Raw genomic sequence first — 288,358 nt, 5'->3', positions numbered from 1 at the left:
CAAATGAAAAACACTGCAAAATGTTCAGCTCAGGTCTTTTCCCTAGGGCTGGCAACTTCTAGGGTTCCTCACTCATGACTGCTCAGCCCAATCATTAGATCTTCTCTCCCCCTAGGGTCACTCCCACCTCCCTTATATCTGGGTGGGGTCATGAGTCATCTGACTCCCTGAGGCAGCAGAACCCAGTTAACCTTTCCCAGCAGGATCAAAACCTGCTAACTGGACAAGTGCTTTAGGGAAACAATGCCAGTCTGATAAAATGGTGCAATAGGTCTTTTGCATCACTATTTACTGTACTTTGATTCTACAGTACAAAAACGCTGTTGACTGTAGGCTTCTTGTAGCCCTGCATCACAGAAATGATAAATATATAGAGGTCTGATACTTGTGATGAATGAATGACCAGACAGATAAAGGGCACTAAGGGTATGAACTGAAGTGTTTCACACACAGATAATGTCTCTATTAGAAACAAAATGACGCTATTTGCAGCATTGTCATTAATTTAGGACAACAGCGAGTGATTGAACTGTGCAATATGGTAAGTTAATGACTTGTAAGTGAAAGGAAATTGCTTAGAGTACTATCAGTTGACCCAAAGCTTGAATTGGCTCATTATGACACATTATAATGTAAAATAGGGAAGATGACCTGTCAAGACAGAAATGACTCAAGCTACATTTACTCTTCTAACAAACACTAGCGACTGGAGAGTGCATCACAAGGAATAAGACAGACATGGAAAATACTGGGGAAAAAATAAAATACTACAATGAAATGGCTAATATGTATGGGTACCATTGCCATCTACTGGCTAGAAGCAGAACTATTAGACTGTGTGTCATAGGCTCTGTTAATAGCTAAAGGGGATTTTCCTTTAACTCACCATGTAAGTGCCTATGGTTTTGGAGCCAGAGGACCAGAGTTCTAGCCCTGAGCAGCCACGGGGACAACCAGGAAGACCAAGATGAAGTGAGCTGTAGCTCACGAAAGCTCATGCTCAAATAAATTGGTTAGTCTCTAAGGTGCCACAAGTCCTCCTTTTCTTTTTTCAAGATGTAAAGGGCTTTTATTTTAGGTTATCCAATAGCACAGAGTGAACTTCCTAATTAAACCATTAAAACCAGAGCTGAGTGAAATTTGGAATTTTTCCATCCCATGGGAAATTCTGACATTTCAACATATGCTTTTGTCCCAAATCAGGGCAAAAAGTTGAAATTGTCTGTGGAACTGAAAGTCTGAAAGAGATGGATTCAGAAATGCCAGTAAGATGGACCTTTGCCACGTTCAGTCGACATCCCCAACACTGAAATGGTTCAGTTTGGTTTGGTGAAAATGATCCAAAATGCTTTTCTCATCGAAAATGTTGATTTTGCAGAAAATGTATTTTCCATCAGAAAATCATTCCCAGCCAGCTCTAGTTAAAACCAACGAGCACTTCCTAGGAATTGCTGATAGGGTGACCAGACAGCAAGTGTGAAAAATCTTGGGACGGGGGCGAGGGGTAATAGGACCCTATACAAGAAAAAGCCCCAAATATTGGGACTGCCCTTATAAAATTGGGACATCTGGTCACCCTAATTTCTGAGCACCCTAAACACACATCGACTTGCAGACCAGTACCCTACATGTAGTGAGAAAACTGTACAGTGGGGAGAAAACTCCCACCCAACAACATGAGACAGCTGAATGCAGCCTGTGCAATAACAATAACTTACATTTACGGGTGTCTTTCACCCTGAATAATGACAGGTTTCAGAGTAACAGCCGTGTTAGTCTGTATTCGCAAAAAGAAAAGGAGTACTTGTGGCACCTTAGAGACTAACCAATATACTATCACGAGCAGGAGAGTGAATTTGTGTGGTGGGGTGGAGGGTGAGAAAACCTGGATTTGTGCTGGAAATAGCCCACCTGATGATCACTTTAGATAAGCTATTACCAGCAGGACAGTGGGGTGGGAGGAGGTATTTTTTCATATTCTCTGTGTATAAATAAAGTCTGCTGCAGTTTCCACGGCATGCATCCGATGAAGTGAGCTGTAGCTCACGAAAGCTCATGCTCAAATAAATTGGTTAGTCTCTAAGGTGCCACAAGTACTCCTTTTCTTTTCACCCTGAAGAATTCCTAGGCACTTCATAGGCCGTACATGCAGAGATCACTCCACAGTTAGTGGGGTGGAATGCAACAGACAATCTGCATCAGTGACAAAAAGAAAAGGAGGACTTGTGGCACCTTAGAGACTAACCAATTTATTTGAGCATGAGCTTTCGTGAGCTACAGCTCACTTCATTGGATGCATACCGTGGAAACTGCAGCAGACTTTATATACACACAGAGAACATGAAACAATACCTCCTCCCACCCCACTGTCCTGCTGGTAATAGCTTATCTAAAGTGATCATCAAGTTGGGCCATTTCCAGCACAAATCCAGGTTTTCTCACCCTCCACCCCCCACCACACACACACAAACTCACTCCCCTGCTGGTAAATCCCATCCAAAGTGACAACTCTCTACACAATGTGCATGATAATCAAGTTGGGCCATTTCCTGCACAAATCCAGGTTCTCTCACCCCCTCACCCTCCTCCAAAAAACACACACACAAACTCACTCTCCTGCTGGTAACAGCTCATCCAAAGTGACCACTCTCCCTACAATGTGCATGGTAATCAAGGTGGGCCATGTCCAGCACAAATCCAGGCTCTCTCACACACACACACACCCTTTTTTTTCCAGGACACACACACACACACACACAAACTCACTCTCCTGCTGGCAATAGCTCATCCAAACTGACCACTCTCCAAGTTTAAATCCAAGTTTAACCAGAACGTCGGGGGGGGGGGGAAGGGGGTAGGAAAAAACAAGGGGAAATAGGCTACCTTGCATAATGACTTAGCCACTCCCAGTCTCTATTGAAGCCTAAATTAATAGTATCCAATTTGCAAATGAATTCCAATTCAGCAGTTTCTCGCTGGAGTCTGGATTTGAAGTTTTTTTGTTTTAAGATAGCGACCTTCATGTCTGTGATTGCATGACCAGAGAGATTGAAGTGTTCTCCGACTGGTTTATGAATGTTATAATTCTTGACATCTGATTTGTGTCCATTTATTCTTTTACGTAGAGACTGTCCAGTTTGACCAATGTACATGGCAGAGGGGCATTGCTGGCACATGATGGCATATATCACATTGGTGGATGTGCAGGTGAACGAGCCTCTGATAGTGTGGCTGATGTTATTAGGCCCTGTGATGGTGTCCCCTGAATAGATATGTGGGCACAGTTGGCAACGGGCTTTGTTGCAAGGATAAGTTCCTGGGTTAGTGGTTCTGTTGTGTGGTATGTGGTTGTTGGTGAGTATTTGCTTCAGGTTGCGGGGCTGTCTGTAGGCAAGGACTGGCCTGTCTCCCAAGATTTGTGAGAGTGTTGGGTCATCCTTTAGGATAGGTTGTAGATCCTTAATAATGCGTTGGAGGGGTTTTAGCTGGGGGCTGAAGGTGACGGCTAGTGGCGTTCTGTTATTTTGTTTGTTAGGCCTGTCCTGTAGTAGGTAACTTCTGGGAACTCTTCTGGCTCTATCAATATGTTTCTTCACTTCCGCAGGTGGGTATTGTAGTTGTAAGAAAGCTTGACAGAGATCTTGTAGGTGTTTGTCTCTGTCTGAGGGGTTGGAGCAAATGCGGTTGTATCGCAGAGCTTAGAATCATAGAATATCAGGGTTGGAAGGGACCCCAGAAGGTCATCTAGTCCAACCCCCTGCTCGAAGCAGGACCAATTCCCAGTTAAATCATCCCAGCCAGGGCTTTGTCAAGCCTGACCTTAAAAACCTCTAAGGAAGGAGATTTTACAGCTTGGCTGTAGACGATGGATCGTGTGGTCAGGGTGAAAGCTGGAGGCATGTAGGTAGGAATAGCGGTCAGTAGGTTTCCGGTATAGGGTGGTGTTTATGTGACCATTGTTTATTAGCACTGTAGTGTCCAGGAAGTGGATCTCTTGTGTGGACTGGACCAGGCTGAGGTTGATGGTGGGATGGAAATTGTTGAAATCATGGTGGAATTCCTCAAGGGCTTCCTTTCCATGGGTCCAGATGATGAAGATGTCATCAATATAGCGCAAGTAGAGTAGGGGCTTTAGGGGACGAGAGCTGAGGAAGCGTTGTTCTGAAAATGGCCCAACTTGATGATCACTTTAGATAAGCTATTACCAGCGGGACAGTGGGGTGGGAGGAGGTATTGTTTCATGTTCTCTGTGTGTATATAAAGTCTGCTGCAGTTTCCACGGTATGCATCCGATGAAGTGAGCTGTAGCTCACGAAAACTCATGCTCAAATAAATTGGTTAGTCTCTAAGGTGCCACAAGTACTCCTTTTCTTTTTGCGAATATAGACTAACATGACTGTTACTCTGAAATCAGTGACAAAGCTCACCAGGTTTGTTTGGGGATAGATTCTCTTTAAAAGGAAAAAAAGAACCCAGAGGATTTTTATTTGCAAATCCAGCTACAGTAGAGGTACAAATCAGAAGCAGTATGGTACTGTGGAGAAAGCACTGGAGTAAGCATCAGGAGACCCCATTCAACTCCCAGATATGTTGTGTGGCTTCATGCAAAGTCACTTAACTTTTATCTTTTTGTCTGTTTAGATAATAAAAAAATTCAAGGCAGGGACTGTCTCTTACTATGTGTTTGTACTGTGCCTAGTACAATGGACCAGCAACTCAATAGGTGCTGTGTGATATCATTAAAGTAGGGCTAAAAATAAGTCAAGTATAGTGAGGAAACAATGTGGGGGGAGGGGGAAGAGAGAGAGAGATTTGGGGAGTGACATTTATTACAGAGAGGCCCAGGGCTAGGTAGACAGGATAAACTTAGAGATGGAAGACAAGGTGATTAGTGAATAGGATTTAAATGATCTGGGTTCTAATTCCACCACTGCCCCCTAGATAGCTATAGGCAAATCAAATAGCCTCTTTGCGCCTCAGTTTCCCTCTATAAATATGGAGATAAAATCCATGGCCCCATATGTTCATTAATCTGCCATAGCAGGAACAGACCTAGAGTGTCTTCAGCATGTGCCCCTACCACTTCAGCTGCAGGAGAATCACTATGAGCAACATGGGGCACATGACCTACAGATGAGCAGTTCTGGTTCTGTCCAGCAGGTGGCAGTGGACCATATACCCACCCACCCAGCTCATGATAACATTTGCCTACCTCAGAGGTCAGCAACCTTCGGCACTCAGCCCATCAGGGTAATCCGCTGGCGGGCCATGAGACATTTTGTTTACATTGACCATCAGCAGGCAAGGACCCCCGCAGCTTCCAATGGTGGAAGTACCCCATTCCCAGCCAATGGGAGCTGCGGGAAATGGTGCGGGCCTGGAGTCTATCACTATAGGACATGTTTTCCAGTTTTTAAATCATTCTCATGGTTCTCTGAACTCTCTGCAATTTATCAGTTATATATTTTTAAAAAGTTAAAGAGTCAAGTAGTCAGTTAAGCAGACAGGCAGGGCTTCTACTCCAGAAGGGGAAGGCAATATGGGAGAAAGTTTATATCAAGCAGAGGGATTGTCATAGGGTAAAGCTAGCCCTTTGGGGAGTTCAAATCCCAGCGCCGACCTGTGTCTGGGTTATGCACCTGATCATGGGACTAAGAAAGCAGCTGACTGAAAACTAGGCATGCTGGGAAATATAAGAGGCAGGCTTTTCTCGGGAGAGAAGAGAGCCAGGAGCAGGAATACTGTGTGTGGGCCCTGGGAGTAGCAGTTCCTAGCTGAGGAAAGAGCCTGGGGAGGGCTGCATGGAAGTACTCAGGAAAGGGCCATCAGGGCAGCCTAGACATATGCTAGAAGGACCCTGGGGAAGGGTTTGGGTGTTGGAGAGCCAGAGGAGCAAGCCTGGCTAACAACAAGCACTGGAGGAACAGTGGGGCAGAGCAGTTGAACTGCGAAAGACTCGGTTTTTAGTTCACTGGCAGTTCTGAGAAATAAACAAAATCATTTTGGGTACACCCGAAATCAATTTTTTCCTATCTTTTTGCTGAACCAAAAATTAAAAAAAAAAAGTATTCATTTTGAGGGGAAATGAAAAATTTTGATTTTGAGTGGGATTTTTTTTAATAAAACTGCAAGAAATGTCAAAAGGAAGAGTCATTTGGAATCAAAGTTGTCACAACAAAATGCTTTCACCTTTTTGAAAAGTGGTTTTGCTTTTTTTCCTGCTGTGACTCATTCAGCCCAAGCGACACCAATTCACAAAACATTTTGGCATCACTTGATCTGCATTTTTCACGCCCCCCCAAAAAAAAGTTTTGGCTGAAAATATTCTTCCAGCTTTACATGGCCATGTAGGGCTGAATGCTTCCCACAGGCTAGGGTCCCAGGGCAGGTCACTGTAGTAGAAGGCAGACACGGGGACCTCTACACTGCCATCTGGAGCAGTGGCTTGGAAACTCCTGCACTATGGAGGAAAGCCTCTGGGGGGCTGCTGAAAGACTACATCGATTTGTGCAGACGCTTCTGCTTTGCTCTGAAAGGCGAGGACTCTTGTTTGGCCAGAGGGCCGAATAGTCCCCAGACTCCAGATTACCCTACCTGCCTGGGAAAGACTCTCTCCAGTGGGGAAACCGAGGCACAGGGGCGCAGCCAACCATCGAACAGGTAAGGCAAACCCTCACAGAGAATATAGACAAGGACTCAACATGCGTAATTATTCAGAACAACTAAGGACTGCATCGTCTCCAGGAGTGCCTGCATGGATGATTCAGTGTGGAGAGCAAAACATGAGGGAAATATAGCAGGCCTTATCTTTCACTGCTTGGTCATTTATGCTTCTGTGGAGTGGGCTGTAATTTTAAGACCCCTTTCCACAAGTATGAATGACTATATGACAAGCCAAGCAGTGGGAAATCAGCTCAAAGAGTTCCGTAGGAACAGCATGACTACAGCAACTGAAATTAAGAATGGTACTGGACTGGCAGGGATTTTCTTTAAGGGGATTGAGTCATTTATGTAGCACAGGGGAATAAACCACCATGAACAAAACAGTAACGTGTGGAATCAGTAAAAAGGGACAGAGTATTGTGTGTCTGGGTGTGTGTACCTACAGACGCGCACATACGCTGAGGTTCAACTATTAAGTCATAAAGAGAACTTCCTGGCTGCCTTGTATCCTGTGATTGGCGGCGATCCAATCAATTACCCTTCTTAGCAAGAAAGAGGTTTGGCGAGAAACAGACAGAGATGACAATGTCTGAAATGATAAATACAAATATGTGCCCTTTACTGCCCATGGAAGTGGCTTTTAGTTCACGCTGATGGGGCCTTTGATCATCTGCTGTTAAATGGGGGGCGGGGAGGGGAGAATGAGATGCTAGAAAATTGTGCTCCAATTACGAGGCTATTACAATGCTATCGCCAATGACTGAACAATGTGGCCAGTTTTATCGCTGGTTCCATGTACTTGTTTTGCAGAAGTAACCAGAAGACTGCTGAGACACCCAAGTCAGCTAGTGCTGAGAATCACTACTAAATAAGAGCCTGATTTGGGGAGATGCAGAGCCCATGTCAAAGTACGGCGTGTCCTCAAATACTATGGATATCAAAAACCGTTGAGAGGGTTTAACGCAGTGCAGTATTGGGTCCCCCACTCCCTCTCTCTAGTCAGTGGAGCTCATCCAGCATGGAGAATAGTATACCTTAGTCTCTGCCATAACTTTTTTGCAGGTTACAATCAGGCCTGGGCATCCCTAAAACTCCCAGAGACTTGCACACTGGACCTGATTCTCTCCTGCCTTGCACCCTGTACCTATACTTGTGCACAGTAAAGGAATGTCTACACTGCATTTTAACTTGGGTCTTTGGGCCCTGGGCTTTATGGATTCAGTGTTTTCAAGCCCACACTTGCATGTCCACACTGCAATGGAAAGCTGGGTTAACAGCAGCTGGATCCGGGTCTCCCAGCCATGCTAACATGAACCATATTGCACTGCACACACCACCTGACTTGGGTCTGCGGCTTGACTTGCATCCACACTGCAAAATGACAGGGCTGGGACTGGAGTTCCAGCGGGACTTGGGCTCTCACCCACCCCACCTAGAAGGGTCCTAGAACCCAGGTCCTAAAGTCTTGCTGACCCAAGTCAGACTGATTCATGTGTAAGCAGTGTCAGGATGAGCTCCACCCCGACATCTGGTGGTGAGGTGTGGCAAGTTGTGGAAAAGAACTTCAGGGGCCGATCTCATTTGCATAGGCACACCCACCACGCCTAGAATGAGACCATAGCTGCCCAAATGGTCACTTTGGCTGCTGTGGGATCCCCAGTGTCTCTGTTATTGGGGCAGGAAGAATAAATTGTTATTACCCTGATTATGGGAACTGTGCTTGGAACTGTACGTGGCCTTTTGTTATGATGGAGGGATTCACCATCAACTAAGTAGCACTCGCTAGGCAAGGGTCATGGGTTCCAAAACTGTGTGAAGGGAGAGAGGCTGGGGACAAGTATTAATACTTGGTGGCATGGGCCCCTGGGTGAGGGCCTTACATGCTAATTGCACTTCCTCCTCTCTCCACTGTGGAATATCAGAGCTAATTTTGATTTCATTAGAAGTCTAGTTATAGGCTGCTGAGCTCACTTTGGGCTGACAGTGCACCAGCACTGGGGCTCCCCTACTACAAGCTGAATTCACCTAAGAGCTGAAATCACTGAGTGTTGTGTTTAGTGGGGGAGCCTGAAGATATATTGTGGAGCAGTTTGCGGGACGGCTGGTGAAGCAGTTCAACGCGGAGCAGTGTGTGGATGGCAGGAGCTGCTTGTGGGCCGTGGAGCTGAGCGAAGGAGTTTGTGGGGCGGCTGGCGGAGCGGAGCGCCGCTATGGGGCGGTCAGCTTCAGATCACGTAAGGTGCCTCTTACCCCCGCCCCATTTCCACCCAGGTTGGGAGGTAAAGCTCTGCAGATAAACTTTCGAACTCTGGGGCTGCCCTGACCAGGGACAGAGACGTTCGGGGCATTGGACTTTTGGGACTTTGGGTGATTTGGGGTTGCTGGACTCAAGAACCAAAGGGAAAAGGGCATGCCCCAATTTGCTTGGGGTGGGTTTTTTTTTTTTGCTCATGGGTTGTGTTATGAATCCTGTTGGTGGTGTTTCCCCAACATAATGCCACATTGTTTCTCTCTGTTATTAAAAGGCTTTTGCTACACTCAGACTATGTGCTTGCGAGAGGGGAAGTATTGCCTCTTGGAGGCGCCCAGCGGGGGTGGTATATATTTGTCCCAGGTCACTGGGTGGGGGCTCGAGCTGGTTTGCATTGTGTTATTGGAATGGAACCCCTAGATATTGAACCCGGCCCTTGTTGCTGCCAACTCTGACGGGCAGAAGGGTTACACATTTGTGGATAGAAGTGAGGCTTGGGCTTAAACCTGAGTCAAAGCTCAGGCTTAGTGTGCAGAGTAGACATACCCAAAGTGTAAAATGCTACGCATTCAGAACTGGTAGAATTCTTACACCCACAGGTATATTGCTATATGAAGTACAAAGCAGTGAAGAATTAGTCCCAATGATTATTAACAAATTAAAAAATGAAATAATAATAAATAGCCTCTCCTCACCCCCTGTTGCCCCTACAATGCTAACCATGGCTTAAAGCCACACTTTTGCCTGCCATGGCTAGTTTGAATATCCAAAGACAGGTTTTTATAAACCTATGATAACGGTGTCTCTGCAGTTGTGCTAAATTAAGCTTAGAACATTATAGACAAGTATTCTCAATATAAAAACTATCAACCCTTGCTAAAGACACACACTACTTTCACGTCCCTGCACTTCTGAGAGTCAGTATTGATATGAATATGAGCTGGAAAAAAATTCTCCAAATTTTAATCTGTTGACAACAGTTTCTCTTAATGTCAAATTTTGACACCCCCCCCCCGCATAAAACACGACATGTTTGCAGAATTTTGTCACCATTTTTATTAGCTCTATTAACAAAGAATTAATTAAACACTTAGAAATTCTAGCAATGCACTTCTTTGAGCTTCTTAGTGCATCATGTCTGTTGCATTCACTTCACTAGGCTTTGAATCAAGGCCGTGTCTCTTGGTTACGTTGCAAACTCTGTCTTGCACAGAACTGGGTACATTGTCTGCACTGACTAGAGAACAAATGATGGCTGCATACCAGAGGGATGGATCAATTAGAAACGATAGAGACACAGAGAACAACATGTTCACTGCTAACATGGTGGATCCTCACTGAGGGAGGGTGGGAATTCCATTGGAATGAACGGATCGGAACAAAATCCTCTGAAGGTATTCCAAAAATGGAATTGTCGAAATGTCCATTTTCAGAGTGACACCAGAGTGTATGTGCATGTGCATGTAGGCTGATGGGTAGAGCACTGTCCTGGTATGTGAGAGACTCAGCTCCGAGTCCCTGCTCTGCCTGATTTGGAGCAGAGTTTCCCATCCCAAATCACTCTGGGTTTGCTTAAATTACGGCAGCACTGCGACAGCTGTGCCATTGTAGTGTAGCCACATCCTACATCAGCGGAAGGGTTTTTTCCATTCGTGTAGGTAATTCACCTCTCCAAGGAGCAGTAGCTAGGTCTATGAAAGAATATTTCCATTGCTATTGCTAGACCAGAGATCAGTAACCTTTGGCACGTGGCACGTCAGGAAAATCCGCTGGCGGGCCAGGACAGTTTGTTTACCGGCCACGTCCGCAGGTTCGGGCGATCACAATTCCCACTGGCCACAGTTCACCGTCCCAGGCCAATGGGGGCTGCGGGAAGGGCGGCCAGCACAGCCCGCAGCTCCCATTGGCCTGGGACGGCGAACTGTGGCCAGTGGGAGCTGCAATCGACCAAACTGGTGGACGCAGCAGGTTAACAAACCGTCCCAGCCCACCAGTGGATTTTCCTGACGGGCCACGTGCCAAAGGTTGCTGATCCCTGTGCTCGACCTACAGCAGGGGTTAGGCTGATCTAGTTACGTTGCACAGGGCATGAAATTTTTCACAGCCCTGAGCAATGTAGTGAGGTTGACCTAGTTTTCAGGTGTAGACCGGGCCTCTGAATCAGGTGGAGCAGGGAAGCTGTGAGTCTGTCTGAAAAAAACTTGATTGAAACCGAATGTCTCCATGAAACATTTCAGTTTAGATGAAACAGCGTACTAGAATGACATTTTATTTAGCTGAAAAATGCTTCGCCCAGCTCTACTCATTTATTTAGCGCTAAACCATCTCCTAAGTGCCAGTTATATTATCTTGCATCAAAAAGACAAGGAGTGAAAAAAAAATAATTGCATGGAGCTGTGACGCACAACAACTGACAGCCTCTCCCTGCTACAGAGCAACACAAATGTGTCAGCAGGCTGGAGGCAGTATCAGATGGACAGATGCTTGTGGTTAGCAGCCCTGATTGTAGGAACTGTGCCATTCCCAAGTGTCTTTGTGAACTAGGTGAACTTCATCCAGATCAAAACCAACCAATAATTACAGTATCTGAAGGTGTTTTCTAAGTGTGCGCTCAAGCAATAGCTCAGAAAAGGCTCAGAGTTCAGTGGAGCTATGTTGATTTACACCAGCTGATGATCTGGCCTGGAAAGTTTGAATGCATTAGTTATCCCTTGTGCAGTTTACATTGGATGGATCGATCAAAAAGCACTTTTCTGAGCTCTTTGTACTAGGTGCATTTTAGCATGGCTTCAGACACCTCTCTTCACCCAGCTGTGATAAATGCCAGCACTTATTTTGTTTTAACTTGGAACAAAAGAAGTTGAATACCAACATTTAATATAGCCAAATAACCCTTTTTCTCCCTGTCGCGGGGCGACGACTCACCGGTGCGGCGCCTCCTGTCGGTCGTCCTGGGAATTAGCTCTTCTGGCCAGGAGCACCCTCTGCAGGCCGCTGTCTTGCCTGCCGCTGGCCCCCATGTCCCTCCCAGACCCCAGTGCCCTCCTCATCAGGGTTCCACCGCAGTGGTAACCCACAATCCGAGTCTCCCCACCCAGGAGATCACCCAGCCTGCCTCAGTGGCCACTGCCACTCACCACCTAGGGGCAGACTGCAGTCTATGAACTGCTCATCATTGGCAAGGGCGGGGGGGTTGGACCTGCTGCCTCTGCCTATCTCTGGGCTGCCCCTCTGCAGCCTCACTACCCTTCATAGGCCTTTCACTAGGCCTGCAGCCTGGGGCTTTGCTAGGCTGGAGCTCCCCAGCTCCCTCTGCCCTTCCCCAGCACTGCTGCACCCTAGGTACCCTTCTTAACTTCCCAGGCAACCAGGTCCTTCTCTCTCTCTAAGAAGCTGGAGAAAGTGTCTGTCTTCACTTCTGGACCACAGCCCTCTTATAAGGGCCAGCTGGACCCTGATTAAGCTGGCTACAGCTGTGGCTACTTTCCTAATCAGCCTGCTTTTCCCATTCACAGCCCTCTCCCCTCCACAGCTTTAACCCGTTCAGGGCAGGAGCGGGGTAGTCACCCCGCTAAACTCCCTTTAATTCTCTCTGTGCAGTGCCTTTTACGGAAGCACCTCAAAAAGTAACAAATTAACAACAGCAACAACAAGAATTAAGCTAGTACGAAACCCAACTAGTGGTGGGAACTATATGAATCAACGTTGCCAGTCCTACTTGTACCAAGTTAGTAGTGACTTAAAGTTACCATTTAGGCCCAGTTTGGCCTTCGAATCACTAAAATTACAGGTGGAAAAGACCTATTCGTTCATCCAGTTTTTCCTCTCTCCCAAGGCAGGATTGGTTCCCTGTAGTATATTTTCTAATATCTTGTTTAATTTTTAATATTCCAGTAGTAGACTACCGTCCAACTGATCTACCTATTATACTAGTAGCTACTAATAGCTCTCTAGATGCTGTCTATCTATATTGCCCCATCATCATAGTGCCTAGCTGATCTTGCTGTCAGGAAGTTTTCCCTGATATTTGCCCCCATTCTTAGTGTTTACATCTTTCAGATATTTGTAGACTGTTCTAATTACGGCTGCTATCCTCAGTTTTTAGGTGTCTGATGTAAGTGTCTCAAGATAGGCATCAGAAAATTGAGGCATCCGAAATCATTGGCCATTTTTCAAAGCTTGGGCCTTAACCTGTTAAGCTTCATTTGTGACATTAAGACTATTTATCTAAGGCTTTAATAAAGAAAGGTGCCTATCCATTTGGGGTGTGTGGTGAAGCGAGACTCGCTGGTGCGGTCATCTTGGGAATTAGCTCTTGTCCAGCCCGGCACACCCTTTCACCTGCCTTAGGGCCCCCCGTGTCCCTCTCGGGCCCCCGTGCCCCTTTACCTTGGGGTTCTGCCCCCAGCAGAACCCCCTTACTCTGGGTTTCCCCTCCCAGGGGAACCCTCAACCCTCTAAACCCACCTTGCCTCAGTGGCTACTGCCAGTCATCATCCAGCCCCCGTTCTCTGGGGAGACTGCAGTCTGTAATGGCCACTCATTACTGGCAAGGAGGTTGGACCAGCTGCCTCTGCCTGTCCTCAGGCTGCACCTCAGCAGCCCCAGTACCTGTTTAGGCCTTGACCAAGGCCTCAGCCTGGGGAGTTGCCAGGCTGGAGCTTCCCAGCACTGCCTGCTTCAGGTACCATACCTTTCCCAGCAGTTAGGCCCACTCCCTCCAGAGCTAAAAAGAGAGACTGCCCTGCTTTCTGGCCCTACAGCTCTTTTATAGGGCCCAGCCTGGCCCTGATTGGCTGCCTCCCAGCCTTTTCCTATTGGCTCCCTGGGGCAGCCCTTTCCCAGGGCTGTTTATAACTCCTTCAGGGCCAGAGCTGGGTGACCACCTTGCTACAGGGTGAAATTCTGGTTCCATTGAAGTCAATGACAAAACTCCCAGTCATGTCAATGGTACCCAGATTTTACCCTTTGTATCTAAGAACTGAGGGATTGATTCCAGTGAAACCAATAGGAACGTTTCCATTTAGTTCAGTGGGCTTTGGATCAAGCTCTGATACTGGATGCATTGATATTAGAAGTTCTTTGGCACAGGGTCTTTGCGTCCATACGGAGTCTGGCATGCTGTTGTCGCTCTACAAATAATAGAGAATAATTAGAGCAGGTCAAAAAATTAAACTATTGTGAAAAATGTCAAAGTTGTCCTTGTCACATGTTCCTTCCAGTTAGTGCTTTGGCAAGATCAGTGCCATCAATGTGGTGACCAAACGCCAATTGATGGCCCGACATGCCAAAAAGCAACTCAGGCGATGACCTCAAGTGAAGACATAGAGTGGGTGACAAACTTGGACGTCAACCTTTAATGTTGCTTTTCAAGTTGCATTATGAACGAAGTTTCAAAAGTTTGAAATTGAGCCATGAATGTCTTTTATTTTTGTATTTTCATAATGAAAAGATTATCTAGGATTATTGAAAAAAATCTGTGGTTTTAATTGGAAAAGAGGGGGATTTTTTTCCACAAAAAATGAAAACATTCAGCAATTCTTGGATGGAAAATGTTTGTTTTGCGGCAGGAGTGCAATTTTTTTTTTTATTGAGATGGACTTGACCTGCTCTAAGGAATAATTATTTGAAGCGCTCACACAAATACACCTTTGGCCAGAGAATGTCCAGCATGTACTCTAGATCTTCAATGGAGAAGATGCTCTTTAGACAATGAAGATCTTGCTGAACCCAAATACAGAACCCTAAAAAGGGTTCCCTTAACATGAGATGTCTCTGCAGGCAAATAACCGTGTGTTTTAAAGGGTAATTGTGACCCAAAGACACTTTGGTGACAACTGACAGCAGGCACAGGGGTTTCACCAGATTTTACATGGATCCCCTGGGTCCAAAATATACATATACATTCGCTAAAGGGTAGCAAGTAAGGTCTCTACCAAGAGCCAGTAGCCCACTGGTCATTATAATTATTGCAAAATGTCTGAGCAGATAATAGTTAAGAAGTTATGTATCTATACCGAAAAATTATGGTTTTAAGGATTAGGGATTAAGGCAGGCCACCAGGGGGTGACATACCTCAAAAACGTTCCTTTCAGGCAGGTGGTAACAGACATTTATCACCTGGTCTGGTCATATGTGTATTGTCTGCCTCACAATGCATTTCTATTTGCACATCGGGCCTGTTGTTAATTAAGAGATTGCAAAATCGAGAAGAAAGGTTAGCCAAAGGAAGAAACAATCAGCAGGGGGTGTCCTGCTTATGAATCAAAATGAGAAATTATTCTGGATCCTTCACTGAGGAAGCAAGCTGACGGTGTGGTTTGTCTTATGAAAAGAGGGTCAGAGCCAGCCTAGCTGTAAAGTACTGGTGAGCAGAACCTTATTAGACTTGAGAGTATCTTGTAACTTAAGTCCAGCCTCTAGAATGTATGTTATTATTTTATTTTCTAGGTAACCCTTTGTTTCCAGTACTTCTACTTGCTATTACTTGAATTTCTGTGCTCGTTAAATAAACCTATTCTGGATTTCACTGTAAACATATCTCAGTCCTGTGTGTTAAGCGGTGCAGTGATCTGAGGTGGAAATGGTAAGCTGGATGTATTGTGTCTTTGAAAGCTGTGGATCTGTGAATACTGCGAGTATCCAGTGGAACAGAGGCTGGACACTGCTGGGGGATGCTCAGAGGGCTCAAGGGTGGAGTGCGCCTTTCACTAGCCTGTAGAGAGACAGCAGGCCCAGTGTAAGCCTAGAGAGGAGGGCTTGTGTTGCCTATGGCTGGTGGAGTTGGGGACCTGACCCCTGGCAGGCACAGACATGACTTCCACATGCTACGGGCAGGTGCTAGCAAGGTGCCTCACAGCCCTGGTTAGCCGGGGAAGCATCACAGTAGGCTATTTATAACCATGAGCAGACTGGAGGTAAAATACCTTTACCCCAAAGCCTTTATTTTATCCCAAGACATTTCAAGTGGCTCATTTCCGCTCTGAAACAGGAAGTCAGTTGCCTTGGGCTGTCATTTAGGATGTTGTGGTCCCATGGTCAACACCTTTCTTCTGTTAATTATTAAAGGCCTTTAACATACAGGTACTGTGCCATTGTTTTTAATTTGCTGCAAAGAAATTCATCGCCCTGCTCCATTTGTTGTTTGCTTTGTTTCCCACGGGCGTTCGGAAGGAACCACTCGGAGGAAAAATAATCTCTTGATGAATCTTTTTTTCTCTCCATCGTTCTGAAAAGGCCGACCCAAATGAACCATTTCGACACACCTGTGATTAGTCCAGGGGGCAGAGGAGAGAGGGGCAAGCAGAACAGTCACTGGGTCATTCGAATACCAGTGATACCTACTGCTCTCCGGGAGGTGGTGGTGCTGTTGGTTAGTACAAGAGTCAGGATTCAAGGATATGTTCCTGGCTCCTGTTGCTCAAATGAGAGTCGCATTAATGCCAACAGCTGGAACAGGTTCCCGCCCTGCATTGGATCCAGGCCTCACCACTGGTTGGAACAGAGGCTGCAGACAGATGTTGAGAGCGTGGCAAGCTGGAAGTGGTTTACTAGAGAGCCGGCTAAGAGCACTTCTGCACAGGGGCCGGGGAAGGACACACATGTTCTCCCATAACAACACTACAAGAGTAGCACAACTCATGATAGCACTAAGAACTACAGGATGTGCCCCCAGATGTCGTATTGCCTCACCTGCGTGAGTGGACATGGCAATTCTGGCATGACATGGGTGGCTTTGCAGTGCGGACACTCACATCAGAGCTAGGCTAGCCCAGGTATCCAGACGCAGATGAATTCCGCAGTGAAGACCTACCCTTTGTGTGGACCCAGGAGGGTAATAAAACTGAACTCTCTAAGAGCAGGGGTTGTGTGAGTCTTAATCAACGTTGTGAAGTGCTGGGAGATATGCAGATGAAAGGGGCGGGAGAAATGTGAACCATTAGCCGAAGCAGGGACACACCTTCAGCAGCAAACATTCTGGTGCCATTATTATCTTCTATAATGAAATGTTGTAACTAAAGCTGATGATAATAAGGTGCACATAACCCTAAGCAAGAATTATGTGACTAAATTATCCTGGTTACCGAAAATCCTGTTCTCCAGAGAAATTATTTTTAGAAATATGCACAACGTTTTAAAAAAATCAAGCTTATGAAATTATATGTTTAAAAGATCATTTATCCTGCAGAAAATACTCCATTAAGGTGAAATGTCAGGAAAAGCTCTTAACACATACCTAGTGCTTTTCATCTTCCCTGTGCTCTGAATTGTTCAGTGATCATTCCGTGCTTAAGTAGCTTGCAAGAGCTCTGATTTATTCTGTGTCCAGTTCCAGCTGGGTGTACTTCACAGTGCCCAGTCCAGACTCTCTGTCTGGGACGCTCAGCCCTTAAAGGCACAGGCCTCAGTACCACATGTTCTGTGAATCTAACATTTTGTCTTCACTGTCAAATAAAGGTGTTTTTACTGCAGGGTAATTAATGTGTGTTCGTTATCCTGCTGTAAAATCCTAGTAAAGACAAACTAGGTAAAACCAGGTGAGGTCAATCACAGGTGGGAATATAGTGTTGACATCACCTAGCTCCTCCACTAGGATTTGATAGATGGATAGCTCACACACTTTAGTTATCCTGCTGTAAAAACAGCCAAGTAGATGTAGCTTAATTCCTACAGACCCCCTGTGATGAAGTTAAGAGCTATGTCTATTTTACAGCTGGGGAAAATTGAGGGAGAGGATTAATTCACCAAGCTGAGCTTCCCTTCTGGAAAACCAAGCCAACCACATTTCCTTCTTCCATTCCACAACTCTGCCATATGTTAAGATCTACCCAGTTGCTTTTATACATCTTCCTTCTATCCCTAGCTAGTCCTTCTAGGGCTGGGGTATAGCTCCACAATATGCTACTTCTCGCTTTTCTTAGAGGTTTGAACCGCGAATGTTGCCACTTAAAGCCTACTCACTGGTATCTGAGTTTGCACCTGTAGCAATGAATGAGGCAGTTCCTTAGAGATCTTGTTTCAGGCTCTCTGCAAACTCAGGCAGATATTGCTGTATCATTTATACTCGGGTTATATTTTGGAGGTTTTCTTTGCAACCATAACATCTAGAAACTAACTTTTTTTAAATGAAAGCTGAGACTCTAGAAAACAACTGAAGTTTATGTCTGCACCTCATCTCCAGGCTCCTTCCTCATGCCATGCCAATGGAGGTGCCCCCAATGCTTTGGGAAATATTGGGTTAAATGACTCACCCAAGGCCAGAGGGAGTCGGTGTCAAAGAGTCTGGATTAGGAATGCCAGTGTATCCTGCCCTTAGTCCTATATTCAGATGATTACAGCACACCTCTTATTTCAACCAGCTCTCCTCCTTCTCACACAGCCACCTTTGTGATTATAGACAAAGAATTGTTTGGGGGTTTTAATAAAAATGTGCTTTAATGGAAAGCAGTGAAATGACTACAGGGGAAAAGACATCATCACAGGCCAGAGGAAGGCTGGTCCAGTGGCCAGGGAAACAGCCTAAGATTTGGGAACCTTAGGATCAAGTCCCTTCCTTGTGTGACCTTGGGCAAGTTACTTAGTCTTTCTGAACCTCTGTTTCCCCATCTGTAAAATGGGGATAATAGCTGTTCCTTACCTCATAGGGGTGTTGTGAGGATCAATATGTTATAGACTGTGAGGTGTTTAGCTACTACAGTGATGGGAACCCTATAAGTATCTAAGATGGATTGATGGTAGCCAGGGCTAGTGTTTATAATCAGAAAATAAAATCACAAAGATCCTTATACAAAGCCCCTTGGAGTCAATGGGCAAAACACTCAGTCTTCAATGGGCTTTGGATCCAGTACAAAGTACACAGAAAATCTGCCCTAGCTCGGGGTTCAACTCAGTTTTAGGCCCAAGGGAGGAACCTGACCTGCCCAAAGCCCCTCTCTCTCCTCCCACCCCCTCCCCATGTCACCTACCCTTGTTATCCCTTCCCCTGAGCACATGCACAAGGAAAGGGGCAAGCTGGCATTAACCCTTTGTTCATCAGGGATGAGGTAGTGCCCCCCAACTTATCAGAACAAAATATCCAGCAGAACAAACTTGTATTGTGTCCTGTTTGTATCCTTCAAGGCCCTTCACCCACTCTTCTGCTCTCAGCAGTGCACTTAATAGGAATGCCTGGACCATGGCTGGCGCTGATAATGGCAGCCGTATCTTTTTGTCAGAAGAGGAGTCACTTGTGGAAGCAATACCGGGAGCCCCAGGATATTAGAGAGCAGACGCTGAAGGAATTATTTGGAAAGTGTTCACATTACCGGCGGTTTATTATGCTCATGACAACTCTGCTTCCCATGGGATACTGAGACCTCTGTACAGCACTCGCGACAGGAAGGGGCACTACAATGTGACACAGGGCTCACAAGATTAGGGCTAACTCCAGAGGTGGGTTGCTTTTCCCGTGCTGCTACCGCCCTTTGTGGGCACTGTGCTCCGAACAGCCATTCGGGGAGAAATATTTATTGTAAGACAATGTAACCATGTCATCTTCTAATGGCCAGAACACGAGGCGTGCTCGGGAGGGAGGTGGACGTGTTAAAACACTAAATGCTACAGAAATCAATCACCACTAATTGCTTCATATTTCTTCTCCAGGGCGACGTTCCATTTCCTAAGCAGCAAGGAATCCACAGTGCAGCTGATTTTTGCTTCTGCTATTCCAGATGAGTTAACGACCACATCTCCGGCAGGAGCTATGCTAAAAGTCCCTAGTGTCGCCACACACCCCTCCCACTGTTTTGTTCACAGGGATCTTTTCCATCAATTTACAGTCTGACAGAGGAGGTTGGGAGGGGGCATCCCGCAGCACAAAGGAGAACAGGACAATGTCACGGTTTTTATAGCCAATGGTGTATTTCAGCAGTTGGTGCTAGCTCTTCTGACATGTCACATCACAGGAGTGGACCCCATTTTTCTTCATTGGTTTGGTGCATGTTACCCTCCCCCACAGAGAATGTTACTTCTTCTGGTGTCACTGTTTCTGATTAACATGAATGGGGATGCAATGGGAGAATATTGCTACAAGTTCCTGAAGTTGTTCCAAGTTAGAAACACTTTGTGCTAATATGCGTGTCTTGAGATCCTTCAAGCACTGTGTAACCGTTATTTTAGACTGCCACCACCTCTGCCAGGAAATAAGGGTTACTATAACTGTAGAGGGAGACTTTCAAAACCACCTTCAGGATGTAGGCCTGGTCTCCATGAGAAAGTTGCCATGGTGTGAATTTAGTTAATTTGGTGTCAAAGGCTGTGTGGCGCCATATATCAGTTCAAACCAGGCTTATTTCAGTTTATCTTAAATCGATTCATAGAATCATAGAATATCAGGGTTGGAAGGGACCTCAGGAGGTCATCTAGTCCAACCCGCTGCTCAAAGCAGGACCAACACCAACTAAATTATCCCAGCCAGGGCTTTGTCAAGCCTGACCTTAAAAACTTCTAGGGAAGGAGATTCCACCACCTCCCTAGGTAACGCATTCCAGTGTTTCACCACCCTCCTAGTGAAAAAGTTTTTCCTAATATCCAACCTAAACCTCCCCCACTGCAACTTGAGACCATTACTCCTTGTTCTGTCATCTGCTATCTTTGAGAACAGTCTAGATCCATCCTCTTTAGAACCCCCTTTCAGGTAGTTGAAAGCAGCTATCAAATCCCCCCTCATTCTTCTCTTCTGAAGACTAAACAATCCCAGTTCCCTCAGCCTCTCCTCGTAAGTCATGTGTTCCAGTCCCCTAATCATTTTTGTTGCCCTCCGCTGGACTCTTTCCAATTTTTCCACATCCTTCTTGTAGTGTGTAGGAATTGGTTTATAACAATCTGGAATAAATCACTCTTAAACTGAAATCAGAGTGTGCACACAGGAGTTCGCACCAGTTTAAAACCAGATTTAAGTCAAATCCGTGCAACTTTCTCATGTATCCCAAAGTTCATTTTCCATACTCAGTATCCCCTCACTCTTCGTCTTCTGTAGATGATTTTATCAGTTCCTCTAACTCTTCGTTAGTCAATGTTTCTCATTCTTCAATTTCTTCCTCAAGGATGTCGATGAAGTCAGCACCACCCACTTGCCTGGCCACCTGAACAATGCATTTCACTTCTTTGTCAACGTTCGGGAAACCCTTAAGATCATTCACACATGCTTTCTATAGGTTTCGCCAACATGGATTGACTGTTTCAGGCTTGATTGCATCCATTGCCTGTTTAATATAAGTGATGCAATCAGCAATGTTGAAGGACTTCCAACACTCCATCACATTAAGATTGGGATCAGCATCCATAGCGCTACGTATCCATGAGAACGTAAGCCTCGTGTATGTGGCCTTGAAACAGCGGATCACACCTTGTTCGAGAGGTTGAAGGATGGAGGTGGTATTGGGGGGGAGAAAGGCACCTTCAACTTCATTATGCACAAACTGGAGTGCCACAGGGTGGCCAGGAGCAGTGTCTACGTTGAGCAACACTTTAAAGTCAAGTCCTTTCTCTTCGAGGTACCGCTTGACCTCCGGAATGAAACACTTGTGGAACCAATCCAGAAATAATGCTGTCATCACCCAAGCCTTTTTATCTGGTTGCCAGAACACAGGCAGGAGATTTTTATTCTTGCCTTTTAGGGCATGGGGATTTGCAGCCCTGTAGAGCAAGCCCGGCTTTATTAAATGCCCAGCCGCATTGCCACCAAACAACACAGTCACATGGTCTTTAGCTGCTTTGAAGCCAGGGGCTTGTCTTTCTGATTTCAAAGTGTAAGTGAGGTTGGGCATTTTTTTCCAGAAGAGCCCAGCTTGTCAGCATTAAAAACTTGTTCCAGAAGATAGCCCTTTTCTTCTATGATTTTCTTTAATTGTTCGGGGTAGACTTTTCCTGCCTCTTCATTGGCAGATGCAGCTTCACCAGTAGTCTGCACGTTTTTGAGGTTGAAGCGGTTCCTAAAACTGTTAAGCCAACCATGGCTGGCTTTGAATTCCTTCTCAGCAGGAGGCTGTCCCTCTTCGGCAGGAGGTTTGAACAGTGCATAGAGGCTAAGAGCCTTTTCTCGCAATGTGTTGCCATCAATAGGCACACGTTTACGGTTCATGTCTTCTAGCCATAAGTTTAATGCCTTTTCAGTCTTCACTAAAGTCTTATCACGCACCTGGCTCATCACCTTAGCAGTTATTGGAGCACTTGATGCCATGGCTTGACGAATTTCTCTCTCTCAAATCTTGATGGCACGGATGCTAGATTCGTTGCGGCCATATTTACGTGCCACGTTGGAGACCAACATACATCTCTTGATAAGTCCAACACAGCCAGTTTTTCCTCCAGAGTTGGAACAGAACGCTGTTCCTTTGGTTGAGCACCAGACGAAGTAGTTGGCTTGTGTTTAGGGGCCATGTTGTACGAAAAATACGTACAATATCTTTAAACACTAAACTCACACTCAGCGCAGCGAGGTGCTCTCACTATGAGAGGCACGCGGGAACTGAGTCCGACTGAGGGAACAGCAGATTCACATCTCCCATCTCACGCTCACGCCAGGTCATATGCTCATTGAGTGGAATGGTGGGCGGAATCGCCTGCACTATTTACAGGTAGCCCTGTACCTTGTTATTTTTCTTTTTTTTTTTTTGCCAAGCGCGTATAGTTGAATTCACGTAAGTTAAATGCGCGTATGATGTGACTCATCGGTCACAGTCTTGCCAACCCCAAGTGCTTAAAAGTCATATGTCAAACCATGAAAAAAATCAGGAAAGAGGCTTAGAAATCACAAGGTTTTAAAAAACAAGAAACCTTGGATTCTTCTTATTTGTTTGCTGGCGCCTTTAGAGTTCATTTTTTCAAGCTTTTCTCCATAGCCACAATGATTAGAAACTTTTCTTTTAAAAAAAATGAAAGTTAAGAGTCTCAGAAGAGAACATGATTCCAGCAGCTGGGGATTTAAGAAAAAACACCAAATAGCACAACACTCGTGATAAAAATCATGAACGCTGGCACCACTCCCTCAGCACCTCACAGGATTGGTTCCTGGAAATGCTACAGTGTCCTCGGGTGACGAATGAGCTTTCGCCCCAGGGTGAAATTCACCCGTCTGCAGAGGGCCAACACAGAGCTGTATGCAACACTTAAGGGCAATAAATGAGCCTCCTGTGGGACACAGCCTTTGAGCTGGTTATGCACAGGGTGAATTTCAACCCCTCGAGTGTTACCCAACAGGGGGTGAAAGGGTGTGGAAGCAGACTGCCAAGCACTCTGCTCCCATTTACTGTACGCGCTGTTTCATCATTGTTTTGCCACCGAACGAAGAGACAACCCCTTTCCCCAAAGAGCTTACCATCTAAGTATGCATGCTTGCCTGAAGAAAACCACGCTGCCTTTGAGAAATTCCTTATATGGAACTCTCCTAATTTGGCAACCTTTCCACCCACAAGTCCAATAATTTATAAATTGTTTATCCCACAAGATGGGGAAGGTGTGGGGGCAGGGGGAGACATCCATGATTGTTTATTTGTTTGTTTTAAAGTTCTACAGCATTTATAATGCAATTTTCCTCGGGAAAAAAGATACTCTTTTTTTAAAAAAAGTGTTTATAACCTTTGAGGTTTATACAGCCGAGGTAGGTGCTTCAGAAAGGATGCTGGATAGGATAAATAGATGGACAGATGATTTTAGTCCTTGGCTTTTGACCATTTGACTAATCTCTGTCCTGCCATGGCTTTCTCTCCCCTTCAGACAATTCCTTCCTGTTTTGGTCCCCACTTCGGCAAAGCTCTTAAACACAGACTTTAAAAAGTCAAATGGGACTTAAGTGAGTGCCTTAATTTAAGTGCTTTGTGGAGCAGAGATGGCCTGCTGAATCAGGGCTCAAATGGGTGAATGCATGAAGCTTATTATTTGCAGTAATTATTTTTTTCTAGTCTACCCCAGTGGTTTTATCAAAAAAGCTAGATGCTTATACAGATGAGGTACTGCTAATGATCCATGTGTGCAAGGATTTATTTTCTTGATGCTCCCCATCACAAGGTGAGTTGGCCCTTTAAGGGAGGCAGGGCTCAACTTTGCTGGTGCCAGGTTTAGCCCATCTCCCCAGGTAAAGGGAATGAGTCCATGGGTCATGTGAAATGAGCGTGAGACTAGAAAGCAGCCCTGCTGGGGAATACAAGGGCAGCCGGAGCTCAGCCTGAGAGAGTAATCACAGATTATGGGTGTCAAGCCTTTGTCCGGAGTCTGGATGGGAGTTTAAAAAGTTCAACTCAAGCTCACGAATCGCAAGTGGGGCATTTCTTACGACATCGCTGGGGGTAACACCGAGAGCGACAGCAGAACTCCCTGTCAATTTAAGAATGAAAATGTCAGAGCTGACAATTTTAGGTCAGTCAAGGGAGACAGCGCAGATAAGAATACTGGGCAAATCTATAAGGAATGCTGGGAATTAAGTAGACGAATTGTAGCCTGACGCAATAAACCCTTGCATACTCTTAAGGCTAAAATGTAGGGGAAAGGGCAGGATTAAAAGACATTAAAATCTATAATTATGGGGCAATAAATTATATCTGGAAAATTGTCTCCCTGGATATGGATTTAGAGTTAGAAAATGAAATAAAGGGAAAGAAAGAAAGAGTCATCCCATATGACAGATAAAGCTTATGAGTTTCTACATGGCAAATGGAGTCACCATTGCCAGATATACATTCATAGATCTAAAGATAAAGAAAACAGGTAGAGTGGGAAAAGCCCTGCACTTGGAGTTAAAAAATCTGAAAGAATATCTAATTTTGTAGCCATTATGACAGCTGAAATTGGTGGGAATCATGTTAGCATTAAACTGGATAAGGGACGTACGGCCTACCACAGCTGTTATCTTTTTGGTATACTGGCAATTAAAAGGGGTACCTCAGACAGCAGGGGTGAGCTAATAAGTGAAATATTGGTTTTGGCAACAGAGTTAGAATGCTTGGGTATGAATGTAAGTACTAGCCTGGATTCCAGCACATGGCAATGAAATGGTGGCTAACGAAGTGAAAAATGCTTTACAAAATGGAGACAATGACAAAGATTCCTTTGAGTAAGCAGGAATTTAAAAAATTACTTAAAAAAGAAATGGCAAGAACTGTGGACAAGGAGAAAGAGGAAGAAGGGACTACAAAGTGTGCCCCAAAATAAAGAATAATGCTCAGGTTCAAAGTTTGGAAAGGATCAGTGAAGTACTCCTATTTACACTGTGAACTGGTCACTGTGGTCTGAATAATAATTTAGATTGAATGGATAGATACGAAGATGGTTTATGTAACACCTGGAAGGTTAAAGACCCAGTGGATCACCTGATATGGGCATACAGGGAGTGTACCTTCCAGTCCTATGATTCTAGGATTCGAAGAAGAAGAAGTCTGAGTGTCTGGGGAGGGAGCATGCTGGGAAGTGGGCAGGTACTAGTAACTGTGGGCTCCCAAGCTGAAAGCCTGGGAGAGAGACCTGAGGAGGGATACGCCTTCTTAGAGGGACCTGTATGGAGCAGACGCCTGCTGAGTGAGAAGCCCAAGACGGGAGGGCTGGCTATAAGGAAGGAGGAGCCCTGATCAAGTACTGGAAAAGGCTTCCATGCCCAGAAGGAAGACTATGTGGAAGCTGAATCCTATGATGAACTGAACGGGCTAACTGCCTGGGAAGGGGGGGCTGGAAGACTGAATGTTGTCTTGTCGTAAACAATGTGCAGAAGGAGAGCAGCACTGTGACAGTAGCCCAGGTGGTGGTTTTGTCTGATCCAAGATGGAAAATCAAGTGAGGGAGCAGATGGGTCCAAGAGCCAGGCTGGCTAAGGCCCTGCTATGCTCTCGGAGCATGTGTTTGTATTGGAATGTTCTCATTGCTTAGGAAAATCAGGGACTGAAACCAACCGAGGTCTGGAGACCCAAGCCACATTTTCCACTGCTGTACTTCAGCATAGCTACAGTGGAGACATACTGATTGACACCAGCTAAGGATGTGGCTGCAGGAGTTCCAGGGATGGGTCCCTCACAAAACAGTGCCAAGAAAGCACTGCTAGACCAGTGACCAGAAACACAGCTCACCAGAGCTAGAAAACAGACTTACGTAGCAGGTGAAAAAGTGGGCTTATCAATGCAAATCTTTAATAGGCAATCCTTGTAAAAATGTACCCATGTCTGATGGCTTATTTGCAACAAGTAAAGTGAACCAAGGGCACAAGCCAATATTCATTGACGTCACTAGAAAGATTCTCATTGATTCCAAGTGTCCTTTTCATTGTGTTTGAAATAAAAACAATTGCAATGAGTCCGTAACTTGGTTTAGGGTCTCTCTGTTACAGCAGAGCAGATAAAGGATTCATGCTGCTTTTTCATACTTTAAAACATATTAAATATGCCCATTCTATAGTCCTTTTTGCTCTTCAGTTTGAAACAAAAGCAGAAAAGAAAGATTCCTGGCACAGAGGAACTAGCCAGCAGCAGACTGAAAGGAGCTGGATTCTTGAAATTCAGTACTGAAATATTTTGGTCATCCTGGATTGTTAAGAGTCACTTAGTCTGCGAAATGTCAGCTGCTCAAAGATGGCAATATCCACACTCAGAGGTGATTTAAAAAGAAACTACCAAGATCGAGGGAAGTAGAATTACTCCATTTTGATAACAGAAGAAAACTTTTAGAAGTTATGTTTATATTTGGGCAAAATTCAGATATCTCTTTAAAATCATTTCCACCATATCAGCTACCAAGCTAATTTAATGTGGATGTATTGTATCTTGACTTTAGCAAAGCTTTTGACACGGTCTCCCACAGTATTCTTGTCAGCAAGTTAAAGAAGTACGGGCTGGATGAACGCACTATAAGGTGGGTAGAAAGTTGGCTAGATTGTCGGGCTCAACGGGTAGTGATCAATGGCTCCATGTCTAGTTGGCAGCCGGTGTCAAGTGGAGTGTCCCAGGGGTCGGTACTGGGGCTGGTTTTGTTCAATATCTTCATAAATGATCTGGAGGATGGTGTGGATTGCACTCTCAGCAAATTTGCGGATGATACTAAATTGGGAGGAGTGGTAGATACGCTGGAGGGTCGGGATAGGATACAGAGGGACCTAGACAAATTGGAGGATTGGGCCAAAAGAAATCTGATGAGGTTCAATAAGGATAAGTGCAGGGTCCTGCACTTAGGACGGAAGAACCCAATGCACAGCTACAGACTAGGGACCGAATGGCTAGGCAGCAGTTCTGCGGAAAAGGACCTAGGGGTGACAGTGGACGAGAAGCTGGATATGAGCCAGCAGTGTGCCCTTGTTGCCAAGAAGGCCAATGGCATTTTGGGATGTATAGGTAGGGGCATAGCGAGCAGATCGAGGGACGTGATCGTCCCCCTCTATTCGACATTGGTGAGGCCTCATCTGGAGTACTGTGTCCAGTTTTGGGCCCCACACTACAAGAAGGATGTGGATAAATTGGAGAGAGTCCAGCGAAGGGCAACAAAAATGATTAGGGGTCTGGAACACATGAGTTATGAGGAGAGGCTGAGGGAACTGGGATTGTTTAGTCTGCAGAAGAGAAGAATGAGGGGGGATTTGATAGCTGCTTTCAACTACCTGAGAGGTGGTTCCAGAGAGGACGGTTCTAGACTATTCTCAGTGGTGGAAGAGGACAGGACAAGGAGTAATGGTCTCAAGTTGCAGTGGGGGAGGTTTAGGTTGGATATTAGGAAAAACTTTTTCACTAGGAGGGTGGTGAAGCACTGGAATGCGTTACCTAGATGGAATCGCCTTCCTTTGAGGTTTTTAAGGTCAGGCTTGACAAAGCCCTGGCTGGGATGATTTAGTTGGGGATTTGTCCTGCTTTGAGCAGGGGATTGGACTAGATGACCTCTTGAGGTCCCTTCCAACCCTGATATTCTATGATTCTATGATTCACATGATGCACTGTGGTGGCTCAATAAGAGAGAAGACTGTGGTGCATCATGGGAGATGTGGTCTGGCCAGGATGCCTGGCTCCTAGTGGAGAATGGGAGCATGAGGCACCCAAGCTATACACCTCGTGAGATATGCTGCTGCAGCATTTCTGAATTGACACATTTGATTTTCAGCCACCCAAAATGTTCAACTTAGAGGGGGACATTGAGGAGGGGTAAGAAGAAAAAAGCTGCTCATTTGAAATTTTCTGTGGGAGAGGGAATCCCCATTTCCTGACCAGCTCTAATACAGAGGCATTTCCTGGAAAATCCTGGATATGGTTTGTGCTCTATGCTGAAGACCCAAAGAAGGCTGAATTGAGCATTTCTTTTCTTTTTTGCGTCTTCCAGTCAATATATATTTTCAGTTGCTTCTGAGATGCCTCAGTCTAGTCAGCCATTGTGGCCCTTTCACAGAAATAAATACACTTTGCAGTGGCAGAAAGGCTTTCCTCTCAGACATGAATTGGCCACATTGTGCAGGATTTTCAATAAGCAATAAACGCTTGAGTTGTAAGTTTATATCCCAGCCAACTTTAGCCTTTCCCCCCTACACGGAGATGTAGATTAAGCGATGACTCCTGCCCAAAGCTTGTTGCATCACATCTGGCTTTGTAACATTAGTTATAATATCACCACGGCTTCGAAACCAAAGGCCCAGGTCATTATAACAATCATGCTTCACTAAATTTCACAGGGTTTGCTCTTTAGCTGCACGCTACACAATTTGCACCTAGCCCACTACAGATGTGCCTCCACACCTGGGTTAAACGTCCTGCAGCAAGATCATAAAGCACGTGTGATAACGTCTTGCTACCACAACCCTTTTTATGAAACAGCCCACATTTGCGTAGCTCCTTTCACCCTACAGGATCCCAAAGCACTTCACCAAAGTGTGTTGTAAATCAGATTTGTTTGCTGCAAGTGCTGGGAAGTAACTAAGAAACTTTACGAAGTCTGCAGCCACTACTTTCTACAAGTCCTTACTCACAAAGAGGTGTGCATCGCAGATGTACAGCAGCAACATTAGCTCCTGCCTTCTAGTTCATATGACACCGAGCGGTGGTGGCAATGGTGGATCAGGCATGTGGGATGGGAGGAGGGGTTAGAGATTTTGATTTACAAACTCTCACCATATTGCTTTTGATTTAATAGTTTAATAATTAATCAGAGAGGGAACAGAGACCGAGTTTATAAGAAGCCGATAGAAAATCAATGGCTGAGAGTACATTGCTGCTTGGGGGAAAATAAAGGCTGCAGCAGTCTGAGCTAAGAAAACTAATCTCACGGACGCTTTGCGAGGATGAATGGATTCAGGTTCATTTATAAAAGAACATCATCCTTTCACCTTTACCTAGCATGGAGCAGCCGAAAACATGGCAGGCATCACAGGGTGACAATACATTGATTAGCCGGGGGCTGATTCTTCATTGCCCCTTGACCCCTTTGCATGCACTATGCTCGCCTGAAGAAGTTGCAAAGCAGCTGGTATACCACCCCAGCCAGCCCCCATCCGGTGCTGTGCACTATAGGTGTAGAATCAGTTCTCCTGGCTCTAAGCCCTGGCCTTACACGAGCCTCGGGTGCAGAGGGTCTCTTGGAGGAGTGAGCTGGGGGAGGAAGGAGATGTGGCCAAGGCTACTCCCCAGCCACCTCACTGCCCAGAGGCGCTGGGGTACAAGCAATTGCAGTCCTCAACCAATGGGAATCTTCCCACTGCCTGCAATGGCTTTTGCTCAGGCCCTAAAGCTATTGTAGGTAAAAGCAGGGTGAGAGGGGAATCGGGCCCAACATTTGCGTCGGGAACAAGTCTAAAGCCCCAATCCACTAAGGTACTAAGGAGCCTAACCTTAGCCTAAGTCTTCGGTTTAGATGTGTAAGTCCCAGTTTAGGCTCCACTGCGAGCCGCGAAACTCCCACCAAATCCTGGAGGCTCCAAAACTCACTCAGTGCCATGGGCGGTGCGGCGCATAGGCTGGGGAAGGCTGCGCCTCCCCAAACAGCCCCGCACACACTCCTCCCTGAAGCCACCTCCTGCTTGCCCTTCCCCCTTGGCCCCAGCCCAGGCAGGCTGCTCCTCTTCAGGATGGCTGAGGCTAGGGCCGCTGGGACTTGGGGTGATTGGGGCCACCCAGCGCTAAGGGGGTGGGGGCCTGGAGGTGCTGGGGCGGGCTGCCTGCCCTGCACTCGGGAGCTGGGGGGGGGGCACACATTGCCTGCCCACTCAGCATTCCAGGGCTAGGGCGGGGAGGCTGGTGGCCGCTGGGGGGAGGCTCCAGGCGCTGGCAGGGGAAGGGGGGAGAGCCGGCCAGGGGCTAGCCTCCCGCAGCAGGCGGTTCACCCACTGCCCATGGTCAGTGCCTAAGTTTTCAGGGCAAAAGCTCCCTCCATGCCTATGTTTCTGCCTCCGGGCATGCGTACTGCTATCTCCCTTTAGGGGTCAGGCACCCACCTCCCACCTAAGCCCTGGAGGTGGGGCAATGCCTAACTCGCTGGTGGGGCCCTATCTGCTCGGACCCAATCTGCTCGGCGTGCCTACCAGATTGGGTCCCCTTCAAAATCTGGCGGGAGGATGAGCTACTGCCCAGCTTATAACTTTCAGCCCAGTGGTTAGAGCTAGGATGGGGGAGACCCAGCTTCAACTTCCCCCTTTGCTTAGCGGGAGAGTGCTCTAACCACTGAGCTCTTGGATAGTGTGATGGCAGATGGCTCCTGCAAGCTCCCCTGCAGAAGCTGTCCCGCTGTGGATAAGTAACAAAAGACGAACTAGAGGAAGGAGACTGGACCCTGGGTCTCCCATAGCCCAGCTGGGTGCCCTGACCACTAGGCTACAGAGTCTTTCTCTCTCTTTTCTCTGGCCCAGTGACTGTCCTACTGTGGATAAATACTTAAATAGTCATTGGGCCAGAGAGTGAGTGAGAAGGACTCTAGTCTGGTGGTTTGAGCACCCTGCGCAAATCCTCTCTCTCCTCGAGCAGAGAGAGGGGAATTGAACCTGAGTCTCCCACTTCCCAGGCGCGCATGCTAACCACTGTGCTAAAAGTTGGGTAGGAGACAGCAGCTGCAGCAGCAGCATCACTATCCCTTCTGTCTGTCGTATGTGGAGGCCTAACTCATTCCCACAAGAAACTACTTAGGTGCCGGAGCCACCTGACTCCTGGCAGCGAAGGCGTCCATTCAGGCAGCGCTAAACAGAGACAGGCACCTCTCTGCAGCCTGCACTTAGCGCCTAGGGCTTAGCAAACCTCCCTAGCATCGGTGCATCCCACTGGCTAGCTTAGGTGGCTCCCCACCTACCATGCTGGCTTTTGTGGATCACATTCGGTGGCACCTCTCTCTCCCCAGTCTTTGATCCTGGGCACCTAATTCAGGCGTGTGGGTCACAGTGGGGTTCTTTTCTAGGCTCCTAAAAGTGTATCAACGCCTAAGTCCCTTTATGGATCCAGGCCTAATGCCTTTTGTTTGTGCATAAGGCTTCATAACCCGACATACTGAGTGTCTCCCATGACCCACCCCAATTCAGGGGGCAAGGCTATTGTTAACCACAATGAAAAGACCATCGAAAGTACCAAGAAATACAAAGGAAATTGTCTGCGATGTGCTCTGGCTTCCTCTCCAGTCTAAAAAAAAATCTCTGACTCGTCTCCACCTCTTCACCAGCCTCTCGGGGTGATAAACAACTGAGCAGAAGCAGCAGCTTGACTTTTTTAAAGTTATTTTGGATTGTTTGCTTTGGGTAAAACAGTGGCTAACTCACGAGAAGCGACTTCTAGAATCTGTTCTCATCTGAACAAGGCACTGTGGACCAAAATGCACCAAACTGTTAATTGATTTTTAAAGGAGAATTATGATGCTTTTAACAAGCCACTTAGGGTAGTAGCATGCATTCCACTGAAATGTGCTGTTTCCCGATGAGAGTCCCTAATTGCTTACAAACCACACTGTTTATTGAGCATTAGCGGTGGCAAAGTTGTTTATTATGGGAGCATATTGCTTAATGCTTGTAAAAAGCCATATAACTTAAATACTCTCTGCCTTGTCTCTCCCCTCTGACGCTGTTCGCTCCATCACTAAGTTTATCGGTTGGGAGAAAGCAGTATTTGCAATGTTATGCAGAGATCCAGCTAAGGTTGCCTGGTAACCTCAAAGAAGGGGCTCTGTTGACTCAATTCCATATTTTCGTCTATTCATTTGCTATAATTACTAGGTCAGTGACCCAATGAAGCATTAGATTAAGTCAAACTATAAAAACATTCGTCCAGTTAAAAGTACTCTTGTACACGGGTTCCATATGATTACTACACATTATGTTCTGGCAAGGCAAGCATGAATCATTAATACACTCAGCTGAGCCTGCTGCTCTCTGCAATGAAACACCATAAGTCAGGCCTGAGTAATGCACTCTCTTATGTTTATAAGACATGAAGCCCTCAGTTGGCGTGATCTACAGGGCTGTTAGTTCGGAGCAGGGATGCATTCCCTTTTCTTTCTCGTGACGTTCATCATTCCTGTTCGGGCAATAGATAATATTTTTACTGTTGTGCACCGAGCTACGTGGACAGATATGCTGATACCTGTTTATACCATGGACTCTGGACTCGCATCTTCTCAAGATGACGGGTGTTATCTCTCTGCTGTTGCACCCATGGGGGTGTTCCAATAGCCCCCCTGCTCCAACCACTCTTTCGTTATGTAGCCACAATGGAATCATAGAATATCATGGTCGGAAGGGACCTCAGGAGGTCATCTAGTCCAACCCCCTGCTCAAAGCAGGACCAATCCCCAACTAAATCAGCCTCAGGAGGAGACAGCCTCAACAGGAGAGGTAGCCCCACCTCAGAATATCCCAAAGCTCAGTGGTTAGAGCTGAGATAAAATAACGTGAGTTGGGAACACAGCACATCAACGTGACCATGCTTACCACTTTCAGTTGTAACATAAGAACATCTATGAGTCTATAACCAGGGCCGTCCTTACCCATACACAAAGTACGCATCTGCGTAGGGCACCAGGAAATTTGGGGCACCAAATTTCCTGGTGCTCCAGCCCTTGCTCCTGCTCTTCCCCAGGGCCCCCGCCCCTGCTCCACCCCTGCCCAGCCTCTTCCTGCCCCGCCCCAACCCCACCTGCACTCCCCTGAGCTCCGCGAAAGGGCTGGCCCTGCACTCACCAGGGGCGGGAAGTGCAGCGCCCCGGCCCCAGCCACGCCACCGATGAGTGCTGGGGGGTGGTTCCTCCCGACCCCCAAGCCAGCCTCCCCCCTCCCAGGAAGGCCTGCCACCCCCCCGCAGAGGCCTGGCCCGGGGGCTGTGTAGGTCCCCAGAATAGCTAGGGATGGCCCTGTCTATAACATACACAGCATTCTTCTGTTCAGATCCTTTCTTCCTCTCTGCCCGAGAGGGCAGGGAATTGAACCTGGGTTTCCCACATCCCAGGCAAGTGCTCTAAGCACTGGGCTAGAAGTTAAGGGCAGTGGTATCTTCTATTCCAGCCATTTTGTGTGGAGCGAGGCAGGTGCCTAACTTATTCCTCCAAGAAGCACATTAGGCACCGACTCCTGTTCTTGAATCATAGGTGCCTCCCTGTAGCCCAGACTTAGGCACCTATCAATGAGAGGGGTGGGGCTTAGCACACACCTCTGTTATTGGCCTCTCCCATTGGCTAGCTTAGGCAGCGCCCCACCTGGCAGGCTGGCTTTTATGGATCTCCCTTTTAGGTGCCCCTCTCTCCCCATTATTGTAGCGGGAGCCTGGGCACCAAACTCAGCTTTGCGGACCACAGTGCCACTTGCGTGGGGGGGTTTAGGCACCGTGATGCTCAACATCGGAACACCTAGGTCCCTTCATGGAGCCCACCCTCCTGCCTTGCCCAAACTTTCATGGGAGATCTGGAGCTGAGTCAGGAGTTGAACCCAGCTCTGCAGAGGATCAGCCTAGTTCCTTAACTTCAAGGACATTCTTCTGCTCTTAAAACTCGGCAGTTCATTGAGATGGAAACTCCACAGCTCATACCAGAAGAGACTTGTGCCCCTTTACAATGGCATCGGGCAGAGACCACCACCCGGTTCTTCAGAGGAAGGTGCAATCCATCTGCAATTATCTCACGTTTACATAACACCCATCATCTCAGAGCACTCTGTAACTGGAAATACATTCAATTAAACAGGGATCCAACCTTACTTTGCCCTCAGCAGAAATACAGCTACCTCTGGGTGAAATGTGCCAACCATTTATCAGCGTATAGCCACTTTTACAACAGGAAATGGAAGAATAAGAGATTCATGTCCCCAATCATCATAGTATATGATCAGCGCACACACACCCTGCAATATAGGAAAGTATTATCCTTAGTTTTAGGCACATAACTGAGACACAGATCACATCATTTGTCCAAGATCACATAGGAAGCCCCTGGACTAGCTGGGGCTTGAACTCATGTCTTCTCCCTATGCAGCCAGTGCCTTAATCACAAAACCGTATTTTCCACAGTGGTTGCAAGAGAAGCTGCCACTGGGAACAAAAATCCAATAGTTCTGCCATCCAGTGACATCCCTATCTTTAATTGAATAAGGGGAGTATAATATGAGAGCTCTTTGGTGTATATGGACCTACTTCTGAAATATGGGAAGCAGGGTGCTGCAGCTATTTCATATACACTCATAATAGCTGTCATAAATATAAAGGGAAGGGTAAACCCCTTTGAAATCCCTCCTGGCCAGGGGAAAGCTCCTCTCACCTGTAAAGGGTTAAGAAGCTAAAGGTAACCTCGCTGGCACCTGACCAAAATGACCAATGAGGAGACAAGATACTTTCAAAAGCTGGGAGGAGGGAGAGAAACAAAGGGTCTGGGTCTGTCTGTATGCTGCTTTTGCCAGGGACAGAACAGGAATGGAGTCTTAGAACTTTTAGTAAGTAATCTAGCTAGGTACGTGTTAGATTATGATTTCTTTAAATGGCTGAGAAAAGAATTGTGCTGAATAGAATAACTATTTCTGTCTGTGTATCTTTTTTGTAACTTAAGGTTTTGCCTAGAGGGGTTCTCTATGTTTTTTAATCTAATTACCCTGTAAGATATCTACCATCCTGATTTTACAGGGGGGATTTCTTTATTTCTATTTACTTCTATTTTTTATTAAAAGTCTTCTTGTAAAAAACTGAATGCTTTTTCATTGTTCTCAGATCCAAGGGTTTGGGTCTGTGGTCACCTATGCAAATTGGTGAGGCTTTTTATCCAACATTTCCCAGGAAAGGGGGGGTGCAAGTGTTGGGAGGATTGTTCATTGTTCTTAAGATCCAAGGGTCTGGGTCTGTAGTCACCTAGGCAAATTGGTGAGGCTTTTTACCAAACCTTGTCCAGGAAGTGGGGTGCAAGGTTTTGGGAAGTATTTTGGGGGGAAGGACGCGTCCAAACAGCTCTTCCCCAGTAACCAGTATTAGTTTGGTGGTGGTAGCGGCCAGTCCAAGGACAACGGGTGTAATATTTTGTACCTTGGGGAAGTTTTGACCTAAGCTGGTAAAGATAAGCTTAGGAGGTTTTTCATGCAGGTCCCCACATCTGTACCCTAGAGTTCAGAGTGGGGGAGGAACCTTGACAATAGCTGATAAGGTTGGGAAGTTCCTACTGGATGATCTAGTGCATCTGCCTTAGTGCGGGATTCTCCGCTACACTAAACCCCTTTTGTGTTTTATCTAGACGGAGAGAGAAATTAATGAATATCTGGGCCTTTCCCAGTAGCCTCTAGGGCTCTGTAAATCCTCTAAAAAACCTTGTAAAAATAGAAACTGCCAACAAATTTTGTACTGTCAAAGATCTATGTAGCAAATTTCCCAACAGCCTGAAATTAAACTCCACTGGCCCATTTAAAACTGTGAGCCGGACAAGATGGTTTCTAAGGGAGGTGCAAAGCTGCAGCAACTAATGTCCTAAGGGAAATTCGATCTAAGCTACGGAATTTGAGTTACTTGAATAGTGTAACGCAAATCGATGTCGCTTAGATCCACTTACCGCGGGGTCCACATTACACAATGTCACCGCAGGGTCCACACTACACAATGTCGATGGGAGACGCTCTCCCATCGACTTCCCCTACTCTTTTTGATCCGGTGGAGTACAGGAGTCAACGGGAGAGTGATCTGCAGTCAATTTAGTGCGTCTTCACTAAACCCACTAAATCGACCTCCGATGCATCGATCGCCGCTCGTCAATCCCCCGATAAGTATAGACAAGCCCTTAGCTGATGTAGCCTTGATGGATACTGCTTCTGATTTCAAATTGCCTTACATAGAAACATCCAAATCCTCAGGAAAATTGAACATGAACATCTCTGGAGCTAGTACGTTTCAATTAGTTTTATTAAATAAGTTTATTAGAAAAGCACCAACAAATAGAGCACTGAAAATCCACAGCGTATTTCTGACTGTCAAAATTCTAGACTCCAATGCACAGTATGAACACAAGAATGGCCATACTAGGTCAAGACCAGTGGTCCATCTAGTCTAGTATCCTGTCTTGTGACAGTGGACAGTGCCAGATGTTTCAGAGGGAATGAACAGAACAGCACAATTATTGAGTGATCCATTCCTGTCGTCCAGTTCTAGCATCTGGCGGTCAGAGGCTTAGAGACAATCAGAGCATGGGGCTGTGTCCCTGATCATCTTGGCTAATAGCCATTGATGGACCTATCATCCATGAACTTATCTAGTTCTTCTTTGAATTCAGTTCTACTTTTGGCCTGCATAACATCCCCTGACAATGAGTTCCACAGGTTGATTGTGCATTATATAATTAAGTACTTCCTTTTGTTTGTTTTAAATCAGCTGCCTCATAATTTTATTGGCTGACTCCAGTTCCTGTATTATGTGAAGGGGTAAATCACACTTACCTGTTCACTTTCTCCATCCCAGTCATGATTTTGTAGACCTCTATCATATCCCCCCGATAGTCATCTCTTTTCCAAACTGAACAGTCCCAGTCTTTTTAGTCTCTCTTCATATGGAAACTGGTCCATATCCCTAAACATTTTTGTTGTCCTTCACTGTACTGTTTTCAGTTCTAATATATTTTTTTTTATATGGGACAATCAGAACTATATGCAGTATTCAAGATGTAGGTGTACCATGGATTTATATAGTGGCATTAGGAGATTTACGGTCTTATTATCTATCCCTTTCCTCATGGTTCCTAACATTCTGATAGCTTTTTTAACTGCCACTGCACAGTGAGTGGATGTTTTCAGAGAACTATCCACAATGGCTCCAAGATCTCTTTCTTGAGTGGTAACGGCTAATTTGGACCCCATCATTTTTATGTATAATTGGGATAATGTTTTCCAATGTGCTTTACTTTGCATTTATCAACATTGAATTTAATCTGCCATTTTGTCACCCAGTCTTGACAGATCCCTTTGTAACTCTTCACAGCCTTCTTTGGCAGTCACACTCCTGCATATTTAACAACTCCAGGTTAAGTACCAAGTTCCACACCATTCACTTGCCTGCTGTGAGAGAGTAACAAACTCCACTGTAGGAATCACTGGTTGAAAGTCTAGGGCATGTGTAGCCAAACCTTCTAAGATCACAAGGGACCATTTGATCATCTCTTCTGACCTCCCATATAACACAGGCCATACAGTTTCACCCAGTGACTTCTGTATTCATCCATATAACTTGTGTTTGACTAAAGCATATCTTCCAGAAAGGCAGCCGATCTGAAGACTTCAAGAGTTATGTTTGTATATACACTGTAGAGCTTTTCAGGCTAATAAAATGATCAGTCATTGACCTGAGGAGGTTTACAATCTAAGGCCCTGATTCTGTAGTGAAATCTAAGGAAGTAGACTAAACTTCACTGAAATCCATGGAGCTCTGCATGGACAAAGGGGTCTCTGTGCAGATGCAATTGCAGAATCATGGCTCTGGGACTCAGTTTGGCAAGCTGCAGAGCACACTCAACTATTAGGAGTTGTGTGGTGTTTAGATGTTGCTTGTAATTATTAGAATTGGGAGCACTGGCTGTTGGGAGTCTGAAAGGACAGGAAACAGGAAGGAGGGGGAGGAGTTGAAAAAGCTGAGGGAGAGCTACTGAGGGTGCGGCAGCAGCTTGGAAAAGAAGTTTCCACTTTAAAAAATAAAGTCCTGTTGAAGTTTGTTAGTACCTTGCCTGGCTACTACAACAAGTTGGAACTGGACCCGTTGGCACAATCTGCTTCCTACTGGACTAATGCCTAGGCCACAATGGCCACCTCTTTGTTGGCAACATCACCAGAGAGGCCAAGGGCTGAATGGCCTTCAGAGACTGAACTACCGTATTATGGTTCAGAAATCCCACTGAGTCAAGGCTCAGGTTCAACTGTACGGAGAATCCTTGCAAAATCTGCATCTCTCCTGTGGATGGAGGACCACAGAGCAGTCCCTCTAGCCCCTAATGTATAATAAAGGGGGAAAATATGGTTTGTGAAAGAGTAAGATGTAAAGAGTAAGAATATGGTTTGTAAGAGTAAGATGCTTATTGTGATGCTACCACAGAAAACAAACAACTTCCATCTTGGCTGGCCCCAGGGCCTTCTAGAGTTAAATGCATGAGTCTCCCCAGCTTGAGTTAAATAGCCAGGCTGTAGAGCTGGGGCCTATAACAGACTCACAGCCTCTATAGTGGTGGTGGTGGGACATGTGACATATGTGCCCAGTATGTTACTGAAACACCCATGATGTATTAAGCATTTTTCAGGTACACAAGAAGGGGTCGTTGTGGGCTTAGGGACCTCACAAGCTAAGGAGGGACAGACAGAGGTCAGGGAAGAGGACAAAAAAAAAATGGATTTTCTAAACCAGTCAATAGGACTCTAGGGGCAGAAGTGGGTTTTTTAGAGGGAAATGCAGGGAGCACAGGCCTTGCGGATGAGCTTAGTGGTCACACCACGCACAGGAAGCTCTGTTGAAGCAACTGCAATGGTGATGGAGGGAGGTTTAGATTGGATATTAGGAAAAACTTTTTCACTAAGAGGGTGGTGAAACACTGGAATGAGTTACCTAGGGAGGTGGTAGAATCTCCTTCCTTAGAGGTTTTTAAGGTCAGGCTTGACAAAGCCCTGGCTGGGATGATTTAACTGGGAATTGGTCCTGCTTTGAGCAGGGGGTTGGACTAGATGACCTTCTGGGGTCCCTTCCAACCCTGATATTCTATGATTCTATGATGGTTTGAAAGACTGACAAAAGGGGCAGCCAAGTAAGGGGGTGGAGGAATCGTGAAGCTCAGCAAGGGAAGATGTGTGTACATGGGGATGGGGGCAGATTTCTAAACAGCCAGAGTCTGCTCTCCTGCTATGGTAATCACTATGGTGACTCCGCTGGCTTTGCTGGAGAAGTTTCCTGATTCTCACCAGCATAAGGTGAGAGCTGAGTCGGGTCGTTTCTCCATCGGATACTCCTGGGTAACAGAGGTCACCCTCCAACATCTGCCAGCAGGACCACTGCAAAAGGCTGTGGTATCACCTGGGAAAAGCTCCCTTTTGGGATGAAATCAGCACTTCCGTGCTTCAGTTGCAAATAGTTTCAAGGTGGGGACAGATGGTGACAGCATAGAGCTGTTGCTCTGTTCATTTGTTATTAGTAAGGATTTTCTGTAGTGGGATCCATTCCCTGGCCGGACAGATAGAAATAGTTAAAAAATACATGACTTTGCAAACGATTAGTTACATTTCCTGACAATATCGCAGCCCCTCATCTGCAGCCAGGCGTCTATTACCCAGGCAGTGCACACAGCTAAAAACCCAATACTACCAGTAAGAGTTACATGTGTGCATCAAGAGGCGTGTTCAGTGTGGTGTCTTTTCCCGCATGCTCTGAGCTGTAATGCTTAGCACACTAGCCAGTTCCCTGGCTTGTAACAGGTGCATTGGTTAGTTCCCAGGATTGGTGCAAGGCCAGCAGGGGGAGGAACGCTGAAGAGGAGAGGACATTTCAGGATTGCTGCAGAGAGTCCTGCTTTACTCCCCTTCCCTTGCATGAGAACCATCTGCTTGAACCTGTGGCCATGGAAGTCAGTGGCAAAGGGAATGTCTACATTGCACTCAGAGGTGTGACTGCAACATGACACCAAGCTGGGAGGGTTTGCTGGACAGGATTAGAATTCAAAAGGACCTTGACAAATTAGAGAATGAGTCTGAAATGGACAACATGAAATTCAGTAAAGACAAGTGCAAAGTACAGCACTTAGGGGAAAAAAAATCAAGTCCACACTACACAATGGGGAAAAGTTGAGCACGGCTACAGTTAAACGAGAGAGATTACAGCGGGGGAGCTGCAGCGATGCAGTTGTGTCACTGTACGTTCTCTGATGTAAGCGCTCTAAGCCAGTGGGAGAGTTCTCCCGTTGGCTTAACTACTCCAGCACTGCGAGCTGCGGTAGCTACGTCAGCAGGACAAGCTCTCCCACCGACCTAGCGCTATCCACACCGGCACTTAGGTCAGCGTCATTTATGGTGCTCAGTGGGGTGGCTTTTTCACAACCCTGATCAACGTAAGTTATCCTGCTGTAAGTGCTAGCATAGACAAAGCCTAGGTGATAGTGGTTCACAACTTGAATCTGAGTCACCAATGTGAAGCAATTGCAGAAAAGGCTAATGTCATTCTGGGGTGTATTATCAGGAGCGTTGTATGTGAGACACGAGAGGTGATTGTCCCACTCTACTCAGCACTGGTGTAGGCTCAGCTGGGGAATGATGTCCAATTCTGGGCATCATACTTTAGAAAAGATGTGAACAAATTGGAGACAGTCCAGAGGAGAGCAACACAAGTGATTAAAGGTTTAGAAAACCTGAGCTATGAGCAAAGATTAAAAAAACGGGGCATGATTAGTCTTGAGAAAAGACCACCAAGGGTAGGGGTGGGGGGAATTTGATAACAGTCATCAAGTCTGTTAAGGGTGGTTATAAAGAGGACCGTGAGCAAGTGTTCTCCCTGTGCACTGAAGGCAGGACAAGAAGTTCTGGGCTTTATCTGCAGCAAGGAAGACTTAGGTTCCATATTAGGAAAAATTTGCTAACTCTAAGGCTAGTTAAACTCTGGAATAGGCTTCCAAGGGAGGTTGTGGAATCCCCATCATTAGAGGCTTTTAACAACAACAGGTTAGACAAATGCTTGCCAAGGATGGTCTAGGTTTATTTGTTCCTGCCTCAGCACAAGGCACTGAACTTGATGATCTCTCAGGGTCCCTTCTAGCACTACATTTGTATGATTCCATTAACCTATCTCAGGCTAAAGGAGGTTAGGAGGAAACTTTTCTCCATAACTACTTAACCCAGGGTTTGACACCTTCCTCCGAAACAGCCAGCAATTATCAGAGACAGGGAACTGGACTAGACAGACCGTGGTCTGCTCCAGTATGGCAATTCCCAGGTTCTTGGGCTAGAAACATAAAGAGAATAGTCTTTTCATGCCATCTCAGCACCTTCACTGCTTTGCCAGAAAATTCAAGGGCCCATAAAAGCTAAAATAAGTGTTCAATCATTCCACAAATGCCTTTCAACCTTACAAAGTTTAGTTTGGTTTCAGTGTGGGGCCTGGGTGAAAGTTCACTCCAATTTGAGCCGTCTCCAAACAAATATAACCCGTTCTGCTTCATCTTCTTGAGAGGTAATAGCAGTGCTGTTTTTATGCATGCTACATAGTTATATTCAATGTGTTACACATTGTAAGGAGAGTGATCACTTTAGATAAGCTATTACCAGCAGGAGAGTGGGGTGGGGGGAGAGAAAACCTTTTGTAGTGGTAAACACCCATTTTTTCATGGTTTGTGTGTACAAAAAGATCCTCTGTAATTTCCACAGTATACATCCGATGAAGTGAGCTGTAGCTCATGAAAGCTTATGCTCAAATAAATTGGTTAGTCTCTAAGGTGCCACAAGTACTCCTGTTCTTTTTGCGAATACAGACTAACATGGCTGTTACTCTGAAATCTTGCACTGGTGTAACTCCACTGAAGACGTATCTCAACCACTGGGTCTTGGTTTGCCCTTCTATAAAACGGGGATGATGGGCCTAATCTTGCTGCCACTGAAGTTCAATGGGAGCAGGACTGGGCTCTGTAATCCTTACCCCACTCCCAGACGTGTTAGGAAGATTGATCAGTAAATGCTTTGAATTGCTGATGAGTGCTAAGCACGCTTATCTACATAGGCCACTTGTTCAGAATGAGAAGCAGGCGACAAGAGGAGAGGAGAGGCCAAAGGTGGTTTTGGAGCTATACTGTAATCACTGATGCAGCCATGGCACCTGGAAGCAGATCTCGCCTACAGGTATGCACATTTCTCTTTTAACTCTTAGCATTCTATTTGACATAGGTTCTTATCCTGGGGCTCTTAGATGCTAGCACAATACAATGATAATTCCTTTAGAAAAGGCATTTGTGCACATTCCAACACAGTGCTGTCTCCCTCTTCAAATGAGCCCCACCCCCAAACACCTTACTAGGGCCAGGTCTACACACAACTGTTGCCAGTATAGGGATTATTTATTAGGTTGTATTATTGTAGTGCCTACACACCCCAGTCACTGACTGTAATACTTACTATTGAGTTAGGCACCGTCCAACTGCTCCAAGGAGCCTACAATCTAAGTAACGTTGGTTAGGGGTGATTTTTTTATTATGTTTTCCTACTGACTAAAGCCCTAATGTAGACGCAGTTATAACTGGGGGACGGGGGAGCTTTTGCTGGTATAGTTTATTTCTGTTGGGGAACATGTATAAGCTATACCTTCAAAAGCACTCTTGTTGATGTGAGCTGCATCTGCACTAGGAGGGTCTGCCAGGATAGCTCTGCTAGCAAACGTTTTCTAGTGTAGACAAGGCCTTAGATGCCCCTCTTACCATCTGAAAAGCAGCTGTGGCCCTATAGCGGCCACCAGTCTCTCTCTCCTATCCCAGGGCTTCTCAGCAGCTGGCCTGCCCCTCAGAAGGATTCAAATGTCAACACCTAAGTGATTTCAAAATGTGAAATTTTTCCAAGAAAAAAAAAAAGTCCCCAAATTTCCCCCCACAATAATTACTTTACCCCACTGCCCCCCCACCCCCATCTTCCCCCTCCAATGTTTTCAACCAGTTACAGAGCAGGACAGAAATTTTAAAACATTTTGATAACAGTTTGAATATGGGCCAGGAAAAAATGAAAACAATGTGAATCCCACGCCCCACTTGTTAATCAGCTCTAAGTACAAACCTCTCTCTGCCAGGAAGCCCCAGCAACACATCTCCAGGTTAATAGACGCACAGGAGTCAAGCTGGCTGGAGAGAAGGCACATTCCTTTAGAAAATCCATGAGCACACTGCTCAGTCTGAGTCTGCTCAGGCTCCTGGGAACACCTAGTTCACTCTGGGCATGCTCAGAAGCTCAGCATGGCCATCGGCAAAGTCACTCCCATACCAGCATGACTTCCTAGCATTGCAGGGATCATCCAGCTACTTGGAATAGCCTCAAGTGCATGTATGTGCTTCTCCCTGAGCTGAGAGGGGCCTTGACAAGGAGCAGGAAGTGGCAACTCTCCCTGCTGCGTAAGACTTAGGCCCAGCCTACGGAGACATATCCAAGCTTGCTTTGGTCTGACTAGCTCAAACAACAGTACCACAGCAGACTGGGCTGTCTTCTCGGATACATATCCATGGTCCAGGCACACTTGTACAGCTGTTTCTGCTTCACTGCTGTTGTTACTTGGGTGAGCTAAATCAAAGCTAGCTCAGGTACATCTATCCCTAGAACCGTACAAATGTAGGGCTGGAAGGGATCTCGAGAAGTCATCAAGTCCAGCCCCCCGCACTGAGGCAGGACCCAGTAAACTTAGACCATCCCTGACTGGTGTTTGTCCAGCCTGTTCTTAGCCTCTTATGACGGGGATTCCACAACTTCCCTTGGAAGCCTAGTCCACAGCTTAACTATCCTTATAGTTGGGAAGTTTTTCCTATTGTCTAAACTAAATCTCCCTTGGTGCATATTAAGCCCATTATTTCTTGTCCTACCTTCAGTGGACATGGAGGACAATTGATCATAGTCCCTGTTATAGCAGCCCTGAACATATCTGAAGACTGATATCAGGTCCACCCTTGGCCTTCTTTTCTCAAAACTAAACATACCCAGTTTTTTAAACCTGTCCTCGTAAGTCAGGTTTTTTAAACCTGTTATCATTTGTGTTGCTCTCCTCTGGACTCTCTCCAACCTGTCCACATCTTTCCAAAAGTGTGGCACCAAAAACTGGTCACAGTGCTCCAGCTGAGGCCTCACCAGTGCTGAGTAGAGAGGAACACTCACTTCCCACGTCTTACATAGGGCGCACCTGTTAATACACCTCAGAATGATATTCGTTTTTTTCTCCACAGAGTCACATTGGTGTCTCCTATTTAGGGCCCTACCAAATTCACGGCCATGAAAAATGTGTCACGGACCAAGAAATCTGGTCTCCCCCACCCTTGAAATGTGGTCTTATGTGTGCTTTTACCCTATACCATACAGATTTCACAGGGGAGGCCAATGTTTCTCAAATTGGGGGCTCTGACCCAAAAGGGAATTGGGGGGGTTTGCAAGGTTATTTTGTGTGGGGGGGGTCACAGTATTGCCACCCTTACTTCTGCACTGCCTTCAGATCTGGGCAGCTGGAGAGCGGCAGCTGTTGGCCGGGTGCCCGGCTCTGAAGGCAGCGCCCTGCCAGCAGCAGCGCAGAAGTAAGGGTGCAATGCTGTACCCTGCCACCCTTACCTCTGCGCTGCTGCCTGCAGAGCTGGGCCCTCAGCCAGCTGTCGCCACTCTCCGGCCAACCAGCTCTGCAGCCAGTAGCTCAGAAGTAAGGGTGGCAATACCATCCCCGGCCATCCTTCCTTCTGCGCTGCTTCTGGCAGGGCTCTGCCTTCAGGGCTGGGCGCCCGGCCAGCAGCTGCTGCTCTCCAGCTGCCCAGCTCTGAAGGCAGCGCTGTTGCCAGCAGCAGTGCAGAAGCAAGGGTAGCATACTGCAACTCCCTCCTACAAGAACTTTGCAACCCCCCCCCCCGCAACTCCTTTTTGGGTCAGGACCCCTACAATTACAACCCTGTAAAATTTCAGATTTTAATAGCTCAAATCATGAGATTGATGATTTTTTACAATCTTATGACTGTGAAATTGACCAAAATGGATTGCGAATTTGGTAGGGCCCTACTCATATTCCATCTGTGATCCACTATAACCCCCAGATCCTTTTCACCCGTGCTACTGCCTGGCCATTTATTCTCCATTTTGTAGCTGTACCTTTGATTTTTCCTTCCTCTGTGAAGTACCTCACGTTTGTCCTTATTGAATTTCATCTGGTTCATTTCAGACCAATTCTCCATTTTGTCAGGGTTCTTTTGAATTCTAACCCGGTCCTCCAAAGTGCTTGCAACCCCTCCCAGCTTGGTATCATGCTGCAGTCACACCTCTGATTGCAATGTAGACATACCCTTTGCCACTGACTTCCAGGGCTACAGGATCAAGCAACTGGTTCTCTGTCATGAAGTATGAAATCATTCCTGTTAATCTTGCAATTATATTGCTTTAACTCATTCTTTGCCCAAAAGGGGTAGCAGACCACATGTATTTGCACTTCTTACTAGACGTCAGAACACTTCGCAAACATTTATTAAACCTCACAACAGGCCTGTGAGGTGGGTATTATCATCCCCATTTTACAGAGGGGGACACTGAGGCAAAGAGCTCTAAAAGGTGCTTTCAAACTTGCGTGCCTAAAAGGTAGGAAATATTAATTCATCTAATTAAGAGGCCTGATTTTCAGGGGCACTGAGTACCTGCAGCTCCTGGTGCTGCCAATGGGACAGGAGGGAACTGAACACCACCCAAAAGTCACTGCAGATTGGGCCTAGTGTTAGATACATTTGGAAACAAAATGGTGTTTAAGTGGAGTTCAGGAGTATGAATGCAGGCACTGGAATAGGAGCAGACAGCTAGTGGTTGGAAGGTACAAGCGAGAGAGTGAGGCTGCTTGGTGCTTTGGCAGAAGCATGGAATGAGGGGGAGGAGAGAAATGTTTGCGAAGGCCGAGGGGATGTGAAGGGGAGTAGTACAGTGAACAGCGTGAAGAGAACACCCCCTCCCCAAACCACACCACCTGCACCTGAGAGTCCCAGAGCCCAGCTCTACAGACTCGGACTCATGCTACAGCACTCAAAATAGCTGTGTAGACATTCTCGCTCAGACTCCAAGACCCACCCTTCTTGCTGGGTTTTGGAGTCTGAGCATGAATGCCTACATGGCTCTGTTTAGCACCGCCGCCCGAGCCCGGGCTCGGAGACTTGCTGAGGTGGCTTTGTTTTGGCGCTGTGTAAACGCACCCGCAGTCTCTCTGGGGTACACAGGCAGAGAGCCACCACAGTGACGCTCATTTTTAGTGCGCTGGCTCGCTCAGTGAAAGCCCGTGTACACCTATTCAAGCTGGCAAGGGGCACCTCCCATTGCCGCGTGGATGTGCCTCAAACAGCAGACTGAGGGCACAGGGCTCACATGCGAGAGAGGGGGTGGGGATAGAGAGAGGTACTGCACTGCTCTAGGGCCAGGATTTCAGCCCACGAGATAGGAGAGAAGGTTAATAGGGGCCTCTGAGCCAGATCTTCAGCTGGTAGAAATCGGTGCACTGAAGCAGATTTACACCCGCTGACGCTCTGGCCCTGTTTGTTCATTAGATGTAAAGCCCGGAGAAAAGTTCCCATGTAGGAGTAATAGTTTTTGTAAGCACACTTTCCTAGTGGCGGCTAGTTCATTGTCTGACTGCAGGGAACACAATTGTAAGTTTCCTGGAGGCTACAGTTTTATTTCACAGCCCAGATGTCACAGTAAAATTGTATAAGCAGAAAGGATACAAATAAGAGAAATAATCAACTCAGAGAAGGAAGGCAGGGAAGGGGGGGGGGGAGAAATCCACATTCCACTCTAAGAAACAATAGTAAAGACTCATTCGTTTCCATTACAAAAATAGACACCATTCTTAACTGAACGCCCCCTCTGATGTACACCACAGTATTCTATTTTCCTGTAAAGTCATTCTGTAAGGGAACTCCGTTATAAACATGAGCTTGCTAATACCATCTTCACTATACACCAATAAATGCCTGGATCCTATTTGCAATGCGGTACATCTTTAATCATACTTTGTGCTATAAAGCAGAGCGCTTTCACTAGTTCATTCTCCACCACATCCTGCTGGGGCAGGTAGTTAACGCTCATTGTGCCCATTTTACAGGAAGAAGGGGAACTGAGGCAGAAATAATTAATGTGTAACCCTTCTGCCCGTCAGAGTTGGCAGCAACAAGGGCCGGGTTCAATATCTAGGGGTTCCATTCCAATAACACAATGCAAACCGGCTCGAGCCCCCACCCAGTGACCTGGGACCAATATATACCACCCCCGCTGGGCGCCTCCAAGAGGCAATACTTCCCCTCTCGCAAGCACCTAGTCTGAGTGTAGCAAAAGTCTTTTAATAACAGAGAGAAACAATGTGGCATTATGTTGGGGAAACACCACCAACAGGATTCATAACACAACCCATGAGCAAAAACAACCCCACCCCAGGCAAATTGGGGCATGCCCTTTTCCCTTTGGTTCTTGAGTCCAGCAACCCCAAATCACCCAAAGTCCCAAAAGTCCAATGCCCCAAAAGTCTCTGTCCCTGGTCAGGGCAGCCCCAGAGTTCGAAAGTTTATCGGCGGAGCTTTACCTCCCAATCTGGGTGGAAATGGGACAGGGGTAAGAGGCACCTTACGTGATCTGAAGCTGACCGCCCCATAGCTCCATAGCGGCGCTCCGCTCCGCCAGCCGCCCCACGAACTCCTTCGCTCAGCTGCGCTCCGCTCCGCCAGCCGCCCCACGAACTCCTTCACTCAGCTGCGCTCCGCTCCGCCAGCCGCCCCATGAACTCCTTCACTCAGCTCCACGGCCCACAAGCAGCTCCTGCCATCCACACACTGCTCCGCGTCGAACTGCTTCACCAGCGGTCCCGCAAATTGCTCCACAATATATCTTCAGGCTCCCCCACTACTTAACACAACACTCAGTGATTTCAGCTCTTAGGTGAATTCAGCTTATAGTAGGGGAGCCCCAGTGCTGGTGCACTGTCAGCCCAAAGTGAGCTCAGCAGCCTATAACTAGACTTCTAATGAAATCAAAATTAGCTCTGATATTCCACAGTGGAGAGAGGAGGAAGTGCAATCAGCATGTAAGGCCCTCACCAAGGGGCCCATACCACCAAGTATTAATACTTGTCCCCAGCCTCTCTCCATTCACACAGTTTTGGAACCCATGACCCTTGCCTAGCGAGTGCTACTTAGTTGATGGTGAATCCCTCCATCATAACAAAAGGCCACGTACAGTTCCAAGCACAGTTCCCATAATCAGGGTAATAGCAATTTATTCTTCCTGCCCCAATAACAGAGACACTGGGGATCCCACAGCAGCCAAAGTGACCATTTGGGCAGCTATGGTCTCATTCTAGGCGTGGTGGGTGTGCCTATGCAAATGAGATCGGCCCCTGAAGTTCTTTTCCACAACTTGCCACACCTCACCACCAGATGTCAGGGTGGAGCTCATCCTGACACTGCTTACAAATGTTTTACCAAAGACCCCAGAGGTCGTCAGTTCCAGAACCCAAGTCAGGCAAGGCCATGTTCCTGGTTCTCTGCCCAGTGCACAGACCACTGCTTCCTTATTGTGGGAACATTGTACCCTAGCATTAATACCTAGCTCTTCCACTAAGTAGATCCCAAAGTGTTTTGCAAAGGAGGTCAGTATCATTATGCCCATATTACAGATGGGGAAACGGAGACACAAAGCAGTGAAGTGACTTGTCCCTGATCACGCAGTAGGCGAGCCAGAAATGGAACTGAGATCTCCTGCAGCCCAGTCCAGTGCTCACTGCGCTAGGCCACAATAGCATCTGCTGCCCAGTTCGAGAGGCAATGGTCCCCATTGTGTGGGGCCTGGGTTCTACTTCTGGTCACGTTTTTCGGGGCTTTGGCTTTTTAGATGGTTTACAGCTCAGGTGTAAACTTTTGCTCAGGTTTAAACCTTCTAGGCCTGTTTTTCTGATTGAAATAGTGCCTCTGTTGTGGTTCTTCCTCGTTTCAGGCTTTGTGGCCCAGGTCGTATGACTTCCTTTCTGCCGGTTCAGTTCCTCAGTTAGTGAGCATTTACAAACTGGACAGTAAAGGATGGGGGCATTGCCAAAACGGAGTCAAAACTAGCTGCGACTCACTGTAGGCAGAAACTCTCCTTGCCCCTACTACAGTGCCTCCCTTCCACTAACATCCTTCCCCTATTTCTCCCCTGCCCCCCAAAATTGGAGTGGGTTTGGCCCAAGGTTTAGGCAGAGTGCAAAGCCTTAATTTGCTATGCTCCGTGGGTGAAGAGCTGAGCATGTAGGGTGCTGAGCGTTAAGAGTTCCAGATGAAGCGTGGGGATCAAATCCTAATCTGATATGGTAAGAGCGGCTAATCATAACTTTATTGAACCTTTTCATTTAGGGACAAATGTACATACTCCTATGTGCCAGTAGATGGTGTGCTTTGTATTAAGTAACTATCCATCTATACCCCTTGACAGCTCTTGCATTTTCTAGCTAAATTACTCCAGGGCTCTGTGTTAGGTTTCCTTTGTTTTGGCTTGTGAAATTTGCTGTGCGGGAGGAAATGTGTATTCCTGTTTTTGTGTCTTCTTGTAACTTAAGGTTTTGCCTAGAGGGATTCTCCATGTTTTGAATCTGATTGCCTGTAAGATTATCTTCCATTCTGATCTTACAGAGTTGTTCTCTTATCTTTTTTGTTCTAATACAGTTCTGTTTAAGAATCTGATTGGGTTTTTTGGGTCTTAAAAATCCGAGGCTGGCCGGTGCTCATCTTGTTTATTCTGAAGCCTCCCCAAGAAAGGGGGTGTAAGGGCTTGGGGGGATATTTTGGGGAAAAAGAACTCCAAGTGGTCCTTTCCCTGATTGTTTGTTAAATCACTTGGTGGTGGTTTTACCTAATCCAAGGGCAAAGGCTTTGTGCCTTGGGGAAGTTTTAACCTAAGCTGGTAGAAATAAGCTTAGGAGGTCTTTTATGTGGATTCCCCCATCTGTACCCTAAAGTTCAGAGTGGGGAAGGAACCCTGACACCCCTAGACACCTCTTACAGAGCCCTGGCATAACACTGAGCTCTTTTGAAAATTTTGCCTAAGTGTCACAGTGGGAGTTTCTGGGTGCTTAAAAATCTGGCCCCTAAGGAACAACCATCATCTTGGTCATCGCTGGCACCTGAATTGGGGAACTTCACAACCACAATCAAGAGCGTGAGGGTCTACAGCTAAAAGGCTAAGACCCCAGAACCTCCAATGTATTTAGGTGCCTAACTCATATTGACCAATGGGAGTTAGGCACCTAATACCTTTGAGGATCTGGGCATAACTGCCCTAGCTGACACTTGTACCAGGCTCCTATCCCCTATAGCAGCGGTTTGAAAACTGTACATCAGGACCCCAAAGTGGGTTGTGACACAATTTTAATGGGGGTGCCAGGGCTGGCATTAGACTTGCAGGGCCAAAGCCCCATCGCCTGGGGCCAAATCCCAAGCCCCACTGCCCAGGGCTGAAGCTGAAGCCTAAGGGCTTCAGCCCTGTGTGGTAGGGCTCAGGTTACAGCCCCTGTCCCTACATACACCTGGGACTGAAGCCCTGGGGCTTTGGTATCCCCCCCCGCCGTCCCCCAGGGTGATGGGGCTTGGGTTTTGGCAGGGATCAGGGAGTTATGCATACAAACCTATAGCAAAGGAGAGTGAGCGCATTCCACTCAGTAAAACCATGACGTTTCAGGTAGGGAATAAATATTGAAATTAATTTTCCGCCCAGAAAATCTTTTTGAAGTATTTAATCTAGAGGGAAAAGAGGAGACAAAGAGGCCCCGTTTCTCAGCCCCCGCACAAACCTGCCACCGATCTGAGCTCCTCTCGTCGGTCTGATGGCAGCATGATGAGAAGAGATTTTGACAGCAAGAGCGCTGCCCTGATGGCTCACATTCTAAATCAAGTCAAATCAAAACGTGGATCAGAAGAGTGTCGTGCAAACAAGGCATTATGCCCCCTTGGAGGTGTTTTAGCAAAAGAAACAAGCAGCCAACATGAGGTTTCCCCCTCATCGCTACAGGTAATTGCATCAGATATTACAGAACAAGGGGTTGCTCTGGCATTCAGTCAATGAATTAAAAATCCCTAATGGCACAGGCAAAGCTGGTAGATTGCTGGTGGTTTTGTAACTTTTGAGGTTAGACTGAGGGCTGTACCATACAAAGGAGAAGAGGCAGCAAAATAGCAGCAACCGCAACATACATAGAGGCTGCGGCACTGTAGTCTGGCAGTTAGAGTGAGAGAATAAGAGGCTTGCTGTCCAGGGAGGCAATGTTGCCTAGTGGTTAGAACACAGCACTAGGACTTAGGAGACCTGGCTTCTGTTCCTGGCTAAGAGCTTGGAGGTCTACTGATAAAATGTTATCTAAGAGCTAGTTATGATGATTTCTACCTTTGGCCTCGGTGTCACTGTACCTGAGGTGCAGGGTTGATCCCTAACTCTGCAAGCAAGCAAAAGGCTGAATCTAGTTACATGGAGCAGGAAGTTAGGCCCTCCTCCCAGCCATCCCCGGAAAGGTACATGACGCTGTACTGCATGCAGCAGGCCACATAACTGGTTCTTCAGGTTCAAATAGCATTTGCTAGTCAATATCAAGATCAGGCCATGCGTGCCTATATCTCCTATCTGCCCCTCAGTCTTCTCCTCTCACTCCTGACTTCTCACCTTTTTTTCATGCCACTATTCTACAAGTAGGCCAGTCTCCCTTCCTCGGGGACATCACACCCTTCCTTAAAACCTGCTTGTTCCAGCTGCCCCAAATGGCATGCATTGAGTTTCCATAGACAGAGCAGAGCATGGTCCTTCCAGTCTAAAATGACTTTATTTAAGCAGAGTCAGGATGAGCTCTACCCTGACATCTAGTGGCGAGTCATGGTGGGTTGTGGAAAAGAACTTCAGGGGCTGATCTCCTTTGCATAGGCACACCCACCCCGCCTCGATGGTCACTTTGGCTGCTGCAGGAGCCCCAGTTTCTCTGTTATTGGGGCAGGAATAAACTGTTATTATCCTGATTATGTGAATCAAGGACAGTGGAACTGTACTCGGCCTTTTGTTATGATGGAGGGACTCACCATCAACTAAGGAACACTCGCTAGGCAAGGATCATGGGTTCCAAAACCCAGTGAATGGAGAGAGGCTGGGGACAGGTATTAATACTTGGTGGCTTGGGCCCCCTGGTGAGGCCATTACGTGTTAATTGCACTTCCTCCTCCTCTCTCCACTGTAGCATATCAGAGCTAATTTTGATTCTCTTTGGAGTCTAGTTACAGGCTGCTGAGCTGACTTCACTTTGGGCCAATGGTGCACCAGCCCTGAGGCTGCCCTATTACAAGCTGAAATCACAAAAGAGCTAAACTTACTAAGAGCTGAAATCACTGAGTGTTGTGTTGTGTTAAGTAGTGGGGGAGCGTGAAGATATATGGGGGAGCAGGTTGCAGGATGGCGAGCAGAGCGGCTTGTCGGATGCCTGGAGCAGCTCATGGGAGTGGCTGGCAGAGCGGAGCCCCATGGAGACGTGGGGAAATCAGCTTTGGATCAATTAAGGTGCCCCTTAAGCCCTCCCCCCAATCTCCACCCAGGTTGGGAGTAAAACTCTGCAGATAAACTTTTGAACTCTGGGGACAGAGACTTTTGGGTCATGGGACTTTGGGTGATTTTGGGTTGCTGGACTCAAGAACCAAAGGGAAAGGACATGCCCCAATTTGCTTGGGGTGGGTTTTTTGCTCATGGGTTGTGTTATGAATCCTGTTGGTGGTGTTTCCCCAACATAATGCCGCATTGTTTCTCTCTGTTATCAAAAGGCTTTTTGCTACACTCAGACTATGTGCTTGCAAGAGGGGAAGTATTGCCTCTTGGAGGCACCCTGGGGGGGTGGTGGTATATATTTGTCCCAGGTCACTGGGTGGGGGCTCAAGCCAGTTTTGCATTGTGTATTGGAACGGAACCCCTAGATACTGAACCCGGCCCTTGTTGCTGCCAACTCTGACGGGCAGAAGGGTTACATTTATAGAATCAGGAAGACAGCAACAAGAAGGTACAAGGTAAAGTCTCCAGGAGAGAAAGAGCACGCGAGCGTGTGTGAGATCCTGCACTAACATGCTGCAGCAGCTTGGAGGACAAGATGGCAGCTGTCTCTACAGACTTCTTAGAACCTTACCAAGTGCAATACACAAAAAAGTCATCACTGTTTCAAATGATAGCCGGTGTGTTTGTCCTCTCCACTTCTAGTGCCTGATCTGTTTAGTGTATCAATGTCTTGGTCTTTAAGGTCCTCAGGGTAAGGAACCTTGAGGCAGATTTTTTTAAAGGTATTTAGGCACACAATTCCCATAGAAATTAGGTGCCTAAATCTCTTAGACTCTGGTCCCTTGTCTCTTTAGCATGCCTGAAAAGAACCTTGCATGCTTATGGCAGTATATTAATGATATATTTTAATAAATAACCATTAAGATGCCATGTTGGAGCGGTTACAGCCCAGAAAATGAATTGCCCATCTTACTTTACAGCTCCGTCATTGGCACCTTGAAGAAGTAGCTCATTAAGGAGGACGGGAGGAGCGAGTGGGAAAAAATCCAATTTCCAGCTTCCAGTGTTTTGCCAGAACTGTTGATAGCAATTTCTGCCATTAGTCTCCTTCAGAAATGCTAGAGTCATTACTGAAATGGCATGGCCGGAGGGCAGCCTGCATCTGAGAACAATGAGGATTCTGAAAACTGTTGAATAACTATTATTAAAACATGACAAGACTGTCTGCATTCGAGAATTAGGGAATAATTAAAGCACGTGCTGGGGGGCACCATGGAGCTGAAATGCGAGCAACTCGCTCAGTCACAACTAAAGTAGTACATTCCTATTTCAGTTAGAGTGGTGTAAACCTGGAGTAACTTGGAAACCCCTGGAGCCAGAAACTCTGGAGTTCACTGCAGCTTTGCCACAGCCTTCCTGCCCAAGTCACTTAGGGACGGATCATCAAAAGGTATGGAGGTACCTAACTGCCCTTGATTTAGGTGCCTAATACTTTTGAAGATTTTGGATGCCCTTTTTTAGGCACCTATACCAATATTTTCAAGTGATTTGGGGTACATCCATTTTTGGGTGACTGCAATTGGAGCTGAGTGCTCTGAAAACAAACAAACAGGTTCTTGGGCCCAGAATCTTAAAGATACTTATGGACCTAATGCCCATTGAAAACAGGCACCTAAATACTTTTGAGGCCCTGAGCCAGCTGCCTAACACTAGTTAGTCAAAAATGGAGACACCCCTCACATTGAGACTAGAAAGTTTAGGGCATATTCTTTGTGCCTCAGTTTCCCCATTTGTATCAATGAGATAATTACACCCTTCACTGGTATGTTGCAGTTACTTAGGTTAAGTGCTATACACATGCTAAGTTGTACTGTTGTTCAACTAAGTCTTATATTTTAATGGAAAAGGCACAGAGACATGCTGTGCCTGTTGATAGTTGGGGGGCAGAGTGGGGGCAGCCAGCTTCATTGGTGTTACAGAGCATGCTTGGTCCATGTGAGCATGCTCAGTCCAAGCCAAGCAGCAAATCTCAGGGTCATGTGACCCCAGGTTCCCCTTGCACACTTGCCTCTGCAAATAGTTACTCCAAGTGTATTTCCAAAGCGGGCAGGCTAGCCAGCATTGTATGATGTGCTCAGAAAACTGAAAGGATTCTTCTGAGGCAAACTAATCAGCCTCTTTGCAGGTGGATGAATCTGAGGGTGGGAAGCTCTCCCTTAAGCACTTACATGAATTGGTTACATAAATTAGCATGCAACTAACACTGGGCAGACATATTCCCTCTCTCCCCCATATTGCTCATAGGAAAGCGGTTTGGTAAACATTGTTATTAGGAACCCAGGGCTATTGTAAAGGACAAATGAATTGGGCATGTCCTGAGGTGTGGTACCACTGACAGCTATTCAAAGGAGTGTTTTCTAGTTACTAGAGTATTGTAGTTCCACACCAGAACTGTTTTTGGTCTGCTTAATAACTCTGCCACATACTTAATAGGAGGAAATTAAGCTCCCTCCAAAAAGGGCTGTTTAAATAGATAAGCCCAGGCCATACAAAAGGATGGCTTTCTAGTTAAGGTAGAATATCAATGAGCAGGGTTTTATTTTGGGATCTTGCAGCTAGAATTATTTGGACAACAGGGGAAGAAAATCTGATTTTTTCAGTGACAGAATCTTACATTTCAGGGGGAAATGTGTTTCTGGTGAAAAATTTCTGCCCAGGTCTAGCAAGACCTAGAGTCAGGTCTGCTGACTCTCATAACTCACTGGGGGAGCTTTGTAAATTGGATAAGCATTTAATTAAAAAGGGCCAGCTTCTCAACTGTTGAAAATCCGCCTGGCTCCAGTGAGCCAGGGTGTTCTTTACTATGCCGATTCACAGCAGTGGAGGATCTGGCCCCATGTGTCTCTGGGCTTCCCTTCCCTGCAGGAGTAACCTGAGCATCGTCCCCATCTTGAGTCCTAGCCGCACACAAAAAGCCAGAACGGGAGGCTGCTGGTGCTTTTGACTCTGGTTAAGTATGTCTAGGTGACAGCATGAGTTAGCACAACTGCTCTGTGTGGCTTGAGTGTTATTTTGTCGCTTGGCTGCTCCCACTTGAGAGGAGATCACAGCAGAGTTAAGTCAAGTTCAGACCATTGTATTCAATAAACATCCTGAAAAGAGGTGTCTTATTTCCCATTAACCCTGCAGACCTGTTGGTAGGCTGAGGCTGCTAAGGCTCCCTAGCCTAGGAGGAACGTACACCATCTCCCTGAACAAGGTTGGCTGCCCCAGCAGAAACAATCATCTGTCGACATAATTGTCTCCTCCAGGCCTTTGTCAACATAGCAGTCAGTCAGGGGTATGGTTTTTTTTAATCATTGCCTGACCGACACAGCTATGCTGGTACAAGTTGAGTATAGACCAAGCCTCAGGGTTTGGCCACACGTGGAGCACTGCAGCAACGGCGGTTCCTGAATAACTCCACATGTGGACTCTTGTTGCAGAACAAGCACCTTGTTCTGGTTTAGCTTAAGCAGTTTCCAGGCACCCATTCCAAATAAGAGCATCCACACCGCATTCTTCAGGAATAACGGCTGGTCAGGACTAACCATGGGTGGATGAGCCCATAGGCCAGATAGACCCTAAAAAAAAAAGTTAAGTTGGCCCAGCTAATTCACTGCTTAGGGGTGTGAAAAATCTACACCCCCAAATGACATAGTTAAGCTAACCTAACCTCTTATGTAGATGGCACTACATCAAAGGAAGATTCCCCCCCCCCCCCCATCGACCTAGCTATCACCTGTTGGGGAGATGGATTAATTTTGACAGGAGAACCCCTCCCATTGCTGTAGGGCGTGTCCATGCTGAAGTGCTAGAGGTACAGCCTTGCAGTATGCTTTATAGTGGTTTAAGTGTAGACATACCTTTGGTCTTGCTCCAGATTAGGGATGAGTAGTCCATTTATGTGAGATTGCTTCTCATAGGCTGCAACTCCTGGGAATGTAGGTTGGAAGCCAGGATTCCAATTCAACAATGCATTTATGCACATGTGTAAATCCATCCCTAGTCAAGGCAGCACTTAAGTGTGTGCTTAAGTCCCTTTGGATCTTGAGCACATGCTTGAAGTTAACTCATACTTAAGTGCTGTCCTGAATCATGGCCCAAGCAAGTGGTGGCTGTGTTTTCCTTCAATCTTTTTGTAATCATCCAAATCTATAACTCAAAGTGAAGCTCATGAATTCAGCCACTCCCCCACCAGACTCCCCTCCCCAAAAGCCACCAAGGTTCTCACAAGCACATGCTATCAGAAGCCATGAGTAACAGGCAGGCCTGATTGTTTCAGATTGTTGAGAAGTATCCAATTACTTTCAGGGTTTGATGCTACTGTTCATCTGACAGTGGCTTGCCCGCTGCAGCAGCCTTGCGACCAAACTGGCATTTTTTGTAATGAAACTGCTGTACAAATTGTACAAGCATCAAGACTTTTGCATTGTGGTTCCTGGACCATTAACAGCATCTGTAACTTAGGACAGGTTTAGGGGCCCAATCTAGCTCCAACTGAAATCAGTTGGCAGCAGTGATGAGCTGCCAGAAGCTCAAGAGCCAGTTCCTTCACTCGCTGTGGGCCTTTGGCAGCACTTCAGTGCCGCTGAAGACCTGGAGGGACTGAAAGACCCGCCGCCAAAGGACCCAGCAGCATTTTGGTGGCGAAGACCTGGAGTGAGTGAAGGGCCCACTGCCGGGTCAGTAAAAATTCACATGGGAGCCTCCCCAGCCAAGAGCTCAGGCAGGACGGATAGGGCGGTCCTCTGGGCCACATCCTGTCAGTCCTGCCTGAGCTTCCCCATCCCTTTAACAACCGGTTCTAAACCAGCTTCAAAATTTAACAACTGGTTTGCGTGAACTAGTGTGAACCAGCTCACCACTGGTTGGCGGACTCCTACTTAAGGTGACCAGATGTCCCAATTTTATAGGGATAGTCCCAATTTGGGGGTCTTTTTCTTATATAGGCTCCTATTTACGCCCTCCCCCCCCCCCGTCCCTATTTGTCACATTTGCTGTCTGGTGTAAGTAGGAGCGAGATTGGGCCCTTGATGGGAGAGAGAGTCAGCAGTTATGCTTCAGGAGATCAGCTGATGGACTTGGTTTAGGACATAACTTCTCACCTACCCCACATTCACAGCATTGCACAATTGGGCACATGAACAATGTGAGAGATAGAGGATTAATCTGTGGCTTCTGCTAGATGCCAAACAGGATTTGCTGGACTAATGATCAGAGCCATTTCTGCAAACCCGGGGGAGCTCCATGCACATTTACACTGGCTGTGGATCAAGTTGATCCTAGGAACAAACAAATGCAGCTGCTGTTAAACGGGTGCAGCTCCCATCCACTTTATGCCAGTGCTGAATTTAACCCTGTGCGTCCAGGTAAGAATTCAGAAAGACCAGAAGATTTCCAGAGCAGCCCTAAAGTTTGGGATTTGATAGAGCAGCTTGATGCAGAAATTGAACTTTGTGGAGGAATTTTTGTAATTCCTTGTAAACTTAATTTTGTGCATTAATTATGCAACAAGAAATAAGCAACTATGATAAAATATCTTGCTAACTGTGGCTACTGAGGGATTATGCAGTTTTTGCACATTTCATTTACTCAGGGGGGAATATTACAGTTTTTCATTTCCATATTGCTGGATTATCATAGACTCTCCAATGATTTCTGTTTGTTTAGAATCTGTCAATTTCTGCACAATGTAATAGAATTTGACTATGCAAATTCCAGAAGAATCTCTTAGGGATGTTATTTGTGATCAACGATTGGTGAGGCTATTTTGCCCTGAATAGAAGCCAATCATTACCAATTGTTTGACCCCCCCTCTTCCCCTTCTGCACATAAACATGCTAATAGATTTCAGCTTGTTAAAAATAAAATTTAACAGTTAATCCCTGGAAGTCTTTCGTAAATATCACAACACCAGAATGTAATTTTAATACAGGAGTGTAGTATCTATTATACATCTATAGCATGCATAATGACTTTGTTCTTCAGTCACATAGCTCAAAGCACAATCACAGGTAAGTATTATTACCTCCTTTTTATAGGTGGGGAAATTGAGGCATGGAAAGGTGAAGTGACTGACCCAAGGTCACAGAGTCAGTCAGTAACACAGCCTGAAACAGAGCCTAAATCTTCTGGTTCTCAGTCCTATCCATTGAAGAATGCTGTCTCCCAGGTTTGGATGGATTAATTAGGCTTGTTAAGGCATAAAACTGGGGCTCAGGAGACTATGGTTAGAGTCACAAAAGGCCTTAGATGACTGAGATCCTCAAAACCACCATTCAGCTGCCATCGGTCCCAGTCAGTGTGGACATTTCCGCTGTTAAAATCCTTTAGGCACCCTAGTTTTTGCCAGTGGGCAGATGCACAGCTGCCTCAGTCTAGGAGCTCAGGCACCAAACTCATCCCTAGGGCTTCCCCTGCCTATCTTGTCTCTGCATCCCAATCCAGTAGGCATTCTCAGAGCACACCCAAGAGCTGGAGGAGAGGAGAGGGTGGTGAATAGGGACTGGAACCTGGGTCTCCCCGTTGAGTGCCTTAACACTGAGCGACAGAGTCCGTCTCACCTCTTCATAGCGGTGCATATTTAGTAATTTATACACAGTGGAACAGCTTCAACAGGAGGGCTTGAGAAGCCTGCCCTAGGATATCCCAGTAGTGAGGGTGCTCTCCTGAGAGAGGGGAAGAGTTTAAACCTCTTCTCCACATCAGTCAGAGGGAGGAATTGGACCCAAGTCCTCACCTGCTAGGTGAGGGCTCTAATGGAGCTAAAGGTTTACAAGGGGGCACCAGAACCACCCCCTCCTTCTCCTCTGGAGTTTGAGGGAAAAAAATGGCTTGGCTTCGGGAGCAGGTTCAATGCCGAAGTCCCTTTGGATTTAGCCTAGGGGGTCTAAGGCTATTTCCATTGACATCAATAGCAAAACTCCCATTTATGCCAATGGTAGCAGGCTCCTGGTTTGTCATGACAGGCAATGCAACAGACTTCCCCTGTGACCTCAGATACGTTGCTAAGTCTCCATGTGCTTCAGCTAGAAAATGGGGTTAGGACTCACTTATTTCAGAAGGGGGGCTGAATGGGTTAAATTAACTGATGCTTGTTAAGTGCCTGGAAGCCCCAACTGAGCAGAAGCACTTCAGTGTGTGCTTAAGTGTGTTGCTGAACGGGGACGTGTTTCAGCATGTATAATCCTGCAAGGAGTTGAGAACCCTCAATTTCCAAGGGAGGATCATCAGGCCCATCAGCTCTTTCCCATGGAAGGTGCTATAGAAGTCACCATCATTGTACTACCTGAAGAAAGACAGTCCCTGCATCAAGTAGCTTTGTCTGTTTAGACTGTAAGCAAGTTTTGCTGTCCCTATTTTTCAGATGGATAATAGAGGTGCAGAGAAATGAAGCGACTAGGAAGAGGGCAGAGTCAGGAATTAAACCCAGGTCCCCTGCGTGCTGGTCTAGTGCCTTAAGCACCAAGCCAACCTTCCTCTCAAGAGATTACAAACACGATGAAAACCAGAAAAGTGCTCTATATTCGTCTCATTATTTCAACAGCAAAACCTCACCACCTTTTTGGAGCCGTCAGGAATTCCCAAGTAGCATCATTTAGCTCAGCTGCAATTATATATTCCTATGACATGCTAGGAAACAGCACAGCCAGGCTTGGGAGCAACAATCTTCCCCCTGACAAAAAAAATCAGGAAGAAAACAAGTGGTGCAGGGACAGTATTTCCCTTCGGAAACTCCCAAAACTTTTGTGGAGTCCTAGTAACAGGCTTGCAGAGGGGGCAGCATGAAGAGCCATTTGCAATTATTTCTATTCCCTGCTGCAAAAAGGAGGCAGGCAATTTAAGTACCTTGTCCTGTTGCTTTTTACACTGACTTGAGTACTCCATTAGTACAGGAAAATTCATTTAGCAACATGCATGCAGTAAATACTTGGACCCAGAGCCACAAAAGGTATTTCGGATCCAGATCTACACTGATTTCAGTGGACGTTAGGAACTGAAATGCCTTTGTGGCTCTGAACCCTGCTATCTTAGGGCCAGATTTTAAAGGCATTAGGCTCCTAAAGTTGCAGAGAGATGCCTGGGGGATTTTCAGAGTTGCTGAAGCAGGTTAGGCTCCTGTAGGAGCCCTTCCTCTAGCATGCCCCCCTTGCGCCTAGCCACACCATTACAGGGACTTCCTCTCAGGCTTTCCATGGTGGCCACTTCCTTAGCTATTCTGGGTAATCACAACCAGCATCTTCTGCCAGCTCCATATCTGGGTTCACTGTAGCTTGGACCTCCAGCCATGTCACAGAACAATTCATTCCCTTTCCAGGATCCTCAAGTCCCAGCGGATGTTCACAAAAGGTCCTTTGCCCATCCTGGGCTTCTTTCAGTTTTCCTCCCTCATCAGGCTTTTTCTACCACTGCAGGGTAAGTGCTGGGTGGACTCACTCTCCAGCCCTCCCCCAGGCTTCCTGTCCTCAGTGGGCTGGGATCAGGGTTGCAGTGCTGGGGCGGAGGGTGCTGCTGCGGGTGGTCAGTGCCCCCTCGGTACCCATTGAATCAGGAGGGTACAAATCCCCCCTGTATGCAGTAGCATCTAGGAGCTCCAGTCAATGACCAGGACCCTATGTGCTAGGTGCTGTACAAATAGAACAAAATGGTGATGTCTGCACATAAAGCTTACAATCTAACTACCACATTGATGGGCCTTAGGGTTGACAGACATCCAGTTTTAAACTGGAACACTCAGTCAAAAAGGGAACTTGTCAGCTCCGGTCAGCACTGCTGGCCGGGCCATTAAAAGTCCGGTCGACAGCGCAGCAGGGCTAAGGCAGGTGCCCTGCTTGCCCTGGCTCCCTGCGGGTCCCGGAAGTAGCCGGCATGTCCAGCTCCTAGGCCCTGGGGCAATCAGGGAAGCTTCACATGCTGCTCCTGCCCCCAGCACCTGTGGGCACAGGCTGCACACACCACACAGAGCCGCCTGGCCGCACCTCTGCCTAGGGGCCAGACATGGCGGCCACTTCCAGGAGCAGCGTGAAGCCAGGGCAGGCAGGGAGCCTCCCTTAGCCTCGCTGCGCCACTGACCAGGAGCCGCCTGAGGTAAGCGCCGCCCAGCCGGAGCCGATTCCCCAAGCCCCCTGTCCCAGGTCTGAACCCTGTCCTGCACCCTAACTCCCTCCCAGACCCTGCACCCCAAACCTCCTGCCCCAGGTCAGAACCCCCTCCTGCACCCAAACCCCCCACCCCAGCCCTGAGCCTGCTCCTGCCCCCGCAACCCTCTGCCCCAGCCTGGAGCACCCTCCTACACATTTAACCCCTCATTTCTTGCTCCACCCCAAAGCCTGCACCCCCAGCTGGAGCCCTCACCTCCTTCCACACCCCAACCCCCTACCTCAGCCCAGTGAAAGCGAGTGAGTGACAGAGGGAAGGGGGCTGGAGTGAATGCGGGGGAGGGAAGGACAACAGTACTTGGTTTTATGCAGTTAGAAAGTTGGCAACCCTAACGAGCCTAGCATGGTAACCTTATGCTAAAGCTTTGTCTGGTTTGCTTGTAAATACACATCACTTGAAGCATCTGAAGTCAATTTGAAGTAAAATCATGAAAACAGAAGAGTGCCATTATTCTAATAATTGAAACAAGAAGTAATAAACCAGCAAAACTCACCCCACATCTGAAGCCATCGGAAACAGCCAAAGCAGCTTCCCTCAGCTCAGCTGCAATTACTTCAAAATTACAATTGATTTAAATAGAGTCAGTGAGACGTCTCAAGTGCTTGTGCTTTGAGTTAAGCACGTGTTTAAGTGCGTTCCTGGATCTGGGCTTTGCTGGTCAAAGAGTGGTGAAAAAAATTTTGGTGGGCCTTGAAACGTTTGATGATGAATTTGTTTGCCTAAAAATTGAAAACTTTCAGATTCATCAAGATTTCATCAGTTAGAAAAATTTAGAGCAGCTGTAATAAAAACCAAGCTACAATAGGTAAGATAAATCAGGTCTGATGTCACATTATGACAATCTATTTTGAGGATTTCCAACCACCCGTACAAGGGCAGATTCTGATCTCCAGTCCAGCAATGTAAACCTAGAAAGGAACTGCTCTGGATTTACTATGGTATCACTTATTTTAGAAAATACACCATTTGTGCCCATTTTGGGATTCGTGGGGCTCAGTTTTCAACCACATACTGCATGTTTCATTAATATCAGTCTGTGGCTGTAAAATGCTATATAATTTATCTTTTAGAACCAGTCAAATAATACTACAAAGACTATAATTTACACATCTTCCGCCACCTTTATAATCCAGAACATGAGTTAAAGATAGAGGATGCAGAAATGTGGAAAGAAAACTGCATACACATATGCAGATGAGCACAGCATCAAGCAAACAAACGCTGATCAGTTCTCATTACCTGGCTATATTGAAATCTTCATCACCCAAATATGTCCCCATGGAAATGCATAATGTCTGGGGCCACTGCTCCACGAGTATGATCCCGTGCCCGTCAAAGCCAATGGAAAGGCTCTCCTTGACTTCAAAGGGGTTTGGATCAGGCCCTACATTTGGGCATCTCCTTCTGGTGGGGTTAGAAAACTTGCTCTTGTCAGGATGTGAATGGCTTTAATGCAGCCTCATTTGCCCTTGTTGATATTGTTATCAGCCAGGTATTTTTAGTCTCAAGAAAGTGGGTTGTTTTCCTTTAAGGAGAGAGATGAGTGGACACAGGATTAATAAATTATCTGCCACCTTCACTTCCAGTTATATAAAGTAGGAGCTGTTGTGAAAATAGCAAGTAGATAAGCAAGGGATAAGTGTGTTACAGGAGCGGTTATCCTTCTTAGTCTCTATAGGGGTCCAATCTTGGAAACTCATACTCCCTCCTCATATGTACAAGTATTTGTAGGATGAGGCTCTTTGGAATAGGGATCAAGTCTCCTTCCTTGTTTGGGAAGTGCCAGCTACACCTAGAATTCTGCACAAATAAGAATATCCTCTAGTGAGTGAGCAGAAGGAAGAGTGGAATAATCAGTCCAGACCTCATCATACCCATGTGAATAGCTCCCCTGAGTGCAATGGGACTTGGCCATTAAAGGTACAAGGTAACTGGGTGAAATGTAGTAGCTTGTGATACTACAGGAGGTCCAGCTAGAACATCTAGTGGTCCCTTACATGCCATGAACCTACCTACATCACTATAAATCCGCACTGGGACAGGAACAAAACAACATGTTGCTCAAGTGACTTCACTAAGGACTTGGCTACACACAGCTTTAGGATGGCTTTAACCGTAGTGATGTAGAAACTTCTATAGTTAAAACAACACAGCCACACTAAAGGGTTTGTATGCCATGCCAGTATACTAGACACAAGGCAGGGGAGGGAATATCTTATTGGACCAACTTCTGTTGGTGAGAAAGACGAGCTTTTGAGATTATACAGAGCTCTCCTTCAGGTGTGGGAAAGGTACTCAGAGCATCAGTGTAGTGGGGTCACACATCTCTTGCAAACACCCCTTGGCCAAATGCATGTGCCTGCACCCTCGTTTTGTTTGTGGTGGGTCCTTGGTGGCTCAGCCCCCTGGCCGAGAAACACAGTCTGTATGTGAAATAAAAACCACTTCCAGGGAAACAGTTCGACAGGGGGTCCGAACCCAGTATCCCTCAGTTTGCCTCTCTCTCAGCCCCTTCTGGGCTCTTCTCAAATTGTCCCTGCTCTTCAAGCAGTCCCAGCCCTGGGGTGTGGGGCCACATCACCCAGGACTCCCTCCCTAGAGACTCTTCCCTTTCTGGCCCCAACTCTTTAGCTGGGCCACTAAAAGAGTTAAACTCCCCTTCTGAGGTGTATCAAAGCCCAGGCCACTTTCCCAGTGGCTGGTGGGGGGGAAACCAGGCCCACCCTCTACTCCAGGTCCCAGCCCAGGGACACTTAAGATAGCAGCCATCCATTGTGTCCCTTTATCTAAGCTGCATCACTGCTACAATTTCCTGGGCCACTTCACCATTGCCTTAGCACATTCTTCACCCTTACCTCAGGGCCTCATCCTGGTTGAGACCCAGCAGCCAGCCTGGAGCTCCTTCATGCTCCCCGTGGTCTCTGCTAGCACTGCTCTGTCCAGGGTACTGTAACTCCCTCAGTTAGCCAGGCACACCATCCACACTCCTCCAACTCCAGTAAGAAACTGCTCTAAGTCTGTCCCTGCAGCTCTTCTTATAATAGGTTGCTGGGTCCCTATTGGCTGCTCCCTGCAGGCTCTGATTGGCTGCTTCCCACACAGCTACTCTGGGCAGCTTGGAGGACCTCTCTATTGCCCTTTTCTGGGGTTCGACGTGTCAGGGCCGTGAGGCTTCCATCAAGGGGCCTCCGGGCCTGGTCCACCCCATCACACACAGCTAAATACAGGGTGGATTAGATTGTTAAGCATAAGAAGTTACAAGACACCATTCAAGATGAAGTGGGCAGTTAACATCTCTGGAGTCATAGAATAAAGGACAGTTAGTGGGTTACTGATTGTTGTAATGAGACATAAAACCAATTCTTTATTGAGTCCATGATTTTTGGTGTCTAGCAAAGTTATGAATTTAAGCTCCCACTCATGGGCAGCGGGTGACTCCTCCATTCGGGGAGGCTGGGCATGTCTGAACTGTGGCCCTGTCCCGAGGCCCGCCCCCACTCAGCCTCCTCCCCACGAAGCCCCAGCTACACTCCATCCCAAGCCCCGCTCGGCCCCCTGCCCACCTCTTTCCCCTCTTCGCCCCCCTCCGCTGAGGTCCCCACCCCACCTGCCCGGCCGCTCATCGCTTGCACAAGCCTCTTCGCCGCCTTCCCCGAGGCTGCCCACCCACCACACATGCCTCTTTGTCCCCTCCCCCAACACCCACCAGCCGGCCGGTTGGTCACTCACCACTTGCTTGTGCTTCTTCACCCCCTCTCCTGAGGCCCCCATGCGGGTGGAGGGTGGACGGGAAGAGGTGTAGCAAGGACGGCGCTCGGAGGAAAGAGGATGAGTGGGAGCGGGGCCTCGGGAGCAGAGTGCGGGCAGGGCCATGGCCATGGGCCAGCTGTTTGGGGAGGCTTAGACTCCCTGGCCTCTTTTACCTGCCACCCGTGCTCCAGGGCTTGTCTTTTGAAGGTGAAGTGCAGATGTCGTTTGAGGATGAGGACTGAGAGGTCAGATATGGAATGATCATTTTCTGAAAAGCGTTTGCCCACAAGTGATATGGTGGTTTTGTCTTTTATCATTTTTCTGTGTGAGTTCATTCGAGAGTGTCGTGATTGTCTCATTTCATTCAGATGGTTGTTGCTGGGCATGTGATGCACTAGATGAGGTACACCACATGTTGAATACACTACAGCATGTGTAGGATCTGTAGATCTTGAAAGGTATGTTGGGGGGTGGCAGGTATTGATCATCTGAGCCATGGAGATACGTCCGCAGTTTTGCATCTGTTGTTATGGCAGGGTGTGATGCTGCTTTGAGTTGGTGTATCCTGGTGTGTGGGCAGTTTGCTTCTTATGATGAGCTTGGCAAAGTTTGGGAGGTTGTTTGAAAGCCAGAAAAGGTGTTCAGGAAAGATTTCCTTCAGGATGTGGTCCCCATTATGTATGGATGGTAATTGTTTGATGATAACCAATATGGGTTTCAGTTGGAATTGTAGGTGACAACTTGGGGTATTCGTTTGGTGATTGTTTTTTCTGTATAGAAACAGGTTCCCTCAGGGTATCTGGGTGTCCCATTCCATGATGTGATCTATTTCTTTGGTGGAGTCACCTTCTTTGATGAAAGGGGTTTTAAGTGTGTTAAGGTGTTCTCTTCAGAGTGTATTCTGTGATATATGAGTGTCTGGCTATAGATAGCAGATTTCTCAGCGTATCTGGGATGGTCACCAGATCTATGTAGGTAGGTGTGGTGATTTGTGGGTTTCATGGTTGTAGTTGTCTGTAGGGTTCCATTGCTGAAGCTGATTGTGGTGTCCAGGAAGTTGATGCTGCTGTTGGAGTGTTCTAGAGAGAGTCTGATGGATGGGGGGTGCTTATTGAAGCATCTTTATACTGGTATAACTGCATTTACACTACAGCCAAGTCTACATTAAAAAGTTAAGACCGCTCTGACAATTTGCAGGAATCTCTTTCTAAAGGGCTGAAATGTTTGATTGCGTCCTGTTCTCCCTCCACAGGATCTGAGTAACTTCCAATGAAGTCAGGGACATTTCTTGGATCCTATAGACACAAGGGAGTCAATCCACAGATTTCTAGCTATGACCAGAACTGGAATGTCATAGGAGTGGCTAGTCTAACTTCTATTTGTGACTGGAATCAGAATCACTGAAATTCCTCAAGAAAACCTATTTTCTTGAACACCAAATCCTGAAGCCATAATCTATTCTTACGTAGCCTGAAGTTGGGCCATATTCTGTTCCCAGTTAGGATGCGATAAATCTAGAGTAATTCTAGGGAAGTCAATGGGCGTTTGGCCTGTATAACAACCGAGTAAGGCCTTCCAAGATTTCCACTGAGGTTTCCATTATCAGTTTTGCAGCCCTAAAATGTGCTAAATGGGTTGTCCAGAAAAACAGAACATTTTTGTGAAACTTCCTGGGAATACTTCACTTCCATTTTGTTTTCACTGAAATTTCGACATGAAAACACCACACCAAAAATCAAAATTTTGAATTTTCCATTGGTTCTAGTTCTCGTGATTCAGCTAAGTATCCCAGGGTTTCGATGCATATCTGAACCAAAGCCAAAGTCCAAACCTGATGAGGTTTGCCTATCGATAATATTAATTAAAGAAAAATGCAGAGACACTGCCTTTGTCTCACATTCTTTAACCATAGGGTTACGCAGTAAAAATTAAAGATATGTTTGTCTGGAATAAGTTACAATTTAGAATCTCTTTTCACATTCTAAATTAAAGGCCTTGTCTTCAAAGCAATCGGCACAAATCCCATTAACAGAATCTGTGCAAGCAAGTCACCAAGTACCGCTTTGAACTTTAAGCCCTTTACTTAATTCAGTATCAGGTAAAAAACGATCTAAGAAAATGCAGACTTGATATTCAGGTCTGTGTTTCACAGTGAACTAAAGACAGACAGACAGACAGACACACTTAACAAATGTAAATGGTAAGTGTAAGCCGGGCCCACCTGTCCCCCCAGAACCCCTCTGCACCCAGAACTGTACACAAGGGAGCTGGAAGGACTGCAAAAGTGTGTGTGCGTGTGTGTGTGTGGGGGGGGGGGGTCAAGAAACCAACACGGACCAAATTTGAGAGAGTGGTATTACAACCTTGTGCACCAGGTCCCAACACCACTCTCTCAAATTTGGCCCAGCCACCCCTCCATCATGCCTATGGGAAGGGGAAGGTGATATGGGGAGGCTAGCCGGTAGGACAGAGTCACTTGGGAATGCTGGCATAGAAATCTTTATGAACTTAAGTCTCCAACATATAATTTTAGGTGCATAAAGATTATGCACTGAAGTCTGAATAGCAGCCTCAGCCTGGAGCTTCAAATTTCTGTGCTTTTCCCTTCATGAGTACTATGGGGAGCAGAGATAAAGGTAGGTGTGGCCAACACCTCTTCTAATACTAAGGGCTTGTCCACACATGGAATTGTTCCTCATGAACCACTCCTGATTATATCACTGTCTGGAATGCCTGTCCTCCAGTTGTTTCAAGCACAGGGAAAACAGTAGAACCTCTTGAGGCTGTTTCCAAATGGACCCATGGATTCCAAATGGATTAAAAAAAAAAACTGGTGATGAACTTCTAAGTGTTCAGGGGCTTTGGTGCCCCTGCCTTTTCCATCCCTGGCCACAATACAAGCTCTGCTGGAGTTGGTTGTTGGGGAAGTTCTAGTTTGGATCTGAATCCGGACACAGGCTGGGTGAAATGTACAAAAGTGCCTAGGTGACTTAGGAGCCTACATCCCATTTTCAAACATGACTTTGACACTTAAGGAAAGATTTTCAAAAGTATTTAGGCACCTCAAGATGCAGCTCGAGGGCTAGTGGGGTTTTCAAAAGCCTAACGCCCAGGTGCCTAACCTGGGTGCTTTTGAAAATCACACTATTGTTATTAATAATTTGTACTACTGTAGCACCTAGGAACCCTGGTCATGAACCAGGACCCCATTGTGCTAGGCGCTGTACTAACACAGTGGAACAGTTGCTGACCCAGAGAGAGACACTCTGTAGTCTAGTGGTCGGGTACCCACCTGGGACCTAGGAGACCTTTGGGCCAGTCTTCTTGCTTTGATCACTCCGTCACTATTTAGCCACAGTGGAACAGCTTCAGCGGGAGACGGAGGGAGCCCCACATAAGATTATCCCACAGCTCAGTGAGAGGTGGGCAATCCCTGTTCAAATGGGCTTAGCACATACCCTTCTCCCTGGCATCTCCCACTGGCTAACTTAAGTGACTCCCTGCCTTGTGTGCAGGTTTTGTGGATTGCACTTGAATGCACCTCTCTCTCCCCGGGCATTGTATAGGAGCCTGGGTACCAGCTCAGCTTTGTGGACAACCGTGTCCTTCTTGGGATTTTCTAAGCACCTAAAAGTTTGGTGTTCTGTCACAATGTCTAATAAAGAACATAAAAGCGGCCATACTGGGTCAGACCAAAGGTCCATCCAGCCCAGTATCCCGTCTTCCGACAGTGGCCAGGTGCCCCAGAGGGAATGAACAGAACAGGTTATCATCAAATGATCCGTCCCCTGTCACCCATTCCCAGCTTCTGGCAAACAGAGGCTAGGGACACCATCCCTGCTCATCCTGGCTAATAGCCATTAATGGACCTATCCTCCATGAATTTATCTAGTTATTTTTTGAACCCTGTTATAGTCTTGGCCTTCACAACATCCTCTGGCAAGGAGTTCCACAGGTTGACTGTGTGTTGTGTGAAAAAAAAATACTTCCTTTTGTTTGTTTTAAACCTGCTGCCTGTTAATTTCATTTGTTGACCCCTAGTTCTTGTATTATGAGGAGTAAATAACACTTCCTTATCTACTTTCTTCATACCAGTCATGATTTATAGACCTCTATCATATCCCCCCTTACTCATCTCTTTTCCAAGCTGAAAAGTCCCAGTCTTATTAATCTCTCCTCATATGGCAGCCGTTCCATACCCCTAATAATTTTTGTTGCCCTTTTCTGAACCTTTTCCAAGTCCAATATATCTTTTTTGAGATGGGGCAACCACATCTGGATGCAGTATTCAAGATATGGGCGTACCATGGATTTCTATAGAGGCATTATGATATCTTCTGTCTTATTATCTATCCCTTTCCTAACGATTCCCAGTATTCTGACTGCCGCTGCACACTGAGCAGATGTTTTCAGAGAACTATCCACAATGACTCCAAGACCTCTTTCTTGAGTGGCAACAGCTAATTCAGACCCCATCATTTTATATGTATAGTTCCTTTTGTGCATTCGGGCCTAGGCGCCTAGCTGCCTCTTTAAGCTCCTAAATCCTTTGGACAATCAGTTCTTCAGCACCTCAATCCCACTGACTTTCAGGCATCTAAGGCACTTTGGAAAATGTTCCCCTAGTGGGAAGAGGAGTGATGTATGTTTCAGGTGATCTTTGTACCACGTACTGCTGTAATCTCAGCCACCAGCTCTGAGTTTGTTCCCTCTCCTGCTCTTTCCAGCCCTGCTCTGCCAGTATTGGCGGTCTCAGCACCCTCTCTACTTCCTTCTCCCACTCCTTGCCCTTGTTCTATGCTGTCCTCATGTATCACATGCTCTCCCAGAGACTTTTTGCCAAGCCACTACGCAACCCTCTTTCGGTCCCCTAAAAGCTCATTTCACTGCTCATGCGAAGTGAGGAATTTTAGACACATCACAAAACAAAATTATGGAACCAATAAGATGCATACACATAAAACTGAGTAAGGGCACAACCCTATTGTCACAACCAACATCCTTTTTGACCCTATCTCCTCTTATTACTTTTATTCATTGCTTCATGTAGAAAACCAGACCATGCTCCTGCAAACAGCTGTGAGTGGGTGGACACTCGAGCCTCGCCAGAGCCCTGTTGAAGTCAATGATGATCTGCATGAGTGCAGAAGTCCCATTACAGGATCGGGGCCTTAGACTGCACAGTCTTTAGGCTGGAGGACCTTGTCTCTTTGAAGAGCACAGCAGCCTCTGGGGAATGGCATAAATAATGGACCGTGTAAACTGGAATGGAGCTAAGCCGATTTACAGCAGCGGAGGGTATGATCGAATATATTTTAGTATTACCTCCCCCAGAAAGAACGAACTATACGAAGGTATCATCCCTCACGCAAAGACCAAAGAACACCCAGCCAAACAAGACATAATTTATTATTACTTTATTAACAACGCGGCTTACAATTCTTCAAGTAAAAAGGGGATTTCTTTCATTTCGAATAAAAATTAAAATATAACTCTGAATATAGATTTTCATTTATTTACATGAAAACATATATACAGAATACAATCTTACAGCAAACTAACAACATGCCCTTTGCCCTGTTGAATTTTAAAAAGTAAAAACACCAGCAAGTTTGGGGATTTTTTTTTGTTACACACCACAGGGGCTATATACATAAGATCTGAATCGAATCTGCAATACAAACTGGAATGCAAAACGGTCAAAGGACTTCCCACGGACACCACTACGAAGGGGTTATGCTGCTGTTCGCCATCATTATTTTCTCTAAAGAAATGACCGGGTGTAACTGATCATCTTTTGCTGATCTTGTTTTCATTCTGAATTTACTAACCTAAGGGTTGGTTCTATCCATACCGTACAGAAATTACTCGCCTCTGTTGAACTGTTTTACTAGTGACAGTCCAATGTCCGGAAGGACTACTAACCCTGCTTGTAGTCTCAATGGTGGCAGTTCTTAAATATCCACACAAGCATTTTTCCAGCAATCAGATCTATACAAAGGGGAAAACTTGGTTTATGTCCGTTAATATTTCCCATTGAGAGCCAAGGGCCTGATCCAGCAAAACACCGAAGCACGTGCATGGGAGCTGTCACTTTGGTTTCCATGGAACTGCTCATATGTTTAAAGTTTATGAACATGCTTGAAGGCTTGATCCAATTTCTATTTAAGTCACTCTGAGTCTTTCTATTGACTTCAATGGAAATTAGACCAGGTCCTAAAGGTGGGATACACAAAGGTATTTAGGCACCTAACTCCCTTTGAAATCACTTTTGCTGTCATGGGTCCAAACTCAGACATTTTCACCTGTGACCAGATCCCCCCATCCCAAAGTTGGAGACTTGAAAATGCCATAAGCTTCCTCCCTGCGGGTTTCTTGGGAAGCTTCCCCTCAGATGGAATGAGTTTGATGGGGAGAGGTGGCCACCTGAACCCACAAATCCACAGGAAATGGAACCCCAGGTCCCCAGAGGAAAGAACAATCTGAGCCACTGCTCTCCCCTGCCCCATGAGTGCCCAAAGCTGCGCTGCCATTGGCCAACTCCCTCAGCAGTCACGGAGGAAACTAAATTCCTACCTGCTAACATCTGAACGCTATAGACAGAGGACCTAGCATTGACTGTATTTCTATTTACTGGCACGTTTTTCTTTTTTGGCACTTGAGTTTTTACTCACAAGGACCAATCTGAGCCACGTCTATGTCAGAACACAGTGCACCAGAAAAAGAAAAACCGGTGCGAAGGGGCTTGGCATTTCTGAACTCCAAGAATCCGTAATGGTAAGTGGCTTGATTCTCAGAGGTGCCGAGCGTTTGCAGCTCCTCCTGAAGTCAACGAAAAGGCTCCAGAAACCATGGGGCCTCCTTTTTCAAGTGGGTAAAGGCTGATTTCGTGGCCTGGCCTTGGCCAGCTGGGTTTGAAAGAGCTGGTGACTGGGTTTGCTGAGGGATGCACCGGCTTCCCAATCCAGACGGGTTTCAGATTAAATTCAGGTGGTGACAGGGCAGATTTACGGGGATTTGGGCACCTCACCCCGGCTCCCTTTCAATGGGAGTAAGGTGCCTGGCCTACTGAAGTTTTGTAAACTCCACTCGGCGCCTCTCTGAATCTCTAGGAACCTACAGCTCTGTGTACATGGGCGTGCAGGTAGTAGTGTAGACACTACTGCAGTGTACCACACACCTTCTCAATAAGGGCCCCATCCCGCACGGCGCCTCATTGGAAGTGCTGAATGCCATCAATTTCCATTGGGTGTTGAGCGCACGCAGGGCATGTCTACACTTACCGGGCGGACCGACGCTGCGGTGATCGATCCACCAGGGGTCGATTTAGCGGGTCTAGGGAAGACCCGCTAAATCGACCACAGAGCGCTCTCCTGTAAGTCGACAGAAGAGTTTCTCCGGTCGACCCAGCAGGGTGTAGACAACGCAATAAGTCAACCCAAGCTACATTGACTCCAGCTTCGTTATTCACGTAGCTGGAGTTGTGTAACTTAGGTTGACTTAACCCCGTAGTGTAGACCTGCCCTCAGTGTCCCCAGGATTGGGTTCTAGGGCTCCAGCCTGCGTCCACCGAGGCAGAGCTGGGAAGGGGTGGAACGTCAGCACCCGGAGGCCAAGTGTCAGAGGAAGTCTTTCTTTAAAACCAAACACCAGTGCCCGGAGGTTGTCATGGCTCTGTCAAATGGCTCGCAGAGGCGACAGGGGCCAGGGGCAATGGCTTCTTGGCACAGAACTTGGGAGCAGCCTAGCAGTGTCAGGTGGGGGGAGGGAGCTCTCTACCTGCTGGGAGCATCGGGGGAATCTTCTAACACTTCTTGTAGAGAGGTGGGAGGAACCATGTTCTGGACCTGGAGTAGGAGTCAAGGAGCAGGGATATTGGCAGGGAGAGAAACAGGAGCTGAGACTCTCCTCCCCCACTCCCCTTGGGTTCTAAGGATGAATATATTTCTCCTTCAGGTTCTAAGGGGTGATCCAAGACGTCAGTGAGGAGAGGGGCTTATTAGCATGGGACCAAGGATATTACTTTTGCATCACATTTTACGTGGCTTAATAAGACGCCAGCGAGTAGAGCTTTGCGGCCTATAGGCCAGGACCTGGTCTATGCCAAGGGGACACTGGAATACAGTGCAAAGCTGCTGCCATCTTCCCTGCTATAGGGGGCTCAGAATGGGTCAAGCACGGATTCCAAAGTGGAACATGCTGGCTTGGATGCACCGATTCAGCACATTCTCCCTCTGCCAGTGGGGCTTCTGCAGAGCCTTGACTGTCATTTAGAGTTGACCATCCTTGGTGGTAAGACCCAAGGGAGGTCAGTGGCAGGACCACTGCACGCTTCCTTCTTGGAGCATAGCTGCTCTCAGGCCCAGTGGGCTGGGTTAGCACAGTGAGGTTTAACGTACGTTCTTCTCAGTGAACTTGGCAATGGAACCACAGTACTGCTGCTTGGCCTTAAGGAATGACCTGCCAGTGGACAATAATGTTCCCAGCCTTTGACCAGGGTAACCATGTTCAGGCCCTTTAGCCCTTCAATCTACAGAGATAAAATATGCCATTGTAAACCTCAATCCCCAGTCTAAGAGCCAAATTCAGAACTGGGATAACAAGATGCAGCTTCATCAAGAAAGTCTGCACCCGATTACACCCATTCTGAATTTGTCCCAATACATATTAGGTGAAAATGTGTCTGTTTATTAGTATTTGACCTAGCAACTTTATCCACATTTCACTCTAGAGCAATCTTCATTCCAAATATGACCTTAGCAACACACTATTCTAAAACCTTGTTCATTTTCTGGAACTTGAATTACGTGCCGGAAAGAGTCATCTCTCAATTCTGATGTCTCCTCGAATCTTTGTGACAATCCAAGCACCTTGTACAATTAAACTGTGTTCAGAATGGGTTTTCTTTTCCATAAAAAATTAGCTAGGAAATTCAGCTCCCCTTCTCTGCAAAGGCAATTATAACAACAGACTAAGTACATCTGTTTGATACCTTCCCACTCACTATTCTAGGTGTCAGTATAATAACACACTTGCCACACAGGCCAAGTCAAGGTAATTTCGGAATAACTAAGGACTGGTGGCCACAACTATCAGCTGTCTCCAAAAGGAAGCGAGAAAATAAATGCAGACGGTTAAGAAAAAAAAAACGCTGAAGGTGGGGAGTAGAAATATACAGCTTATGTGGGCTAAAATTAAACTCTGCTTTTTTGATAGATGTGATTTAAATCTCACTGATTATTACCATAAAGAAACAACCACCAGTAAAAGCTCCCCTTGTAACTTTCATGAGACTGTATGTCAGTAGCCAAAGTACCGCCTCCCACACGTGCTGACTGTTATTTTTGCCGGTGGGTGCTCCTCTCGGCCCCTCCCCCCATGCAGGCCTCGGGGGGGGGGTGGGGGGGGAAGAGGCCGAGCAGGGCCGGGGCCTTGAGGGGGAAGAGGCTGAGCAGGGGAGAGGCTGTGGGGCAGAGCAGTGGGCAGGGCCTTGGGGAGAAGATGCTGAGTGGGGGTGGGGCCTCGGGGCAGAGCATGGATGGAGCAGGGGTCAGGGCTATGGTCCCGGTGCCGGGGCCCACAAAAGATTAGTCCAGTCCTATGGGTGCTGAGCACCTGCTATTTTTTTTTCGGTGGGTGCTTGAGCCCTGGAGCATCCATGGAGTCGGTACCTATGCTGCCACCCCATGTCTGGACACAGCTAAGGATTTCAAGACGACGTTATCCTGTGTGCAAAGTATGCAGCCATCCACACCCTGATTCATTCTTACAGGAGAATTTCACTGCCCCAGAAATAGCTACAGTTAGATGACTTTCACTCTATCAGCACTGTGAACGATCCTAAGTTCTTGCAGTAGGTAACAAGGAGCTCAGATGCATTAAACTCCTCTGGTGAGCTTCAGAATGAGGCAAAGGGGCAGAAAATTCACCAGTATCAGGCAGCAATTAGCTAGGGCAGCTCAGGGATGCTGAGCTCCTGTGCCACATACCCCACACTCTGGCTTTCCTTCGCTAGGATACAGTCTCTTGGGATTACTGCTGGCTGACAGGTTAGAGCAGCCCTGAGGGTGCTCTAACCTATGCCAGGGTAGGGAATGGTCTCAGCTGAACCGGAAGCTGTAATAGGCTTCCTGGTGCCCCTTTTGGTTGTCCCCTATGCAAACTAGCACAGAATATAATCCGGGCCCTTTCTTTATATGAGTTTAATCATAGGAAATTTTAAAAGAGATGGTGGATATTAAAAAAAAAAATGAGAGTGTTGTAAAGGGATCAAAAGCAATTATCAAAATGATTAGAGTGACATGGGGCACTGCTCTATGTCCAGTAGAATTTCCATTATAAAACCTGTCTCTAATGGCTTGTAGGACAAATTAAGGGTTAATTCATTTATTGATCAAACAAAAAGCCTCAGAACAGGAACAGCCACTTTCTCCTCTTCCTTTAAATAAAGATAATTTAAACTTTAATACTAGGAGCTGCAGGACAAAGCAGCTGAGCCTAATTCTGCCAGTCCCCCGTGTATGAAACGTCTATCAAAATCAATAGGAGTCTGGCAGGATCCAGCCCCATGTGCAGCCATTTCTTTGTATCCAAATTCCAGAAAAATGAAATTAATTGAGAGCAGAAACAATGGCACCAAAAGGCAAACTAGGAAGACTCCTTGAGAATCTATAGGGCCATCTATATAGAATCTATATTGAGTCAATAGTTCTTGCATAAAACATGCTCCTAAGCAGATTTTGATATAATGTGTAATGGATGTTTCAGAGTCATTACACTGCACCAAAAATCCAAAGAATTTAAGGAGTCCTCAAGAAGGAATTTGTGTGGTAGAACCCAGTGGCAGTTAATGATAAGTGGGCTTCTCTGAGCGGACCTAGTCTTCAGGATAATCAGATCCATGTCAGCTGCAATGAGACAGTGTAAACCAGAGTTTTAAAGTAAAATCCAAAAAGAATTGACACCAAAAATCTATGTTGAAGTGATAACGTTCAAGATCTGGGTCAAGAGGACAAAAACTCTGGCATTCAGAATGAAGACAAAGATTACATTTCTGTCTCTACCGGAATGTGATTTGACATCACAATATCCCAACAGCGCTGTGCAAAATTTTCATAACAAACCCAAGATTCGGGCAGAGCTCCCTGAGCCTTGAGGACAATGGCTTGTTTGTGGCTTCAGAGGAAACCATGTAAAAGTCTGTAGTTTCCCTGGAAGCCAGGATAAACGTGATGGTTTGGGCTGAATTTTACCTTTTGGGGGAGATTCATTCGAACCTTAAACTCAAAGAAAACTCCCCACCCCCAACCTTGGTCCTGATTCTGATCCTGCTTTTGGCAGTTTTATAAAGGTATCAACCTCAGTGGAGTTATCCTGATTCACAACAGGCCCAACGGGAGACAGGAGTACATGAGAAATGGAAAAAAGGTCACACGAACCCCGATGACACAAACCCTAGGTGCTTCACACAACTCTTTATCCTCGCCACAAAGATGCGCTGGGTCAGGTTCTCTGGTAGACTCCAGCTATTTTGCACAGCTCCAGTGACACACAGGAGTCCCACATCCAGTTGAACTGGCCAGAGTGGCAAAGAACAGCTGGTGCACACTGGTGAGTCTGGACCTTGATGGACATAAGCACAAAAGGATGGGTTGGGCCAGATCCTCAGCTGGTGTAAATCAACATCCCTCCTCGCTGAGGTTTTGGGCCACAATTCTGATCTCACTTACCCCAGCATAAATCCAGGTGACTCAGCTGACTTCAATAGATTTACGCAGGTGAAGATGAAATCAGCATTTGCTCCAAAACCTCATCCTTAAATTGGAATGTTCTTGTTTTCTGGGGGTTCAAAGTCAGACCTTGAATATTAAGTGACTATAACTTCATGGGCTTTAATATAAAATACTTCATGCATGCTCCATGGCAAGAATGAAGGAACTACTGTACAGATCCAACCACGGAGACAGAGACAATCAGCTTACTGTACATAGCTATATCGGGCTTGGGAAGAGTTCCTGGGTACTATGCTTTGATGCACACCTTTTAGATCATTGTATTTGTGACTGATACAACAGAGAGCATGGTTTGGATTTCCCGTTTAAAAATCACTTGATAATGTGTTCCTTTTTGCATCACTGTTATATCTCTTTCTTTGTAAGACTGAAAAGAAAAAAAAAACACATCGATCATCAAGATCAAAGTTGCAGGAAGCCATGGGTCACTTGAACAACGATCACTCACATTTCAATATGAAAGAAGTGTGCTGGAATCACCGAAGGGATCGTTTATGTCCAGCAACTGACCTCAAGACACCACAATCAGCTACAAATGCGTGAACATTTTCCCTATGGAATGTGTTTGCCGTTTGTAGGAAAGTTTGTTCTTTTTTTTAAAAAAAGATAAAACCTTCTGCTATATTATGGCCTTGCTCCCCCACAATATAACACCCTTGGAGAGATTCACAAAAAGAGACGGCCGCAACACTTCAATGTGCTTTACAAATACGGAAATATTCATTCCACTTGGATTTTTTGTTTGTTTTTGTTTTTTTATAGCAGGTGGCTCAGAGCTTCCAATTCCACGTGTTTTGAGGAAAAACCCAAGTGAGTTGTAACATTAAAAATAAAAAGAGAGAGAGGAGAAGGAAATGCAAGGAGCTAAGTAGAGTCAGTTGGCGTATTGTGCATAGAAAGCAACTTTTACTCGCTCGATCTGGTGACACAACTTGATGGCTGGGCCAAGTTTCAGCTCCATGCATTCTTGCACAGTTGGGAGTGTCAGTAGCAGAAGTGCTTGGCCATCAATGTCCTAGGGAAAGAAGAGACAACGAGAAGTTGCTGTTTGTAGACTACTCCACAGCACCTGAAAACGTGGAACAGTAGGTTTTGCTTTAGGGCTGGTCAAAGCGGGACTGACATCCTAGGAGAGGAAGGCATCTAGCCACACAGCAGCAGTATATTAGTGTGTATGATTTGTCTTACACCTAGAGGTTCCAACTGAGAACAGAGCCCCACTGAGCTAGGTGCTGTAGAGACAGTTCCTGCCCCATACAGCTTACACTCGAAATAGACATGGATGAGAAAGAGGAAGTACTATCTGCATTGTACAGGTGGGGAAGTAGGCCACAGAGAGAGGCCTTAGATCAGACAGGACACGTGAGGCAGAGCAGGGAACTGACTGCAGCATTTTTGAGTCCTATTCCTTAACCACAAAGCCATACTTCCTCTCTGTGCTGCGTTGGCCCCTGACCTGGAAGGAAAATCTCTGTGGAGTAGAGAGCAGTTCAAAGCATGCCCCGTTCAGTCTTTGGCTTCCCCTGGTACTAACAAAAGTGCTCATTCTGATCTGGCCACTGGGAACCAATTTAGGCCACTGGTGCACTGATACCACCATTGCTGATCACTACGGTCTCATTCCCCCATTGGTCTGTCTTATCTACCTGTTGTCTTTAGTCTTATACTTAGATTGTAAACTCCTTGGGGCAGGGACTGTTTTTTTGTTCTGTGTTTGTAAAGCTCCGAGCATATCCACTTCTGGTTCATGAGTAGGGCTCCAAGGCTCTATGATATTATATAATAATAACTAATAATAAAATAAATCATTTGACATAGGCCACTGAACAGCCATCAGATGGCAATCATTTTCAGACACAACCAATGGGGTTTGGCTTTGAATGGCAAGTGGAAGATTCCTATAGTTCTTCACTGGTTCCCTTAGTTGCTCAGTGCCCCAGATGAAAGAGATTTTATAACCATTCTCTCCTGGTTTGCTCCTTGGTTCCTCTGGTTAATTAAGAGTTCAAGTCTTTAAGAAAATCAAAAACCCACCAGATTTAAAAGCCAACAAGCAGAATCTGAATATATGATCACAGGGGAAAAACAGAGGAGTCAAACTGCAGTCAAAGAAATTCACAATGTAGACAACACAGTGAAGGTCAGAAAGAGCATAAACTAATTCTGTCCACAATTAGAGTATTTATCATCCTCTAGATGCCTAAACACAGATGATACATGTACATGGTAAGTACTCTTCTCATCACAAACACCTTCTCTGTTTTTTTTTTATGTTTCAACTTAATGAACAGGCATATTGCTAGGGGCCCCCAGGTGCTGTCTTGCAGATAGGTAGAGCCAAAGCATTGCTCACGTGCCATTAGCTGAAGATTGATCCCATAGCACTTTAGGCAAGAGGAGGGGGGTTAGCTTTGGTGTCTTGGCAACATTCCATTCTGGTTAATATCTGATTTCATAGATTCATAGGGCAGAAGAGACCATTGTGATCACCTAGTCTGACCTGCGGAGAACTTCCCCAAAATAATTCCTAGAGCATGTCTTGAGGTATTATTTACTAGAGATCCCCCCTTTAGCATGAATTTGATAGCGGTGGATGTTATTCATTAGCGGAGGAGTGACTAGTTCTATCTATCTAGGGCCCATCGAAAGACACTATTAGCTTGATGACAGAAGTACTGACCTCCCGCAGATTTAAATGCCTTTAATTGGAAGCGTTCAGAACATCCTAAAATCAGGATACGTTTTTAGGAGCCTGCCTATGGATTTTGGTGCCGAATTTCAGTCAGACAATTTCAACCTAGCCTGAAGCCATCCACTGATTCAGAATCTGGGTCTTCTGCGTCCTGGTCCAGTGCTTCATCTAATTAGATAGGGTGACAGTCACACTTGTGGCATCAGATCTCCTGCGTACCATTTAAGTGCCACCTAAGCCCGATTTTAAGGGTGCAGGTGATGCATGGGCCTCATACTGACTCTGACACGGGTGAATTTCACCCTTAATGAACAAGAAAGATCTATTCTTCACCCTTTTCATAAAGGCTCAGTTACACTTTCCTGTGCTGTGAATAAACACCATTACTACAGTGTCTGCACCCAGAGAGAGGTAAGATGAGGCAGCATACCTGTTCCTGAAATATTTTGGCTAGGGGAGCGCAGTCTGTCAATTTAATAAACCTCACAACGTCAGTCACTGTCCACTCCAATGGATTGCTGTCGAGGACGAGCTTCTCTTCCTCTTCTTGCTTTATTTCCTGCAAGTGCCAGAACACTTGTAAAGAAAATGTCAGTGCCCAGAATGACTCATCTGTAGAGCATGTGGTGGTCTCTGCAGATGGGTAACACCTTATACAGAAGGTTACATCAAAGGAAAAAATATTGCCATGAATTGGAAGCTAAGTAGTCCACCAATATACTCACTTCCTTGACTTGAGTGCACTTCTCTCCTTCAGCGCATGAGAGAGACGGCGTTTTGCGGCCCCTTCTAGCTCTCTCGATGGGAGGGGGTCTGTCTGACTCCGTGCTGCTTCGTAATGTCACTGCTCTTCTTGGTCGGGCTGAAGGTACCTCAGCAGAGGAGGTGTCAGTCTGGTCATCACGTAGCTCTGAGCTGGTTTCTTCGCTCCCTGTCTCATCTTCCATAGCGTCTGGCTCCTCCTCTTCGCTTTCCTAGAGTGAGATTGTCACGGAAACATTATGACATAGGGTTTAACATGAGGTCACATCCTACTCTCATTGAAACTAGTGTCAATCCAGAATCACACCTCTGACTTCAGCTGAATTATACCCCTATATATGCCACAGTGTCATACCATTTAGGCCCCCAAATTTAGATTTGATTTCAAAACCTAGTATTAAAATGAATTTGTAGTCCTATTTTTTTGTGTAAACGTCAATGAAAACAGGTTTTCGTTCTGAATTTACTAACCTAAGGGTTGGTTCTATCCATACCGTACAGAAATTACTCGCCTCTGTTGAACTGTTTTACTAGTGACAGTCCAATGTCCGGAAGGACTACTAACCCTCTGCAGTGCTTGCAACTCTAACATTGCAATCTTGTGCTAAGGCATGAGACCTGGGAAGTGAAACTGACTAGGAAAAAAATGAAACTGACCAGTCTTTTCTTCATTGTCCAAGAAAAGCAAATGAGATTTCAAAGAATTCTTCTTTTGAAGACCTCAAATTGATGGAAAAATGTACTACATCCCTTGATAATCTACTCCAATGGTTAATTACCCTGACTGTTAAAAAGAAGCATTAAAAACTAGTCAAAAATGTTTCGTTTCAAGTTTTTTACTGGAAAATACCATTTTCACTGAAACAGAAACATTTAGAAAAATGTGTCAATTTTGATGATATTTTGTTTAGGCAACAAAAATCGAAACAAAGCATTCTGATGACGTTAAAATGTCCCCCTTTCATATTTTCAGAATGGAATATTTAGATTTTCCAAATAGGGTATTAATTGTTTTTATGTAAACAAAATGTTTAAAAGTTTAAAAAAGTGAAAAAATTGGAAATGGTTTGATTTTATCAAAAGGAAACATTTGGATCGACCCGACAGAGTTTTTTCAGAATTTCATTTAGTGGGAAATTGAAATTTTCTGATTTTCATTCCATTTTGGATGGAAAAAAATTAACAGTTGCCGAATTTCCTGCAAAGCTGAAAATCCAGGTCCTCATCAGCTCTAATAAGCACAGTATTTCCAAATTTGTAACTCTACAATGCCCCTCATAAACAGAAAATGCTGGACACTGAACATATATATATAAATGCACACAACAGATGAAACGCCGCTCAGAATTTGAGCTTCAGTAAGCATCAGTGCATCGTTTTGCCCACGTTTGGGTTTTCTTAATGAGAAATCAGAATTTGGCCAAGGATGACTATACTGTAATCCTGCCATCATTTTCAAACATTCAAGCCCATTAATTTGGAAGGGCTTGAGTGGATATTAAAGCAGCCCGGTTTCTCTTGTCTTACAATTTATGGTTTTGTCTGTTACAAGAAATCATATTGCATAAGTGAAGTGAGTTAATAATGACTATTAACTGCACCATTCAGGGGCACACAAATCTTACCACTCCAAGGGTAGATTTACACAGCAAAACCTGTGCATGGCATAGCCTACCTGACCTAGACTGAATCCAGCAGTCATGGGAACAATATCGGCAAAGACAGAGCAGCGTGGGTTTCAGAGCATGTCGTATAACCCTGGCATGGAGCCTGAGTATATACTTGGCTCACTAGCGCGCTCTGAAGCCCACACTTTGCTGTCTTCATTACTGTTGTTACCCATGTTAGCTGGATTTAAGCTAGCTCGGGCAGGTTAGTCTGTGTGCAGCTTTCGCTGTGTAGACAAACCCTAAACATCACCAAGCCGCGCCACTTCCATTTATCTCATTTGCTTAGAGTCTGATCCAAAGGTCATTGGAGATAGTGTAAAGGCTCCCATTGACTTTAGTCCACACCTGATTTTGATGTGTGTATGATTTGGGCCCAAGTCCCACAAACACTTGCTCCTTGTCTACATTCAAAGGGTTTTCAGCTATAAGTATACTGGCAAACCCTCCTAGTGGAGAGACAGGTTAGATGGCAAAAGAGTGCTTTTGTAGATATCCAGTAGAACGTCAGAGTTATGAACCTCAGAGTTACAAACTGACTGGTCAACCACACACCTCATTTGGAACTGGAAGTGTGCAATCAGGCAGCAGAGAGAAAAAAAAAATAAAAAGCAAATACAGTACAGTACTACTAAAAAAAATAAAGGGAAAATATAAACAAAGATTTGACAAGGTAAGGAAACTGTATCTGTGCTTGTTTCATTTAAATTCAGATGGTTGAAAGCAGCATTTTTCTTCTGCATAGTAAAGTTTCAAAGCTGTTTTAAGTCAATGTTCAATTGTAAACTTTTGAAAGAACAACCCTAACGTTTTGTTCAGAGTTACGAACATTTCAGAGTTACGAACAACCTCCATTCCTGAAGTGTTCGTAACTCACGGGTTCTACTGTAACCTGTAACAGTTACCTGAATGAAATAAGCAAAATGCCTCTTTTTGCCAGTATAACTATGTCTACACTAGGGGTTTTGCCAGCAAAGCTATGCCGGTTAGAAGCGGGATTTTTTTCACACTCCTAACCAACATAGCCATGTCAGCAAAGCTTTTAAGTTTAGATGAGGCCTTAACAGGTGCTTAACTTTACCCATGAGTAATACCATTGGATTCACATGGTCTACTCATGTGTGAAAAGTTAAGTGTGTGGATAAGGGCTTGTCGACACGTGTTGTTGCACTGGTTTAACTTCAGGTGTTATTTCAAACAAGCTTAGTTAAATCGGTTGCAAAGCCTGGGTGGACACTTATTTCTGTTCAAGAGTAGTTTATCTGGGTTTAGGTGAAGTTGATTACACACGGGTTTAAGCTAAACCAAAATAAGTCACTTTTAAACAGAAATAAGTGTCCACATGGGACCAGTTTAACTGCACCAGTTCACGCGAGTGTGTAGACAAGGCCTATATCTTTGTAGGATTGAGGCCATAGCATGTAGAGTCATTGGGATGGTCTTGCCTTTCACTTGCTCTGTAAAGCACCTAGAACAATTTTACATGCTGTGAACTTAAAATATTAAGCAATAAGTAATTAATAGAGTATTGATACCCATGCTGACTCAAGTGTGACTTATAAATGTCCTTTCCGCATCTAGCATTTGTATTGCAGCACTGTCTCGGAGCGCTAGTCACAGACCAGGACCCCACTGTAGGTGCTAGGTGCTGTACAAACGCAAACAAAAAGACAGCCATTGCTCCCAAAAGCTTACTGTCTAAGTAGAAGACAAGAGACAATGGATGGATACAAACAGACAGACAGATCATCGAGCACAAGAACAATGAGACAATGAGCATGTCAGCTGCTTAACTACGGTAAAACTTTTGTAGGCATCACAGCAAAGCAGAGATTCAAGGAGAGATTTGAAGGAGCACAGTGAGGTGGCTTTCAGGATATGTATGGGGAGCTCCTCCCAAAGGCGAAGGGCAGCCCTAGGGTGCTTGTTGAAAATTTATATTTCTAAAAAGCAGTGTCATGTGTGGAGACCCGTTCTATAGCAAGGCGAATGAGCACAATCCAATGTGTACCTCTGCAGATCCCACAGCATTAAAATCGACAGCAGACGACCTCCTTTTCTTCTGTACAAAAATGGATTTCCGCCTCTTTCTGCGTCTTGCTGGCTTGATGTGTCCACTTTTCATGTTGTTATTTTCCCCAATTGGAGGCTTAATGATTTTTTTCCTCTTCCCATAATAATAGGCTGGAGCAAAACATACAGTAAAAACATAACCATACAGAAAATCTAGCTTTTGCTTGCTTTATGCTATCGATCCAATGTAATACACCACTACTTCAAAGCAGCTTTCATAGGGAACTCTAAAGAAATCTTGATTGTCAGACAATGTCCCAAGGAAGAATGAAATACCTGGTGCTGTCTTGGCCTATTGTCACAAAATGGGTAAAACTATTAGAATTTAGACATCCATTCATACATATTTATTCACTATAGGTTAAATCCTGAAGTCCTTACTTAATACTTAGGCAAAACTTTTGCTGTACATGCTGAGAATTTTGCCCGAGTAAGAACTGAATAAGAATTCTGATCTGTTGCACCACTATAAATCTGGAATGTATCTGCCAAAATCTATGGTGTTGCCCTGGATTTACATCTGGGTAGCTGAGGCTCCAGTTGGGTCAGATCCTGAAGTTCACAGCATGAAAATTACAGGCCTAACTTTCAACGGTGCAGAGAGTCTGCAGCTGCCATCTGCTTCAATGGGAGCTTCCAGCATTCAGCTCTTCTGAATATCATGGCCAAAGTATTTCTTGAGTCAATGCAGCAAATATCTGACTTCTGTTGATTTCAGTGGGCTTTGGCTCAGGTCCTAAAATAATAAATATTTCTCTATGTAACGGTGACTAGTCCCAAACTGCATATTAGCTGTTTTTAGACACATAGGGCCCGATTCTCCTTTCACTGTGCTGTTAGTCAGGAGTGACTCATTTGAAATCAGTAAAATTATACTGGTGTAAAATTCGCGTGAGAGGAGACTGTAACCCAGTTCTACCTTCAGGACCTGATTCAGCAGTCCACTGCTATTCAGCAAAGTTGACTTCAGGGAGGCATGAGCATGTGCTTAACTTTAAGCGAGAGCCTTCCTGAATAAGGATGCACTTGAGTGCTCAGTTGGAGCCTCTGCTCCCCAGATGTAAATCTAGGGCCACGCCGTAGATTTTGGCAGACATGCTCCAGCTTTATAGTGGTGCAACAGATCAGAATTTGACTTATTAGCAGTAAATCATGTGGTCCAAAGAAGTTAGCTCCTTTAAAAGTTAGGCAAAATACAGCCTACACAAGATCACCACCAACTGGATGTTGGTGCATAGTCGCGAAAGTAAACACCTGCTACTGCAGAGGTTAAAAGAACAAAGAACGGCAAATAGTGCAGTAACCAACCAAACTCATCTTCCAAGGATGCGTACCGCAGTGTTTTTCTGACGGTGCGGGGTGCACATCCATGGACAGCACAGGAATAAATAGCAGTGCAGATGAGGAGGCAGTAAAGACACAGCTGAAGGGTGTGGGTATGTGCCTGGACCTGCACCAGGTGTGTGAGATCACGCCAGCAGCAAGCTCTTCAAAATGGCACCCCCAGGTGGTATGACCTAACGTGAGGTCATGCTGGTGGGGACAGGGCCACACAGGCGGGGAGAGCAGGGGGCAGGCCCACACCTTTCCTGGAACACCTGGTATTCTGGGAATGGCGCGAATGGCCACCCTACTGCTGCGGCTGAAGCCCTTCTCCGGCTCAGGAAAAGATTCCAGCAACAGGGAAAAGCTAGCAGCTGCCGGCTGCTGGAGCCCTGCTCTTCCACAGGGAAAGGCAGCTTCTCCAGCAGAGCCTTTCACTGACACGGGTAGCTACACACTGCAGGGTGGATGCAGCCTGCTTTTCACTGCAGCCTGTAGCTGCACACTGCTGAAAGTGGTGTGTTGTTTAGACGTAGCCTTAATGTAACAGGCGGGCCGAGTTGGAAAATATTAGATACTCCATCTGGCAACCTTTTGTAGACAGAGAGGACACAAAGAGTCCATGGGAAAAAGCAAACACAACGGCAGGCCAAGCAAAGATCCTTGGGGCATGAAGTTGGAGGGAGACCATGGAGGACTGTGTTTGTGACCTCCCATGCACATATCCCACTGTGGGTCTGTCTGGCTTGGTTGCAGGGTGACCTGGTGAGTGCTCAGTTCCCTGTGCTAGAGAGTGCAGGCCTAGGGTGCTGAGAACCAATCGGTGAGCTCAGCCCAAAGGACATGCTGCATTTTGCTGCATTGGTGTTACTATTTGCAATATCTTATGCTACAGGTAAGAAAGAAAGAAAGGTAGGTATCAAATTACATTTATTTTTATGACTATATCATGAACATCCTCCCACGGCTCTGATTCCTTTCTAGCAACAGAGCAATAGTTTGGCTGATACTCACTGTACTTCGTTTTGGTATGAATGGAGCAGTTCTCAGGGCAGACTTCGGCGACCAGCACAGGGCTAAACAAATTTGGACAGCACTCCAGTTTTGCACAGACTCTTCTGCAGAAATCTGCCACTTGATCAGATGTTCGCACAATCTTGACTGTTGCCCTGTATGTTTTCCCTCTGTATCTAGGAAAGAATATTGCAAGATCACACATAACTAATGAAGTAAGAACAGTGGATGCTATAAACCCAGTTCTGCCCTCTATAACGTAGATGATCCTCTCACTGACTTTGGGGCGGGGGGACGACCAATGTACTGAAGAGCAGAATTAAGACATCCTGGTTGTAACAACTGTATTTCAGATACACTAAAATGAGGAAAGGCAGGATGCAGTAAAGCTGGCGGGGAAGGTTACAGTACTCAAGGTCAGAGAGACCACAGGGGTGGACAAGGTTTGGAGCTGTGGGTTTAGGGCATCGGAAGACTGGCTGTTTGGGGAGAAGGTGGGAGAGAAGAGAGTACAAGATGACAGCAAGGTCACAACTGTGGGAGCTGTCAATGGGGATGCTATATTGCATTGCGTTTTATTCTATGGTTCTGCACACTCCCAGTCTGCAGACCCATGGGCCCAGGATTACCATCTCTGCCTGGCATGCTGACAGGCGGTAAAGAGCCGTGAGCAGTACGGACTTATGGTGGTACAGTTGCAAGCACTGGGCGGCTTTCTGAAGAAATGTCAATTCATGGGCCTAGCTGAGACCTGCTTCACAAGCCTCCTCTGCGTGGGTAGGTGCTCTCTGGGGTCACCTGTCTTTTAGGGGGGCCAGCACTGAACAAGATTCTACAGTGGTAGCCACAGGGTGCAGAGATTGCTCCTGCTGGACCTCTGTCTGAGACCATCCATTTCTGCTTTCATCCTGAAGCTCCATCTTCCAAGAGGTTTTCACTCTGAATCACTGTTTGTCTGGGTGGTAGGTACCCCGTTTAGTAATACCACATCATGTGGCTTTTTACTGTGATGGGTTTGACTTTGTTTATTTTCTGGTGTTCTTCATTGTGCCATAATTTAAACGGCTCGTTCAGTACTGGAGGGGCCTGTCCCAAAACCCACTGAAGTCAACAGGAACCTTTCCAATGCCTTCACGAGCATTAGGATCAGGCCCCCAAAGATCCAGATCCTCGAAGATATTTAGGCACCTTGCTCCCATTGGAATCATGGGAGCTGGGTGCCTAAATACCTTTGAGAATCTGGGCCTAAGTATTTTGCCATGAGTGGAGAAGAGTAAATGTTAGAAGAAAAATTCAGCTCTCAGATCTTTGCAGTGGACTCTGCCTCCAGTATTCTGCCTTTCTTCTCTGTGCTTCTTCCAAAGCCCATTGAAGTGCATGGGAGCCTTTCCATTCATTTCTTTGGGCTTTGGAGAGGCCTAAGTGCCTGGAATTCCTAGGGGAATATTCGGAGACTAGACTCTTTCGTTATGGTGTTTTATATAGAGCATTTTTGTGCAATAAATGGCTGAAGGAAGGTAGACTTCCATACCTTGTGTAATATACTGGAGCGGTGAACTTTGAAAAACCACTTGTCCACATAATTTATTAAATAGCAGCGTAAAAACTAGTTGTAAACCGTGAGATACCGGTTTTTAAAGCACGTCTTACACAGTGTGCCTAATGGCAGCAGGAGAGACACTTGAGCGAATGCATGGTAGAGCAGTGGTTTGGTCCTATAAATATGTGCAGAGGAGAGAAAAGTAAAAAGAGCTCACTGGACTGGAACTGATGAAGAGCAAAGATACTGTAGCCAAGATGGATGGGAGAAGGGACGCAGGCAGCATGTGTGACAGCAGCACTGGGGCCAGGAGCTCTTGAACAGGAGGGCAGATGCTACCAGGCAGACTTGGAGCAGAGTGAAGAAAGGACAGTGGGATGTGGAATAAAGGAGAGATGACCAGACAGATGTGAGGAGAGGCATCCTTAAATGACCCATCACTCTAAGACTGAAAGTTATGCCATAACTCAGAGGGTACCTGTTAAAGCATAACTTTCTTCTTTAGTCCAACCACCACAATCCTGTTCTGGAAATGTGGAGGTACTTTAAGATCTGAGCCTCAGAACCATTGCAAGTTATCAGTGTCCGTGATGCTCAGAGGCCTTTATTCAATGGCAATTTAGGGGGAAAACTAAATATTATCTGAACTTTGTTTTTACATAACAATAAGTGATCAAGGGTCAGCAAGGTGCAAATGATACTGCCCATTACTATGCTGACTGCAAATGGTGCTAGGGTATAATTAGCAATGATACAATGCTTTACAGTCACTGTACTTTAGGTACCTAATTCCCTCTGAATTAAATGGCAGTTAGTGCCTAAATACCTTTAAAAATCTGGTCCTAACTCATGAGTACTCCCATGTGTTTTCAAATGATCTGATTGTTTATGCATCTCGAGAGACTCCAACAGGCATGCTGTACAAAATGGAAAAAACGCTCCCTTTCCCCTCCCAAGAGGTAAGAGGACATTACTGTCCCATTGCACAGATGGCATGACTGCCGGGGGAGCAGAGGAAATCATAGTTCAAACAGGTTCTACAAAACCTAATGTGAACAGAAATGATTCTATGGGAAATAACACCAACAGAAACCAGTCCTTCCTAGGGGACAAATTCTTCCAACTTTAATTCATAGATGCATAGACTTTAAGGCCAGAAGGGACTATCAGATCATCTAGTCTGATCTTCTGTGTAACTTGGGCCAGAGAATTTCATCCAGTTACATCTGTGTTGGGCTGCAATAACTTGTGCTTAGCTAAAGAATCTTTTCTGGAAAGGAGTCCAGTTGTGATTTGAAGACATCAAGTGATGGAGAATCTACCACTTCCCTTGGCACTTTGTTCCAATGGTTAATAACCCTGTTAAAAAGTTGTACCTTATTTCTAATTGGAATATATCTGGATTTAACTTCCAGCCATTGATTCTTGTTGTACCTTTCCCCACTGGGTTAAATAGCCCTTTAGCATCTGATATTTTCTCCTTGTGAAGGTACTTCTATTCCTTAAATGAAGTTACCTCTTAATCAGTAGTGTAGTCAAGGGTAAACATCAGATAAACTGAGTTAATCCACTTCTCACTGGGTAAATAGGGAGTTTAGGTTATTTCAACCACTTCTTTTTCTGTTGCTACACCACTGCTCCACATCTTCTTTTTCACAAACTAAACACTCTGAGCTCAAAGTCCCACATACACCACTTAACAGGAGTAAGAACAGCAGAATCTCATCCATAAATAGGTACCATGCCCTGTGGTGCTATGATCCCAAAGAGGACAGCATTGTACTACAGGGCCTGCAAAAGCAAAAAGGTGGAACTAACAAGAAGGAAAAAAACAAAACAAAACAGACCAGTCATTTCATTGTCCAGGTGAGATACAAAGAATGAAGACCCAGGATGGATGGGGAAATACAAATGTGAGTTTTATAATTAAATCTGTCTCGATGACTCAAGTTGTTCTTAGTGGCTACAGAAATGGAATATAATTTTAAACATGATTCTGGTCTTGGCAGTATCTCTGTAAAACAAGATTTATTAATATTTTCCATACATACCACTCTTTAAACCTTTTAACACTAAAGTCATTAATGTAATCTGAACTACCCTCTGACAGCCTCAGGAAAAGACCTACACTGGCTGCAGTTAGAAAACCATTTTTCCATTAGTGCCATTAAAAATATTACAGTTATTGATATTATATTTTCCATCATGATAAGAATCTCATTTTGCCAGCTACTTTTAAGTAATAAGCATCCTGCACTAATAACCTGGGATCACTGTAAGGCTTTAAAGTTCAGCAGTATCAACTGTAGCGTTAAGCTCAGTTGAACAATCTTGCTTTTCTAATTACTTGTTTTACATCTAAAGCCAAAGGAAAAAGAATTTTCAAAGATCCCTACAGTAATGACCCATATAGGAGAATTTACTGGAAAAAACAAGCTAAGGCATCCTCCAAGACATGAAAAGCTTTGTGCTAAATAGATATTTCAAACAGCAGGAGTGCTCAGCAATACTCAAAGCATTAACCGTTTCAGAATTCAGCCAATAGTCCCACTGAACATTGGGGCTATTTTGAATAGTCAACTGACTAGCAAACTTGAATTTCCTTCATCAGTTCTTGGACCCAGCCCCCTTCCTCAGCAAGGAACTCACTGCTTACCTCACTGAAAAAAAATCAACTGAATACGAGGGAGTGTCTTGCAGACACAAAGTACCCACCACAAATACCCCAGGCTAACCCCCACCATCCCTAAGACAAACCGCAGCTCTCACAAATACAACATGAGCGGATCTGAAGAACATCTGAGCCACTAAATACGAACTGGACCCTGCCCTTCATGGCTGGTGAAATCCAACGCAGACTGGGACTGCTACCGATATAAACCTTCAATGTTTCTATACGAGATCCTGACTCCTTGAAACATGTGGGTTTTTTTCTAGCAAATTCTCCCAAAAATAAATAATCCTGGATGCCAATGAGCTCACAAATTACTGCCTCCCTTTGTAGGCAAAATCAATGAAAATGTGGCCGTGACCTTACTCTAGCAGCATCTAATCTTCCACCAACATCTTAGACTACTCGTAATCAGGATTCACTCTGGGAGCAGTCCTGACATGGCCTCATCATGGTTATGGAGAGAGGTTACACTTCTGTGCCAGTCCTATTTGATCTATCTGCAGCCTCAGGCGACCAAACAATGCCACTGACCCACACATGGGACCTCACAGAGGTGGATGGTGTAGCTTGAAACTGGTTCTAATCATTTGAAAGTTATCTAACAACCTAGGCCGTTTCCCAATATGCACTTTACACACCCTGGATCATTTTAAAAATGGCCAAATGAAATGTTATCAAAAACTTCCCTGAAAAATATTCACCGTCGGGCTAAGAATCAGCATGAGACATTTTAGCCAAAAGCAGCTGTAATTACATGGGTGAAATGAGACAATCGTGATGCTCCTGAATGAATTCACGCAGAAAAATGGTAACAGACAATGACATCCTATCGCCCGGAAGAGAACATTTTTCACAAATCACTCTATGTCTGACCTCTCAGTCCTCATCCTCAAAGGAAACCTGCACAATGCTTTCAAGAGCCGAGCCTGGGAGCTTAAATTCATAACTTTGCTAGACACTAAAAATCATGGACTGAACAGAGACACTAGATTTATGGCTCATTACAACAATCTATAACCGACTAACCCTCCTTTGTCCTACAAGTACAGAGATATTTACTGTCCACCTTGAATGGCATCTTACCGTGTGTTTTAACTCCTTATGCTAAACAATCTGTTCCACTTTGTATTTAGCTGTGATGCTTGGAGTACATTTCCCAGACCAGAAGAACTCTGTTTAATCTCAAAAGCTTGTCTCCTTCACCAGCAGAAGTTGACCCAATAAAAGCTATTAACTCACCTACTTTATCTCTCTAGTATCCTGGAACCAACATGGCTACAACAACACTGCATGCATCTTTAATCATAACATTATTATTGCTGACCTAATCCCATGAAATATTAAAGCCCTGATTGCAGAACCCGTACATACATTGGTGAACACTTATTTGAGTTGGTAACTCCATGAGCACCAATGGGATTTTTCCTATAAGTAAGTGTTCACTGTTGTCAGTAGCTACCGGTGTGGTGCTCTGCTCTTGTTCGATGATGATAACAGTCGGCTGGGTGCGTGTTCCCTCTGTGTGCTACCCCAGCTCTGTGCAGATAGCGGACACAGCAGACCCCGAGAGAACCCCCAAAGACCACTGACTTTAGTAAGGTACGAAGGCACCCAGCCAGGTTTATTGTCAAACGAAGCACAGTAATAGTTCCCTATAGACTCTACCAGACATACTACGAATATGTGCCCCCGGCAACGGACACAGCTCAAGTCAGTGGCGGGACACTCCACTGCCCCCTACACTGGACGATGATGTGCCCTTCCAGGCCTATTCTTATACAGGTGCAGAACAGATTACTCATCCCTCCTGATGTATTGAGGTGCAGCCTTGTTACTCATTAGGGTGCTGCTTCTCTCCTGTTACATGTTGGTTCAATCAAATCTATCCATCATGTTGTCCTTTTGACCCTGTCTTTAAGATGCACCTGCCCGTTCCATGTTATCTCTGTGGAGTGTTCTGATGCCATCTTGGCATAAGTTCCTCTCATTAGCACTTATGTGTGGCTGCTCCTGCTTCTAGCAGCTCTCTTCTTGCCAACTTCTGTGAGTGGGGCCTGCCTCTGGCTCACAGCCAAGCCTTTGCTTAGCAATGCCTGGAAGTACTTTGGTTCAGGCTTCAGTCCTCAGACTGGGCCTCTAATACAAGAGTTTATGTTTCAGGGACTCATCTTACTACATTCACCAGGGTTAGTGTTCCACAATTGGGCCCAAAATTAGTATATTATGATAAAATTATATTATTATTTAAACAAAAGCAAATTATTTTAAGAATTGCTCTTCTAAAAACCCATTTTGATGGAATGTTAGAATGAAATATTTTATTGATTCAGACATGCATGGAACCTAGAGACAGATACGATCTACTTGATCTGTCTAGTGTACCCCCCTGCCAAGGCAGGGTTGTTGCCCACTGTAAATTTATTCATGTTTTGTCCACTTTGGCTTTAAATCTACCATGCTATGGGGCTTCTACTACATTCCTCAGAGGACAATTCCACAGATTCTATGAGATGAAATGTTTATTATTACTATGTTTTACCGTCATATCTAGATGCCCCAATGGAGATCAGGACCCACCCACTATGCACATAATGAAACACAGTCCCTGACCTGAAGAGTTGGCAATGTAAGTAGATGGGATGGAGCAATGAAGGATTGTTACCGCTATTTTACAGATGGGGAACTGACATACAGAGAGACTAAATGACTTGACCAATGTAACCCAAGGAAGTCTGTAGCACAGGTAGGAATTGACGTCAGCCCATCTGCATTTCTGCCAAGTGGCACAGCCCCAAGACCATCCTTCCTCTCTGCTCAGGCTACTCAAAAGTTCTTCCTGACATTCACCCAGCTACTACAATGCTCCAAAGCCACCAGGCTGACCCAGGCCCAGGCTCAAGGATGTTTGTAAGAGGAACTTGAAAACTTTCAACAGTGACACAAGCTTGGAAGATGGGGCTAGCAACAGGCTGCCCTAAAGGGCTGTGCTGCACCTGGGAATCAAAGCGGCTGAAGAGAAGTGACTGAGAGAGAGGAAGCAAAGGGCAGCAGACCTCAAATGCCAATCGTGCCCCGGCTTCATCTCCTGGCCCTGCTGTTTACGCCTGCATTATTTGTGGCAAGGACTGTCGCATGAGAATTGGACTTTTGAGCCACTTCTGATGCTGCAGCACCCTATACAGGAACTAAATCGCTTTGGGGTTTAGAGCATTGTCTTCTAACTTCAGTGCTGTGCAGGAGATAAGAACCTGTCCAGAGCAGAAAATATTTCCCCTGATGATCAGGGCAACTGAGCACCGGCAGCTCCCGTTGACCCCCGCAGGGATTCTGAGCATGGAGGGCTTAGGCGATTTCGGGGGAGGGATAGCTCAGTGGTTTGAGCATTGGCCTGCTAAACCCAGGGTTGTGAGTTCAATCCTTGAGGGGGCCATTTGGGGCAAAAATTGGGGATTGGTCCTGCTTTGAGCAGGGGGTTGGACTAGATGACCTCCTGAGGTCCCTTCCAACCCTGATATTCTATGATTCTATGATCGGGCATGACATTTCTAGCTTGTCACACCATTGTCACGGAATACTGATGGCGGGTGGGGCGTGACTGATCTCACTGTGTGCATGCATCCTCTTGTACCCTCCAGATTCTTTGTCTTCTTTGCAAGGCTCTTGTAATTCATTCTGTGACGATGGTCGCTGCTGACAGCAGAGTAAACTGAATACAGGTTGCCCGGCTGCGGAGCTAATTTATTCCTGGCGGCCAGCTTTCAGGCTGGTGGGAAGGCAGCCTTCGTTTCCCTCTCCCCCAAGACAAATAGCAACACCATCAAGATCTAAGGAGTTGTCATTTAAAATCAGAAGGAAGGTGGTGACGGGACATGTCACACTACAGCACGAACATTCCAGCTGGCTGCAGAGCTGTCATCATTAGCAGTCTGCTCGAAGATGCCATTGTGGTCCAGCGTTCTTGAAACTTGGTTTAAACACACATACTCTCGCTCAGAGCAGCTCTTTAGGATTCAGAAGTGGCATGGGCTGTCATATCTGATGCAACGTGTCGTGCGTCGCCTTCAGAAATCTGCGGCCTTTGATTTCACGAGTCTGGTTTTGATTCTGTTCAGCCAGATGCAATAGAAATATAGGCAGAAGCCCAAGCAAACTCAAAATGAACAAAACCAAAATCAAACCAGTCTTGGGGCTTGTCTACACTACCGCATTGTAACATACATCGCTCAGGGGTGTGGAAAAGCCACTCCCCTGAGCGATGCAGGTTACGTCGACTTAAAGCATCTCCCGCTGACATAGCTTCCAGCTCTCGTTAAGGTGGAGTAATTATGCCGACGGGAGAGTGCTCTCCTGTCACCGTAGCGTGTCTTCAGCAGATGCACCGAGGTTGGGCGGTAGTGTAGACTAACCCTTAGTTTGCAGGTTCTTGGGGCTTTAATCTGACAGTGTTTTTATGAGATCTGGACCATGGCATTCCATACACTTAGTGTATGGATGGGTGTAGAAGACACAACTGCTATCTTGTGGAAGGAATGTCAGTCCAGCTCAAATGTTTCATTGTGTCACCCTATACAGGCTGAATTTCAAAGGGCCTATAAGTCCTACTACTCCTGTTTTAAGGATCTGATTATGCACATACTTCTACACGGGAGCAATTTTGCTCAAGTGAGTCATCCCACTGGATTCCAAATGGGACCATTCAGCGGCAAAGTCTCTCACAGGCTTAAATGTTTACAGGATCAGGCCCTAAACCTGGACAATCATACCCTGGTTTTCAGATGTGCTGAGCACTCGCATCACCCACTGATGTCAGGAGGAACGGCAGGAGCAACGCACCAATGAAAATCAAACCGCTTAAATCTTTCTTTTTACCGAATTTTGAAAAAAAAAAAAGTATTTTTTCTGACATTTTGCATCTGCCAAATTCCAGCTGATGCAAAATTTCAGAGAGATGGGAATGTTTTCCAGTTGTAAATATACAAAAAATATTGTGCATTTTCAATGTAACACAAGCTTCATTTGAAACAGGTTTCATTTTTGCTCCATAAAAGAGTCCTATTCCCTTAGATTAAAATTGTGTGAGAAAACCACTTCTTTCTTGAATTCACAATGAAATACAAAAAGCTAAGACTTTTGAGTAGTTTTGCCTTTCTGACCATGATTCTTCCTTGGGCCAAATGATACAAGCTCAGCGACTTTAGAGTAAAAGGTCCTAAATTCTACACCTCACAATCCGAGTAGAAAATAGCTAACAACCGTGGAATCTGTATGGCCAAACATTCAATACAATAGCAAACCATAGCACTGTATTTCAGCACCAACTATTTCAATACATATAACAATAGTGTTCAATACTAATGAGGGAGAAACAGATGAATACAAACAACTGTCTACTATTATATAAAACAGGCAGAAATGCATAGACTTTAAGGTCAAGAGAGACCATTACATCATCTAGTCTGACCTCTTGTACAACACAGGCCTTAGAATTTTACCCAGTTATTACTGAGCCCAGTAACATATGTTTGGCTAATCATCATCTTCCAGAAAGGCATCTAGTCCTGATTTATATACTACTTCCCTTTGTAGTTTGCTCCAATAGCTTATCACACATACTGTTAAAAATATATGCTGCCTAATTTCTTATCAGAATTTGTCTGGTTTAGCTTCCAACCACTGGTTCTTGTTATGGCTTTCTTTGCTAAAGGGCCCTTAAATTAGAGATTAAAAATAGTAAATTTATTTTATTTTATGAGACCACAAATTGGATTAGTACCATTTAATAATAGATGAAGTTTACATCAAAACAGCATTTCATAAAACTCAGCACTTGCTGAATCAACACTTCGATCTGGTTTTCCCATTGCAAGGTATTTCTCAAAAGGGCTGGTTGAAAAGGATTAAAATTGGAAATTTTGATTACTTTTTTTTTATCAAAATCTTCCCTGCTCCCCAAAATCCCCCAAACCAACGTGAAACGAAATATTCAAGAAAATTTTGTTTCAATGTTTAAACTGCTATAGAACTGGTACAAAAAATTTAAAAAAAAAAATCAAAACATTTTTTTGGGGAAAAAACCCCTAAATGAAAAATGTCATGAAAATGTCCTTTAGTTTTTCCAACCAGCTCTGTTTATTCAAAATGGACAGTAAATGAATGAGTAGGTAACACTTGGAAATACTGACTTTGCCTTGAGTGTTTCCTCCTGAAAATTCCACTGTGGGTCTTCTACTAACTGCAGTTCTCGGAGGACGCTCCCTGGTTTGTAAGCGGCGTTGATTACCATGCTAAGAACCTAATGAAAGACAAAAGTAAACACTGAAAGCTTTAATAGAGCGACCACATAGTCACAATCCTCATCTGTGCACTCGCGTAGCACCTGGAGGCACCAACTGACTCAAGGCCCCTTTGTGCTAGTCACTGTACATATCACTGTATATATTCACAACGACAGGGGTCCCTGCCCCCATAGAGATTACAATCTAAGAAGTGCTTTAAAGATAATCCAGGTGCTGTCAATGTGCATGTTAACATTCTATGGTATTTACATGATTCTGTAGCGGGGGCGGGCGGAGTTGGTTTTAACACGCTATACTTAACACCCACACTTGATCCTTCACGGATGTGCAACTGACTGTAAGCATATCTACTCCCCACCCCCACCCTACAGTGGTCGGCTTCAGACGTTATTACAAGAGAGAAGCTGATAATATCATAATAGCATACGGTAGAGATTATCTCCTGCATCCTTTCCAGTCATGGGTAGGGCCCTACCAAATTCATGGCCGTGAAAAACGTGTCATGAACCGTAAAATCTGGTCTTTTGTGTAATTTTGCCCTATACTATACAGATTTATGGGGGAGACCAGTGTTTCTCAAACTGTGGGTCTTGACCCAAAAGGAGGTTACGGGGGGGTTGCAAGGTTATTTTAGGGGGATCACGGTATTGTCACCCTTACTTCTGCGCTGCTGCCTTCAGAGCTCGGTGGCCGGAGCATGACGGCTGCTAACCGAGGGCCGAGCCCTGAAGGCAGCAGCGCAGAAGTTAGGGTGGCAACACCATCCCATGCCATCCTTACTTCTGCACTGCTGCTGGCAGCGACTCTGCCTTTAGAGCTGGGCTCCTGGCCAGAAGCCGCCGCTCTCCAGCTGCCCAGGTCTGAAGGCAGCGCTGTTGCCAGCAGAAGTAAGGGTGGCAATACCATGACCTCTCTGCAGTAACCTTGAGACCCTCCCCCCAAAAAACATTTTGGATCAGAACCCCTACAGTTACAACACAGTGGCATTTCAGGTTTAAATATCTGTAATCATGAAATTTATGATTTTTAAAATCCTATGACCATGAAATTGACCAAAATGGACCGTGGATTTGGTAGGGCCCTCGTCTTGGGAGCTTGCCGACATTTTTGGAAACCAAGCTGGATACTTTTCAGTCATGAATTTCACTGAATGCTGCAGATTACAGTGTAAAGCAGGCATAATTTGAATAGCCTGGCTGGTTTGCTTATTAATGGAAGCAAGATATTAATTCGTTATTTGACCTTTGTAGATTTCACAAGATTGCTCGTTAAAAGAAATGAACTTAGAAATACCCAAAAGAGGGTCTAATAATAATACCACCAGGTTCTTATACCATGCTTTTCACCTACAGATCTCAAAGGGAGAAAGGGATCATTATCCCCATTTTACAGACAAATCCATATGTTCTCAGCCAATCAGTGGCACTGGCCTGTGTGACTCACAGCTATAGGAGTCGAATAGCCTTTTAAGGGCTCCCAACTTGGCTGGCCTGCATAGCTGCATCTACAACACTCACCTCTTTTGTGAAAGCTCCCTCATTTCACTTCCAGCAGGTACAGAAAACACAGCAATGTGAACACCAGTGCTCAGTTCACACTGACACTCCCATCATTGCGACCACCACCACAACCGCACTGGTGGTTCTGAAACAATGACAGGCTTTCCTCAAAGACCTAATGTAGGCAAGGCCAATGGCAGAGAAAAGCCACTTGGGATGGCTGCGAGCAGTCCCCAGTATGGTTCAAGGATGCTCCCTTCAGATATGCTAGGCTTGGCATCTAGGCTTCAATTCAGCAAAGCACTTAAGACTTAGATGTTTTGTTGAACTAAGGCCCTACCCAGCCTGTGTCTGAGATGCCTCATATCTCCTTCTCATGAATATGTCTTTTATATCCAGCACCAGCTCGGAATAAACAATTGCCTGTTAGAGAGAGAGCTTGATCAACCTGAGTGTGGCCTCCCTTACTTCCTAATGCCGAGGGCTACTGAATTGCAGAACAGGGTCCCCAGGGCAGTGGTGGCAGCCAAACTATTTGACATATTAAAAACTAGACTGGACACAGCACTAGAAAATGTAACCCGGAAAAGTGAACAATCCTGCACTGACAGGGAGATGGCCTTTCCCCCTTCTAATTCTTATGACAGCCTATAGGGAATGAGGCATGTCAATGTGGTAACAATTGCTTCTCTTGTATTTCTATCTGCAGGTCACCCACACATAACAGCATGGTTGCTGTGCTGCAGCATTGTCTTCTCCTTTGCATGGACTTTGCTCTCATTTGCTTCATGAGGAGCTGCCCGCTCCTCATGCTTCATCAACTGTCTGATTGTGCCCCTGGGAGTCTCTTGATGTTGCTGATTCCCATTTGGACCTGGAGCCTGCTTCTTTTGGCACAGCTAGACACTACTCCATCCATGAATTTCACGAATCAAACCATTTTTTCATAGATATTTAGGTCAGAAGGGACCATTATGATCATTTAGTCCGACCTCCTGCACAACGCAGGCCACCGAATCTCACCCACCCACTCCTGCAAAAAACCTCTCACCTATATCTGTGCTATTGAAGTCCTCAAATCGTAGTTTAAAGACTTCAAGGAGCAGAGACTCCTCCAGCAAGTGACCCGTGCCCCATGCTACAGAGGAAGGTGAAAAACCTCCATGGCCTCTTCCAATCTGCCCTGGAGGAAAATTCCTTCCCGACCCCAAATATGGCGATCAGCTAAACCCTGAGCATATGGGCAAGATTCATCAGCCAGATACTACAGAAAATTCTTTCCTGGGTAACTTGGATCCCACCCCATCTAATATCCCATCACAGGCCATTGGGCCTATTTGCCATGAATATTTAATTGCCAAAACCATGTTATCCCATCATATCATCTCCTCCATAAACTTATCGAGTTTAATCTTAAAGCCAGATAGGTCTTTTGCCCCCACTGCTTCCCTTGGAAGGCTATTCCAAAACTTCACTCCTCTGATGGTTAGAGATCAAGAACAGTTCAGTCACACAGGTACCATTCCTGCACCCTTTCCCCTCCATGCGTTCACAAGGACCATGGAGCAGGTGAATAACACATCTCGGTTGTTCAGCAGTTGTAAGGGGACGGAAAGCTCATTAGTTAATCCATAGACAATAACGCTTAGCACTCAAACATTAACTGATCATCACACCACCCCTGTTTATTTTCCCCATTTTGCAAACTGAGACAAAGCCATTATGGGCCAAATCTTCAAAAGAGCTAAGTTCATGAAAATCTGGCCACTCATTTTGATATCTAAATGGAAACTGAGCTGTTTTGAAAATGTGTCCCTAAGTGACTTGCCCAGACCACACAACCTGTCAATGGCAGAGGGAAATGGAAATGAAGTATTTGATCACCAGAAACAACATGTCCTGGAAGTGAAAAGACATTCACTCTGTAGTACAGAAACCTGGTTAAATAGAGAGCTCTGATGATTACATTGCGGCATAATGTTTCTGTAAACAAAAGCGCACTGTTGTGATGATTATTGTTTTATCTCCGGTATGCACATGGCAATGATCTGTAAACCTGTTCAAAGCTTCCTACCTAAATAAAAAAGTAAGAAAGAAAGACAGAAATCAGGCATTTGTGGCATGACTGACTCACTTAAACACCATTGCCTTGATCACCTATTAAAGTGATATTTGCTCTAAGTTTGCAGTGGGAGGGACTAGGTTATGGGCACAATTTCTCCCCCCAAACAGAACACAGTTCCACTCAGAACTGCTCAGAACTCTCTGGCTTTTACCTTAGACACCCAATTTATTTCAGTCCTGTACAGATGCTAACAATACCAGCGTTTTTGCTCTGAACTGCCTTGTCTCCACCATGACTCTTAGTAATCTAAGCTCACATTGGAAAATAATGTTTTGACAGGATAATCATTTCCCTTTGGGGGGGGGCGGGGAATGCTTTAGCTTTGTCTCTGTGTTTATTTCCTATTTTAAGTCCCTTTGCTTGTCACTAACCTTCCAGCAGGAGTCCATTACTATGTTAACAATGTTCTCTTCCAATGACATTATCTCTTAATCTCACACACAGTTCAACACTATGCAAAATCATATACTTTACTTCTTGGGGGAAAGGGAACTGGGTTTTAAAAAGTTATGTGAATGTCATCTGAGGTGGAAAGTCATTCACGTAAAAGAGACAAGACCCTAAAAGGTATTTAGGAATCTAATTCCCATGATTTCAATAGGATCTGTGCTCAAATCCTGATCTCATTCAATTAAACTTCCACTGGTTTCAGCATAGCTAGATATGATCCAAGTAACTAATTTTGGGAAACTTTCTTGAATCCACATGTATTTCTCTTTCACTATGCTTTCCAACGCCAGTCAGGAAGGATTCAGTTTTTGGCCCATGATGTCATAAATACATAGTCTATGACAATATAAAGCAACTGTGTAAACTGGAATAGCTCAGTTGAAGTCAGAGCTACAAAGATTTACTGAGGATGTAGCCCACACTTGCTCCTATTGAAGTCAATGGTAAAAACTGGCTTCACTTGGAGCGCCATCAGATCCATAAAGCTTATACAAGGTACAGATAGTACAAACGCCATATCAGATAGCTCATGATAACTCCATCCGCCTTGCTCAATCATATGTTTAAAATTCAGTCTAAACGGCTTAATTCTCTGAGCACCAAGACTGAGACATCTGTTTTAATTATGCAACTTCGCCATGCTCCTAAATTTTAAATTAAAAAATGAGTGCAACAGTTTTACATTTTTTCCTCCTGTTTTTCAAATACTGGCTTAGTCCCTTTTTGCATGTCAGGAGAGGAGAGTCACCTTATGCCAAAGTCCAAAACCAACTAAACAACATTAATTTTTTTTAAACAGTGAGGGTAATTAATCTCGGAAACAGATTATCAATGAACAGGGTCAATTATCCATTACTTGGAGTCTGTAAAAGGAAATTGGCTGTCTCTTGGAAAGAGATGCCATAGTGCAAGCACAAGTTGATGGACTAGGTGTAAGAATCAGTGGGTGGAATTTTATGGTCTGTGTTATGCAGAAGCTCAGACTAGGTGATCATAATGATCCTTTCAGGCCTTACAATCTACTAAATCTATGAATTGTTAAGCAGAGTTGCTGTTAAAACAGCTTTCATGTCCCTTATGTACCCTTGCAATGTGTTTGCCCAGATTAGACCCTGACACTGCAGTATTCAACACACTGGCAGTGATCTGTTCAATAAGGTTATCTTTAAGACACCCCCTACAGGAATGCCTGGACCTGCTACCGTTACTGGTATATCCTAACAGCACACAGTCATTAAGGGCTCTGCACATAGTTCGTTCTGTGAAGGCAGTGGTTCTCAACCAGGGGTACATGTAACTCTCGGGGTATGCAGAGGTCTTCCAGGGGGTACATCAACTCATTTAGATAGTTGTCTAGTTTTACAACAGGCTACATAAAAAGTACTAGTGAAGTCAGTGCAAAATAAAATTTCATACAATGACTTGTTTATACTGCTCTATATACTATACACTGAAATGTAAGTACAATATTTATATTCCAATTGATTTGTTTTACAATTATATGGTAAAAATGAGAAAGTCAGCAATTGTTCAGTAATAGTGTGCTGTGACACTTTTGATTTTGAAAGGAAGTAGTTTTTAAGTGAGGTTTAACTGGGGGAGCGCAAGACAAATCAGACTCCTGAAAGGGGTAGAGTAGTCTGGAAAGGTTGAGAGCCACTGTGTTAAGGGATATCAATACAAGTGTAGGAGTACTTGTGGCACCTTAGAGACTAACCAATTTATTAGAGCATAAGCTTTCGTGAGCTACAGCTCACTTCATCAGATGCATATCGTGGAAACTGCAGCAGACTTAGGTGTGATGTCTTCGACATTGCCACTCCAGTGTGTAATCGTCCTGGTCCAGACCAATTGAGTGAGGCTGGGAAGCTAGTTGCTACAGTCTCGAGTCGGTGAAGTGGAGAGGATGACCTATCTGCCACTATTCCAAATTTTGTTGTATCCTACAAAAATGCACTGTGATTGGACAAACTGTTATAACCCACAGTCCAGTTTTTAATGAGGTGTATACAATTGACAGTGAGTCTGACCATCAGGATGAAATTGAGGCAATGATACCCATTTTTGATGTCTGCATTACCTCACTAACCTTGACTATGAAGATTTGGTTAAATCAGAAAGACACCCATGTTATGCAAACTAGCAACAGCATGGGAAAAGCAAAGCAATCTCAATCAGTTATTTCATGATGGGGATCTCAACATTCTATTGTCGCATACTTAAATAGAAGTAACCTTCAAGGGTTTGATTGTGTTACAAATAATTATAATTGTCATTATGTTAATTTTATTTTGCCACTTACAATGTCTGGTTAAAGAGCAAAAAATTTAAACAAATGCTTTACTTGCTATTTCTTTTGTAACTCTGAGGAGACAAGTTGGTGTTACTGAATATCTTACTTACAGCTTTTTGCTTAAATAAATGGCACCATTTACAGTGACAAGGCAGGGCCTGTTGACCTACGAACCAGACTTTAGCTCACTCATGAACCAGACTCCCATAATCCTCTTTGGTTACTCTAAGAAAGGAAAATACAAGCTTGCTGGACTTGTTAAGAAAGAAATAGTGACCTTTTCCTGTTCTTTTGACTGTGCAAGCAATGTCTTCAACTGCAACAGACAGGAATATATATACAAATATACCATACCTATGCTAAAATAATGAGTAAGTAAGCAGATGCCCAATTATGTGCTTAAAAATTTATTAAAAGTACCAGACTCATGTATCTTTATCTACGTTACGGAAAGAGGAAATAATGGAACCTTACTATAAGTATTAGCAAAGGATAAGCAATTATCAGAACCAATACAAGACTGTGATCAGCTTGTCACCACTGTAGGGTCAGTTCTACGGATTGTGGTAACTATGATTGATACCTATTTCTGTTGTGCGCTGTCTTGATATCTCATCTTTTAATAAATTCAATCACTCTGACTTATCCAAGGTCTTTTAAAATTCTTTTATAAAATTCAAACTATATTAATGATCAGCTATTGATTAATTATTGACTATTGGTTATTGACTATTGGTTATTGATTATTGGAAGCCCTGATCTTCAATATATATATATACTGTGTGTGTGTGTGTGTACGTATATATGAATTTCCAGATCTGCAGCTGGAGTAACTCCACTAGTGCACCGTTGACTTCACAAGAGCTACCGTGATTCAGACCAGCTGAGTAGCTGGCCACATCTTTCATTTCATTCAAAATGTTGTGGGTTATGTGACTCTGACAAGCTGTGGAGTTATCTTTGATAACAATTGGGCTCCTGCATGGGAATGAACTAGGACTCGAAGGCTGCAAAAGGCTTTTCTCCCCCCTTGTCTCTCTGCTGCATGGATTTGGGCTCTAAGGACCGCAACATGTCACATCATGTCAACTGGTATCTCCACTCCTGCTCATTTCACTGCCAAATCCACAAAAGACCATTTTTATTTATGGGAAGAAAGCTTTTTGGACAGCTGGGAATGGATGTTTCACACCCAAGTGCAACTCACATTTCTCTTCCACTTACAAAACTGAAGGGAATGCTCTTTCTTTTGTCCCGTGCTCTCTTTTAGAAGATCAGCAGAAAGCCAGATCCACCATCAGCAAAATGCTTGGGCCTTGCTTTCAGATTTAGCAATGGTCATCTTTTGCTTTGCAAACACTGTATCCTGCTGTTTGTTCAGACTGTTTTGGATTCCTGAATTTCAAATCACGCTATCGCACCTGGAAAAGCAGCTTGATCTTGGCACTTTTTGTAGAGCTGCCTCCCATACTGTGAGACAATAGACTGTAGCCTTTCAAACAACTTCAGATATTTTTTTAAAATGAGTAAGAGTCCCTTGTTGGGACTAAGGCCAACAATTTAAACAGTGATCTGTCTTCTGGGTGTCTCAGATTTTAGTGCCCAATCTGAGACACCTTGAAACTGATTTTTCTGATCATCCAATGAAGCTGCAGTCAGTTAGAGAGACTGCTGAAAGTGCAAGACCACTGCTTATCCTACAGTATTGTCTTAGGCCTTGTCTACACTACGGGGGTAAATCGATCTAAGCTATGCAATTTGAGTTATGTTAGTAGCGTAACTCAAGTCGATGTAGCTAAGATCTACCACTCTCCCGTCAACTCCCCTTGCGCTTCTCGTTCCGGTGGAGTACTGGAGTCTATGGGAGAGCGCTCTGCGGTCAATTTAGCAGTTCTGTACTAGACCCACTAAATCAACCCCCGGTGCATCCATTGCCACAGTGTCAATCCTCCAGTAAGTGTAGACAAGCCCTTATTGTTTCCTTGTGCTCCACTGTGTGTCTAACCTACCTGCTGTCTTTTGTTATAAACGTATATTGTGAGCCCTTTGGAAGAGGGATCATTTTTGTTCTGTGTTTGTACTGAGCCTAGCACAATGGGTTCTGGTCCATGCTGGTTCTCTGTCCTGGACACAGCTACTTGTGTCTGTCCCATGCTTGAATCATAGAAGATTAGGGTTGGAAGGGACCTCAGGAGGTCATCTAGTCCAACCCCCTGCTCAAAGCAGGGCCAACACCAACTAAATCATCCCAGCCAGGGCTTTGTCAAGGGAGCCTTAAAAACCTCTAAGGATGGAGATTCCACCACCTCCCTAGGGAACCCATTCCAGTGCTTCACCACCCTCCTAGTGAAAAAGTTTTTCCTAATATCCAACCTAGACCTCCCCCACTGCAACCTGAGACCATTGCTCCTTGTTCTGTCATCTGGTACCACTGAGAACAGCCGAGCTCCATCCTCTTTGGAACCCCCCTTCAGGTAATGGAAAGCTGCTATCAAATCCCCCCTCACTCTTCTCTTCTGCAGACTAATGCAAGTGAGGTGCCTGTTTTGAAATTCTGGTCCATATTCCCCACAATCCCTGTTTTCACATTGTTACACAGACATCCAGTCCCACACTGCAGACAGATGAACCATACCTCTTTGAGCACAAGCACACACTTGCCAGGCCCAACAGACTGAGGTAGCTCTGCTATTCTCCCTTTGTTTAAATATGGACCTGAGAAGCAGCGATGATTGATGAAGAGCTGGGGGCAGCAGTATCGCCCATTGACGGTACCTGCAAGAAGAAAGCCACGTTACCAAGACTGCAATTGTTTTCCTGCAGCAAACCTAAGGGTCTCTCTTCTTTCTGCTAGACGCTTGCAAAACCACTGGCGGTAGGATTGGGTCCCTGGTAAGCACAGCTCAGTGTCCAGAAAAATCTCATTCATGACACCATCAACAGTACTTATAGGGCCCACAATAACAGAGTATCTGAGTGTCTCATAATTGTTAACCCTCCCCTGAGGTGTTATGACAGATGGGAAACTGAGGAATAGAAAGGATACGTGATTATACCAGGTCAAACAGGCTGATCAGGGAATTGAACTCAGATCCCGAGCACCCCAAGCCATCATGCTAACCACTGGGCATGCCTTCCTTTAAGCACAAGAGTTTAGGCCTCCATACCAGCTACTATGAATGGTACAAACAAAGGGTTAATTTCCTGGTACAGGCTCCTGCGCCTGGATTGAAAGGCCTGGATGGTGCTGGCATGTAACCGTGTGGGTGAACTGTGGGCCTCAATAACAACAGAGTGCTGGAGAGTTTAAGTGCTCCACAGCTTTGGCTGGGAGAGATTGCCCCTCAGCTCTGTGGGGAATGAGGCAGCCCTCGTCATGTTAATTTGAGTCATAGCCCATCTCTTCTGTAAATCATATCCAGATTTCCATACAGCTCTCCTGGCCCTTTTACCATTCTTGATGTCTTCCCCTAGCCCTCTGTTGAGGAATGGGACCTATTGTGATCTGACTACAAGGCTAGGAATCGAGATTTAGAGCTCTAACTGAGGTCTGACACTACCTTCTTTTGTGGCCTATGGAATTTGCCTCATTTTCCCCACCTGTAAAAGAGGAACAATAATATTTCACTCCCCACTGTACCACTGTCACAGGGATGGCGTAAGGGCTAGTTAGTTCATGATTCTAAGTATTATTATCTCCTCAAGCACCAGTCACAGAAAGAAAAGCTGGTGACCTCCCAGTAATCTACGCTTTGAAGAAACCAGGACAAAAGCAAATTTAAAAACGTGGCTTTCAAACAAAGGAGTAATCCCAATTTAGATTCTGTGTCATGAACTGTCTAAATATTATGCACTAAAATATGCGACCTTCATTAAGGGGGAAAACAAAAATCACTTTTGGTTGTAATAATGGTTGATGTGCTGTACAGATAGGCATGCAGAGAGATAATGAGGCAAATTTAGTTCTGGTGTAAACAAGTGCAACACCATTGATGCCAATAGGAAACAGCTGTATCTATTTACACCAGGGCTTTATTTGGCCTGACATCAGGACACTGTCTGGAATGGAGCTCTTCAAGGGTCACACTCTCAACACTTTTGACACCCAGAGGCAAATCCAGGTAACTTGAGACAGAGAGCGAGAGCGAAACGGACAGACAGACCCACACATGTGCACACAGATCCTCAGCTGATGTAAATCAATCAAATTTTATTGACTTCAGTGGAGCTATGCTGACTTACACCATCTGAGGGTCTGGCCCTGGGAGTATGTGTAGGTCTGTGTATACCACATCCACTTCTCACCTCTGGCTTTTCCACCCTGCTTTTGACCGATGAAGTCTGAAATGATAAAGGAGCTTTCGAGTCGCTGAACAGACTCACCTGTTGTGTCTGGCTGAGGAAGTGGGCAAAGGTCATGAGGTATTTTCTCAACAGGCACTGCGGATGGCAACCTGCTTAACGACAATACGATGCACTTAATACCAGGAGCCTGGGTGATGGATCAGAACCTGAGCAACTCAAGGTTTTGCATCAGTCTCATTAAAGTATGGTCATCACTTAGTACCCTGATATCTGCATGGAGATTATAATACTGCCATTTTGGCTTATATCCTCAAAAGGATTTAGGTGCCTAGCTCCTACTGAAATCAATGGGAGTTAGATATCTAAACACCTTTGCAGCGGTTCTCAAACTCTTGTACTGGTGACCCCTTTCACATAGCAAGCCTCTGAGTGCGCCCCCCTCCTTATAAATTAAAAACACTTTTTTATATTTAACACTATCATAAATGCTGGAGGCAAAGTGGAGTTTGAGGTGGAGGCTGACAGCTGGTGACCCCCAAGTAAAAACCTCATGGCCCCTGAGGGCCCCCAGTTTGAGAACCCCTGCCTTTGAGCAGCTGGGTCTTTAAACACAACACTATTTCAACTAGAATGACTCTGCTATGTCTTATGGTCAGGGATCCGTGCATTTGGGGGCTTTCACTGAAATTCACCCCTGGCTGCAAAATTGTGCTCCAGAATCTGAACTTTAATTTCTTTAAAAAAATTAAGTTTCTGGCTTAAGGATGTAAAGATAACGTTAAAAACATGAACCACGTGTAAACTGATGCAGCATTGTCTGCCTGAGTCTGCAGGAAGCCAGAAACAGCTTGTTAAGGTATGAGCTACCCCATCGATCCCAGTCAGGGCTCAGTGGGCAGCTTGATTTTGTGGATTCTGGAATTTTTTCCAACTTGCTGGAATTCAGCCTTTCTGTCCCAGAATTCACAGAGTCAAATTACAGGGCAGACCCTACTGAGATAACACTCTGAAACATCCTGTTCAGACTAGTGGCTATTTTATTTTTGAAAGGGACCCTTGCAAAATATTCAGCCGCAGGATTGACACTGTAGTTACTAATATGATGGACAGTAGAACCTCGGAGTTACAAACACCACAGTTACGAACTGACCAGTCAACCACACACCTCGTTTGGAACCAGAAGTACGCAAACAGGCAGCAGCAGAGACCAAAAAAAAAAAGAAAAGCAAACACAATACAGTACTTTGTTAAATGTAAACTACTAAAAAACTAAAGGGAAAGCAGCATTTTTCTTCTGCATGGTAAAGTTTCAAAGCTGTATTAAGTCGATGTTCAGTTGTAAACTTTTGAAAGGACCACCCGAACGTTTTGTTCAGAGTTACGAACATTGCAGGGACGAAGACCCTCCATTGCCGAGGCGTTCGTAAGTCTGAGGTTCTACTGTAACTGTTGTACACCATTCCCCAGAGGAGAATCGAATTCATCTACATATTGAAACTGCTTTTAAACAGAAACCTACTGCTTTTCTGGTTGCACAACTGCAATCTTCCTCTTCTTTCGTACTGCAAAATGAGAGAGGAAGAGAGAAATATATGGTCTGTTGTATAAATGGCTGGAATATAAAATCACATGTAACACAACGAAGGGCTCTTCCACGCTCAGCCCCACTTTTTGTATTATTATTTTTGTTACATGAGCCGCCACACCATTAAAAAATGAGCGTTTCAAAGGGGCTGCTGGTACTTTTAATTTTGCTACTGCAAAGTCGATACTGATTTTCCTGGGATCTGTACTTAGCAAATATTCAAATAAAAGGCGCATGCGTGCAAGATTGCATTTTGCAAGCGCGATTACCCCAGCACGGTCGCACCCCATCTCTAGATTGTGACAAGGTCGCTCAATGTTGCCGTGGCAGTAGCCTTCCAAATTAGGTCTGTCTGTCTGATTTTTGACTCCGATATATTTAACTCTTCAAAAGGGTTTGTCGCTTTATTTTAAAAGAACATTTGCCTTTCAGATGTTAATGAATATAAACAGACTGATGATAATTATTTCAGCTGGAGATGGGAGATTTGTGTTCATCTGATGACACCAGTTCTCGGGATCTCAATCCGGGGGCATGACCAGGCCCCAGGGGAGGGCAGGATCGTGCTGACCACCTTCCCTTTTTGTATTCATAGAAGGTTAGGGTTGGAAGGGACCTCAGGAGGTCATCTAGTCCAACCCCCTGCTCAAAGCAGGACCAATCCCCAATTTTTGCCCCAGATCCCTAAATGGCTCCCTCAAGGATTGAACTCACAACCCTGGGTTTAGCAGGCCAAATGCTCAAACCACTGAGCTATCCCTATTGTTAACTGTTCTCTTCCCCTTGGGATGCTGGTTTTCATCCTCCCTTTTTTCTCCTCCACACTCAGGACTGCCGCATTCCCCCACTGATCAGACATCTTCACCACGTCATCAGGCGGAGTTGGGAAGGGTGAACCTTCCGAAGAGCTGCCCAGCGCCTCCTCCGCTCGCAGGGCAGCAGTGGGGGTGTTTCTGCAAGAAGCGGTGAAAGCTAACACATCCTCCTGCTGTAGCTGCTCCTCTGCCCTGGTCTTGCACGACACCCACCTTCTCCCCAACCCCTTCCTCTCTTCAGGCCAACCACACGCCACAAGGGAGAGACACAGCTTGGAGTCTCTTTTGGGCTCCACTTCTCTGGCTCTGGCTGGGTCTCCATGCATCAGAAGGGCTGCAGCGGCAGCATATACAGCCCTGGAGGGAACCCACCTTGACTCTGGGAAAGCATAGATCCAGATCTCAGCTTTGTGCCCAGCATCTCTCTTTTTAAAGGGCTGGGCCCAAACCCCAGAGCCAAATTTTTGGAAGGTTCCCAGCACATGGGTCCATCCTTGGGGTTTAGGTCCATCTCTTAATGGGACTAAGGAATTTGGGACCTGCTCCTGCATAAGAATCTCAGTGGGGACTGTGGAAGCAGAAAGCTCGCAGGATCTGGGCCCGTGGACATAAACGGCATCTCTCCTCTCTGGTGTAAGAAAATAGAGCAGCTAGTCCTATAAAATCTCCAGGACAATCAAGTTTTTTAAATACATGGATACTTTAAATCAGCAATACAGAGGGATGGCTTGGGGCCTGATCCTGCTCCCATTTAAGAGCCAGATTTGGATACCCTTTACTCATATGAACTAGTACCTTCCTATGCTTTGATAATAATGGGACTCTCCATGGAGTAAGGCACTACCCAGTGTGAGTAAGGGTATCAGAGTCTGGCCTAAAATCAGTTCTAATTTTAATGTATCTGGTGTAAACTGAGAGTAATTTTGATGATGTCAATGGAATTAGACCAGTGTCGAAGGGCAATCTTTGGGTAGGTCTACACTGCAGCAGGGGTGTGAATGGCCACTCGTGTAGACACACCCACTGGACTCTAGCTAGCTTGCTAAAAACAGAAGTGAGGCAGCCCCGGTGTTGGCTTCAGCGTGGGCTGATCCCTCGGGTACGTACTTGGCTTGCGCAGCCAGAGCTGAAGCCCCTGGGCCGTAGCATCCTCACTTCTATTTTCAATGAGCTAGCTAGAGCCCAGCTAGCACTGGATACATCTGCATGAACTGCCGTCCACACCCGCGGCTGCCATGTAGACATATCCTTAGCGTTGGGAAACGGTGCTAGGCTGACCGCTCTGGAGAGGGAAGCCCTCGGTTTTATTTACCATCTGGGTACAGCACGGACAGTCGCAGTACCGGCTTCCCCACACGTGTTCCTCAATCCTGACCTGGAGGGTAAGAGCTCTGTGGTGGCATGTCCCTAAGTGTCTAATTCAGTTAGGAGCAAAAGCTCCATTGAAAGTCAACAGATCTTGTGCTCCTAACTCCCTTAGACATTTAGGTACATCCCACCACAGAGCTTTTACCCTAAGTGTCTAAGTGAATTAGGAGCATAGGTGCCATTGAAAGTCAACAGGTCTTGTGCTCCTAATTCACTTAGGTCCTTTGGAAAAATCCTCACTGTATTCCATTATCAGTTCCTTGTGCTGTCCAATTCCTGTCCTCTCTGTTATTATGTCTCTCACTTACGATATGTCTACACTGCAATCATGGGGTACGACTACTGCATGTGTAGACATACTTGGGCCAGCTTTGATCTACCTAACTAGAACAAGAGCAGGGAAGCCATGGTACCACATGGTTCAACGCAGGCTATACAGACCTGACCAGAATTCTGAGTAATTCCTCACACACGCAACCACAGCTTCACGGCTCTGGCAGCTGAGTTAGCTAGATCAAAGCTAGCTCGGGTATGTCTACACAAGCTGCAGTTGTGGCCAGTGATTGCAATGCACCCTTAAAGTCTCTGTCAAGTATTTCTAAGGGACTGTGTTCTCCTTAAGGTCTTGGTAGGCTGAGGAATTAATTTCAGCATGATAAAACCCAGATACCATTGTTACCACCATGTTAGAAATACCCAGGGGCACATTCCGCAACCCTTAGTCACAAGAGCAGCAAATAGTCCCATGCATAGAGGGATTCCTTGGGCGAACAGGTACTAACTACTCAGTCCAAGGACTGCAGAGTCTGATGGCCATTTAGGCAGGTTGGTAGGTAGGAGGAGCAGATTAGGTACATGTGACACGTTGATTAAGAAACCCATGTGTATGGTGTCTATTCGCTTGTGGTTTCGTGTACTTACACACTGCTTTGTGTGGCGGTGTGAGGTTGTAACCATTTGCTTCACACCAGCCGACTGGGAAAATGTCCATCGACTCTACATCAACTACATACTCCGGAGCAGGCATCTGTAAACCTAGAAACACAAATTTATAATGCAATTTACACACGGGATGACTGAGCTCGGAGCAGTTCCAGCATTCGTCACAAACCAAGGCAAGGAAACGATGGCACACATAAAAATAAATTGGCTTCCCTGCATCGAAATCAGGCATCATTTCGTCTTCAATTTCCTACAGGTAGCAATGACAAGGCTGTTGCATTTAAAGCGCATTGTGATTCCACAGCAAAACGGCATTAAGAGACTATGAAAGCTGTACATTGAGCAACTGAAAGTCAGCAAAATGGCAAGGTTTAAGGCCATGTGAGCCCTTTCCCATCCTGATACCACAGGGCGTGATGAAGTAAGCCCTTCGCTCACAGATTCACAGATTTTAAGGACACAAGGGCTCGTTATGATCATCAAGAGACCCCATGAAATCCACTAGGGACTTCGATATTGCTATCAATTTTATGTGGAAAGTGCTCAGATAGGACAGTGACAGATAGGCAGCAGCATAAAACCCGGAGACAGACAGATTTTGTTCGACTTCCTGCAGAGCACAAGCTATAGAATCTTCACCCCACAATTTCTGCCTCAAGCCCATAACTTCTCTCCCTCTCTTAGAAAGACATCCAGTCTTGATTTAAAGCTCCCCACTGTGGCTCTGAGCCAAAGCCCCTGAAAAGATCCCCACTGATTTAAAGGGCCTCCGGAGCAAATCTTTTGTCGTCAGCCAGGACCCTCTTTAATTTATCCCGACCTGTTCCATCTGTACTGGTGTAGGAAGTTCACCTGCCATCTGCTGGTTCCAGGCGAGGGCCTATAGGTCCAGCATGAGAAATCTCTCCTGATGAAGATGCGGGAAGTGACCGGCGGGGTTATCAAATGCTCACATGAATGATCAGGAGACAAGGAGCTTGCTCTCCTGTATTCTTGCCTTTGCATCTGTTACAGCATCCCCGCCTCCTGCTTAATGCAGCGCTATTTGGGAGTGCCCAGCCAGCTGACCGCAGGGAACTTTCCACTAATGAATGTTCACCAAGAGCCAGCAGTCGAACTGAAACAGTAATTGAACTTTGTGAGGGCAACACAGCCCTCTGGTGAGGAGGTGCCTGCAACAATGGACTCTCCAGCCCAGCGTGAGAGCAGAAGGTCTAGCGAATACACAGCTGCAAAGGCATGAAAATACAGCTGGGAGCTCATCACACTGGAAGAAATTACAAAGAAAATGATGCTGCGTGTCTCCATGGCCCTCATTAGAGTAATGGCTGAGCACCTTGAAATCATTCATGCATCGGATCCTCAGCACCCTCTTTGAGGTACCATCCCCGTTTTACACGTGAGGAACTGAGCCATAAAGCAGATCGCAAGACCTGCCCACAGACACACACGAGGTCTGTGGCTGAGCCAGGAATCGAATCCAAGTCTCTTGAGTCCAAGACTACCCTTCCTCCCTTGTAGGATCCTCACTAAAAATGCTGCCAATGAGGAACGGCCTGTTTTAAAGCATGGAGAATTGTAACTCCTTCCACTGCAAAACATCTCATCCCAATTTCTGTGTTCGACTTCAGCTAAAGACCTGGTTCAAAGCCCAGTGATGTCAATGGAAAGATTCCTATAGAAGTCAATGGGTCTTGGATGAGGCCCTAAATGCACAGCAAGACGCAGGAAATCAACTCAACTCCAGCACCAGTGTCATGACCAGGACGTGGACAGTCAGACCTAGTGGTCAGAGCAGGAGTTGGGAGCCAGGTACCAGGAGGTCAGAGTCTGAGACAGGCTCATGGGCAGACTGAGAATCAGGCACCAGGAGGCAGGCAGGGTCAAGTTACCAGAAGTTCAGGGTCAGGCGCCAGGTTACAGACAGCAATCAAATAGCAAAGTCGAGGCCAAACCAGGGTGGGGAGTCAAAGTCTAGGGTCGATCACAAGCAGGGTCTGGAGCAGAGACAGACAAGCAGTCTCTGCCGCCGAGATAGCTTCCCTTCATAGTGTCCTGATTTAAGTACTGGTATTGACCAATCAGTGGGCTACAAGGGGCCGCCACTCAAGTCCTGCTGGGTGGTACGTCCTGTTGAGCCCAGCCTCACAGGGTCCACCCATGGGAACTGTGGTGGTGCAGAGGTGCCAGCAGGCCAGAACCTGCATGGTCCCACGTTCCAGCACGGCAGGTTCTAATACTGAGATGACCTAGGACATCCTTTGCTTTCATTACTGCAACTGCTCTGTGTTACTGTTCTGATCCAATGTTCTTTTCTTTTTTCTGCTTACGACAGGTGCAACATTAAAGTTTGATCCTAAAAATTTACAACAGCTGCCACTCCGAATGGCAAGGACGCACCATCATGTTTATTTTCTCATCCTGCCACGCTGACGCAAAAAAAGATATGTACATCCAACCACGCCGGACTGGCACTGTTTTTTACGTGAGCTTCTGATAACCCCGCCAGTCACTTCCCGCATCTTATTGCTGCACTTAGCTTGAGTCGTATAACAAACTGGAAACAGCTGGTTTGCAATTTCTGTTTGCTTGATTTATGCATTTTACAATCACTGTCTTCACGGCCTAAGAAATGGCCACAAGAATCGAGACATTAGGAATAAAAATAGAATGCATGAAGAATGAACATTTCCATCTCCCATTAAATATATTATTACATTATTGCAACTTCAGCAGCAATTCTTGAAAATATAAACCCAATTCATCCCTGAAAAATTACTAGCATAGGGTTTTTACTTCACCAAATTCCTACTGTAGCCGTACATATTATGCAGAGGGTATACATTATTACTAAATGCAAACCAGAAAGCTTCAGCGTTAAAACCTAAAATGAACTAGTAAAAATTTACAATGCAGATCCTGAGTAATAAAGTAGCAGAAAGTGATGGGTTACACAAACACATAGTCTCATATCAGCCCTATGCATCTTTCCCGCTTTGGGTGAGCTATACGGCCACTCATTAAATGCTCCGCATGAAGTTTACAGAATTTTGCTACTGCCAAAAACATGATTTATTCAGCAATGGTCGCTCATGTATAACTCAACCTGGCTTAACTACTGCAGCCTGTTTTACAGACACAGTTTTTGCTGTCGAACTGCAGAACTGGAACGGCACAACTGGGTACAATCTGCCTGCTGCTTGGACCCCTCACCCAGCGCTACAGATTCTGACCTGCCTAATGCCTGGTATCCTGACCTTGGCCTGACTTCTGGTGACCCGAATGGTGCGTGACCCCCTCTGGGTTAGTTCGACTGGCTCATGCCTGATTCCTGGTCACCTGAACCAGGTCACAAACCACTAGACTTGGTCGCCTATCTCCCAGCCCTGACAGCTGCCAGCAAAATCTCATCTGAATCCCTAACGCTTACAGATTTAGCTGAAACGCGACGTTTTATGTCCCTTCCAAAGCCTCCTTTAGCATCAGCTATTCTAAGGACATAACATTCACTAGAACAGTAACTATCACAGGCCCAGACTGTGATGCCATTGCTCACAATGAGTAGTACTGGAAGCTTCAATGGGACAATCCAGGGTGAAAGGTGCTTTTCGAGGGGATATCACACGCTTGCTCATAATTAGAGCCGGTCAGGAATTTTTTATGAAACTCTTTTTTTTAAACCAAAAAACGATGCGTTATAGAACCCAAAACTGTTCTCAAAACAGCGTCAGGGTTGACAAAATGCCCGACTCAAAAACTTTTGGGTAAAAAAAAGCTCTGAGATTGTTGAACTGAAAAATTTCAGTTCTTTGAATTGCGGTGACTTTTTGGTTCAAAATTTTAATAAATGTACACTAAAAAGGTAAAAGGCACCGCGTTACTTTCGTTTACACCTCTGGGAGACTTACACTATGTTGGAGCTCAGTGAGTTTCCTCACAAGGTACGTCTACACTTGAGCTGGAGATATAATTCCCACATACCTGTACAAGCTCTGATTGAGTAAACGTGCTAGAAATAGAATGCAGCCATGTTGGCGGGAAGGGCTAGCTGCCCCAAGTACATACCTATCGGAGATGCTAGGCACGCTCTGAGTACATACCTATCAGAGACGCTAGGTATTCAGGAGGCTTGCCCCTCCCAACACTTGTACTGCTGAGGCTATGATGCTATTTTTAGCGCACTCGCTCAGTTAGAGCTAGAATGGGTATGTCTCCTCGAGCTGGCATTTACACCTCCATTTCTAGTGTAGACGCACCCACCGTGTGCTGGGTTGGTGGAGATTATTTTTATGAACACAACTGGAACATTTGATCTGTTTGGTGTTGTGAAATTCCTTGATTGTATGCTTTGGTTGTTTTATATACTTAGGGTTTAAGCCAAGCCCTGAGTATTAGAAGTCAGGATGAGACCTGGTGTGGGATAGATTATCTGATATCTGCCTTCTGCAGGGTTCTCGTACCTTCCTCTAGTATCTAATACTGACCACTGTTGGAGAAAGGATAGTGGACTGGAACTAGTGGATCAGTTTTAGATCAGGGCTCTAGTGTGCAGATGAATTTCAGATAACAAAGCAGGATTCAAGGAAAACTGATTTCTGATTTGGATAAGTAGTTACAAATTCAGTCCAAAATGTTGCATCTTGAGGTGTATAACTTGAAACAATGCGTATGTTAGAATCCGTCACCGAACTTTGACTAACACGAATCTATGCATCTTTTTATTTATATTACTGCAGCTCTTAAAGGGCCCAACTGAGACCAGGTCCCCCACCGGGCTCAGTGTTGTACATAAACAACTGGTTGTGGCTATGCCAAGGTTTTAACCACACTTTGGAACAAAGGTTTGTGGAGTGTCCAGATTAGCATGTACAATCATGTTAGCTAACTTGAGTTAAAGGCATATCAATTAATTTGAGTTAAAAAATTCTAGTGTGACAAAGCCATAGTGAGACAATCCCTGCACTAGAGCTTCCAGTGGAAAATGAAGGAAGCAGAGGTGAAGTGAGTTGCTCAAGGTCACACAGCCGGTCAGTGGCACCGCTGGGAATGGCACCTACATCTCCTGAGTCCTGCTCTAGTGCCCTATCCATTGCACCCCATTGCTTCTCATCTGCGTCATGCAGCTTTTGACTGGGCCACCGTGAGCTATGACTTCATCGGCTTTCACATGCTAAGCAGCATTTGGCATGAAGCAGGGATGTAGTAAGGACAGGGTACATGCTGCCTATTTTACATCCAGCTAAAACCTCCCAGCCAAGGTTCTGGTCAAATGGAATTTCTAGTTAGATACCAAGTGAGTTACAAAACACTGACAATGGGATTGATCAGAGAGACCCTGACGTCGTCTTGACAACAGCATGATGCTGCTTGCTCAAGCTAAACTCCACACGACGTCTGCCTTCACTGTCTCTTCTACAGTGAGCCGTCCGCGCAACGATGGAGGCGCCTGGGGTTCCGTGTCCGTGTTTTCGTCAGGCCTGCCTGAGTCCATTAGGGCACTTCTCACCACACATCACAGGATGCCGTGACACTTCTCAGCTTCGTACGATCGATGCCACATGAAACGAAGTGGCAGGTAACCCACAGTGACGGGGTCAAACAGCCAGGAAAGGGTTATGGGCCACCCGCGGGTCACGTGACCCAGATGGGGATTTAAAGGAAGGGTGTATTCTCTTTCTGGAGGCTGCGGACCCCAGAGGCTTTTCCCATGCCTCCAGAAAGAGGACACATCCTTCCTTTAAATCCCCCACTGAGTCATGTGACTAGCCCTGAACCCTTTCCTGGCTGTTTTATCCTGTCACACTCACAACAGGCCAAAAGAGTTTGCATAAATTCATGAGATCCAGAAGTGCCCAGATTCATACAGCTTTAGCACAAACACAAACTCACCTTTACTGTACTGGTACCTGTGTGATACTGTAACCCAGCTTTGAGAAATAAACCAGCCGGGCACTAACCAGGATACTGATCCACCAGTGCACATGAGGCTTTGGGGGTGAGGGGCAGACCCTTTCATTCTTCTCTCCTCCTCCTTCTCCACCAGCTGAGCTCCTAGGCTCTGCTGCACAGAAGCAGATGCAGGTGTTCCTGAGCTCTGCAGGAGGAAGCTTCCTCCATTGCTCCTCTGATTGCTCCTACCTTCTGCTAGGAGGGGAGAAGCTCAGGACCCCACGACACTGAGCTCCTGTGATGTACCACTCACCATCCTTGGTTTTTAACTTGCAAAGTCCGAGTAGGCCGGTGGAGTTCTTGAGGAATAAACCTGTGGTTGCCTGTATCAAGTATCCGTGGTTTTAAGTATCAGTTCGGGGATGCTGTACAATAGTGACATCATAGAGTCCTTCTGGGATTTACTTAATGCCTTGACACGCTGAATGGCACCTGACCACAGCCTTAGAAAGGCACAGCTACACCATGACTGGGTGGTATCAACATAATCACAGCACCAAGGAGTGTATCCTGAAAACGCTCGGAAGAAAGAGCTCCCAGTGCTATCGAACAGAGCACCTACCGGATCGGAGCCTGGGGCCAGAGTGCTCATGCTGTTGCTATTTCACAATATATTTACTGTTACATTGCACGGTGCCTTTCAAATGCTACTTTTTTTCCACCCTGACTGAATTGGCCTTGTCAACACTGGTTCTCCACTTGTGAGGTAACTCCCTTCTCTTCATGTGCCAGGATATTTATGCCTGTAGCTGTAATTTTCACTCCATGCATCTGAAGAAGTGGGTTTTTTACCCACGAAAGCTTATGCCCAAATAAATCTGTTAGTCCTTAAGGTGCCACCGGACTCCTCGTTGTTTTTGTGGCTACAGACTAACACGGCTACCCCGTGATACTTTATAAGACATTTGCCCTGTATTGTACAGCACCTTTCAAATTGCAAACGGGACCTTCAGAATCAGACGCCCTGAGAAATCAGTTCTATGGAATCATGACACCTGGGACTCAGTTTGTATGTGTGGTTAGGTGCTGCCCTTTTGATTGTTTCAGTTCGGGCACCGTAACAAACTGGCCACACCTCAGCCTCCTGGAATGTGCCAGAAACATAAATCTGACAGGAGCTGGTGAAGGCAGGCCAATGGACCATCAAAAGTGCCTTAAATGTTTTCAGGATTCTCAGAAAGCAAACAAAGGGACAGATTCCACCCTTAAATACACACATCCAATTCTCATTGCCTTCAGTCGGGGGATGCAGATGTCTCTGAGGGCAAAACCTGGCCATGAAATTGGTTCTTAAAGAGCCTTTTCCCTTCCCTTTGCCATGAAACACCACTAGGCACAGCTGATCTTACATGGGTTCTGCCACGACAATGAAGCCAGTAGCTGTAAGTACAGCAGCTTCTGACTTCTCTTACATTAGCTTGGGCTTAGGTGGTATCTGGGTGAGACACCTCCAAGGAGGGGAGTGTTTTATTCCGGAAGCGGCGATCTGTCTGTACTGAACGAACACCCCAGCCCAGTGTACGGGGGCTCAAGACTGCACAAGGTGGCACCTTTCAGCTATGACATAAAACCAGGATCCTGGTCTTTTGTGGTCAGTAACAATCCTAGAACCCTCTTTTGAGCTCCATTGTCGGGGTCAAATTCCATGCTAGGGGCTTGATCCATGGCAAGATTCAAGGAGGGATGGGACACTTATATGGATAAGAAGATGACCCAGAGTTATGATGATAAGTAGTTTGGAAGGGATATTAAACCTCATGCTTCAGAGCTTAAACCAATCTCTATTAGAGATCAAGAGGAGACCCATGTAGAGGGGAGATTATCCCTCATCCGCCTACTGAGGTGTTCTTCCATCTTCCTCTGAAGCCTCTGGTGCTGGCCATGGTCAGAGACAGAATTCTGGACTAGATGATCCAGTCTGGCAGTTCCGTTGTTGCTGTGTGCAGAGGAGGGGGTGGTATGCATAACAGTGCAGTGGGGAGATGCAGCAAACACAGATGGTGATGAAAAGTATAAGATACTCAGCACAGCTCACTTTGCTTGCTCCGCTCCTATGGGTGCACAGCCCAGAAAGGAGGGGGTTGGCGCATGGAGACAGAGGGTGCTGGGCCCTAATCCAAAACATGTAAATGAATTGCTCAACAGCCATTGATTAGAGTGCTGAGTTGCTTCTCTACCCATCTGCCTGGATGGAGAAGCAACAGACTAAAGTGAGTGGCTCATACACACCTGTCCTGGTTTTCCTAGCACCTTTCCCTCTGCTTCCATGCAGGATCAAGACCCAAGTGATTACATGGTGTCAACCTCCCTTCCTCATGCACATGTCAATGGACATTGTATCTTTCTTTACTTCCTTTTCTACACCACTGCATAGGGTTGCTGTGCACTTGCCTTGTTGCCGTTTTCCACCCCACCCTGACCCCCACTGTAGCATATTTTCAAGCCCTCTGAAATATCTAAGGAGAAAGGTGCTACAGAAGTACAAAGTGCTATTCATTGTCCAGAGCGAAAGCGCAGCAGAATTAGACCCTATGTACAGTAATTAGTTAAACATTTCTCTTTCTTTCTCACATGGCTTTAACAAACATCCTTGCTTGGTGCCCAAACTACGACTAACAGCCCACTCTGCAAAAATAGAGTTACTGGCTTTATTTTGGACTCCAGGCCTGCAGCTTCTATTTATAGCCTGCAACTTTCTATTTATTGGTGATCACTGAACCAACACCATGCACGAATGATACAAAATGTTACAAGCACCTAATGGAAACACCAGATTATCTCAGCACCAATCAAGACACATTTAATATGTCTGCTTCCTTGTTTCAGTGACTCAGTGACAATAATTTTAACAGCACAAGGAAGGGGATCACTGTGTTCTGATCATCAAGTTCTGCAAAGCTGTACTCATTCCAGGAGTCCTTATTCACCCGAGCGCTGCCCTGGAGAAAGAACTACTCAGGTAAGTGTTTGTGTAACACCAACAGATGCTGGGACCTCTAGAGCTTAACGCATGAGCCTCTACTGCCTGAGCTAAAAGACGCACACCTGTAGCAGGCTCATCAATCTTTAGCTGCCACGAGAGGGGGATGAAGTGCCCCACCAAGCAGGCATGGGTTACATAGGCATGATCCTGTCCATAATTATCTCGTCAACATCTCGTTTGGGGAGAGGATTAGTGGAAAAGAAACTCTTGAGATGAACGTGAGCCCAATTAGTTATCCCCACTGCAGAGCCATTACTACTTGTAGGGTGGTGGTGCTTGCAACAGGCTGAGTGCTTTCCAAAGGCTATATACAGTCCCCGCACAGAAGAGCGTGCAGCCGAAAATGAGAAGGAGCAGACGAAGAGCGGGGGAAAAGGCTGCAAAATATGCATGCAGCTGGCCGGGGGAAGGCTGGCACAAGCCTGCTTCGTTCCCTGGCGTTAGGCGGGTGGGTACAGGTAGGAAACTGAGTATAAGGGAAGGGCGATGAAGAAATGAGGTTGATTGGGTCAAGCAAAGGGGTCAGGGAGGTAGAAAGCTGGGGGCTATGAGAGTGCATGGCGGGACAGGAGCAGAGTTCCAAGGCCAGTAGAAATGTAATTATGTCGTTGGCAGGCCAAAGCTCTGAAGACAGCTTCTGCGGTTGTGAGGAGACCTTTCAGAGGCCACCTTGGAAGCTTCCCCCCCATCGCGTTTGTTGGTATTGGCCATGTGGGTGGAGAGGACCCTGTGACCTAGTGTCCTGCAGCCGTGTGGTCTGGTCAATGGGGGAGCAGGGAGAAGGACAACATTGGATAATTTAGTCCTTATTGACGGTATTAAAAAAGCAGGTGTGTCCGGGGGGAGCTGCGAGGCATGCAGGGTTGGGGACAGCAATTGAGAGGGCCTGAATAAACTTACGAAACAACATAAAAGCAATAGGCCTCTATGGAACTGCAGTCATTTCAACGTACCTTCCAGGTGAAGCCACATTAACCTTCCTTTAACTGAGGTGATCGAAGCAACACATATTTCGGCAGGGTTCCTGGGGTTCACAGCCTCCAGCTTCATGTTCTTAGTAAAGCCCCGGGTGAAGGACGTCTGAAAGAGGTCAAGTGTCAACACTGAAACACCGCACCACAGCACAGAATGGCTTTAAATAGACTCGCCCTTGGTTTCCATGGAGAACACAGGAGACATCTAGGACCACCTAGGCCAAGAACTCACCAACATTCAAAAACTGATTTAGATGGGTATGAAGAATATCTAGAGTTATCATAAAGACAACTTCTGGAAGAGATATTCAAGCTTGTGCTTCAGGGCTTAAGCCAAATCTTGACTATCAGAGACCAGAATGAGACATAGGTGGGGGAGGCAAATTATTTCACATCTGCCTATTGCGGGTCTCTGCACCTTCTTCTGAAGCATCTAGTGTTGGCCACTCAGAGACAGGATACTGGACTAGAGGGACTATGGGTCTGATCCAGTCTGGTAACTCCTTTGTTCTCAGAACCAAATTTCCAGAGCAAACCCTCAATCTGCATGTACAGATTAGATAACTGTGCATCCATTTACTCACAGAGTTCCCCAATTTGACTGTGAGCTTGTCTGCAAGAACAATTAGTTCACGGCAAACTGGGGTGTGAATCTACAGTTTGTTAGTACGCTTTGATCTAGTCCTCTTTGAAATAGGACTAGATCAAAGCCCATTAACAGTGTGTTAATTTGCGTCAGCTGACAGTTAGTCCACAGAGGGCTACTGTGGAGTAGATTCACATCCCACTTGCCACAAACTAAAACATTTGTGTAGATAAGCCCTTAGTTCAGTACAGAGGGCCACATCTTCAGCTGGTGGAAATGGACATAGCTCCATTCACTTGAACACAGGTTGACTTCATGTCAAAGTGTTGAGTTCTGCTGATGTACACCAGATAAGGATCTGGCCAAGAGTTGTAATGGCTAATCTATAGCACACAGCTCTGAGAATATGGCCCTTGCCAATTTTTCAGCCTTTTGAGAATAAGCATGTATCTGTCAACGTTAATTACCACCAAGATCTATCCTAGTGTATTACTAAGGTTTGGTTTTTCCGGAGTGATATAATAAGTTTGAAGATTTTTTATTTTATGTGTACTTTATTATAGGTGGGGCTGGCAGTACTGCCGATTATTAAGGTTGCCTGACACTTCCATTAGAAGACCCTGTTTTCCGTTGTTTATAACTTTGCCAGACTTTAACCGCTTGGGCTGAAATTTTCCATGCTGGGTGTTTGCATCATGCTGAATATTTTGGAAAATTTCAGCCACAAGGATTTGGTGTTTCCGAGAACAAGACTAGGGAAATGTCCATGTTAAAAATTTCTGCTGGCCTTATCTTTGACGAGCTCTAGCTTCTCAATGATTTGGTGCAGGGAGTTGAAATTTAGCAGGGGGTGGGCCTTTGTGGCAGGGATGTGCCTTTTGCTATCCCTGTAAAACTCTGCCCAAATTTAGCCAACTAATAAGTCTTTGAAAAGTCACAATGAGCACGTGCTCAGTAGACTTGTTAGAGAGTGGCAGATTAATTCCCCAAAGATTCCACCTGCACTGGGCATGCTCCAGCTGGAGTTGCAGGGGGCCTAGCAGGACACTCTCTGCAATTGCAGCTCCCAGCTGCTCCGGGCCAGGCCAGGTCTGTGTCTCTGCCTGGGAACCGGAATTGAAGCAGGGAAAATGTCTCTCCTGTTCTGTCAATGACATTCCTTCTCCCCACTCCCTGCCCCACTTGCCCCAGGCAACAGGGAAGAGGAAGCCAGACTGAATGCAGAGAGGACAAGAGCCAGACTTGGGATGGGATGGAGGAGATTGGGACTGAAAGCTGGAGTGGGAGAAGAGGGAAACTGGGGCTGGGAGCTGAGTGGAGGAGACTGGGGCTGGCTGGGCAAGGAGACTGGGAGCCAGGACGGAAATTGGAGGGACTGGAAGCCAATGAGTGGGGGAGATACTGAGATCAGACAAAGGGCAGGGAATAGGGTTGGCTAGGCAAGGAGACTGGAATTGGGAACCAGTAGGGAGGGAGAAAGCAGGTGAGGAAATCAGGAGAGAGATCTGGTGAGGAGCTGTGGGGGAGAACTGGAACTGGCGGGGTAAACAGACTGGGACAAGGGGCTGGGGTGCTGAGATTGGGCTAGAAGCCCAGAGAGGGAGACTGGCACTGGGAGTCAGTGGGGATGGGGAACGTGGGTGACTGCGGGCGGGGGGGGGGCAGAGATGAGGAAGAGAAATAGAATGAGGAGTGGAGACGAGAGAACTGGGACTGGCTGGGCAAGGAGACTGGGAGTAGGAGTGATGTTGGGGAGACTTGGACAGAGAATCCAGAGAGGTGTGCTCATGACTGGCTGGGCAAGGAAATTGAGACGGGGATGAGAGGTCTGTGGAGTGGAGACTGAGATTGGCTAGGTGAGGAAAATGGGACTGGGACAAGGAGCCAAGGGTAGGGAAGAGACAGGGCAGGGACTGGTTGGAAGACAGAGGGCAGATGGGATCTAGCTGGGAGAGAAACAGGAAGAAGAGTCTGTGCCCACTAGGGCACTCTCACCTCCACAGGATAACAACCTACTACTGCTATCAGTTTCTCTGTTAGCTCAAGTGGCAGAGGTCCGTGGCACAGATCTAAAGATTCCAACCCTGCTGATGACTCATGTGGATGTCAATATGGTGCCACATGATAGAATCCCTGGAGGGGGTGGGGTTCCAGTTTGCTTTTTTAAAAAGCTAGGAAATTACCCACAAAAAACTATGTTAAAAGAACATTATCATGGCTGCAAAATCAAGCCCTCAAAATTTAGGAAATGCCAGAATTAAGGCTGCCTGCGCAACCTAAATTTGGCCCCCTCGTGCGTTTGCATTATGATACAATCTTTAATTACACAACCACACGCTAGTTTTTCAGAAGGACCGCTGACTCAGTCAGTGAGCAGGATGGACCTACTCTGGGATGAATCAGGTTTGTGTAGAGAAGGCCTCTTGTCTGTGGGACCCCTGCTTCATCTGTTGCTGAAGTTAAAAGGTGCAGTGAAGAAGCAGGGGATTGCAGGAAGAGAAAGGATGATCTCATAATTCAGGCAACTGATTGCTGCCCTAGAGAATTGGATTCTATCCTTGTCTCTGCCACAGACTTCTTATGTGATACTAGGCAGACTCTGAGGTCTGATTTGCAGAAGTGTCAAGCAGTTGCAGCTGAAGTCAACAGGAGTGAACAGATAAAATGCTAGTGTAACCCACACACCTCCTGGGTGTGGGGTTCTGTCCCCTCTAGTGGCACCGAGACCACTTAGAGATTAATGAGTCTGCTACGGCCTTAACTAAGAAGCATGTGGTTTTTAGCTCATGCAGTACAGAGGCTCATGCATTTAGCTCCCAAGGTCCCAGGTTTGATACCGACCACCGGGGTGTCTCGGTATTTCACTAGCCACTGCTGAGTACTCTGAAAAATCAAATGGTAGGTGTCTCAAATTGGGTACCCAAAATTAGTGGAATTTTGACCGTTGTTTTTTGGTGTCCATGTTTCCCCATCTGTAAAATAGGGATAATATCTACTCATTTCACAGGATTATTAAGATAATAAATCCACTAATGAAGCATTCAGATACGCACCATAGAAAGACCATGAGGCAGTTAATCATTCTGTCTTCAGATCCGGCATGAACTGTGTTCAGTAAATAGGGTAAGAGGGCCACACATTGAACAACAAGTAAAATAGCTGCTCATTAAGTGAGCACCATCCATCCTGTGCACCAAACCAGGCAGTGATCCCATGGATGCGATCATGTTATTAAAGAATGTATCATAATCCATATGCACAAGTGTGTGGGGGGGGTGAATTAAGGTTGCCTGGGCAACCTTCATTCTGGCATTTCCTAACTTTTGGGTGCTTAACATTGAAACCTGACTTATTTTTATAACATAGGGTTGTGTGTGTAATTTTGATTTCAACACATAAAAGACACTGAATCAAAGAGTTCACACACCTATTTCTAAGTGTGCCCTTTGGGCCAGATCCTCAGCTGGTGTGAATGAATTCAGCTCTCTTCACATCAATGGCTACAGCTGTGTTTGCTTCAGCGGAGATTTACAACAGCTGAGGATCTGGTCGTTCATGATTTTGTGAGGCACTCATATACCATAGCAACAGGGATCCATATAAGACCTTAGCTAGATAGACAGGCATGTGGGCAGAAAATTAAAATCACAATTTGCAACAATGCACACAACAGAAGCAGACCATTCACCCATCCCCCGCACAACCCTAACAACAAAACAGCCACACACCTAACAGAACAAAGAAGGATTCCCACTTTCAGTTCCCACAGAAGCCCCGGGACCCTATAAAACCTCCTCAGATTCCCAAACCCACACGCATCAGCCTTTTCCAAATGCCCATCCCAAGAGTCTTCTGCTCACGCAGGTACATTCCCCCCTGCCCCATCCCCATTGCTCCCTTTCCCTTCACCTTTTTTCCCATTTTGCTGACCCCCTTCCTAACTAACCCCCCCTCCAAACTAATTATGGAATTGACCTGACGTTTTCCTCCATCACACTGTTCACTCTACTTATGTATTATACTCCTCTCCTCTACGATGTGTCTGTCTTGTCTATGTAGACTGTAAACTCTTTGGGGCAGGGACTACCTGCTACTCCGTGTTTGTACAGCACCTAGTACAATGGGACCTCGATCTGGGTTGGTCCCTATACATCACCATAATAAACATGATTATTAATAACTGTGATTAATCCAAGATAATATTGGGTTCCATCCTGCATCCCTTCCACATGAGCCATGGGACAATGGCTTTCATCTTGACTAGGATAAGTAGACACCTTTCGGTCAAGCTTAACCAATACATGCTAGTTGAGTCCAACCTAAACTCAACCTCTTTTCCTCATCAAGACATGAGTGTTGTCATTAACGTCCCTGGAACTACTCACGTGACTAAAGGCTGCAGGATGAGGCCTTTATTTCATTAAGATTTTTTGCAAAAATGAAAAAATTTGTTGCACACAGGAGCTATTTCCATGCTTTCCTTATCATCTGGAATATTCAAAACCACACCAGCACCCAGACAGGCTTCCCGCTTCTAAAAGCAGCGAATGGGCCAAGTTTACAAGACATCAGAGTGAGTTTGTTGAAATGCTTTTTATGCCGGCTAACAAAGAAACACCATCTATCATCACTCAGGTTCCTTTTGTTGTGATGCAGCGCCGGAGGCTAATTTATAAAGAATCAATGGCAAACCAGTTAGCTGGGAGTTTATTTTCCTAAGCATTTGGCCACATCAATCCATTTCATAACTGCCTCTGCTTGCTAAATAGCCCCAAGGGAAATGGTTACAATGTATCCACTTCGCTGCCAGGTCTCCTTGTGCTAGGTGGAAGACATGACTAAAAAAAACCCGTTTGTAATAAACATCCCATCAAAGAGCCGCACTTAGCTTGGTAACAAATGGACCAACTGCAGGCAGAAGGGATAGCTCAGTGGTTTGAGCATTGGCCTGCTAAACCCAGGGTTGTGAGTTCAATCCTTGAGTGGGCCATTTAGGGATCTGGGACAAAAATGGGAGATTGGTCCTGCTTTGAGCAGGGGGGGTTGGACTAGATGACCTCCTGAGGTCCCTTCCAACTCTGACAGTCTATGATTCTATGGTAGGGATGTCAGGCAGATGACAATGGAGAGACAGCAGCTCTCTGTAGAGAACTGTTTTATCAGGAGTCAAATAATAACAGACACGCGTTTGTACAATGAATGTTAAAAAAAAAGTTATTAGAACTGATTTAATCTTTGGAGGCCAATCTCGGGGTGGCTGGCATTGTGAGCACAGCTCTAGTGCCTAATGAAAAGAAAAAAAAAAACGAAGGCAGATAAAAAGAAGGAAAGAAAGAAAGAAATGGAAAGGAAATGTGACAATCACCACCAGGATCATTTATTTGCATGTTATCATATCCCTGACTCCCACTCTCCATCAGTTCCTGTGTTTTAGATTATAAATTCTGCCAGGCAGGGCATTCCTTTCATACAGGATAGTACAATGCAGGACAATATGGGGACTCCCAACCTGAGGTGAGACCTGATCCAAAGCCCACTGATGTCAATGGGTGTCTTTCCAGTGCCTTTAATAGGGATTGGATCTGGCTTTGGGGCCTCTGAGCTCTACCATAATAAGAAAGAAAGAAGGACCACCTATAACGATTCTAATATACACATCAGATGACCTTTAAATACAGTCACGCCGCAGACATATAAGAAAAGCCACGCTGTAGAAAGGGTGATGTAAGGTTCCCGACCCTGATCACTCCATCGGCAGCACAATGCTGCTGTGCAACCCCAGTTTAACAAGATGGAAGGTGCACTGCAAACTCGGGAAAAGCGCGCAATGTACGTGAGACAGCAGCCACACCATGCTGCTCCTAGGCTCGCTGTGATACATCATGCCGGTAGCGGGGACAAAGCAAGACAGAGAACACAAGAAAGTAGGTGTGGCCAAAGGGACACTGACCGCAATGTATGCTCCTCATTAAAACGCTTGTGCTGTGACCCAGTTCTGCACATCACAGCAGTTCCATGGTGGGGGGGACTGCAAGAGAGGCTGCCCAGGGAAATCCAGGCCCATCGTGCCCTTTGATCTACAGCGATTCTCTCCCAGAGTAGCATAGCAGGGGAATGACAGGTGGGGGAATAGCTTGTGCGTCTTCTGCCACACAAATCGACAGCCCTAAGCACCACACATAGATGCAAGGGTTTCGAATGCTATTAAGAGTCCCTGCGCTTTAGTGAAGCTGCTGCCCAAAGAAGATTCTACCCCTTCATTTCCTCTCAGATCCCAGGCCCAAAGCCCACTGACTCAGCCCGAGCATGAGAGCAGGCAGCAATTGACTCTATGGCTAGAAAATGAGGAGTGAGCCTGGCAAAACTGCACCGACATCAAGCATTTCAGGCCGATGAATGACTGCTCATAAAGTGACCACAAGGAATCAGCTGCCCACCTGGTTCAAACACTGTATTACTTTGTACCGTTTCAAAGGAATTTGGGGCCCGAATTGCTAATGGGTGCCATGCTCCGATCAAGAAGGCAATCATTCTCTCACACGGACACCAGGCAAGAAGCGCGCCGAACGCTGAAAAGACAGAAGGTTAATGCTTTGCTTAATGAGCGGTGGACTCCTATACATTAAGATTCATAGACGCACAGCTCCATTCCTAAGAACAGCCCAGCTAGGCACGGTTTCCAAAGCTTTTATGAGCCTGCAGTGTCATGATGTACAGCACACTCGCACACAACTCCTGCTGTATTAGGGAAACTCAAACACTCCCAAATGATGGAGCTTCCGCCTGGCTCAATGAATGTCCTACTTACCTATACCTCGATGACTTCACTTAGCATCATCAAGGATCTACAACCTATCCTGAAGAACAATCCCTCACTCTCACAGGTCTTGGGAGACAGGCCAGTCCTCACTTACAGACAGCCCCCAAACCTGAAGCAAATACTCACCAGCAACCATGCACCACACAACAAAAACACTAACCCAGGAACCTATCCTTGCAACAAAGCCCGTTGCCAACTCTGTCCACGTATCTATTCAAGGGACACCATTATAGGACCTATTCACATCAGCCACACTATCAGAGGCTTGTTCACCTGCACATCTACCAATGAGATATATGCCATCATGTGCCAGCAATGCCCCTCTGCCATGTACATTGGCCAAACTGGACAGTCTCTACGCAAAAGAATAAATGGACACAAATCAGATGTCAAGAATTATAACATTCAAAAACCAGTCGGAGAACACTTCAACCTCCCTGGACACTCAATTACAGACCTAAAAGTCGCAATTATTCAACAAAAAAACTTCAAAAACAGATTCCAACGAGAAACTGCAGACCTGGAATTAATTTGCAAACTGGACAGCATTAAATTAGGCTTGAATAAAGACTGGGAGTGAATGAGTCATTACATAAACTAAAAACTATTTCCTCATGCTAATTTTCCGCCTACTGTTACTTACACCTTCTAGTCAACTGTTTGAAATGGGCCATCCTGATTATCACTACAAAAGTTTTTTTTCTCCTGCTGATAATAGCCCATCTTAATTAATTAGTCTTGTTAGAGTTGGTAGGCAACACCCATTTTTTCATGTTCTCTGTATATATATACTATATCTTCCTACTGTATTTTCCACCGCATGCATCCGATGAAGTGGGCTTTAGCCCACGAAAGCTTATGCTCAAATAAATGTGTTAGTCTCTAAGGTGCCACAAGTACTCCTCATTCTTTCTGTTAAAAACAAAACCCAGAAACAAGAGAAACACTCCAATGAGCAAATCAGCCCCTCAAAGTCAATGGGAGTCTTTCCATAGACCTCAATGGACTTGTACAGTATTATTAATTTTTTAAATCATGGTAGCACCTACAGTTCTCAACAAAGATCAGGGCCCATCGTGCTGGGTGCTGTACAAACATAGTAAGAGACCTGAAGAGCATGCAATCTAAATAAGCAAGACAAAGAAAGTATTATTACTCCCATTTTACAGATGGGGAAACTGAGGCACGGAGAGATTAAGTGAGTTGCTTAGGCTCACACAGGAAGCCTGTGGCAGAGCTCCCGTCTCCCAGCCCAATGGTTTAACTACAAGAACACACTTTCTCCCAGGATCAGGCCCTTAGTTCAGAGCAATAAGTGGGTTTGTTCAAGCTTCGATCAACACCATCACAAAGGGAGAATAGATCTTACGTTTCTAAAGCAAAAGTGAGGAGCTGCCTCTGCTCCACATTGCTTCTGATAATCTGCCCAGTCAAAGTCCTGGCCAGAGTAACCTGTAGGAGAAGAAAACAGGGAAATATGGTAAGTCATTATTCCATACGGAGGAGAGAAAGAAAAAAATATTTCAATGCAGCAATAATTTGCACTTACATACCGCCTCCTCCCATCTAAGGCTCTCGATGCACTTTACAGACACTAATGAGTTAACCGCCACATGCTGTTGGGAGGCAGGTAATGATTATCATCCCAATTTAAATATGGGGAAACTGAGGCCTACCCTGTTTAAGATTACACAGTGAGTGAATGGCAGTGCTAGGAACAAAGACCAGACCTCCTAGCTCTGAGACATACACTTAACCCACAAAATCATCCTTCCTGCTTCCCTGTAAATACTTAGGGACTGAAATATTGTATGTATGGCATGGGTCCAGCACTCAAAGGAGAGTAAATGTTGTCACGCTGCTCTGTTTAATGCTAGTTTTATTTGCTATATTCTATGTGTCGTCCAAAATTACTTATTATTATTCTTTGTAGTGGGAGTACTCAGAGGCCCTCATCAGGGATTGTGGCCCCACTGCGCTAAGTGCTGTGTACTCACATATAACAAAAAGATGGCACCTGGATCAATGAATTTACAATGTGTTTAGTTACAACTCTCTATACACACCTGGTGTTGCTGGAACACAGCTTCCTCTAGGGTGTAGGGCAGCTGCTCAGTGGCACACGGCAGTCTACTGTGGGAGAGGAAATTCTTGCCACGAACAGCAGGGCAAACCCTCTGATCTTAATGAAAAGCACCATGGGATCTTTAATTCTACTCTATTCCAGTTCTAAATATCTTAGGTATTTATATGGCCTCCATCGCCATAATATCTGAACACCGCACACTCGTTAATGTACTGATCCTCACAACGCCCCTGTGACGTGTTAGCCCTGTTGTACAGATGGGAAACGGAGGCACACAGAAGTTATGTGACTTGCCCAAGGGCATTCAGGAAGTATAAGTGGAGCAGAGAAATGAACCCAGGGCTCTCAAGGCCTAGGTAGTGCCCCAACTTCCAGACCCATCCTTCCTCTCTAAAGGGCCTATTCAGAATGGAGGTCACCTTCATTTAGAGGGCCTTGTCTGAAATAGCTCCAGCCCTGAGACTGTATGGAGCTTCATGTATCTCTCTTGCATGGATGTCTTGCACAACTTGGCTCTTTAGACTGTAAGCTCACAGTATGCATCCGATGAAGTGAGCTGTAGCTCACAAAAGCTTATGCTCAAATAAATTGGTTAGTCTCTAAGGTGCCACAAGTACTCCTTTTCTTTGTACCAATGAAAGTTTTTTCTGTATTTTTTTTCCTCCTGCAAATGAACTGCAGGTGCAAAAATTGCGGGTGCAAATTACGTCTGTAAAAAAGGAAGGGCAAGGTTTTGAACACGTATCGCTAAGAATCCTCTCGAGAGGCCAGAATTTAGATGAGATGAGATGATCCAGAAGAGGTCCCTTCTAATGACGGTGTACACAACAAATAAAATAGTACAGCACAGACAATCACAACAGGGTTGGCCTCTATGCGCTACAAAAATCAAAATGTTAAAGTCATATTAATAATTATATAACAATTATGTAATACCAATAACTGGCCAAAAAGCAAGAAATGGAAATTCATGAGGAAACAATCAGAGTTTAGTCAAAAAAATGGATAGTGTTTTTCATGGAAAATTTTAATTTTCTCTGAAATTTTATGTGAAACAGTTTTGGCTTTTTAACACAACACTGATGCCAAAAAATGCTCAGATTTCAGAGACAAAAATATTTTTATCCCCCCCCCCCGCCCCTTTCAATCCCCTTTTCCCCAGTTTTTCATGCTTTCTTGGTTTTTCATGGAAAATGAAAAAATACAGTGAAACAAAACATTTTCTGCAAACACGTCATTGAGGACGAAAGGCTGTTTTTCATCAAAACACATTTTCGGCTGAAAAATCTCAACCAGCTCCAAGGAAAAAAAAAAAATCTTTCTAGCCAAGTAAGTCTTCTGCGTGACACAATGGAATGGAAAACAAAACAAAGGGCATACGTAACTTTTTGTCTTAATGAGTGCATCCTACAGACCTACCACTCTCTAGCATTGCTACTAAGGCTCTGCTAAAATGTGCCACAACTGTTGAACTTTAGCCCTGAAGCAACAATTCTACCAAGGCTGAGGAACAGTAATAAACGATATGTGAAGACAGTTAGAATATCAGGGTTGTAAGGGACCTCAGGAGGTCATCTAGTCCAACCTCCTGCTCAAAGCAGGACCAATCCCCAATTTTTGCCCCAGATCCCTAAATGGCCCCCTCAAGGATTGAACTCAAAGCTGTCCGACTACATTGCTGTCAGAAGAAATAAAAAGCTGGATACATTCTAAAGGTTCCCCCATCTCCAATTAAAACCCAGCAGACAGTTTTTGGATCTTTTGTTGTGAGCTACATGAAAGCTTTGCAGTGAAGATGGGAAAGGCATGTGGCAGTGGATTCAACGGTAGGCTATCCAATTGTCATTCCACAATCATTTTACGGCCTGATCCTGCACCGTTGAAATCAGTGGAAATTTTACTACTGACTTCAACAGTGACAGGATTAAGAGAAGAGCTACAAATGAGTATGCCGCAACTCACGAATATTAAGATTCAGAGGCAGAAGGGTGATGACTCCAAGAGCTGGCACTCACTAATTCTGCCTGCAAAACATGTTTGGACCTAGCATCTTCTGATCCACGTTGCAGACCTCACTTGCGTGAGCTAAATGAGTAGCTCCATTAGCAGGTTGCATTAGTAAACCGTTATCCTCTTGTGGCTCAATGTACATTGACTCACTTTGCTAATGCGTTTGACATGCTGCCCACAAAACTGGGGGACAAAGAATGTGCTATTATCTTGTCTGCACAACACTGGAAGAGACTAGTGGCTTACTCAGAAGTGAATATAATACAAATGTACTGAGCGTTCCTTTAGTAAACCTTACAAATAGTAGCTCTACTGAAATGTTTCCCCCTCTCTTAATAGCTCATAAAAAGAAACAATGGCTGTTACTCTAAAGGGAAGTGGTCTATAAATCCAGTCCTAATAAATATAAACTGCCTGTTCAATGTTTATACAGAGGTAGGAACTGGCTATTCATTTTTGGCACGATATATAAAAATACTGCTCTATTTCTAGCAACATATATTTACAACTCCAGCACATGACTCATCGACTGTACATTTTCTCGGTCAACCTCTGCTTTACAAAAGATGCGGTGGTGTGCATGTAAAAGAGGGATGGATATTCTACATATAAAAAGCGCGGTGATCCTGAATAATCAGACAGGCCACACTATGCCTGGTGGAACAAACTATTATTGTCTCCTTTAAAATGCTGGTTCTAAGCAATGAAAGTAAGATAACATTATAATCATGGAACCTTATCGTCACTGAAAGTTATCCAGAGAATAGAGCCTAAATATACAAGAACAAAGACTCCTTGTACAAAGAAGAAATTCTCAGCAGTGGCTTTGCTTTCTCATCTCCTCCTGTATATCAATTTGTGGACTTTTCCTACAGATGGGCATTTTGCTAGCAAGTCTCTTCAGTGTCTTTTCTACATGGAAAAGCTCCTGGCCAGAAACTTCTTGACACAGAATCATATGAAAGCAGCTCAGGCTCTCTGCTAAAATGGATACTTGCACTTTACATGGCAGGTAGGAATCTAGTGAGGAATGATATTATTCCCTCCTCTTTATTGATGTGGTATATTTAAGGCTGAGAGTTTGTCACGGAAGTCACGGGTTCTGTGACTTTCCATGACCTCTGTGACTTCTGCAGCAGCCAGTGCAGCTGGCTCAGGCAGCCCCTGGGCCCAGTCTCAGGCCACCCCCCACCCCCGCAGCAGCAGGAAGAGTTTGGGTGTGGGTGGGGGGCTCAGGCCTGGGGTACAGGAGGGGTTGAAGGTTCTGGGTGGCGCTTACCTTGGGGGGGGCTCCCCCGGAAGCAGCAACATGTCCCTCCCTCAGCTCCTAGCTCCGCGTGCTGCCTCCACCCGCAGGCACCGCCCCTGCAGCTCCCATTGGCCACGGTTCCCGGCCAATGGTTGCTGCGGAGCTGGCAGCACGTGGAGCTAGGAGCTTAGGGAGGGACACGTTGCTGCTTCCGAGAAGCCAGGTAGGGAGCCTGCCAGCCCTGCCAATTCCATTACCCCAGCACCAGCGGGGGTCCCTGGCTGCTCCCACCCAAGCATCCTCAGCACCCCTCAGACCACCACCCCCAGCACTTGCGGTGCCCCCTCTGTGCACCCACCCTGTGAACCCGGGGCCGCCTCCCCCCCAGCACTCAGGCCCCCCCAGGGCCTCCCCCCAAGAACCCATGGGCCCCCCCTGGGCTGCCCCCCCCAGCACCCATAGGCCCCCCCCAAGCACCGCGGCACTCCCAAGATTTAGTCAGGGGTATAGTACAAGTCACGGACAGGTCACAGGCTGTGAATTTTTGTTTACTGCCCGTGACCTGTCCATGACTTTTACTAAAAATACCTGTGACTAAAACTTCGCCTTCGATATATTTCATCAGGTGCCTGTTCACACCATTGTTGTGTTTTGGAAACAACTAATTTCTGTAGCTCTCCACCCCTTTATATTTGTCCTGTTTGTTTCTCAAATGTTCAAGGCTGATCCTGTCCTGTTCAGAAAGGGCTAGAGAGACATGGACTCACGTAAGTTCCCCCAGTACTCTTTGCCAGTTTGGTTACATTTTTATTTCCCATATACTTTTTAAACCAGGGATTTAGAATAGCTCAGACCTCCGATTGCATTAGAGTGACAGACACAGCATTTGTCAGATGAAAAGGCTTTCAACACCCAGAGTGTTAAGATGTATTTTGGGCACAGAGCCATTAAACACACCAGAAGTAATATGTTAATGTACTCTGTATGGATATCTCCCATCTTCCTCATGTCATTTCTTACGCATCCCCTTCAGGATTCTTGATTCAACAGCCGCACCTAGCAGACGGGAGATTTTCGGTTTGCTAATTTAACATGGTTTCCATGCATGTCTATTACTGGGCTTTGATCAAGAGGATTTGTAATGATTCCTCAAGAACCTTCAGGAACCCAGATCACTGGAGGTGGTACTATACATCTATTTTCTCTTTAAACATTCCTGGCCCAGGTACAGAAACAAGTGCAGTAGTCACCAGAAGTGCAGCTATGCTGCTGGCATGCCAAAAAAATCTGGCATCAAATGCAGAAGTCAAGGCAACCTGAATCATAAAATTCTGTATCACAAGGCCTTTGTATCACCTTGAATTGAAAGCACGTGGTATGGAACTTATGAAGCAATGGCCACTATAGAGAGAAACGTATCGTCTATTGTCTTAGTTAATTAACAGGCCTGTATGAGATGGATTCTGAATAGATAGGTTACTTGGTCAAGAATGGGGTGGCTATGGGCAAATGCCAAGATTTATGAGCAGTGAAGCTGATAACTGTGGTGCAGTGGAATCAGGGGACCTGGGTTCTGGCACTGCCAGTGACCTAATATGAGTCCTTGGGCAAGTTACTTCACTGTTCTGTGCCTCAGTTTGCCTTATCTAATTAGACCATAGGCTCCTTGGGGGAAGGCTTGGCAACGTGTCTGTTCAGTGCTTATGATGCTAGGGTCCTGTAATACAAATGGAAAACTGGAGACAATGGTTTTGGCTCAGGCCCTATATGAAAGGGAATTAACTCAACCATTCTTTGAGGAAATAGTTTTCCTAACAAACATTTGCGAACACTTAAGCACGCACCTTGGTGTCAAGCAGTATTGAAATCAGTGCCAAGAGGCCACACTCGTTCCCCCTAGACCTAGCAGAACAGAAGAGGATACATTCTGTCTGCAGATGTGAGTATACAGCTGCCACTGACTTCGGCGTGGGCTTCAGATTAAGCATATGCTGAAGGGTTTTTGTTGGATCTGTGCCCAGTACCTTGTATGGGTAAACCCACTAGAAGCAGAGTTTTAACCCCCTAACCCTGTTAGTGTGACAATGGAACAGCAGCTTACAGGCTAGCATGCAGCAGCCTTTTATTTCAAATTTAAATAAACCTCACACCCACCAGATGTTATGGTGAAAAAAAATTACAATTTTGTCTCAAGTGGTTTTTTGCGGCCACCAGAATATCAATTTTAGCAAAAAAAAAAAAAAAAAAATTGCAGCATTATGGCTGATCTTGTACTGAAGTAGATGGACTTTGGAGTTTCAAAAATTACCCCCTTTCCAAGGTTTTCTAAAACTGGAACCATTTATCAGAGTTGAAGCAAAATGAAAAAGCTCCAATTGAAAATTCTCAGATTTTGTTGCGTTTCTTTTGTCTTCCAATCCTCATTCTCCCACCAATGTATTGTGTGTTCTTGGGCAGATAACTTCTTTGTGCCGCAGTACCCCCACCCCCCGGACCTGCAGAATGGCCCCTTTTATATCCATGGACCACTCATTATCAATCTCCCTTAGCTACTTGCCATATTATCTGAGCACCTCACAATGTTAAATGTATCTTCACTACACCCGTGTTTGGCAGGGCAATGCTATTAGCCCCATTTTACAGATGGGGAATTAACGCACAGAGATGCTAAATGACCTGCCCAAGTCCAAACAGGAAATATGTGAGAGGGGCAAGATTTGAACCCCCAATTCACCCTAACCACTGGACTATCCTTCCTCTCTGGATACAGTAATGAGGGGAGCATAATATGGCCTTCAATTTTCATACAGCACCGTGAAGGTGTTGAGTATTATAAAGATCCATGTTACAAGAATTCATTATATTCTGTGTTGTTTTAGCTGTGTCGGTCCCAGGACATTAGGCTTTTTAATCAACTTCAGTACAGCACATAATGCATGTCAATAAATAAAACCATTTATAGGACCAGCTCATCAGCTCCTCCAATTTACTCCAGCTGTGGATTTGGCCCATTTCATTTATTGTAATTTTTTCCAGACAATTAGCACTTCTATCTTCCAATATAAATTGGAATGCGATTTTTAAAGGCATCAAGAGAGCCAGTTTGTCTTTTGTTAGGGGTAAAACAATATCAAAATACCGACCATCAAAATGCATAATACAGACCCTTAGGAGGTGTGAGATTGACTCCGTTTTTAAGGCACCATTGTACTGGTAAGATCCCTAAGGAATCAGCATGGCAGAGCATTGAGATTTTGCTGGGTTCGGGTCTCAGGTCATCAATGGTCACTTGTAAATAATGATTGTTAAAAACCTGAAGGGAAGAAAACAGGCCACTGTTAATTTACGGTAAAGCACACCACATTGGGGTAAAACAACATATTTGGTTGTCAGCATAATTCTCCATAGCTTGATGTGCAGGCATCAGCCAGGAGGGTTCATTTATCAGCATAGAGAGTCGAAATAGGCTCCTGAAACGCCATTGCAAGGGATGGAACTAGGAGTTGTATTGATCATGTCTGCAGTGTGGGTGAAACTCATCTGTAGGCAGAGAGCCAGCAAAGGCTATGCACCACTTTCTCTCCCACTCAAAAGAGGGTGAAAGCAGGATTCAAAGGGCTCGGGACTTCGTGCTGTCCTTTGGAACAGGGGTGAGTCCCACCTGTTGTGTCACATCATAGTTACCAAGGGACACACTCAGCTTGAGCTGACATGCCTGGGACCTCACATGTGGGCAGAACCTGGCCTGAAGTGTGTTATCTGAAGCCTTGTGGCAATGACTTTTACCAGACCAGTTAAGAGGGATGATAACATACTTGCTAATGTTTCTGCACCATCTAAGAGTCTGGGGCTGCTCACCAACTGAATTTGCTAGAAACAAATCCTGGCTCATCCTGGACTGGAGGTTGGAAGGGGCAAGGAGTCTCTTTCCCCTTCATGCATGCCTGGGGCTTGATCCTGCATCCGCCAAAATCAATGGCACTGACTTAAAGGTGCAGGATTGGGCCCTGCTGCACACTGCCACTCGCTCTGCCTACGCAAAAGGAGTGAACTGGCTAAGGCAGTAGGAAGGAGGTGTGTCCAGCATGGTTGTGGGCAGGGCTTTTATATCGGTAGGAGAGAGAGGGTAGAACACTCATAAAGAAAGTGTAGTGAGTTCCCAAGCCAGCTCCTCTCAGCTGCTTACGCTGCACAGCTCACGTGCAGACAGGCAAGGTTTAGCTCTTCTTTAATTACCAGGCGGTGGTGGCCTTGTTGCCTGCTAGAAGGGCCATCAGCTAGATAGGGCAGACAGATGCTCAGAGGGCATGCCAGCTGTTTCTGGCATTGCACGGGTAGTGCAAATATTCTTAGCTACCAGCGTGGGCCTTGCAGAACCTCAATGGTGACACAACCTAACCAGAAAAGGCAATGCGGGTGTGAGGTGCCATTTTAACAGATCAGTCCCTGGTCAGTAATTTGGCCTGAAAAGCACCTGTTCACTGCTGACATACAAGGGACTGCAGAACGAATGGGCGTGTCTGTTGTTCTGGGACTCTTCGCAAGCATGAGGTTGTGCTCCTTTTTCCGGAGTCAGAGGCGAGTGGATAAGGAAAGAGGTTTTAGCATGATTTAGGGGTGCAAGCCCCTAAACCTCCCACTCCCTTTCCCTACGGAATGTGTATGTGACCACCAATGCTGTACCAGCTTTATTGGGCAGGAGGGAGAAAACATCCATACTCCCTGTCCCCGCCCTATCCTGCCCCCTCATCTGATGTGGTTGCCTTGATAGGCAGAATAGCTTCTGTATGGCCAGGGAAGGGCAAAGTGAGATGATGTTGCATGGGCAGCCCAGTCCCCTCTTCCTTGTGTGGGGGGAGAGATCTGCACACAGGGTCCCCCCAACGTGTAGGTCTAAGGGAGATATCACCCCATGCCAACTAACACAATAAAAATACATAGATGATCCATTAGGCGAAAGTAAGGTGAAGTGCAAGGATTTTTTTTAATGCACTTTTATTAGTCTGACCTCCAGCTAATGAAATTCCACTGGACAGTCATTTAAACAGGATTATTAACCATGGGTGGTTATTAACCTATAAGTTTGGGGCCAGCATGGTATTTTCAGTCCCACTTGCAAGAGCTCACCTTAGTCACTGATGCAGGACAGATATTAGAGGGTTCCCTCATGTCCACCGCCTCCAGCTTCATCCCCACTGTGAAGAAGTGACTCCTCAAATCAGCATGATCCTATGCATATATATGGGAAACAAGCAAACCTGCATATCAGCGATACCGGCCACAGACTCAGCATTTATGAGAACCAAGTGCCCCAGCATTTTATTTTACAAGAGGTACATTTGCCTGAAGTAATGAATCTGCCTGTATTGCCTAATTCATATGTTGCTCTGTGGCTTTGATTGCTTTCTCCGGGTGGACAGTTTTCCTAACAAAAGAAAGAAACCAAGTACAAACTTTTAAGGCAGACCAGAATAGGCAAGAGAATGAAAGGATCCCATATTAATGCTTGGATCCCTTAGATGGATATTCGAGGCCAAATCTTTCATTCCTTAAACAGCCACAGCTTCCACTGACGTCACCTGAAATTTCTCAGTGGATGTTGGCGGCTCATGATGGTGAGCAGCTAGATTCTCATTTTCACAAAGGTGCTTCTGTGCTGGCCTTGCAGCATAACAGGATCTTAAATGGGACAGAGATGGATAGAATGTCGCCTGTGCAGGGGTCCCCGCATCTGGTGTAAGGGATCTACACCAGCCCTGTTCCTAGCCCCTCAGCCTGGGGGGAAGACTGGGCATTGTAACAGGGGACTGTTTCAGGCGGGTGGCCAGAGTGCACTGCCCTAGAGCTATTCTCCATTTCCCAAGGCCCATGGGGGAGACGTGAAGGAGAGCAGCCCGCAGGCTGCTCTAAATTTATACAACCGGCTAGGCAGGTTCCTATGTGACAAGAGAACACAGGAAGCACGAACACAACTTTAAAGAGACCTTAACCCATCCCCCACTCTGACCCTGACCAAACACAGGTAACTCAAAATTAGGCCCAGTGACCTTATTCAGGCTCTCTACAGTTGAGACAAGGGACAGTACTAGATGACAGCCATTTATTTTAAAAGCCAGGCAACGAGACCACACATTACTGCCTTAGGGCTATGTTAAGGCACACAAGGTGGGCACGAAGGGATCACACAGCAGTTGGGACACTCTGGCTGACTCAGCAAAACTGCCTGTGGTCATTAGTGCCCATCCAGCTCTGCTGGATGGTACAGAAGAGGGTAGGGGCCATGCCCCTGCCCCTTTGGCGAGCCTAGCTCTGGTGAAGGCATTCAGGGGATGCAGACCCCGGGATTGTGGCTGACCTCCATGCAGCATCACAAGAGCTGGAGGGATGGATGGATCCTTGGTCCGGCCCTCAGCTTGCAGACCAGCACAGGAGTGGCAACAACCTGGCCCTACAGCCACACATGATTTCAACAAGGTTTCCCAAAAGTCACCACTCCAGCTGGCCCCCCTCAGCCAGACAGAATAGGCCAGAACAAGTCCTCAGATCCCAAAAGGCAGGCAGCAAGGTAGCACGTTTACAGGGCAGCGCGGGGAAGCCAGCCAGCCAGCACTATACCTGGTCTGTGCATAAGTAAAGGACTTCTGTCCCCAGGGCAGCGCCCTCCACAAACACTAAATCCACTAAGGGCCAGAGTCTACCAGTCTAACAGGAAGGATGGCGCCAGTGGTTACAGCTTTAGGCTGGGATTCAGAAGATCCACATTCAATTCCTTGCTCTGCCAAAGGCTTGCTACGTGATCATTGGCGGGGTCACCTAGTGTCTCTGTACCTCTGTCCCCCATGAATAAAATGGAGATATTAGTCCGTCCCTACTTCACAGGAGTGGTGCAAGGTTTGTAAAGTCTGAGAAGTGATCAAATAACATTATCTTACTCAGGCTGAGCAGTACCTTACTCTGCAAGGAGAAGATTTCAGTGGAAAAAGAGACTATGTGAATATGGGTGGCTGAATCTGGACCCAAACAGACACCCTGATTTGCTGGCCTGTGCATGAACGATTGATGGAGAGGTTTGTCCAGCGACCTAGGGAATTAATTTGGGTGTTCAAATGCCTTAATTGGCTTTTAAACTCTCAACCTCAGGCCCCAAACTGGGACGGTGCTAAACACTAATGTATCCTTTGCAAGGAGCAGGCAAGCCTTGTTCCCATGATTTAGACACCTATATCCTCAACAAAGGACATCACAAGTAGAAGCCCTAGGACCACATTGGATTAAGGATCACGTTTCAGTTTTATTAGCTCAAGAGTGATCTCCTTTCTGTGGTAAAATAGTATTTCCGAACCATCAGTCCATTAGCCAGTACATCTCCTGTGATAAGAGGTATTGTTTCACTTTAAAAAAAATGTGCTGGACTCCAAATTGCATGGAGAAAACCTACTTCTATCTAATAGTACTTGGCAATGCCATTCCCTTCTACATTCACCGCTACAGGTTATATTCCTGTCTTAAAGTGGTTTTATATTGATTCAAAGTAGTATGTCATTTTTCCCCCTAGAACTGTCTTTACTTACGGATTTAACCGTTTCTATTTTGGGGAACTTATGTTTCTAGTGACATTGAAAGAAGGGTTTTACAAGCTTCAGGAGAGATGGAGGAATCAGTGTTTTAATCTTGCTTTGCACTTCTATAGTACCTTTCATCAGAGGATCTCAAAGCACTCTAAAAAACATTAATGGATTTAGTCTCACTGCAGGGTAGATATTATTTTCTCCATTTTGCAGATAAGGAAACTGCCGAAGGCTAAATTAATTGCTTAAAGCTACACAGTAAATTAATGGCAGGGAAAGGAACAGAACTCAGGAGTTCTAGCCTCTGGCTGTATATTTTAACCATTAACAATAAAGCCTAGTGCTTATCTAGCGCTTTTCACCCATAGATCTCAAAGTGCTTTACAAAGGAGGACAGTATCTTTATCTCCATTTTACAGATGGGGAAACTGTGGCACAGAGAGGCAGTGACTTGAGATGCTTACTCATGTTTGGTAGTTATCATCCCCTCTGGCAAGGGGCCAGTCCTGCTCAGTTCTAATAGCACAATCTAGCCCACAAAGAGGGTGACGTCCCATTTCTACCAGCCTTACAGTGAGCAATATTTTATTCTGGGATCAGCCCCATTGCTTCAATGGGATTGCTCATGGAGTAAGGCAACTACTTGACAAGAGTAAGGGTAGCAGAATCTGGCCCTGTGTAAATAGTGCCTAGAGCGTATGATGGATGCTTCAGAAATGCATATCGTCATCACCACCAAAATCATCAGCTTTGCCACTGAATGTTTCAATTAGAGATGGGCGCGGTTGCAAAATTCAGACCTGAGTCCAGATCTAAATTTCAAAACCCCCAAAGTTTAGAAGCATTTGGACTGAGGATTTTGGTTTGGCCTGTTACAGACACTGGGTCCAGCCACGAAGTTCGTTTCTACGTTTTGAATGCCCCAACCATTTGCTTCAGAGTATATAGACAGGGATCATTTGCAAAATGTGCACTTGGGAACTAGGTTTGGACTGCAACACCTTCCCCCAGATCTGGGATATACAGCGTCGAAATATTTTGAAAGTCCAGATCCAGCAAAGCACTTAAGCATGTGCTTTACTTTGAATAAGTGAGTAGTCCCATTGATCTCAAAGGGGGTTGCTCATATGCTTAAAGTTAAATCCATGTTTAAGTATTTTGCTGATTGGGGCCTAAATACCTATATCCTATTGAGAATCATTTTTATCTGCATCCATTTCTGGAGCTGAGTTTTCTATAGCTAGTTTTTGTTGTTGCTTTCTTAAAGAAAAAATTAATTCAACAGAAAGAACAACTCTGTAAAAGTCTAACGATACATAGCATAGTTTTGTTTCAACAGCACTTCGGATCTTATTTTGCAGCCCAGCACCTTAATGTCTGAGCACCTTAATGTCTCAGCATCTTCCATGTAAAATCAATACCAATAGTGAAGTCCCTAGTGGACTTCATGGACTCTCTGGTATTTCTTTCTTTTTGGGGTCAAAACTCTACATACGGTAGAGGGTTTTTGGGGAGGAAGCGGGGGCTGGGAGGGGGCTGATTTGTTTTGTTCAACAGTTGCATAGGGATTTGGGAGTAAAAAGGGGTGTCACTGTGGAATGTCATTCTGATGACATTTGCATCACCCCTAAAGCCAGTTAGACTCTGGATTCACCTGATCTCCCCTGGAAGTTTGTTACACAATAACAATATTTATGAAAAATGTCTTAAACCACACACTTTCACCACAACAATAGCAGGGTGGGGGGAAAGGAAGGATCCAAAACACAGTCCTCCAGTCCCAGTGCTCTGACTGCTTTGGGCCACCGGGAATTGGCTAGGCTATGGCATATGCTGCTCTTCAAAACTCCAATTAACTGACATAATTTCCAAGAACAGGTTTCACTGAAGTGAAAGGAAAGCTTTTAATTAGTATTAGTCTCAAACTGATACACTGCATAATGAACTGCTCTCTCATTCCTGTATTCACACTGCTACACAATGTGCCATGTTAAACAGAAAAAACAGGAAAAAAAAAAAAGGGACTCTCCTAGTCATTCCACATTGTGTTCTCTCTCCTGGTTTATTTCCTTCTATAAGGAAGACCGAGTGTTTTAGGTACCTTTCTTATATTTAAATCCTCATTAGGAGCTCCTTGTTCCCCCAAAACGGATGCCCTCTGCAGTGGGAGTTTGGGATGTATGAAGAAAGGGCTCACTTCCTGGAAAGCAGTGGGGGCTAGCAGATCCGGCTCTATGCTACAGCTCGGGAGACTGGGTTTTAATTCCTGGCTCTGCTGGGTGACCTTGGGCAAGTGACTTCATGTCTCTGTTTCCTCTCCCGCCCTTTGTTTGGCTTCATCTTTGGAGTCTGCCCTATTCGACATTGGTGAGGCCTCATCTGGAGTACTGTGTCCAGTTTTGGGCCCCACACTACAAGAAGGATGTGGATAAATTGGAGAGAGTCCAGCGAAGGGCAACAAAAATGATTAGGGGACTGGAACACATGAGTTATGAGGAGAGGCTGAGGGAGCTGGGATTGTTTAGCCTGCAGAAGAGAAGAATGAGGGGGGATTTGATAGCTGCTTTCAACTACCTGAAAGGAGGTTCCAAAGAGGATGGCTCTAGACTGTTCTCAATGGTAGCAGATGACAGAACGAGGAGTAATGGTCTCAAGTTGCAGTGGGGGAGGTTTAGATTGGATATTAGGAAAAACTTTTTCACTAAGAGGGTGGTGAAACACTGGAATGCGTTACCTAGGGAGGTGGTGGAATCTCCTTCCTTATAGGTTTTTAAGGTCAGGCTTGACAAAGCCCTGGCTGGGATGATTTAACTGGGAATTGGTCCTGCTTTGAGCAGGGGGTTGGACTAGATGACCTTCTGGGGTCCCTTCCAACCCTGATATTCTATGATTCTATGATTCTATGAGTGAGAGATGGCCCATCATTATGCTGTCCCAGGAGCACACCGGACACTACTGTGATGAAGGGTGGCAGAATCCGGCCCTTTATTATTATTTTACAAGGTTCAACAGCTGAGAATCCAAAGCACATGCTTGAGCTGAAGCGTGAGGGAAGCTGCCAGCAATCCGGGGGAGCAGATTCCCGTCTATTCCAGGTGACTACGGCTATCAGAACCTGGCCCAAGAAGGGGTGGGGGCGGAGATGTCTTTGGCCGTTTCCGACATTTTATTCCCCCCATTTATGTATGAGCCAGACTATGAACCTTTACTCCCACGGCAGAGCAATTGCTCACCCCACGGACTGTAATGGAGCTAGATAGATGAGGATTTGGCCCACCAAGTTATATGGCCTGTATATAGGGCTCAGAATGGAAACGTCCCCTCAGCGTTTACCACAGAAGAGGGGTGCAACGGCGAGGTGGGGGTTGATGGGTGTGGAACTGCCAACCCACTAAGATGCTGCAAAATTCCTTCCCTCCAAGTGCAATTTCTCCTCAGCAGCCCGAGCCCAGAGAATTAACATGGTACAAGCAGGGCAGTAGCTCATTCAAAGGGGAATGATTTCTAACGTGAGCGATTACGGCCTACAACAGAGTTCCTGAGTTATGAATGGCAAATTACAGAACCTCTGCTGAATGAAAGAAAGCCCATCACCTACAGTCTGAACCACCTCAGGACTAGCCAGAGCTGTAATGAATCTCACAGCGAATCTCAAGAAGCAATTAAACTGAACCGCGTTCTCGCTGGCGTCTAGGGCGAGCACAGCAGATGCATTTGCAAATCTTCCAACGTGCTAAGACCCTGATCCTTTGCGTTGTTGGAAAGATGGCAGTCCAAAGCTACATTTGAGTAATCATCGTAACAGTGGGCTGCCCCTTACTATGAAACACGCTGTTGCAGAGCCTCTCAGTGGAGGATCTCAGATTGCTTTGCAATCATTAGTTAATCAAGCCTCTCCTCGTTCATGTGCAGTATAATCCCTGGTTTACATGCCCATAGAGCTGCAGGATTCGATGCTGTGAGAGGTGAAGTGACCAGTCTCCAGTCCCACACCAAGTCACTGACTGAATTGGGAACAGAACCCAGGAGTCCAAATGCCCCATCCCCTTCTTTAGGAATAAAGAAATTTGCTCCTGGGTGTCCCCACCTGTTCATTGTGGAGATAATCCTGGATCCAATCACTCACTCACTTTGAAAGTAGGGTTTATTACCCACACCCAGTTCGAATGCTGCAAGTACCTTTATAACAGGAGCCTAAATGATTTAGTGCCTAAGTGAGTTAGACTCCTAATGCCCATTGGAAGTCACTGTCCAACGGGAATTAGGCACTTAACCTGCTAAAGCTCTTTTATAAATACTAAGTGCCTGACTCCCATTGGAAGCCAGTGACTTTCAATGGGTTTTAGAAGCCTAACTCACTTAGGCACTTTTGTAGATGCCTAAATACCTTTGGACATCTAGCCATTAGGCACTTGGGTGTCTAATTCTTGTTGAAAGATGTAAGCTCCTAAATCACATTTGGAAATGAGACTTAAGCACCTAAGCTACTTAGACATTTTTAAAATGTTACCCAAAGCCATATTTTGAGCTGGCTACTCTAGCTGCTCTCACAAATTTTGAGGAGTGCACCCATTTTGCGAATACACAACCACATTCAGAGTCCTTTCTGCTGCTGCCTGGATACAATGATAAACCACAGTTTGGCCCGGCGTTTGGAATAATGGATGCAGACGTTTATACAGCAAGCTAGAGAGGAGCTCAAAATACAAAATTCAGATTCTGATTTCAAACACTCCCAAGCACTGGGCTATCAGATCCAGGACTTTGATTCAGGGTCCAGCATGAAGATAGGGGCCAATTGCGGAATTCAGAACTGGGTTTTGATATTGAACATTTCCAAAGTGACTGGATCCAGGGTGACCTCCACACTGAACAAAAATGAGTAAACGAATGATGAGCCTGATTCTTCTCTCCCTTCCGCCAGTTGCACTGGTGTAAAACACTAAAGACTTTGCCTGTGTCCACACTTTATTGCTACAGGGGCACAGCGACAGCTGGACCAAAGTTACACTTTAGTATAGCCACTCACTACAGCAATGGAAGGGGTTGTCGTTAATCCCCCTCCACGAGAGGCGGTACCTAGATCGACGGAAAAATTCTTCCGTCAACCTAGCGCTGTCTACACCAGGGGTAAATTTGGCCTCATTACATCACTCAGGGGTGTGGCTTTTTCACACACCAGTGAAAGTTAGGTTGACCTAACTCTTTAGGCCTTCAGTAAAACCTCACCCTGGTTTAGGCTGCTTGAAGAGAGGGGCAGAATTAGATCCCCATATTTTTTGATCACAGATTGTATTTTTTGTTTTTACTTTTCAATAATATGTTTCTCCCAATGTTTTTCTCAGTGCCCCTGGGAACTGGGTGTTTCCAATAATCTAATTTTAAACTAGGGTGACCAGATGTCTCAATTTTATAGGGACAGTCCCGATTTTGGGGTCTTTTTCTTATATAGGATCCTATTACCCCCCACATCCCTTGTCCCAATTTTTCACACTTGCTGTCTGGTCACCCTATTTTAAGCAGACAGTTCATAGAATCATAGAATATCAGGGTTGGAAGGGACCTCAGGAGGTCATCTAGTCCAACCCCCTGCTCAAAGCAGGACTAATCCCCAATTAAATCATCCCAGCCAGGGCTTTGTCAAGCCTGACCTTAAAAACTTCTAAGGAAGGAGATTCTACCACCTCCCTAGGTAACGCATTCCAGTGTTTCACCACCCTCCTAGTGAAAAAGTTTTTCCTAATATCCAACCTAAACCTCCCCCACTGCAACTTGAGACCATTACTCCTTGTCCTGTCCTCTTCTACCACTGAGAATAGTCTAGAACCATCCTCTCTGGAACCACCTCTCAGGTAGTTGAAAGCAGCTATCAAATCCCCCCTCATTCTTCTCTTCTGCAGACTAAACAACCCCAGTTCCCTCAGTCTCTCCTCATAAGTCATGTGTTCCACACCCCTAATCATTTTTGTTGCCCTTCGCTGGACTCTCTCCAATTTATCCACATCCTTCTTGTAGTGTGGGGCCCAAAACTGGACACAGTACTCCAGATGAGGCCTCACCAATGTCGAATAGAGGGGAACGATCACGTCCCTCAATCTGCTCGCTATGCCCCTACTTATACATCCCGTACTTTATACTACTTATAAATGCCATTGGCCTTCTTGGCAACAAGGGCACACTGCTGACTCATATCCAGCTTCTCGTCCACTGTCACCCCTAGGTCCTTTTCCGCAGAACTGCTGCCTAGCCATTTGGTCCCTAGTCTGTAGCTGTGCATTGGGTTCTTCCGTCCTAAGTGCAGGACCCTGCACTTATCCTTATTGAACCTCATCAGATTTCTTTTGGCCCAATCCTCCAATTTGTCTAGGTCCCTCTGTATCCTATCCCTGCCCTCCAGCATATCTACCACTCCTCCCAGTTTAGTATCCTCCGCAAATTTGCTGAGAGTGCAATCCACACCATCCTCCAGATCATTTATGAAGATATTGAACAAAACCGGCCCCAGGACCGACCCCTGGGGCACTCCACTTGACACCGGCTGCCAACTAGACATGGAGCCATTGATCACTACCCGTTGAGCCCGACAATCTAGCCAACTTTCTACCCACCTTATAGTGCATTCATCCAGCCCGTATTTCTTTAACTTGCTGACAAGAATACTGTGGGAGACCGTGTCAAAAGCTTTGCTAAAGTCAAGAAACAATACATCCACTGCTTTCCCTTCATTCACAGAACCAGTAATCTCATCATAGAAGGTGATTAGATTAGTCAGGCATGACCTTCCCTTGGTGAATCCATGCTGACTGTTCCTGATCACTTTCCTCTCATGTAAGTGCTCCAGGATTGATTCCTTGAGTTCATGTGTGATGTTCAGTTAAGGACAGAAGGAGTCATGATAAGAAGGATCTCTAAGCTGTCTCCACAGGAATCATGCCTTTCTTTTTAATTGACAAAAAAGAGCCCTCCCAAATGCAGACCTCTGCTTTATTTCCACATGAATTGGGCTTGTTTGCAATTCAACGTCCTTTTCTAAATGTGGAGAGATTTCCGTGTGGACACACACAAGGGAAAAGAGACAGCAGAAGCTGGGGCTTGCTGGTTTGACAGGCAGTGCTGGGAAGAAACTAAAATTTAGTGTGGGAGGGGGAAATTATTTGAGATATTATGACCCCCCTCCCCAGCAGAAGTAACTGTTAAGCTGTCTGAACCCAATTCTGCCCTCTGATGTGTGACTCAAAATCCGTGGAACCTTATGGCTACATCTGAGGGCCAAATTTAGTCTTCGATATTTTAGGCCTCCCCTGTTCAATAAAAAAATAGTTACCATAGAAACAGCCACATTGCAGAGTAGCCATTCTAACTCTTAAATACAGAACACCTTTGCTTTATCCCTCTGCCTGATGCAGATGGCATAAAATGCATCCAGGCAAATATTCCCTCACTCCCAGGTTCTAAGATTCTTCTGGATGGTGGAAACGTAGAAAGCAGAGCAAGAGTTAAAAAGACACTCACCTACGTACCTGTTACTGCCTTCAAGCAAAAGTAGAGGGTTAGGAACCTCCAGCCAACCCAATCTCTTTGCAGCCATTCACTAATGAATCCTCGCTATGTAATATGTATTATCCCCACTTTACAGATGGGAAAGTTGAGATGCACAGAAATTCCTGCCAAATTTTTTTAACTAGAGTGTCTAAAATGAGGCCCCCAAATCCATATTTAGGTATCTGGACTTTTAAGTAGCTGGACTTTTAAAATGTACTGAGCACTCACAGCGACTCATTTGAGCCAATTCTCCCCTCACCTCTAAAGGTGTAAATCAGGAGTAACTCTGCTGAAGTTAATGGGATACAGCAGAGTAAGTAAGGTCAGAAGAGGCCCACTAATGTCAATGGGAGCTGTGGGTGTTCAGCATCATTAGCAATCTAGTCCCTTATTTAGATGACTACATCTATAGTTAAGGGCCAGATTCTGCTCTCATTTATCTCATAAATCAGAGTAATTCCACTAAAGTCAATAGCTTTACTCCAAATTTACACCACTGTAACTGAGAGAAGAATCTGGTTCTAGGTGCACACTGTTAAACATCCCAGTCAGAAAACATGTGCACTAGTGACATGGCCAATGACATACAGCAAGTCAGTGTCAGAGACTGAACGCTGGCATTTCCCCGGGCCCAGTTCTATCAGCAGTACATTAGGCCACTCCACCTCATTAACCTCTGGCTGGCTGAGCCACCACTGATGTTCATTAGTAAAAGAAAAGGGTGTGTGTTAAAAAGCAAAACCAGGGGAGGGTGGGATAGACTATATGTGCAGTCATCATGCAGAATCTCACTCCAAGTCAGGAAGTTATGTTCTGCCATACATGAATTCCCTCCAGAATTTCACTTGTATTTTTCTTCATTGCTTACCCTGGACTGTTGTGTGGCGCTGCTGTACAAAGCCACAGGGCATCCCAGAGGTGGCTGCATTTTATCTGTCTAGGTACTTACATGGCTCTCATCCCCACGGCATCTGAGTGCCTCACAAATATTAATGCACTTAGGTAGGGACGTGTTATTATCCCCATCTGTAAGAACTGAGCCATAGAGAGGTTAAGAGACTTGTCCAAGGTTCCACAAGAAGCCTACAGCAGATGCAGGAACTGAAATCCAAATCTCTTGAGTCACAGTCCAGTGCCTTAGCTACAAAGCCAACCTTGCTCCTGGAAGGGGTGAAGGGTTGTAAGTTGATAAGGCACTTTAAGATAGTGTGATTAGCCATATTTAGGGCCCTACAAAATTCATGGCCACCTGGTCTTGTGTGTGCTTTTACCCTATACTATACAGATTTCACGGAGGAGACCAATGTTTCTCAAATTGGGGGTCCTGACCCAAAAGGGAGTTGCAGAGGGGTCGTAAGGTTATTTTAGGGGGGTCACGGTATTGCCACCTTACTTCTGCACTGCTGCCTTCAGAGCTGGGCAGCCAGAGAGCGGCAGCTGTTGGCCGGGCGCCCGGCTCTGAAGGCAGCGCCCTGCCAGCAGCAGTGCAGAAGTAAGGGTGGAAATGCCGTACCCTGCCACCCTTACCTCTGAGCTGCGGCCTTCAGAGCTGGGCAGCTGGAGAGCAGCAGCCGCTGACTGAGAGCCCAGCTCTACAGGCAGCAGCGCAGAAGTCAGGGTGGCAACACCAAACCCGGCCATCTTTACTTCTGCGCTGCTGGCGGTGGCTCTGCCTTCAGAGCTGGGCTCCCGGCCAGCAGCCACCGCTCTCCAGCCGCCCAGCTCTGAAGGCAGAGCCACCGCCAGCAGCCGCGCAGAAGTAAGGGTCGCCGTACCGCAAACCCCCCCGACAATAATCTTGCGACCCCCCCCCCACAAGTCCTTTTGGTAATTTTACAATTACAACACCGTGAAATTTCAGATTTAAATCACTGAAATCATGAAATCTACCTTTTTAAAAATCCCATGGCCGTGAAATTGACCAAAATGGACCGTGAATTTGGTAAGGCCCTAGCCATATTACATACAAAGGTAACGAGATTTAAGGAGCTGAGACAGAAGCGGATCAAATGTAAGGGATTAGCAGGGTGAGTCTATGCACAGCGTCTAGCAGCCATGCAAATAGCAGTCAGAAAGTTAAGGATCCCACCAGAAGGCTGATGAGAGTTATGGATGCGAAGGAACAGATGGAGTATAAAAACCCTGGCAGGCTGCAGCAAAATGGCGACGAGCAGGTTATTAAAGCACAGCATGCATCGCAAACGCCAGCCACGCAATCAGCGCTCGGGGAGCAGGGAAATGCTTACATGCAAGTTCGGCTTCCAAGTTAAACCAAAGCACGTCCGCTTTAACCAGCGGCAGCAGCACATGCCGTGCTATTATGGGAGTCTGAGAAGGAAAAACCTATTAAGGTCATCTAGTCCATCCCCTGCTTCCATCCAGGATTGTCCCCCTCCAGACCCTAAGCTGGGTCTCGCTTACTTTTCAACTTCTCAAGAAGAGCTGGTCAAAAAACCAAATTGAAATTATCATGAAAAATATTGGGATAATTTTGCACCTTTTTTGGAAGAAAAATGCCATAAAACTGGGGGAGGGGGAAAGGGGGGGGTTAAAAATAATATTCCCCCACTTTAAAAACATTTAAATTCTAACTAAAGGTGTCACTGAAATCCCAGATTTTGAATTTTTTCACCCAGCTCTCATCATAAGGGGTGGTGCTTCCACTCCTGGCCTTAGGAGAATCCTAAATGATCCTTTCTTAAAAGTTCATCCCATTACCCAAGGTATTGATTATTACCATTGCTGGGACAGTGGTAGCGTCCGAAGACCACAGTCAGAATCAGGGACCCACTGTGCTAGATGCCGCACAAACACATAGAAGCGGTGGTACCTGCCCCAGAGAACTGCCAATCTAACATGGAGCAAGTGAGTGTAACCAACCATTGGAAGGTATGGGGATAGAAGCCCAAAGGGAGCAGGAATAAGATCATCCAGTTACTGTGGTCCAGCTATGGGTATAATTTGATGAATCCAAATCATTTAAAAGTTTTAAATAAATTAATTCCAGCAGCCTGCTCCAACCTAAATAATCTCTCTCTCCTCCATGTTTAAATGCTTCTAGTGCTTTGCATCTGATGCTCATCCATCGTTTTAACCAAACTATACAGATTGGATGTGATTTTTAAAAGGGGCTTCATTTTTAGCACTCAAAAATTCATAGATTTTAAGGCCAGAAGGGACCGTACCTTTATGATCAACTAGCTTGACTTCCTGCATAACACAGATGGTAGAATTTCACCCAGTAATTCCTGCGTTAAAGCCAGTAACTTCCAGTTGAGCTAATGCATCTCCTTTTAAAATACATCCGGTCTTGATAAAAAGGGGGCAGATCCTACATTGGTATAAACTGTACACCAGCAGGGAGGGATCTGCCCCAAAGACTTCAAGTGATGGAGAACCCAACATATCCCTCGGCAAAACATTTCAGTGGCTAATTCGCATCACTGTTAGTAACGTGTGACTTGTTTCTTGTCTGAATTTGTCTAGCTTCAGCTTCCAGCTGTTGGATCTTGTTGTGTCTTTGTCTGCTAGATTAAAGAGCCAGCTACCAACCGGAATCTCCTCTTCAGACAGGTACTCAGACAATTTGCAGGCTGAGCGGTCAGCAAGCACAAATGAGGAAAGAACAATACTGGTGCTCTTGCCCCAAGTTACACATGGAGACTCTGAGGTACAAAGGGGTCAGATTATTTATTATTATTTGTATTAGCGCAGTGTCTAGGAGCTCTAGTCATGGACCAAGCCTCCACTGTGCTGGGGGTGTACACCCAGAGAATAAAAAGACAGTGCCTGCCCCAAGGAGCTTACAATCAAAGTATAACACAAGAGACCACAGATGGATACAGACAGGCAGATGGGGAGTACGAGAAAACAATGAGACGATACTGCTCAGCATGACAGTCACCGGTCTCTGCAGTCTAACTGTAGATGACATACCAAAGACAACAATCCAAGTTAAAGGCAAAGTGGCCAAGTCCCTGTCTATGCTTGATCTCACTAAACACACTGCCTGTAAAAACTGTAGGGTGGCTTTTCAAAGATGCCCAAGAGATTTAGGAGCACGAGCCTTGCACTCAAGCCAGTTTTGGGTAATTCACACAGGCAATTTTGAAAATCCCATCCTTCTTTGACATTTTCATCTGTTTCGGGGGTGTTGGTTTTCTAAAGGATCAGTATATTTTCCTACAGTAAAAAGAGGAACGTACTGTAGTGAAAACGTTATTAAAGCTTTTTTTGCAAAATATTTCTTCATACAGCCTGTTCTAGGCTTGGCTTGCCAAGCACTACGTTTAGTAGTAAAATACTCAGAATATTCCCTGGCAGTTATATCCGTTTCCTCCCAAAGGATCCCATAGCATTTTACAAACCATACGCAACATCTGTGCCAAATGACAGTACAAGACGCATGTAAAACATCACCAGATAGGAAAGGGTAATATTTTGCACCCTATTTGTAGTAGAGAAGCAGTGTTTCCTAGTGGATAAAACACTGCATAGGGGCGCTGGGACCAAGCTGCCCGCCCGGTGCTCCAGGGCTGGGAGACCTCTGGCGCCCTGGGGCTGGGGGGCCAGCAGCCACTGTGGGGGTGCTCTGGGCTCCAGCAGGCGAGGTGGGAGTGGAAGGGGAGGGGCAGAGGGGGAGGAGCCGAGGCTAGCCTCCCCCAACGAGTCGTTTACCCACCGCCCACATGTGCACAACGAAAACTGAAAAAGTAATTTAGACCCCAACCCTGCAAAGCACTTGAGCATATCCTTAACTTTATGCATTGACTTCAACTGGATTACCCGTGTGCTTAAAGTTAAAGACATGCTTAAGTGCTTTGCTGGATCAGAGTTGATGGAATATAATTACCCAAACCACAATTTACCAAGTACACCAGAGCAGTCACTTCCACTTTTGCAGAAATGCCCCCGGATCTTTAACAATAGCAAGATCTCTATTTTACAGCTCATTTAACAGCTGACAGCTATAGCACCACGGAGCCCTGTTGCACCGTGGGGAGGAATTAGTTCTCCTCCGACTTTCAGTGAAGAACGACACCTTCTGGATCACCACCACCACATTTTTGAGTATCTAAGGTTTTCCTTGAGGTCTCTTATCTAAGGAGCAGCCAAGTCAGACACTGCTTAGCTCACAGGAGCAGATGCACACATCATCAGCTGGGGCAGCTGCAGGCTTTTTTTAGTTCATGCCCAAGTCCTCACCAGCAGCAGGACATTCTCAAACCATGCAAACTCTGCGGTCTTATTGCTTAATTAAAAGATTCTTGTACCAGACATTTAGACAATGGGCCTGATCCTCCTCATCCTTACGCTGGTGTAAATCAGGAGTAACGCCAATGGAGTTATGCCAGTGTAAAAGCAATGTAGGAGAGGAGGATCAGGCTTGGTGTGTTTTGAATGAAGGAGTTCTGGACCTATTGGCTGAGTAAATGAAACGCAAGCTTTTGTCAGCCAGATTCATCTTGTCCTCATGCCCAGGTGTTATGAAATCCCAGCTCCACTGACCTGAATGGAAAAACTCCCCATTGATTTCAGAGGGGCCAGGATTTCAGACATTATTTTAAAATAATAGTAATAAAATAAAACCAAAGGAAAATAATAGAAAAGAAAGAATGAAGATAGGCTTCAAAATACTGCTCCTCCTGAAATCAATGGGAGTTCTGCAATTGACTCTCACAGAAGCAGAAATGGACCCACATCAGAACCTTAGGCCAGATCATCAGCTAGTCATCAGTGGAGTAACTTCACTGACGTAAGTGACTTCAACAGAGCTACTCTGACCTGGCCCCTTACAATCAAATGTTGCCTCTTCTCACCCCCAGTTTTGGAGACTGACATAAAATGAGACCCAGACATGAGTCTCTCTGGTTTTGCAAAGCAGATGCCTGACTGACGGTGGCATTTTCAAAGAAAAACAAAAACCACCCTGTGCTTCACTTATTTGCAACTGAAACGAGAAATGGGCCTGGAGCAGAAATATTTATCCAACCCCCGCACCACTGATGCCCAGAATCAGGGGCTTAGAGAAGACAGGGCTGACCTACACCTTACCCTGGGTTTGGTTTGATGAAACAAAACGCACCTGTGGTTTTTGCCCTTCTTTGTGTTCAGTCCCAAAGCAATGCTCATCTTAGTCAATTCACTGTGCTTTGCACTGCTCTGCATCCCAGCAATCTCCCACCACAAGGCACTTCAAAAGTGGGACTTACTGAATCTAAAAACACAGTCCTGATGCCATAATGAAAGTAAGCAGACATAAGTTTGTATGCTGAGAAGAGAGGATCCAACAGCCAGACGGAGTAAATTCAATAAAGTTTTTTTTGTGCCTTGCCAGGAATATTCTGCACTCTTTCATACATGGAATATGATCAGGAATAGAAATTAAGTATCAGCATCACATCTTTGTGGTCTAACCCTAGCACCACCATGTTTTGACCTTCAGACAGTTAAATGAAACAAAAAGTGTATAGTCAGAACCATTAGTAATATTGGCACAGTGACTGGACATCACCTTTGTGCAGACAGGCAACGTGAGGCCTATGCACCCCTGAAGTCCTGGTTATAGTCTCAAAATAGGGCATAAATGGGACTTCAATGAGCACTGGTGTTGTATTAGCCATTGGCCAGATGTGGATTTCACCCAAAGAGTTTTGAATAAAATTGTTCTAATTATAGTGCTTCTTAGTTGGACCACAGAGCCCTGAACACTTCCTGGGGAGTTGGCTGCAGCTGTCTCTGGAAAGTGAAAATAAAGGATGGGAGATTGAGCAGGCGGTGTGGTCTAGTGGGTAGAGCCTTGGACTCACAAGAGCTGGCTTCTATTCCTGGCTCTGTCACTGGCCTGCTGTGACATCTTTGGCAAGTCACATCCCCTCTCACTGCCTCAGTCTCTGATCTGTAAAATGGGGATAATTATACTGTGCTCCTTTGTAAAGTACCTGGAGATCTACCGATGAAAAGTGCTATATAAGAACTAGGTGTTATTGTCAGCAGAAAAGCACAAAGTGGCTGTCTTTCCTAGCAAATAAATAAAATATAAACCAGGGATTCCTTAAAGGGCACAGAATTATACAAATGAAGACTGGAAGGGACCTTAACAGGTCATCTAGTCCAGCCCTCTGCGCTGAGGCAGGACAAAGTAAACCTAGATCATCCCTGACAGGTGTTTGTCCAACTTGTTTTTAAAAACCTCCAGTGATGGGGATTCCACAACCTCTCTGGGAAGCTTATTCCAGTCCTTAACTACCCTTATATGTAGAAAGTTCTTCCTAACATCACCAACAGAGTAAAAGTCATCCCAGTGCAAGGGGCAGGCGCCACCCATCTTTAATTGCTTAGCACCCATGTAACCCCTATTTTGGGGACGCAGTAGGAAGTGAGTGGTGCACTGGTCTTGTACTGACTCGCTGCACAGTGGTGAATTTCACCCCCACAGAGAGTAATGACGAAACCTATATTTAAAATGTTGGCGAATAGGAGAGGGGGAAGCAGGGGAATATGCAATGATGAAGGAAGGGATGCAGCAGATTTGCTAGGAGATGCAGTGCACAGCTGCTAACAGGCTCCATGAGACAGTCTGACAAAATTCACTCAAACCAGTATGTTATCAGCTGAAGGAAGGCAAAATGAGGAGAGAGGGACTGGGTGGTCATGGCACAGATATGGCAGTACGACCATCTGGACTCTCTAGCCTATAACTTTCAGGCCTTCTGATTGCACCTATCACCAGCATACCTCTTCCACAGACTTAAAACAGCATTTTATCTCTATGTTCCAATCCTTCTATCTGAGCAATGGAACTAACAATGCTTCCCTCAGTGTTTGTGACGTACCTTTTGGTCTTCAGATGGAAGATACTCTTGAAATCCAGAGTATTACAATAATGGCACTAGTGGCACCAGTTTAGATCACCAAAAAAATTAATGCTGACTCAAGAGAGGGTGAGCACAAAATATTCTTTGCACGACATGTATGGCCGGCTATTAATCGCCCCTGCATGGTCTGATCTCGCTCTCATTAAAATCAATGGGATTTCTCCATTGACTTCTCTGGGAGCCGGATTGAACCTGGAATGTGCAATTTAGAATCATAGAATATCAGGGTTGGAAGGGACCTCAGGAGGTCATCTAGTCCAACCCCCTGCTCAAAGCAGGACCAATCCCCAACTAATCATCCCAGCCAGGGCTTTGTCAAGCCGGGCATTAACCTCTAAGGATGGAGATTCCACTACCTCCCTAAGGAACCCATCCCGCCTAGTGAAATAGTGTTTCCTAATATCTAACCTAGACCTCCCCCACTGCACCTTGAGACCATTGCTGCTTGGGATAAACACAATAGAAGAACAAAGTTTCTGAAAGGATTTTACCAACAGTAGGGTGAAATCTACCCCAGTGCAGAGGGCCAATACAAGGACTTTGAACCCCTGGTCGTACCGTGAGCCCTACTGGTCAACCCAACTAAAACATGATATTGCAGAACTGGAAGGAGTTCAGAGACAAGTGACAAGAATGATCCTAGGTTCCTGTGAAGAGAGGCTGACAGACTGGGACAGTTCGCCCAGACAACGGATAAGAGGGGACATGGTAAAATTATATACAGTTATGAATGGTCTAGAGAAGGTAGACAGGGCGCTTCTGTTCTCCCTGTTTCATTACACAACAAGAATGGGATCTTCTATTAAAGTAAAAGGTGGGAAATTCAAAACTGATAAAAACTGGAACTCACTGCCACAGGAAGTACCTGAGGCCAGGGATTTAAGAGACTGGATATTTATATGGCAAAATCAAGACTATCCAGAGTCATCATAATCACTGACAACAAAATTTTTGTAAGGGATTTTAAATCTTGTGCTTTGGGGCTGAAACCAATCTCTGACTATTGTAGACCAAGATGAGATAAGTGGGGGTGGGAGACAGACTGCAGGGTTCCTCCACCTTCCTTTGGTGCTGGAGACCGGATACTGGACTAGATGGACCTTGGGTCTGATCCAGTCTGGCAATTCCTATGTTCTTAAATCCCACTTAAACCCTACTTTGAAGACAGAAGTGGAACATAAGTGTTGTCTTTTGCACAGGCCTTACATAGCAACGTGCTTTAAAAAATGATGTGGGAGAAAACAATGCCAAGCACGCCCTACTCCTATAATAATTTTTGACTGTAAGGAGTCAATTTTCCAAATGGAAAATCTGCAGAACAACAAAACCCTTTTATTTCAGCTTATGCAACAATCTCACGTGTGACTTTTTTGCAGCATGACCTACTAGAGCATCGCTCTCCTAGCAGAGTTAAACACAAGATGCTATTCACTCCTTGATGTATTTATTCATTGGTGGCTCTGTAATTAAAGAATAAATGGATCTCTTTTACCTTGAATACTTCCATTGGAAGAGGAAATTTTGCTGCATCATTAAGGGATTTTTCCAGAGCGCATTTCCACTCAGATATATTCTTCAGAGAATAGATTTCTAAAACAACAACAAAAAAATCACATAATTGTTTAAGGATCAAACACTCCTGTAGCATGTTAATCTCATACACCATGTAATGGTACAATCCCAGTAAAACCAACAATGCAGTGTGTACCCCGTACTATGTAGTTCTGATAAAACCAGCAAAGAAGAATGACTCTATTAACACACAGAGCCAGGGAGTAACGTACTTTATTTCCTGAAGAAAAACAAACCAAAGCAAAAAAATGAACATTTTTCAGGTTTTTGTCAAAAAGCCAAAACTTGAATTTTGTTTTTGAAAACCAAAACTGAACTTGTTTTATGTTTGGCTGCCAAAAACTGATATTTTTGCTGTTTGGGGGTTTACAACCAAAAGCTGAAACATTTGGACAAAAAAATGGGAAATGTTCTCATAAACACTGCCCTCATTGTTAGTTGAAAAAGCACTTTTTGTTTAAAACAAAACAAAACAATAAAAATTTGCAACCAGCTCTGTACATAGACATACTTGTCAATATAACAATCAGAGTACAAGAGCAACCCAACAAATAGTATTCACAACTGAAGTACAGTCATTCTACAGCGGCTTCTTTAAATAGATTTAATATCATTAGTTATATTACCAAATCCTTTAGTGATTCATTCCAGTAAAATGCCTATGAATCATCTACTGTAGGGACAATACAAGTGATGGAGAATTTTATATTGGCTGTACTTCTGTTCTAGGAAACATATTGTGATCCAGCACACAAGTTATTGCAGAACATTCATCTCAAGCTCTTAAAGTTACGAGATAGACAGATAGAGTGCAACAATTATTAAAATGGAAATGACCAGAATAGGCCTGAATCCAGACAGGGAATAAACTAGGGAGTGCAATTCCAGTGGTGTCAGTCTAGTTTTTACACCAGTGCCGTATTTGGCTCAATTTTCATTTGAAATTCTGTGCTTATAACAGCCGCAAAGATTTACGGCAGCATCTTACAATTCTGAAGCAGAGAAGAAAAAAAAAAAGAAGGAATTGGCAAGCACAGTTTTCACCTAGCATTGAAGCTACAAGGGAATGTTATGCTCTGATCTCAGCAGATTTAAGACCTTATCAAAACAGGATTTGCAGAAATCACTCACTGGAAGTGGATGTATTTATACATCCACTATATCAAACTATCCAACTTCAGACAGACATCAAGGGTATGCATATGAATTTAAGTGCACTTAGAGGGACATAACCCTTTAGGGCTATATTTTTAATTCCTTGCCTGTCTGGATTTCAGTGAGAAACCACATTTTGATCCTCTGTTTAGAGTACAGATTGCGGCCAGAGTCCTCTGTACCAAGAGCACTTTTTAAGTGATTGTTACTCGGTGCGCCTGTTATGGCAGGTGTTCCTTTCCTTTCGGAAGCACAGCTCACTCTCGGGTGCGTTAATAAAATGACCCAGTCCTACCACCTAGCATGAACAGCCCTGTTGCCAAGGGGAATGCTCACATAGGTAAGATATATTCACACACACAGGATTCAGTCAAGCAAGGGGCAATGTGCTGTCTCAGACAGTCACAATCTGCCTCCAGGTCTCACCCTGCTCCAAGCCTATCTCTGGTGCAGCATACTTCCCTGGAAGAGCTGGTACACTGAGGGGAGTGAAGCCATGGCTCTGCCCACTCCCTGCCCCATTCCACCCACTCATGAGTAGGTAGGGCTGGGGGAATACACAGCAGCCCCACACAGGCTGCTTCCTGGTCTGCTGGTAGCATCCTGCCTGGGCTGTGATTCTGACCTGCCCCTAGGTCATGCTGTGCAAAGAATAGAGAGTCTCCTTTAGTCTCTCCCCTGCACTCGATTCCCAGCACATGAGAGGCAGCTGACACCTTTCAGGAACAGCCCCTTGAAGATTCGGGGCTGGATCATGGTCAGCCCCAGGAAGATACGCCATGTGCAGGAGAGAGACTTAGAGCCTCTTGCCTCTTGTGGTGCAGCATCACTGAACCTCGGGGCCTTCAGCCCTTCCCCACCCACCCACTGACGCAGAGCCAGCGGGGAACGAATGCTTCTCTGAAGCGGAGTTGCTGGGAGAGTGCAAGGACGCCAAGGGGTCTGGGCTCTGGTCTGGGGGGTGTTTGTGAAAAGGAAGGCTCTCTGGGCTTCTCCCTGCTTGGTCACTGTCCGGCCACCCCCGTCCGTTATTCTTTCCCAGCCATCTCATTTTATTTTCTGTTTGTTAAGCTCAGGCTAAGATGATTCTCCCTGCCCCTCCTCCAGCTGATCTGCGAAAGACAGCTGCCAGCTCACTACCCAATTCAGCAGCCTCTGGCCCAGGGAAGTGGGAGATTTCCCACTTGGCATAGGGATCAGCCTTCCCTACGGCCAGCAGCCACTGAGCGCTGAATTTCTGGATCCCTAAATCAGTGCTCTTAATCTTGAGGGATACACAGTTTGCAATCAGAGACCGGCACACAGTACACAACACTGTTACCATCTCAATCTTATTTTGAAGCTTATGATATTTCTTTCCTTACAGACCCCCATCCTGGAGGCATCTGATTACGTGGGAATTTAAGGGGGCGGGGGAGAGAAAAGGAATTTCTGGCTCCCATAGCTGCTGAGAAAAGCTTGAAAGGGAACCCTAAAGGCTCAAAAATCAGAAAACAAATACAAAAGAACCCAACCGTTACGATTGTTTTTTTAAATCTCAAGGGTTTTAAGCAAATCTTTTGATTTTGGGGAGGCGGATTCTAATTTTTAAACACTTGGGGTTGGCAACACTGCAGACACAGATTTATTGGGCCAGAACCTCGCTGGTGTAAGAGCTACAACATTACATCAGCTGAGGATCTGACCCCTGGTGTTTCCTTAGCTTCTTATTGTGTTTTATAAATTTACTAATGGCCTGCAATGTTTTATGTTCCCTACAGTGTCTGCAATGGAGCTAGGAGCAAGAGTAGGCGAGAGGCATTTATTATTCTTGCACCTGAGTACGTGAAAATCAGTTGCAATTTTTGGGGCATAATCAACGAGCCTCAAAAGATAAAGGCGCATCTACCAGTCGCAATAACCAGCAAGCGATATTATGAACGCATTTCATTAGATATAGGCAGTTAGGTTATGTTGGCAAGTTTATGGACACTAAATTGCAGTGTTAAAAGAGCATAAAGCATTTTCTTTAAGTGATAGTGTTGCAGACAATTGAACAAAGTGTGCCGTGTCAATTTGTGTTTCGGACAACAAGAAATAAGACATTAAAATGTCTGCCGATTCATCTTTAACTAGAAGTTCGCATGAAATGAGGCAAATCTGTCAAATCAAAATTTGGGGCCAGATTTCGAGCTGGTATCATTTCAATGGCGCTGTGCCAATTTACATCAGCTGAGCATCTGGTCCCAGGAATCCAAACTCATCCGGGGTCAGAGCCTCGTCCCATTCCAGCTCCTTTGTGCCAGATAAAGGGGCTTAAGGGGACCCTCAAACTCCTGATTCTAGCTGGGGAAGGATTTTATCCTAGTGCCGGCACTGTGACAGACAGCCGTAAGGGCCACCTTCTGAGGACACCCTTGCAAGCTTTGGCACAGAGGTCATGCCAGGGAAGGGGGTACGAGGAGCGTTTGGGGGTAGGCCTACCTGGATTCTGAGAAACACTGTGCTGGCAGCCATCACTTAAACAGGTCCCCAAGGCTATCCAAAGTTACGCTGGGGCCTTCTCCAGATCCAGGGCAGCCCAGGCTTGGGAGGGCACAAAGGTGGCGTAAAGTCACCTTTGCCCACCTCCCCCTGGGATGCGAGTTGTGCATTGCACCTCTAAGAAGCACAGTACAGACTCTCACTCCTGAAACGCAATGTAATAAACAGCCAGCCCACCTCTGAAATAGCCACCCAAGCTGGAGTGATATTCAACTGATATTCAACTTAGAAAAAACATGACCGATATTCAACTTAGAAAAAACACGGCATATTCACATAGGGAAATGAAGTTGATAGCCTGGAGGGACTGATCACAATGGCGAGACGTTGATTTACACCAGCTGAGGACCTGGGCTTGAGGACCTGATCCTGTGAGGTGACAGGCACCCTCACTTCTCATGGGGAGATAAGGGTGGCAGGCACCTCACAGGATCAGAAAGGATACGCATAGGTTGGCTAAGATAGTTGGGGGTGCCTACATCCAACACACCCAGAGGGTGTAAAGAGCAAGGACAGATGGAAGCCTGTGGGAAGGAACCAGGGAATAAAACTAGGAGTCCCATAATGACAGTAAAGGGACCGCTGAGAGGAACATGAGGGGAAACGCCCTGGCACTGATTTGGCTCTGGCACAATCTCCCAAGAAGATCCTCGCTTCAGCCCATCTGCACCTTCACTACATTCTTCACATTAGTTAACTGCCTTCCTGGGCTTGCCATGGGCTTTGCTGAACTGCCTAAGGGATGCAGTAGAGGAGATGGTCTCTTCAGGACCACAGCCCGATGAGGAGAGAAATCTCTTAGAAGATCCTGAGGAAAGGAGCTCTGGGCGTACGCCATAGGTACACTAACTCCTAGGAACCTGGCACCTTGGAAAAATTCACATGCCCTGCACACAGTGGGTGACATTCATCACTGCATAGAGAGCTCTAATTGGGACTTAAGTGGCCCATACCTGATGGCTGCCATCTTGACCACTGCAAAGAGAACTGAATTGGGAGCCGCCAAAGCTAAAAGCATCAGTTACTACAGTTTCAGCAAAAGCAGGAGCTGTAGAAGACTCCTATATTCTGTGGCTCATAAGAGATAGAAATCAGTAACACACACTCACTAGTGAGTGACACACAGACTTTCTGCTGGCCCTCTCTGCCCCTGGTGGAATTTCAGCCTGAATGTTTCAAGTTTTGTCTGTGGCCCAAAGTCTCCACTCACTGAGTGGCGGATGGCTGCCCACATGGCCATTGCTTGGCAGGGATCCTTAGGAAATACTCGCCCGCATACAACTGACTTTCTTCTCAGCTGAACGCCGATGCTCAGCAAGTACGAAATCAAATGTTGTGTGCACAATCTGCAGGCATTTATCTCCAATCTAGGAAATAATTTAACACGCGTAAAAGGAAATTATGCTGCCACATAAGGAATTACTTACTGGAAATTATATTCAATTTGTTGCAGCCTCCATTTTTCTCTCCCAGATTAATGGTGTCTATTTAGTAACAATACAATATCTCTAATGAGTCTTGTAATCCTTTGTTTCTAAGCTGGACATCGAGTGGCCAACAAACTGTACTGAGTATGAAGTGGGTCTACCAGCACCTTTGTCTCTGCTCTGCTCCAGAAGCAGAGCAAACAACATAAGATCAGGGACCTCTAAGGGGCTGGTCCACAATTATAAGACTAGAAGCCTAATCAGTTTCACATTGCCATTTGGCTTGTCCATAGAGTGGAGAGCATGACAGCTGGCAAAACAACTGGGGAATAGTAGGGATTAGGAGGGAACTAATCAGGAAAGAGCTGGACAGAGAGATAGGGACAGAAGCAAGGGCTTTGATTCTCCTCTCACACCAGTGTTACCCTGGTGTAACTCCACTGGAACAGAAGCTTAGCTGGTGTGACGCAACGTACCTCCATTGAAGCCACTGGATGCTATAATGAAGAGCTGGCTTGCTGGCTTCAATGGTCATTTCAGATTTACACTAGTGTGTCAGTCGCCCACGTAACAGTGGGGGGACGATGGGGAGAAAGCAAAGAGCAAGGCGAGAAGGAAAGAGAGCAGGAAAATGAGAGAGAGAGAGAGAGAGAGAATAAGAACAGTGAAAGAAAGCCAAATAACTAAGTTAGAGAAAAGAAAAAGAAAAAAAACAGACACTAAAAGGAGCCCAGAACAAAGGAAAGACAAGGAACGAGACAAACAAATATGAGAATGGAAGAAAAAAGCAGAAAGGACAGAGGTAACCACAACAGTCCCTACGTTGTGTTTACGGAGAATTAAGTTGGCCAGCAAGTCGTCAGAGACGAGCAATGAAAAGGTGGGGTTTTGTGACCCACAGACTACTACACAACACAAGGCTAGTCTACACGACACCAGCTCTGCTGACACAGCTATCCAAGCAGACCCCCCTCGTAGAGGTGCAGCATATGCTGACAGAAGGAGTTTTTCTGTTGGCATAGCAATATTCCCCTGCCTACCCCCCATGGTAGCACTCTTCTGTCAGTACAGCTACATTTACATGGTGGGGACGCTGGTAGTTTCTGGCATAGCTATGTCAGCTGGGGGGGAGGAGGGGGTTTCATATCTCTGACCAACATAGCTATGCTGACAAAAATTTGTAACACTGACCTGCATTAATGTGTTCACCCTGGTAACTGCTCTAATGATTTGCAACACAGAAGGAAAGCAGCATTAAAAATACCTTCACAGGGATAATCCCCACTCTCCCACACTCCACATTTATTGAAATCAACAGAAAGACTCCTTCTATTACACATGGGACAACTGAAGCCCGGAGAGGTTAAGTGACCTGTCCCCCGGGACAAAGGAAGAGTTAGGGGTAGAAGCCACATCTCCTGTGCCTTAACTCAGAAATCATCCTTACTCCTCAGGGGGAATTTTGCCTGCTCTGGGATCTCACTACAAGCCATAACTGGAGTTGAGGTAAACGTTTCGACGATGCTGAGTCAAGCTGCATGTAAACCTGCAGGCTGCTTTGTGACTTGGGGTAGAAAGCATAACGCTGCAAACGCGCTGACTTTGCGATGCCATGCAAAGTGTGCCATTGGCTGAGTTTTGTTCTGAGTTGTCGCCTTCGACTGAATCCGTAACTCGGGGCAGCTCTCGGGGTGCACATGAAAGTAACTCTCAGCCAAGAGGAAAAGCATCGAAAAAAGATTTCCTTCAAAACGAAACTGACAAGATTTGTCCAGTGCAGCCCAACTTTGCGGGGAAAATTCATCCCTCAGGCATGTCCCCTGAAGTCAAATTTGGTCCTACTCTAACACAGCAACAACGGACACAATTGGTATAAAAACTGCACATGCTTTAGGGGAACTGGAAAGTATAATCATGGACTTGCAACTCTAAAAAGTCAGGCTTCTACCATCTGCACTAAAAGAGAGCTCCCTTAGCCAGCAGCAGTAGTAGGTCCCTTACCCTTTCTGGGAGTCTAGCCATTAGAGGGCACCACTCAGTTACTTACTTATACAAAGCCACTACACTATGGGTCTGGTTTTCCGCCTTTTCACTCCAATTTTACATTGCAGCAGTGCCATTAACTTCACTGGAATTATTTCTGGTTTACACCAGAATGAGACATTATGTCCCAAAACACATTTCTCAGGAGACTTTCATTATATTATTGTTATTATTACAATAGTGCTTAGAAGCTCCAGTCAGTGATCAGGTCCCTACTGTAGTAGGGACTGTACAAACATAGTAACAGACAGTCACTGCCCTGAAAAACAACGAGGTGTCCGGTGGCACCTTAAAGACTAACAGATTTATTTGGGCATAAGCTTTCGTGGGTAAAAAAACCCACTTCTTCAGATGCCCTGAAGAACTTATAACCTATCATAGCCAACTTAGACAAAGAGCTGGTCTACACTACAATTTCTTGCACTGCAAACAAGAGCTGACTCTACCGTGCCCCAGCTTGCCATAAAGCCCACAGGAAGCCACTTTATCCCCATTTCATAGATGAGGGGCAGAGCAGTAAAGGGTTTTGCCCTTAGATTATATAGAAAATCTATGGTAGAGCGGGGAATTGAACCTAGGTCACCTAAGTCAGAGTCTGAGCCACAAAACCATCCACATGCCCTTCGCCCTTAACCAAATCCACCAGCCTAATAGGTTTAAACTGAGTAACTAGTGGTCAAAAAACCCTGACTGATAAACTAGAAGAAATGGACAGCAGACCCCACAGCATTCTCAGTAAACAAACAAACAGGTTTCAAATGTAAACGATGAGAGCATATTTTTAACAAGCCATTTTACCTGCAGGTGGGTCCATTCTGTATTTATTCTCTTGACACCAACCGACTGGTCGAAGTCTGCAATCCAAGTAAAACAACCACTGGTCATAGGATTCAGTCTCCTCCAATCCCACATAGCGAAGGCGTAATCTTCCTCCAACATTTTCAACCACACTAACTATCCAGTACTGAAAAGGGTTCTGGGAATCCTGCAGCTCTATTAAGGAATCAACTGTAATGAGGTCTACAGGGTTTTTTCCTCGCAGAGGCTGTTTGAATAGAAGCAAAACTCCTTATTTTAAATTTTATTTGAAGACGTCTCAAGGAAACAGACGACAGCAGAAGATTATTTTTGTTTTTCACACCATCATCCAAGCTATCAGCAAACAGTCTGTTCTCCTTCTCTTTTACCCAACGGCTTCCAAGTGCAAATTCAGAAGAAAACAGAAAACAACAGTTGTGCTAATTTCTCAACCAACAAAAAAATAAAATTGCAGTTGGACCTTTTAGGATTCTTTGGAATCCACCTAGTAGGATTCTTCCTAAGGACTCAAGGCCCAGTCCTGCTAGGGGATTTCACCCCCTCTGACTTTAAGTGGTGTTTAGGGTCTATATCCCGTCACAGGACTGGGCCCTGAAATTAACCTAGAAGGCATGCTACTCAGAGCACGATCCTGAAAGCCCCCTGTGCACAGAGCTCTCATTCACCACGGACTTGATCCTGCTCCCACTGATGCCAGTGGCAAACCTCCCACTGATCTCAATGGGGGCAAGATTGGGGGAATTTGAAGGCCACTAAGTCCATGGAAGACACCCATTGACTTCAAAATGCATGAGATCAGGAGCTAAAAGACAGCGGATTTCTGGATCAGGCCCTCATAGCTGATTCTGTAAAGTGAAACAAGAGGTCCCAATGACAAGGTGTATTTCCTTACACACCGAGTACCTTCTAAGGCCCCAATCCTGCAAACATTTATGCACAGGCTCAGCTTTACCACTGTAGCACCGCCAACCTCAAGCACTCAAAACCATGAGTCAGGCTCTAAAAAAAAAAAAAAATCATGCAATTGGAATAAAAATCACGAGTGGGGTCCGCGCCCCAAAAATAATAAATTGTGGATTCTTTTTATTTCCCTTCGGGTTTCTGAGCCTTTAGAGTGCACTTGACTCACATTTTCAAGCTTTTCTATGAAATTCATGAGGGCTAGAAACATACTTTTTTTTTTTTTAAATGAAAGCTAATATTCTCATGCACAAATCTCTTGATTCCAGGAGTTGGGGCTTTAAGAAACACACTAAAAAAATCGTTAGATTCACGATAAAATTCCAAGAGTTGGCAACCCTGTTTCTGCAAGCAGTCCCACAGCAATGAAATTAAGCACGTGCGTAAGTGTTTGAAGGATCAGGGCCTAAACTGTTAGCTGTTTGTGTACCAAGCCTGTTGAAGGAAACAGACAGTAAATACCAATAGCTTTTATAGGGATTTCTAAAAGACTTTGCAAATGGTTCATACTAGGGCTGGTTGGAATAAAAAAAAAGGGGGGGAAGCCAGTATTTGAAAAAAAAAATGTCCCTTTTTTCCCCATTCCAAAAATTTGCAAAAATTTGAAATTCAAACTTCAGCCAGCATTAGAGTTGATCAACAAAATGGAGAGGAGGGTTGGAATCACAATATTTCTTTTGGAATTTGTTCCCATTTATTTTTAATATTGTAAAAAATAAGTTTGAAATTGTGTAACATGAACATTTTCAACCAGCTCTGTGAATAGTTGACACATCTCAGTGCAATACATTTGCTTATAGTATTAGCAACTTTCTTATTGAATTTATTAAATGCATCCATACAATCTCAAAGGATCATGTCATGGCAAAATGCTGTTTCTAAATATAACAACATCATGGAATTCTGATTTAATGTGATTTTTCTTCCATACAGTTGCTTCAGTGCAATAAAACATTCTTTAACATCAAAGGATATAGTAACACTGTAATGACTTAATTTATTATAATAGATGTCTGGCCATTATAAAGGTAATATTGCTTCTCTGATCTGCATGCTAGAAGCTAAGCCAAACAATCAGTTGTCACTTATCCATGAGAGCAGAATGCTAACATTAATATTTGGATTGTATTGAGTATTAATTTTGGGAGTACAGCAAGAACCCTTTTATGAACAGCTCCATACAGAAAATTACCTTGTTAAATCAATATGCAATGATAACAATGATCTGCAGTGCTGATTAACAGTAATTCTATTTACCAGTGGGTTACAAACTCAGCATGATGTCCTGTATTACCCACATACCTCACACATAACAGAGCAGAACACCATTAAATACAAGATTGCAAATTGTTTCTATCCAAGCTGCTGTTTCCTCCCTCCACACTTCTGCCCTTGTTGCCTGCCTGTTTCTTCTACCAACATCAAAGGAGGTAGGGTAGAGCCCACAATAGGGGCTTATTCTGATCCCATTCACACTGGTTTGGAATTGCACCAGGGTGAGATGGGCATCAAGCCCTTAGGCTCTCTGCATAGTCTAGCTGGGAGCATGAAAGTGACTGTGGATCCATCTGCCGTGATGCTATGTCTACACTACACCTTATGTCGACATAACTTAGGTTGTGTAGGGGTGTGACTAAATGACCCCCTGAGTGGCATAAATTACACCAACGTAAGTGCCAGTGTGGACAGCGCTGAGCTTCTACCGCCCACAGGGGCTGGAGTAGATAAGCCGCTGGGAGAGCTCTCTCCAGCTAAGAGCAGCTACATTATAGAGCTTACAGTTGCACCACTGTAGCCATGCCCTGTTTCTTTGAATGTTTAGGATTTTTGGCCTTGTGGACTGAAAAACCCTGGTGATATTCTACTAAGCCTACCCTGTGGCTAACTAGTGAAGTACCCACAGTCGTTAAAAACGAGTGTGTGTGTGTGTGTGTGACTTGCATGAGTGGGCAGAAACAAAACGATCAAAGCGAGGAGTGTCTTGAAATGCATCTGCATTTGAAAGGTAAATAAGTGTTTACACAGCTGTAAACCACACGTTTACTACTCTGAATCCATCCAAGGCAGGGCAGAAGACCAATCTCCTCAGGGAATATCCCAGCACTGCAGATCCTGCAAGCCTGTTCTGTATATGTCTGAACCACTAGGCGGTGCTACCATACATATTGCAGGCATCTCTTATCGCACCAATTGTTACTGTAAGCGATTGCGCCTGCAGGAAAATCATTCTGCCAAAACCCCAAGGAAGCATTCAGACGAGAGCACTGAGAGTCCTGACAGGGAAGCTGCCAATTTCACACAGTTTCAGGATGAAACCATAAATGGGGCCAAGATTTACCCGACGGGGACTGTGCGCCTTAGCGCATCTTGCCACGAACCTGGTTTGGGATTGGCACTTTTAAGTAAGCCTGACACGGGGTGAGTTTGGCATGGATGTCGTTCACCTTGCAAACATGCTCGGTGCCTCGAGCTTCAACCAGCTGGCTGTGTTTTTACACGTCCCCTCATCTCACCTGAGCAAAACAGAGAGACTCCCTGTTGCCAGCAGAGCTTTCGTGCACTAATCGCCAAATCCTGTCCCCAGAGTGACTGGACTTTGCGCTGGGGAGATCCAGGGGGTCAGAGGGAAAATGAATTCTCCCTACATGGGCAGAGCCACCCCACAGCTTTGTCTAGCATCGGCCTATGGACTGATCAGTGGATCCAGCGAATCTCCACCCCCACTTGTCTGCTGGCCCGACACCCTAACACCCGGCTGGCTGGAGAGACCTGTAGCGCTGTACTCCATGGGGCAGACCCCCTCAAGCCCCTCCCTCAAACTCCACAGTGAAGAGACGTAGATTCTTCTGCCTTTGGGGCTTCCTGTATCTCTTACTTGCGCCTACAGGTGATATGAACTCCCTCCTATAGGGTTCCAGTAGGAAGACACCTTTGACCTCAATGGGCACTGGATCAGCCCCATTAGGTTATGTCTACACTGTAGCTGGGAGGTGTGATCCTAGCATGGGTAGACAGACTCACGCTAGCTCTCCTTAAGTTAGTGCGCTAAAACTAGCAGTGTGGATGTTACGGCAGGAGCGGCGGCTCAAGCTAGCAGCCCAAGACCATGCCCACCTGGCCCCCGGGTCCAAACTGAGGTGGTTACCCCTATCATAGAATCATAGAATATCAGGGTTGGAAGGGACCTCAGGAGGTCATCTAGTCCAACCCCCTGCTCAAAGCAGGACCAATCCCCAACTAAATCATCCCAGCCAGGGCTTTTCAAGCCTGACCTTAAAAACTTCTAAGGAAGGAGATTCCACCACCTCCCTAGGTAACGCATTCCAGTGTTTCACCACCCTCCTAGTGAAAAAGTTTTTCCTAATATCCAACCTAAATCTCCCCCACTGCAACTTGAGACCATTACTCCTTGTTCTGTCATCTGCTACCACTGAGAACAGTCTAGAGCCATCCTCTTTGGAACCCCCTTTCAGGTAGTTGAAAGCAGCTATCAAATCCCCCCTCATTCTTCTCTTCCGTAGACTAAACCATCCCAGTTCCCTCAGCCTCTCCTCATAAGTCATGTGTTCCAGTCCCCTAATCATTTTTGTTGCCCAAGCCGCGGCCCCCGCTGCTATGTCCACACAGCTATTTTTAGCGGGCTAACTTAAATGGAGCTAGTGAGAGTCTATCTACCTATGCCAGGATCACACCTCCCAAGCGCAGTGCAGACACACCCAAAGGGGATACACAGACACTGCAAGCACAGAGCCCTATATTTTAATGTTGAGCATTGCTATAATACAAACATTGTGCCATGTTATTAAATATAAACTGCAATCTAATACATACGCCTTCCAGTAAATTTGCAGGTGCCGTTCGGGAACCTGTCAGATCGTGTATAAGAAATGCCGTCCAGTCAGTGTACTTCTCTTTGATTGCTGGGGGAAAAAATAAAAGAAACATTTAGCACTGCAGAGGACGCCACATACATTATAGAGCCACTTTCCATGGTCACGACAAGTATGGCCATGGGCTTATCAGCTCTGGGTGTTTGCTGTATCCAACAGAAAACAGAGCCAAGAGTTTAAAGTTTTAGATGCAAATACAGTTTCCACTATGAAAGAATAGGCCCCAAAGAGTCCACACGCACACACACAGAGTCATATCCTTAGCCGGTGGAAGTAGGTGTCGCTCCATGGAAGTCAAGGACATTGATTTACACCAGATGAGGAGGCGGATGACCAGCGGCATCTTCCCAATCACAAGCTTCATGTTCACCACTTAGGCTCACACTTGTTATAAAAGGTATCTCTGAATGTTTTATAAATCACCCCAGAGGACAAAAGCCATGATCACATCCAACCCACTGACAAGGCGGTAACATGGAAACTCCACACCGCATTCTTCCCAGGTAACAGACAAAGCAGCCCTTAGGACATCACTAACTAGCTACTGAATAAATATGTTTGTGAAAAGCTAAGGAAGGATTGAATCAAATTCCTAGGTACTTCTATTCTGCTTCATAAAATCTGATCCACTATCTTCTAGCCAAACAACACACACCTGTATCTTCTTAGGATTTAGCATTAACTAATTTGTTAGATTTAAGCTGGAATTTACAAAGCCATCTGTGGGATTTAGATACGCAATTCCTTTTAAAAGGAGTGGAAACTGGGCACTCAAGCCCCTTCGGGAACTCAGAAAGCCTCAGTCTTAGTACAAAAAACCTCCTGTAATTAATCTTGTGTTTTTGCAACTGAGGAGCTCTGAGGATACATTCTAATTTCACCTGCCTATAATTGGGAGTTAGAGATCAGATTTTTTTTTTCAGACCCAATTTACACAAGGGTTAGATAATATACTGATATACAGAGATACTGTTATATTTCTAAACATAGCAATGTTAGCTGCAAAAGAAAAAAAATTATAGTCAAAGGAAAATTGGAAGCTTCATTCAGAACAAGCAACTGGATAGAGGATTTAGAGACCATCATCCCCTAGCGGCATGCAGTAACTATATAGTGCTAAAAACACAGGGTCAGATCCTCAGCGACTGTTGGCTGGCATAGCTCCACTGACGTCAATGAAGCTATGCCAGCTTACACCAGTGGAAGATCTGGCCTAACTGATGTGGAATCCTTTTGTTTGCGGTCTGAGAAACTTTCAGATTAGCCAAGAAAGCTTAAAATCCTGATTGTAAATCTTGGAAATCATATCATATTCTTTTGCATTTCTGTACAGCACCTTCCACACTGGATTTTCTAAGCACTTTGTAAATATTAATTAGATGGCACTACCTGAGAGGTTGGTATAATCCTGGAGAAACTGAGGCAGATAGCAGTTGCATGCCAAGTTTCCTGACAGGGTGCCTACCCTTTTGAAGGTGCAATATATACCTGCAAAACTTCTATCTGCTTTTTTTTGTACCTGCAACACATGTGGTGGCTGCAAATCTGAATGCTTGCATCTCTAACAAGGCTGTTTGCACTTGCAGTCGGGTAGCTAGAGCGACAAGTATTCAGATTTGTACAGTATGTCAAGTGCAGACACAACAGTGCAAGCGCAAATGTTGCAGGCTCAATTTTCACTTCGAGATGAGGAGTCCAGGCCGAAGCCCTTTTAAACAAGTACAATAACAGGGTTCAAAAAAGAACTAGATAAATTCATGGAGGACAGGTCCATCAGTGGCTATTAGCCAGGATGGGCAGGAATGGTGTCCCTAGCCTCTCTTTGCCAGAAGCTGGGAATAAGCTACAGGGGATGGCTCACTTGATGATTATCTGTTCTGTTCATTCCCTCTGGAGCACCTGGCACTGGCCACTGTCGGAAGACAGGACACTGGGCTAGATGGACCTTTGGTCCGACCCTGTAGGGACATTCTTACCCTTTAGTGACTTGCCCGGGGGTGCCCAGTACGTCTACGCCACTATGAGAAAGCCACTATGAGAAATAACTCAGAACTTAAAGCATCGACTTGGGAACTGATTTTCTCATACACTCCGGCCACCTTATGCTGCTCCGGTGGCAGAGAAGGACCTTAAAGGGTATGTCTCTGCTGCAATCCCAGGGTACAAGTGCACCTCGCAGAGATATACCCAGCCAGCTATCTAGCCAGCTTAGGTACCGGAAGAGCAAAGCTGCAGCAACCCGGCCTTCAGCGGCAGCTGTACAAGCCCGCCTGGAACCCTGGGAAATCACTTGTGGGGCTGGCCTGTGCTGAAGCACATGAGGCCACGGCCTCACCGCTCTAGTACCTGAGCTTAGACAGGTCTCTGCAAGCGGCAATCGCATCCTGGGATTGCAGTGTAGACATAGCCTAAGAGGGTAGAAGTGCCCTCCGGGAAATGCCCCCAGCATACAAAGGCTCCAGTGCCCCAACACCCAGTCCCGACACAGGGAGCACGTCACGAGCAGGAAAAGGGTGTGGCCAGAGTTCATTGCGATCTGCCTCTTTTTTTGATTCTCACGGCCCACAAGGCAGAATGGGAGTCAGAGGAGCTCAGAATCCTCTCTCACTGAGAAGGCCCGCAGGCTTGTCTACACATAGCGCTATTCCGGAATTGATGCATGGGTGGACACACTTATTCTAAAATAGGAATGTCCATACATAAAGTTACTTAGGGATAGTTATTGTACTTGAAGTTCACACCCTACATTAATTCAAATTAGCTTTCAAGTGTAGACAAGCCCCCAAAAGTCACCTGAAAGCAATTCTGGCTGTTGGTGCCAAGTTCCACAGGAGAGTCAAAAGCAACGCATAATGACGGGTATTGAAGGTGCTGATAGATTTAATTTTATCTGCATGAATGTGCAACTTCTTTCCACTACCCAAAGGCAAAGGCAGCTTCCATATCATATCCAGCTCGGAAGCCCGACAGGCTAGGCTCCAAACAAATGGAAAGAATACAGCTGCTGCAGAAGTTGGCCTGACACTACCTTCTTCCTGACCTTCCCCACAAAGTGAAGGCTGGACCTTGGGAGATAATTTATGCCATTTGTCTTGAACAAGGGCTGGGCCACCCCCGATTTGAAGATTACTGGGCCCAGACTTTGCTCACAGGCTTTCACCAACAAAGGCAGCACAATTCCTCAAGGCCACCAAGAAGTAAATTTTTACACAGGTTTGCCACTTCCTGCTCCTTCCCAGAGGAAACCACATTGAGTCAGCTGCATTCTGGGCCTTCCTTAACTAAAAGGATTTGCTTCTTTGTGATTAGGCTGCAGCGTTCCTGAACCAAAAGCTTCAGGCAGCCCCATAAGATACCAGCCCATCATTTTACCCTGCTCTGTACACAAGGGAAAGTCACCTGTTAATTCACTGATAGGAGTGATAATGCTGTTAGCTGGCCTACAGCCAGACTGACGGGAATCCAAAACCTTCTGAGCGCTTGCAAATCAGAGCCATTAATTTGCTGTCGCGCTCATTTCTCCAGAAGTTATGGGGCTTGAGAAAGTAGCGAAATAGCTCCATAATCTGAAATTTTATGCCAGACTTAAATGTAGGAGTAAATTCTGATATTTGGTGGGAACTGAAACTGTCTAGTCTGTTTATCTGAGTATTTCTGAGACACCTAATGATGCTGCTGTGCTAGGTAAGGACCAACTACCAAGGACTTGATCTAGCTCCCACTGAAGTGAGTCGAATGCTGCAGCTGACTTTAGTGGGAACAGGACTGGACCTAAAAGGTGTCAAAAGATGAAATAATTCCACCAGAGACCCAAAAGCCATGGGTGAGATTGTGCCCTTATGCACAACTCTGTGTAGGCCGCAGCACCTGCAGACTAACCTCTTCTTCCTTCTTGCTCTGAAGGTGAAGTGATTTACTGCAGCCCTTCAAAGATGCAACCTATTCCCCTTCCCCAGCCACCAGAGCATTGGGGGAGGAGGAGCCATGTCTCCACTGAATCGCCGACCCCTTGCTCGCTAAAGGGAGTGAGTGGAATTCAGCCACTGCACTCCACACAGCACATGAAGATCTGGGTAAGTCTAGCAAGGTAGTCTAGGAAGGGAGCTTACTGCATAGTCGTGCGAGGGCTATTCACAAGCTGGCCCTAGATCAGTACTTGTTTTCAAGTGCATGGGAGTCAGTAGCATTTCTACCATTAGCGATACACCGATCAGTATTTGGTAGCTGAGGTAATACCCCCGGATGCTGTATTGTTCTAACCATGGATCGCATTCCTTCTGTGCAGCATTTCACATGTCCCAGACACAGGCTGAACATTTACCTGAGGACTCCTCTCCCCGCCCCCATGAGGCAGAAAACGTTTATTCTCCCCATATGACCCACCCGGAAACCGAGGCGCAGACAGATCAAGCACCAAAGTGCCGAATGTGGGCATTCACTTCGAGTGCCCAAAGTGAGCCTAATATCCAGAGGCGCTCAGCACCCACAACTCCAAGTGAAGTCAATGAAAGCCACGGGTGATCAGCGTCTCTGGAAAAAAATCAAGCCCAGAGGGTCTCCAGGAGGAGAGCCAAAACCAGAGGCTGCTTTTGTCCAAGGGGCCTGATCCAAAGCCCTTTGAAGCCAACAGGAGCTATTAACTAATGAGTTTTGGGTTAGCTGTGCAGAAGTTCTGGTAGGGGAGTCAGCGCTGTTTCTAGGTCTGAGCCCCATTTCTCAATGCTTTGGGCATTTGTCGTGGGGTAGCACTTTGACCACTGACTCTTAAGCCCCTAGGCGCTGATGGGCAGGAAAGCAAGCATATGGGGGTGATGGCAGCTGATCAGCAGCTCGAAAAATGCCAGTGAAGCCTCCATGGCAGACTTAGGAGTCTAAAGAGGCAGATAGGTGCTGAAGGACGTTTAGAAATCTGGCCCCTGACATGTCAAAGTGAGTGACAGAGACAGGATCAGAACTCAGGACTCCCAACACTGGCTCTTTCCTCTCCTATGCGCCTTCTTTAAAAGCCCATTCTCTAATGGCATTTGAACTATGTAGTCAGTTTTACAGAGCCAAAGATCTTCCAAATGTATTTAAATTAGCAAAATTAAAAGTACTGTATCTTAGCTTGTGTAAAATAATGATTAAACTAGTCTCTAACTTCCCCATATCTTATGTAGCACCATTTTTGCATCAATTTCTCTGGCGGAACCAGGAGATTTATGGCCTTTAATATATTTAAAGCACAGCAATAGCTGGAAGAGAAACTATGTATAAATGCCTTCTTTTTTTCACCATTCCTGGTCTCTGTTCTATTCCTGTCTGCTTGCTTTAGAATCAGAAACTCCAGTCTAATCTGAAACACCAGTGGGAACACAGGAATTGCCATATAGAATCAAATCAGAACAATGGTCCAGGTAATCTAGTATCCTGTCTCTAATAATGGCGAGTGGCAGATTCACCAAAGGAAGCTAGCCGAGCTACGGGACAACAAGCTGCATTGTATTTTGGCTCACACATCAATTAAGTTGTCAGCCCAGTTCTGACGCTGACGCTTTGTGCTTAGTGATGATGTGGGACGCAGACAGAACCCAGTTTGGAATTTTCAGGGCTGGCAGGCAGAAAAAAAAACCACCCAGGATTTTCCAAATGCCTAGTGATTTTGGATGCATCAATTTTCAGCTGCCCAGTTTTCAGAAAGTGCTATACACCCGGCCCCTTGTAAATCAAGCCCCTTTTAAGCTGTCTCAACCTGAGTACCCAAAATCACAATGCACTTTTTATAATCTTGGCCGTTGTTTTTTTACACTGATTTCAACCAACTCAACAGCAGTTGCCTGACTTCCTCACGGTCATCTCTTTTGGGTCTTTGTCCTAACTGCTCTCATTTTCTTTTTTCTAAATAGTGATCTATGGGGCTGAGGTAACTTTGTGTCTCTTCCTTCAACAGGGACATTTTTATTGCAGACTCTTCTTAGGTTCTCCCACACAGGACCTGTCATGCTGAATCTATCTGTAGGATCTAAGCCAACTTCTGCCATTTCACGGAAGTCAGATCGAACAAAGAAAGCCAGCTCAACAAATTCTTTCAAACAGCTTTCTTTCATCCAGCACGGTAGTTTTCTCCTCATAATTCACTACAGAAGCAATGCTTTACCACGTGATCACTGAAACCTTTAGACAGACTCCCACAGATTTTTTGTGGGGAAGGGGAAGTAGAGTGTAGCCAACTGATTCAAAGCCACGCAGACAGCATTGCATGTTCGCTTTGGTGGGGTTTTTAAATTAACTGCCCTAATCCAAATTCTGATCACAATGCATTTATATTCTCATCATCTCTTTGAAAGCCATTCAGCATTACTTCTGCCTGGACTGTGTGCCACTTACACAGACGAGGTGGGTGAGGTAATATCTTTTATTGGACCAACAACACTGTATGAGACTTTATACCGACAGGAAACATCCTTTGCTTTGTAAATCCAATAGATTTCCGGTTCAGAGACTTTAAGATGGTTTTGCTGGGGTGGAGACTCTGATCTGGTGTTCAATGTGTGAATTCACTCTGGGTAGGGATAAGCGCCCAAGGTCGTCTGCATCATTTAACCCTCTGCAGTGGAGCTGTGCAGAGGATCCCTCCCAAAGCGACCTATGCACAAAAAGAGGGGTGGCTCTAAATAGGCCAGCAGACAAGGCAGCATTCAAGGTGGGCTGGGGTGTTGCCATGGGACTACAATGGAACTATTCATGGTACTGTGTGTTCTTGGAATGCTTGCTCGTGTCCATTTCAGTAGACGTGTGTAGGAAGGTTTTACCCGAGCGGTCCCCGTCGGGTCGGCTGTGGAGCCCCCTGGAGTGGCGCCTTCATGGCGGTGCATATAGGTCCCTGACGACCTGCTGCCTGCTCAGTTCCTTCTTGCCGGAATACTCCGACAGAGGGGGAGGCGGGCGGGATTTGGAATGGACATGAGCAACACATCTCAGAGAACAACAGTTACAAGATGGTAAGTAACCGTTTTTTCTTCTTTGAGTGCTTGCTTGTGTCCATGCCAATAAGTGACTCCCAAGCAGTTTCCCTGGAGGAGGGGTCGGAGTTTACAGAGTTGCTGAATGCAGGACTGCCCTGCTGAAGGCCGCATCGTTTCTCGCCTGTTGACTGATGGTGTGGATGGAAGACAACTTTGCTGCCTTGCATATGTCCTGAATAGGGACTTGCATGCAGAATGCGGTGAAGAAGCCTGCACTGTTGTGGAGTGCGCCCTCAGTGTTGGGGCAGGGATCTTAGCCAGGTCATAGCACATTCTGATGCAGGACGTGATCCACAACCACATAGAATCAGAGTTACGAGATGGTAAGTAACCGTGTTATAGTCTCAGTGCAGGATCAGGCCTTGAGACAGAGGGTGTGTGCACCATTGCCCTCAACTGGATGGAATGTTAGATCTGTTCCAGCATATGTGATTTCGTTTCCCATGAAACACACGTCTACAGAGGATACAAACAGCTACACTAACAGATCTCCTGTAGCTCAAGTTGTGCAACCCTGTGTTATTTGGAGAGGTTTAGCAGGTGACCTTGGAGCCACAGATTCGTTGCACATAGGTAGGCTTGGAAGAATTAATTTTTTCTTGGTAAATGTTGATCAATGTCAATTTCACCATAAGCACACATACACTGTCGACTGTCATTAAATAACTATAATCTAACCCTCCTATTGTCTGGCATCCTCCCAGCTCCCCACCACTGTGAACATTTAAATTGATAAAAACAAAAACAAAATACTTAAAACCCACAATTTTGCACAACTGAAAGTGTAAGTCAATAAAAATTGGAAAAAATGCATAAAATAAACCAATATTATCCACTTAAATTATAAAATAAAAGATCTAATTCTGCCAAGTCTACACATAAGTGTATGTGCAAGTGCTTCTTTGGGGCCTTCTTCACTGAATTCAGGAATCAGTGCAGATGTTCCTCCTTTCTCTTCTGGGGCTAGAAGGCCAGCCATATTTTCACCGACACTGAATCCTACATTAAAGACTTTTTTTCCAATAAAAATGCAACTGAAGCAACTGAAGCAAAGTAAACTGGTTAGAAACATAGGGACAGGTTCTGCTCTTCCTTGCATCTACATACATCCACACTAGCTGGACTAATGGACAAAAATGATTAGGGGTCTAGAACACATGACTTATGAGGAGAGGCTGAGGGAGCTGGGATTGTTTAGCCTGCAGAAGAGAAGAATGAGGGGGGATTTGATAGCTGCTTTCAACTACCTGAAAGGGGGTTCCAAAGAGGATGGCTCTAGACTGTTCTCAATGGTAGCAGATGACAGAACAAGGAGTAATGGTCTCAAGTTGCAGTGGGGGAGGTTTAGATTAGATATTAGGAAAAACTTTTTCACTAAGAGGGTGGTGAAACACTGGAATGGGTTACCTAGGGAGGTGGTAGAATCTCCATCCTTAGAGGTTTTTAAGGTCAGGCTTGACAAAGCCCTGGCTGGGATGATTTAACTGGGAATTGGTCCTGCTTCGAGCAGGGGGTTGGACTAGATGACCTTCAGGGGTCCCTTCCAACCCTGATATTCTATGATTCTATGACTAAGGCCACCGGAACCACTCCAGATTTACGCTGGTGTACAGAGAGCAAAGTTCGATGCAAAAGCTCCATCTGCAGAAAGCCCCTCTTTACTGCATCACTCTTCTGCATGCATCTTCCATGTGTAAAATACAAAGCTCCACTACCCCCTTAAACCAGAGAACATTCATTTCAAACAGTAGCTCCCAATTTGGAAATAAAAAGAAAAGTGAGCAAATGCAATTTTTAAAGCACAGTAAAAAACAATCAACTACTTTAACACAAAGGCTGCATTTATTCCTTGGACCTTCCTGAGAGTCTTAGGAGGGATTTAAGGCTTAAATGGGGTTCAGAGCCACCAAAAATGTGTACCATGCACAAAAACAATTTCAGAGCTTCTTTCAACTCTGCCCCCTATACAACCTCACCTCGCCGTCACCTCTAGTCTTAGGACTGTCCTAATTCCCCACTTGCTCCCTGTGCTCCTCTCACCTCACTTATCCATTCATCTCCTTTTCCTGGGCAAAGGATTCTGGGACACACTGGGGAATTAAAGGCTGCAGACAATCGCACACAAATAGGGCAGGTGAGCTGCTGAGGGCGGGTTGCTGGGTTAAATGGTGCAGGAAGCTGTACATGGTATCCCTAGAGCCAGTTACCCCAGTAGCCTTTCTCCAGTCTTCACTGTCAGCTCTTCAGAAAAGGGACTTTGTTAGTGCTAGTAAGACCTCAGTTGGAGTGTTATGTCCAGTTCTGGGCACCACATTTCAGGAAAGATGTGGACAAATTGGAGAAAGTCCAGGGGAGAGCAACAAAAATAATTAAAGGTCTAGAAAATGTGACCTATTAGGAAAGATTGAGAAAATTGGGTTTGTTTAGTCTGGGGGGAAAAGAAGACTGAGGGGGTACATGATAACAGTTTTCAAGTACACCTCTACCCCGATATAACGCGGTCCTCAGGAACCAAAACATCTTACCGTCTTATAGGTGAGACCGCGTTATATCGGGGTAGGGAGAGGAACCGCTCCCCGCCCCAGCTCACCTCCGCTCCGCCTCCACCTCCTCCCCTGAGTGCTCCGCTGCCACTCCGCTTCTTCCTCCCTCCCTTCCAGGCTTCCCTTGCCAAACAGCTGATTGGCGCGGCAAGCCTGGAAGGGAGGAGAAGCGGAGCTGCGGCGCGCTTGTGGGAGGAGGCGGAGTGGAGGTGAGCTGGGGGGCAGAGGGGGTGCGGCAAGTAAGGGTAGGGATGCAGAGGAACCGCTTATGGTAACATGAATTCAGATATAAGGAGGTAAAGCAGCCCCGCTCCTCGGAGCGCTGCTTTACCGCGTTATATACAAATTTGTGTTATATCGGACCGCATTATATCGGGGAGGGGTGTACATAAAAAGTTGTTTCAAGGAGGAGAGTTGAAAATTGTTCTTCTTAACCTCTGAGGACAGGACAAGAAGCAAGGGGTTTAAATGGCAGCAAGGGAGGTTTAGGTTGGACATTAGGAAAAACTTCCTAACTGTCAGGGTAGTTAAGCACTGGAATAAATTGCCTAGGGAGGTTGTAGAATCTAAGTCACTTAAGGTTTTTAAGAACAGATTAGACAAACAACTAACAGGAGTCCTGCCGTGAGTGCAGGGGACTGGACTAGATGACCTACTGAGGTCCCTTCCAGTCCTACACTTCTATGATTCTATATAAACACACTAGAGAGCTGGTAGCTAATTGGAAACTGTTGTTTCAGCAGTGCTGATAACACGATAACAATAGAGGGGAAAAGGCACAAGTGCTCCCATTAAAATAACAGACTGTAATGTTGGGGCTGAAGAGCAATACATGCTGTGGTCGAGTGGATAGACCATGGGCCTACAAGCCAAGAACCTACTGTTCTATCCGTGCCAGTGACTCACTCTGTGATACAGCGGCAACCTATTAACCTCGCTGAGCCTTAGTTTGGCCATTTGTATGATGGGGATAATATTTATCTAGCTCACAAGGGAGTTAAGAGACTATGTTTGCAATCCCATGAAACCCTTGTGTCTGAAGAGCTATATTCAGTAAGACCAGGTATTACTACAATATTGCCAACTCTTGGGAGTTTCATGATAGTTGGTCCTTTTTTTAAAGCCACAGCTCCTGGAGTACATGAGGATCCTGGTTTTTTCTTTTTCTTAAAAATAATTGGCTAGCTGTAGAGAAAAGCCCAAAGCCTACTGGCTCAAAAACCAATAAAAAGAACCCACATGTTTGTTTAAAATCTCATGATTTTTAAGCCAATTTTATGATTGAGGAGAGGTGGGGCAGGCTGACTCATTCTTTTTGAATGCTTGGGATTGGCAATCTACGTGATACATTTTCTCCTCCGCCAGTCACAGGATTCATACTCTGCTTTTGGTTTCCAGTATCAGCAAGTGGGTCAACAATAGTTTCTTTTGCCACCAGCAGCACTGTACAGTAGGCAAATCTACAATTTCTTCCATTAGACTCTCTTATCTTCCTAGGTTCCATTCCGGCGCTTTGTCCTTGAAAGAACAAAAACAACCAGCCCAGAGGCAATGATGATCAAAGCTCAGGTTAGGCGGATGGGTCATGTGATCAGAACGGGTAGTATTAGACTCCTGGAAAAAGTCCTCTATGGTGAGCTGAAACTCGGCAAGCCCAAGAAGAACAGTCAAAGTAAACACTTCAAAGACACGCTTAAGCAAAATCTCAGCTCATGTGGTACACTGATAACTTGGAAGACACAGCCAAAGACAGATCTGAATGGAGAACCACTACCAATGAAGGTTGTGCAACACTTTGACAAAGACAGATGCGAAAGACTGATTGAAAAAAGAATCAAGTGTCATGCCAAATCTTCAGTGGGATCCTAAACATTCTTATATGATGTCTGTTTGCAAGTCTTGCTCTGCACAGATCGGACAGTACAGCCACAAGAGAACACACAAGATACCGTGACAACATTGCTGCATAGGATGGACAGCCATATGGGTATCACTGTCCATTGCTTCCCTCTTTGAGTCTCAGAAATACTTTCCTTGCCATAATAAACAGGGGAAACATTTCCATGAATATCACATAGGGTCACTGTATTAAACGGATGTGCAATTTCCCAGCACGGCCATCGTTCATTTGGAGGTTATTGTAAATCCCACTCTCTTTATTACACACACCGTTCATCTGCATCCCTGCACGAGGACGCTCTTTCACAATAAAGAGGTTACTCTACTGAGGATGTGTAGTAGAGCTCCCAAAGCTGCAAACTTCATTCACAAAGAAAGAGCCGACTGATATTTACATGGACAGACATTGCTGCAGGAGCAGGGAAATTTTTTTTTTTTTTTTGCTTCAGCTGATAATCCACTTTAGTGTAACTATGGCAGGAGCAAGTGAGGGGCAGTGTGATGAGACAAGCTGGGTAGAAATGGGAAGGGAACTATGGAGAGGAAGAAAGTCGTAGCTACATTACCTGCAGAGAGCATATATTGTTCCCTGAGCCTGCACAAGGCCCTTAGTGTGAACTTCATGGGAACAGAGCGAATTGGAAGGAAGGCATCTCTATACAGCATGCCAGGCTCACCTACCAAGAGATTTCCTGGCAGGAGGCAGTTGAATCCGCATTAGCTCCCCTCCCAGCCTTTGTCATCCCTCAAGGTGGGGGTTTTAGGGTTCAGGCTCGGGAAGGGCAGCTGGGGAGCATGGCCTAAAGACAGGCTTCCTACGTGAGCAACCCAAGATCCACAAGGAGAGTATGGTTTCCCTGTGCGACTCCAACGGCCCCGTTTGAGAAATCCAAGTTCCGCATTCAATAGAGTTCACACCAACAGCAGAGCACTTAGCCACGATCTTTAAATATCTTAATAAAACAGCATCTTAAGCTCTACCTGTTCCAAGGAAGAAATGCTGTGGTCTAGTGAGCAGTGCACAGGCTGCAGACCGAGACTACCTGGGATCTAATCCTAGCTCGGGGCAAGTCACTCCACCTGATCCAAACGCCAGTGAAGACAGTGGCCCTAAGCCTCCTTGTGTCTCAGTCTCCCACTCTGCAAAATGGTGATAGCAATATGCAAACACCTTTATAAAGTGCTTTGAGACCTGTGGATGAAGTGTTTGAGTTACGATGCACTCAGTTCTCCAGTTACCTGTTCCTGTTTGAAACTGTCAACTGCCCCTGGGATTCGAATAACCCAAAGGGACAATAAAATAATTCAAGCTGGTTGGGAACTGGAAAATTCTGTTCTGCAGGAAAACTGTGACATTTTGGAGGGAAAAAAATATTCCCAATCAAAATGAAAAGATGGTATTTTGAAGGTTCCTGCAAAACAAAATATTCCGATAAAAATTTGATTTGGGATTCTTGAAATATTTCATTTTGATAGGGAAACATATTGTTTCAATAAGGTAAAAATCTTTTCATTTTATCTTTGTCATTTTGATTCATTTTTTCCACACTTTAAAATTATATTTATTCAGACATAAATACTATAATAAAATTAATCTTTTAATGTAAAATCAAAAAGATAAAGTCAAACTGAAATGTTTGAACGTTCTCCAACTGAATGGATTTGTCCCTACTTTTCTTCCCCCATCAAATGGTTCATTTCCACTTTTCCCTGTTGAAAATGTCAAATGCGACACCACCCCACAAAACAACTGAAATTTGATGAAACTGCATTTTTCAACGGAAAAACTGTTGTGTCAAAAAAACTGCAACTGGCTTGACAAATAATGCCCTTGTGAATTAAATCCCAGCTGGGGCATAATGTTTTTTTTATTTTCATTTATTTATAAATCGTCCCCCCGTGGTTGTGGTCTCAGCTGATGGCTGGATTGTGGTTAAGAGATGGGGACTGGGACTTGTATGATGCAAACTAAATTCGCAACTCTGCCACCGACTTCCCTTAGTCTCAATTGTGCCTCAGTTCTCCAGGTGAAAAACAGGGATAATTTGTCCAGCTTGTCTCTTTATTGTAAACTCTTCAGGGCAGGGAATGTGTCTTAGGATATTTATGTTCAACGCCTAGCCCAATGAGGCCTTGATCTTGGCTGGTGCCTTTAGGTGCTACTGCAACACAAATAATAAAAATAAAAAAAATTACGTTTAAAAGATGGTCACTTTCGAACAAGAAAAGACTAAATTTATACATAAGAGGTTTCGTAACATTTGGCAAATGAAAATGATTGTTCGCTGTGGGAATGCTGAAAAAAAGCCAAATGTGCATTACTAAAATAAACATCCTGAAAATAGAAAAGGAGGACTTGTGGCACCTTAGAGACAGTCTCTAAGGTGCCACAAGTCCTCCTTTTCTTTTTGCGAATACAGACTAACAAGGCTGCTACTCTGAATCCTGAAAATGGATCTGTTAGTCCACAGATGAAGTTTTGAACGAGTGTTTTTGTATTTTCAAAATTCCAAAAGCGTGCTGTAAAAAAACAGCATGATTGCTTGTTTAACGAACTTCTTCATGATCTGGGCCACAAACAAAGAGGTGTGTGAATCAGCTTCAGATCACACAATCAGCTTTTGCTATAGAACGCTCCTGAAGAATGCAAAACACCTGACGAAAGCATTAAATGCTGTATTTTCACTGAAACCAAAGGTTTTAAATAAACTTACATCAAAGACTTCATGAGCATTCAAAAATATATATCTGAGTTGGCCATTCTTTATATTATGGTTCCATTATATATAATTTATAAAGGATTAATAATAGATGTTAGAAGCATGTTATAAATGAGAGTAATATGTGTTATAGTTATAAACACATCAGTAGAAGGTGTTATAGGTGATTAGAGAACATGGTTCTACTGAAGTATTGGACTCTATAATAATCTATAACAATTGATTATCCATTTATTAAAACACCTATTAATTATTAACCCTTTCTAAATGGAACCTTAATATGCAATATAAACCTCAAATTAATCTTCTTTTATTTAGACCATCAAAATAAAACAGATGTCATATAATAAGTATGTTGTATGATTTTTATCAAGTCTTCAAAATTGACAGCTGCATCTCTTCCTTTTAGGCTACCACAAATACACTGATTAGGGGTTTGGGAAAGAAGTATTCACACTGTCATTTTAAGTAATTAAATGGTTGGCAATTTTCTGCTAGAACGTTTTTCCACTTCAAATTGCCTCGAAATTGACACATTTGGTGAAAGCTGCCCAGTTTCCTACCAGACCACACGGGCAGTTGCATGGACCATGGGGGTGTGTCTACTCTGCATTGTAAATACAGGTTTGTGGGACCCAAGTTTATGGACTCAGTGTTTCTAAACCCGTGCACGAGCATCCACACTGCATGGTAAACCTGGGTTTACAATTGCTGGACCTGCGTCTCACAACCGCGCTCACGCGTCCATTTTGCACTACACAAACCTTCTGACTCAGATCTGAGGCATGAGCTGTGTCCACACTGCAGAATGACAGGGATTGGACCAGTGTAACAGTGGGACTTGGGCTTGGACCCCACCCCTTCCCAGGTCAGTCATAGGACCCAGGTGCTAACTGATTGCTGACCTGAGTCAGAAACATTTGTGTCTGGACAGTAGTGGGGATTGGGCTCAAACCCAAGACTGACCCTGGGTTTACAATGCAGTGTAGACATACTCATACGGGAGCCCTGGCTTGAGCAGGGGTCTCTGGGTAGGTCTAAACTGCAAATAAAATAAGCTCCACGGCAGCAAGTCTCAGAGCCTGGATCAACTGACTCGGGCTCATGATATGGGGCTAAAAATAGCCATGCAGACATCCCACTTGGGATCTGAAACCTGGCGAGGGAGGTGGGTCTCAGAGCCTGAGCAGAAATGTCTACAATGCCATTTTTGCCCTGGAGTGTGAGCCTGGGCCAGCTAACCTGGGCTCTGAGACTTTCTGCTGTGCGTTTGTTTTGGGTTGTTTTTTTTTTTTTTTTGCAGTGTAGAGGTACCCTTAGGCTCACAGCTTCTCGGTAACCTTCCAGGCAGATAGTCGAGCCCCGGAAGCTCAGGGAATCTTGTCCACTTTGTTTAGAAAAATACTCAAAATAAAAGGTCATTTCAATTTTTTTAAACAAAACTTTCAGATTCCTCCCATTCCATGGGAAATTTCAAAATTGCGAGTTTTTGTTCCGGTACGCAACAAATTCTTGGTTTTAATTTCAGAATTTCCCATAGAACATGAATTCCGGCTTTCAAGAGCCCTAATGAAGGCCCCAGTTCAGAAAAACCCTGAGGCACCTACTTAAGTCCATTCCTATACAGAAGAACACTTAAGCATGACTGACTTCCAGCACTTGTGTAAGTGCTGTCTCAACTGAGATGCTGTCTGAATCGGGGCCTATAATTCTTATACTGACCAAGCCAGGCCTAACGCCTTGTTTGCAAAGCTTCATATGTAAATCTCCATGCATCTATTGCACTATAGATCTACAACACATTTATGACACTATATTCATTAATAATCGAGATACCCTTTGGGCAGCTAGATGAGATTCTGTCCTCTTTGTAATTGTGACAATATGCAATTACATTAACAGGTACACCTTGTTCTAATCCTAACAATTCTCAAAGTCTTACAGTCTTACCATAAATGTTGCCATTAGAGCTGGTAAATAACTGTCTGGCCAAATTTTCTCCTGTGCCAAAAATGACTCTCAAAGGAGATGGATCACATAAGAGAATCTGGCCCATTGTCCACAAGAAACCCTATTTCTTAACACCCTTTAATTCACCCAATTTACTTGCTGACAATTCTCCTCAGCCTTCTCTTCCTCTTTCTCCTGTCCTCAGTAACCTTGTGATTTTTGCAATAAGATTGTTAGTGATTCTGAGGGTCCAACCACTTTTATTTCTTAATTGAGTCTCTTCACAGTGTAAACGCATCTCTCTATGGCACATGTGAGAGCCATTAACTCCATGCTATACCCCTGTGTCGTATAGCTGGAGAGTGTCTCACTTCATCTAAGGAACATCTTGTTCAAAGGTCAGATATCACTGCTGTGTTTGCTCTTCCTAGGCTCAACTCTTAGCTGAAAAGATATCTTAGAAGCAAACTCTTATTGAGCGGCCACTGCTATGGCTTTCTATTTACGTCCAGGTTTGGAATAGAAATTCTGCTCATAAATCCATGGTCTGGCTGTAATCCACGTGCCACTAACCCACAGCAGTCTGTCTTGATTGGCTGAATGGGGACCGTCCCAGCCATCCCACCAATTCCTGAAGCACAAAGCAGCAATAAATGGTCCGCCTTCCAACGGCGGTGCTCAATTACTTCCTCTCCATTAAAGTCCATATCCTACTTCATTGTTTAAAAAAAATAAATTAAATAAAATACAGAGGAGAGGAATTCAACAATGGGAAACAGCTTTGTTTTATCTACGCTGCATTACATATACATCGCAATCAGATCGGGCAGATAAAATACAGATGCACATTTATCTGCTCTGTTTACACTTGTCCCAGTCCCGTCCCTGAGCCTGTAAAAATTCACACAATAGCGAGTGGCACTGGACAGCTGGAGAATTACTGAAGTGCAACACCTGAAGCGGGAAAATCAGGAGACTTGAACGGCTATGAGCTACTGCTCTATTTCATAAGCGAACTGGAGATAAATGCAGTGGCTAGATTGGACTGTCACTAGGGAGACTATAGAGAGGCCCACAGAGGACAAGTTTAGGCAGAGTGCCTCTGGGGCCACTGTGACTGTGCCTAACTGCAGAGGGAACAGGGGTGTGTAAGCAGAGTCAGGATGAGCTCCACCCTGACATCTGGTGGTGAGGTGTGGCAAGTTGTGGAAAAGAACTTCAGGGGCCGATCTCATTTGCATAGGCACACCCACCCTGCCTAGAATGAGGCCATAGCTGCCCAAATGGTCACTTTGGCTGCCGCGGGATCCCCAGTGTCTCTGTTATTGGGGCAGGAAGAATAAAATTGTTATTACCCTGATTATGGGAATCAAGGACAGTGGAACTGTACTTGGCCTTTTGTATGATGGAGGGACTCACCATCAACTAAGTAGCACTCGCTAGGCAAGGGACATGGGTTCCAAAACTCTGTGAATTGGGAGAGGCTTGGGATAGGTATTGGTATCTGGTGGTGTGGGTCCCTTTGTGAGGGCCTGAAACACCAATTGCACCTCTGTCTCTTGCTACTGTAGAATATCAGAGATAATTTTGAGTCTACTAAGAGTCTCGCTACAGGTGCTGTGCTGAATTCACTTTGGCCTTATGGTGCCACTGGCACTAAGGCTCCCACTACTACAAGCTAAAATCACTGAGCACTGTGTCAAGTAGTGGGGAGCCTGAAGATCTAGAGTGCAGTAGTGCTGTTTGTGGATAAGCTAGCGGAGCCCTGTGGGGCAGTCAGCTTCAGGTCATGTAAGGTGCCCCTTACCTCTCTTCCCCTCCCCCCACAGGCACACTTTTACCCAGACTGGGGAGTAACACTCTGCAGAAGAACTTTTGAACTCTGGGGCTGGACTTTTTGGACTTTGGGTGATTTTTGGATTGCTGGACTCAAGAGATGTTTGGGTTGTGGGACTCAAGAACCTGAGGGAAAGGGATGGGTCTTTGCTCATGGTTTGGTTAATGAACACTAGTTGTGGTGTTTTCCCAATTTAATGCTGATGTCGTTTACCTCATGTTATTAAAGATTCTCTGCTACACCGAGACTCTGTGCTTGTGAGAGGGGAAGTACTGCCTCTTTGAGGGGAAGTACTGCCTCTTTGAGGTGTGTAAGATTTTCCCAGGTCACTGGGTGGGGGCTCGAGCCAGTTTTGCATTTGCTTTGATGAGAGGGAACCCCTGTGTACTGAACTCGGCCCTTGCTGCTATCAACTTGGCCTGGCAGAAGGGTTACATTTTCATAAGGTTACAAGGATCCCCTGGGTCTGGCATCCACATACTAGTTTACCAAGGCCTGTCATGCAAGGTCTCTACTGAAAGCCTGTGTCACTGGTCCCCATAATCATCATGAACGCATGGACGCAGAATGTGCGAGGAGGTCTGTGTACATACTGAAAAATTGTTCTTACGGTTTATGGTTGGTCACCAAAAGGTGTGAAGCAGGTTTCTTTCAGGCAAGAGACAACTATCGGTCTGTCTATCTGTATACAGTAAAAGCTGTTTTATCTGGCATGTCAGGGGAATGGTGGGTGCCGGTAAGTGAAAAATGCCAGTTAACTAAGCAGGAGGGAGTTTGGGCGCAGGAGGGGTGAAGGGCTGGGAGTTAGGGTGCTGGATCTGGGGGGCGCGCACCTCGGGCGGCTCCCCACAACGGTGACCTGTTCCGGCTGCTCCTAGGCAGAGGTGCAGCGGGCGGCTCTGCACACTGCCCCAGCCCACAGGCGCTGCCACTGCGGTTCCGAACCAATGGGAGCTGCGTTGCTAGTGCTTGAGGCAGGGGTTGTGCGTAGAGCCGCCTAGGAGCAACTGGGACAGGTCACCACTTACAGGGAGATGCCCGAGGTGAGTAGCCCCCGGATCCAGCACCCTGAGCCCCCTCCTGCACTCAAACTCCCTCCCAAAGCCCGTGCTCCACACCCCCTCCTGCGCCCCATCCCCCTTCAAGCCCTGCGCCAACCAGACTATAAACCAGAATTTCAATGAAGATCAGAAATACCGGTTTCTAGAGCTTTCCGGTTGGTGAAGTGCCGGATAAAACAGCTGTTACTGTACTGAGTATTGTATACTTCACAATGAATGCCTACTTACAGTCTGAGCAAAATGCTAATCAAGTGATTGCAAAATCTCCAGGAGAGACTGTAGACAGGACAATGCAAGCAGTGGGGGTTCTCCTGTTTGCAAGTGAAGACAATGGGTTTGGGGGACTATAACTCTAGGTACAAAGCTCCAGTCGGCATCTTTCGCCTAGGAGTAAGCCGACAGCTTGCTTCATGAACAGAAGATCACAGCCAGGCCTGGCTGTAATACCCTGGAAGGGTTTGGGGCAAGCTTTTGCTCTGTAGGACACGATAATGTCTTGTTAATTAAGTTTAGACTGTAGTGTGCGTGTTGTGATTTTATTTTACATGTCACTCTTGGTTTCCAATATTTCCGCATGCTATTACTTAAATCTCCACCCTTTGTTAAATAAACTGGCACGTGCTTTCTCTGCAAACAAATCTAAGTGCTGTGTTCTCCGGTATAATGGGGGAGCCTAGGTCCTGGGAATTCTGTCAGCATCCAGTGGAGCAGGGGCTGGGCACGCCAGGGAGACGCACGGTGGACTCGGGGGGGGGGGGTGCCTATCGCTAACCTGTAAAGAGGGGCCTAGAGGGTAATGCTTGTGTTGCCAGAGGCTGGTGGTGTTGAGGAACTGACACGGCTTTCTCATGCCAAGGGCAGGGGGTAGCAAGACGCCTCACAACCCTGGGCACCCCCGGTCACTGCCTAAAGGAGATGCCTTTAAAGACTTGCCAGATGGTGCCTAAGGGGAAGCTGGCTATAGCCAAACCTCTGCCACATCAATGATGCCTTCAGTTCCAGGGAACACAATATGCTGGCTTTTCTGGAGGAGAAGGATAGCTATGTGGCTAAGGCCCTAAAGTAGGCCTCGCGAGATGTAGGTTTAGTTCCAGGCTCGAGTTCCTGAGCAAGTGATTTGTTCTCTCTGTGCCTCATCCCAAGGATAATAATCCTTTGTTTTCCCCACCCTTTGTCTATGGGAATTGTGAGCTACTCCGGGCAGGAGCAGTCTCTTATTATGTGTATGTCCAGGGCCTTGTACAACAGAGCCGGGATTGCCTTTAAGTGCTGCTGCCATAGTACTCCTCATCGTAAAGGTACATTTTTGACACCACTGAGCCATTTCCTACTTTCGACACGTGCATGCGATTTTAAGTATGTCTGTTACGATCAATAAAAAGTGCTCATTTTTAAGTCTCCGATGCACGATAAGCAGGCGCAGTAATACTTAGTTAGCACGTGTTCTGCAGCATTGTTTGTCCTTAGCTCACAACGCGCATCACCAAGGTGGGGATTGTCATGCTTGGGTTACAAGAGGGCAAACTGAGCGTGGGAACAGATCTGATGACACCTGGCCTATCCGTCAGTCCTCAGTCCTCCCTCTCCAAGGTTAAGGAGCAAAGGAATAAACAGGGAAGCTAAAGTTAGAGGAGGCTCTCCAGACCCCTCTCCCTGGCTTGCATGAGAACATTCCCCCACAGATCCCCCTCCTCCCTGGCTGTTGCTGTGAGACCGTCCGCTTCGGTTTCAATTGCCTGCCTACCATCATACTTGAACTTGGGAGAGGGATAGCTCAGTGGTTTGAGCATTGGCCTGCTAAACCCAGGGTTCTGAGCTCAATCCTTGAGGGGGCCATTTAGGATCTGGGGCAAAAAATAGGGATTGGTCCTGCTTTGAGCAGGGGGTTGATGACCTCCTGAGGTCCCTTCCACCCTGATATTCTATGATTCTATGAACTGGTCTCCACCAGGTGAAATAGCAGAAGCCACAATAAGTGGGACTTAAAATCAGACGGGGTGAAACCCAAGTAAAATATACCATAGGGAACAAAGAGAATTCTTTCCTAGGTGTCTGGCTCGTGAGTCTTGCCCACATGCGTAGGGTTTAGCTGATCACCATATTTGGGGTAGGGAAGCAATTTTCCTCCAGGGCAGATTGGCAGAGGCCCTGGGGGTTTTTCACCTTCCTCTGCAGCGTGGGGCAAGGGTCACTTGCTGGAGGATTCTCTGCACCTTGAAGTCTCTGAACCACGATTTGAGGACTTCAATAGCTCAGACATGGGTTAGGGGTTTATTACAGGAGCGGGTGGGTGAGATTCTGTGGCCTGCATTCTGCAGAAGGTCAGACTAGATGATCATAATGGTCCCTTCTGACCTTAAAGTCTATGAGTCTACGAATGCTGCAATTGCAGGGAGATGGGCAGGATCCTCTAATGGGCCTTTACCAATTCTAATTTCTACAAACTCATCCAATCAACTTAAAATGGGAGGAAGGAGAAAAGCCCCTGCTGCAAATGACCAGCCTGTCCCTACCTGTAGACTGAGAGCGATCAGCGCCTCCCAGTGGCTGCAAGAGGAGACACCTAATGCACTGACAGTGTGAAACTTCTACAGCAGTTACTGTCCCTGTCCCCTGATGCATCAACGTTAATTTCATCATTTGGCAGACAATTTTTAATCATCATCATACAGATTAGGTAACATTAAATAACAGCAACAGCTCCATTATACTGACCTTGCGTACTCAGCCATGAACACAGGAGAGCAGCCTCTAGGCAATTTACTCGCTGACACAAAAGATCTTCCACGGGCATGAACATGCTGTCATATTCTGGTTGATTACCTATTCTCTTGTATTTGCAGACATAAGCCTGCTCTGTGACAAATGCAGGTTGATTTTTCTGTTTGGGGTGTACATGACAATATTGTGGTGTGCATACACAATAAAAGAGAAAGAAAACCTGTAGCACTAAAACAAAATCTCAAGTGCCAGATTATGTTCCTGGTTACAACCTGTGTGCATGTAGAGTAGATCCAGTGAAGTAAAATGAGTTACACCAGTGTAAAACCTAGATTTCTAGGGTGACATCGTGGCTTCAATGAAGCGAAAGAGTTTTGCCACTGATTTCATAGCATATAGTTTCAAACTTATAGAGCTAGAAGGGACCACTGTGATCAATTAATCTGACCTCCAGGACACAGGCCAGAGGACTTCCCTGAATTAATTCCTGTTTGATCTACAGCAGATCTTTCAGAAAGACACCCAATATTTAAAAATTGCCAGTGATGGAGAACCCTTGATGTCATTGGGGCCAGGATTTCACCCAGAGATTTTAAGGCCAGAAGGGACCATTATGATCAGCTACTCTGACCTTCTGCATAACACAGGCCAGAGAATTTCACCCAATGATTGCTGCTTTGAGCCCAGTGACTTGTGGTCACACTGGAGATGATTTAGAAAAGCATCCAATCTTCATTGAAACACTCCATGTGATAGAGAATTTACCACTTCTCTTGGAAGCTTTCCCATTGGTTAATTACCCTAGTAACCAATGTGAGTGAGATCAGACTCAGAGTGCAAATACCATCAAAGGCAAGGAAAATAGTCCCACTGAACTGCACTTATTTAAAAAAACACAAGAACAGATGGTCAATTCGTGGACAAGATACGATGTTTGGGGTCCTGTAGCAGAGCTCCTGTTTTGGGGCCAGATCCTGATTTGTGTAAATCCAGAGCACCTCCACTGATGCACAATGGAGTTAATCCAGATTTACACCAGTGTAACAGATCAGAATTTGGCACTTGATTTGTTCAGGACCCTTTTTTATAATGTATAACTTGGATTTTTACCCAGCTTCGCTTTCAGAGATGGAAAGTTAATTCAGCATGTTAGAAAATAAACTCAGGCTCTCAAGGCGTTCAGGAAACAAACTCACAGCTGGCATCACTCCAGTGAAGTTTGCTGGCTCATTGCGATCCAAGTCCCACTGAAGACTTTCCACTGCCTTCAACACAAGTTGGATCAGGCCCTAAATTCCATTCCCAAGTCAAAAGTACTTGCATTAGGTGAACTGAAAATACTATTTCTTTTGTTTTTTGCAGGGCAAATATTTGTAGTAAAAAATAAATACAAAGTGAGCACTGTACTCTTTGTATTCTGTGTTATAACTGAATATATTTGAAAATGTAGAAAACATCAAAAAATATTTAAATAAATGGTATTCTATTGTTGTTTAACAGTGCAATTAGTCACCATTAATTTTTTTAATCGCTTGATAGCCCTAGTTATTTCAGACAAACAAAATTGCCTCAAAGAAACACTCGGCTCCGTCATCAATTTCTCCTAATGTAAACAAACCAGCAAGACCCTGAATTTTAGCTAACCATTAGTCAAAAAGAGGTAACAGTAGTTTGAAGGTGTAGCCTCTTGTAGAATGTGCTGCAGTCCTACAGCCTGGGGCAGTCCTACAGGGTGTAACATCCTTCCTGTGTGCAAACGGTAAGAAGCATTTTTGGTGACCTTTTCTGCCTGAGAGGTGGAGGGATCCAAAGAGACAGTCCCAATCAACATCTGTAAAATTCTCAAACATCCCCAAATTGTTTCTCTGTAAGACATGTGGCATATGCAAAATACACAGTGGTGTAGGATGATATCAAGGTTTTATGAACACTCATTTGGGGCAGATTCTGAAAATCTACCTTGATTATTACCTATGGAGTTAGAATAAGCTCAACTTGAGGAAAAGGGTAGCAGAAGCTAACTCCTGGGGATGCCTTGCATAAGCCATTTGTGGCTGTCCCAGTCATGAGTAACGTGACCATTCAATTGCAATAAAAGCTTATATCACATCAAATATTCCACATACATTTTATCCAAGAGGCTAGTGTCGGAGAATGAGTCACTGTAGAAAGAGTTTGGCTGTGCTGGGTGATTTGAAGGGAAAACTTAGCCAGAACCTAACCCAAATCCAGACGTGAACTCTGCCTGATCCTCATCCAATTGCAAAAGCCTGGACTTATCTCTGCTTGTGAAGAAGAGCAGCACATTTATGTCCTACCCATTCTATCAGGCCAGCCCCTTGTTGATTCTGCCCCAGAACAACATCTGAAAATTAGAGAACATTTGGTAAAGGAATGCCATTAAAGTACAGATACCATGCCCCAGGCACTGACCTCACCTCAGCAAACTCTATCCAATTATCTCTAACACCAAATGCCTTTTCTGACTGCTAAATCCACAGCCATATTCTGAAAGCCACTCTTTGGCAACAGCTCCATAAAATGTATCAAATGTTCAGCAGTGCAATGTTCTTATGCAAAAAATCAAACTACCTTGCTGCACAATCACCTTTATTCCTGGCCATATCCAGTGCCTACAATGGAGAGCCACAAATAACATATATAATTTTAGAGAGTCAAGGTGGGTGAGGGAATATCTTTTATTGGGCCGACTTCTGTTGGTGAGAGAGGCAAGCTTTGGAGCTACACAGAGCTCTGCTTCAGGTGTGGGAAAGTGTCACAGATAAATACAAGGTTCAACAGATAATTTAGCATAAGTAGTTAGGACATATTTATCTTGAAAAAAGAACAGGAGGACTTGTGGCACCTAAGAGACTAACCAATTTATTTGAGCATGAGCTTTTGTGAGCTACAGCTCACGCATCCGATGAAGTGAGCTGTAGCTCACGAAAGCTTATGCTCAAATAAATTGGTTAGTCTCTAAGGTGCCACTAGTACTCCTGTTCTTTTTGCAGATACAGACTAACACGGTTGCTGCTCTGAAACCTGTCATTTATCTTGAAGGCTCCCTTAAAATATGTGCTAATTATTTATGCTAAACTATCTGTTGACTTTTAATTTAGCTGCGACCCTCTGAATACCCTTCCCAGACCTGAAGAAAAGCTCTGTGTAGCTTGAAAGCTTGTCTCTCTCTCCAACAGAAGTTGGTCCAATCAAAGATATTACCTCAGCCACCTTGTCTCCCTAATAGCCTGAGACCAACACGGCTACAACAACACTGCATACAGATATAATTCTGACATTTCAAAGCTGTTCTATTCACTTTCATACTCCAGTTGCTACAGAAAAAAAAGAAACAAAAACCACAAGAATGACTGATGAGAGGAAGCATATAGCACATTATATGCGAATGGATCATTTAAAAGAACACAGAAGAACAAATATGAAAACCAGAACAGGGATCAAAAGAAAACCTTCCGAACAGAGAACAGTCTCCAAGACTCTGTGTAGAATCCCACAGGGCAAAAGACAGCCTTGTCTAGTTGCTGAAACACTGTATTCTGAGGCAGAATGCACAGGTTCCTGGCTGTGCTCCCGACCTGTTATGTGACCTGTAGCGCAAGTCACTTCAGCCTAAAGCACACCTGATTTTTAGGTACCTAGTCTGAGACACGTAGAGCCTAACTTTCAGAGGTGCGAGTGTAGCGACTGACCTCCTGGCTGACACACCCGCGACTGAAGCAGGGATCTCCCGAGCTAAACCAGCGAGTTGCTTCAGCTCAAGACTCTGTAGGTGGGGCTGTAACAACTCACATCCTCTGTGTATTGGCAGAACCTGTAACACACACTCACAAATGGGTTACACAAGCACCTGTAGCTCCTATTGGAGTCGTGGGGGGTCCAGCATCTCTGAAAATTTGGCCCTACTTGTCTCAGACTGGACATCCAAAACTGAGGAATCCATAAGTAGAGGAAACCCTTTGAAAAAATTTAAGCTTCAACTGCTCCATGACTCAGTTTCCCCATCTTTAAAAGAGAGATGATAAAAGCTAGCTACCTCACTGGGTTCACGCAGTAAGTCACTAGCAGAGCCGGGAGCTGAATGTTTATGTCCTGTTTTATGATTTAATCCTAATCCATGGCTCCGCCACATCCTCATTAAGCAAATAACTAATAAGCCTGGTTTCATTTGTCACCTTCTCTCGACCCCTTGTAAAATCAGAAATACGTGGAAAAAGCTCACTTTGCAGCATATTCTGTGATTAATCTGAATTCTACTGCCTAGCGTCTAATGATCAAATCCCATTTAAATTGTTTTAGTGTCCCATGGACGTGTGATGTAAGCAACACAAATCAGAATGTGGAGGGCCTTATGAACATTCAATACACGTCCTTTCTGAAATTAATGGCACAGCCAGGCCCCAGGAGATGCCCTACATCTTATGTGCAGGATGTAAATTCACAATCATCATCATCATATCACCAAAGAAATATTCTATTATGTCACCTTTTGCGCTTGCTAAAGTCCATTTTCCTCTCTTGAGCCTAGAAATGGGCTTGAACTATCAATCCCAGGATCAAAAATCGCTCCCAAACTTCGGAAGAGATCAGGTCTGCCTCTGGGCCCCGAATGTACAGCTCAGCTCCATCCCTACAGAATAGACTTTCTGCACATAACCTGAGACCCGGCTTCTATTCCTAGCTCTGCCACTAAATTGCTGGGTGACCCTGAGCAAGTCCCCTCTTTGTGCCTCAGTTTCCCCATCTGTAAAAGGAGGCTAATGATACTGACCTCCCTTGTAAAGCACTTTGAGATCTCCAGATGAAAAGTGCTATATAAGAGCTAGGTATGACTGTCATTATTAACTGTTATTTATTATTTGTCTTGCAGAAATACTTAGACACACCAACCCAGATCAAGGCTGCATTGTGCTAGGTGCTATACAGAGAAGCCGTATCAAGATAGCCACTGGCCCAAAAAGCTCACTATGTAGGTGATGACAAGTTACAAGAGGTGGATGAAGCAAACAAATGTGGAAGGGTGGGGAGAGGGAAGAAGCAGATAACAGTAAGACTAATAAAGCCAGCAAATCACCATACAATAGTCATACAACAAGCACAAGGTCTCAGAGCACTTTGGGCCAGATTTTCCAAAGGAGCACAGGAGTGACCAGATTTTCAAAAGAGGGTGTTGGGAGCTGAACTTTGACCCTTACTGAGGTGCCTAAACAGGAGCTGACCTCTTGCGAAAATCAGATGCCAAGTTTGGATGCTAAAAGTTTGCCCTAAGTGTCCAGCCATTGTCAACCGGAAATGCGGTTCCTGCTAGTTGCACCATACCAATCCAGGCCTGCAGGCATTTTATTGATCCTTGCCAGCAGAAAACAGAAGCCAAAGGGGTGTTGTTCTAAATGTAAGGAAAGATGGGACTTTAGTGATGAGATTAGTATGCAGAACTCTGGTTTCTCTCTCAGCTCAGCTACATGGACACTATGAGAATTAATACGGCCTAGTCTACCAAAAACAATCCCTACCAGAAATGGGGAGAGGTGAGAAAAAAAGATGGTATAAAGCTGGCCAGCCTTCCAGGAGAAGGGAGAGTCTCATTCACCCTTCCTTGTTTCTATTCAGTCCTGATTTCATCATAAAAAGAAAAGGAGTACTTGTGGCACCTTAGAGACTAACCAATTTATTTGAGCATAAGCTTTCATGAGCTACAGCTCACTTCATCGGATGCATACTGTGGAAAGTGTAGAAGATCTTATTATATACACACAAAGCATGAAAAAATACCTCCTCCCACCCCACTCTCCTGCTGGTAATAGCTTATCTAAAGTGATCACTCTCCTTACAATGTGTAAAGTCTCTACGTAAAAGAGTAAATGGACACAAATCAGATGTCAAGAATTATAACATTCATAAACCAGTCAGAGAACACTTCAATCTCTCTGGTCACGCGATTACAGACATGAAAGTTGCTATTTTACAACAAAAAACTTCAAATCCAGACTCCAGCGAGAAACTGCTGAATTGGAATTCGTTTGCAAATTAGATACAATTAACTTAGGCTTGAATAGAGACTGGGAGTGGCTTAGTCATTATGCAAGGTAGCCTATTTCCCCTTGTTTTTTCCTCCCCCCCTCCCCCCGACGTTCTTGTTAAACCCTGGATTTGTGCTGGAAATGGCCCACCTTGATTATCATACACATTGTAAGGAGAGTGATCACTTTAGATAAGCTATTACCAGCAGGAGAGTGGGGTGGGAGGAGGTATTTTTTCATGCTTTGTGTGTATATAATAAGATCTTCTACACTTTCCATAGTATGCATCCGATGAAGTGAGCTGTAGCTCACGAAAGCTTATGCTCAAATAAATTGGTTAGTCTCTAAGGTGCCACAAGTACTCCTTTTCTTTTTGCAAATACAGACTAACACGGCTGTTACTCTGAAAGATTTCATCATAGTTTCTTTTTAAGTCAGGACAGTTAGGGCTTGCCTACATTACACCAGCTTTGCCAATATAGCTATACAAGTATAGCTATGCTGGCAGAGCCCCCTAGTGGAGAGGCTGCATATGCCAACAGAAGGAGTTCACCATCATAGTAACACCCTCTCCACACTGACTTGTAGAGATGTACTGATTTACACCAGCTGAGGATCTAGCCCAGTCTTTTATATCTCAGCAGGTAATATATTTAAGGGTCAGTCACCATCTTATTAATATATCATTGTATTAACTACTGAAGTCTATACTTAAGGCTGAGATGGCATCTCCAATCTAAAACTCCTACTTTGTGTCACTTGGTCATTTCCCCCTAAATTACCATTTGGAATTTCTTTTTTTTTTGTTTTTGTTTTTTTTCAAAGAGGGTTTTGTAAAAGTCCCTCCAGCTCTGTGTTGGGTAAACTGCCCATGTAAAGGAAAAGCTTTTTGCACCAGTTAAAATATTATCCAATACAATTTTTCTATTTATCTAGCTTAGGGTTTTATTTGGCCGCCCCATCGCCATTATGTCTGAGCATACTCCACGTCAGATGTAGGTCATTAGTATAAGAACTCAAAACAGACTTTGCTTTAGAAACTCATACCTGGCATATCCAAAGTTCTGAGTGTGGAAAGTCTGTTTTACCCTCTTTGCGATAAGATGTTGTTACTCCTCTATCCATCTGTACCCATTTGTTCCCCTTGTCTTATACTTAAATTGTAAGCTTCTTGGAACAGAGACCATCTTTTTGGTCAGTGTTTATACAGCACCTAACACAATGGGGTCCTGGTCCATGACAAGAGCAACTGCAATACAAATAATAACATCTCTTAAAAAACTACTCCCTAAACATCCTTAAGCACACACATAATGGGCTGCTCTAACTTTTCACATGTGGTTTTGCTCTGAATATATGGAGGATGTCGAAGGGCAACTTAAACGTACAGACCTAGGGCCAAGGGTTGAAAAAAAAAATAGCTGCCTAAAGCTTGGCCCCCAAGTCCATATCTAGGCACCTAAACAATATTTCTGGGGAAATTCTGTGCCATTGCACAGGCGCAGAATTCATGTTATCTGCAGATTTCTTTGCTTCCCCACAGAAAAATGTCTTCTGAGGGGAAGCAAAGGGAAGCTGTAAGAGTGGACATTCACCCCTCGCTGACAGCTCAGAGCAGCTGGTGGAGAAATAAATCAGCGCTGGGGGGCTGGGCGTGCTAACAAGAGAGACTGTCCCTCTTGCTTGCTATTGCAGCATGCCTGGTGTGAAGGGACAGAGCTTCTGGGTGTTTGGAGGTAGGCTTTCCTATAATACAACTTGAATCTTTTATTTATGGAACAAGCTGTCAAGTCATACTAACTCCGGTGCCATTGCCCCCTTTCCTGTGACTAGCATTGTTGGAAGCAGACATTGAAACTGCAGGGTCTCGACCGCTAATTTTACACCCCGTTACTCAGTCCTGGGAAACAGTTAAGAGTCTTGTCCAGGGCTCTCCAATGAGTAATGTTCTTTAGTTGATGGGACTTTGGAATTTCAGCAAAGTCCACTTCTAGCCACACTTAGTAACTGTGCTATTCTCATTTATTAACATATTCAATACTGTTGCAGGGGACTTTCCTCTCGTCAAATAACTGCTAACAAAAAATACATACAGATTAGTTTTTAAAGAGAAACTTTAATGTTGATGAACTAGAGAGAAATAGATCAAAATGATCTATAGTTCCCTAACAGCTCTTTGGAGGCAACATACCAAAAATATCAGCCTAACAGATGAACAGAGGAAAGATGGTCCTGTGGTTAAGAGGTTGACCTGGCCCAACTTGTGGTCAACTCCATGAGTTTTATGGCAAGGGCAAACCTGGCCCATGTTATCTGTCTTGATAACAGTGACTCAGATTATACTAACAGGATTAAATGAATAATTGTACTGAAATCTTCCAAACACAAAAAAGAGTATCTGAAAGAAATAACCAGGTGCTGTGTACAGAAATGAACTAATATCAAGCTTGACTGAAAAAGTTGATTAAATTAGTTTAATTTAAGAGCCTAAACAAACCCTGAAGGTGGTTCTTTGTTTATTGCTTTTTTACCTAAACCATGCTCTGCTGAAAAAGCACCATGTGGGCATGAAATATTTATTCATTAAATCTTTCATAAAGGTGCACACTATTGTTTTCAACCATTATATATTTATAACTTGTCATATAACAGGAATTTTTTTTTTTTTGTCCTCCTCCAGGCTGTTTATATGAGGCTTGGTTCTTGTCAGGTTATCATGCTGGGTCTGATTCTCATTTACACTGTGGCCTTCTCTGCATACAGAAGTCATACTGTTTTAACTACACAAGTATAGCTGTGTCCATACTAGGGATCGTATCGATCAGTTAAAAAAAGTTAGTGTTCTACCCTCAATAAGTTATACCAGTACAAAATTCATGTTCGACCAGGCCCCCTTTTCCAACACTGGCAATATCAAGATGCCACAAAACGGATGTAAACTTGGTGTCTCCCAGTGTGAAATGTCCCTCTGGTGTGCTCCCTGCACATACTGGGAGTCGGGGTGGGGCAAGCAGGGGGAGTAGCTGGCGTGTGATGCCCCAGCTGTTGTGTGTCCATTGCGGCTACAGACACAGTTCACACTACAGTGAATTTCAGCCCTGCCGCACTGTTCTTCAGCAAAGTGGGTTTTTTCCCCCCTTCACTTGAAATACACCATTTTAAAAGCTCGTTAAGAGTCATCTGCTCATCATTCTGTGCCAATGCATAAGGCTGCCGACTATTCTAATAGAATATTTAATTGATGTTTATTTGCTGACTAGTTATTTATGTTAACATCATTCCTGCATAATTAATACTCAGCTGAAGTCAACTCTAAGACCACATATAAATACATTTTACTAAGAAAGCCATTTACAGTATTTAAAAAAAGAAATCCTGGAATCTATTAACATTAAGGGAATCTAAAATCAGCTTTAATAGGATAAGCCAGCAAGGATTTGGCAGGAAAGATAAAAGAATGTGTAATTCTTTAGCACTATCCCCAATACTGGGTGCTGTGATTTGCCAAAGTAGGTGTCTGAGTTTCATTTTACAATTCAATGGCCCAGTTATCAGCTGGTGTAAGTTGGCATAGATCCCTGCATCTCTGCTGATTTATACCAGCAAAGGATCTGGCCCCACATCCTCAGCAACTAATTTCAGCTTTGCACAAGAGTTAAAGTTTTACAAAACTGGGGCTAAATCCTGCTCTCAATTATGCCAGCATAAATCAGTTAAATTATTCCATTCCAGTGTAACCAAGAGCAGAATTCCACTCTAAGCATCTGATCTCTATGGAACATTATCAACATCAACTTGCAAATGTAGTTAAAGTTTAATTTCCTTCGGGGATGGGGAGCTTGCTTTTGGTTTAAAACATCCAGGATTACGTGTTCTGAGAGATTAGCTTGGAGGATGGTGGTGGCTCAGAACCACCGCAATCTATTATGGAAATGATTTGTTTCAGAGGGTCACATGGTTCCTCCTAGTGTGCGGAACAGAGGAGTGCTAAAGCTTGCTAATCTCACTGACATGTGCAAGGAGGCAGCGACATGGCAGGGCTTCCTCCAGACCATTGCCTCACTGTTGGCTATGCATCTGCCTCTCAATGATGGCTGACCAGAATGTCGTGGTGCTAAGGAGAAATGACTCTATGCAACATATGCCTCTGTCAACGACCCTTCCCGTACTCATCAAGATACAATATATATTAATGCTGCCCACTGAGGCATTATCTCGTCTCATATACTTACGTGGGGCCTTAATTACCACTCCCTGCACAGCCAAACCACCCACTGAAACCAATAGAGTATTGTTGGATTACCAGTTTGGCTATTAATGTGCACCCTGATTGATGACAGGCCTAATTCTGACCTCAGACATGAAGACACAAGCATCGCCAGCGGGAGCATCCTAGTTCTGAATTGGTTATGATGAGGTTACCATGAAGCTAATGGGCCAAACGGTGTCACCAGTTACACCAGCTGACACCAACGATGGCAATGGATGTAACTGAAGCCAAAAAATGGGCCCCTGTATTTTCACAAAATACAGAAATAGCTGTGTGTCAGTCTCACTGAAAAGCCCTGATGATCATCTCTCCGGCCATGAATAACTTCTTAGCCCTGGTCTACACTAAGGGAGGGATCAATCTAAAGCTACGCAACTTCAGCTACGTGAATAACGGGGGAGGGATAGCTCAGTCGGGGGGAAGGGATAGCTCAGTGGTTTGAGCATTGGCCTGCTAAACCCAGGGTTGAGAGTTCAATCCCTGAGGGGGCCATTTAGGGATCGGGGGCAAAAATTCGGGATTGGTCCTGCTTTGAGCAGGGGGTTGGACTAGATGACCTCCTGAGGTCCCTTCCAACCCTGGTATTCTATGTTTCTATGATTCTATGACTTACCGTGGTGAGTCGACTGCTGGAGTACAGGAGTACTATCGCGGCACTGGAGTACAGGAGTCAACGGGAGAGCGCTCGGGGGTCGATTCGTCGCGTCTAGACTAGACAGGATAAATCGATCCCTGCTGGATCGATCGCTGCCTGCAGATCCGGCGGGTAGAGAAGACATACCCTTAGAATGGACCAAATTCTCCCTTGACTTGTACCTCCAATAATCTCAAAGGGCAAAATGGGGTCCTAGGAATATATTCTCAGAGACAAATACTGACAGTCTTATTCAGTCAAAGAGTTCTCATGAAAATCAAAGCAATTTTTTTTCCCCTGAGCAAGGATGAAGTAAAGCTTTCTTTTGTACCTTAGCATCTTAAATAAGACCTTAGCACTAGTCCAGTAGTAGGTAAGAGGTAGGATGTGTGAATGAACTTCAACTGAACAAGCAATGTAGTTTAGAATTACAAGGCAATCTATTTTGCTGCTGCACGAGTCCGATCCTGTTCTGCATGAATAAAGCGCTCGGGATCACGCCATAAGTGAATTATGCCTTCACCATTGGTGGGGAGGGGGGGGAGAAAACCTGGATTTGTGCTGGAAATGGCCCACCTTGATTATCATACACATTGCAAGGAGAGTGATCACTTTAGATAAACTGTTACCAGCAGGAGAGTAGGGTGGGGGGAGAGAAAACCTTTTGTAGTGGTAGACACCCATTTTCTTCATGGTTTGTGTGTATAAAAAGATCTTCCGTACTTTCCACAGTATGCATCTGATGAAGTGAGCTGTAGCTCACGAAAGCTTATGCTCAAATAAATTGGTTAGTCTCTACGGTGCCACAAGTACTCCTTTTCTTCATGGAGGGAAAGTCACAAATTAATCTAATGCAAGTTAAGCAGGAAAACACCCACAAACAACGCTATTTCCATTATAGCCTAGTGGCATGTTTGCCTGAGAGGCCCAATCCTGCAGGATGCGGAGCATCCACAGTGGCCACTGATGTATTTGGGGTTTGGTGGGGCTCAGCACCACCCAGGATCAGGTCTTTGAGTTTTAACTCTACCCAAGCAAGCGAATCTTGCTAGAAAAGGAGGCTTGCTGAATCAGAAGTGCAGGCTTATGAGTTAACAGGAGCACATTGATCCTTCTAGAATTCTATGGGGGAGAGGGATTGTTCCTCAAGTTTTACATCCCGATATCAACATATCCCAATATCAGAAAACAGGCCTGGTTCTCTTCTTCACTGACTCCTTTATAAGTCCCCTGATTTTACTGGTGCTACTTCCAATTTACACTGTTGTAACCAAGAACAGAATCAAGCTCATCATGGCATGGATTTACAATAGGGAAGGAGAATCCGGCCCTCCTTGAATTGCTGTCTGCCAATAATGGTAAGGCAAAACTATCCCAGCAATTACAAGTTGTGGAAGAGCACCAACCTTGTCCCTGTGGGTTCCGCACTTCCAGACGGTTTATGCTAGCTTCAGAGGCTCACTGCAACCCTCCATGTAGCCCTTCTCTCTCTAGGGTCAGGGATACAGTCTACTGAGCCCTTTTCACCATGAGCCAGCAATGGAGGTTGGTGAGAGAATTCCCACAGTCTCTGTTGCTCCCTACAGCCTCATGCCAAAACAGTTTAGCCTCCTGTCCTGACAGGGGCCTGTTTTCCCCTCCCAGGAGGTGTTTCTATAGTGGTGGGTTCAGGGGAACCCAGGCCAGCCCTCTACTCCGGGTTCCGGCCCAGGGACCCTAATGGTAGCAGCTGTTGGCAGTCAACCTTTCACTGCCAGAGTTGCTACATTTCCCTGGGCCACTTCCCCACAGCTCTCCTGCTTCTTCCTTACCTTAGGGCTCCCTTACTAATGACTTGAGGGTGTTTTCATTAACCAGTCCTTCAGCCACACTTCCTCTCCTCTAGCTCCTTGGCTCCTCTCTGCCTGACTGGAGTGAGCCCTTCGATATTATCAGAGGGGCCTTAATTAGAGTCAGGTGGTCACATTAGCTTAATTGCCTCACCTGACCCTTTGCAGGTTAATTGGAGTCAGGTGTTCTCATTAGGCTGGAGCAGCCCCTGCTCTGGTCAGTCAGGGAACAGAAAACTGTTAACCCAGTAGCCATTATATCCGCCTTCTGCTATTCTGCTGTACCCAACTGGCCTGGGTCCATCACAAAGTGTACACAATAATCTTGTCCTCCAGTGTCTTCAGTGCATCCCAGAAGGCATTAAGATAATGCCAGAGGAAACGCTGCTCTGTTGGCCTAGCTGTAAATCTGCAATCTGAACAAAAACCAGATGTCAATCAAAAGACGTTGCTGCTCTCTGCGCGTTTCACAATGCATAATTTAGCCACTACGCTTGTCAAGTTCTGTGTGGGGCTCTTCTACCTGACTGTAAATGTGTTCGGGAACCCAACTGTCATCAAGAGAGGGAAACAGCACATGGAGACAAATGGCTAGGGGCGGGGGGAGGCCGATTTTCTTTCACAATTAAAGACGTTATTAGTAATGGAAGTTCAGCAAGCCACAAATTATTTTTTAACTCTTCAGAAAACAGTCCAGGATACGCTTGCAGCTATTACATTGTAGGGCATAAAATTCACCTAGGGAGTCCAAGGCCATTGGAAAACCCAAGTCAGTTCTGCAGCAGAAAGGAAGGTGGTCCATGAGGAGACCACGAGGAGCAGCTGAGTTCTGCACCAGTTCCACATAGGCCAAAGTGAAGGGGAGGTTTGGGGTATGTCTACACTGCAATGTAAGCCCAGGCTCTGACTCAGGCTTGATCCGAAGCCCCGCTTCAGTCTACACATAAATCTCTCAGACTCAGGCTCAGACCCAGTGACTAACCAGGGTCATGGTCAAGGAGCTATGATCTCCCAGATCCATAAACCCACTCTTAATGACTGAGCACGGGTTGTGGCCCCATTCCAATCTGGAGACTGGAACAGCAACAGCTGAACGGCCCTACAGTGTGCCCTGCCCATGATTTGAGGATTAGGTTCTGTGCCACCCACTTACGGTCTAAACCCACTGAAGTCAAAATCCCATTGTTTTCAATGGGCATTCAGTTGTTCCCCAGGCAAATCATATTTGCTCAGGCTTCATGCAGAGGGGTAAAAACACAAGAGGCAAAATTTACCTGCATTAGGCAGCATTGGTTTATGTCAATGGTTAAATTGCAATACAAAAAACAATCTGTCCCAGGATGGGACTTTAGAGCTGCTCAGCAATGTAGCTATAGACCATAAGGATGTCTTCACACTTTCTTCTGCAAGTTCATGAATAAACATCGGTTCATTCAAATGAGTTTTATATTAATTCATTTAAATAATTTTCATTTTGATTTGAATGGTAAACAGAGCTATTCTGCCAGGAAAGTTGAGTTTGCAATTCAAATTACACACCAATTTGTAAGGAGAAAAATATAATTAATGGCAAGACTTGAAGTAACTAATTTTACTCCTTTGATTTTCTACAGTAAGGAGTGGGGAGGATGGGGGACAGGGAGACACACAGGTTATGTCTACACTGCAGCTGGAAGGGTGTGTGCCTCCCAGCCCGGGCAGACAAACTCCTGCTCAGGCTCATTGTAGATGTGGAAGTACAGGCAAGCGAGCAGCCTTCTAGAGCTCCTGGGTCCATACTTGGATGGCTAGCCAAGGTCACCCCCTGTGCTGCAATGTCCACACTGAGAAAACCAGCAGAGTCAGCACACGTCCGGCTGCCACACATTCTGTTCCAGTGCATCACATCATAATGTCACTACAAGGCATAACGTGACTTCATATTATGCTCACGGGCACGATGATGCAAAGTTAACGCCTCCCCATACATAATAATGTAACAGGCAGTAAATTAAACTACTTCCTTATATTGGGATCATAAACAATAATTATTTGGCAGCTGCCCCTTGGAAGCGCTGTATGCGCCGAAGATTAAATCAAGCCCTATTGATTTGCTAAGCTGAACAAACTCATTCACTCCCCTCTAATGAAATTCATAATCTCCTTTTTCATTTTGTGGTGCTGTAATGTGGTATTACTTTTACATGTAAGACTAGCACTGATCAGTTCTTTCTGGTAAGCAGAACACAATACAGTCCCAGTGCAGCCGTTCTGCCAGTTTAACAAGTGTGTCTTTGCAGATTTGCTTATTAAACAGAGCCCATCAACTACTGAATGAAATCAAATCTTAATGGCTGGCCCACGGCCATGCTGCTTGCACTTCTCTTTGCAGTGACGGCCCAATCCTGCATTTCATAAGCAGCAGGAATTCCAGCTCAGATCAAGGAGTGCATGAGAGGGCCCTTAAAATGCTGGCTGCTCTCATTAAATATGGAGATTAAATTAGTTTTTTAGAAGGTATGATAGTGAAATAGGGTGTGATGCTAAGAACACAAAAAACTTTTGGGAACGTCGTATAAAATAGCAATTTCTCTTGTACCAAATACAGGGGGCTTATCTTGCAGCCCTTTCCCAACCAAAGCTCCGTCTGATTTCAATAGGAGTTTGACAAAGTAAGGACGGATGCACTCACCGAGCCAGCAAAGCATTGAAGCAGAAGCAGGACTTTAAGCCCAGGGGTACATGCGTGAAGTTACGCACACACTACTGGCCAGATCTTCAAGAGTGCTCCGCACCCAGCAGCTCCCGGTGTTCTCTATGGGAGGCGTCAGGGGCTGCATATTTTTTAAATCCTGGCCACTTCAGTAAAGTGCCTAAGTGGGAACAGAGCACTTCTGAAAACCTGGCTTTTTATGTTCTTTCCAGGATCAGGGCTGGAGTAAAAAAAATGAGTAATGACCCCAGGACTGAATCCAACAGGCAACGGGTAATATTTCAAAAGCACCTAAGTGATTTTGGAACCTGAGCCCCAAGTGACTTGGTCACCTAGGAGCCTAAAGTCCATTAACTTTTAAGTCTGCTAGGTGCCTAAGTCTAACAGTCCCATAGATCTTCAGCTTCTGCCTTACCTTGCAGGCACCTAAATTCCCTAGAAGCCTAAATTTCCACCAATAAAGTCCCTATGGTGCCTACATTTCTGCCAGTGGGCATGTGCAAAACTGCACAAGCCCTGCTGCTGTTGAGCTGCTCAGCTGCGTAGCTCACTCCTCAGCCCTGGCAGGATTCACAAACTGGGCCTTCTCCACCCGTCTCACCTGCAGGGCCTGATCTGATAGCGTGCCCTGAGCATGCCTAACCTGCACAAGACAACTGGGGAGGCACAGAGATGGCGTAAGTGTGATTATATCCAACAGCCCAGAGGTGGGGAGAATCACATGGGAGATCCAGGATTGCGGCCCCACACTGCCTGATTTGAAGCAGGGACTTGGCCCCAGGTCTCGCACCTCCCAGCAGAGTGCCCTGAACACCAGTTTACTGGGTATTCTGGGACAGTCTCTCCATCTCTTCTGTTGAAGCTGTTCCACTTTGTATAATTAATAGTCATGCGGCCAGAGAGAGTGTGTGTGTATAACTTTGCAGCCCAGTGATTAAAGCACTCAACTGTGAGACCTGCATTCAAATCCCTGCCTCTAAGCAGGCAGAGCAGGGTTTTGAACCCACAGCTCCCATAGAAGGGCAATTGGCTGTCTCGATTTTCATGAGAAAGGGAGGACCTGGCTGAGCCACATAACTCCAGGAGAAGGTTCACAGCTATGAATCCTAAGCAGAAGCAGGTGCCTTCCTTGGGCCTAACTGGGTACCTAAGTACCTTTGAGGATATGGGCCCTAAGCCCACCCCTCTCCTTAGCATTATCTACTGGCTACCTTAGGCAGCTCCCTGCTCAGCATGCTGGCTTCTCAGAATCCTGTTCTTAGGCACCTAACTCTCCCCTATGCATTGTATAGGGAGCCTGGGAGCCTAGCTCAGAGCTGTAAATTCCACTGGGCAGCAGGGCACCTAAGAGTTAGGTGTTGCACCACTTAGCACTGCAAAATGCCTAAGTCCCTTTGTGGGCCTAACCCTAAGTTACTGATGCCCAGATCCTCTCAAGTATTTCAGCTCCTAAGTTCCAAGGAAATGAGACTTAGGAACTTTGGAAAGTTGTTACCCATCATCTGTGCATTAAAGTTTGTTCATTCAATGAAGAAAAAAAAAAAAAGAAAAAAACAGTTTCCACCACACTTTTTCGAGCGAGCAGCCTGAATTCAGCACCTACCCTGACCTATACCCTACTCCAGTGGTCCCCAACCTTTCTGTGGGAATAACACATTCCTATTCCCAGAAGACTGTGGCGGGCGCCAGACACCCCGCCGCCAAAATGTAGCCGAGAAACGGTAACACTTCTCGGCAGCATTTCGGCGGGCGGTTCTCCGGCGGCCACACTAGGTGGCAGCATGTCGGCGGGGCAGTGTCCTGCAGGCACACACAACTGCCCTGGCGGGTACCATTGCACCCCCGGGCACTGCGTTGGGGACCCTTGCCCTACGCAACCCCAATAGTTGCCTGGCACTGCACTACACAGGGTACAAAGGGGGCACAGGGTACAAACGGGGCACAGGAGTACAAATGCTGAACACTGAACTGTACATCAGCACAGAATTTGGCCACCCAAGCTAAACCGTGCACATGGAAGTAGCCAGCACCAGGAAAAGATTCCAACCCTTCCCTGAAGAGCAAATGCCTCTAGTTATATAACAATCATTATTTTCTATTATAGCAGTCGATAAATCCTCTTACCCCTTGACCCTGGCATTTCATGATTTAGTTTACAGCACTATATATTTTCTTACCGCATTGATTATAAGCCACATAATAAAAGGAGTTTAAAAAAAAAAAAAAGAAGCCACATAAAAAATTAGGAGACCAATAAAAATCTAACCCCTCTGAAATCAGCCTGATTTATTACGGCTTGGCTAAGAAACCTTTCAATCACATTTGCGTTCGGGTATCAAGCTCTACTTTTGTGTTTTTTATAAATCCATCCTTTTTTATTCAAGGGACACAGTCAGGCCAAATCGGGTCCAAAGACATCTACAAACCAGATCGGTTTTCTGCATACGCTAGGAATGGGCCAAATTCATCCTTAGCTCAAGTGAGCATAGCTCTAATTGAAGAGACACCACGGGTCAGTATAATGCAGTATCTCTGCCATAATCATGTACAACATGCAAATGAAATGTCAACCTTCGGAATAGTCATTAGAAACAGGCAGTAACCCCCCACCCCCCCCAAAAAACCCTCAGACCTCAGAAGCATCATTTTAAACGTTCCTTCATTTGATTCCCAAAGAACTCGAGTGGTGGGGCTAAATCTTCATCCCACAAAGATTGAATGAACAGGAACAGTGCAGCGAACATAAATGGAAGGGTGGGGAGAAGAGCATCCTCTGCCCAGCTGGAGTAGATTGGTCGCTATTCCATGGAAGCAACTACAGCCTCTGGGCTACAGCAGCCCACTATACCGCCCTCTATGCAAGAGCATGGCCAACCCATGTCATGGAGCCATTGGCCCTACTTGCTTCTTTCCCTACCGCACTGTTGCCCAGGACCACCACGATACACTATTCCTCCACAGGCAGGAAATATGGAGCTCCACTGAGCTGACTTTCTCGCCTGCTCAGCGAAACCACAGCCATCACCCGTCAGAATCTTGCGCATCTCCACAACTGAGGAGACATAGTTGCCTCTTGTGAACAAGGCCCAGATTCTGCTGTCCTTACTCAGGCAATGTGCCCATTGTCTTTAAAGGCTGAGTAAGGACTGCAGGATTTGGCCCTGCATGGTTTCTGACCTTTCCAAAGCAAAGCCGGTCAGGATTCCAGCATAGGGACAAAGGGCCTGAAAGGTTTTTTGTAGGATTGTGAGGCTGGACTGGAGTAAGTGAAATCAGAATTTGGTCTTTTCTTGCTAGAAGTATAAGGCCATTTTTCCCCGATGGAAAACTTTGGTTTTGCAATATAGGGACAAATTCCCTTCCCAACACTTTCATCTACAAAACTTTTACTTTATTATTATTACGGTTTGTTGAACAATTCCCCTCCTAGGATTTGATCCCACAAGTTCTTGGCAAGCAGAATCCATCAGTGAAGTCTAAGGGCCAATTTCCCAGTTGGTGTAAAGTGACCTCAATGGAGCTACATAGGTTTACACCAGCAGTGGACCTGATGCAGGTTGATTGTAGGCTTGGAGTCGAACCAGATCTTATACTAGACCATGATCCCACCAGAAAGCACAGAACTCACCATCTGGAGGCATCAGTACTTTGTTGTTCTGCGTACACCAGCCCACTGGATGAAGGTCAGCTGTCATCACATCGCACCAGAAATCTGCCCTGCGATCATCTCCATAGCCACAGTAACGTAGCAACAAGAGCTGCCCACATGTTGTAATGATCGTAGCCACCCAGTAGGTGTCTGGATTGTTCTTGTTGGCCACTTCTAACTTCATCCCTGGTTGGAAACTGCTCTGAAGGCTGATTTCAACCTTGCAAAATTAGAAATAGGTATTATTTTTCCATATAACAGAAGGAAAATAAGGCATGATCTCTATCTGAGCAACGCTAGCAGGCGACATTCTTAGGTGCATAGTGGCATGGTCTCGCAGACAGGGCACTAAATAACCGTTCGGGGGACCACAGTTTTATCCCTAGCTCCGCCACTGACTGGTTGAGTGAGCTTGGGCAAGTCACTCTATCTCTGACCCTCATCTATTCAGACCATAAGCTCTTTGAGGTAGAAACTATCTATTATGATGTGCCTGGACACAGTGACACTCTGATCTCAGTTGGGCCTGTAGGTGAGACTGTCATGCCAGTAATAATTTTAAGCATGGCCTCTGGGAATGGGTGAAGCTCCACCCCATGCTGAGGGCCAGCACAAGCCCTATGTGCCACTACTAAAGACTCACTTGAGCTGGAGAGAAAGCCAACGTATGATCCAAAGAACTTGTTGCTATGCAGCTCCACCAGAAAATAACAGGCCCGATTCTGGTTGTGTGTGAGGTGCTTTATAATTGAGGCCTGGTCCTCAGAGGTGCTCCATACCTGTAATTCTGTCTCTCAGGTGTAGAGCATCTCTGAGGACCAGGACCATCTCAGAGCCCTTTATAAGCACCCTGAGCCTAATCCTGCCCCCACGGACGACAGTGATAATGCGTCCACTGACCGCACTGGTTGCGGGTCCATGCTCTCGCTGATTAAGGCTCTTAACGCCCTGGTGAAGAAGGCACAGGCAGCATCACCAGCCACCATTACAGACAGCTGAAGAGAAGAAGAAGTTCACAGCAAAACTCCCATTGATGGCAACAGAAGCAGGACTGGGTCCCGAGCAACTTGCCTGTTGAACGCTAGAGAATACAATACATATTCTGTAGGACAGTGGTTCTCAACCAGGGTTATGTGTACCCCTGGGGGTACTCAGACGTCTTCCAGGGGGTACATCAACTCCTCTAGATATTTGCCTAGTTTTACAGCAGGCTACATAAAAAACACTAGCGAAGTCAGTACAAACTAAAACTTCATACAGACAATGACTTATTTATACTGCTGTATATACTGTACACTGAAATGTTAGCATAATATTTATATTCCAATTTATTTATTTTATAATGATAATGCAAAAATGAGAAAATAAGCCATTTTTCAGTAATAGTGTGCTGTCACACTTTTATATTTTTATGTCTGATTTTGTAACCAAGGAGATTTTAAGTGACATGAAACTTGAGAGCACGGAAGACAAATCAGACTCCTGAAAGGGGTACAGTTAGGGTTACAGGGGTACAGTTGGCAAAGGTTGAGACCCACTGCTGTAGGACATTCCAAACCAATGGAGTTAAATCTGAGCATATGCCTTATGCACTAACTTTCTGTAACACTTAAGAGTTCTTCTGATGTCTCCAGTTTTCCCTCCCAAGCTTGGAAGAAAGTTAGTCCCCTGGTTAGGGTACCGCCCTAAACTTGAGAAGACCCGAGTTCAATTCCCTGCGCCACTTCAGACTTCCTCTGTGACCTTGGGCAAGGTAGTCTCTTTGTGACTTAGTTCCCATCTCTAAAATGGGGATAACAACACATCCCTACCTCACAGGGAAGTTGTGAGGAAACACGTGTTAAAAACTGCTGTTAAAGGGTGACATTTAAGTACCTAGTATGGATACAGAAGACTGCCTAAATCCATTTCTTGTGTCTCGTCTTATACTTCGACTGTAAGCCCCTTGGGGCAGGGACGCTTTTCTGGTCTGTGTTTGTACAGTGCCTAGCACAGTGGGGTCCTGGCCCATAACTAGCACTCCTAGGTGCTACAGTAATGCACATAACAAAAGATTGCCTGGGGGTCAACTGTAACAGTGTTTTGCTAGTCTAGAGGAATGCAGCTCCTCTGGAGTTGGGAAGACTCCTCCTTTACCTGCCTCACACATGATTACTGCTGTCTAAGCACTGACAAGTTGCATCATTTAATTATTTTCATACCACAGGTCCATTTGTCCGGTATCTGTGCATTCACCTTCCGTCAACAGGAACTGCGTACGTGGCTTGGGGCTGGTCTATGGCCCTTCCAGCTAGTCTCTTATATAGTGACCATCTCCACAGAACCTGAGCACCTCGTAAAATGATCAACTACACACATTAAGCTGTAATGATCTCTCTCTGCAATGACCAGCCTGTGACATTTTGGGGAGTGGGAATTTTTTTGTGTGTGGTATAGCTATACAAAAGGTGGGTTGTAGACATGGATTTTGTCTCTCTCTCTCTCTCTCGAGGCTCCAGGGTCTCACCCCTAAGGCTGATAGTTCCATTATCCCAGTGGAACGTGGCCATTGGGGAAGGTCACAATCACAAAGGATGAGGTGGGGCCCCTAGGTAACCCAAGCCAATGCCACAGCGGTGGGGTTCTCAACCTTTTTTTTTTTTTCTCTTTCTGAGGCCCCTCAACGCACTATAGAAATTCCATGGTCCTCCTGTGCCACAACAACCGCATCCGGGCATATCCATTTGATTAAACGCCAGGGCTGGCGTTAGGGAGTAGCAAGCAGGGCAATCGGCCAGGGCCCAACACCACTGGTGGCCCGCGAAGTTAAGTTGCTTGGGCTTCAGCTTTCTGCCCTGGGCCCCAGCGAGTCTAACGCTTGCCCTGCTCTCTGGTTTATTTTGACAGACCCCCTGAAACCTGCTTGCAACTCTCCAGGGGGGCCCAGACCCCTGCTTGAGAACCACTACCATAGAGAGCTTTGAGCATGGGGTATGAAAACTTGAGCTGGAGTCAGTATTCAGCAAGGAGTCAGTGCACAGAGCAGAGGGTTGGAAGGAGCGAGTTGCTCTCACCGGACAGCTGTTGTGCTCTGAACCAACTGTCGACTGAAGGTCAGCAGTTTCACATCAAGGACAGAGAATTACACTAATCCAGCCAGGCGGGCAGTGGCGTGTGAATCACTGTGGCTATGTCAGAATTTGATGGGAGGGACTGCAATCTCCTTGCCTCACGTAGGTGGAATTGGGAGCGTTTTACAACCGCAGCTCTCTGAGTATCCAGAGGAAAAGACCAGGTGGACACTCATGCTGAGGATTCTCCAAAAAGCATGCCTCTCCCCTCCAACATCAAGTCATCATTTCCAGAGTCATCCCGCAGCCAGTCTCAGCCAGGCCCCTGTACAGGCAGCTGGGAGATGGTGCTGTTTGCATCTGAGGAGAAGATGTAGTAATGCTGGTTACATCTGTATCGAATGGGATGGGGAGAGACAGGAATGTTGTGGGGCTCCACAGGTGAGTGCTGGGGAGACAGAGGAGAAGGTGCCCATCACGGCTCTGGGAGTGGCCTGAGAGGGGCAGTTGAACTCATCTCCGAGCAAACCCACTAATCCCACCATGACTCTGAGGTGGGATGGCACCATTTTAGAGCTGACTATATCAAATGCTATGGAAAGGTCTAGCAATAAAAGCATGAGCATATGACCCTGTCCATAGCCAAGAAGAAATCATCCCTCAGGGCCATCTCTGTTCCATGTCCTAACCTGAAGCCTGCTTGGGAGGAGTCCAGGGTATTGGCAGTATCTAGGAGTTGAGCTTCCCAGTTAGTTTGCTTAGGAACTGGAGGTTAGAGAATGGATAGCAGCTGGAGAGATCAGTCGCATCAAGCAATGGTTTCTTAAGTACTGGCTGCACTGTGATGTGCTCTGGGACAGCAATAGATTTCCCTTCTCAAAGAAAGTGCCAACAATCCCAGTCCGTAGGGATTCCAGGTGCTCTCAATGCTCTTCCACAAACCAAGAAGGGCCTGGGACCAGAGCTGCAGATGGTGGTTGTTTTACCATGGTGCTTCCAGAATTCCATTGTGCGAATGAACCAACTTCACATGAGGGAAGGTGTCATATTCTCAGGCCTATGACGGTTGTATGGCTTCAGGTGCCCACAGAGGCCATTTCTGCTACCAGAGAGTTTCTCTGCGATGTAGGCTGATAGCTTGTTACTGCAAGAGACACCGTTTTCTGGAGCTGAGAGGAGGCATTCCATGGTAACCAGGCTATTTAACATTGACAGGCTTCTCGGAAGAGCCTGTTTTAAGGAGGGCTTTGAAGGAACAACATGCATGCAATTTCTGTGTGGTGGGGTGGCCTGGAAGAAATTAAAGGGCTCAAGGAGGCGGGAGAAACAAAGGATGCAGGATGGAGAGTGGGAGGGAATGAGTGCTGAATGTAGGCAAGAGGAACGCAGTACAGGGCCTTGAGAAGGCGTAAGGATGAGAAGCTTGAATCCGAAGTAGAGTGAGAAGCCAGTGGAGCCAAAGAAAGGCATGAGAACAGGTGTTCAACAGGAGAAGGAAGAGGATTTTAGGAGGAGAGGGAAAGGATTCCAACATTTTGGATTGGGAGGAAGAAATCTGAGAAGCAGAGAGAAAAGTTTGGTGATGTTTCCTCAAGAGCCATCAGCCATGCCTTTAAATTTCCCAGGATGACCCTCTCCAATCAGAATGAAAAGGGGAAGGGCACAGAACTTTCTCAAGGCCCAAGTGAAGTACGTACGTGTCTGAACGAGGTGTGAGGGGCAGCGCTTGCTCCCGTTTCTTCCAAGTATTCATCCCAGTTGAAGTCGGTCTCCTCGATGCTAGAACCTTCATCTGTTGGGGGAGGGAGGGGAAAGCAACATAAAATTAGAACATGGTTAATGCAGGCAATAAACTACACAATGGTACCAGCCGAAAGTGGGAAACTGGCAGGCAGTAAAACCTCCACACAAGATAAAAAAACCCTGTTGTAGCAATTATGCTTATTTGGATTCCATGGGTTTTACTGCATTTCCAGGAAATTATTTGGTTTGCTGGTTTTAATCTCCAGAGATTAAAGAACTCGGCCTTTGTGGTCCAGTTGGGTGCGTGAACAGAAACCATTGTACATGGCAGTGCAAGAGAGCCCACACTATTTCACAACTCATTTTATAATGTTCACATTAAACTTTCACTTCTCCTCCATCAGTCATCATGAGCGTATCTTGTGCAGTACAGTGGGTAAACATGCCAAACAAATAATAAAGTCTGTGACCCAAAGAATTTATGATCTAAGGGCCCTGAGCCAGATCCTCAGCTGCCGTAAGTTACAGCACTGCCCCTGAAGCCAACAGAGGGATAGAGATTTACACCACCTTAGGATCTGCCCCCCTACTGGGTGCACCGTTGCAAATATGTTAGTATCTATGCGTCAACACTGCCTTTTGCTGGATGGAGTCAGAACTACTCAACTGCATATCATAGGCCCTATAATGTGAACAGCTAGGGGAAATTCCCCTTTTATTTAATTAGTCAGAAGCTGAGCTTTGAAAGCAGGAACCCTGCTGTGGCTGTGAAGAGACTGATGATGGAACTCAGATGCCATCTCCCAGTTTCCCATTACAGCTACTTATAATGTTTTGCTTTTCTATAACACCTTTCATGTGAAGACCTCAAAACACTGTACAAACAATTAACTGATCCTCACAACATCCTGTGAGAGATATAATGCTACCCCCATGTTACGGATGGGGAAACTGAGGCAAAGACCATTTTCATATCTATCCTGAGATCACACAGGAAATCAGCTGCAGATCTAAGAACAGAATCTAGATCTTCAGACTCTCGAGCCTCTGTATTAACCCCTATATACTCCATCCCACACCTAAAGATCCATAATTATTCACAGGTTTTGCTACATATCTGTACAGCACCTAGAACAATGGGACTAAGGTCGCAAAGTGCTGCTGAAATACAAATAATACAAATTACAAACAAATGTTCTTTCACTTACAGAAAATCAGCCACATCTGATTGCTTTTATTTTACTTTAAAATAATGTTTCCAGGCAATCTTGGAAGAACGACTTCAACCCAGAGCAAATATTTACAGTCTAATACTGAGGCTCTGCAATAAGCATTTATCAGGCAAACTCCGAGAGACCCTTTCCTTCCAAAGCATTCATAAGCGTGGGCATGATGTAATTAAAGTGGCCCATGACGAACTGATTGAAGAAACCTCCCCAGACAGTTTTATGAAGAAAACGGCAGGGTTAATTTATTGCCATTATTGCTACAGGTCTCCCATTTTCAAGATCCAAAAGTTATATCATGTAACAGGAATGTCTCATTATTAAAAGGAAAAGGAAGAGGTTATATTTGCTGCCGATTTAGCCAGACACACATCTGAGGAAAAAAAAAAAACAGATGACAGCAGAACTGCGTTTTCTAAACATATCCAGCATGGGAAAGGAGTTCAGAGAAGAAATCACAGCCCTATTTACTGTTAAATACACTAGAACTTCTTTTGAATACTGGGTTATAAAAACAATGAGTCCTGGGGCCAGTTTTGTTCAACATCTTCATTAATCTGGATGATGGGATGGATTGCACCCTCAGCAAGTCTGCGGATGACACTAAGCTGGGGGGAGAGGTAGATATGCTGGAGGGTAGGGATAGGGTCCAGGGTGACCTAGACAAATTGGAGGATTGGGACAAAAGAAATCTGATGAGGTTCAACAAAGACAAGTGCAGAGTCCTGCACTTAGGAAGGAAGAATCCCATGCACTGCTACAGGCTGGGGACTGACTGGCTAAGCAGCAGTTCTGCAGAAAAGGACCTGGGGATTACCGTGGATGAGAAGCTGGATATGAGTTAGCAGTGTGCCCTTGTTGCCTAGAAGGCTAACGGCATATTGGGCTGCATTAGTAGGAGTGTTGCCAGCAGACTGAGGGAAGTGATTACTCCCCTCTATTTGGCACTGGTGAGGCCACATCTGGAGTATTGCGTCCAGTTTTGGGGCCCCCCACTACAGAAGGGATGTGGACAAATTGGAGAGAGCCCAGCAGAGGGCAACAAAAATGTTAAGGGTCTAGGGCACATGACTTATGAGGAGAGGCTGAGGGAACTGGGCTTATTTAGTCTGCAGAAGACAAGTGGGGGGGGGGCAGGAGGGGCAGGATTTGATAGCAGCCTTCAACTACCTGAAGGGGGGTTCCAAAGAAGATGGAGCTTGGCTGTTCTCAGTGGTGGAAGATGACAGAACAAGGAGTAATGGTCTCAAGCTGCAGTGGGGGCAGGTCTAAGTTGAATATCAGGAAAAACTATTTCACGAGGAGGGTGGTGAAGCACTGGAATGGGTTACCTAGGGAGGTGGTGGAATCTCCATCCTTAGAGGTTTTTAAGGCCTGGCTTGACAAAGCCCTGGCTGGGATGATTTAGTTAGGGTTGGTCCTGCTTTGAGCAGGGGGGATTGGACTAGATGACTCTTCCAACTCTAATCTTCTATGATTCTGCCTCACCTGCACTGCTTCAACCTGGTGTAACTACACAGGTGTAAATCAGGAATAACTCAATTGAAGAGATTTCTGATAATAGGTGGCTCTTCAGTCTAGCAGGAAAAGGCATGACAGGATCCAATGGCCGAAAGCTGAAGCTAGACAAATTCAGATGAGAAAGTAAGGAGCAAACTTTTTTCCCACCAACAGTGGAGGGTAATGAACCATTGGACCAACTTATCTAAGAGCATGAGGAATCTTCAGCACTCAAGACTGGATATCTTCCTAAAAGAGATGCTACAGCCCAAACAAAAGTGATGGGCTAGAGGCAGAGATTACTGGGTGAGGTTCCATTACCTGTGTTATGCAGGAGGTCAGGGTGGATGACAATAGTGGTCTCTTCTAGCCTTGAAATCTATGACTCTATGGTCACGTCTACACAAACACTTACTGTGCGGCAAGCTGGGATATAAATCTACATTGCTCAAAGTCACATGTCAGTGACAGAGCTAGGAATTTAACGCAGATCTCCTTTACCAAAGGGGTCACTAGACTGAGCTAAGAAATCAGGCTCTGTTTGCATTCAGAAGTAAGATGGGTGCAGTAAAGTAACAAACATAAAAAGCACCTGTTTTAAAAATCCAAATGAAAAGGGCAAGACTGAGCCAGATAGAGTGTTGGAGGGCCGGGAACCCAAGCAGTTATTGCACCAGACCTCCGGCTGTCATCAGGGCGGTAGAGGTGCCTTGTTCCTGACCCTAAGCTAGGAATCTTCTGGTCTCCACCTGCATCTGGGTGACAGCCCTTAAGGGGTTGTGGTAGGGAGACCCAGGCACTCTTTCTCCACCATGTCCCAGCCCAGGGCCCTGTGGGAAGTAACACTGCCAAGGTCCTCCCTGCAGAGAGTCTAAGTCTGCTGTTCTGGGCCACTTCCTACCTATAGATCCCTTCAGTTTGGGGCAAGGTCCCTATAGTCCAAACAGTCAGTTACTTTAAAAAAAAAAAAAAAAAAAAAGAAGCCCAAAGGAGCAGGGTGTAGCTGGAGCTGCTGGTTCTCAAGGGGGTGGTGGCTGGAGAAGTCTCTTCCTGTGGGCCTTTGTGGTCCCCGTCTCAGGCTCAACCTTCTGACTGGCTTCCCAGAGAAGGATTCCTCTTTCCTGCAGCCTGTCCAGCACCTTTACCTGGGCTCCTGGAGCAGGCTCAGCAGGCCAAGAGGGTGGGAGCTAACTGGGCTCAGTATTGCCTTTTAACGCCTTTGGGTCCAGGCTGGGTTTGTATACCCCATCACATTGAGATGGAGAGCCTCCAGGGGCTGAGCACCCCTCCTGCTGCAGAGACCTCAGGCTTTTGCTCTCAGTCGTACCATTTCATTCTGACACAGCAGAAGGCTGATTTCTCTACAGACTTTATCAGGAAATTACTTTTACTGTGTCTGTAAAAATAACATCAGGGAACCCGTTTATCATGGGCTCAGTGTCTTGTTTTGCTCAGTTTTATTACAGAGAAATGGAAGGGACTAAAAATTCTCCAAAACCTCTTGTATTTTTTCTGTTTCTTTTCTGGAGTTCTGCAAAAGCATTAGCTGTGACCACAGTCGGCTTGCCTAGGGGTTAGGCCAGGAACAGAGAGTCAGGACGTTCTATTCCCAACTCAATCAGTGATTTACTGTGTGCCCATGGGCAAGTCACGTAACCTCTTCCTGTGCCTGGGTTTCCAAATCAATTTTTGCTGATCTCTATCAAATGGTTCAAATCCCTCGGATTGAAAGGAGCTATATAAATGAAAAGTATTTAATAATATTGGAATTATTATTATTCTAAAGAGTGGTTTTCACAAAGTCATACCATCTACCAGTACTCAAGTCCTGTATTCCAATGGCAAAAACCTCGCTCCTGAAGTCACTGGCAAAACTCCCATTCATTTCAAGGGGCAGGGGCGGGGTGGTGTCAAGATTTCACCCCAGGGTGTTCGCTGGGTGATGGCTAATTTTATGATATGCTTACACTGGTGGGTTCCAGTTATTGATCCTTTTGCTCTATGCTCTTTTTCGGTGAAACCGTCACACTTGTCTACACATTTCATGTATCTGTGGGCCTGGGTATGCAAACAAAATAAATAGTAATCAGCTACTACCATCGTAATGGTTTTAAAGTGCTCTGGGATCATCAGTTGATAAGTGCCATAGAAATTAAAAGTACTTCAATAAAACTGCAGTCATCCAGGACTTCACTGTCAATATTATAGACCATGTGACTACGGGAAAAACCTCAGAGTGATAAAAGAACCCGGATCCTTTGTTCTGAAAGCCCAAATTCCCTACCAACCAATCTGTCGGAGAATTCCCTTTAAGAGTCTATGGCACACAGCTAAGCAGTTCTGATACTATCCTGTACCTATTCCTATGTTCCAGCTAGTTATGTTTTTTATCAATGAAAGAACATAAGAATAGCCATACTGGGTCAGACTAAAGGTCCATCTAGCCCAGTATCCTGTCTTCCAACAGCAGCCAATGCCAGATGCCCCAAAGGGAACGAACAGGACAGGCAATCACCAAGTGATCCATCCCCTGCAGCCCACTCCCAGCCTCTGGCAAACAAACAGAGGTTACAGATACCATCCGTGCCCATCTTGGCAAACAGCCATTGATGGACCTGTCCTCCATGAATTTATCTAGTTCTCTTTTGAATCCCGTCATCGTCTTGGCCTTCCACAACATCCTCTAGCAAAGCATTCCACAGGCTGACTGTGTGTCCTGTGAAGAAATATTTCCTTTTGTTTGTTTTAAAACTAGTGCCTATTACTTTTATTTGGTGACCTCTAGTTCTTGTGTTATGAGAAGGAGTAAATAACACTTCCTTGTTTACTTTCTCCATACCAGTCATGATTTTATAGACCTCTATCATATCCCCCCTTATTCGTCTCTTTTTCAAGCTGAAAAGTCCCAGTCTTATTAATCTCTCCTCACATGGAAGCCTTTCCATACCCCTAATCATTTTTGTTGCCCTTTTCTGAACCTTTTCCAATTCCAATATGTCTTTTATGAGATGGGGCAACCACATCTGCACACAGTATTCAAGATGTGGGCATACCATGGATTTATATAGAGGCAATATGATATTTTCTGTCTTATTATCTACCCCTTTCTTAATGATTCCCAACATTCTGTTAGTTTTTTTGACTGCCACTGCACATTGAGTGGATGTTTTCAGAGAACTATCCATAATGACTCTAAGATCTCTTTCTTGAGTGGTAACAGCTAATTTAGACCCCATCATTTTATATGTATAGTTGGGATTATGTTTTCCAATGTGCATTACTTTGCATTTATCACCATTGAATTTCATCTGCCATTTTGTTGCCCAGTCACCCAGTTTTGTGAGATCACTCTGTAACTCTTTGCAGTCTGCTTTGGACTTAAAAGATCTGATTTGGATTCCAGTCTGGAAATAGAAAACCGAGGGAAGGCTGTGCCAGCATTTAGGGCACTAGTCTAGGACTTGAGAGACCTTGCTTCAAGCCCCTGCTCTGTCACAGGCTCCTTGTGTGATCTTGGGTAAGTCACTAAGCCTCAGTTCCACATCTGTAAAATGGGGATAAGAGTACATCACAAGGGTGTCATGAGGATAGATACATTAAAGGTAGTGAGGCATTCAGATCCTATGGTGATTGGAGCCACATAAGTACCTTACTTAGACAGATAACCCAGTTCCTCATCTGTAAAATGATCTGAATTTAAACTTATGTGATGATTTTGCATGTAATAGCCAGCAAGCACTCAGAAGCCAGATTGAATGGTGAGAGGAGAGAGCACTTTGATTATCTTCATAAGCACTCACATGAAACTGACTGTTCAGGTTTCTGGAAACGACTAGTCCATGCTCAGAGAATTTAATACACACATTAGCATAGTACCTCCCCTTCTTGTAATCTGCTGCCTGTCCTTAGAAGAGCGGGGAAGGGAAGGTGATGTTTCTATTCATTGCATGGGTTGTCTGTGTGCATACTTAAGGACAGTGGTTCTATACCAGGACTCCTTGCTACATCCCTCCCCTCTATTCTGGTCCCATCTAGCCAGGATCTTCTCCACCCCACTATCACCACCTCTCCGTTAACAATATGGGAAGGGAAGCATCTCATGTCACCAAGCTTGAAAAGAGATGCTTAGGAATTCAATAAAATTCACTGATTAGCCAGGATCACAGATGTGGACAACAACAACATGGCCCATGGTTGCTCAGGACTTCCAAGTTATCATCCCTACCCAGCCCAGCAGGTTGCTTGGAACTTCATGACAGCAACAAGCTGAGAAATAATACTTCTGTGGAGTCCAAGAGCTCCTCCAGAATTCAGTAAGTATTAGGTATATTCCCCTATGCAGTGCTCACCCCCTTGACTCTTCTCTACATCCCTCTCCTCTCTCCCCCGGTCCCATCTAGCCAGGATCTTTCTGGCCCCTCCTCCCCACTGTCACCACCAACACCTGTGCTATGCTCAAATACATTTCTGCCTCCTGTTACCCTTCCCAGTAATGTGCACTTAACAAGCGGTGCTGCCTTCCCCCTTGCTTGTGGTTCTGGTAAAGCCTTTTAGCTTAAACGGGGGAACAACTGAATTCCTGTCCCCGGAGCCCTCCACCCTATGAGCATGCAGGATTTCTCACAGGCTAAGGAACGGAATATAGTGGGAGCCGCTTGTTAAACTCTTGGCAGCTCATCACTGAAAACTGGTTTCTCAGACATCTGCACCAGTGTTTCCTCAAACTGTGAGGCCTGTTTCTCCCCAAGGGAAACTGAGGCAAGGGCCGGGAAAGTGAGCAAAACAACAAGACTGTTTTTCCTCTCCTGACTGAAGTGTTGTCACAACGGACTCAACTAAAACCAGGGCCAGCGACTGCATGAGGAATGGAAATACCTACTGTAAGGCCTGCTTACTACACAGGAAAGGATCCGGCTGGGAAGAATCATAGAAATATAGGGCCGGAAAGGATCTCGAGTGGTCATCTACTCCATCCTCCCTCACTGAGGCTGCACAAATGAACCTACACCATCCTTGATAGGTGTTTGTCCAACCTGTTCTTCAAACCTCCAATGATGGGGGATTCTACAGCCACTCTTGGTGACCTATTCCAGTGCTTAACTACCTGCAGATTAAACCCATTGCTTCTTGCCCTACCGTCAGCAAACATGGAGAATAATTGAGCACCCCACTCTTTATAACAGCCCTTAGCCTATCTGAAGACTTATCAGGTCCCCCCTCATTCTTCTTTTCTCAAAACTAGAATGCCCAGTTTTGTCAACCTTTCCTTACAGATCAGGTTTTCTAAATCTTTTATCATTTTTATTGCTCTTCTCTGGACTCTCTCTAATTGGGCCACAACTTTCTTAAAGTGGGAAGCCCTTAACTGGACACAATAATCTATCTGAGACTTCAACTGTGCCAAGGAGAGTAGAATAATTACTTCTGGTGCCTTACATACGGACACTCCTGTTTCTACACCCCAGAATAGCAGCTTTTTTTCACAACTGCATCATATTCTTGGCTCATATTCAATTTGGTATCCACTGTAACCCCAAGATCCTTTTCTGCAGTACTACTCACTAGCCAGTCATTTCCCATTTTGTAGCTGTGTATTTGATCTTTCCTTCCTAAGTGCAGTACATTGCACTTGTCTTTACTGAATTTCATCTTGTTGATTTCAAACCAATTCTCCAATTTGTGAAGTATGAACTGAATTTTAATCCTGTCCACCAAAATGCCTGCGACCAGCATGGTATCATCCACAGATTTTATAAATTCTTTTATCCATTATCCAAATTATTAATGAAAAATATTGAATAGTATCAGACCCAGGACTGACCCCTGTGGGACTCCACTTGGTGGGTCGTCCCAGTTTGACAGCAAACCGTTGATAACTACTCATTGGCCTTTCAACCAGTTGTGCATCCATCTTATAGTAATTTCATCTAAACCACATTTCCCTAGTTTGCTTATGAAAATGTCATGGGAGACGGTGTCAAAAGCCTTACTGAAATCAAGATATATCCGATCTACTGCTTCTGCCCCATACAGTATGCCAGTAACCCTGTCAAAGAAGAAAATTAGGTTGGCTTGGCATGATTTGTTCTTGACAAGTCCATACTGGCTATTTCTTATCACTCTATTATGCTCTACTGCTTACAAATTGATTGTTTGATCGTTTGCTCCATTATCTTTTCAGGAATTGAGGTTAGGCTGACTGGTCTATAATTCCCTGGGTCCTCCTTTCCTCCCCCAACCCTGTTGAAGATGGGTATTAAGTTTGCCCTTGACGAGCCCTCTGGAACCTCACCCATCCTCCATGAGTTCTCAGAGATAATCCCTAAAGTTCAGAGATTGCTTCTGCTAGTTCCCTAAATCCCTAGGGTAAATTTCGTCAGGCTCTGCCAACCTGAATACATCTTATTTATCGAAATATTCTTCAACCTGTTCTTTCCCTATTCTGGCTTACACTCCTTCCACCTTGATAATATTAATTGTGTTACACATCTGGTCACAATCAACCTTTTTAGTGAACACAGCAGCAAAATAGGCATTGAACACCTCAGCTTTCTTGGAGTCTTCCATTAGCTCATCTTCCCTGCTAAGTAGTGAACCTACACTTTCATTCATCTTTCTCTTGCTCAAAATGTATTTGTAGAACCTCTTCTTACTGCCTTATGCCCCTTGCTAGCTGTATCTCATTTTGTGCCTTAGCTTTTCCGATTTTGTCCCTATGTGCATGCGCTATTCTTTTATACTCATCTTTAACAATCTGTCCATGTTTCTACTTTTTGTAGGGCTCCTTTTTGATTTTCAGGTCCTTAAAGAGCTCCTGAGGGAGCCATATTGGTATCCATCGCTTTGGTAAAGAAAGCCAAAGCCCTCCTGTTGACATCATCTGTACAGCCATGCATTCTTCTACAAGATGTATCTGTCCCTGCCTGGACTCTTCCCTTCAGCAGGCACAATGGACGAGAACACATCCTGCACCCCCAACTCTTTAACCCTCGCTCCCAGAACTCACTGCTCATCCGCCTGGGTCATACCTGGCAGTATCATTGGATGAGCAGCATGGGGTAGTGGTCAGAGGGACAGATGAACCTCAGCAACCTTTCCATGATGTCTCGGATGCAGGCTCCAGGAAAGCAGCATGCCTCCTAGGAGGTCAGGTCAGGTGGGCAGATGGATGCCTCCATCCCCCTCAGAAGTGAGTCCACCACCCTACATCTTCTCCCCTTGGGTGCATTGGCAGTGAGTCTCCCAGTCTTGGGAGAAGGTGGCTCCTCTTCCCCAACCATTGGGATTTGCTCTTTTCTCCTGTTGCCAATAGCGCATACTGGTTCTTCACCTTGTTGGACAGGGGACCTGGGAACATCCTGCTCACATAGGCTTCCTAAAGCCAGCATTTCCCTGCACTTCTCATTCCGGGAATCCTTCCACCTGGGGATGCTACATTTCCCTAACTCCCTACCCTGGGCACTGGGGGAGATCAAAGCTGAATGTGGATCTCTGGAAGATACAGGCACTGTCCCCAGGCACCCCCCCCCCCCACTCCCTGTGCCTACCCCACCCACAAGGGACTGATCTTTTCCTTCCTGCTTTCCCTGCATCTTGCCCTCCAACAGCGACATGGCTTTTCATTGACTCATGGTTTCACTAAGCCAGGACCCTTAAAGGCTTTAATCTGCCCATCTCTGTTTCTTAGAGGAGGAACACAAGAGCAATGTTCGGGGAAAACTTGGTCTACCACTATCATCTAGAGAGTTAATTGGCTTGTCCTATATAGCAGGAGTGCTTCACATGAGGAGCAGCATCACTGTTCACTCTACCTTCCTGTCCCACTGTTTTAAATAACGGTCGCTATCACATGGAGACAGGCCCAATTCTCCTCTCACTCTGCTTTGGTAAATCACAACTAACATTCTGAAGCCCCTGCAATAACACCAGTGTCTCCTCACGTGCATCACTTCTAGTCAGGACCCCCGTCTACTCTCGGGTCCTGATTTCCCACTGCTTCACCCCTTGTGCAGTCATTTACACCTGTGCAAAGCTGTGGTAACCTACTACCCCTGCTGTGAATGACTGGAGAATTCCGGCTTCAAGGCACTGCACTACCCAGTGGAAAAGGTTTTCTCCTAAGATTTCTCACCATGGCTATCGTGAGTATAGTGGTACTCTAGTGGTACCAATGGTTGCAGGGCATGTGTATTATTATTTGTATTGTGTTCATGCCCAGAAACCCCAGTTATGGATCGTTGCTTCATTGTGCTATGTGCTGTACAAAGAGGATTCCTGCCCCAAAGAGTTTATAAACCCTGCTCCGAGCAGGCCTAGGCAACGTAATGTTCAAAACATATGGGGCCGCTGGCACCTTGCCTAGGCTGGCACTGCTGTTACCATCACCAATGGTGGCAGAAACTTTAGAAACAAAACACCAAAAGGGCCTAATGTTCATTAACATTTCTCTGGCAGTGCAAAGGGGCCTCCAAGCAGGTGTTAAACAAGCAGCTGCCAGAAGGGTGTAAAGGGACCTTGGAACCTGATTCTCATTTACACTATGTGCTGACAAGGCCAAAGAGCTCAAAGTTCCTAGAGTCCACTGGGGACACCTGAAAAGGCATTGGCTCCCAAAGGTACAAGCGGACAGACGGCATCAGAAAAGTCAGCGTGTCTGCAGAAGACCTCCTGGTTGTGATTTTCACTCCAACAGGTGACCAAAAGGAGGAGAAATCTAGGTAAAGCTCCATGCACGGCATCCAGCCCTTCACACACAAGTGCCTGTGACTGACTGCAGTGAGATGGTGTCTGCGTGTTGCTGGAACTCTCTGGTAGAACTGGGAAGAGCCTCGTGAGGAAGGAGAATGGGGAGGGCTGAGCACAAGCGATGTAGAGCAGTTGGAAGCAGGGCGTTAGTGGGCGCAGCAAATAACAGTAGGAATGTGACACTGTAGGCTACCCTTCACGGATAGTGGGATCGAATGGTAGGCCCACTCCATCATGTGGCAAAGCCCTTTAAGAGTATGAAAGGTCCAACTATATATATATATATACACACACACACACACACAAAGACCTAGGAGATACTGGGAGAGACGAAACAGTCTCTGAAGTAAGAGGTGTTCACAAGAAAATCCTGTTACTATTTCTTTAAGGGCCCAGAGCCAGGATCCTGCAGAGGGGGTGGGGCAAGGTTTCCCTTCCCCACCCCAACCAATGGGGAACGAGCTGGGAGAAGAGGACCAGCATAAATGCTGCCTCCTCCCACATAGCATGGCAGACACCAGGAGACATCAGAAGGGAAAGGCTGGCCTGGTGAGGACCCTGAAGCCTGATGGCTAATTAGGAAAAGGGGCCAGCTAAGGGAGAAGCTGGCAAAAGCCTCGCAACTGGTTAACCCATAACCCAGCTCCAAACAGGAGAGCAGGGGACTCCTATTTAAGGACACCATTTTGAAGGACAAGCTCCAGCTCCAGGAAGGTTGCTGGGGGAGTCTCCTGGAACAGGACAAGAAGCTCAGAGGCCCAGAGAAGGGCAAGAAATGCTTCAAGTGCTTGATTTTGTTGGTAGTTCTGAGCTCTACTGAAGGGCCTGGGGGAAGTCCTGAGACCTGCTACTCTGGAGAGAAGAGTGTGTGATTTTTTTTTTCGTTCACTCCCATGGTGAGTTGGAAGGACTTTGCTGTTGGCCCAGGAGAAGCCGATGGAAGGGACTTCAAAGTGGCCAGCTTGAAGTCTGACCATTTACAGCTAGAAATCATAGAAATCATAGAATATCAGGGTTGGAAGGGACCCCAGAAGGTCATCTAGTCCAACCCCCTGCTCAAAGCAGGACCAATTCCCAGTTAAATCATCCCAGCCAGGGCTTTGTCAAGCCTGACCTTAAAAACCTCTAAGGAAGGAGATTCTACCACCTCCCTAGGTAACGCATTCCAGTGTTTCACCACCCTCTTAGTGAAAAAGTTTTTCCTAATATCCAATCTAAACCTCCCCCACTGCAACTAGACTTGGACACCCCAGAATTGGACTGAACTTTTAAGTGACTTGGCCGGAGAGCTAGGCCTCAGAAGGCCCAGACAGAGATGGACAACAGGAAGAGATGACCAAGGGGAAGGCATGACTACCCCACACCTACCCACAAGGGGACATGCCGGAGTGACCACTGCCATCACAAGGAGCCGTTGCCACTCTCAGTCTCCATCCCAGATCTGGCACAATTCACAGTGATAAAAAAAAAAATCGTTCTCAACTGACTGCTATTTGGGGTTTGGGTGTCCAAGAAGCTTCTTTCATAACAGACAATCCCCGAGAAAGTGCTCTGTTGAGGCTGAACTCCCTTCTCCCCCTGCAGAATGAGGATGAGGCACAAGGACCCAAGGCCGAACCAGGGACCTCCAGAGCTGAAAGGCTAAATCTCTACAGCTTGAGCTAAGACCCATATCCTCTGTGGAGTGGGCATAGGAAATGGAGAGACACATAACACATACTGAATAGTGGCTTACATACCTCTTCTGAACAGAAGCACGTCCCAAACATTTGCGGCCCAAAGCAGTTCACAACCCAAACAAGCTGCCACATACAACAACTGCCACCTTAGCCAAAGCTGGAGACCACCAGAGCTATAAACATGAATTTGCGCTAAAGAGCCAGGCTGCGTACATGGGGACTAGATTCATATTCTCTACTGCCCAGTGGGTTATGCGTGTGTGGCTGCAACCTGTGTTCTGTGAATACACAGAGAACTTCCATCTCCGGGGCTGATGACCTAGTGCCTTTCATGATGAACCTTTAATTCACTTCCTTTTACAAGGTATCAAATGAGATCTTCTGGGTCATGGACGAAGTAGTGGGAAGCAGAATGCCTCCAAAGTGACAAATCTATTCAGTTCAGATGTCACTGCCCATTTACAGTGGCCTTGGATTCCTGCCATGAAAACTGAGGTGAAACACCAAAAAAACGCCAAACAAACAAGGGCCTAATATCAGCTTTCTAAAGAGCAAAATGAAATCCCTGTTGCCCATGGAAGTAGAAAAATGACCGGATGTTGTGGATGTGAATGTTGATGGTCAGGAGACAGAAACCTTGAGTGACTGAATTCCTAGAATGCTGTGTATGGACAAGGGACAGCCTGAAAAGAGGCAAAGAGGGGATCAAATAAATCACTTGAGGAAGAGCAACGGGTCAAATTTGAAACACAAAGAAAAGCAGTTTGAAACTATTCAGTAGCCTCCAAAGAGCTCAGGAGCCCAATCCTGCTAGTTCCCCAGGGCTTCCTGCAAGGTGCTGTGCCATGTTAGAAGCTCCCAGCATCATGCCTTTAGAACAGGGGCGGGCAAACTTTTTGGCCTGAGGGCCACATCAGGTTTCCGAAATTGTACGGAGGGCCGGTTAGGGGAGGCTGTGCCTCCCCAAACAGCCAGGTATGGCCTGGCCCCTGCCCCCTATCCGACCCCCTTCCCCTGCTTCTCTCCACCTGACAGCCCCCCTGGGATTCCTGCCCCATCCAACCCTCTCCCCCCGGGGACCATCCACCCCACCCAGCTCTCAATCCCCTAACCCTAACTGCCCCCCGCCGCCCCATCCAACCCCATCAACGTCCTGACTGCCCCCACCAGGACCCCTACCCCATCCAACCACCCCTTCTCCTTGACCGCCCCCGGACACCCCGTCCCTAACTTCCCCCCGCCGCCCCATCCAACCCCACTCTCCTTCCTGACTACCCCCCCCAGCACGCCTGCTCCCACTCAAGCCCCATTCCCCACACTCTGACCGCCCCAACCCCTATCCACACCCCCAGCCCCTGACCACCCCCCAAACTCACCTGCCCTCTATCCAGTCCCCCCCTCGCCCTCTTACCGCGCTGCCTGGAGCACCGGTGGCTGGTGGCGTGGCTGCACCAGGACAGGCAGCCACGCCGCACAGAGCAGCGGGTCAGGCCGGGCTCTGCACCTGCGCTGGCCCAGGAGCTCGCAGCTCCGCTACCCACAGCATTACGCCGGCGGTGCAGTGAGCGGACGCTGCGGGGGAAGGGGGGAAAAGCAGGGAAGAGGCCGGGGGGCGAGCCTCACAGACCAGGAGCTCAGGGGCCGGACAGGATGGTCCCATGGGCCGGATGTGGCCCGCAGGCCGTAGTTTGCCCTCCTCAGCCTTAGGATCTTATTCTCCAGAGTGCTGTACACCCACAACTAGGGGGAGTGGAGGTGCATGGTCCCAGGCAGATTGAAGCCCTCGGAGAGCTTATCTTTGACGCAAGCATTGTAGCAGAAGCCAGATGCTTTGGAGATGATATGCAAAGAAGATGCGTGAGCGAGATGAGTTCAAAACCTAGCAAAATAACCCATCCACTGCAGCCTCAAAGCTTAGAGAACAGTGAGGTTTTCACTTTTAAACAGAGGTTGGATGCATAAAGAAAAGGCTTCCGAGGTTTTTCAGATGTGATTAAAAAAAATAAAGTTATGACTGGCAAATCTGTTTGAGTTCCTTTCAAATATAACGCAGAGCTATCGATTCTTTTCTTCAAGAGGTTTATCGGGAAGGTGAACAACAGAACACTAACAGCATGGTCTGAAAGAAGAGATCGAATAAGTCCTGAAAAAAGTATCGAAGGGGATTTTAAAAGCATTTACCATTGGTCTAACTCTGCTTTTCTTGAAGCCAATGGAATTTTAATCATTGACTTCAAAGGGAGCGATGGTTAAATGTCCATTGGCTTCATGGGAGAAGAGTTAGGCCAACACTGAGCACACCTGAAATTCCTCCCCTAATTCTTACAATGTACAGGGGGGGGCGGGCAAACTTTTTGGCCTGAAAGCCACATCAGGTTTCTGAAATTGTATGGAGGGCCAGTTAGGGGAGGCTGTGCCTTTTCTGTCCTGGCCGCCACTCCCTATCTGACCCCGCTCCCCTGCTTCTCGTCCCCTGACAGCCCCCCCTGGACTCCTGCCCCATCCACCACCACCACCCCCATTCCCTGATGGCCCACTGGGGATCCCTGCCCCATCCACCCCCCCTGCTCTCAGTCCCCTGACTGCCCCCAGACCCCCCCACCCCTAACTGCTCGCGGCTGCCCCATCCAACCCCCCTCTCCTTCCTGACTGCCCCCACCAGGACCCCTGCCCCATCCAACCACCCCTTCTCCTTGACTGCTCCCGGACACCCCGCCCCTAACTTCCCCCCGCCACCCCATCCAACCACATTCGCCTTCCTAACTGCCCCCCCCGGGACCCCTGCTCCCATTCAACCCCCCATTCCCCACCCTCTGACCACCTCGACCCCCATCCACACCCCCGGCCTCTGACCATTCCCCGACCGCCCCCGCCCCCAAACTCCCCTGCCCTCTATCCAACCCCCCCCCCCGCCCCCTTATCACACTGCCTGGAGCACCAGTGGCTGGCGGCGCAGCTGCACCAGGACAGGCAGCCACGCCGTGCAGCACAGAGCACCGGGTCAAGCCTGGCTCTGCAACTGCCCTGCCCCGGAGCTCGCAGCTCCGCCGCCCACAGCATTATGCCGGCGGCACAGTAAGCGGAGGCTGCAGGGGAGGGCGAACAGCAGGGGAGGGTCCGGGGGCGAGCCTCACGGGCCAGGAGCTCAGGGGCCGGACAGGACGGTCCCGCAGGCCGCAGTTTGCCCACCTCTGAGGTACAGCCTCGGGGGAATGATCATGTCATTCAGCAGGAGCGCAAGGAGAGTGCGGAACCTTTGGGGCCAGATTTGCAGAATTCTCGGCCCGCAGCAGCCCGTGCTGAGACCACTCAAGGTTCTCAGTGCAAGCTCGCGGGGCACGGAGCTCAGCTGAAAATCTGACCCTCCATCTGACATTTATAACTCAGTATCATTTTATCATCCATCAGCCTCATGGAAACGTCCGATTGTTGGGAAAAGGATTTAGTGTTATCAGCCACAGGACGAATACGACAATGTAAGACACACATATCAATCTGTTTGCAGAAGGCGAGCTGTACAACGCTGGTTGTTATTAATTGTGTGGATTACAGAAGCCCCAGGATTACCATCAGCTGAGCCCCAGTGTGTTAGGCACTACGTAAACCAGTGGTGTGCAAACTTTTCTAGCCGCACCCCCCCACCCCCCGTAATGGATTCTGTCCATGCCCCCCCCTGCCTATTATCGCGCAGCCAAGCCTTCCTCAGCAGCGGAGCTTGGGCTGAAGGCAGAGCTGGGGATGGGGGGCAGAGAGGGAATGAGGGCAAAGCTGGGCTGGCAGAGCGGGGGGCGGAGTGGGGCGGATCTTGCCTGGAAGTGGAGCTGGGCTTGGAGGCAGAGTAGGACTGGGAGCTGAACCGGGCTGGAGGCACGGCACTCCCTTCCTGCCTTTCCGTGTGCTTTCTCCTCCCCCCCCCCCACCCCAGCCCCAACGTTCCTCCGTGCCCCCCTACAGTTTGGGGTCCACTGATATAAACACACAGGTTTACTATGGGTATGTTTACATTACAACCAAAGGTGTGACTTCAGCATGTGTAGACACACCTGAACTAGCTTGTATCTAGCTAACCCAAGTAACAACAGCAGCTAAGCCTCGGCAGCATGAGGCCGGGACCCAGAGTATTTACTTGACTGGCTAAGCCCCTGCTGCTGCTGCCACACCACTGCTTTTTTTATTTGAGCTATCAAAATCAAAGCTAGCTCTGAGTACGTCTACACATGCTGCAGTCACACCTCTGACTACAGTGTGGACATATCCACAACCCCTGCCCTGCAGAGCTTTCAGCCTGAACAGGGCGGGAGAAAAGGATACAACATGCAAGCAAAACACAGGGAATTGAGACACTAGCTGGTAGCGACTGACCAAGGTCATAGAGAAGAACCAGTGGCAGAGCTGGCAACTGAACCCAGGAGTCCTGAGTCCCTTAATAGCAAGACCATCATCACTCCTAAGAAAGAGCCTTCATCGTCCCAAGTTTGGAAAAAGAGATAGATATAAACAGTTGTACTAAGAGTTCTGTGACCGTGTATTAAATCGTTCAGGATGATTCACCACTGTGCAGAGAGCCAGAACGAAGTCTATGTGCCACTTAAACCTTATTTTGAGTAGTCAAGTGGAACTGAAATGCTGCACAGACCACATGCTGGTGCTCTGCACACACTGGAGTTTCACCCCAAATGAGGCTGTATTCACAGATTCTGAGCTCACTTTGCAAAGCTTAATGAAAGATACTTATAGAGAATTGAATCGAATCTGTAAGGCTAAGATTATGTCACCGAGGTCGGGGAAGACACGAACTCTGTGACTTCCAGAGACCGCCATGACATTTTCCGCTTCAGCCCCAGCGCAGCGGGGCTCGAGCTGTAAGCTCCCGCAGTCAGGGGCCTCCACAGATCTCAGCCAACACCAGGGGACCTGGAGCTCTGAGCCACCACGGGTGTTGGGGGGACCCCTGCAGCCACAGGAGGACCCCAGAACTCCAAGCCACTGCGGACAGCCGGGGGGACCCCGGAACTGTCAGCCACGGTGGCGACAGGTCCTGGATGCCACCTCTCCCATCCTATAGCAGGTCTTGGGCTCTCATCCCCCGGTCAGACCCATTTTATCACAGATATTTTTAATAAAAGTCATGGACAGGTCACGGGCTCCAACAAATTTTTGTTTATTGCCTATGACATGTCCCTGACTTTTACTACAAGTAACTATGACAAAATATTAACCTTTTATCTATAAGTCCTTGTGCCTCACTCATCATCATAGTCTACGAGCAACCTTCCAGTAGTGCATTAGACAACACGACTATTGGTCACATGACCACTGGTCACACGTTTGTTCTCTCATCTTCTCCCCAGGAAGAGAAGCACATGCAGTAGAGATACACCCCTTAGCACCATATGAGGAATGTGTTGCAAGCTCTGGTAGCTAGGATGTTTTTTGTGGGGAAAAAAAAATCTCAATTAAAACACACAAGACAAAAAAAATGTCTAAAAAATGTTGATCAATCTAGCTGAACCAAATACAGGAAAAACTTCCAAACATATTTTTAAAATTTTGCTTTTTTTCCCCCAACATTTACAAAGGGTTGAAAAAACAAAGGAAACATTTGGTCAAAAGTTTTGCCGGTTTTTCCCCAAATCTTCAAATGTTGAATTTTGAAAAATTTCAACTTGCACGAGAAAATCTGTTTTACTGACTTAACCTTTAAAGTGAAACTGACGTGGAAAACAAGAGCTCACCTGAATCAAACTGTTCTCTGTTCCCATTGGCTGGACTCTGACCCTTCTCCTGGGATAGATGTTGAGTCTCTTGCATGGCGGAAATCAAAGACGTCCTAGTTTCCATTGCTCACAATGAAATGTCTTCCTTTCCTAATTCATCATGTAACAAAAATTTCCTGCAGGACAGTAAAAGAGAATAAATGAGCGGCCTATTTTGACCAAGTAAACACATTTCCCTAGCTCTTCTTAAAGATCCTCTTTTGAGTCACCCTGCATTTTGATTGTTGTAATTAATCTATGTACTTCTATGGCTTTTATCATTACAATATCAGAGCAACAGTGAATTTATCCTTTGAGATGGGGATGATTATACTTCTCTATTTACAGATGAGTAACGGAGATTAAGGTCCAATCCAAAATCCACTGAAATCAATGGGATTCTTTCATTGATTTCAAAGGGCTTTTCATCAGTCTATTGGTGACTTGTTCAAGGTTATATAGGGAGTCTATGGCTGAACTAGGAATTGGACTCAGTACAGTGCCTTAACCACAAAACCCATCGTTCCACTGCTACATCTCTAATCTGCTCCCAAAGTTCTTCTGTATACTTGACCTTAACAGGGCCAAGTGCGGAAAAGCCGCATAGTCTAGTGCTGAGAGTAACGGGCTGTAAATCCGGACGCCTGGGTTCTTTTAAACCAAACTGCCACTGTGGTGCTGAGCCGTGGCTCTGTCCCCTCACAATGCACCATCGAGTGCAGCTCAGCCAGCCAGCTGATCTAAGCCAGTGGTAAATCACTACAGCCCTGGAGCAAGTAGAATGCAGGGAAGAATTTTGTGACACAGAGGGGTTTCTCTGAGTCACCAGGCCTACCAGGGATGTTGCATCTTGCACATCACCCTCTGCTCAGGGCTGTGCCTTAGAGGTACAATCTAGCACTTGGACTGTAAACTCTTTGGGACAGAGGCTGTCTGATTATAGGTTTGTACAGAGCCCAGCAGAGTTGGACTTTGACCCTGATGGGAACTTTTGGGCATCACTGGAAGACAAATAGTAAATAATAATAGATTGTTGTTGGGGAAATGTCCTTATTGGCTTCTTTATCTATAAAGCGCCTAGTACACTTTGGGCACTAATATATATGTATATATGATCATTTCTCCACTTCATCTTTATTTCTCCTGACATGCAACTTGTTAATGAATGAGCTGCATTATACACCATGGCTATTTCAAACTCAGCTAACCTCAGAACATGTATATCTGTCATCCCCAGTGTACATTCTCTTTAAATTAACTATGAAACTAGAAGCGATCAGTCCATTGGAAGTCAAAAAACACTAATCCTTCAATAGAGAAGCACTAGAATATTTCTGTAAATATAATTAATAAGAAATAGGATAAGTATCAGCTTTTTCCACGAAACTTATTTGGAGGGGAGGGAGAAAATGGTAGTTAAAGCTTTTATTTTTCCCTTGGTAGGTTCAGATATTTTTACATTCACCCTAACCAGACAGTAAGGGAAGGTAATCTGGGATTGGAAAAGCGATCAATTTAAAAGGTACCAAATCAGTCATTTTAAATAGAACTCCAGGGTAACAATATAAATACAGAGCAGAGATAAATTATTCAGTAGTATCGTTAAATCTTGAGAAGTTCCCCATTATTTTGACAAGATAAAGATATGAGTTAATGTGAAGTTTAAGGCGTCTGTTCAGACAGTGGTAGTGTTTATACTGGCACATAGCAAATAACAGTTTCTGTTAAAAGAAATGTTGTTAAGGAACGTTAGGCTCTGATCCGTTAGAAGGACTCATCTGCATCCCAACCAAGTCAGCAGAGTTCTGCATCACTGGATAAGACTGCAGAATTGGCTTAAGCTTTTATAAATAAGAGATGTTGAACAAAGCAACAGAGGAAGAAAAATGTTTTCACTAATATGGGGGGTTTTTTTGTTTTTTGTTTTTTTAAAACATGTCAGTAAAAACAGTCTTGATCTGGATTTAAACAGGCATTGTGGCAGCTGTGGGAGGAAGAAATCTGGTCCAAAACCTACTGAAATCAATGGGAGACTTTCCACTGAATGCGCTTCGGAGCAGGTTCAAGAAACAGAAAGTGAAAAGTCCATGACACTGCTGAGTGTATTTTCATTGTCCAAGAGGAACAAAATGAACAGAGGCAAGTAAATGGTCACCAGCGGCAAAGTTTGGATATGAACTTCCCTACATTCTGAAGAGGTGGACACAGCATTTTTGTTTTGGGCTCACCAGGTCAACACATATAAATGGTCAAGAGAAATTCAAAGGGATTTTGTTTAAACGTAGTCTTTACGTATTTTTACGTTACTAAGGAACACATTTTTAAAAAAATAAAAGATGATACTGTGCCATGTACCTCGAAGAAGATGCTTGTAAAGTGTGACCCGGTAATTGTCTATGGCCAATCTTTTCTTGTTGGGAATGGTTACAAGATTATAATTTATTACAAAAGAACATTTAAAACATCTTCCCAGTATGATCTGAAAATAAGCCCAAACTCTAAAATTTTCTCTTCAGCGAACCAAAGATGCTCAGGTATTGCTCTGAGCATTCACGTTTACATAACTGGCTTTCAGTGAAAGCTGACTGTAGCGGGGTGGAGCTGAAAGGGCTTGAAACCAGCCCTGGAAGAGGGCTGGGGCTGCGAGAGGACTGCTGCTGAGGAAAGCAGCAAGCCTCCGCTGATTGGGGAAGCAGCCACAGCTGGGCCACGCCCCAATCAGGGCGCAGCTGGGCCCTATAAAAGGCTGTGAGCCAGGCCCTCAGGCAACCTCTCTCTGACTGTAGAGAGGGAAGGACCTGGCTGCCTGGGGACTGAGCAAGCTACCTAAGTAGCGTAGAGCTGGGGGAAGGCAAAAGGAGCTGGGGAGCTCCTGTCTGGAAACCACCACAGGCTGCAGGGCCTAAACAGGTTCTGGAGCTGCGAAGGTGCAGTAGGTCCTAACCCCCCACTTGCCTATGATGACTGGCTCTTATACTGCAGTCTGCCCCAGGGAGCAGGGGCTAAATGATGACTGGCAGTAGCTGCTGAGGCAAGGTGGGATTAGGGGGTTGGGGGTTCCTTGGGGAAGGGAGACCCTGGAAGTGGGGGGATACTGCTGGGGTAGAACCCCCCCTCTCAGATAAAGGGGCACTGGGGGTTGGGGAGGGACCCAAGCGCCAGTAACAGTAGGACATTGGCAGAGGGCGTTCTGGAGCTGGTAAAAAGAGCTAATTCCCAGACAGCCAGCAGGAGGCGCCGCTGGGTGAGTCTTGCGCATTACACTGACTTAGGCTGTTTGTTAATAAACAGAGAAATTATTTGGATCACAACAGCACCTAGAGGCTCCAACCAAGATCAGGGACACATTGCACTAGGCACAATGGGATTAAAAAAAACCGAAACACAGTACCTTCCCTAACGAGCTGACAATCTAGACCGACAAGACAAAGAGGGTATGTCTACGCCCAGGCCAGCCGACCCGAGATGGGGGGGGAAGCAGCACAGAAACTTGCCCAATGTCACACCGCAGGTCAGTGGTAGAACCCAGGTCGCCCTAGTCCAGTGCCCTATATACTGACCACACGGCTTCATGGTGATTGCTGTTATTGTTATTATTTAGATTTATTAATACTTGTTCCTGGATAGAAGAGAAACACACAACCCCTGCCCTGAAGGCAATCTAAAGCCCAAATTCTTCAAAGTGACGTGCAACATCAAGACCCCCGAACCCTTGCAAAGCTGAAGTCAAAGAAATTTTGCACAGCTCCAGGGGTCCAGCAGTGCAGAGCTGAGTCCATGATCAGGGTTAAATTGTAGATATGATGCTCCAAGTAGCAAACAGCAGGGAATGGACAGGTTTGGAAAGACAATGATAAGATCACTCACTGATTCTATCTAGGTACTTGTATGACACACACCCCCAATAATATCTATGCACATCTCAGTGATTCAGTTAAAGAGGAGATTCATAGGTAATAAAGCTGCTAACAAACTAGCCTGTTCCATCTTCCCCGTTGGAAGGGCCCTCTGTGGGACCTGGGTTTTAGGAAGTAGGGAATACTGCTGTAGAGGTCTAGCTGTCCCGCACCCCATGGGGAGGCAGAGACCCACATGTGAAGGGCATGATTTAATTAGTCTGACAAAAACACATGCCCTTATTCTTCAGTGTTCCCAACGCTTGCAATCTTTGGCATTATGATTGATGCCCCAACTCCTGGAGTGATGTGAATAAGTGAAAATCTCAGCTTTCATTTAACTAACAAACAAACAAACAAACAACCCTTAGCGTTGCAGAGAAAATGTGACTCAAGCACCCCATAAAAATAAAAAAAACAGAAGAAAAAAAATCAAGGTTTTTAAACCTGATGATTTTGGCAGGGGGGCCTCTCCTAATTTTTGGCCGGTGCAGTTGGCAATACGGATTCTTCAACAGCTCAAAGTCAATGAGACACTTCCCCTCCTAGCTAACTCTTGCTCATGCTTAATTTGGCATCTAATCCCATTCACAGGCAGCAAAAGAAATCGAATAAAAAATAATCTATTCCCCTTGGTTGTTTCTTCCCACTGCCAGCAGACCTGCAACTGCACTTTTGCCTCTAATCTATTGCATTGTAGTCTCTATAAATATTGGCTCTTTGCATAAAACAAGACAGCACCTAGAATTTCACCATTTTAAATTCCTCCTTTTGTCAACTCCAGCTCATTTGTCCTTTTTTATCATCCACATAGGGCAGGGTTCTCCTCTCAGATCCCCAAACGTGACTCCCTTCACTCCTCACGCAGGTTCCTCATTCCCCCACGTTCCTTTGGTGACAGCCTCTCCTTGATCCTTTAAAATTATTTACATCAAAATGCAGAACCACGGAACAGAGGTCACAGAAAGAGTCCTTCACAGTGGAGAAAAGAATTCTACAGCATGGTAAGCTTCCTGCAGAAGTCATTTCTGGGGGTCATTGTCACATCAGCGTACCCCTCAACTGGGCCTTGGACGGCTTGAGAAGTAACACTCCCACTGACTTCACAAGAACCTGGTTACTCTGGCAATCGACAGGGCCCTTACAGGGGATGGAACCAGCTCCCACCCCCAATAATATCCCTGTTCAGGGGGGTCTCCCCAGCTAATGTAAAGACTTTATGCCAGCCTTGCTCCCAGGTCCTGGTGTAGGGGGCTGATCAGGGGCATGCCAGGAGAGGTAGAGAGTGAGTCAGGGATGGATCGGGGGCATGGTCAGATGGCTGCTCTCTCTGCAGAGGGCTATGGGAAACGGAGCACACATTACAGGGAGCACAAAGACAACTTACTGCCCCCTTTTCCTTTCTCCCTGCCACACCCTGTTTTGCCTCAAGTGCGTGAACAGAGGAACTGAGTTTCAAACCCTTGGATTTCTAATCCCATGATGTTTTTCGGTGTGGGGGAGGGGTGGAATTGAACCTTGGAAAATGGTACCACCTATCATATGGAAAACAAAATTGCATCCACCAGAGTTCACTGGGGGCACAGAGCTGTAGTTTCGGTTCATGCCCATATCGAAAGCTGTGATTTGTAGTCTGTAAATTTTAGATGTAACCTTGACAGCCTTTAAACCTTTCGAACTCCAAGTGCTAAAGCTCCATTTCAAAGCGAGAGAGGAAACTGCTTTGGACTAGTTGGCCAAACAATTAGGTAACTGAAATTACAAGTGACAGCCCTCCAGGGACAAAGAGGCAGAAAAGGCCATCCAGCACAGGACTATGCAGGCATACCTTTTTAAATGCCACTGCAGAGCTGCACGGTCACACCAGCTGACTCCTGCTCTCCTGCCATTCCAGAATACATCCTCCTATGACTTCACAGCTACCATGGACCTCACTGCTCTATGGAACTAGTCTAGAAGGCCTCCAAACTACATGTGGCAGGGCTGTTTAGCCTTAGGCACAATGAGAGCAGCTGTGGTTGAGTAGCCTAAGCACACGACTGGAAGTGGGTTTGAGTCCTGACTCTACCACTGACTTGCCATGGGACTTGGTGCAATTCATTAAACCACTATGTGCCTCAGTTTCCCCATCTGTAACATGGGGATAATGATGCTCTCCTATCTTTATAAAGCCATTTAGAACAAGTGGAAAGGGATGTAAGTGCAAAGTCATTACCTTGAAAGATTTTATATTCCAAAAGTCATTACGATGTATGAAAACCACTCTGGTGGCCGTGATGAGATGGAGAATTCTGTCCTTAAAGGAGCCAGTCACCCCGTGACAGACTGGTGCTATTAATTATGTGGCTTTATGGAGCTCTTGGACATGGCAGTTTCGACGGCTAAGTGCAGGTACACAATGGGCTTGTGGATCATGCACAGAAGTACCATGTTCTGCTAGACATGCTAAAATACTATCTGGACTAGACATGCTAAAACAACGAAGTGCAGTCCGCATGGCGGCTGGCCTCAGTGAGGAGGCGGTGTTGTGTTGGGCGGGATGGGAGCTCCAAATGTGCAACAGGAGACAGCAGATCCCAGAATGTAATGCTCCTTCAGTTAAGTTCCGTTGTGATCAAAACAGCCTAGCCCGCGGCAATGGCAGGGTGCAATGCTTCATCCATAGGTCAGCACGCTCAGATACAGGACAGGGCAGCTCCCAAAGTGCAGTGCTCTGCTGTGACCCAAACAGCCTAGCTGGGAGAGAGGGCAACTCCCAGTACGCAATGCTCCTTACTGATCCAAGCCGTGTGTCCCACAGAGAGAGCAGGTTCCAGCAGAGGATACTTGATCATGACACAAGCCTCCTAGTCCACGCAGATGACGGCTCTCAGGAGGCATCGTTGCCCTGTGAACTGAGTGACAGGGCAGGATGCAGCATGCAGTGGTCTGTCAGGGTCTAAGCAACCTGCTCCACAGATCGGGCAGATCGTACACAGCGCCACAGCCAGCCCCTTGGAGACCCCAAGTCCTCACATGTAACGTGACAGCTTGAGCAGAGCAGCCTGGTTCAGAGACAACAGGCTAGTTCTAGCACAAAATCCACAGGACCCTTTCCAAGCGCCCTGGAAAGCTTTCAGCGCTACACGGCACTGAAACTGGTTGCTTGTGAGCACCAAGCTGCTCAGCTCGAGATGGCACCTTGCATGCTCGAATTTGTCTTCTCTGCTAGTGGCACATCACAGCAAGTGCAATCAGCTGCGTTTTGTGAAGATCAGGTGTTTCCCCCCCTCCACTGGCTGGGGTCAAGGGACCCATGTTCCCTTTGCAGTCTCAAAGGGCATGTCCGCACTGCACACTAAGCCCAGGCTCTGACTCAGCTTTGAGCCCAAGCCCCACTTCTGTGCACACACAAATCAGTCTGACTCAGGTCAGCAAGCAGCCAAGGCCCTGGTCCTAGGACTTCCTAGCGGGGTAGGTCAGAGCCTGAGTCCCGCTGCGGATGCAGTTCAAGCCACAGACCTCAGTCAGAAAGTCTGCGTAGTGCAATATGGACACATTAGCACAGCTGAGACACCCAGGTCCAGCAATTGTAAATGCTGGTTTACAATGCAGTAAAGATGCTCGAGCACCAAGTCCACAAGCCCAGGTCCCACACACCTGGGCTTTATGCATCCAATGAAGTGAGCTGTAGCTCATGAAAGCTGATGCTCAAATAAATTGGTTCGTCTCTAAGGTGCTACACGTCCTCCTTTTCTTTTTGCGAACACAGACTAACACGGCTGCTACTCTGAAACCTGTGGACATACCCTAAGTCTGGGCATGGTCCTTCTCTTAACTCTTCAGATTACCCGAGTGCAGTGAACAAGTCTATCAGGGAAATCCCATCAAATGGGTTACATTCTCCCCACCTTTGGCAAGTCATCCCACTGAGTGTTTATGGGATGACGTGCATGAATAAGGCAAGTAGCTTGCAGCTCAGAGTGAAATCTGACAATCTAGGTCGAGGCAGCTTCTCAATAACCCCTCACTTTTAAAGGATCAGCATGGTACAGTACTTACCCCTCTCTAAACCTCTGCACTATGCAAATGGAGCATCATTCAGAAGCACTACTGAACACATTAAAAACCAGCCTCCCACCTTCAAGAGAAGGAGCCTGGCTCTCTTTTTAGACAAAGTACCAGTTGGAAACCTCTTAAGGATCATTTCTTCAACATTTCCATCCTTTTAAAAATTAAAGGCTCTAAGCAGAGCCCTTCAACAACTGTTCTCGTTTATGTCCCGTGATCGTTTCCTTGTGACATTGAACACTCTGCAAGATTTGATTAAGGGCAAATAACTACTTGGAAAGTGCTGTGGTGGTTCAAAAATATTCCCAGAAGAGATCCATATTAATCCGGAGAACTAGAAGTGCTCCCCAAATTATAGGGCTGATCCTGCCCACGTTGACGGAAATGGCATTGAGTATACAATGTATAAATAAATCTATATGGGGTTTGATGACACCCAGAGCCTTGATTTCAATGGGAACAGATCTATCCCACTAGAAACTTACACTATGCTTAACACCATAATACAGTACTGAATACAATATAAATATAGAGAGTAGATCAGTGATACTAAGACTGAGGCTTGCGAGCTGCAAGTGGCTCTTTAATGTGTCACTCTTTGCAGCACATGGTATTTAAACCCAGTGTGATTTAATTATTAACCAATCAGGAGGCTTTTACTATGTTATTAACCAATTGTAGTTAATAAAATAATAATACTTGGTCAGTCATTCTGCTGTGAGAATAATATATATATAGTAATGAAACAATGACTTCCCACGACTGTGGTTCTTTTGGGTAAGGCTGATCACCAATTTGGCTCCTGAACCACTGAGGTCTGAGTATCACTGGATAAGATAATATTTAGACAGATAAAATTAGATACAGTAATATATCTAATTAGTTCAACTAACTTGTTTACAAAGAGCAAGCTGCACACTATTAGAAAAAGTTAGATAGCTTGGATAATCTAATTGGATCTGGTCTATGTATTTATGCTGTACTGTTCCACTCATGGTGAGCCTGACACAGCACCTAGAATGATAGGTCCTGCCCTCCCACCCCCCGAAGCCAGGGGCAAAGCCATACAGATTCAATTGCAAATTATGAACTTAATGCCAAAAAGCTGCCATTCACTGAGGGTAGGATCAGGTCTGGCATGTGCAGTATCTTATAGTTCCCCAGACTGAACTGGATGTTTGGGATTAGTGAGATTCAGGACTATTGCGATTGCTCCCTGGCCATTTCCAAGTATTTTCTAAGGCAGTGGTTCTCAGCCAGGGGTCCAGGGCCTGCGAGCAGGTTTTACGGGGTCCTCCAAGTATGACCGATGTTACACTCCCAGGGCAGAAAGCCAAAGCCCCGTCACGCAGGGCTGAAGCCTGAGCAACTTAGCTTCGCAAGGCCCCCCTGTGGCATAGGGTCCTGGGCAACTGCCCTGCTTGCTACCCCCAGCTTTTATATGCAGAAAAACAGTTGTGGCACAGCTGGGCCGTGGAGTTTGTATAGCATGTTGGGGGGGGCTCAGAAAGAAAAAAGGGGAGGGATAGCTCAGTGCTTTGAGCATTGGCCTGCTAAACCCAGGGTTGTGAGTTCAATCCTTGAGGGGGCTATTTAGGGATCTGGGGCAAAAATTGGAGATTGGTCCTGATTTGAGCAGGGGGTTGGACTAGATGACCTCCTGAGGTCCCTTCCAACCCTGATATTCTGTGATTCTAAGGTTGAGACTCCCCCTGTTCTAAAGGACCAATCCTGCATTTCTTACAAATCACAAAGGCCTGGATCCACAAGATACCAGACTTTGACACCTAGGTCCCATTTTTAGGCACCACAAAACTCCCATCTGGCTGCCAACTCTCCTTGTAGGTGCCAAAAGTCACTCACCTTTGAAGTTTTTGCAGTAAACGTCCTCACAGTGCCTATGTTTCTGCCTCTAAGCATGCACTCTGCTGCTTCCCTCTATCTGCCTGGATGCCTATGGCCCACCTAAGCCCCAAAGTGATCCATAAAACCGGAGGGAAGACCAGCGTCTGCAAGCCTAGGTCACCCGTGGAGCCCAATCCTGCAGGTGTGCCTAATGCCACACAAAACAGCTGGGAGGGAGAATTCCCTTACAACTTTTAGCCTAGCGGTTCGGATATTCACTCTGGCTGTGGGAGACCCTGGTCCAAGTCCCCCTGATGAAAAAGGATTTGAACACCCATGTGCCATCTCTCAGGCGAGTGCCCTAATCACTGGGCTATGGGGCATTCCAACGTTGGCCTTCCTCAATCTCTCCCACTGAATTTATTCCACTTTAAGTAATTGAATATTTAAATAATTATTGAGCCAGAGAGAGAGTGAGAAGGGCTCTCCAGCCCCGTATGCGAGTTAGGCAGAGGAGTGCCTATCTTTCCTGTTTTCTGGATTGCTAGCAGAGCTGGGTGCCTCTCTGCAACTCAGAATTCAGCATCGGTCTCGGAGAGGGGAGGGGCTCAGCACACCCCCCTCTTATTGGCATCTCCCATTGGCTTACTTAGGTGGCTCCCTGCCTAACGTGTTGGCTTAGTGAATCACATTCCAAGGTGCCTGTCTCTCCCCGTTCATTGTATAGGCACCTATGCCCCCTAACTCAGACTTTGAGGATCACAGTGCTGTTCCAGTAATCTATGAGGCACCTAAGTCCCTTCTGTGGACCTGGGCCAAACTGACTTTCGGGGGTCTTCCTGGCGTGCAAAGAGAGCTTGATTCTGCCCTCCGTGCCCACTGATGGCGCCGAAGGATCACTGCCTTTCAGAATGCAAGACTGGGCCCTAAAATGACAAAGGATGATTCTCTTATTATTAACTGACAGCAGGGTGGATTTGTATAGTGTGTACCTTCTAAAAATGAAACCTACATCTATCTCTGAGTTGTGAAGAATATGTATTAAGGTTATAACAACCAACAAGACTGCACTTTTATGTAGAAAACTATGATTTAAATCACGAGTCAGGAAGACTTGATTTAATAATAGTTTTCTACATATTCTTCACAACTCAGAGATAGATGTAGGTTTCATTTTTAGAAGTTACACATTATACATTTTTAAAGTGATTTATTTTGAAAACTTTTCAGATGAGTTTTACAGCTATATCAGAAAATGAATGATTGGTTATTTCATTTACCAAAGGTAATTGAAGCAGATATTTATGAAGTCATTGGGAGGTGAACTATCTCCAATTCAACAGGTTAATCATTAATATTTGGAGGATTTTCTTGCCATGCTGTATTAGGAGAAGAAGTGCCTTGCATAATGACAGGTTTCAGAGTAACAGCCGTGTTAGTCTGTATTCGCAAAAAGAAAAGGAGTACTTGTGGCACCTTAGCGACTAACCAATAACTAACCAAATAATTACTTCCGAAGTGAGCTGTAGCTCACGAAAGCTTATGCTCAAATAAATTGGTTAGTCTCTAAGGTGCCACAAGTACTCCTTTTCTTTTTAGGAGAAGAAGAACATTTAAATTGTTTTATTTAACTAAAACAACAATGTTATGTATTCTGGATTTTTTTTCTTCAACAGCAAACATGTAATAATATTTTAACAAAACAAGCATGTACATTTTTTAATTTAATTCAACATTCAAGTTTTTTTTAAAATCAGGTTTGTTTTTGTTAAAATTGTTTTTAACTAAAATAGTTAAATGAATTTTTTTTAAAAACAAAACAAAAATCAAATTGACTATGTCAGCCAGGTCAACATGAGAAACTTAAAGTATTGGCTTCTGCAGCTAACTCTGTTGTCTCCACCTTCATTTTCCTGTTTGTTCATAATCTGGAAAAGAAAAACAAGCTTTCCTGCTTTTTCGGGTCCCAAACGACTTCTCAATTTGGAATGAATTAGTCCAAAGGCAGAAAATATTCTTTCTACACCGGCAGAAGAAGCTATGGCTGTTAAAAGTGAGATTATCACTTCACCAGTCTCTGAATCCAAGTGCTTAAGTGATTTCCACCAGTTCACTGGTGTGACTTTCTTTAAAACATCATCAGCAAACATATATTTCTTGAATGGTTCTTATTCCCAAACTGGCTCTTTTATGGCCTGCTGCCATTATAGGTTTTCCCTTCTAGTGAGAGAATGGTCTGGTAGCTCTCAAATCAATGAACGCTACACTCAGAAAGACCTTAAGACTTCTGGAATATGCTGCTCAAACAGTTTCACTTTTGTTTCTACTGCCTGTCCCTCCCTTCTCACATTTATCTCCAGACATCTTCTTCTTGTCCAGATCTATTCTGTCCCAAACAACCTTCTATTCATTAAAAGAAAAGGAGTACTTGTGGCACAAGGAGTCCTTTTCTTTTTGCGAAAACAGACTAACACGGCTGCTACTCTGAAACCTTCTATTCTTTGAACTTTTTGAAGCTCCGCACTTTTAGAGAGGGGTAAGGGATTGACTCTGTGTACACAAATTTGCAGAGGGACAATAGGTTTGAGATCTGTTATTTCTCACCTCTATATATTTATTTATTTAAAACATTTTTGCTGTTAACAAGCATGTTATCTCTGGAGACACAAATCCACAGTCTGAGAACTGCAAAACTAAGCATCCCTGATGGTATCTTCTAGACTGAGCGCTGAGTCCCTTTGGGTAGATAGAAAGATTAGCCTAAATAATCTATACAGACGCCCCTGGAATCCCATAAAATTGGGTCCCTAATCCATGAACTATTGGAACTCATTTAAAAAACTTTTCTTAAACATTACACGAATATATTGTCTAATGCTATAGAATTACAATTTAGAATCCCTATTCCATGATGAGATATCTTTGAGCTATAATGTATCATAATTAAAACTATCTTTAGATGGGTTTTTTCCCTCAAAAAGCATTTTATCAAAATAATCCGATTTAAATAAAAAAAATCAATGATTTAAAAAAAAAATTCTGATTTTTATCCACCCTGACTGACAGTTAAACAGACTGATTCTCCACTGCCTTCCTCCTGAATTAACGAGACAGGGTTGGTCATATCTTTTATTGGACCAATATCTCTTGGTGAGAGGCACAAGCTTTCGAGCCACACAGAGCTCTTCTTCAGGTTTGGGAAAGATACTCCCAGCATCGTGGCAAAATGCAAGGTGGAACAGTTTGTTCAGCATAACTAGTTACAATATATTGTAAGAGACCATTCAAGACAGAGTGGCCTGTTAACACTTCTGCAGTCAGAGGACAAAAAGAGAGGGCTAGTGGGTTATGGATTGTTGTAATAAACTATAAATCCAGTGAGTCTGTGAAGTCCATGAGTTTTAGTGTCTAGCAGAGTTATGAATTTACGCTCCCAGCCTTGTCTTTTGAACGTGTCGTGCAGGTTTTGCTCTCTGCAGACCAGGACACACCCACTCGAAGCAGCACCAAACTCTGCCAGAACAACAGATGCAAAATCTGCAGACACATCTACAGTGCTACAATGATCAAAACCCTCCCAAAACACACCTGTCAAGGTCCATGGATACTACACATGCCTATCACAATATGTGGTGTACTTTGTCCAGTGCAATAAATGCCCCACTAACAACTATGTAGGTGAAACCAGACAATCATTATGCTCTTGAATGAACGCACACAGAAAAATGATAAGACAAAAACACCGCATCACCTTTGGGCAAACGCTTTTCACAAAGCGATCACTCTGTATCTGACCTCTCAGTCCTCGTCCTCAAAGGAAACCTGCACAGGTACAAAGCTTGGGAGCTTACATTCATAACTTTGCTATATACTAAGGCTTTGTCTACACTATCACTTTTGTTGGCAAAACTTTTGTCGGTCAGGGGTGTGAAAAAACCACCCCCCGACGGACATAAGTTTCACCGACAAAAGTACTGCTGTGGACAGCGCTATGTCAGCAGAAGATGCTCTCCCACCCATATAGCTACCGCCGCACGTTGGGGGTGGTTTCATTATGCCGGCGGGAGGGCCCTCTCATCAGCATAGAGCAGCTCCACAGGAGAGCGTACAGTTCTGCCACTGTAGGATCCATTGAACAGACAGAGCCGAAGACTCATGGACTGCAGGGTCACTGGATTTATGGCTTAGTAAGACCATCTATAACCGATAACCCCCCTTTTTGTCCTATGGCTGCTGAGGTGTTAACAGGCCACTCTATCTTTGATGGGCCCATTCACTGTGTGCTAACAACATACGTGAAATAATCAGTTCCGCTATTGCATTTTGCAATGAAGCTGGGACTACCGTTCCCAGACCTCAAGAAGAGTTCTACAGAATCACAGAACGGGAAGGGACCTCGAGAGGTCATCTAGTCCAGTCCCCTGCACTCAAGGCAGGACTAAATATTAGCTTGAGAAGCACTGGTCTAGATATCTGATGTGGAGGACCAGCAATTTTTATTACCAATGTGCGCGCAGACCAGCAGCCGATGGCTCGTGGACCGGCACTGGTCCGCAGACCACCACTTTGAGTAGCACTGATCTAGACCATCCCTGTCAGGTGTTTGTCCAACCTGCTCTTAAAAATCCTCAATGATGGAGATTCCACAACCTCCCTATGCAATTTATTCCACTGCTTAACCACCCTGACGTTTAGGAAGTTTTTCCTAATGTCCAACCTAAACCACCCTTGCTGCACTTTAAGCCCATTGCTTCTTGCCCTGCCCTCAGAGGTTAAGAACTATTTTTCTCCTTCCTCCTTGTAAGAACCTTTTATATACTTGAAAACTGTTATCATATCCCCTCTCAGTCTTCTCTTCTCCAGACCAAACAAACCCAGTTTTTTCAGTCTTCCCTCATAGGTCAGGTTTTCGAGACCTTTAATCGTTTTTGTTGCTCTTCTTTGGACTTTCTCCAATTTGTCCACATCTTTCCTGAAATGTGGTGCCCAGAACTGGACACAATTGAGGCCTTATCAGTGCAGAGTAGAGCGGAAGAATTACTTTTTGTGTCTTGCTTACAATACTCCTGCTAATACATCCAGAATGATGTTTGTTTTTGTTTTTTTTTTTGCAACAGTGTTACACTGACTCATATTCAGCTTGTGATCCACTATGACCCCCAGATCCCTTTCCACAGTTCTCCTTCCTAGGCAGTCATTTCCCATTTTGTATGTTTGCAACTGATTGTTCCTTCCTAAGTGGAGTACTTTGCATTTGTCCTGTGACATAGTGTCTGACTTTCTCTCTGCCCAGGGGGTGCTCGATCCACCCTCACTCCACTCCTTCTTCCAAGCCCCACCCCCACCTCTTCCTACCCCGCCCATTTCTCCAAGGCCCCGCCCCACCTCTTCCCATCCCTCCCCCACCTCTTCCCACCCCCTTCCCACTTCTCCCCTCCCCTGCCCTCCCAGAGCCTCCTGCGTGCTGCAGAACAGCTGTGCAGCAGGCACTGGGAGGGAGGAGGGAGCTTGGCTGCTGGTGGGTACTAAGCACCCACTAATTTTCTTCCTGCGGGTGCTCCAGAGCTGGATCACCCATGGAGGCGGTGCCTATGCTGTGTGGCTTGAAAGCATGTCTCTCTCACCAACAGAAGTCGGTCCAATAAAAGCTATTACCTCCCTGTAGTGGTCCCTCGCTCTTTAGTGGAGAGGCAGGCCACCCTGCCTCACTGTATTGGGCGGTAACCCTCGGCTTTGGGTCACACTGGCAGGGCCGAGCCATAAGTAGTCTATAGTTCTGTGCCCGTCTAACAGGCAAACCAACCATAATCGCCTGGTGCTCTTGTCCCTACCCTCGGGCATGGCAGAGCGCTGAGTAGTCTTTAGCTCCCAGCCCCTCAGCTGGGGCTGGCAGCACTAAACAGGCTGGAGTTCTAGCCCTTTGAGCAGGGCCAAGCAGGGAGCAGGCTTTAGCCTCAGCCTGCCAGCTAAGGCAGCCGGCAAACACACACAGTCTAGGAGTTCAGGTAGGGGGGAGCATCCACACCGTCTCTGGGGGGAGCACCACCACAACCAAGGGGCTCCAGTCGGGGTGAGCACCAACCAAGTCTAGCATCCAAAGACGGACGAAAGATTCACACAGGCCTCTTCGCCTAGGGTGGAGAGTCTGCCTCCCCACGGGTAGTGTGGCAGGAGGTAGAGGGACACGGGCTAGCCCGACTCCACCACATCCCAGCCCAGGGTCCTAACAGTGGCAGAGTGGTCCACCAGTGGGTCAGTGGGGAGCCAGCCGCAGCACACTGACCTAGAGTCAGTCAGCAAGGTAGCCGGACAGTAGGCGCACAGTAGATGGCAGTCCTGGCAACACCTCTTCAGGCCTAGTCTCCTCTGGGGGCAGGGTGCTGCAGGGCGCAGGTTCAGCTCCGGGTTGCCGCAGCAGACTGGAGACATCCGTCTCCTTCCCTGGCTCCTGCTCTACTGAGCTACTGAGCCCTCCCTTTATATGTCCTGTCCCACCGGTCTGTAGACACAGGCTCTGAGACTTGCTGCCGTGGGATCCCGCTTGCTGCGCAGACGACCCTACGCCCTGGTGTGAATCTAGCCCTAAGGGTTTTGCTGAACAGGGATGAGATTACGTTGTGCTTAAAGTTAAATATGGACTATAGTGTTGGTCTTCTTCAGTGGACTGATTCAGCAAATCAGGACCCCAAAGACCTTGCAATTTAAACAAAACAGAAAGCAAGCAGATACAGGAAAAAATACAGCACATGCTTTGTGAAGGAAAGGAGCACAAAAGTTATAGTCACAGGATCATGTGGCTGCTTCAAATCCACCCCACTGTTTTAAATAGAGCTGAAAATTATCTATGTAAAAGTGTTGTTAATTTAACACATACACACAACTGTTTATCAGCCCAAACCATCTTATTTGGCACCAGCCACATTGACTGTAGTCAACCATGTCCTGTGAACGGGGCTGATTAGTTAAATGCGAGGAGTCACCAAAGGGAACACAAAACACTGTTTTAGTGACTCTAATACAGGGACCAGTCCAGAACTGCTTAATCAGCCAAGGCACCAATTGCTCAGGATAACTAATTCTGGCTTTTATGTTGCTGAATTTCTTGGTAATCAGAGAGGCTTTCCAAAAAGAGAAGCAAGTTAGAATCCAGGAAACATCTGCCATTAGATTGTAATACTTTTTAGGAAGATCACATTCTAGATCTTGGCAGTGCCCAATGTATTTTACTCTTTCCACCTGATCAGCATTTAGGCTCTGATCCCACAACACAGACACTTCTCATAACTTTACATCCATGAATAGTCCCATTGTCTGCAAGGAATTACACATGAGTATAAGTGTGCATAGGATCAAGACCTTGTCCTGTGTCAATCACAATTATTTGCTGCCATGCCTTAAAACAATATGAAGGCAAGTAAAAAAGCACTTCTTCTATTCTTTAATGGCAAGCAAGTATAGCCTGTGGTGTATTTGCTGGCTCAGTTTATTCAGAATCAATTTTTACCGTACATTTTAGTTCAGAGCGTCCTAAAATTCCACCCCTTTTCTCCCAAGGAAAACAAATTGGATTCCATTTCATTCTGCAAATGGAAAGATGAAGTGGTGAACATCCAAACTACTCTAGATCATGCAATATTAATGTGTCATCAAACCCAACATACTCACATATTGTGGATTCAACGCTAACATCTGCCTGACCTATATTCAGGAAGCAGCATTCCCAAATGCCTTACCCTTGATTTAAGAATTAAATTGTTAACTCATCAAAACTCTTTCCTAGATGAAAAAATTAAATAGTTTTTCTACACTTTTTTTTTGTATGGGATATTTTAAAGTTCCTGGGGAAATTATTGCTAGTCTTCTTCCACTGAAATGAACTGAAGCTGGATTCACAGACTAGAAGGGTCATGATTATCTTGTCTAACCTCCTGCATTACACAGGCCACAGAATTTTAACCAGTGACTTTCATTGGAGGGAATTATTCTTCCCTACTGAGTAAATATACATTATCCAGACCAATAACCTATGATTGAACTAGATCTTGTTCTTTTACTCAAGTGAGTAATCCTTGCCTATGCCACTGATACTAATGGGACTAATCATGTGACCAAGGATTACTTGTCTCACTAAGGACTGCAAAGTTTGAGCACTTGGCTCATTTCTTAGTGGCTTCACATTCAGTCTAAGCTGTCATTTTAATGCCTTTTTTTTTTGCTACTGGTTAATTTTGTAAGTTTCATTTTTTTTAAATAAAAATATGGGATAGGTATACATACACTCTTCAAAATTGTCCTTAAAGGGATATTTTGTTTACATCCCAAATTTGGGTTTTGTAAAAACCCAATATTAGTAGAAATATTTCTGTGATTTTTTAGAGGTCAGTGAAACAGTCTTCTTTTTTGCATTTCTGTATTCCCCTGCAGGATAGGCCAGTGCTAGCCCATTTGGGGTCCTAAACAGGAATATTTTGTCATCCCCGCCACCCTCTTCCCCCCACACACACCCCAATAATAATAAAGCAACAACAAGTAAATAGGGAGCCCTAAGCAATTGCTTAGTCTGTTTATGCCTAGCGCCAGTTCTGGGGTCTGCCCCCCAAACACCTGTACCATTGAGCCAGTAATACATGAGACCATAAAATGAAATTGACTAGAAACCTTCTGTAGAGAGAAGTGAAACTGACTAGCCATTTGCATTGCCCAAGTTTGGGTAAAGTGCAAAGAGTAAACATGCAGTCTTAAGTGCAGAAACCTGAGGGAGATTTTTAAATTATTTAAATAATAATGTACAGAATGTTACCCGAAGAAATGCGACAATATGTCATAGCAATGGACAATTACACTACAGCAATGTAATTACCACAAGATTTGCAAATCGTATTACTATTGTAAGCTGCAGCATTTAGGCTCTTGCTGCATCAGAGTAGGTTTGTTTGTTTTAAAGGGTAACATGAGTAATGAACATTTTATTTTTTAAAACAGCCTCTCTGCCACATGCATCACCATCTCTTCCCTTCATGTAGAACACGGCTGGTAAGATCACCTTCCATGCCTGTCATTTTTGACACTCCTCACTCTTTGAATCGGTCCCTGGCTTCTCCTCTTCCACTACATCAAGTTTCAACTTCTTATCCTCCTCGTCAAACCCTGTGCTTGTCATGTCTCACGTCCTCCCCAATGCTCTGCCCCACCAGCAATGCCAGCCTCAATATTTCATTCATCCGCTTCTCTCCCTAAAATATCTTCAAACACCAGCCTGCATACCCCTCCTCAGCTGGTCTATGAAGCCCTCTTTTAATTCGCTTCCTGATTAAGACTCACTTCTGCTGCGACACCTACATGAAATTAATCAACTAAGAGAATCATTGAAAAAATACTGTCTCTAATGTATCATGCCATTGACTCATCCTCACTGACTAACCACATAATCCTACTTATTTTACCTATCTTCCATCCTCATCCCCTTCCTGCTGCAGTTTCCTTCTCATTACATTGTGTCTAATGTTAGTTTGTAAGCTCTTCGGGGCAAAGGTCGTGATTGCTTTCGGAGGCACCCGACAGTTTTGGGCTTGCTAACTGATTGAAATAGTACTAAGGAGAGTTTTGGTTACCTGAATACTTGTGTGGCCCGTGAGCATTGTATCCGAGTGCCAAAAGGCATTCACTTTTCTAGCAGCAAGGCAGGGATCGTGATGTTTAAAAGGTTACTTTGAGTACCAACAGTGTGCTTAGCACTATACAAGCCTTGGAATGAAAACTGCCCAGGGTCTGAAGAGCTTACAGTCTCACGGAAGGAGGAAAGAAGATGGGATGCTCAGAATAAGGAATAGCTTAGCTTTAGATTGATGTTATCCTTTCAGTGGTATTGGACCTAGTGCTTACTACTGGTGCAGCATCGGTAGAAGGAGATTACTGCGTCATCCTTAATGCCTCCTCTTGGTATCAAGCTTTAAAGAAGAAAAATATTATATGATGCCTTTGGAAATAGATATGTCAACCAAAGAATCCTCCTAGTTTGCATTTTCCCTTAGAGGAAGTGACTGAAGGTTAAAGACACAGCTCAATCCCACACGCTCTTGAACTCTTGAAATCTCTATGTCCTTTCAGTAGCTAGCAACATTGATCGGCTAAGATGCAGAACTCTGCTGGGACTCAATTACATCTGATTAGATAACAATGGGTTGTCATTACTTTCCCCCCCCCCTCGACCCCATCTCTGCAGGCTTTTTATTTTCATACAAAATACACAGCTGTCACCATTTTCTATCCTTTTGCAGGTGCTAACACGATATACAGCCAACAAAGGCTTGTAAAGTGACATGAAATAATATTGTCCTATGATTATATTATTTATAGTACAACAGTCATACATACTATTGGTACTATTTTAAGCGAGGGAACTTTAAAGCTTTAATAAATGATATTGTAATAAAAAGCTGTTAGTCCAACAGATCAATAGTTGCTTACAACCATGGCCTGCCTGAACAACTATGTATAATGCCTTCTACAGATGTTCTTGCATCCATCTGTAACATATACTAGTAATGTGTGCAACATGCTTATAACATCTATCAGGTATAAATGTATGAAAGTATGATCAGTGGTTTAATTTACTCTAATATCAAATGTACCCTCTACAAAACGGCAAATGAATATTGTCTTGTTTACAACAAATTCATCTCTAGATATCATTTGTTCAAATCTATTTAAATGCATTTTCTAATTTCATTTTCTAAGTGTTCACACTGAGAATCCACCTTATCATAAAAGTTATTAGACCTACTCTCTAATTCGCATGAAAGTTATTAGCTTTGTTAGAACATTCACTCCACCTCCTTCAATTCGGGGCACATGATGAATAAAAAAGGTCTCTTCAGTCATGTCAAGTCTCACTCACTGGGTGTGAGATTCACTCATAAGCATGCAATCTCACTCTCACACATATTCCTAAACTTATCTCATGCATTTTGAGTAACTAGCTAAAGATTTAAAAGACTTTTACGCAGGTGCTGAAAGAGACAAACCGTGTTTGTAGATTTGGTCACAAAACAGGTTGTACAGAAGTTGGAAGTGCAAAGGGGATATCAGCCCTTTTGCAAAACAGAAGTTCTTTTGCACAGCCAGAGCATTCTACGCTAGCGTAGCCAACTATGCATGTTAGACGCTCCCTTGGAATGATGAAATGTTAACGATGGCAGCATTTGTGAACACTGATATTAGGGAAAACCTGACTTTGTTGGCAGATACCAGCACATGTTCAATCTCTCTCTGCCTGAGACAGAGAAGCTGCAAGAGGAGTTTGTTGATTACCAGTTGATGCAGAAAATCATGTACAATATGTCTGGGATGAGGCAGCACTACAGACTGACACAGATAACACTACTGTGCAATACGGGATGGACTCTGTTTGGGCATATCTTAGCAATGTCAAAAGCCCTAGTGGTCTTCTTACGTTCCCATTCCAGGGTTGCCAGGCTTGGCTTAGTTTTACTCACTCAAATGCAGGAGATGAGGGCATGTTGAGTTTTGTTCAAAAGAATAAGACACCATTCAGACCACACCTCGGACTAGACAGGACACTACCCTCTATTACCTAATTGAAGCTGGAAATCCTGAGCCATGTTTCAAGTTTGAGCCACCAAAGGAAGTTATAAAAACAGCAAAAGGGGCCACTTGGCAATATAACAAGACAGGTGGCTAAAATGTGAAACCAAATTACATATTAAAAGAAATGTGGGATCTGAATCCTTTATCTATGGTTTGTTAGTTTCAAATTAATTAAATGTAATTACTTTATTTATTTTTACATTCACTAATGTACTGTTTTAATTATTTAATTTTAATTAATATATTTTGCGTTTATTTATTTTGGAATCTGTTTATTTTTGTTTGTTGTAAATATAATTTGAGCACTATACAAACCAAATATTTGTACTGTATTTTTCAAATGGATGATCACTGTGACAAGATGATATGCAAACCAAACATATTGTTATATTGATAAAACAGTTTTCTTTTTTGTTAGGTTTATATAAAAAGTTTACTTTTGAATATTTCTCTTGTCCTGTCCACTGACTGTGTGCCTCAACCAGAGGTTATTATCTCTGGTCCTCAGGGATCTCCAACCATCCAGGTTTTTGTTCTAACTAGAAAATAATCATTTTTATTAAAATCCACTTATTTGCATTGCATATAGAATTCTCACATGCCCTAGACTTTAGTATGAATTAGAATATTTAAGAGTTTCATAAGCAATATTAAGCAGTGTACATTTTAAAACAAACTATTAAATGCTGGTTGGATTAAAAACCTGGACTATTGGATCTCACCAAGGAACAAAGATGAGAATCTCAGTCTCAAGCAATGATCTAAAACACCACCTGGAAAGTCTCACTCTTTGGCCTTGAATCTCACTCTTTGAAGCTGTAAATCTCACTCTTAGGGACAGCCAACCCTTGGCATCGCTGATCTTATAATTAATTACATTCCTGTTCCTCTGAGCACCAACCCAATTCATTCACCTATAGAACGCAAACCACAGTGAAACAATCAAACAACAGCAACAAAGACATCCCCTGAACCGAAAAAGGGAAGCCGTCTCTAGCCCTATTACATTCAAGCTCTCTTTGCCTAATGCAGAGGTAACAATTGCCAAGATAGGATAAAAATGCTACTTGATTCTGTTTGCTCACTGTATCTTAGCTTCTGCTCAATAAAGATGGGTCAGTTAATAACCATCACGTTATACCACAGGTACTTGAAAACAGTCACCCTATAATCTATTTCTCTTTCCTCTTTGCTGCTGAAGGGGAGTTGGCATCAGTGCTCTGCCTCCTTTTGGTGAGAAGAGATCAGCTTTATATTAACAAAAAGAACAGGAGGACTTGTGGCACCTGAGAGACTAACCAATTTATTTCAGCATAAGCTTTTGTGAGCTACAGCTCACTTCATCGGATGCATCACAAAAGCTTATGCTCAAATAAATTGGTTAGTCTCTCAGGTGCCACAAGTACTCCTTTTCTTTTTGCGAATACAGACTAACAGGGCTGCTACTCTGAAACCTTTATATTAACGTTTGCGAGAGCCACCCGGGTCATTACACTGCCATTGCCTGGGCTCTGTATTTCAGTTTGTGCCCCTTTGCAGTAAACCTCCCAAGAAACCACCTGCAGCCTGACAACCTCCACACAGACATTTGTGGGGGTGTACTCCAAGACACTGACTTGGGTGGGAGAGGAACAGAAGGGCAATAGGGCGTGATGGACACAGACCAAATAAACTTCACATCCGAGGCTAGAAAACTGAAAGGCTATGTACAGAACACACACAAACCCACCACAGGGGTCAGCGGTGTGTGTGTGTTCGTGTAGACAGGATCAAAGATCATATCACACCACAGCGAAACCCTCTATTCTGCCATCCTTACGCAGGCTAAACTCCCAAACAAGTTTTACCTTTGCAAGGGGTACCTGTGTCTCTGTATCTATCCACTCAGCAAGATACTTGTCAGGAAGTAACTCACGAGGCTGTCAAACAACATTTTGACTAGATCAGGGGTTCTCAAACTGGGGGTCAGGAGATTATTACATGGGGGGGGGGGGTTGCGAACTGTCAGCCTCCACCCCAAACCCTGCTTTGCCTCCAGCATTTATAATGGCGTTAAATATATTTTAAAAAGTGTTTTTAATGTAGAAGGGGGGGTCACACTCAGAGGCTTGCTGTGTGAAAGGGGTCACTAGTACAAAAGTCTGAGAACCCCTGGACTGGATGAAGAAAACGATACACTGACAAGGTGTTTGACAGTTACCACCTGCTACACTAGAACAGGAGAAAGCTGGCACCTGCATGAATTTTTCCCCGCCCCTACTTGGGGACCCTAAAGCTGCGAGCAGGCAAAATGCAACAGAGAGAGAATCGGCATCAGAGCCTTTATTCTAACCCAAGGGAATGAGAGGAGAGCTCAGATGAAGGGCAAGGGCATTGCAGGAGAAATTAAAATCTTCTCAAAGAAAAGTCTTACACTTTTTCTTCCAGTCCAATTACCACTGAAGGCAATTCCCTCCCTCCCTCTCCCCAGCATCCCAGTTCAGAGCTTATCCGTGCCAGGAAGAATGTCTGAGGCTCTTACAGTCCCAAGAAATACTTCCGAGATCTCCCCCCCCCCCCCTTCTCTCTTGGGAACCCATTAGCTGAGGGAACTGAAGGAGCAGCCAGGCAAAGCTCGTCCTCCATCCAAAGCATAAAGCAACATGCAATGCTTGGGGGGAAAGCGGTCCCTTTAAACGAAGAACCTCTCGATGTGTTTCTTTATTGCCTCAGCAGAAAGAGATGGATTTTGCACAGGGGACCGCGCGTGCATGGCAGATCGGTCGGTGGAGGCAGGGTCTGGAGCTTGCAGTGCCGCCAGGCTCGGAGTCCTTTCCTCGTCTTGCACAAAACACACGCGCGGGGGGGGGGGGGGGCTGCGATCGCTGAATCCCCTTACACGCGCCACTTGCACCCAGGGCACAAAAATCGAGACACAACGCTCGAAATCCCCGCGACTGCGGTCTTCTCTGGATCGGGGACTTAGAGTTAATTCTCAACCGTGTCATGAGCCACGTGAGTGCAAGGGAGGTGGTCCCCGCTGAATTCGCAGTTTGCAAGGAAAGAGCCATTTTAGGCCGGTGTTAGATTCTTTCATGGGATTCTCTGAAGCGCCCCCCACCCCCGCCGCCGCCCCCCATTGTCCTGCGATCCTCGGCAGTCCTCCCCTGCTTGCTCTCAGCGCGCCTACCAGGAGACACCGTCGAGGGGAGAAGTCGCTTTTCTGCGGAGCGGCCAGCGCTCGCCGCTCACGGGCGCTTCCCGAGCGCCACACGGAGGCGAAGCGGATCGGGAAGGACAGATCTCCACAGCCGCCGCATCGGGGCCGGGCTGGGGGCTTGTCCGGGCCTCCGATCCCTTTCCACGCCGCGCAAACCGGAGGGGATTCGTTCACGCGGCGCCTCCAGCGTGCCCCCCTTGGTCCAGCAGCGGTTTCATCCGACAACAGCCCGCGACGCCAAGCCACTGGAGTTTGGCCCCCGTCCCCACCTCCGGGAGCCGAAGCGCCCGGCAGCAAAAGTTGTGTGGCCTGGGGGGGGGAGCAGTGGTTTGCAAAAGGCGACCTCTGTTGGCGTCGCAACACAGAAGACACCGTCTCCCATTAATCACGGGGGCTCTCCTGCTAGCAAGCATCGCGGTTTGTAAAGCGCCCCCCCCTTTTCCCCTCGCTTAAAAAGATGACCCCCTCTCACTAGTGTCCAAGAGGCCAGGGGGAGGGGGTCACTTGGGTTCTGCTTTCCTTCCCCCCCCCTCCCAGTGGCCTCAACACGCCGCAGAGGGGTGGCCCGGGGAGGGGGGCAAAAGTTGAACATCGGAACAACAGCAACCCAGAAACGTTGCCTGAACCGAAACAAGGAAGTTTCTCTGGTGTTTCAACCAGCCTGCCTCCTCCACTCCCCCTGCCCTCGTGGAAATGCACTTCAAATTCGGAACCAGGAAAGAGTACGCACAACTCCTTCCTCCAAACCACTGCTCTGCCCCCCTCCGAAGTCTCCGCTTTGCATGCTCTGCAGACGACAGGTTCGCGCTTTGATCCTTGCTTTTTAAAGGCTCCCTGGCAAAGAGAATTTTTATTGCAACGTGCCTCGGGTCCTCTGATGATAAAAGGATTAAACGGCCTGTTTTGCAGCACACATCTGCACGCAGCTAGTGGTATAGAGCTTTTGCCCCCTCTATTTTTATTTTTTAAACAAAAACAACCGGGGAGGGGGGGAACCCCACATCCCCGGTTCCCTGCACCAGCCCAGGCTTGGCAGCGGAGATTGCCAGGAGCTCCGAAAGAAGGTCTCCTCCTTGGGCTCGCCTCGTTTCAATGTAAAATAAATTATTGCTGTGTCTCTCCGCATTTATCTTTCATAGCCTGTCTGCCGGTTTGGGCATTTAAAGCAGCCTCGTTTGGTGCCAGAGTCCAGGTCCCCTTTTGATGGTTTCTCCCGAGCGCTCGCTCTCTCACACACACACACACACACACTTTGGTTGCTCTGCCTTGTGTGATGTACTTTACCCACCAATAAGTCTGCCAGTCGAAAACCCTGGGGCATGATCCCCACTTTTGCATTCCCCAGGTAGTTCGCTGCCGCACCTCCCTGGGCAACAAAGCAGAGCTGAAGCCAACACGTAGCGCCCCAAGTTACACTCCCTCCCCCAGTCTCAAAATGTTTATTTTCAGTTTTTAAAGGCACCTTAACCCGCCATGTTGAAACTGACAAGCTTTATAAATATTCATTTACCGCAGTTCTCTCGCTCTATAGAAAAAAAATGTGTACGGATCAGGGCTGGGAAATTGGGCATCTCATCCTCTTTCAAGATTTTTAAAACACACACATTTTATATGCTCTGCCGATTTAAACACACACACACTCACACACAATAACTCTCTCAAGAAATACAGCAGTCTAGTAAATTCGAAAGGAGGTCACATGAGCTTATGTCAGGAAAGCACCAAATGACAGGATATTACTTTAAAAAGAGAGAGAGGGTATGCATGCATCTAAAATGTGGCACGCTCCAAAAGAAAAAAAAAAATCCACCCGCAACCTCCCCCCCCCCACACACACACACACAAAAAAGCCCCGACATGCGATGAATGGCACATGCATTGCAAACCCTGCCCACGACAACTCTCAAATGCACTGCAAAAGAAAGGCAATCACACTATTAAAAAAAAAAAAAAGCCAAAAAAAAAGCCACCCAGAGTGCAGGTATCTAGAATCCAGGCTCTACATCTGAGTCTGCCAGAGACACGCACAGCCAACCACTTTGCAACAACTTGCTCCCTGGCATTTTTAAGAAAAACACGCCAGATTGCGGGGTTTTTTTCCCCCACCCTCTGTCCAAGCTTTATTTTTTCCCCTCCCCTCCGCCTTTTAATAAACCTTGAAAGAAAAGAAAAAAAGCTCCCCTGTCCACCCCAGCGGCGAAAACACGGTCGCCCCGGGCAGATCAAGGCTTCGGCCACTTAAGGAAACACGCCTGGCGCGCTGTCTTACCTGGGTGAAGTTTTTTTCCCTCCAGTGTCTAAAATGGCAAAGACCCTTCAGCTCAGTTCAGAAGAGGCGATCAGTCTCTCTCTCACTTACTACAGACTCATTCCAATATGGCATCCTCGCACTGCGCATGCCTGCCACTCTTTTTAGATTATATTTTTGCAGCCAACTCCTTCAATGACCTTTTCCAGCCGTTGCAAGATTTTCTTTGCCAATTATAGTTGGTTGCAATCCCCCCTCCACCCCCCAATGATTGCAAATCGTGGTGTGCAAGAAGTTTAATTAGCAGGGGAGGGGGCTAGGCTCAGAGAAACTCTACAGGAGGGGCAATTGACAAGTGAAGAAATTAACTAGCTTCTGCTGCATCCTTCCCCCCCGAGGTGTCCCGTTTAGTTTAGATTATTACACACTCGTCTGCCACTGAAGTGGGCTGTGCCGCACAGGGTGGGTTTTATGCCGGGCACTGTCAAGACAGCAAATTAAGTAGATCTGTATTACCCTCCCGCTTCTTTCCCCTCCGCGCCCCTTTATTTTAGGATTGCTGGCTCCATTATTCCTTGCATTGAAACTTGCACCGAGATAGAGGATAGATCCATGGATAAAATAGATGGATAGAGGATAGATCCATGGATCCAGCTGCATGGATAAAAGGGAATTTAATCAGATCGCCGCGCGTCCACGTGTCTCCCTGGCTTTGCCATGATCCTATGTATTATCCGTTGCAAAAACAGCATGCTATGCGTCCGGAGAGCTGCGTTAGAGAGGGCGACAGGCACGGGCCACCCCCCTCTCCGCGCGCACGCAACTTTCAGTCCTTTGCCTTGGGGCACATTTTGTTGCAACCAGGAGTGACCCCGGTGGACTTTCCCCGTGGCCGGTCTACAGCTGCGTCCATCACAGCGAGCGGGAATTAAACCTTGCGTTAAAAGGGGAGCGGGGCTCCCAGGGCAGGATTTAGGGAGAGGGTTTGGGGGTGGGGGGGCTACTAGCAAATTCTGCTTCCCCCCAAAGTGGGGGTGGAATGACAAGCCGCGCACAGTGTCTGAACGGCACGGGCGCCTCTCGGCCCGGGTCATTTGATTCGGATTCTTCTGGGTGTACCAGGAGGTGGGTAGGGAAAGAGTCGGCAATGCTTCTGGAGCTACAGCGGTAGGGCCGCTTTGGGGGTTGGCCGGATCATCCGGACTCTTCCAAGGAAGCCAAGCTGCGTGGTCGCTTGTCCCCCTGGCTGGGCTTTCCCAGCCCTGCACCATGCGGTCTAGTCTGGAGGAGGGCGGTGGGCAGTGGCGGGCGCAGTGGGAACCTGCGATTTATCTTGAGGGGGGTCCTGGAGGGGGTCACAACATGAACCGAAGCGGTGGTGTGCTTCGTGTGGGGAGAGGCGTGGTGGTCAAAGGGGAAGCGAGACCCCCCTCACCCTATCCCATCAGCCAGGAGAGAGCTGGTCCCCTGGCTGCGGTCAGCCCCTCACTCCGGGGACCACGGATTAGCAAGCCTGCCGGCTGGAGGGACATCGTTTAGCAGGCACCCAGCTCCTCGGCGAGAGTAGTCAGAGGGAGAGATAGATGGTTGTCCTTGGACATTCAACAAGTCACCAGCAGAAGCCCCCTGCTTCCCCCGCCCCAGAGAATCCGGCGCTGCACACGCCGAGGAAAAGGCAAAGGTTACGTCTGAGCCTTCCGCATCCGCACAAGAATTTAATACACAGATCCCAGGGGTGGGGGAAGCCGATACCTCGCTCAGCAAACTGTTTTCACTCCCAAATTACAACGGCTCTGTCAACAAAACAACGCCAGCTGCTTCCGGGCTGTAACGATCGGGTTTTTGACAGAAAGGATCCTATTTGTAAATTACTTAAACTCACTCGTGACCACACCCTGGGCTGGGTCCCCCTCCCTTCTAAATCTGGTGTTTTTCTGTTTCACGGACGCAACTCGTTAGCCCTGGACTTCACGCCCAACTTTCGGCTCTCTCCCACTTCAACTGCAGTTGGCTGCATTTGTCTTGAAAAGCAGAAGAATTTAGCCATCGTCTGGCTACATCACATTTCACCTCTTCTTGATGAGAATGCCTAGCTGCTGACGACTCCTAAAGCTTTGTCACCAGCGTCTCATGGAGTCATTAATACAGTGTGAGGTGTTTATGGAGAACAGAGCTTGCCCACCCAGATACTTCGTTACACGTTTGTATTATTCATAATGTTAAAAAAAAGTTTGCAGAGGATAATGAAGATTGTGACTTTCCCTGGGGTAGATTGTAGCCGGACTGATCTACACCGGATGATTTAGTGATATAAGGTGTTTATATTGCTATTCCATCACTCTGCTTATGCATCTCTTTATCATTAGTACATTAATATCATTAAATGTAGCTCCCTGTCCTGAGACAGGACACAGTATACCTCGACTATCCCTAGCAGGTGTTTGTCTAAACTATTCATAAAAACCTCCAAGTGACCGGGATTCCATAAGTGCTCCTAGTAACCTATTCCAAAGCTTAACTCTCCCTGGCCTTAGAAAGTTTTTCCTAATATCTAACCTAGATCTCCCTTGCTGCAGATTAAGCCCATCACATCTTGGCTTACCTTCAGTGAATATTGATCAACAATCACCAAATATGTTGAGTATGGTAACAGGTTGCCCCCCCATCAGCCTTCTTTTCTCAAGCAAGAGGGGAGAATTTGTGAAAACAAGGAGTAGATGCCAGGAGTGAATAAAGTGCCTGAAATTTTTCAAATTTTTAACAGTACATTAAAATGATAAAGAAATAAGGACAGTATGAATTATTTTTTCATGATTTCCTCACCCCTGTTTTTCAAGAAGCTACAAAACTGGTCAAGATGGTCGGACTTCTGACGTTTCAGATTTTCAAAATTCTGAAAAAAGGGTAGAAATTTGGGGGGGGGAGGGTCACAGAACTCCCCCTTTTCTGGATCAACTCAAGAGCCAACTATTGCAGTTTTCCTGATTTGCATACATAATGGCATAAGGATGGCAAGAAAGCATATATGGATAGGAATACACCAAGTCTTAAGGATGTAAGTATACATGCTGAATTCTGGCAATACCATAATATTCCAAGTTGGGGAAGTGGCAATGGTTTGTACCTTGGATGTAACAGATGTTTCTCTCTGTAATACATGGATTATTTGATACTTTCTTTACTGCACACTTGTCCTCTTTGCAGGGGTCATGTATGCCTCTAATCTCCTTGGAACTCCCTCTTTACTCTCAAGAACATAAGAACGGCCATACTGGGTCAGACCAAAGGTCCATCTAGCCCAGTATCCTGTCTTCCGACAGTGGACAATGCCAGGTGCCCCAGAGGGAATGAACAGAACAGGTAATTATCAAGTGGTCCATCCCCTGTCGCCTATTCCCAGCTTCTGGCAAACAGGGGCTCAGGACACCATCCCTGCCCATCCTGGCTAATAGCCATTGATGGACCCATCCTCCATGAATTTATCTAGTTCTCTTTTGAATCCTGTCATCGTCTTGGCCTTCCACAACATCCTCTGGCAAGGAGTTCCAGAGATTGACTGTGTGTTCTGTGAAAAAATACTTCCTTTTCTTTGTTTTAAAACTGGTGCCTATTAATTTCATTTGGTGGCCCCTAGTTCTTGTGTTATGAGAAGGAATAAACAACACTTCCTTATTTACTTTCTCCACACCAGTCATGACTTTATAGACCTCTATCATATCCCCCCTTATTAGTCTCTTTTTCAAGCTGAAAAGTCCCAGTCTTATTAATCTCTTCTCACATGGAAGCTTTTCCATACCCCTAATCATTTTTGTTGCCCTTTTCTGAACCTTTTCCAATTCCAATATGTCTTTTATGAGATGGGGCGACCACATCTGCACACAGTATTCAAGATGTGGGCATACCATGGATTTATATAGAGGCAATATGATATTTTGTCTTATTATCTATCCCTTTCTTAATGATTCCCAACATTCTGTTTGCTTTTTTGACTGCCATTGCACAGAGTGGATGTTTTCAGAGAACTATCCACGATGACGCCAAGATCTCTTTCTTGAGTGGCAACAGCTAATTTAGACCCCTTCATTTTATATGTATAGTTGGGATTATGTTTTCCAATGTGCATTACTTTGCATTTATCACCATTGAATTTCATCTGCCATTTTGTTGCCCAGTCACCCAGTTTTGAGAGATCCTTTTGTAGCTCTTCGCAGTCTGCCTGGGACTTAACTATCTTTAGTAGTTTTGTATCATTTGCAAATTGCCACCTCACTGTTCACCCCTTTTTCCAGATCATTTATGAATGTTGAATAGGACTGGTTGCAGTAAAGATCCCCGGGGGACACCACTATTTATCTGTCTCCATTCTGAAAACTGACCATTTATCTCGATCTTGTCCTGCTCACTTCTTTTATTAATTATTGTTTTACTGACTAGTAAGTTCTGATGCTGTGCTTGGCCCTGTACATAAAGGAAATCATTCATGATCCATGTCACAGAGAATTTACAATCTACCTTAGCTCTTTGGAAGGCAGCTAAGAATATCAGTTAAGAAAAACAAGATTAAAAAAAAATTTCATGTTGAACTTCTCCGAGTGGCTACTGTCTTCCTAAATTCAGATACTGATAAAATGGTCCAGGTCCCAGGTTCACAGATGTCAGTGAAAAGGCTCCCATTGACTTTAATGGGCTTTGGATCTAGCCCCTAGTCTTCAAGTTGGTTTAGTGGAGATATCTTTCAAATGGTCATTTTTGAAAGGCTTCATAATATTTTAGAGGCTCAATGCAAAAAACTAACTCAGGGTATGCAGAATGCTGCTCGTATAATATCTTCAATAAAAAAAATTAGATATAAAACTAGCATTGCCATGGGCTTAGCCACTACTGAAAAAAAATCACAATGATGCTAATTTAATGGAAGGGAGCACTACTATTGTTATATTAAGAAATACATCTTCAGGGCAAAAGAAATTTAGCTATGTTTGGTTTACTGCCACTAATGTTGCTAAATCCTCATATATGATATTGGCCAAATGTCTGACCTTGAGTTTCAAATTGGGAATAAATGTTTCACGTCCCGAATTAATTTTAAATAAAATATTTATAGGCAAATATGTACAGAGGAGGAGATTTTCAAAGGTACAAAGAGGAGTTTGGTGGCCCGTTTCTATTGACTTTTCAGTGAGAGTTGGACAACTAGCTGCCCTTTGTCCCTTTCAGTGTGTATCAGTTCCTAAGCCAAGTGTGATCATGGCTATTTTACTTCAACAAGATAGTAGCACCCAGTCACTGAAACTCTAGCACTGCCCGTTATCTTCGATTACCACACATTCCAATTTCCCATGCTGTCACTTTCAACAGTTTCATTTTTGGAGGAAAGCAGAAGGAAAAAAAATATATCCCCTATGTACAGAAAATAATACATAATGGCTGATTCTCTATGACATTAATCTCCACTCTGGAGAAGAGGTCAAGAAAACTCACTCCTGGCTATAAGTTACTCACTCGTAAGTTATCTTTCTTCCCCTCACTCCAGAAAACAGTGTGATGGGGCAGATCAGTCACGTATTATATGGGTGTATATACCCATATACCTGGCCCCCGATTCTCCTAAGCACTGTTAAGTACATGAACAATCACTGAAATCCACATGCTTAAAGTTAGGCACAAGCTAAAAATACAGTGCTGAACTGGGGGGCTATATTTGTATATAATACATACACGTACATAAACATCAGCAAATTGTCAGATCCTCCAGCTGCTGTAAATTACAGAATCTAGCCCATAATTTTTATAGATGTATTCTTAAAGGGCCAGTTCCTGCAGCTTTGCCCAAGTAAGACTACAGAATCAGGACCAAGCTATTTGCAAGGAGCCAAATTTGTACTTGGAGTAACTCCCTTACATAGAATCTGGGCCTGCTTTCAAAGGATGTAACTTGTAACGTAGACAGCAGGTCACATCAGCAAAAAGTTGTAAGTGGCAAGGGCATGTAACTTACTCCTGTTCGTTAGTCGATGAGCATGAACAATCAAAGGGGCAGAATTCAATTGGCTGTAGCAGGAAAAGCTACTAGCAAGAGATGTCACAGAAATCAGGAGGAAGAGATTTATTAGATCATTCAATCCAATCTCCCACGGCCAGTTGCTCCCCGCAGTAATGTTTTATAAGACACTGTCAGCCCATCCCTACTGGATCACACATACTTTCGTGAGTTGGTTTTCCTGCCCTTTCCCTCCCTTGGGACCGGCATCTGTGTTGACTCCAGGGGAATTACTCTGGATTTCTGCCAGCATCACTGAGCATAATTTAGGCCTTGGTTTGTAAATCACACTTGTTTTGACCACATCTGTCATGATCCTCCACTTGTTTCCCTCTGTGCAAAGTGGGAGTAAAAATGTAACTAAAATCAGAACAGTTGCAGATCACAGCCACTTTGCGCTCAGATTGCTCAAGTGTCAATGACTGAACATAGGTGAACAGCAGAGGAGAATCAGGCCTCTACTTACTGCCAAGGCTGTGCAGGCTAAAGTAGATTACCATTCACACCGGCTTTCTGATCATTTACACCCGTCATGGAATTACATCCCAACCTACATCACTACCCTGTACCTATAAGGTCAGATCTTCCACAGGTGCAAATCACTGATTTACCTTGCTGAAGATCCAGGCACTGATTTTTAAATGGCATAGTATTCAACTTTATTATCTAAAAGTAACCATAATGATGGTGAGAAGTTAGGTGCTCTGCATGTTAACATCAGGATGTTTAAAAGCTAGTTTCACAGCACCATCTATTGGAGAGAAACATAGTCACACAGCATTTTCAGCCAGCTCAGTCTGACTGTGTGCAAAGTATGGGTTTATCTGAAGACAGGTGCTTAGGGCATAATCTAAAGAAGTTATAAAAATAAGTAACAATATATAATTTTTAAAAGTCCATAACATTCACAATAAGAGTCCAATATTTAGGCAGTGTTGCTTACTGGCTAGAACACTGGACTGGAACTCAGGAAACCAGATTTCTATTCTCAGCTCTGCCAGTGGCCTGCTGGGTGACCTTGAGCAAGTCACTTCACTGAGCCTCAGTTCTTGCCACCCCATCTGTAATATGGGGATAACCACACTGGTCTTCCTTGTACACCACTGAGATCTATAGTGGAAGAGGGCTATATAAGAGCTAGGGACTACTATTAATCATTATAATGAAGATTCTATTCCCTAGGAGGCCAATTCCTTACTTAGGAACCAATCATGTTCCAGAGATCCATGTGCAGATGGTTCTCTTTGTGCTCCATCCGTGTGGAAAAGAGACTCAGCTACCTCCATAACAGTTTCCTCCCTCCTTCCAGACCTGCAGGGGACCTTGCCACAGGACTGGGCAGTAGGTGGGTCAAGGACATACATTCTCCTCCCACCCCACACAAAGATATTAGCCCCACAGGTAATAGGTCATATTACATTTCTGTGTATTCTTGCACCACATGGGGCATTTCTTTCCAGCACAGGCTCCAAATCAATTGGCCAGAGAGGATTCTGCCAATGCTATGCAGTTTTGACTGTCTGTCAGGGCCAAGCCAAGGGCAGCAGTCAGTTACCAAGTTGCAGTCAGGAGACACACAGCAGAGTCGAGCTGGGTCAGGATACCAAGAACTCAGGGTCAGGCACTAGGTTGCAGGCAGGAGGTGAGTAGCGGAGTTGGAGTCAAGCCAGGTCAGGATACCAGGAAGTCAAGGTCAGGCATGGATTACAGACAGAAGACAAGTAGCAGCATCAGGGATTAAATGGGGTCAGGATCCAGAGTGTCAGGTTCAGAGTAAGGCAAGGTCTGGAGCAGAAGCAAACAGGCATATTGCTCAGACAGCTCTCTGTAATGGCTTCCTGATTTATATACTGTCCTGGGCCAATCAGTGGGCTGCAGGGGGCCGCCACTCAGGCCCCATTGGGCGGTACTTCCTGCACTGTCTCGCTTGACAGGGTCTGCTAGCAGAAAGCCAGTCTGAGATCTTGCCGGCAATGCAGAAGCATCAGTGGCCTAGAACCTCCAGGTTCTAGTCCTGGAGGTGTTTACACTGTCACTCTCTAGAAGCCAGCAGGGGTTTCCTGGTACATGGAATTAGCCCTTCTTATATAAGAGGTGTTAGTTCAACAATAAGAGCTTCAGCAATCAGGCAGGATTTTGCGCAGCTCATCTTCCAACTTTGCCTTGTATAACAAGGACTGTGACGGGTCTGAGACTCCCCACAGAGCCATAATATAACAGCAAGTAAACATATCACTACATGGAACGGCAGACACGCCTCACCTCAGAAAATCAGGACACTAAGGGCTTGTCTACACATGGAGAATTTCAGAATAATTATTCTTGAAAATCTCCATAGATAAACACTCTTATTCGAGAATAAGAGTGCCCTGTTCTAAAATGGATTAAGCTAAACAGGAACAAGGCATTTTTCATCTGTAATAAGAGTGTCCAAACATACTAGCATTATTCAGGAATAGCTACTGTGCTTTAAATTCACACCCTGCCTTAATCTGAATTAACTTTCAAGTGTAGACAAGTCATTATTTGTCTAAATATGGATTTGGGAGTAGAGCTGTGCAATGACTGATTTTTCAGTTTGCTGGCAATTCCAAAAAGTTTAAAAAAAAAAAGTTTCTGGTTGATCCAAAAATGAAGTTTTTCAAAAAAATTTGCACATTGAAAAGAAAAAAATAAAGGGTTTAGGCCAAAAAAAAATTCTCCCAGCTCTACTAGGAGACGACCTTCAGGATTCCTGGTTTGAAAATGTTGGTCATTATATCACACATAGAATCATAGGACTGGAAGGGACCTTGAGAGGTCATCTAGTCCAGTCCCCTGCACTCATGGCAGGACTAAATATTATCTAGACCATCCCTGACAGGTGTTTGTCTAACCTGCTCTTAAAAATCTTCAATGATGGAGATTCCACAACCTTCCTAGGCAATTCATTCCAGGGCTTAACCACTCTGACAGTTAGAAAGGTTTTCCTAGTGTCCAACCTCAACCTCCCTTGCTGCAGTATAAGCTCATTGCTTCTTGCCCTATCCTCAGAGGTTAACAAAAACAATTTTTCTCCCTCCTTGTAACAACCTTTTATGTAGTTGAAAACTGTTATCATGTCTCCTCTCAGTCTTTACAGCCCAAGAATCCTTAGAAGGGCTGGTCCAGAATCCAAACAGCTCCTTTACATCAGCAGTAAATGAAAGAGGGGTACGTATTATTTAATATAAACCAAGGCACTGAGACTCTATACTGAGGTTCATATTTATTACTTTTATTGATCATGTCTGCACTAAGGAAGAAATTCATCTGGTACAGAAGGCTTGGTAAGCCCATTTGCACCACTTATTAACTGGCTTTTTATTTATTTTTATTATTTATAGGCTTCTCTGTGGCACTTATCTTTGTAACATCTAAGTGCTTCTCGGATCCTGATAGCTTTATCCTCACCTTTATCCCCTGCTAGGAAGGGGAGGCTTATCCTTGTTTTACAGAGGGGGAGACTAAGGCACGGAAAGATAAGCACACCTGGCTGAGGTCACACAGGAAGCTGTCTGCCAAGAATTGAACCCAGATATTCACCCAGCCAATGGCCAGAAGGGACCAATGTGATCAGCTATTCTGACCTCCCGTAGAACACAGGCCAGAGAACTTCCCCAAAATAATTCCTAGAGAAGATCTGCTAGACAAACAACCAATCTTGACCCTTGGTAAATTGCTTCAATGGTTAATCACCCTCACTGTTAAACATGTACACCTCCTTTCCAAACTGAATTTGTATAGCGTCAACTTCCAGTCATTTGTTATACTGAAGAACTTGTTATCAAATATTTGTTCCCCATGTAGGTACTTTTAGACTGATCAGATCACCCCCTAACCTTCTCTTTGTTAAGCTAAATAAAAGAAGCTCCTGGAGTCTGTCAATATAAGGCATATTTTCTAATCCTTCAATCATTCTCATGGCTCTTCAGTGAACCCTCACCAATATATCAAGACCTTCTTGAATTGTGGGAACCAGAACTGGATGTAGTATTCCAGCAGCCAATTCCAAATACAGAGGTAAAATAAGTTCTCTGCTTCTCCTAGAGATTCCTCAAGTTGCATTATCTCTTTGAGCCACAACATCACATTGGGAGCTCACGTTCAACTGATTATCCACTATGACTGCAAAATATTTTTCGGAGTCATTGCTTCCCATGATAAAGTCCACCACCTGGTACGTTGGCCTACATTCTTTGTCGCTAGATGCATACATGTACACTTAGCAGTATTAAAACACATACCATTGGCTTGTGCCTAGTTTACTAAGCAATTCAGATTGCTCTGAATCAGTGGCCTGTTCTCTTCGTTATTTACCACGGCCCCAGTTTTGGTGTCACCTGCTAAGTTTATCAGTGATGGTTTTAGGTTTTCTTCCAGGACCCTGACAAAAAGAAAGCAGTGTTATCTAATAGCTAGAACACTAGCCCAAGGCCCAGGAATCCATAGTTCTAGTCCCTGTGCAACTAGCTGACCTGCTATGTGAAGTTTGACAAGTCACTTCACCTCTCCTTTTCCCCTTCATCTGTCATGTCTATTTGGATTATAAGTGAGTCAGGGCAGGGATGGTGTCTTATTATACGTTGTTCAGCACCTAGCACAAAAAGGCCCTGACCTCGACCTCTAGGCACTTGTGCAATACAAATAATAGGCGTTGTGTGGGATGTCTATGCGTTGGTGCATTGCACTGTAAGTATTCTCACAGCACGGACTAAATTCTGAAAGCATGGTCCCAGTGTGCATTGAACCACACTGTTTGAGGGAAGAGGGGCCAGTCTTGTTGGAAGAGTTATACTTCCTGGAGCTGGTTCTCTGGGGCAGTCTCTCTTTGTTCTTTGCAATGATCTGGTCAAAAATCTGGAGGGGAAAGTTCAATCCTCCAACACCCATTTAATGAGATCCTTGAAAATTAATTCTTCTTTTCCATTTCTCTCCTTACCCTTAGCTTGCTGCAAAATATAACTCTTCCAACAAGACTGGCCCCTCTTCCCTCGTCCCCAAATAATAATAATACTCTGGGTGCCTATAATTAATTCTTTTGATCTGCTAAAAAAAATATACAATAAAGCAGTTGAAGGAATCTGTCTAAAGGAGACGGTGAAACAGGCATGTGGATTTACTTTTCATTGTTTTAATGGCTCCTGCTGTATTAAGGAGGAAGATTAAGAATGAAATACCGCTAACCGCACCTAAAGGCTTTGGTTTCCACAATACCGTAAATGTGCATTATATGCAGCTTAATCTCTCTCTGCCCTTAAAAGCATAATTGATTTTTATTTTCATTTGAGGAAGCTGACATTTGTGTTGCTTCAGCGCCAGGTTGCTAAGCACTTTTAATAAGAATGCTTATGAGTTACTAGTAGATGAGCCCGCAATATGCCATTAAATGTAATAGGTAACATATTTAAGGCTGTAATGAGCTCAGAACTGATAAACTCTCCCAGTCCAAGGGATCAAAAGGGAGGACATATAAATAGTTTCTTTATTAGGGTTCTGTCCCTCTAGAAAAGCTGTTGGGTTAAAAAATAAAGAACAAATTTCTTGAGAAAGCTTTTGAAAACAAAGCTGATTTCTCAGTATGTTTGGATTGGTTTGACCTGACAAGTAGATGTGTTGTGGGCAGCATTTTAAGACATTGTACCTCCCCGGTCAAGAAAAAAAAAACGTCCTTTTGTAGTAAAAATCCTTTTCACTATTCTGAAACAGTCTCTACCAGAAGAGACAGCCTTACCTAGTGGATAGAGTAATGGACTAGGATTCAGAAACCAAGGGTTCTCTTCCTGGCTTGGCAACTGGCCCTCTACATGACCTTTGGCAAGTCACTTTACTTTGCTGTGCCTCAGTTTTCCCGTCTGTAAAAAGGGGATAATGATACTGACCTGCTTTGTAAAGCACTTTGGCCCAGATCCTCCAAGATGTTTAAGGGCCTAACTCCAATTGATTTCAATGGAAGTTAGATACCTAAATTCCTTTGAGGATCTGGGCCTTTGAGATATACTGATAAAAGCACTTGATGAGCTAGGTATATTAGTGGAATTTAGGATCCAGTCCTGCTCCTGTTGAAATCAATTGCAAAACTCCCATTGACTTCAGTGGGAGCAGGATCAGATCCATTATTCTCTCAGAGCATACAAATATTACCAATTCAGCAACCATTGCTACTTGGCTGTAATGCTTTTTAGTACTTAATTCCTCTATATTTATGTGAGGGACACTACCCAGGTGACCAGTCCGAGTCGGCAGAGGGACTTCTTCCCCGAAATTCAAATGAACTAGTTCATCACAACCCCAAAGAGAGATGGAGAACAGAAAAAATTAAGCATCCAGACATGCAATACAGAGGAGAGACAGAGAGCAGCAAAGGATGGAGGGATTGGACTCAGGGGAGCAAGAGAGCAGTTCACTCTGAGTGTGACACTGTAGCCAAGCCAGGGGGTACATTTCCCATCTGACCCAAGTTGTTAGTGGCTACTTTATAGGAGACTTTTGAAGTTTTAATAATCAGCGGCAGCTTGTTAGACTTGTTAGGCTCGGTCTATATTAGAAAAGCTGCACCCATGTACCCAAATCAATTTAAAAATTGATCAGGTTTCATGGATGCAAACCCCTGAAGTTGTTACATTTAGACTTGGGCTATACTTGTAAATTGCATGGGTCTATGCCAATAAGGGCTGTTTTACTAAAATAGTTATACCAGTAAAAGCCCTAGCGTGGATGCACTTAGACCAGTATAAAGATCATTTAGGGCTTGCCTACACTTGGAAGTTAATCCAGAATAAGGTAGGGTGTGAATTTAGCGCTATTTTAGAATAGCGCTCCATGTGTACACTCATTCTCGAATAAGAGTATTTTTTCTGGTTTAGTGTAATCCACTTTGAAAGCCTCGTCTCTGTTAGGCCTTGTCTACACTACAGAGTTTTGTCAACGCAAGTGTAAGCAGTGTCAGGATGAGCTCCACCCTGACATCTGGTGGTGAGGGGTGGCAAGTTGTGGAAAAGAACTTCAGGGGCCGATCTCATTTGCATAGGCACACCCACCACGCCTAGAATGAGACCATAGCTGCCCAAATGGTCACTTTGGCTGCTGTGGGATCCCCAGTGTCTCTGTTATTGGGGCAGGAAGAATAAATTGTTATTACCCTGATTATGGGAACTGTGCTTGGAACTGTACGTGGCCTTTTGTTATGATGGAGGGATTCACCATCAACTAAGTAGCACTCGCTAGGCAAGGGTCATGGGTTCCAAAACTGTGTGAATGGAGAGAGGCTGGGGACAAGTAGTAGTACTTGGTGGCATGGGCCCGTTGGTGAGGGCCTTACATGCTGATTGCACTTCCTCCTCTCTCCACTGTGGAATATCAGAGCTAATTTTGATTTCATTAGAAGTCTAGTTATAGGCTGCTGAGCTCACTTTGGGCTGACAGTGCACCAGCACTGGGGCTCCCCTACTATAAGCTGAATTCACCTAAGAGCTGAAATCACTGAGTGTTGTGTTAAGTAGTGGGGGAGCCTGAAGATATATTGTGGAGCAGTTTGCGGGACAGCTGGTGAAGCAGTTCGACGCGGAGCAGTGTGTGGATGGCAGGAGCTGCTTGTGGGCCGTGGAGCTGAGTGAAGGAGTTCGTGGGGCAGCTGGCGGAGCGGAGCGCAGCTGAGCGAAGGAGTTCGTGGGGCGGCTGGCGGAGCGGAGCGCCGCTATGGAGCTATGGGGCGGTCAGCTTCAGATCACGTAAGGTGCCTCTTACCCCCGTCCCATTTCCACCCAGGTTGGGAGGTAAAGCTCCGCCGATAAACTTTCGAACTCTGGGGCTGCCCTGACCAGGGACAGAGACTTTTGGGGCATTGGACTTTTGGGTCTTTGGGTGATTTGGGGTTGCTGGACTCAAGAACCAAAGGGAAAAGGGCATGCCCCAATTTGCCTGGGGTGGGGTTGTTTTTGCTCATGGGTTGTGTTATGAATCCTGTTGGTGGTGTTTCCCCAACATAATGCCACATTGTTTCTCTCTGTTATTAAAAGACTTTTGCTACACTCAGACTATGTGCTTGCGAGAGGGGAAGTATTGCCTCTTGGAGGCGCCCAGCGGGGGTGGTATATATTTTTCCCAGGTCACTGGGTGGGGGCTCGAGCCGGTTTGCATTGTGTTATTGGAATGGAACCCCTAGATATTGAACCCGGCCCTTGTTGCTGCCAACTCTGACGGGCAGAAGGGTTACACAAGTTAAGCCAACAGTAAACAAAAGGGGTTATTATACCACTTTTGTGTGTTCACACAATGCTCCTTCTGTCGGTAAAGCGCGTCCACCGTTGGTGCTCTAGCATCGACAGTGAAAGCAGTGCACTGTGGGTAGCTATCCCACTGTGCTACTCGCCACCTTCTGCAGCTAGGAGTTGTGGGGAGGTGGAGTGAATCGCAGTGCATCATGGGTGCAGGCTTAATGTCCCATGATGCAGTTCTTTCCGTCCCAGCATTCCATGGGCTTTCATCTGTATTTTGCAGCATTTTTCAAAGGCCCATGTTTCCTGTGGGCCGCCATCTCTATCTGAAAGGATGGATCCTGCCCTGCTCTGTACTGTGGTGTTCACTGATTTGAACACGTTGTGGATGGTCATGCGGTATACCACGAGCTCCCAATCTGAACAGGAATCAGAGTTGCCTGACCTGCTGCGGAAAGAAACAACACCAGATTACTTCTCGTTCATGGGGCAGCTGAACAAAGCGGGCGTCGCTTGCGGGCTCAGGAAACAAGCACCGAGTGGTGGGATTGCATTGTTATGCAGGTCTGGGATGATGAACCGTGGCTGCAGAAAGCCACCTTCCAGGAACTGCGTGCAGAGCTTGCCCCAGCACTGCAGTGCAAGGACACCAAAATGGAGACGCAGGTGGCAATCGTTCTGTGGAAACTGGTGACTCCAGACAGCTACCGGTCAGTTGCAAATCAGTTTGGAGTCAGGAAGTCCACTGCTGGGGCTGCAGTAATGCAAGTCCGCAGAGCCATTAATCGCATCCTGCTATGAAGTACTGTAACTCTTGGCAACATATGTGAAATAGTGGATAGCTTTCTCTGAGGGTGGAGCGCAGAGGCGGATCGCCTGGCTCCTGAATTTGAGCAGCCAGATACCAGGGGTATCTATTAGAGGGGCAAAATAAGGGGCTATTTGAATCAGGGAGGCTTTGAGGCAACATTCTGACAATGAGCACCAGTAATGTGTCTTTCTATACAGCACTCTGCCATGCTTTGTTAATTTGCTGCCTTGCATGGAAATTGTAATGATTCCTGCCTGGGTTCTGTAGTCAGCAAATGAGCAAATTGCCACTATGTACTACTACCATCTGCAACCACCATGTGTAAGAGACAAATAAAGATTGGTTAGCTTTCAGAATTTTTTTTTTTATTACATACCAATTAATATCACACACCAAAGGCTTGGTGGGAAGGGAGGTAAGAGTGCAGAGCAATGTAGGCTCTCATAGCTGTGTGTAAGTGAACGGGGAACCGAGCCCGTTCCGGGAAGTTGCAAGGATGTGTGAGAGGAATTTGGGAGGGCATGGAAAACAGCTCTGTATCGGCTTCAGAGGCACGGAGCATGCATGTGTTCTGCCTGGAGCAAGATTGGGGACTTCAATATCTCTCTTTATTCCGCCATCACTTTTATCATCTGCTCCTGGCCCTTTACAATATGCTCCTCACTTTCCCTTCTGTCCTGCCTTTCTACTTTAACTTCTTCCTTCAGGGTCTCTCTCCACTCCCTGTATTCTCTTTTTTCAGCCTCTGAGGACTGGAGCACATCTCTGAACATGTCCTCCTTGCTCCAGCTTGGTTGCTTGCTTATCTGGCAGAGGCACTCTGCCGGTGTGTAGGGGGGTTACCCTAAAGGCCATGTCTGCAGAAGCACAAGAAACAATACACAGAAGCATGATTGTTAGTTCACACACAGCATTGAATCATTACAGTAAAATACACTTCTTTTAACAGACTAATTGCTTTCTCGCTATCGCTTGGCAAGCACACATCTTGGCAAACACCCTAAACATGGTGAGTTCAGCCTGGGATTGGCGGGGGGGGGGGCACACTCAAGATGGGCAAAGGGTCTAGGTGGTTTTTGAGGGCATTACTGCAGGTGACTAAGGATGATATTGTAAATTCTGCCACCATTTTCCACAGGCAGGGGTCACTGAAGCTGATATCTGACTCCTGAGGGTATGCAAGGGTGCATCTGCACGCCTGTGGCTTCAAACCTGGTCCCTATGCTGCGTGCCTGTGTACTGCTTTGGTCTCTGCACAAGTGATTGCCAAGTGGTGTGGGAAATTTCCTACAATGGGGGAAGGAACAACAGCTCTGCAAGGAACCTTTGGCAGAGGATTAGCGAGTACTTCCAGGGTACTTCCACTCCTTGAGGATTCCCATGAAATCTCAGTGTGCATTAACACTGTTCTGCTGCACTGCCTAGCTGCACAGGGGAATGTGGAGCACATGCAAACACAGCTAGTCTTGTACATTTCTATCTCATCACCCTCTCCTAGAACAGACAGAGCAAAGGACAGCTCTACCTCATATAACCGAGCAGCATCAACTCAAAAAGATCACTTACCACGGCTCTCCTCTCCTGCATCATGGACGCCAGAGATGGACTGCTGGGACTGGCTTGAACTCTCTGGAGTGGAAAAGAGGTCTTGACTCACCGTGCCACTGGACAACTCTGCCGTGTGCTCCACATCATCCTCCAACTTGACCTCCTTGTCTATGACTTCATCCTTGGGGTTGAGTCCACTGGCCACGGCCTCCAGCCCAGCTGAAGTATCCACGGGGCTCTTAGTGGTGGAGGTGGGGTCACCACCACCAAGGATAGCATCTAGCTTCTTATAGAAGTGGCAGGTCTTCACCAAGCACCAGAGCGATGCTTTGCCTCCCTTGCCTTCTAGTATACTTGCCTCAGCTCCTTTATCTTCGCATGGCACTGATGCATGTCCCATTCGTAGCCCTTATCCAACATGCCACAAGAAATCTGACCTAAGAATTCAGGCCTCTCATGAATGTTGGCTAGCACCATGTAGTGGAGCAGAGGTTAGATAAGAACGGCTATACTGGGTCAGACCAGTGATCCATCTAGCCCAGTATCCCGTCTTCTGACAGTAGTCAATACTGCACAGTACAATAAAATCGGCACGTATTGTACGACAAAGCTACTGTTTGCAAGTGCCCTTATTTCATTAAATCATTCCGCACCCCACCCCCGGGATTAATACAGTTGGACACAGACATTTTTAAAATGTACACTCCCAAGTGGCCTTCGTACAATGCCTGAGGCACGTGGGCAAGACAGGGTTTCATCACACAGATCTCCAGCTTGCATATGTAACACCATGCCTTCGGGTGCATCGTGGGCAGTGGGGAATCACTAGGGATCTTTGAGTCTTAAAGCATAAGCCTCTACTGCAGAAGCTAAAAGCAGTGGCTGTAGGGGGCTCAACCGCATATATATAATCACCCAGCCCCCATTTAAGGGGAACAGAGTGCCAAACAAACATTGGACATTGCACGTATGCCAAAGTATATATGACCATAACCTACACTCACACAGTAAGGCTCTGTTACCCTCTAGTCCAGGGGTGCCCAGCCTGAACCTGAGAAGGAGCCAGAATTTACCAACGTACATTGCCAAAGAGCCACAGTAATACGTCAGCAGCTCCCCATCAGTTTCCCTCCTACTCCCAGTGCCTCCCACTCACCGGCAGCCCTGCTGATCAGCGCCTCCCCCTCCCTCCCCGCACCTCCCGATCAGCTGTTTCGTGGTGTGCAGGAGGCTCTGAGGGGGACGGGGAGGAGCAAGGGCATGGCAAACTCAGGGGAGCTGATGGGAAGGGGTGGAGTGGGGGCAGAGCCTGTGGCAGAGCCAGGGGTTGAGCAGTGGGCGCCCCTCGGCACTTTGGAAAGTTGGCACCTTTAGCTCCAGCCCCAGAGTCGGGGCCTAGACAAGGAGCCGCAGATTAACCTCTGAAGAGCCGATTGTGACTCCGGAGCCGCCCCTGGTCTAGTACCTGGAACACATAAAGGTTCATGAGTCTGCTACTGCTTTGAGCTAAGAGAGCCGGTTCTCATGGTGTTTGAGCTAGGGGTCCTGGGTTCAATATCCCGCCAACAACCCATCAAGAGACATCACGTTACAGGTGGATAAAGGGCAGTATCATCTTAACTTCCCTACGGACACTAACAGCTCGACCCTTGGCCACTTGATGTCAACAGTAAAATTGGTGTTGATGTCTAAGAGAGCGGGCTCAAGCCTTATTCCTGCGTGGGAGAGGACGAAGGTGAGTCCCGGCAGCATTAAAGACATTGACGTAGCTTATAAAATGTGCATTATTAACCCCAGTGATAATGTTACGCATAAACAAATCCCATGTTCCCAGTTCTTGCCTTCCCACAGTTGTGACTGTCAGCTTCAGACAGTCTTATCTGAGATACTGAAAAATCACTGTTGTGTAAGAAGCAATCCATTCCTAAAAATATATCCCCATTAAATGCACCCTCAGAGTTACTGATTATCACTCAGTTCAATTTTCCAATTGATTTCCCTACAGAATTCAGATCAGCAAAACATCTTTTAAAAGCTTTTAGTTCTGAGGTTACAGGGATCTATTTGAGGCTGGGTTTTTGATAGGAAAATTCAATGGGAGTTGAGTGCCTAACACCCTTAGGCTTCTTTGACAACCCCAACACGAAGCTCTGAGTCTATAATTTCCCCCCATATTTTATTTAGACTTCTGGAGAATAAAGCCAGATAAATATATTACAGTAGCATCTCGAGGCCCCAAATGAGATCAGGATCCTAATGTATCAGGTTGTGCACAGACACATAGAAAGGGGCAATCATTGGCCTCCCACAGCTTACCTGCATTGTCTACTTAGACGATGTAGGAGGACAAAAGGAAGTATGATCATCCCCATTTTACATATGGGGAAGTGAGTCCCAGAGGAATTCAATTATTTGTCCGATTACACAGGAAATTTGTAACAGGACTGGAAATGGACCCCAGATCTTTTGCACTCCAGGCATATGCCTTCACCACAAGACCATCCTTCTTCTTTAAAAGTCTCTATCTTTAACATTACATTAATGTTCAATTTTGTTCAAATTTACTGACTCCCAATAAACATGTCAAGGACATGTTTGGGTAAGTCAGAGGCCACTCTGGGCTGAGGTTTGCAGTGCAGCAATAAGATTTGGTCAAGTCAGAGGCATCTGGCATATTTTAAATTCATACTGGCTCATAAATCATGCATACAACTTCAGCTACTACATCAGTCACAAAGTCACAGTCAAAAAATAAAAATTAAGGCAAAAAAAAAAAATCTAGCAAACTCCACACGTAGCTGCAGGATGGGAAAGAGAGTCACCCAAAAAAGTGAAAATGCATTGCCCCAATTCTGACTGCCCTGAAATAGTGCCCAGAAGCTGTTCCAAGGATGCAATTCTTCCCCATGCAGAGGGCCTATGCACCACTTTAGTTCACGTAAATCTCCTTCTGTCACTTAAGTGATGCCTAGCCATAGTGTTGCTCCCCTACACAGGAGTAAATTTCACCCTAAAGGCCACTGTAGATCTTCCCAGCATGATACCTCCTCTCCTTTTTTACCTGCTCGGGTGAACAGTGGACTAGTTACCAACGTTGACATTTCAAGTTTAAGTATTGCTATCGGAGATAACACCATTTGGAGTGACTAGGGCAGTTCATGTCTCAGAGCTACAGTTTCAGGCTCTCTGCACATTCAGGCTGACGTTGGTGTACCAGTTATGCTTGTGCCACATCCAACGATCTTGCCAATTCTTTCTGCATAAGATCTCTCAACTATGGCCTTTTCTATCCAGCCACACAGCTCAGACTCTCACTAACACTCTCATTATCTCACACCTCAATTATTACAACATCAGTGTCTCTGGCCATGAGAAATGCAATCTCGCCTTGATCACATCCTTTCAAAATGCTGCTGCCCGGGTCATTTTCACAGCCCATTGCTTTGACCCTCTCACCCCCGTCTTTGTATTCCTCCAATGCTCCCCCTTTTCTATTGCATCAATTGTAAGCAGCTTGTCTTCACCTTCAAGGCCTTTCACAGTCTATCGCCACCCTCTCTCTCAGCTCTCATTCGCTATCAATCTGTCAGCGTTCCTCTCTGATTGGTCCATGATGCCAGCCACCATCACCCACTTATTAAGTCAAGCAAGTACCTTCGTACTCTTCCCCATGCTGCCCTGTACACCTGGGAGATTCTCCCTCTAAACATCTGCAAAAATAACTCATTAGGCTTTTTCAAAACCCTTCTCAAAGCTCTCCTTTTGCCGTGATGACTACGAAAACCTCAACAACAGGTAAGCTGCTGATGTCCTGAGACCGCTGCTTATCTGCTACCAATATTGTCTCTTTGTTTCCTGGTACTCCCCCATCTGTCTGGCATCCACCTGTGATGGTAAGCTGTAAACTTCTTGGGGCAGACCATCCTTTTATTGGCATTGTTTTGTGTTTGTACAACGCCTAGCACACTGGGGTCCCGGTCCATGACTAGGGCTTCTAGGTGCTATGAGATTACAAATAATAATTGAGAGTGTTCTTCACCACCATAACTGTTAGCTAATAATTTAAAAAAGAAGGGAATACTGAGACTCTGTAGAGAGGTCTGTCTGTGCACACAACCCCCGTACCACACAGAGGCGGGCCACTGCGCTCTCCGTAGGGGATGTGGCCCGCTCTTTGGGAAAACACTGACCCAATGTGACAAAGAGGGAGTGGTGAGGCATGGTCTGAATATTTATTGTTGCTCTTTCCCTTGACTCAGCAATGGCCCAAAACAGATGATTCCTTCTGTTAGGAAAGTCAGATTGCATGAGGGAAGATGGTCTGAGTTAGAATACAGGGTGTGGACAGGCGGGACATTTTTTGTGAAAAAAAAACCACACCCTCACAACGCTTTTCGACCAGCTCTTGTTACAAGTATAAAGTATCCCTATTCCTATAAAATCTCCAATAACTGGCACGATGTAACACATCAGGACTGGTTTTAAAATCAAGACCTAGCTGCCCAGTGAAGGCACGGGGATTCCTCTCAGCGGAGGCAGCCTTCTCTTTGCTTAGCTTCAGTTTTCACTCCAAGGTTGTTGTACGGTTTCATATGGTAAAACACGAGCTGGTTTTACACTGCAAAGACTCAAGTATCCTGACAGATCTTTCTTAGCTGACGTCTTAATGTGCGTCTGTTCCATATAATGTGCCTCTTAGGAACATTTGCCGATGCTGTCACAAATAAGTGCTCTGTGGAAAGTGCTGCACTTCAGATAGCATTTCAGTAAATAAATCAGACCTGATGCTATAATATTAATTGAATGTGTTACTATTAGATATTCTGCTTAGCCAGGACTCCCAGGAGACCGCTCACTACATTGGCATAAACAAAGAGAAAGCAAAGCAGGCTGAAAAGCAAGTGGGACTTTGGAAGTGAAGCAAACAAGACCACGCCAGGGCAAACATTCGTTGTTTGCAAGGCGACATGTTCGAAGTGTCGAGGAGGGAAACGAATGTTATAATATCGTGTTCGACTGACAAGTGTAATGTCGCTATCACATTACGACAGTGCAGCTTTGCCCTTGGCAGGGAACTGAAAGGTTCTCATGGACGGGCAAACATACACTGATGTACATAAGGCTCCTGCAAAGTTTGTGACTGCCGGTTTGCTTCATTAGCAGCAGACCGCCTTCCTCTGAAGCATCAGTGACGGCTAAGGTTAAGATTTCGTAACGGTTATTTTTAGTAAAAGTCACGGACAGCTTGCGGGCAATAAACAAAAATTCACAGGAGCCGTATTCTGTCCTGATTTTTACTAAAAATAACAGGGGGAGAGAAGGTGGGGGTCAGGGGGAAGGAAGGACAGCTGGAGCCCCGTGGTGAGGATCCACAGCCCCGTGGCAGTGGGGCACAGCCTCAGCTCTGGCCCCGGCCCCGGCTGAAGCTGCAGGTCTGGGGTGCACAGCCGGGGCGGGCGAGTGGGCTGGGACAGGGTGGCCCAAAGCCAACTCTATGCCCACTGGGGATTTCCCAGGCAAGGCAGCTTTCTGTCTGCTTTGTGAAGCTGGAGTGACACAAAGGAGATGGGGAGGGCGAGTGGAGGGCGTTCTGGTGCAGTGACTTGTTTAAGCCACAGAGGAGGTCAGTGGCAGAGTAGGAGTAGGACTAGACGTGCTTCGTAGATTGAGATTAACAGAATTGAAGGTTAGAATGGACAATCAGATGATCTAGTCTGACATCCTGTATAACACAGGCCAGAGAATTCAAGCTAGTTTGTACCGGGTACAAGGAAAACACGCTGTGGGGGAGCATAGTTGGCCAACCCTCAGCCACAGTTCAGCTGTCATCTCGTTGAGTCTCTTGCCCCTGTGTTGTGACCTGGCACACAGGGTCACAGCACCACTCAGGTTTGGCCTGGCCACCCCTCTGTCATGAGGGGGAAGTGGCTGGGCCAAATTTGAGTGAAAAGGCTGCAATTTCCATAGTGTACAGGGCCCAAAATTCTTTAATCTAGCACTAAACTAGGTAGCCCTGAGAGCCACAAAGGCTCTGCTCCTTGGTACAGATGACAGTTATTTATACTATTGTAGCACCTAGCAGCCCCAGTCATGGGACCCCATTGTGCTAGATGTGGTACAAACAAAACAAAACAGACAGTCCCTGACCCTCCCCTTGGCCTCCATCGGTCTGACAAGCCATGAGGACGTCTTTGAGTTTGTGATGAGCCATCAATGCCATACAGATGTAAATCCAAGTCATACCCCCGATGGGACAACTTGGAGGAAACACTGCAAGCTGAAACTAGTGACGTTCCCCAACCCCAGTGCAGGCTTTCCCCCTACATATGAAAATGCATGCAGCCCGCAGACATACCTCTTTTCAGTGGATACCTCTGGGAGTACAAAGTGTTGATGTGCTAGGCATGGGGTTCCCAAACTGTGAGCCACGATACAGTTCTTGGCGGTCCACCTGAGGGAGGGTTGCCCCCACAAACTGTATACATTGGTGGAGGGGCGACCGGTGATAGCCCCCACCCAGGGCTGGAGAAGCCTAGTGCCCCCAGCAGGAGGCAGAGGGCAAAGCGGAGCTGCCGGGCAGTGGGTGAGGAAAAGGGGCCAGCCCCGAGAGGCGGCAGCTTGAGGAGGCTGGAGGATTTGCGGCTGTTCCCACTCTGAGCCACCACACCCCGTGATCTGTGGCTGTCGGGCCCCCTGGAGTATCAGCCCCACAGCCCGCCCATGGACCAGGCCTAGGCGGTGCTGCTGTTTCCGCCTGGACAACACTGTGATTGGGACTGTCATGGGCAATGGTTGGGCCTGGCCTAAACGCCTGCCTCTGCCCGGCACTGGTTGCCCCGAACCCTTTCCTTGTTCCTGGGCAGGGGGTGCCTGTGGGTCATGCCAGGGTGCTGGCTGGGTGACAAGCGCAAGGCACTCAGCGGGCTGCTGAGGTGGCGGGTGTCGGTGGGGGCGAGGTGTTACACCTGCCTGGCCCCTTTGCCCTCTCGCTGGCCCTGGTCCCTGCACGCCCCGCGGTGCCCCTCTGATGGACGCGTGTTAATAGTGGGCTGCAGTGCCCACTGAAGCTGCATGGGTGGACCTCAGGGAAAAATGTTTGGGAACCCCTGTACTAGACCACGCAGGTTTGCTAAGGGAGACGTACGGGCCTGCGCAGCTCTCAGAAATTTTAAAATTAAGCTTGGATGATTTTCTATCAGATTTGCTCTTGTTGAAACAGGAATTAATTCAAGGAAGTCCTGTGTTGTGCAGGAGGTTAGAGCAGATGAGAACAACAGTCCCCCCTCTGCCTTGGAATCTACAAATCTGTGCGTGCAGTTCTCATTGACTTCATATCGCCATTGCATGCATGCAAAGGGCAGAATTACCCCGTAAAGCTCAGATACTTTGGAATATGGGAGGGGGATCCAAATTATTCATTATATTAGCCTTGTTGGCCCAATCCTGGTCCCATGGAAGTTTTGCTAATAACTTTAACAGGAATAAGATCAGGTTCCTGATGGTTTATCCTTCTTCTCCTCACTAGAAAAAAACACCACAGCTGTGTAGAGGGCAGGAATTCCACTTTACC

General features: G+C 45.6%; 1 protein-coding gene across 1 annotated transcript; it reads right to left on the bottom strand.

Annotated features, from left to right (window-relative positions):
- Positions 1-71,026: 71,026 nt before the first annotated feature.
- On the bottom strand, positions 71,027-264,271 carry SFMBT2 (Scm like with four mbt domains 2). The gene is made up of 21 exons (XM_084636621.1): positions 264,177-264,271; positions 237,290-237,447; positions 218,359-218,453; positions 213,591-213,831; positions 172,703-172,791; positions 167,891-168,137; positions 159,865-159,962; positions 140,513-140,614; positions 138,551-138,698; positions 131,410-131,492; positions 122,614-122,740; positions 112,708-112,821; positions 109,538-109,580; positions 108,097-108,167; positions 106,349-106,488; positions 97,233-97,342; positions 86,837-87,012; positions 84,438-84,610; positions 80,723-80,971; positions 80,428-80,556; positions 71,027-78,320 (listed from the first exon to the last, which is right to left on the bottom strand). The coding sequence occupies exons 2-21, from the start codon at positions 237,393-237,395 to the stop codon at positions 78,180-78,182; spliced, it is 2,682 nt and encodes an 893-aa protein (XP_084492747.1). The 5' UTR covers positions 237,396-237,447; positions 264,177-264,271; the 3' UTR covers positions 71,027-78,179.
- Between the last annotated feature and the right edge of the window lie 24,087 nt (positions 264,272-288,358).

The sequence above is a fragment of the Lepidochelys olivacea genome (genome assembly GCF_965140295.1).
Source record: "Lepidochelys olivacea isolate rLepOli2 genome assembly, chromosome: 1".
Taxonomy (NCBI): Eukaryota; Metazoa; Chordata; order Testudines; family Cheloniidae; genus Lepidochelys; species Lepidochelys olivacea.
This window is presented reverse-complemented; position numbering and strand designations above follow the sequence as displayed.

Bases quoted from the DNA above. Each gene is read 5' to 3' on its own strand.
- SFMBT2 (XM_084636621.1), bottom strand. From the start codon at position 237,395: ATGGAAACTAGGACGTCTTTGATTTCCGCCATGCAAGAGACTCAACAT. The intron at 80,557-80,722 runs GTGAGTATATTG...TGGCACTTGCAG, and splicing joins AGTGCACTCAAGTCAAGGAA to GAAATAAAGCAAGAAGAGGA. The intron at 78,321-80,427 runs GTATGCTGCCTC...TTCTTTCCCTAG, and splicing joins CCAAAATATTTCAGGAACAG to GACATTGATGGCCAAGCACT.